Genomic DNA, 267,673 nt, shown 5'->3' on the forward strand with positions numbered 1-267,673 from the left:
CAAAAGACAAAGGAGAAACTCTTCTGCAGTGTTAGGAAGTTAATAGCCCTGTTGAGGTTTCCTCAGCAGGAGGCACCAAGATCAGGACACCAAATCCTAGGAGTGACAAGCAGGGAAGGCAGAAGGAAGCAGGCCATGCCAAAGGGATGGGGGCTACATGAAAACCCAGCATCAGACACCAGCTCCCCTGTCCATGGCTATTCATAAACCCAGAACTATTTATCTTCCTGGAGAGGGTTTGTGTGTTCCTCCAAGGACTGGATGAAGTGTGAAATCCTCTGTTCCTGTGGCTGGATCCTCTTCCTCCTGCCCAACTGCAGCCATGCAGCTGTGGAAAGCCAAGGAAGGTATTACAGGAGCAATCCAGAGCTGGACTTAGCAGAGCCTGATACAGGACAAAGAACTCAAATCCTTGTATTTATTAGGCCTGACTCTATTATTCTACAACTATAAGACAGATCACATTTGTGAAAAACTGGAGACAAAAATGCCAGCTTTTTAGTGTCCTTCTGGACAGCACAGGCTGGGAGGAAAACATACAAAGAGAACTCTGCTGTGTGCTTGCTGCACTTGCTGCTGCCTGAGGAGCTGCACAGGGAGAGAAGGAATGTAGCAGGGGGAATACTCCAGGAATTCAGCAAATTCAACCAGCCTGGTGTTGAATATTTCCAGAGATGGGGCACCTAACACATCTCAGGGCAACCTGTGCCAGTTTTAACACTCCTGTAATACAGAACTTCTTCCATACATCTAATCTAAATCAAATAGTACCTTTTAATCTGAGCAAGAAGCAGAAATGCAATTTAGAAGGTTTTTAAACATAAAAGCAAGCCTGCATGTCTCTGACTGAAATTGCTGGAGGATATTCTCTTCAGTTGTTTTAAAGCAAGGAGCACTTTGGCTTTTATATAAAGAACTTACTTCAGCCCAGAGCATCTCCATGGGTTGCTAATCTTCAGTGCTGATGTTTCTTTGTCTATTATTTACATCCCCTATCTCCTTTCCATCATCCTCTGAGAGCTGGCAGAATGCACTCAATTAAAAAAACAAACAAACAAACAAATCCAACCCCAAAAAAACCACTGTTTTTTTTTTTTTTTCTATACTAGAAAAGTAGTGCTCCAACACAAAATAAATTGGTTTCCACCTCCACCACTACACAGAATCTAAAGCCTTGCAGGGGGGTTAATGTCCTTCAGGACAGAGTGTTCTGGATGAGGTCCTTCTTGAGAGAAGGTCCCCAGGAACAGTAGATATGTGTAGCAGCAGATCCCCAGCAGTTCTGTGAGGTTTTATCAGTGAGGATGAGCTTCCTCTAGCAGCAGAGGAGACACAGCCCCCTTGTCCAGCAGAACGCTGAGGGACATGAGGCAGGATTACATGGGGACAGAAATGAATTTGTTTCTGTTACCTGCCCCCTTTCCTCTAGCTTGAAATTATTTTGAAACAGGCTGAAAGCAGGGGAATTCTTCAACATGTTTTGGCACATTCACTCCTAAAGCCACTCTAAAAATTCTGTCTATAACCTCTGCCTCCCAAACCAGCAAAAGCCACCCCAAACAACACACACCATCAGTATTACAGCTGCAGATTCCAGTGTTTTCTGTATGAGTAGCTTTTATTGATAGCAAGGATTTGGGGATCCAAATGTGCTGTTAGCAAGCAGTCAGAGTCTGCAGGACATCCTCCCTCACGGTCTCAGAACCGCAGAAACGGTACCTGAGGATAAAGGAAATGAAAGCACCTTGAGTGTCAGCAGTTGTTGAAATTATACAAGTGGATTTACTTTGATGGTAACACAACCTGATTTGTCATTTGAGGCAACTGAGCAGAACAAACTTTGAGCTTCTAAATTTGAAATATTACTGCTGGGGAAAGCATTGATAGACTGTATTCATTCTGCTTCATTGCCCGCCTTACTTTAGTGTCACAATTCTGGGGTTTTCCCCCAGATTTTGTGCTACATCTCTATAGAGATGGCCACAACTACTTGTGCAAAGGTCACAAGTCAGTAGAAGGGTGAGTTCCTATCTACAGAAATACACTTTGTCAGCAATATGCTTTGGTGACTGGAAACTACAACCAGCCTCAGGACCTCTGCTTAAGGTGAGTTCAAGTGCTGCTTGGCTGTAATAATTTCACTTTGCTTTAAACTGTTTCCACCTCCCATGTTGTCTTAAGTGATGGAATTTTAAGTGATGTGCATTTGAAAATAGAATAAATAAAATTTAAACTGTACCTCCTGTTCTAGATACCAACTCATGATGTGGATAAAATAAAATAAGAAAATGAAGGCATTCATGTTTAAAAGTCCAGGAAAATTAGTAAAACTGAATCAGTAAACCATGCTTCTATAATCTGAACCATCCAAGCCATACTTCACAAAGTCTTGAGAAATCAATTTTTAGCCTCTTTCCCTTAGCTTTATGTATAGCAGGCTCCAAGTGTTAGAGTTCCTCATTGGAAGAGTGGGTTTATTATCACCATCCTTTTTAGTCAATCATGACCTTAGGGGTCACCAATACCAATGGAACACTTGGCTGGTTCCAGCTGACAGTGAATCAGACCCACAAATAATCTGGTTTTGTGGACAGGAGGAGTTTGGCAAGAATGATGCTGACATTCCAAGCCAGCATTAATTTTTCTCATCCAAAGGGTTATACAGAAAGTTTGTTCTTCTAAAGCCTGGAGAGATTTTCAGTTATTTAAGGCAAAGGGTTGAAGTAGTAGTGAATAGAAGTATGGATGAACAGTGTCTTGAAAAGACGGAATGAAAAGATTTCCTTGAGAATCTTTTGCTTTTAATGACTTAAATAGCTTTTCTTGTGAAAAGGCTTCCACCCCACTTATAATTTCGTCACCTATCTTCTCCAGTAACTTTCAAGATTTTCACAATGGGTATACTTACTCTGTTCTATTTTGTCCAGCTTCTACTGTGATAGTAGCAGCTCCCAGTTTAGGAAGAGTTGGGTTTATCCAGTTGTTGTTCCAAAGAAATTTAACCTTAGTAACTTCTCCTACATTGATTTCTGCATCAATATAGGCTGTGTAAGTGTTGTCTGGTTTGAGGGTACCCCTGTGAAAAACAGCATTTTATGGATGTGAGGCATGGCAGCATTTACAGTTCATTACCAGTCTTGTCAAAGGCTCTGCTGTGGTGGCAAGAGGGTAGGAATTTAGCAGAGAGACAACATTTATCCTATTATATGGCAGCAACATTATTGCCAGATTTCTGATGTAATTCATCCCAAATCACTGTTTTTCAGAGGCAGCAAAGGCAGGTGGGCCTGATATGCTGCCTTGTTGTTTCTCTCTTCATAAGAGTAATTTAAAGAGAATTATTAATTACAAATATAAATTAAGGGCTCTAGAAGAAAAGTTTCTTTTCTATTGATTTGTTAACTTACTTGGTGATCCGGTACTGCTTTGTGTTCCCACCAGTGCCATACAGGGCAACGTTTACATATCCTTTTACTTTGCTCTTTCCAGAGAGGGTCACGGTTACTTTGTACCTCCAAACTACACAGAAGAAATACAGTGACTTAGACTGTACCCAGGGAGAAACAGTCCCCAAAGTATTAAATTCTAGGGGTTTTTTTTTGTTGTTGTTTTTGTGTCTGTACAGTATAGTTGAGAGCAGAAAATACAAAACACAAGTGAGTTAAATCTGTTGTTATGTCCTAATGAGATCAACATGAGAAATGGAAGACATTTGTGTTACTTTCTGGGAGAGAAAAAAGAGAAAACTAGTCCATACTGTAGTAAATACGATACAGTTCTCAGCATTTTGACCATAAAGATTTTCATACAGGGTGAAGGTGGAAAGAAAGGGGTGTTAGGAATAAATACAGATACAGAATCTAAGCAGCACAAAAGAATTCTGAAGCTCCAGGAAAATAATTTTTGTGGGTGGGAACTTCCTTTTAGAGTACAACTAGCAAAAGGAGCTCAAGAAGATTCTGATTTGTGCTTACAAGGGCAAACCAAGCAGTGTGTTGTGAGAGCTGGCATTTAGGATAACTGAGGTTGTAAAGGAGCTCATCTTGTCTGTCCAGTTCTGAAACCAGCTGTGATCAGCTTGTTCTTGGCCTTTGTCAAATGGAGGTTTTGGCATTTCCAATGATGGAGATTTCCCAGCTTCCCTGGGCCCCTCTTCCTGCATTTAACCACTGCCATTGTGATGTAATTTTCATACTATTTAATAAGAAGTTCACTTTCTGCAACTTCCGTGCATTGTCTCTCCTCCCTTCTCCTTGAACCTTGCAATCCTCTAAACATCTCAGTACCCTCCACTAGACTCCAGAGTTTGTGAGAAGCTTTCTTGTCATGTAGGGCCCCAAACTGGCATTAGTGGTGGGGCAAAAGAGGAAAAAGCATGAGGAACAGAAGAGATTTTGCACTGTGATGAGATCTGTTCATCTGCTAAAGTTAACTGTTAAACAGGAGATTAATTTTTTTATGAGGAGTATGTAGCAATGGAAGCATTCAAAACTCACGAGGAAAATCCCTGGCCTCTCCAGTATTCAGGTAAAATTTCATGAAAGCATTTTTAACCTTGTCCTTGAATTTGTCTGCATAGTGGCCCATATTTGGGCATCCCTCTTCTGGGCATGGGAAACAGTTTCCCTAGTGAAAACAAAGATATCTATTAATAACATTATCCAGCCAGACAAGGGGAAAAAAAATTAGTCGAAGGATTTATTTTTAATAATGTTTTCAATAGGGTCCCTCCTGAAGCTCTGAGAAATACTTACTTCTTGAAAAAGATCATATGAAGGACAAAGATAGCCTAAAAATCCGTCAGGGTAGATGATACTGTCCGAGTAATACTTGTAACTCCGCAAGTGATTGCAAGCCACAAAGTCCCGAGTTCCTAGGAAAGATACCCCCAGGTTAGTTCTCCTTTTCTCATCCCACTCAAGGAAAGAAACCCACGTCACTGACATGCATCATCCCTCCTCAAAAGCCTCCTCACGGTTCCTGGAGAATCAAACGTGAGGTTGGAACCTTACTTGCTTCTGATGCACTCACGCCCTAAGGAATGTCACTGGCTCAACAGGTATAAAATGCAAACTTGAAATGCTTTGTGGAGACCGACTGTGCAGCTCAGCCCAGCCCCTGCCCCTCAAAAAACACTTATTCAAGCAATCTGACCGAGTTTAACAATAGAAACCAGAGCTGCCTGAAGCAGGTCTTTTGTAGGCAAGAGTTTCATTACCATAACAAAGGAAAACCAAATGAAAAGTATTTAACAGTGAACTTCCTAGGGCAGTGCTGATTTGCTCCAGCTGAGGGCTTCAAAACAAAATTATTATTATTTGGGCGATACTTAAGAAAGGGAGACTCTTAAAATTAAAATAATGAATATATTATTTTCCTTTGTGTTGCCTGTATTTTCCTGACTTCAGGTTGAAAAGAAGACCATGTACTATGCAGTTATTTCTTTGTGCTTTAATTCCCCATTATTGATAACAAGTTTACTCTATCAAAAAAAAAAAAAAAAAAGGGGCGAGAATGAAAAAGTAATGCCTCCAGCTGCATTGAATAAAACCTGGAGTAAAAGGCTAGCTATCACAAATCAGATAATGGATTTCCAGAGTTTAAGTTGTTTGCAGTAGTGTAAGAAAGACCTCAGATAATGTGCTGAAAAATCTCCACAGCAGAAATCTTCGGGGTTTTTAATTTATTTTTTAAATCCTATGTGCAATTTAATTTTAGAAAGATACATAGGAATCCTCTGATACTTAGAGATTTTATTAGAACCACGTAAAACAACAAAGTTGTATTTGAGCAGCTATGTGCCAATCTTTTTTTAGCTGCCTAAAAATAGACACAATGACATCGCTTCAATGCAACTCTGATTGTAATCTGTAACTCAACAAGGAATCGAATTAATTGCTCTATCTCCGAAGTGTTTCAGCTAAAGACACTCTCCCAAGAGTAGCTGTGAACATCTTTGCCCAATTCCACCAGAGCTGCCGCTGGGCAATTAGACACAAAATGCAATGTGTTGTTAAAAGACCCTTCAAAATGTTTGGCACAGCTCCAGCAACTTTTGCTTCTGATATTAGATCCTTTAGAGGAAACACATTTTCCAGAGGCAAACCCTTTGTCTTGTTTATTTTTTAATAAGCTCTGGAAAAGTGGTGTGTTTTGAGCATTTTAACAGCTTCACTGCAGTCTGCAGCTGCCATTGCTGCATACACCAAAAGCTGATGTAAAACACCTGAATTAAAGAAAGATCAGTGGCTACATTTTAAGATCTTCCCCTGAACTGGTAATGCAAACAACACTCTTACCTTCCCAGATGCCATCGAGGTCTACAATCTGTGAAATAGGGTTCTTCCCACACCCAGGCATCTCCTTTCCTCCGTTTGGATAAAAGTCAATATGCCCTATAGCTGGGCTCATGCCAAAACCTGGAGCATTTGAAACAGGGGGTAAACACGTTTTAAATTAATGCTGTCTCATACCTGTAGCTGCTGGCTTCACGTTTGCCTGTGCGTGGTGTTTTAGGACAGGAGGTTTTAGTGACTGAAGTGGTGAATTTGTTCTGTTCTGCCCCAGCACAACAGCCTTGGTGAACAGTCAGGACACTGAAGTGCCACAGGGCATAAATAATTGAGTACAGTAAATAATAAATAATCAGTAGAATAGAACTGTGTACTCACCTAAGTTGGGGATTGTGGGAGCTGAATCTGTGTGGATAATGTCAACAAAGTCTGCATCAGATTTATCCAGTCTGACTTCAGTTGGAGTGCCTTGAAAATAAGGTTGTGCCGGGTCCAGTCCTGAGAGGAAAAGAGTAGTGTTATGTATAAATAAAGAAATGTAGGTGTAGAATCATTTTAGATATCACTGATTGATTGTATACAGTGAATATCACAAATGCAGTTGCCTATGGTTCTTATATCTAGGTATTATAGGCATTAAAAAAATGAGAATGTGTGCTCTCTATTACCAAGTGGTTTTTCTCCCAGGAAGTCACCTGTGGGAAGCCTATTAAATTTTACTGCTTTATCTGCTTACAGCAATACTGAATGCCAACACTTGGAATTAACTTCTTTTTTTTTTTAATTGAACTTCTCTTTAATAACATTACTCAAACTGAGGTTACTGTGTCTGCATCCCAAGTAACTGATCCATCTGTGTGGTTTCTAGAGTCCCTTGCTTGAGAGTACTCAGAGGAATTTGTGCTGAGAGCACCCCCACTGCTTGGAGGTGTCGGGCTCCAGTCAGATTTTGGGAAAAAACATCTAGTTTTGAAGCAGTGAGCTTTGCTTTTGAACCTAGCAGAAAATGGAATCAATTTGCTTCCCAAATTGCTGCAGCAATTTCAGGCGCTTGTAAAGTCTTGCAAATTGCACAGGTTTTGCTGCCTTATACTTGCATCTCTTCTTGCCCTTGGGCAGCTTATTTTGGGTTTGCTTTTAAACTGAATTTTGTGGACTATTAGTCCAAGTTTCACCAAGCCTGAAATCCCCGAGGAAAAATAACAACTGAAAAGGGTTTTGTTAATAATGTCCAAAATTGTCTTTTATCCATGAAAGGCCACTCTGCTTAATGCACAATGCCCTTGGCATTGCCTACGTGATGAATAAGGAGATCAAACCCACAGCTTTACCCTCTGGAAGTGCTGAACCTGTTTAAAAGAAATCCCTTTGCTGTATAACACACGTGCAAGAAAAGTAACTATCACACTTTCCCCCATACTTAGCACAGCCCTGCTCCTTGGGGTAGAGTGTGAAAGGAGCATAACATTCCAATTTCCCCTGCCTACGCTGCAGCCCCCAGATGCAATCAGAGGGGGAGTGAGCGGCGGGGTTTTGTGCGGTGGCTCTGGCGGAGGTGGCGGGGTCACTGACCGGTGATTCTGCCGATGCCCGGGCGCCTCCGGCCGGCCTCGCCTGCAGCGTGCGCTCCCAGGCTGTGGCCGATGATGTGGACGTCGGCTGGGGAGTAGCCGTACTCATCCTGACAAAACAGCAAGAAACAAACATCGCTGTGCCCCTTTGCATCAGCAACGGGGAAGGATTAAAAGGCGCTGCGAAACTACTTTTAATTTGCCTGCTGGCTCAGGAACTCCTCTAGGATTTTGGTGTCTCTTTGCCAGTTAGTTCTGTCCAGCACATAGATTTTCCAAACCTCCTTATGCAGCTGCTGCCCTGGTTTGGAGGTTGGTGTTATCCAGACAGCTCTGTCAAGAGTCCTGAGAGGCTCTGTATCCTTCCAGAGGGCCATTAAGGGTCACAGAATGCTTGTCTGCCTTGCAAGAATAGGCCAGGCAGGAGCTCTTAGTTACACCTGGTGGGATAAGCACCACGCAAAGCTGGAGGAGGCCATGAGATGAGAAATGCCTTCAGCCTTTTTGGGCAGGAATTCAGTAGCTACAAAGCAGACGTGGAGAATGAGAGGTGGATCAGAGCACTGCTAGACCCAGCATACTCTCTGGTTTTAGTTATTTATAGTTCTTTTATGGGAAATTGTGTTGAAAGCAATTAGTTAAAGAGAAGGCTTCAGACCAAGCTTCACTTCCCATGTGAAGCTGGCTGCAAAAGGAGGCACCTCCTGGGGGTTTGGGCACCACCACAGCTTTCCCTGGGGCAGCTGGTGGGTCTTGCCTGTCCCCAGCCAGTGCTGCCAGCTGGTTTTCTGTTGTGAGCTCATTGGTTCTGTCTCCATGAGAAAGAAGTTTGTCATCTCCATTATTTCTGCATATTTAATTTTACACTGCATTTATCTACAGAATAACTCTTTGGCTGTACTATGAGAATTTCTTGTAGAATTTCCTCTCCTTAAGTTGGCAGGCCCCACTGCTATCACACAATATTCTCCTTCAAAAAAAAAAATTGTGTGGTTTGTTTTCAGCACAACTGATCGTGGAGTAGAGGACAATATCACCTGCTGGTTACATCCACATCTGTGAAAGTTCCAGAGCTGTATTTCTGTCAAATCAATATTATACTATAGCTTTAGAAACAGCAGGCTCTTACCATGAGGACGTTTACGAAATAAGCGATTTCAGCGCCCACCACACGGACATTGTTCGATGCCTGGGTGTACTGACACCTTGCACCTCTCATCCAGTTCACACAGATGCAGTTCACATCTTCCACAGTAAGCATCCTCTGTTTTGTAAAACAAATGTTAAATCCATGGTAAATACAGTGTAGGATCAGTTCATGTTGGTCATTGTGGCTCAGCTACTCGATCTTGTGTGAATTTGTATGAGAATGGTTTGAAAACCAAAGCTGTAGCATGGCTGTGTGCTCAGAGGGGTTGGTGTGATCACACAATGCTGAAAGAGGGTGATAGGTAATTCAGTAATCATTTCAAATACCCAGAGCAGTATTTTTTACAGAAAGGAGAATGATATCAATAATGAAATTTTCAATTTTTATTTTCAATCAGACTTGGTATGTTACACTAAATAAGAGCTCTTCTTATGCACCTATTCACTTCAGTGATTTAAAAGTACTACTTTAACTCAAATTCAATTAGAATATTTTTGATAGTAAAAGTCAGTAGTGGTTTTCTGATGCAGATTTGTAAGAAAGATAATGTTTTTATAAGATGGTGTACAAACTGTTGGTGTTCATTTTGTATTTATGGCTGTATTTGGAAATATGTATATGCAGGCAGAGACTTTGCCACAGAATCAGAAGCTTTACTGTTCTCCATTGAGCTGGACTGTTTGGCTAAAAATATTTTGTTTTAGCAGCTTAAGTATATGGCAACAACTGGCAAAGGACAAAAAAAGCAATAAAAGTGTCTGTGACCATACTAGAAGTGGTAAAATCAATATGCAGATAGGATTATTGCTTTATTGGAAGGAACGCAAGTAACAAATACACATAGGAGGATTGATGTATTCACAATCCCCTTTGCTCCACTTTTTTATTGAAAAGATTCACTGAGACCAATTTGTTTCTAAATACAAACTAGAGTATTGTGGTAAAACACATGTTACTGTAATAGATGAAGAATTTAAGGATTTATCTCATGCCTCTACATCCTGGAAAATTGATCAAATGGACAAGCTGAAAAAAAATTGTGAGCTATCTCATTGATTGTGAAGTTCCAGGAAACAAACCTCTATTTTAAAATGCAAAATGTAAGACAGAAAATTGTAAAAACATCAATTTGCTCCTGATACTTGAAACAAATTATTAAATGACAAATCCAAAAATCATCCATTGGTGTTCTTTTCTTTTGATCTAGCATCAGAAGAAGCAGACAATGGGGATGCAATAAATGTGAAATACCTTGATTTTAGTTTCACATTGTTCCTCATAGTGTTCTCATAAGTAAAACAGGAATACGGTATTTTAAAAAATTATAGTGGTGTTAATGGTTGAAAAACTTTATCCTCAAAGTGCCATCAACTGGTATTTTGCTCTGTGCTGCATGACCAGGGGCTTTCATTAGCTCCAGCTGCAATTAAAAGCACGTTTGGAGGACTTGAGAAAAACACAAGCTGGAATTGCACTTTGCATAGGGACAGAATTAGGAAATAATTTGTGGAATTAGCACAAAAATCAATAAAGCAGAGTGCTTTACTACATTCAGTGCTCATAGCAAGTCCTAGGTTGAAAGCTTTGTTCAAGATGCTCCCCTTGAGGTCCCCTTTGGATGTGCATTTTTATGGCTTTATTGCTTTTGGCAATGGCCAGCCCACGTGCTCAGCTCAAACCTTCCTGATAGCCCTTCCACTTCTAGAAACCTTCTCTTGGCTGGAGAAATAGGATGCAGGAGTTGAGTCTGCAGTTATTTCTGGAATCACCCCAATCCTAGCCAGTGTCTTGCTCCAGGGTTTGTGTTCTTTTTACCAAGAAAAAGGGCATTTACTGAGTCAAATCTTCTTGTCACTCACTGCACTAAAGAGAAAAGCTCAATGCATTTTACCTCATGATTTCCTCAAGGTGCAAAGCTACATCTTCAATGTGGTAATAATCTGAAAATGTGAACTATTTTTTGCTTTCTTATCACTATGAATACCATGAGAAAAATTGGTAAGAAATAGAGAAAACAGACAATTTATATGAATGTGTTTACAAATGCAAACTAAGGGTGCCCCTGTGGTACCTACCTTGCACATGTCTGACAGCCAGTTTTCTTCTCCATTGTCTACAAATCCATGTACAATAAATCTGGTCTTCCTGCTTGCATTAAAATTTGAGACCTTGATTGTTGAGTTGTCAACAGCAGACACCTCCTAAAAATAATTAAATTAGCATAGATAAGAACTTAATAAACCTTTAAATCTGCTTTCTGTAAATAAGCTTGCAAAATTGCAAAGACCTGAACTGTGCTTATCTGTACAGATGTTTAAAAATTTTGCAATGTTGAACTCATCTGCAAGAATTCACATGAAGGTTCAGTGTATCTCCATTTGAAGCAAGCTTTGACACCCATCTTAGAGCAGACAACACTTCAGTGTGCTTTGATTTTATCTGTGGAAAATGATTACCCCAAAATGCTCAGTTTCCCAGTAGTTCTCAGTGGGGACCCTGCCAAGGAGCTGGAAGAGGTGGTCTTTTGAATAAAGCGAAAGTTTGGCCATTTTTAACACTTTTCTGGAAAACAGCTGGAGTCTGTGTTTATTTACAAGTTTTGCATGGGATTCACTAATGTTTAAACCATGACAGTTCTTACTTGAAAGTTATCAGTGTTCTCTCTAGTGTACAGGAGGAACTGAGTGTTTACACTCTCTGGTTTCCAGGGTAATTTGTAGACTGGCCTTTCCATAGTCCCAGACCATGGCATATCATCTGTGAAGCACCCAAGCCTTTCAAAGCAAACTTCTCTGCCTGTAGCATGAGGACCAAAAAAAAAAAAAAAAAATGTGAATGAGCAGAGAAATGGAGCAGTCAGAACTCATAGCATGGCTTCTCTGGGGTTTTTTTTTTCTTATCCTGGAAGATCCCACAGTTTACAGAAAGCCAAGACCAGCAGTTGCCTTTTCCTAGATCTTGAGAGGCTGCAGTTTGCCCCAAGGAGAGAAACCACCCTATTGCTCATCAACAAAATCTTCAGAGGAGTTCCTCTGTGGTATCCTTGGCTACCCTCCCCCAGCTGTTGCTTTGCCCAAGGCAGAGACAGCTGATGAGTTTCTCTTAATGCCAAGCCAAAATATTGCAGTTAATCAGCAATAAATTGAGACTGTGCTGAACAGCTGATTGCACATGGGAAGTCTTATACTACACAAGCCAGTGTCTTCTGCTGAATACAAAGCTATGCCCTCATTAGACTACCTCCCCACCCTGCCCTGGTTTTTCTTCCATTTCCATCATTACTAAGAGTGCAAGAAACAATTCCCTATGTTTAGTAGAGCAGTAGCTTTGTTCTGAGATAGGAAACATCAGCTTTTCTTGCTCATTCCTAGGGCAGAATTCCCAGAGTGGAGAAGAAAGACAACACGCACACTCTCATCTCACCATTCCTGTATGGAAAAGTGAACCACATTAACCTCAATCAGTAAGTTTTAAGGCACCGGGATGTAGAATAACACCTAGAAAATAGGTGGAAAATACAGCAGCATAGAAAGGCAATACAGACACTAACCCCATATGCTTACCTTCTGCTGCACTGAGCAGAAACAGGGCAAGAATCCAAATTCCAAGCATCTGGAACAGCAGAAAAAGAAGCAGCTAGGATTTGCTAACCCTCTCATTTAGCAAGCAGACTCAGCCCCCTAGTGCTGAATTTTCTCAAGGTGAGCAGAGGGCCTGTTGTTCCTGCAGGATGTGTCCCTGACTGCTGTGTGTGCCAGACAGGTGTGAGTCAGCTTTGTGTTTGCTTGCTCCACGAGAGAGCAAGGGGGGGCCATAAATATACAAAAGCATAGCTTAAATCCAGGCTGATTTTTTTGCCTTCTAATCAGATGTACAGGAGCTACTTTAAAATTAGCATGAGGACCAGAGAACATGAGCTGCCATTCCCCTTCACACTCCTGTGCTGTGAGAAGCCACAAATCTGACAAGGTACAAGGAAAAAACCCCAGACATGAACTACTTACGATGCAGCCTTGAAGCTCCTGGCATTAATGTGTGACCTTTGCATGTACTTTTATAGCCTGCTTTATCCTTGGAAAGTTTCCTAGAAAGATAGGAATATTTGTTTCAAGTCATAGTTTATAGATAAGCTGGAAAACAACTTAAATGGTTGGTTTCTCTGATAGCTCCAAAATCCATGGATATAGATTTCTTGAACAGTGAGCTGAATCCCACATTATGATAGGAGCTTCAGAGGCTGGTAATTCCCAGGCAGCAACTCATCAGGAGTGACCCATGGAAGAGAATTATATGGATCTGTGTGTCTTGGCTGTGAAGGCTTTTATTTTTGGTGTTGTATAGTTGGGGTGTAGGAGATCTACTGGGGGAGTTAGTAGAGAACCACATAATTTTTAAGTCCCATTCCTTGCCCTGTATCAAGTGACTTCAGATGTGAAATGCTCCTGTGTTTTCTGTGTCTTTTGATGAAGGCTTATCCCTTTTGGAAAACTCTTAGTGGGCTTGGTATATTCTTTTCATAGTGAAAGAGTCTGACCTTCGCCTGGCATCCCTTTAATTTCCTTGCTGAATTAAGTAGGTGTAGAAGGACAGCTGTGTAACCCTTGGGATCCTTTCTATACTACCCATGGAACACAAACTTTGAGAGAAGTCCTGAGTGATGAACTGAGAGCAAACACACTGGAAATATATACAAATAGCATACAAAATTCCCCCAGATATTGGGGTATGGCTGGAATGCTACAAAGCTCTGTAGATTGTTCTGGTAGAAACATCAACTAAAAGGTGAAAAGCAAATGAACAAGACTAGGTCTGGCAACCCCTTGAACCTGTTTGTCTCTAGGAGAAGGCTCTAAGTGAACTCAAGAAGAAATGAGACCTGAGCTGACTCCACTTAGAGAGTTTTGTCAGCTTGGCTATGCTTTATGGCCTTATATCTTTGCAGAGTTTATATTCCCTGATCTCCACCTCTGGGAATGACCAAATGGATACCAGGTGTTCCACTGCTGTCATCAGTGATAATGGAGTTTATTTCTTTAAACAGCTACATTTTATTTTTATTAAGATACCACCTTTGATACTGATTTAGAGCTCAGTGCTCCTGTCTTTAGTTGAAGTGGGATTTTGGTTTGTAAATAGGTTTGGATCAGTGGAATCAGAACATGCCCCAGTGCACTGACAAGATTTAACACTTGTTCAGAATGAGGGGGGAACAGTGTTTGGTGTCTTGTCTTAAGTTAAGAGCTGGAAATTATTTGAGTTAGGATTTTATCCATTAGTCTGCTTCTCTTATTCAATACTGTAATAATACAGGTCAGACAGAATAAATGTGCAATTCCTTATGCCATGGTCAGGTGGATTTCAGCTGCTTGCTTCTCCTTTGGGAAGGCTGGGCAGGGCTGGGATGCAGTCCCTCAGAACCATGCAGGCTGCTCTGTGCCTGGAGGAGATGCTCTGGTCCTTGTGGCCCCACACTTGGGGATTTGGAAGAAGGATGGGTTTTGATTAAAAAAGAAAAAAAAGTGATAAATTAAGGCAAAACTATGTTTCTCCAGTCCTGAAGAAGGTGTAGTGTAGAATAGGAAGCAGGCAGAGGAGAGGACTGGATTTCTGGTGTTCAGGATGCTGTGGCTCTCTCTTGGGACACTGTGGAGCTTCCCAGCATTGTTCATGTTTTCCTTGACATTCCCTTGTCAGTTCCCCAGGAGACTTGCAGGACTCAGAACTGCAGGTCTCTCTGGCTGAACCTCAGACTTGTATTTAATTATGCTTTTAGTTTTTTTACACTTGTGTTTAATCAAGGATGCAACAGGGCTGGGATTTTTCTTAAAAAAAAAAAATCATTCAGATGTCTATACTCATAAATGTGTTCTCATAGTATTTCTACCCCTATTTCTTAGAACTTTATCTGCCCAAGTGCTTGTACGTCATTTAACAAATATGGAGAAATGGGAGTAAATAAATTATTAACTCTTTCTTCCTCTTCATTAGCTCAAAGTTTGGGTTTTATACTTGGAAAATCCACTGCCTTGGTCTCTTACAGCTGCAGGAGGCTCGCTCATGCCGTGCTTTGCAGAGCAGTAATGGTCATGTTAAATGTGAAATGGTCAGTCCCAGGTTTTGCAAACCTGGTTACTCAGAGTTTCTCTTCGGGACTCTCAGTGGCCACTGCAAATGTTTGTGTTTGAAATAAAACAGCATCCAGGAGCTGGGATTCAGTGTTTAGCTCCTTCCAAAGTGGGGAGCACTTGAGGTTTGCCTTGTCTGCCTTTTCCAGGCAGGTGCAGGTACAAAGGGCTGGCTCAGCTGCTGCAGGAATCACCTGCCTTGTGCTGCTCCTGCCTCTCCCAGAGTGTCTCCTGAGGGCAATGCTCCTGTGAGGGGCTGGAAAACTCTGAACAGGCTGCAGAAAGGAGGCGTTTCAGACCTGCAGCGGTGTTCTGAGGACACGTGTTGCCTTGAGAGTGTTTGATAATATCCCAGATTTATCTGTCAGTGTGGTGGGACTCAGTTCTTGCCTTGAGGGACAGGTAGAGTGAGACTGTGCAGAGTTTTAAATGGATTTTAGCATCTGTGATTTCTGGTGGCTCCATAGTTACAAGCACAAATGTGGCTCAAACATGAGAAACATTGACGTGTGTTTGCAAAGAACTAAAAAAAAAAAAAAACAAATGCAACTTTTTTTTTTTTTAATTTGCTTTAATTGTGTTTTGTGCCAAGATTTCCATGCACATGACTGAGGGTTTACTCAGCTGCCGTTTACAGACCTTGGGGACATCTAGCAAGGTGTAAGTAACTGAGGCTCTCCATATGCCACAGTTCCATGGCCACAAAAAGTTGACCTGGGAAGAAAAAAAAATGCTTGAATCAAGATTTATCTCATTTTGCCCCCCAAAAAAATGAAAGGGTGTCAGATGTCACATTGAGGGTTGTTAGTCCAACCCATAATCCCACCGAAGGCTTCCTAAAAGCCTGCTGCAAAGATTATTAACATCTACTATTAACAGTAACAAGGTGAATTTCCTTCTTTTGGGGACCAGCTGTAAAATTTGAGGTTTAATATCCTTTATCTTGGTTTGTAATTGTTTTGCTGTGGAAAAGCTAAACATTTCAAATTATTCATTGCTATATTCTTTTCCAGACAGTTATTCCCTGGTGCACAGTCAAACATCTGATTTTTCTGATTTTTTTCTGTCCCAAGTGCAATGCCTTGTGTTTTTCCTTATTGAAATTCACATTGTTGATTACAAACCACGTGTCAAATTTAAGACCATTTCTCCATCTTTTCTCTCAGGATTTTTTCTCTTGCCTTCTGACCTCTAAATGGGAAACACTTACCTATGTCCATCTGCTCCTTGTATTATATTGACTGTTTCTGCTCCCAGTCTTGCCCAGAGCAGAGAGAATACGGCTTTATTCCAGAGAAATTCAATTTTTGTAGTGTTTTTGGGGTTGATTTCAACATCAAGATACTGTGTGTAAACATCATCTTGAGAGAGGTCTCCACTGCAAATAGAAGGAAAAATGGCATCACTAATCACCGAAATAAATCACATACTCCACATATTTTCACGTTTTCCCTTTTTTTACAGCAGAAATTTGCATTTTTGGTGCTCTTTGTAAGAGTACAGGGCACTGGACTAGGGCTCTGAACGAGGAGAGGATGAAAACCAGTACTGAACACTTTAAATGTGGCCATGGGGAGTTGACAAGAGTGAGGCTGGGGCTGCCCCAGAGCCCTTGTGTGCTGAGTTTGCAGGGATCACTCACCTGGAATTCAGAGACACAGAACTCATGGAAATGGAGATGCCTTCCATTTCCTTTTTACAACCATTCATCTGCCCTCATGGCTCTTACTTAAGTAATAACTTCTTTCCTATCTGAATGTGAAGCAGAATATTTGCAATGCAGGATGAGTGTTAACACTGCTTAAATGTGTGAAAAGCATGTAGATTAATGCTAGCAGCATTAAATATTGTAGAAAAATATTAATTTAACTTACCTGGCAACTTCATATTCTTTTGAGTTCCCCTGTCTGTCGTGGTAAACCAGGTTTATGTCTCCCCTTGTTTTCTTTACACCAGACAATTTGATAAACACTTTTTGTCTCCAAGCTGCGTAAATAAAACCAAAAATAAATCCAGACTATCATTGGTGAGCTTGAATGCTACATTGCACAAGTAATGTAGCATTTTCTGTCAGACTATTAGCAGTTATTTATAGAAGCAGCACAGGTGCAGGGCTGTAAATCACATCATGGCACTTTTCAAACTTGTAACAAACCTTCTCCACTTACTAGCGAAAGGCTCATCTGCTGCAGTATTTAAAAAATACTTTTGGTCTACCCTCTTCAATTTTTCTGGGAATCTGTCAGCATAGTGCCCCATCATTGGACATCCCTCCTGTGGACATGGGAAACAGAGTCCCTAGGGAAAATAAGATCATTAGTTAATGAGGAATATTGTTTTTCATGCTAGCCCTTATGAAATGAAGGCTCCAGATGCTGTTCTGATCTTGCAAAGCTGTGGCAGTACTGTGTGTCTTCATAACTCAACATCACAACCTGACAAAGTTGTTTTAGATAATGGCTCCTGCACCCAAGAGAGTGCAGAATGAGCAGGTCTGATGCCTGTGTATGGTAATAGCCTGAAACTTGTTAGCTCAAATATTTTTCAGTTAGATTCTAGTGCAAAGTATAGGCCAGTTTTACCCTCCTGGTCAAGGGGAACTTACCTGCATTCACAAATGGGGGAAAATGAAAGGAGCATCGTTCAGAAGTGTATTTAGGTGCTCCAATCAGTGTCCAATGTAAATTAGAGAGCAGCCAAGGATTCTGGAGGCTCTAAATGTAGGAATTAGTAGGATGCATCTACCTAACTTACATTCCCTTTGCGTAAAGGTTTGGGGCGAGAATTCCACGAGCTTTCATTTTTGTCCCCAGTATTTTGGTGACACCATTTATGCTTCAGGATTCCTTTTCCAGAGTGGAATAGTGGAACTGCTGTGTGCTGTGCTTCCTCCTACCCAGCCACACCATGGGACCCCAGCCACCAGCATCTAAGTGCTGTTTGCTCCAGAGACCTGGAATATTTGCTTTACACCTCCCCCCTTCCTGGGCTGAAATACTTACTTGCTTAAAGTCTTCATATGAGTCACAGGGATATGCAAGGTAGCCACTGGGGTAGAGGATACTTGCAAAATAAAACTCGTGGCTGCGTGAGTGGTGGCACCCCCCAAAGAGTGTAGCATCTGTTGGAAAAAGGTTTAAAGTTTATGAGCCTTGATAAAACAACCTCCCATTACCCTCTGCAAGAGTTGCACTTGTCTCACCATGGAAACAGTTCAGGCACACAACAGAACAGCAGCATGGGCCTGTGATAATTTCTTTTTTGGTCTGAATTTCTAGTTGCACAAGAAATTGCTGGCTTTTTGTGTTTTGTCTGGAGAATGGTGCATCATTACCCTAAGATTTCAAGTGAGATGCATTGGTTTGCTATGATGTAATAGTCCCTTTAAGAAGACAGGCATATATACATATATACACACATATATACATATACATACATACATACATATATACACACACACACATATATATATATATATATATATATATATATATATATATATATATATATATATATATATATATATGAGATATCATAGCAAGATAACATTTGTTCCAGTTTTAAGGCCTTAACAGAGCATGGAGAACCCACCAAACTGTCCAAATTCTCTGAAAACAGAGAAGTCTCAAGTTCAGAGGTGAGGCATGTACAGTCCCTGGAAACCTCAGTGCTTTTACCTAATTCATGCCTTAGAAGTGTTGGATGTCCTTTACAGCATCTGCAAGAAACCAGAGGTGGTGCTGTCATGCTGCTGATTTGGCCTTTCTCACCCTGGAAAGTCTCCTGCTGGGGTTGTTGGACCTGCAGACCCCTGCTTCCAGCCTTTTTGGGGTTTGCAGCTGATTTCAAATTACAGAAGCAAAGCTTAGGCATGTGTGACACCTCCTTTCCCTGCAGAGTTCTCTGTGGAGCACTGTTCTGTTCCAGCCTTTGTTGTTTCTTACTTCCCTTTTAACTTAGGAGTAAACAGGCAAATAACAATTTTGTTTTCCTGTTTTCTCCCAAACAGTGGGCAATTTTTGCCATTCGTGTTTCAGAACTGAACAAAAATAAAATAGTAACTGTGTTGCAATTGTATGTTTACCTGCAATAATGGCTTCAAAATCACTTTGTTTCATCTCTGGAATTAAATCAGTGCATCCAGGCATCACAGTTCCTCCATTTGGGTAGAAGTCCAGGTGCCCAGTGGTGTTATACATTCCAAACCCTGAGACATGCACAGGAAGGTGTCAGTTTCTTGGTGCCATGCCCATCCCTGCAGGTGCCTGCTGGCACAGGAGCACTTACCTGCTGCAGGAAAGTGAGCAGCATTGCTGTGGATAATATCAACAAAGTTTGCATCTGTAGGATCCAGTCTCACCATGGGAGGAGTACCTTCAAAATAGGGACCAGCAGGGTCTAAACCTAAAAAAACCCCACAATTAGTGGTTGAGGGAGAGAGAGAAGTGTTGCACACGTTAATATATCTTTTGCCAACTCATGAAATCAGATGTTTAGTTTTGCAAAAGGCAAGCCCAATAATGATGTGAATTCCAAGCTAAACTATTAAAAAAATATGCAAATAGTATGGTTTTGTGAACCTTTCTGAAAACTTATTCCAAGAGAAGTAAAATATTTTTTCCATTGATTGGAAGGAGACATTTACTGCCCATGGACTTATTACTGGACTCTAAAGCTGTAAATAGGGAACACTAAAGGTTCTTGTTGCTTTGTCTTTGGCTTGTTGTAACCCAGGGAATGATAGTAATGCTACAAACATGTTAGCTATACTTGTCCTTCCACTGAAGAGTACTTTACCTAAACAGAAAAGATGTAATAATGACCCTGTTTCTGAGAAGCATAAAATTTTGCCTGCTCTCATGAAAGGTATCTCCAGCACTGCCAGTAATTTAATTCCAGTCTACAGACCACTGTGTTGCAAGTTTTTTTCCTTTAAACACATGCTGCTAGCTCTGCATCTTGGTGAGCTGAGTTATCCATTACCTGTTATCCGTCGGATGCCTCGGATCCTTCTTCCCACTTCTCCTGCAGCGTGTGCTCCCAGGCTGTGGCCAATTAAATGGATTTCGTAAGGGGAGTACCCGAACATTTTCTGATCATTAAAGTGGTGGTGGTGGTGGTAGGAGATAAGAACACAGGCTTTGAATAACAAGCAAAGAGAAGGTCTGACATTATGGGCCTCTGGGAACATCTAGGCTGACTTTCTGCATAGCAAACAGAGGGGGAGTTCCTTGAGTTAATTGCTGCCTAAATTACACTAAGAATTGACAGAAAAATGATCCCATCTGGAATTTTACATGCATAGTGATGAAGGGTTCACTGTTGTAGTGTTGGCATATGCTTGCTGTATTCCATTATCCTGTGTGACAAAATACAGACCATCTTTCCCATTTGGATCAATGCCTAATGTCATCTTCCATAAAATTGATCTTACTTTTTTCTTTATTTTTTCTACTTTGCAGCCCTTTTTTTGTCACATATCTATTCTCCATATCTATTTAGAATATGTGATCATATAATGAATAAGGTTTTCACTGCCAGGCTCAGGTGGGGTGACATCCATTCTCCTCTTAGCCAGGTCTCACCTGTACAAGCCCTGCACTGCTGAAATATTACACTTGCATTGAAGGTGGAAAGAGAGACAAAGGGGACATATTCATTGAGTTTTGTAGCAACCAAAACCAACAAAGTTGTTAATTGCTTGAGTTTTTAAAGTTAAGTTTTGTAATGTGTGTACCAAAATTAAAGCAGATCTGGAGAATGGGCCTGTCTGCCTTTATTATTAGATAGCAGATTCCTCTGAAAACATTTTACTGCAGTGCTTCCATTTACAATGCAGCTGAACCTTTCTGACAATGGAAGTCCAGAAATTTTTGAACTAGGAAAAAGACAAGGAAGTCTAAGCATCATTTATGCATTTTTGTAAGGGAGGAAAGGGTGCCCTAGACTGCACATGATGCAGTAACAGAGACAGTAAATAAGAAACTGAACACATCTTCAAATGACGTGATATTTATACATAGAGGATAAGGATCCAGGAGCCAAATGTGTGAGGCTACACATGATTTTCCTGGGAAGGAGCAGTAGATTTTGGTGATGTCTTCTTTGAGCCTCAGGTTCTTGCAAGGCTGGCACTTTTCACTTGGGCTCTGAACTTCCTCTTGCTGAACTTTAAGATGAACAGCTCCTGGCCAGGATCAAGTCCAGTGCCAGGCAAAACTCTGATTTTCAGCTGCTCCAAGTACCCCTGAGTCTTTCTGAATCAGTGGGAAATGCTGCTGCACAAACCTTGCAAGTGAGCAGTTCTGCACTCTGTGTGTAAAAGTGAACCCCTGCCTTTGGGAACAGGAGGCTCACAGCCAGGAGGAAACTGCACAGTTTATGGTGCCTGTAGGCAGCAAACATGCAGTTACCAAGTAAGGCAGCTACTGCTCGTTTTAGTGGTGCTAGGCTGAGATATTAATGCATTTCTGGCATGGGTATATAATTCTGGGAAACTCTGGTGAGCACTGAACTCGCCTGATTTCCAAGGAATTCTGGCTTGCCTGTAACATCATATGGAGATGTTGCCACCTACTGTCTCTAATTAATAGGCACATCTCCTCAGTCTCAGCTTCATTTGTGTCCTTTGAGGCTGTGAGAAATCCTCACAGGGCAGATAATTAGTATAATTAGCTGGATCTCAACTGTACAGCCCTGCCTGACAGTATTGGACAAGGTTCAAACCCAAAGCAGCAGTTTCATCACCCCACCACGTGCAGAGAGGAATTGCAGGTGGTAAAGCAGGGTCTTTTACCTGCAGAGCTGTTATGAAATAAGCAATCTCAGCCCCCAGCACGCGGATGTTGTTCACTGCACTGACGTAGGTGCCTTTTGCTCCCTCTTTCCAATCCATAGCAATGCAGTTGATGTTTTCCACTTCCAGTAACAGCTGATGTGGGAACACACAAAGCAAAATTTAAAGAAACAAAATAACAATCAGAGGTTCAACTTAAACTGGAATAAGGAATTAAAATGCAACATAATAATGAAGTTTCTCATTCTTTATTAAATGAGACTCTTCACTGTAGCCTGTACCACTGAAACACGTCTTCTTACAAGACAGAATGTAACAAGCCATTCCTCAAAAAAATATCAATTATGAAAACTGTAATTAAAATATTTTACTTTGTACACAATTACTATATTTGAAATGCTTCTGAAATGCCAGACAACTGCACAGTAAATTCTATGTACAGTATTGTGACTTTCTTTGAGGGATGTTGGTAGTTTAACTGAATAGTGTAAGAAGTATACTGTCTTATTTACCAACTGGGTTTAAAACTGTGAAAGTCGTGTCAGACTTAAAAAAATTTGGAAGAGAGAAGAAAGGTTCTATTTCAGCAAAGAAAGCATTGGTCACTTTGGTACTGAAGAGATAGTGATTTTTTTCCCGTGGAAGATTCATGTGTTAGTCTGCAGTTACAGTTTTCTGTGAATAAGGCTCACTTAAGGTTTGAGATAGAACAAGGAGTGGTAACAAAAATTAATCCATGAAAAACAGCTAAAGGTGAGTGGCAAGGAAAACAGAAGTGAAACAATGCATCCTGGACTCCTCTCCTGTGGGGACCATAAGTTTGTAGTGTAGAATGCCAGAAAGAATTGCTGTTTCTTTTCAATTGAAAAAAAAGAGAAAAAGGAAATTTAGTATTTCGGATTAAAAGTGTTCATAGATTTGTGAACAGAAATAGTGCTGCCAATTTGTGACTTAGTAACCAATGGTGTCTTCTCCCAGCTTGGCCTTTTCCCTGCCAGCACAGAAGCAGCAGCAAGCAGAGCAGATCTTGCTTGTCTGCCAGAGCCAAGGTACACTCCGCTGATTTTGTGGGAGCTTCCACATTTCATATTTGAAATGTTGTTTCCACTGGACTCTGTAATCAAACAAAAAGCAAAAATTTTGTGGTGTTCTTATGTTTGTTTGTTTGGGTTTTGTTGTTTGGGTTGGTTTTTGTTTTTCTCTAAGAATGAAATAGTGGTGAAGCAGGGGAGTATTTATAGACTGAAACTTGAGCTTTACAAGTCAGGAGGGCCCTTGGACTGAAGGAAGGCTCAGTTTCTGCTACTGGGAACAGCTGTGAACTGGTGTCTAATCCCATGTCTGCACATGGCTGTAGAGGCTGGGGACAGCTCTGTTCAGTTATTGCCTTGATCTGATCTGCAGGGTTTGTGAATGGAACTCTAGAGGAAAACGGTGTCAGAGAGGACCAAGGGACCTTGATATGCTGGATCTTCCCGAGTGGGAACACTGGTGTGTGTGAAATTTAATTCTTGGTTTGTATCTTCTACTGCCTAATGAACTGTAAAATTCATTGGACATTATGTCATTGGACATTAATGCCTAGAGGACACCAAGAGAGCTGTTGGGACCAAAGGATATTGTCTCATACCAAGCACATTTCTACCACCCAGCCTGTTTTTCCAGTGCTGCCAAATCCATGAATGATGAAAGAGGTTTTCCTGTGTGAGGAAAAATGTGACTTCTGGATGGTCGAGGAGTTTATCGCCGAGATCACCTATAGGTTAGAAAAAAATAAAAGGTTTTATCTGTTCCTACTTTTGAACATTTAAAGAAGTCAGCTAGGCCATACCCTCAGGACTGAAAGGGCTCTACTTTGACAGGACAAAGTCTGTGGTTTTTGGAACTCAGGGACCAAAAATCTCATCTTTCTAAGTTCTACTACGTTTCCACAGAAATTGTGTCCTTGTGGTTTTTGCTGCTCCCATCTTTTCTGCATGAAGGACCCCCTTTAGCAGAATATGAAGCAACTACAAGTGCCACATGGTCACAGAGTGTCTCTTGGCCTGAGGTGATGAGTTTCTCCAGGGAGCATCCCACCAGCTCCACAATTCCTGCTCCAGCTTGTCCTTTTTCTGACCTGACCTTTGGCTTCAGTGTGCTGCTCTGCTTCCAAGCTGCAGCCTGTTTTTCTCATTAGCCACTCCAGAAAGGCTGGAAGAACTTCATGCAAGGGCTGCATGCAGCAAGGTGAAGCTGATCTTCACACATTGCTGCAAGCTACTTAATTATCTATTTTTCCTTGAGAATGTTATCTGCCTGTATTGTTTTCAGACAAATGCAAGGGCTGTGATGTGAGCTCAGGGAGTTTGGGTGTGGAAGGGCTGTGTCCTAGATCATAGATATGCTGAAGTTTAATGAGAAGTAATGGAAGCTGTATTTTGATTTATTTTATCAGCAACAGAAGTGCTGAGCAACCTGCTGCTGAGTGTATCCTATCTGCTTCAACCATCCTCAGAGACTTAAATACATGCAAAAGGTAATCTGCCATAACCTATATCCTAAACTTTCAGGAAAATACCAGGAAACTTCTTGTGCCCTACAGTTCATTCAAAACATTTTTTTTGTGTTTTACCCCAAAGTGTATTCATTAGTGTATCTTCAAACTAACTTCTGATTCTGACTTGTTTGCCTATGGTGACTGACACAGACTTTGTAACAAGTTAAAAAACATTTTTAGGTGCAGTCAGCTTTTGATGTTAAAAATAAATATCACCTGTGAGTTATTTCCTGTTTCTCTGGTGTAGAGAGAGAAGGTGATGTTCATCTCTTCTGGAGAATCAGGCAAACCTGTCAGAAGCCTCCCTGGTACCCCAGACCAGGGTGGGTCATCTGTAAAACAGCCAAGCCTGGGGTAGCAAACTTCTTTACCTAGAGCAGAAGAAACAACTTGTTTATATGAATGATTCTCTTGCTTGATGATGTATTTGAGACTACAGTTTGAAGAGCAAAAAACTAAGGATTTAATTTTATTGCTGATTTTGAATTTTTGGATTAATTTCATGATTGATTGAAATGAATTTTTAAAGGTCATTTATGTGTCCTTTGTGTCTATTGTCTCAAGTGGAAACACAAACAGAGCTAAATAAACCAAGTAAAGACCCACAGAGTGTTTTGACACCACTCTCTAGGCTTGTAAAGGATTAGTTCAGTTCCTTTTTAAAAAACAGCCTAGTAAGAAATGCTTGTTAGAATTGCTCCTGCACACCTTCTACTCCAAAGCATTGTGTCTCTGTCATGGGAATGAAGGTAACCTTGTACAAAGAATGATGTGAATATTTCCTTCAATTTAGTAGTTTTTTCTAGATCAAGTGGGTCTTGTGCTCACTTACACTCAACTTTTATGTTTTAGCATTGGTGTGCTGAACATCCTGTTGCTGGTCAGTTCTTTGTACAGAACAGCAATGTAAAGACAGATCTTGCATTGCCTTGATAAAAGTAGGACATGCAACTCTGAATTTCTCTGTGGTTTTTCAGCAGAAAGTTATGCCTCTTGCACTCTTAAAATAAATTTTAAACACAGCAGAGCTTTTTAGCATTAGTTCCATGTGCTGTAACAGACATTGCCCTACAATGACCCACAAATCATACTACAATTTCAATGTAAAGGAAAATAACAGTCATCATCTGCTATGTGCCACTTCATCTGAATTCACTTTCTAGTGGCAGTATTTAAAGATACAATTTCTCACCTGCTACTCTGCCAAGGAGATAAAACGCAACAATCCACATTCCAACCACCTAAAGCAAATTGAATACACAGGTTAAGCAGTTTATTTTGAGTGTTTTGTCCTTTTTAAAAGAGTGTAATACAAAGAGAAATGCAGAGACCTTCACCTGAAGAGGAATAACCTCACACATTGGTCTGCCCACAGAGGGGACCCATCAGCCAGAAAGAGGCCTGAGGGTCCTGGCAGACACCAACTGACCATAAAAAATGTGCCCCACAGCCAGCAGCATCCTGGGCTGCTTGAGGGGGAGTGCTCCCAGCAGGATGTGGGAAGGGATCCTTCCCCACCACTCAGATTTGCTGTTCACTGCATTTCTTGCACAGACAATACTGCATGCAGGCTGCTGCTGGAGTCAATCAGATCACAGGATCCTGATGTTTTTTCCAGCTTTGGTGGGAGAGGTGAGAGCCCCTCACTGCAAGAAAAGCTTTGATCATATTCTTTTCCTCTACACTTTCTTTGCTGGTCTTTTCCGTGGCAGGACTTCCATTAGTTTCACCTCCTCCCCTCTTGTTTGCCTCATTCACTGTTCTCAATTTCCTCTTTTAGGTGTTTCCTATGGCACCCACATCCCATTTCCAACATACTGCTTTACTTTTAAACCAAAAATTTGAGTTACCCCCCTGGCCACTGAGATAGCTCATTAGAAATATTAAGAAAAAGTGATAATTTCAGTGATTATAATCTCGCTATGTGCACAGCACTCTCCAAGGGATGTTTTTACAGGTGTGAGAAAGCCAGAAACACAACCCTCCAAAGGTCCCTGACACTACAAAATGCTTTCAGAATCAATTGGGAATTTTACAGAATTTGTCCTGGAAGCTTGTGTGACACGTGTCAGACAGGAGGAATGTGTGATCCACCTCTGTGCTTGTTTTTGATGGAAGTGGGATTACTTGGCTGTAATGACATGGTTTCCTAACAAAGCCAAACGGGACAGGTCAGAGCACTCTCTAATAAACTCTGAAGTCCCTGTTTGGTAAGAGCTTGCTTTGTTTGTGTGTTGGGGCAGAGGAGTGAGGATGAATATCTCAGCAGTGAGCAGGAGTTGCAAAGTGCAGAGCTGAGAGGAATCCTGAAATTTCCTTAGAAATACAGTTCTGACCCTAAACGTAATTTGTCCATTGATGTAGTTACCAGAGAGGAAAAGTATCTGCTCGAGGAGAGTGGAAAGCAGAGAGGAAGTCTGGCAGTAAAATAGGAGAGAAAAGGATCAGGAGCTATTCTAAGCAGCTGGTGAAGGGCAGGAACAGAGAGGTCACAGCTGTCAGCCAGAAGGAGCAGCTCCATCCAGCTGGAATGTCTGTCATGGTGCCCATCATCGTGATGAGAACCTGATGACAGTGCAGGAAAATCACAGCTGATGTGACTCATCAAATGAATTGGAGAGCTCCACAGGATATATAATATTAATGGACAACCCCCCCACCCAGGAGATGTACAGTCCCTGTCAGGAACACTACAGCAGGAAGGAGAGTAGAATTTCTTTTCAGACCCAAAACTTGAAAGGCAAGTAATGATTTAAGGAGATGTGGGAGATCATTGCCAAATAAAAGTGATCCGTAATTTCCTTCAAAGGATCTTCCTTTGAGGGCAGAAAATAGAAATGTACATGTGGCCAGGGAAATAAAAGGAGTAGCAGAAATTTTATCAATTGGAGAAAGTTGATACAATTAATTAAGAGGGTTGTAGTTTGGGTAGAAGATAATTTTTTAGTGGGGAGCCTTTCTGTATCAGTCTATGTTAATGAAAAAAAGATTGCAAAGAGGTTAAAAAACTATGTAAAAAGAGTTCAGGCAGCATGCAATTTGAAAATTCTTTCACTGGGCATTTAGGAGGCGTAGTGCTGAACAAGAGGAACTGGAACAACTTGTTTGTGAATGTGAGCTCAGCCTACCCAGTGCTGCTGGCAGGAGGCTGCTCCATGCTGAGCTCAGGTAACATCTCAACGCACAGAAGACATGCAAAACCTGCACTAAATATTCTTAAATTGATGTTCAACCTAGAAAAAAAGAATTGCAAATATTCCCAGCCTGCTCCTATTGTATAAAAGCTCCACTGGAGCAGTGGTTGTTCCTCACAACAGGACATCAAGTCACCTTCAGGACACCATTGCTCAATCAGTGACTCATGGGCCACAGTGGAGGGTTGGGGAGATATGAGAAAGTCTGCATAATCACTGTCTGCAGTGTATTTTTAAGTCCCACACATGTGCCCACACACCTTCCTTAGGACATGCACACAAGCAGGCACACAGAGCCTTCATGAGAAGCAAAGCCAAATCTCAGGAGTTCTCATTTTCAGTATTTTAACCCAATGATTTCACTGCCATAAATAGATATTTTTAACATTTTAAGCAACATTTGTTATGTATTGAATTGCAACGAATTTTACTCACCATTCTCTTATAACCCTTGTTATCTCTTTTTCTGGTGGGCAGTACCAGCATACAAAGATGGCTGCTGTTTTCCTTAATGAGAATTAGAGAGCTTTATGCTGAAAAAAAGTAATGGAAAATAAATTAAAAACATATGAGTAACTTGGTAAAGTGAAAGAAATGAGAAGAAAGCAGGGGTGCAAAAAAGAGCAATATTGATAACTTGGAATTAGTGGCTAAAAGTTACACAGATTTCATAGGGAAATTAACAATGTCGACATGTATAATTTATGGGCATTGGAATTAAGGAAAAATATTTGATGCATGAAATAATTAAAAAGATACAATATCTTTTTTGTCTATCTTTACCAAAACCAGGTGAAATTCACAGCAGGGAAATAATGAATTCACAGTAATTCTCTGTTCAGACAATAATTTTAGATCTGATGTAAAATAGCTGTTGTTGGAACTGGAAATTCAAAAATCACTGGACTTCAGTAACTCATAGCTGAGATTCTTAAAAAAAAGAAACTATCAAAAAAACTATTGGTATTTTTTGTTTCAAATTATTGATTTGTAAGAAAAGTCCAGATACATAATTTGAAGGAAACTAATATGATATTACATAAAAAAACTAGGATGAATGACCTGAGGAATTGCAGACCTGTTGAATTTCAGTCCAGCATCAGCCGGGGGCAGAATAATGAAATTCTCCACAGGAGAGTTTCTCCACTCACTCATGAAAGAAAAATCGTGAAGAACTGTTAAAAGATTAAGCTCTGTAATTAAGTTCACTTACATGACATGACAAACTAACTGACAGTCTTATAAGATCAACATTTTAAGCCACATGATACTCGGATTTTAGGAAGATCTCTGCCACTTGTTATTTTGATTAAGAAAGTAAAATTATACACATGCGATACTACAACAGTTAAGTAGATTAAAATTAAACGCATGGATTAAGTAGATTAAAAATTGAGTAATTATTGCATTTCAGGCTTTAGTTGGAAGAGCTAGAAGGCAGCTCCTGGATTTACAAATACAGTCCTTGCTACTGTGAACCATCATGTCATATTACATATAATATCATATCATTATCATATCATATAGCTTACCACGATCAAGGTGTGATTTTGGTTTTTTAGCTTCAGGGATCTTTTTACCTCAGTGCTCATGCTTGGATCATCACTGACAAAGGTTTTAGAGGAATCAGTTTCTGGCATTACACTGAATGCCAGCTTTCAACAATTGATAGTACTGGACGTGAGCTCAGACTGAAAAAATGCTGACATCTAGGCTAAAGTATAGTAAAAAAAAAAAGTAGAGTTTTTGGATGTAGGACTGTTTTTTGGTGTCTGGGAAATTAAATGCTGTCACACTGCATGTCATCTTTGCAGATCTCAGGTGAACATTTGAGGAAGCTGTAACTGAAAAGACCTTTAAAGTCTTGCTTATGTGTTAGTAGTGACTTTTGAAGTGCCAAGGAACTTGTTATTCTTTGTTTCCACACATAAAATTGGGAGAATACTACTTTCCAATTTTCAGGTCTGCTTTATCCCTTCAATACTGAAGTTTAAGTTCTCTACCTTCTTTCAGGTCCTTTTGATGTGTGATTTTTTTTTTCCCCATTTTTTTCTTGCTTTACCACTGCAGCCATACTTCCTCTATTCCCTGCACTGGCACTGTCCTTAAGCAGAGAATGAGAATATCTTTGCAGTTCTCTCTTTCCACTGTTTTATTTCTTTCTTGTTTTTCAGCAGTTTGGCTCAGCATTCAGTTAAAATTGTAAATCAATACAAAGGAGGAGAACCCATCCAGAGTTTAACATATAAGCTTTGGATATAGGAGTTGTAGGTTAAATTTCTTGTTCTCCCAGCAAATTCTTGCTTGGATTTGAGTGTGAGGCATTTAGAGAACTAATTGCACACCCAAGTGTTGAACATTACTTTAAATGGTAACAGAAAGAAAATGAAAAAAAATTACAATAGTATCTTTAGGCCTCATAATGGGATCATGTACATATTTATCCTTTATTATATATGCAAATCCCTGAAAGTACAATATTATTTTTAGTTGTTTATTTGAATGTGATTTTGTTCTTCAACCCACTCTATACAAGCACACAAAGAATGCCATTTTTCCTAGGCACAGCCCACAATCAGTGGCTCAGGCACAGTACCCGAGCAGACTATTAAATAACTATCAAATACTCAAAACTGGAGTGCAGAGTACTGAGGAAAATGCTGGTGATATGGTGTGATAACTCAGGTAGCAGAGTAATTGGCTGTGAAAGAATTAATTTCATCTCCAGCTCCTCCCCATGAACAGCCCAATGCAGGGTCCTGATTCTGGATGAAGGTTCTTTGACACTGCTTCAGTACAGATGAGCACTAACAAGTAAAAATCATCTTGACATTGGTCAGCCTCCTTTCCTGCTTGCTCACCAGCTTTTAGTGAAGTTCTGCAGGAGGAAACGGCTCTTAATTGAACAGCTCTGGAACCCACAAATTTAATATGAGAGAAATCAATTTTGTAGCAGAACAAAGATGTGCAGAACCTTTTGGAAATTTTCTTCCTCCAAAGCCATAACCATGGCAAGGCAGGGCTCACACACATTGTCTGGTCTGGGTAGGAGATTTTTCTGAGTGCCAATTGACCTCTTAAACTGAATCTGAAACAGTGGACTAGGACATTGACCTGAATGACTCAGAATAGTGATGCAAATTATTTTCTTGAGACATTTAATGTGGGAAGAGCTCCAATAAAAGGTTAGGTAGGTATGTTGGAGGGTGCAGTAAGATGTAAGTTGTTTAGGTCAGTTGCTTAGAACTGGTGAACAACTTAGGAAATGGTAGGATATCTGTGAAGAAAACATATTTAATAACAAGTCTGGCTTCCTACTATGCAGTATTTGCTCAGATTTCCTAAATAATAGGGTTCTCACCTTGACCTTACATGGTATTCATACATACAAGTTTACAGAGACAATTATGATAATTTAATCTGATTACAAGCATCATAAAAAACCCCAAACAAACCAACAACAAAAGTGATTCAGTTTTAGGAAGTGGCTGTGCCAATTCTGAGTAACCAGGGAGCCTTCAGCTGACCTGCAGCCATCACCTGGCCACTTTTCTGTCCTCCCCAGGTGATCTCCACTGTTCATCTCCAGGACTAGGTTGCTTTTAAACTTAGTCAACTCCAAGACCAACACTGTTGTCCTTTTGCCATTTCTGAAGTGCAGAATAGCCCTTCCCAATGACTAGTTCAAGTTCCCCTGTGCACAGTAGTCTACCAAAAAAAGTCTTTTTTTCACCTTCTTCCACAAAACAGCTCTAGAATTCTTCCCCATTTCCATTCTCCCTTTAAATTTTCTGTGGCCCTAATAATGCTTAAATATGTAGCCTGTTTTATCCTCCTTTTTAATTTCTGCTGTTACTTGTGTTTTTAATGCATTTTCCTTAAAAATGAAAGAAGTCCAGCTACCATCTGCAAATACTGTCATTTGGTTCTTCCTTTAAAAACAGGGATATATTCAGCCTCAAATTACCTTAGCCCCACTGAATCCACCCTGTTTTCCTGGCTGTGTTGCATTGTCGCAGCCCAGAAATTCTCATCCCCTACTGGGATTTCCTGGAATTGAAAAGTTTTAAGCCTCCTAGCTGCTGCCCAGGGTCCCTCTCTGAGTGCTGCTGTTTGCTTTTTGCATGCTCACTCAGACCACACCATTCAGCCTGGCTATTTTTAAGCTAAGGAGTCCTTGAAGTCCCGACCTACAGCTCGTACAGACACCCATCCCCAAACCCCAGCAATTTTTCAGCACTTACCACTGTGAATGCAGAAGGGGTCAGTGCTTTGCAGGCTCTGTTCAGCCAGCTCCCTGTCAAAGCCTGGTGGCTACTGGCCTTTTTCACTTGGAATCAGTCCCACGACAGTAGGTGCAGACCTGCCCACACGGTGTCTAATTACAGGCTTGGTGTGGGTGAGCGAGAGCCTTTGTACGAGTGATCCCCTCGATGCCGGGTATAACAGATGTTGCCTTTCCTCGCCTCTCCTCGTGTGTAATTCAGCAACATTTTCCCCTCCTGAAGTTTTGTTAGTTTGAAGAAAAGCAAAATGAGGCCGTTTGAGCCCCCTCAGAGGGGTTGTTGTGTGTGACATTCATCCCAGCCAACATGGAATGCTCTCCTGGGTTAACTGGTTATTGTGAGCTCGTGTTACAGGTAATGACTGACCCTCCACTGCCGGCCGGTTCAGAGCAGCTTTATTTCCTTGCTCTGTGTTCCCCCCCAGCAGTCACCAGCTGTCTTTCTGCTAGCTGCCTGGTGAGCATGCCTTGTCACAGGAAACCTTTGTACATTTTCATATAATCAAACCTCTTTATATTTTAAAATGTTTTTTTTAATCAAGGGAAGACTAGCTTCTTTTAAAAGAAATGAATTGGGAAAATAGTCTTAGAACTTAGGGGCAATATAAGTATCTCAGTTTTTACTAGTGAAGTTCCTCAAGCTCTGTTTACCCACTCCCATTTTGTCTAATCTATGTCCTCTTAGGCCATGTGGGATTTATACATTTGATGTCTCTGTACCAAGCTCCCTTATCAGCTGGCATGCTCTGAATATAACTGGTGTAAACTGACATTATTGTGATCCATCTAGATCAGAGAAACCACAGGCACTTTCATTCAGAACTGTTCCAGGAGAAGGATAGGGTGATGATAATCATGTCATTCATCTTTTCACGACTTGTCCATCATGTAAATCCCAGATTCTCTTCTGTGCTCTGGAGACTGTGAGTCACAGCCGTGTCAGAACCCAGTTCTTTCAGTTCCTGAGCGAGGCCTCAAGTCCCTGCAGTGCTATCTGCAGGATGGGTGCTGCCATCATCACCTGGGTAGGAGTGACTGTCACCCTTAATCAGGGAGTGGTGCAAGTGCCCGAGGGCAGGAAGTAACTTGGGCTGGATCTGTGGTTCACATAAGGAGCCAATTTGTGGTCCTGAGATATGTGCATTGCCTGAAAGAAGATATTTCAGAAATTACACCAAAAAAATGTTTCTCCATATACTGAATTGTATGTAAGGCAATCAGCCTGCAAGGCATTGGAGAGACTGAGTCAAGAGTGTCTGTCACTCCCTGTGGCACATGGCACCTACTGGAATGTTTGAGTCTGGGTCTGGTTCTTGGTGGAGTGGTGCAAGGCAGTGAGATATATGAAAATAATCATTAGAAAGAAGTCAGAGAGGAATGTGGGGGAAGCACTGGCCAGTAAGGGACGGCATCTCATATTTAATTTCTGCTTACACTGACAATGTGTGTGTGATTTCAGATAAGACAGAAGAGATCCAGCTAATAAGAAATTCTTGACACTCGAGTCTACCTTCATTGACTGGAAGATGGAGATTTGGCAGCAGCTGTGGGACACATATCTGCTCAGAGCAATGCAGCTCATGAGATAGGTCGGGGGAGGAATGAGTTTGGGGAGCCAAGGAAAAGAGATAAGGAATCATGTGCCCTCATGTGCCTTGTGTCAAAATTCTGGCATGTAACTCAAATGTAAAGCAGCCACTGAAACTGGTGCCTCTGTTTATGATGAGACTCCTTCAGAATCTGATGGCCATCTTTGTGTGGTGATCAGACCCCTTTGAAATATTTTTAGGGGACCAGGATTTCTAGATATGCTCAAATATTTTACTGTTATTTCCACAGAGTTAGTCTTTGTGTGCGAGTGCTGAAACAGTGCCACTGAGTTTCACTCCCTGTGTATTTCAGAGAGTATTTTTAATCACAATGGTGTGATTAAATTAATGTAGGCTAGTACAACAAATCAGAATTAATAGCAAAAGTAATTTCTAACCCATGTTGTAGGCTTTTGAGGTGTAGCTCCTTTTAGGAATGGTAATTTTTTCAGGGCCTGTTTCTATGTCTTAAGAGGAGAACAGATTTTAGTGGGCAGGAAGAAAAGTCTGGCTTTTGCAGCTGCCTCTGACAATGTGCAAGTGAACACATCCAGTGGTTTTATAAATGTCAGCCTGAGAATTATCAAGGCCATAAATCCTTTTTTGTAGCAGTGGCATTCACATAGGTAGGAAAAAGAGAATCAAAACACTCACTGAGAATCATGTTCTCCAAAGGAATCTCAGAAACTGTATTTCAAGTGCAGCAATATATAAATTACTGTGGCTTTCATAGAAGGATAAGTGTATCAACCTGTAAAAGCAATATTTTTCTTGCTCTCATTTCAATTTTAGATTGAAGATGGTTAATGAATTTCTTAGCTTGGATGGAGGTCATCTGGAAGTAGCTATGTGTATTCCTTCCTCTAAAGAATTGCTAATATGTATAGACAAAGACCACTCAGCTCATTGGAGAATCTTACCTGCAGTATTTGAGTGGCAGAGCCATGAATAAGAGATGTGCTTCATATTTCTATTGTTTAACTCCAGTGTTTTCTTTCTGGTCAAGTGAACAAATTTTAAATTTAATTGAGACAAACCCAATTTACCTTAGTATATCCTGTCCAGTATCACACAGCAGCAAATAAAATAATGTTTTGGAAGTTATAAATATTTATGATTTTCCATAATATACGCTGGCTGTTAATTAAATCACTCAAAGCAAGCAAAGTCAATATTAACTATTGGTTTTGTGAGCTGGAGATTTATGGAGTATAGTATTTGAAGCAAATAGCACTAGAAAAGGGAGTTTTAGATCAAATGATGAGAGTAATCCAAGGCAGAGGGGAGTCCTTAGGGACAGCCAGATTTTCTTTACAAGTAATTACAAAGGCAGAATTAAAGGGAAGAGGGTAAAGTTCATTATTCTGAATTCTATATGCTATATAATGCTATGTTAATAGTATTAATATCTGCTATTAATGCTAGAGTATTGAACTTATTTGAATGAATCAGGTGATATAAAGGGAATAACTATAGATTTGCCTTGGAAATGGAAAGGCAGATGCAAACCTTGAATATGTATTCTGATAAAAGCATGGCTCTGAGCAGCTCACCTACAGCCCAGTGGCTCAGAACAAAGCTAATCCTCTAGAGCTCTGAACATCAACACTTGGCCCCAAGCTTTCCTAGAGCCATAAAAAAAAGGAAAAAAACTCTGGGATGACACCACTGCCAGCCTGTATTTTCACATATTGCTTATGCTTCCAGTGTTGCAAGACCCTTGTGGCAGCTGGGAGAGGTTTGTGTTCCTGAGCACAGCAACGTGGGCGTGCTCTGTTTGTGCAAGGGCTGGTGATGAGGCATGTTCTTTCTGGAAGTTTTTATATCCTTGATATTTGAAGATAAAGATCATTGGCTCTGTTTTGTCCTGGAAAATTTGCCACAGAAATAAATTTGGGCATGCTATCAACTTCTGCTCCCTAATTACTGGAAACAGAGCATCTTAAAGCAGCTTGGAGACTACTTGAAATTACAGAAGTCCCTGATATTGTGTAATAACAAAAGGAGAATAAGAAAGCCCCAAGTTTTGTAGAGACTCCACCCAGATAGATTTACTGATAGGTCAGTTATAGGTCAGTTCTTTAGTGGCAACTCCAACTCCAGTCAGCTTTGGTTATGGAAGAATAACTCAAATAAATGTTGGGCATGCACAAAGATTTTTGGTTTTGCTTCTGTCCCAGCAGCCTCTCAAACAACTGTTAGACCCAGGGGCTTTACAAAATACCCTGACTGCATTAAAGTCTCAGAAAAATTACCTTCCAAGGATTTGTTTTTAATCTTCTGTATAACAGACACAAGGATTTTATCAATGTATTGTCGTGGATTACAGTAGCATGAAAAAAATCTAAAAAGTCACTGATTAAGATAAAATCAAAAGTAGGAAAAGAGAAACTGCCCAATCTGAACACTGAGGTCTCTGTCTATTATTCCTGTTTAGTTAATTTCTATTATTGTTGTTATTTTAGTTCTGGGCTCACAAATATTTAGGAGGGACATTTTGATAGGCTGTGATTTTGGAAAGAAGAGAAACTACTGTGCTATGCAGTAGAGTATTTTATTTTTGTTATCAGAGAATTCTGACAAAAATGGCCCTTGCTGTCTCTTCAGCACACCTGCACATATGACTTTAGGACAAATGTGTTTTCTTCCAAAATTATTTTCATATAAAGTACATAAAGATAATGTAAGTGGACCAGATAGTTCATATTTTGGATTGCTAATTATTGCTGTCCATTTTTCCATAAAAGGCTTAAGAGGTTGTTGTTTTACGTTACCCCATTGTCAAAAGAGTGCCATGAGAGAGCAAAGTGCCTGGGGCTGAAAGCTTCATAATGGCTTTCTTATTAATTTACATTTGGCATAATTTTTGTAGTGAACACGTGTTTAAGGAGTATAAAATTAAATTTGTATTGTAATTCTGAAGCACTTAAAATTTGGCAAAATATTTAAATAATGTAAAAGACCGAATGAAAATCATAATATGTCCTTTAAATCCCTGGAGAAATGAGGCACGTTTGATTTTAAAAAGCACTACCTTTCCACATGACAGCCAAACATATGGAGTGCTGTGTCTCACTTGACATTTTAAAGATTCAATTTAAATTGTTCTGAAAAGATGGCTTACCTTGTTTTAAAGATATGAAAGAATTGCCTGTCCAGAGCTTTGTCAAAGGCAGATGTTCTCATGAAATATCAAACCCTTGCATTATTTGGAATAGTATCATTAATATGAAATGATAGTATCCAAAGATTTCATACTAGGAAGAATGTTAAATTTTACATACAGAAAGAAACAAAGAGGACGATTATTTGCCACCAGCAACACACAGCTGCTGTCAGTGTGGGTTTTTTCACCTTTATCTCATAAAAAGAAATCTCTCTTGTTCTGTCTAAAAATATATTAGCAAAGAAGGGCAGTGTTGATGTCTACTATAGCAAAGAATAAAAATTAACTCAAGAAATAGCATATGACAAGAATGAAAACAGAACAACACAAGGGGAAGAAATAAATGCAATGTTCTAGTTTTAGCTGAAAAAGTTGGGTGAGAAAATGCATATTTTTAAGTGGTCTAATCAGCTGTACAACACTTGTAGCACAAGTCAGCAGCCTAAATGAGCTGTCACATTTTGTCAGAACACTGTTGAAATCTATAGCTTAAAATGAAACAAAATGAAACTTGTATTTTTGAAAGAATATGATTTATTATATTTGATGTTCATAACATTTGATGTTCGTTACATTTGATGTTCATAAAAGCATCAAATTAGTTTTTAGAATTGCAAAAGGGGCACAGTCAAGTATGGAGGCAGGAGAGGATGGGCTTTAAAGAAATCTTGAGTCCAGCAGGAGTTTGTTTCCTTCCTGTGAGAAGTGATGCCTTACATGGCACTGATCACAGTGTTTGCACCATAATACCCAGTTCCTCCCCCTGCTGCGCAGGTTTTTGTGATCAAAATATTTACATTTATTTTGCTTCAGTTCCTGACTGTAAGAAAGGCAAAATAATAGTTTCCTTAACTGGTGTAACTCTGGGGCAGAGAGCCATGCATGGTTTATAGAAGATGTTCAAGATGTTGTAATTACCAGTTACAGATATTTCCAAACTGTGTAGAAGTACCTGGGGCTTTTTTATATCTCCAGGGGAGCACAGGAGAGGGAAGCCCCTTCTTGCTCAAGAAGGGAATCTTGCCAAGACGTTTCCTTAAGGGGTAAAGAAGGCTGAATTTCCTGCTCATGATGGTTTCTGGTCCCACCCTGCTCATGGGGAGATGATAAATAAAGGGTACTGAAGAGTGACTCTGAGAAGGCAGACACCTGATTTATCAAACATCCTGAGCAAGATCCTTCCACAAACTTCACAGGACGTGACAGGGTTCTGACATCTCAAAAGTATTGCTGCATAATTTGAAACACACCTGTTCATCAGCCACATTCAGCCTTGTGTAACACACCAACACCTTTTGGTGAACCTCACTGGAAGCATTCTGGAATAGCTGGTTGTCAGGATGGGACACAACAGAATTGCCCAATGTGATTGATACACTTAATTTCTGCACCCAAATGATAAACCTCACATCGGATGCAAACATCTGTTGCATGCCTCAGACAGGTAATTAAAAAATGAAAGAATTGTTTGTGGGTAGCCTGCATTGAAACAATGGAACCTTAGCTTATTTTGGCTGATGCTGATACCTCTTAGTGGTCTGGTTTTGCTAACCAGTACAATCAAAATGCTTGACAAATTTGGAGTGGCAACGCTAGTCCAAATGATGTAGCTCAAGTCTGACTTCAGCATTGTCACAAAGGCAAAGTAGAGGTGGAAAATTCAGTTTCACTGGCAAAGAGAAAATAGATTTTTTTTCTTGAAAGCTGCCAGAAAATTCAAGTTCCTCAGTAGTACAATAGAGTTTTGATAAAGGAGGTGCCTGTTTCAGGTATAGAAAAGAGTCCAGCTGCTTGTTAGTAACTATGTGTTTTCTGTCATTGTAACCATAGTTCACAGGAGTGTAGCATGGAGAAAAGGTGACAGCACTGACTTGGAAATTCAGCTTTTATGGAGGGCTGGACAAATTTCTCAAAGTCTGTTGAGAGAGCCTTGTTAATGCTTTGCTGCTGACTGCAGTGTCCTCTTCCAGCTGGTGAGGGTTGCTGCAGGGCTCCAGGCATTCCTGGCCCTCAGCACAGAGCCAGGGCTTGCCACATGCTGGGCTGCACAGTTCCACACCCACAGAACACAGACCTGGGAAGCGGGGAGAGTTTAAGGAAATATTTGTCAGTAAAATGGGACATTTTTTGTAGCAGCTAGCCAACATAATCAATATAAACCCTTGTTTTATTTCATGTTAGGCCGAAGCATAAGTTCCAGTGGACTGAGAACATAGAGTGTGTGTTATCAATTTCTTTTTTAAGACTTACTAGTTCATGACTAATTATTAACTTTTAGGATGTGTTTGCCTTTTTGATCAGGCTCCCTTAGCATTTCCATCTGGGACAGGAGCGTGCTTTTGAAGGGAATTGCTCCCTCCATTTTTCCCACTTACATGACAGAATGGAGTGGATGCATAAACTGGATTAATTTTGGTTAAAACTAAACGAGAGGTATGTTCCAAAGGTGTATATAATGTCCTGCAAATGTCTGTGGCTGCCAGACCCATTGGCTCAGCTGGAGTCAGCGTGAAGCACCCTGCCCAGGCAGGTACAGTGTTGAACTTTGCAGAGCTGTTTCTGTGTGCTGTGCTATGTGCCACTGGAGAGCTGGGCACATGAAAATGCAATTTAGGAGGAAAACTTCTACCTTTACATCATTAGATTATGTACTTACATATTCCCATTTTCCCCAGATATTATTCTGACTTCTTCAGCTCCCATGCAGCCTCTGTCTGCATGACCTAGTTGCTTTTTCCAGAGAAACTCAACTTTTGAAATGTTCCCAGGAATTTCTGTATCAATGTAGTTCAAGTATGTGTTGCCTGGTTTGAAAGTTCCCCTGCCAAAAGAAAAGCACAGAAGTGATGCTCTATGTTCTACAGAAATGAGGGGGAAAAGAAAACTTGGCTATGGGCAGTAAGGGAGATGAGCTGAGGGGTGCCGTGAGAGTTGGGGCTTTGAATACTACTGCTGGAATTTTATGAGCTTTTTTATGGATTTGCTGAAATTCCTGTACCTTTCAGGATGAAAAAACACATATCAGTTAGCACAGCCTTTGTCAGTATCACCATGATTTATTCTATGCATTTCTTTTGAAAAATAAGATCTATCTTCAAACAAATCCTAGTCAAAAAGTTCTCTCAGTGTTTTGGGTTGCTCTCAACCATGAAGGAAATTGAAAATTATAGTTTACATTTGTGCCTTCTGTGCTACCACTGTTCACTCTAACAGAACACACACTGCAATGTGGCATTAACATTGAAATTATCTGTAGGTTTATTGCTGCAGTGGTATTTTTAACCAAAGGTACTCCTGGTACAGACCAGTAATGGGGCTGTGTTCACAGAGGAGGTTGGTTTTGTAATATTGAAGCTGGGTTGCTGACCAGCATCTGTTTATTGAGATTTAAATTCACATTTACAGGAAAAGGCCAGGCTGAGGGGACAGGAATCCCATATTCCAGCACAGTTCATGGGCAATCTGCAACTTTCTTATTCACATATTCCCCAGAGGAGAGGATAATCAGATGACTGTACATCACTGAGCTCTTTGTCTTAGACATCACCAAATCATGTTTGAGTCCAGCAGCAGCCACAGAGCTCTTGCCCATTTTGCTATGCTAACATCAGCCTCACAAAACAAAAGAAAATACAGAGCAGAGGGACCAGCAGATTTTCACCACAGTCTGCAGTACAGGGAACTTCCAACAATTATCAGCTGCTTTTATTACCAGTGTAAATCACAGATCACACAGAACAAGGTGACACACGTAAAAAAAAGCTGTGTATAAATTCCATGTGCTAACAGTGACAGAGCCATGTTTCCAACAGCCACATTAAACTTACTTGTTGATGGTATATTTTTTTCTGAACCCATTAGTTCCAGTCAAGGCTACATCTATATTTCCCTTCATGGTTTCTGTTGCACATACTTTGACATGTATCTCTTTGCGCCAGCCTTGGGAAGCAAAATCAAATGGATTACAGTTGTAAGGAGATTTCTTTCCTAAAGGTTAAATTTCTTATATGTTTCAGTGTCTCTAAGAGAGAGAAAAGGATTGCACAAACACACTTATAAGCAAAAAACACCTGTGATAAATTGCAGTTCATTTATTAATTTTCCTATTTCCCCAGTCCTGTGGCTATTTCTACATTAATCACAACTAAAATTGTATTTCTTATTGCTCCCTGCCATTTTGACTTCATGAGTTTGGCTAAAATATCCTGAAATGCTTCAGTGTTATAAATTTTGCCAATAAAAAAAATGTAACATTTTAAAATTTGAAATTATGCACTTCCAGCATAAAATTCCTCCCCAGTTTCAGCTTATATAATTTTTGAAGCCATCATGTAATAACCAAGTTTAACTCAAAGGTGAGCATCATTTGATCTGTTTTTACAATTATCTCAGCCTTCCAAAATAATGCTGGTACTGCATGTTCCTAACACCTAAAATTCTAGATGTTTTAATGAGTGTAACTCATTAACTGCAGCAGCTCTGCAGAAGTGCAAGGTCCTTTTTCACACATAATTCATTGCCACTTTAGAATACACCACAAAATGAGCACTTACGAGCATATGGAGGGGAGGGCCCTGTGTTTAAATAAACTTTTTGGTGTTCTTTTTCAGTTTTATGTAAAAACCTATCAGCATAATGACCCATCAGTGGGCATCCTTCTTCAGGACATGGAAAGCAGTCTCCCTGGGGGGAATATAAAAATGTGTGTTATAAGACATCATCTATTTTAATCTCACTTTTTAAATTTTAGGAAATTAGGATATTTTGGCTTTTTCCCAGGTTTTTGTTTGTTTGTTTGTTTGTTTGTTTGTTTGTTTGGATTTTTTAAGGTTTTTGCTGCTCAGTTCAGATGATATCTTCAGTATTTATCAATGTGGTTGAAAAAGGAGTTGAGGTGGTCAGTCATCTTATTTCATCTTGTTGAAAATCAGAGAGAAACAGGTTGGAAATCTGGCCTAATTCCTTGTGGTCTTGCAGGGACCATAAATAAATGCCATAAAGAGTGTTGTGCCTTGCTACCTTTTCTGTAAAATCCAGGTAATATATTCATTTTTCATACGGTCCACTGGAAGGTTTTCTGCTGGTTATAGGATGGATAACCACATTTCTAAGGGGGTCTGGCTGAATATCTCGCTCATATGGTAAAAATATTTATGTTTAGGAATACTGGAATTTAGGAATTTAGGAAGATTGGGCTTTCCATCTGGGATTTGTTCTGTCAGCTCTTTATCTTTTATTCCCATGTAGAGCCTTAATGAATTTGATCTACCTACACAGATCAGACAATCAGATCAAGACCTTGACATCCATTAAAAAAAAAGGTAAAAAAAGATAAGCATGAAAGCAGATTAATTGCAGTGGGAAAAAATAGCTCTGCTGTGTTTAGGTAGTTCAGTTTTGATATGTGGGAGGTTCTGCTCAAACTGGTATTTGTGGCCCTTTGGCTGTTTGTGTATTTGATGAAAAAAAGGCTACATGATCATCATCGCTTCTCTATTGTGAAATTGCTTGGGTTTGGGTACGGTCTGAATGAAGGTGGTCAGTGGTTCTGAATGTGCCCATATCCCATGAGCCCAAGTGTAGAACTTGTCCCAGAAATTATTAAAAGAAGAAGGGCAGGGCTATAGGGCCTCAGATAAACCCAGACCTGGTACTTACCAAAACAAACTCTCGGTATGTGTCACACTGATACCCAACAAATCCATTTGGAGTGATGATGCTCTCAGCATAATACCTGAGACTTCTTTTATGTCCACATCCAAAAGATCTGTATGCTGGGAAAAAAACAAAACAAAACAAATTAAAAAAAAAAAAACAAAACCAAAACAAAACAAAAACAAAAATAAAAACAAAAAAAAACCCAAAAAAACCAACAAAAATCAAAACAAACAAACAAGGAAAAAACCCCAACAGGTAAAAGTGATTAAAGCAATACATTAACATAAGGTCCATGCCAAAGAAACATTCTGGGGTCTCTTTTCCTGAAAAACACTTGCATATATAGTGATGTCTCAGGTAAAAGAAATAGCAATGATTAAAAGACATTTAAATTGTGAATTATTTGGTTTCGTAGTAAGACATATGTTATTTTCTGTTGGAAAGAGGTATTTTTTACAAGAGGTGGAGATGCACAAGGTGAAACAAGAAGCATTTGGGAGTGTTCCCCTTTGATATTTTAAAGACTGGAATATTTCATAGCTACAGTTTTTGTAAAGCATACAGTAGTTATAATGAAGTAGTTTTCCTTTTCTTACAGTTATCACAACATGGTATTCTGTAAAATCACAGTTTCCACTAATTTCTAGAATTAAAGGCAATTTTAGCAATTATTATAAATTCTGTGGCTTTTAGTGTTTTTAAGCACTAGAAAATGTGCAGTCATTTGATAGCAATTCTGTGAAATCCTCTGAAAAGCAGGATATTTGGCAGTATGTCCTTGATTTTGTCAGAACTCTTTGAAACAAGTACTTTTTCCCATCAGGCTGAAATTTATAAGCAGCCAGTAAGGAAAGAAGAAAGTGCTATTTGGGTTATGTTTACTCGTCCCTTATAGCAAATGTTATCTTCCTTGGTTTCTCTCCTGTATCAAAAATCCATATGCTAAAGCTAGGTTGTTTGTATAAAAATGGGCTTTATTCCACTTCAGCATGTGGTGGGGGCTCACCAAACCACAGGTGAGAATCTGGGAGGCGCTGAAGTAGTTGCAAGCTAGCACAGGTTGTAGTGAAATGAAAATTTCCCCTAATGGCAATATTTATGCATCTTAAAGATAGACCAGCTGGTGTTGACCAGTTGACACATTGTTCTTTCCATAAGGAAAGAAAAGAAACTCCACGTTAAAATCTCTCTGAAAAGCACTTGTTGTCTGTTTTTCTTGGAAATAATCTGCATCATCAAGGCTTCCTGAGTATGTTTTCTTAGTAGCTCCTTCTTTAATTCAGAAGGGTTTGTGCTTTTAAACCCTCAGCTCTTACAGCTGGCTCAATTTATGTTAGTGGCAAATTCACTTAACACCTATAGTCTTTCTATTGCATCAAAAACTATAGGGAAAAAGTCACTAAATATTATTTCTAAAGCACTTCATGCATAAAAACACTACATACATGTAAACATTAGCAAACAATAGAGAGGTTACCAAACAAAGTAAGGTTTAACCCAGAGGAGGCAGTTAAGGCTGTCTCTATTTTTAAGAGCTGCTTGAACAACCAACTCCATCTGCTCGTGTTCAATAGAGCTGAGTTTCTCCTTCAAGACAAAACATTGCAAAGAGACTTGTGAAATGCCTCTGGAAAAATATTTAATTTTTTTATTTAAATACAGACATTTTTATGCATTCCAATTGGAAACTGTTTTTGTTCCAAGTGACTTTGAGCACAGCCAGCTTTCAGTTCTCTTTGTTACTTAGTTCTCAACCAGTTCTAAGGGAGAGCATTTTTGAAAGCAAATTATTTAACTAGTGGTAGGGATTTCAAACCATTTAGTTGTGAATAACAGATGTTCTCATTTCTGTAGGTTAGGATCAGAAGACAGGATTTTGTGGATCTATTGTAGTGGATCCCAGGGTAATTCTGATTAACTGCCCAACTTCCTTTGAAGAACTACTAATGGAGCAGTCATTTTATCATCTTTTATATTTCTGACCTTGGGCTGTTCCCTTTGAAGAGACTAAAGCCTGATGGCATGCATGAATCCCACTAATATTGGGAGTTCTATCTTCCTAGGGAAAAGGAGAGCTCAGATTTTAAAATACTCATTTTTGGTTTATCCATGAATGAAATTTTACTGGTCCTTCATGTGAAGAATTCCCACTGAGGTCAGCCTGTCAGCACAGTGGCAGGCTCTTAGAAAGCTTGTGATGCACAATTTTGCATGCTTTAACTGAAGTTTTCATCTAGAATTTGCCTTGTTTACAAAAGAAAATTGGAGGGTATTTCAGAGGCAGCTTTAAATGTTCCATTTTTGAGCATTGTCTCCTTATTCCAAATCTGAGCTATATAAAGGTATTACCTTATCCTAGCCTTTGTTTCTAACTTATAATGAAGTGTTGTTGTAACTTATAATGAGGTATTACTTTTTTGAAATATATTTACCTCTCATCAGGTCATTGATATCCCGAGTTGCAGGAGGTACACGAAGCTGGTTGCATCCTGGCATCTTCTTCCCACCATTTGGGTAAAAATCCAGGTGGCCACAAGTCTGAAGAATCCCTGGAGCTGAAACACACAATGGATCCTGGCAGATCACTCCTAGGTGTTCTGTAGCCAACCTGTGTGCCAATGGCAGCCTTTAAAAGAAAACTTACCAAAGTCAAAGAAAAGATGACCAGCATGAGTATGAATTATATCAACAAATTTTGCATCTGAAGGATCCAGCCTAACCGTTGTGGGAGTGTACTGGAAAAGGGGCCCAGCTGGATCCAAACCTAAATGAATGGAGAGACATCTGATTGAGTAAATAATACTATATGTATATCACCACATACAGGTTATGTATGCTATATATGTGATTACATTTCTGCCTTTACATTAAAAAAATCCATTTTGTGGTCCACAGCCAGAAAAACAGGTAAGGTATTAATAGAAAGCTGACTGAAGGCATTGCAGCACAGGAAAATTCTGGTGGCTGCTTGGCTTACTTTTGGGAACAATGATATAAGAACAGATTTGGTTTATTGGGGTTTTTATAATAATTTTATTGAAAAATATGAAATCTTCATATGTTACTCTGAGCACATAGATTTATTTATAAATTTTTATTTGGCAAGAAGGCTATTTTTATTTCCAGAATATCTTGGTTGAAAATGGTATCCCTTCACTTCAGTGTCATTGAGGTCTCTTTGGAGATAAAGAAACACAGCTCTGACCCCACTTTCCCTGAGTTGCTCCTGTGACTGCTCACAGTGTGCATGCCTTAGACAAAGCAATGTCTATGCAGAGAAAAGAACTGACTGGGGGAGGAGGAAAGCATAAAATAGTGAGTTTTTAAAAGAAAGCAATGTGTGACTGTGTCATGACTTGTGTGCCACCATGCTGGCTGGACATTGTTATTTATGACAAACCAGCACATTGCATTCTGTATTGTATGTGTATAAAGCAACAATGATTCTTCAGTTCTCTTAAGCTGTGTGAAAATATCAAGTTTTATGAGCTGAAATAGCTTCAGTACCTGTTATTCTTCCAATGCCAGGCTTCCTCCTCCCTGCCTCCCCTGCAACGTGTGCTCCAAGGCTGTGGCCGATGAAATGGATGTTGGCAGGAGAGTAGCCGTAGTCTTTCTGTGAAGGTTTATGGAAAGGAGAAAAAACCAGTGTGGGTATATGAGCCAGTGACATTGCAGCATATCCCCATGCAGTGCTAGGAGGTGGCCAGGTCACTGGGCAATGGAGATCAGTGTCCTGGTGGAAAGTCACAGTTCTGGGTGATGGGATCTCTACGTAAAGAGAAGTGATTCCCCAGTCATCCCTCCCCTCTTCATTTTCAGGGTGTTCATGGCTACTTACCATCTTATCCCGCTACACTGAATCTAGGGGATTTAATTTTTCATTTGAGATTTTCAAACCTTTTGAACTGCTGAAAAGTCTTGCTAGTTTTTGAAATCAGTTATGACACTAAAGCAGGTATTTTCATTTGTGCGGGATTAAAGCCCTTTGAAAACATTTGCACCTGCTTTACTGGGTATTTCTTGTTCTTCCTGGCTCTATTGAATTAGATCTAAAGGTGCCACTCTGAGCACCACCTTTATGTGGACTGTGCACATTCCAGGGGTATTTTTTTACCTCGAGGAAGTTCACCAGGTACTCCAGCTCGGCCCCCACAATGCGGACGTTGTTGACGGCATCTGTGTACAGACCACTGGAGCCGCCCCTCCAGTCTGTCAAAATGCAGTTCACGTCTTCAGAGTGAAACATGAACTGGTGGAGAACAGGAAAAGAGCAGAGAAGGGAACAGGCATTAATTACAACTGTAGCAGGGCATGTGTAAACTGTATTTTGTTCTGTTTGTGTGACTGGTGATGATACATCTCTAGGAATTCCTACTGATGCTCAAGATCAACACAAGGAGGCAGAGTGGAACCAGTGATTAGAGAGCACTCATAAGCTTCCTTCAGCTTTTTTTCCATTCCAAATACCTCGGTTGGCTCTAAGGTACCAACTTCTCTTAATTACAGTACCCTGTTACCAAAATAGGTCCAAGCTTAATTCTTCAAAATTTTTATGCTTGCATCATCTAAAAGGATTCTCAAATTTGTGCTTAAATTGTTCAGCCCTGAAGTTTATGCATTATAACCAAAATATTCTATTTACACACTTCTGCCAATAGAACTTTCTGATTTTGTATTTTATTCTGAGACAATTTCATTTTTGAACTGTGCCAGAGTGGAATGAAACCAATCTGCTGAACAAAGCCTTTTGGTTTTATTAGATCAAATGTGTCACTCAAACTGACACGTTTATTGTGACCTTTTGCTGAGGTGAGAAAACTCACTCTTTTTTCCCCCTTTATTATTGGCAAGGAATTGAAAAATCAATTTATTATAGCTTTCCCTGTGGAGGTGAATGCAGCAAAAAGACATTAAACAGAAGCTGATGTGCACTATACTCATAGCCAGGAACAAGACAGTGGTTGCGTGGAACCGGGCTTCATTCTGACTTTTGTGCTCCTTATATATCCCCTGAATTAACAAGACAACAGAGGTGTAAATTTTACATGGGAATTTTAAGCCAGATGCAGATATTTAGACTTTCAAACACAAGCAAAATGACTGTCAAACAATAGTTGTACCCACCCTGCATATGCTTGTTATCCAGGGGAGATCTGCTCCAGCAAGGTGGCCGTGTATAATGAAACGAGTTTTCCTGTGCGCCCGGAAATTCGAAGCTTTTATAGTTGAAGGATTTGTAGCTGAAATTCTCTGTGCCAAAAGAACCGAACAACCAACAAACACAACAAGGATGTGACTGTTCCATCCCACTGTACATTTTGATAAAGGGCAGAGTGCCCCAATGGTTAAGGCATAGTTCTAGACCTAGAAGAGATGGGTCTTATTTCTCATTCCTAAACTGCTTTTTGCGTTTCAATTAATCAATTAATCACTTCAACAAATGCTTCACTTCCTCTGGTTAATTGAACTAATGATACTGGCATCTTCTGCACAATGCTTTGTGATATACTGGTACAACATGCCATGTAAGTACGAGATGTTATCAAAGTTGGCAATAGAAATGCAAAGATAGCATCTTCTGAAAGGTATTATGTGGTTGACTTTGAAACTATACCTATTTTTCTTTCTTTTTTTCCTTTGAAGATAAGACCTTAATTGCTTCATTTATATTTTATGGGAAAGCCCACCAGGCTTACAAATTCAGGGGCTGTAGGTATTTTAGTGTGTATTGAGAAAGAAGACATTATTTTCTTTTAAAGAAATTCTGAGTACTAACTCTTACATATTTTTGTTATGGTTTTATTGACTTAAAAGGGGGATGTCATGCACTAATTAGCAGACATCTCACCTTCAGTGAAAGACTGATTTGTTAAAACCTCATAGGCCCTCTCAGCTGGAGGAGTTGGACTTGTTCTGAAGTGGCTTAATAAACACCTCCACTGATTGTGACTGCCATTTATATAAAACCCCTTAATTCTGGAGCCTTTTACCTGTAATAACTTATGTTAGAAGGCTGTGATTAATATGTTGTAAATATACCTGGCTCCTCAGGGAGCTGAAATGAGGAAAAAGGAAAAAAGATGGAAGAAAATTATCATGTGTCTAATATAGAATTGGAGGTTCTCCCAGCAGTCATATGAGCAAAATATGTGAGAAAAGAAACTGTCCCTACAATTTATTGAATGTATTGTACACTGTCAGTATTTTAAACCAAAGCATTTTCTTACTTGGTATTTCACCATGTTATCTCTGGTGTAAAGAAGGAAATTTGTGTTCACAGCATCTGGAGAGCTGGGCAAGCCTGCCAGTTGTCTCCCTGGGATCCCAGCCCATGGGGGGCTGTCTGAAAAGCATCCAAGCCTTTTGTAGCAAACTTCCCTTCCTGGGGTGCACAAAGAAAAAGATATTCTTGTTTTGGGAACGTCACAGGTTCTGTACCCGAAGCTGTCAGGAGAGGGTTTACACCAGGAAAGCCAAACAAGCCTGATTTGGATTAGGATGGCACTTCTGAGCATTTTTCATTAAGGGGCTCAGTTGCGCTCAGGTGTTTGCAGCAAGGACTTGAACTTCAGGACTTGAACTTTCCTGCTGCAAACAGAGCCTGGAGCTCAGCCTGGTAAGCTCAGGGTGTGTTTGGTTGAACATATTGTTAATACAGCCCTTGGAAGAAGACAATAAAATCTTGATCCAGGGAAGAAATCAGCTTTTGCTGTCAGCACAGAGTAGTCCTTTAAATCAGTCCTAAACTCCAGGGATTATCTAAATTGTTACTTCTTGTGCAACAGCTCATGAGGGAGCAAAAAGAAACCAAAACATTAAAATAAATACTTCTGGTTGCTCCACAATGGGCATTAAACATCTTCCTTATATTTTTTCATCACCATGAGATTTTAGTGGAAGCAATAAAGTGGAATTTGAGTGGAAGCTTAGAGCAAAGCACAGCCTCAGGATGTGTGGTCTGTGCCTGAAGGACCAGTTTCACAATTTCTATTGTGCCTTTAATACAGTAAAGGTGCAAATATGACATGCAGGTGTTGCCATTAATTGTCATCCTTCCACACTGTTATAGCACATCAGTTGTGAAATCCCAAGAAATTTTTACTGCTATTAAAAAGACCATTCTTTCCTGTCATTAAAGAGGTATTTTGGACCAAGACTATTTTCTTGTTCTCTGGATAGCACTGTGAAGAGTAGGTGCCTAGGCTCTCATTACCAGGGTTGTAGCTACCATGAGTGAGTTGAGGGTAGGAAATGTTCTGGAAGAATTTCAGTATCAATTTGCATATAAAAATATCTTTCTGATTCCCATTCTGTTTACTAGCTGCAAGAACCTTTACAGAATTAAATAGTAATGAGTTAAATGTGGGAAAGACATGACATGACTCAGTGGTCCTAATGAAGAATTATGTTAAATCCATCCCAATGAACAGGTTTTTTTCTAGAATATAGATATCCTCGTATAAGCTGCACATAATTTTTACTCTTTATAGACTTCATTCATTATATGTCTCACCTCTGGCTGCATTGAGAAGAAAAAGAGTAGTGATCCATACTGCAAGCATCTGAAGTGAATAAGAACACAATTCAAACATAATTGAAATTAGAATCTGGAATTCACCTAAGGGTTCCCTCAACCCATTAAAACCCTTGAAAATCAGTACTTCAGTAATTTACTGAGTTAGATCCAAAAAAAAGCAACTCTTCTTCAAAAATAGTTTCAAAAAAATATCTCTGGGATTATTTCTGTTTGCCATGGAGATTTTGCATGATCAGGATATCCTTTAGGAATCCTTAAAGATCATCTTCCTGTCCTTGACAAACAGAAACTTTTTTTCTCTGTAGAGCTGCAGTTTATGGGCATGCAAATTAAATTCTTACAGGATTTGCATCAACACATTACTGCCTGAAATTTATCCTAGGATTTCATAGAAAAGTTACTCACAGGACTGCCATCAATTATTGCATTAAAAAAAAAAACAACAAACAAGAACAAACTTAATTTGTGCTTATAAATCACACAGATGGTCTTGAAAACTCATTTTGATCACTGCTATCAGCCATGCATGCTTATCAGCCCTCATCTGCCTGATCACTTAATCACCAGCTGATCGGTAAGCACAGGGGTAAATGGAACCCATCATTTACTCCAAGGTGAAGCAGGGAAAGTACAGTCTCACTACTACCACGAGCAAATTATCTTCAAAGGAAAATAGATAATTCTTAAAAAATCTAATGTCATGCCCAGATCATCCAACCAGTGCTGCACAGGCAGAGCCCTGCATTCCCTGAAATCCATAACACTGTTAGGAGCAGAGTTCATCCCTGTGAAACCAAGTTCAGGTTCAAGCACATCCTGCTTCCATCTCCACTCCTCCAGCCACTCACCACACACCCTACCCCTCATCACCGTGATCCTTATTTCAGTTCCTTAGATGTTCTTGGCTCCAGTGCATCCCATTTTACCTTGGCAAGGCTCAGAGCAAGTTCTCAGGGTCAACCTCTCCGTTGCTCGTGGCAAACCTTGCAGAAGTTCTTTGAGGAGCCCGGAGAGAAGCAGGACAGCTCTGTGCCTGCCCTCCAAGGGCACGTGGCAGAGGGATGCTCACCCTCTGCTGCTCCACAATGCTTGGATTCCCAGTTGCATCTGTGGCTGTGTTGGGTAATGCCAAAAGAGATCTCCCTCTGTCAGCCTTCATCAGAGATAACACCGACCAGGTCCGACCAGTTGCTGTGTGACTCCACCCACTTAATGCAAAGTTTCAAACAGGCTGTTATTGTCCTCCATTGGTTATTATTTTTCAAGCTAAAAATTGCTGGGAAGTGTGATGCAAACACTGAATAAACACAGGGCCTTTCAGGATCAGAGGGGCCGCTCATCTTGGTGCGATGCTGAGTTGAGATTGTGACTTGGGCAGAGCCCCCATCCTTTGCATTCCACCCCACAGTTTTGATAGCAAAACTAATCTTCCTGGAACTGATCCCTGTCCTTAATAACTTACAATCTTAGGCAAAGTTTTCAAATTTGTGTTTGATATCTAAGTCTACTGTTGCAACATGAAGACACACACAAAGTGTTTTAGGATGAGCTAGCGTGTGTTTGTAAGGTTCAAGCTGTCACTTGAGAAAATACAGAAAGAAGTATGAAAAATTATAAAAAAATTAATGGCTTAGTCTGTCAATTGTTGTTTGTTCATCTTGTAGATCTCTTATCTCTAATTTTGCTACCAGATGAATTACCTGACTTTTCTTTGAAAAGGTGACAGAAATGCTTTTAAAAAGAGGATAATAGTTCCTGGGGCAGATTGTCACCACATTCAATCACCATGAATCTTCATAATTAAATTGTATTAATTGCAGTAATTTTATTTTTTAGTGTTTTGATAATGATGTCATTTCACATAGTGCTATATTGTTGTTGTACTATTATATTCATGTTTCTGATCAGACTTTCCTAGAAATCTTTTTTCCTGTAGGTGTATGTGGGGCTTCTCCAGCCTAAATGGTTCTATGATTCTGTGTAGCACAAATGAGAAACCTGCATCTCCACATTTTAATGTTAAACCCTTTAAGTAAAAGGGTGACTACTGACACCTCCTAAGATAGGGGTGTACAGGAAGGGGAGACTCCCTTTTGGTATAATCCCTTCCACTGACTGATGAGTTATTCCATATCTAGCACACACAAATATGAACTGGGTTAAAGTGATTCTTACAAATGCTAGGTACAAAAGCATTTTCAAGGTTTTCCTTTTTTTTTTTTTTATAAAGCTAGCCTTGAAAGGTTGATTTCTTCAGCTGTATATATCATAGAAGAAAATATACGTTCCAACTCTGTGTCCCTAATAAAAAATTAAGAATCAAGGCTAATATGGAGTTCAGGGAGTTCCTATTAATCCCTTCAAGACTAAGTTGGTTCAGTAAAGTTTTAACTTAGTCACATCAAAATTGAGTTCTCCTCTGCTCACATAATTAAAGTCTGTTGCTGGGTTGCAATTTGATCAATTAACCTGTTGCCCATAAAAGTTAAGTAAACAAAAATGAAGTGTTTAAAAGATGCACAAACAAAAAAATCTGCATCCAAGTTAGGTCATCCTGGACAAAACTGACTTCAGTGATAGTTAATAGAACTCAGAACTGTGATGTGTGGTATACTCAGATCTCTGATAAAGCATCACATTTGAAAGTACTTCATGCTTGTTTCTTATATCATTAAGAATTCATAGACAAAGAAAGGTTGATTCATTAGAATTTAAGGGCCCCACAGAAAATTAGTATCCAGTCTTACCTTCTGATTTAATTCTATTATATATAATATTGGACCAAACCATCATTTAATTCCATCCTCACCATTTCTTCACACTTCAGAAGGAATGTTTACTGCAGGTCTCTTAAACTTTTAAATGAATCTAGTTGATTCAATAAATTATTCTTGAATAATTTGAATTCATAGATTTTACTTTAGCAGCATATTTTGGTGCCTATGTTCTTAGGGGAGCTCAAGGAATGTGAATAACTCATTACATTAAGAAGCCCTTCTCAAACCTGGTATTATAGTCCCAAATCATACCTGAACCCTCTGCAACCCTCTGCAACATGGACTCAACTGCAATCTGGTGGTGCAGATTTCAGATCACTCACAAGATTCAGTTACTTTGCCAAGTTAAAATTAAAATAACAAAATATTAAAGTGTTTTTGATTTTACCTAAGATGAGGACATTGCTGTCTCACATCCTACGTGTAAACATGTGCTATGCAATCTTTACAGATCAATTTCAGCCAACACTGAGCATCAAATGAAGTTTAACTTACCCAGGCTTTTCTCAGAACACATGAAGTGATTCTTTAGGGATGTTCTTGCTGCCTTTCAGCAGCCAGTCAGACACCACAGCTCTCCTCCAGCGTTTAAGACAAGGTTACTGGGAGAGCAAGGTATCCTCATGTATATAACAAATTAGTCAGAGGATTTACTCCAGCTGACAGGCATGAAATGGGTTTTCTATGCTAGTTTACTAATACCAGGAAAGCTCATAGTTCAGCAGCATTGTCAGATGTCAGCACTTCTGTGTTGGCTTCTAGAAATCTTTGCACTTTAATGGGGTTAACTGCTTCAGTATTATCTGGGACCTGGGTAGGAAGCAGCAAGCAACAAAATGCTGACTCTCCATCCCTTACAAGTGCCTGAGGGTTTCTCACCCATGAGCTTGTCCAAGCTGTCCCTGAGCTCATGCACAGCTCTAGCACACCCAGCATCTCATATCAAGCAACTGTGAGGAGAATCATCTCCTTTCCTTTCTCTTCAGCTGTGCACTGCCAGCTTCAATTCATGCCCCCTGTTACTAGGGTGGAAGGAAATGAACAAGGCATTTTGTGTTTGCCTTCTCCATGATCCTCTTCTTTTTACAGATGACATTCATACCTTCATCTCTGTTCTTGGCTGACTTCTTATATTTAATACTTTCTCTTATGCCAACATGGGAAAATGGTTGCTCATTCCATCAGGCTGGACAAGGTGGATGTTAGAATTTTGCTCTCCATTACCAAAACCAGCAAGGAAAATTCATTCTGTCCTGAAGTTTTATCACTGTTTTAATGAGGGATGAAGTGGCTAAATGTGGAAGAAGGTTCTTTCTGTAGCTAAAACACAGATTTTTGCATTCTCTCCTCAAATCTCTCTTCTTTAGCAACACCTGTAATCACCTTACATGATGAGGTACTGTGCATATAATATCCTACAATTAAAAAATGGCCTAATAGAGATAATTCAGGCAAGTTATTGTTCAGGGCTGGTTATTTTATTTATTTTTTCTTTTATCTCAATTTTAATTGTACCACTGTCAAGTCTTGATCTAGAGAATAAATTTTCTGGGCAGGAACCTGCCTATCTATGCACATTGCAGGGTGTATAATTCAGTTTTGGGTGTATAAATAATGTGTGAATATTATAGATAGTAACAGTAATGTAAAGGTCACCTTTTCCAACATTTCAGTTGTAACAAATTTGAATAAAAAAAATCTTAAATACCAGCAAATATTTTTCTATTCATTCCAGTCTGCTTGGCTGCTGAAAAAGATATGAAGGGATTGTTATTCTTTATATCTGCTGTGCCTTTCTTATGATCCAGCTTCTAATACTTTCTTGATGCCAATCCCAATGTGATGACTCATAGAATAAAATACTTCTTAGCTAAAGAAAGAGTACCAAATGTTAAGTTCCATTTACTTTGTATTTTAATACCATCTAAACTAACAGTTGTTGCATAACTTATTTGTAACTTTCATGTAAGCCCAAGTCTTTTTCTGATTTACATGGGGTAAGATCTGAAGTTTCTATCTTAATAAAGAAAATATATTTATTCCTGGAGTTATGCCTTAGTTTTCATCAAAGAGAATTCCAGGTGAATTGGCTGGTCATCATTTTCTGTGATAAAACACTCTGGTGCTCAGTGCATATTCTGAGGGCAATATTGAATTAAAAAGTACAAAATAGGGACCTAAGGAATATGATATAAGCAGAAAAATTTAAATGTCCTGCAGCAAGGTATTTTAAGACCTGTGGGCACTATGTGCATTGATCTAATTTTTTGGGATGTAAATTACTATATTACAGTGCAAAAAATGAAAATAAGAAATTACATTTATTTATACAAGCTGTTAGTCACTATTAAATGGAAACACATAAGTAAAACCCCAGATGGTTCCCTATCAGACCTTGGCTGTGATATGGGTTTTTGAGTTTAATTGTAATTTTGCTGGCACTGGTTCTGTTCCACCACAATCCCATTTCCAACTTCAGTCTAGCACAGAAAGTTTCCATCAGGGCACTGTTATGTTTGTGCCAGTGTAAATATATTCTTAAGTACTTGTGGTGTGGCAACACCTGTAGTGCTTTCATAAAACTTTGTGTTGTTTTGTGGTACCCTCTCCGCTTGTGACCACGGGTTTGTGTTTGTGCCCCACTCCTGTCGTGTCTGGCAAGGAGGTTTCAGTTTGGAGCTGTGATTTAGAGATTTCTTTCCTCCTGGAAATGCTGACATGAGGAGAATCAGCACATGGATGGTTCCCAAAGTCTGCTTGGTGCCTCTCACTGGCTTTGCCACTCCCTGAACAAAAGGATGGCTTGCACAGGGAATACTCTTTTATCATATTTGCTGGTAAGAGCAACAAGGCTGACTGTAAGCAGGAAGGTTTCTTTATTTTGCTTTTGAGTACTGTTTCTTCAGGCAGCTTGAGTTTTTAGTATACTTTGAGAATACGATCAGAATTTTATGAATTTGTTGGCCACTACTGGAATTAAATCCAGCAGGCTGGTTTCAATGAAGCACTACCTTCGCCCTCTGCTATTTTTGGAAGGTCTTGCAAAACTCCTTTGAGAGAGGCCAGCTAATACAGGGTAGACTGATGAAAAGTATCTAGTTTATAGCATCTTTCTGTAAATAAAGTAATGAAAAGCTACAGGATGACATCCACTTATTTTGCAGGCTAGTTAAATCAGTATTACATTCAAAATTACTTCAGAAAATTGAGCATCATCATTTTGATTTTAAGCCTTTTGGCTTTGAAATTAAGAAACATTCCTTTTTTAAAAAGAATTGAAGAAAAGAATAATGAGGAACAGCGAAAGCTTTTTAAAGGGCTTTCCTAAATAAGAGTTATGAGGCAGGGCTGCAAAGCATGAAGTCATTTAAGCCTAAGGAATGTGGGAGTGGGATGTTGCAACCAGCAACATGAACATTACCACACCAATTAGACTTAATAAGTTAAACTGGAGTATTTCACAATGTGAGTCCAACCCAGCCTCTTTTTAAGTGAGCTGAAGTGATTGTCATTGTTTTCAACAAGCAAGGGTACAAGGCTGCACTGCAGGACTGATGTCAGGGTTATGTAGCTGTTTCAAGTGTAAATACCTGAACCTCAGTGCATGCAAATGTCTGAAAAAGCTGTCAGATTTCAGGGATATTTCAGTGATCTGTAACTGGACAGCACTAAATGCCAAGGGTGAACAACTGGAGAGTGAAAAGCTTTAGGGCTGGTTTTTGTGTGGACTTCCTGCTTCTGAAAACCAGTTGGGCTGTTTGTGAACACATCACTTGTAGGCGATTGCAGCATGCAGGCCTTGATTTTTCAAGGAGCTGTGCCTGTTTTGGGATTATTCAACACTTATATATTATGAAAAGAAATTACATCATCCTCCTAAAGTGCATTATAACAACAATGTGACATGCTATGGAGTTGCTAACCATGAAGTGATTTGAGCAGTGCTGGTATGTGCAAAGGAGGAAGTACTGATTATTCTGGGAATTTGCAATACTAGTTATGCACAATGCATGCAAGTGTTTTAAGCAACTATCAACTGCTTTCTGTAACTACCAGCTAGACTACAGTTTAATTTTGTTGAGATTAACGAAAAACACCTAATGATCAAAGCTAGGATTGTTGACAGTTGCCAGAGGTAACTGGTCAAATGACACCTGGGCTGTCAAATGACAAGGGGAGCCTTGAGCACTGGTTTGGGATGAGAACATGCTGTTAGCCAGGCCTTGGGGTTGCTAAAATCCTGGGGGCTACTTGTTATATGAAAAGCAGTCAGAGCCTGCATCAGAGGTAATAAAAGGGGTCTGCAGACAGTTTGCTCCACTGCCTCCAGATCTCAGCCTGGACATCAGAGCCTGGCCCAAAAAAATGCAGCATTTGGACAAGAAATCAAAGGCCATCCTCATTGCTGGCAGTTTCATGGGTTCTGAGAAAACCAGCTCTTTTTTTTTTTTCTCTGAAAAACTTCCTGCCAGCCTTGAAAACACACATCAAAGGGATTGTTCTTTATGTACCTGATGTCTCTTCTTTAAGTAATAATTCTCTATTTGCTTAAAAATAGAAAATTTACCAGATGGCATAGGCTAATAATTTTTCATTATTTAATTTGCATTTTATAACACAGAATAAAGGCAATATGGAAGATAAAGGCCTTTATAGTCTTTTTAGTATAACAAAATAACTTGCTTTTAAAATAACTGGAAGTGCATTCACTAGCATGAAATCTTAAATACAGTAAAAATGTCACTTCACAATTCTTTGGTTTGGCCTTTAGAAGTTTTTTCTGCTTTTCTCCCTTTAGACCAGAAAGATTTCATATTGAAGCTTTTCTCCTATCCTGCAGCAATACTCTACAGACAGTAGATATTTAATAATCTAAATTATTACTTCTTATGCACTGTGTACATGGGTGCCTTTTCATTTGCTTGCTGCACTCTGTGAGTCTGTATGATACATGAGTCAGATATTTACTGGGCATACTTTTTAATGCCATTGAAATTAAATTGTTCAAGTGATAGAAGAGAAAACTGTCTTCAGACAAGCACAGAATCCACAGACAGAGAGATAGGTATGTTTTCAAAATTTGCACAATCCTCCTCTCCATTGTGTAAGTGCTGATTCCAGGGAGTTCTGGGTCTCAAATAGAAGCAATTACAGCCCTCCCCATCTGCAAGGAGCACTTGCAAGATTGTCACTCACAAAGGCCAAAAAGTTGTGGCATGTTTGGTATCCCATTATAAGATAAACTTATTTCTTTCATTAATGATAAATTCCCCCTACCCTATTCATAAAGAAAAAGTACAGCAATGAACAACATCAGGACAGTGAGCAGCAGGGGAGTGGCCATCTCAGTTACTGAACTGGGAGAGGGAACAAGCCCTGAGTTCTGCCTTTCTGTCCCATAAATGTTCATATGTCTCAAACTGATGCAATACATACATCTAGAGAAATGATAAGGAATGATAACATATCTCAAAAAATTATTGCTTTGTAAGAAGAATCAGGGTCTCATTCTATTAGAGGGCTCTCTGAAAAGCTGAAGCATTCTTCCACAATCAGCCAGGTGGATGTGTAAATACCAGAATCTCTGTCTACCTCTATTTTCAGTTGATTTGCAGAGACACTCTGGTCCCTAATTATGTCTGGTGATTCATCTACTCCCTCAGCCCCAGCAAGGGACATTTTCTGGTTCTCAGGCTGGGGTCTGTGCCCTGACAATGCTCTCATTGTACAAGGGGTGAGACCCAACCTGCACCACCCCCCTTCACACTGCAGTCAGCTGGGACAGGGAGCTGTGTGGGGCACCACCCCTGCCCAGTCCTTCAACCTAAACTAAAAAAACCCAGCCTGCATTGTATTGCTGAGCAGTTCATTACTGCCTTGAAATAGCATAGCCTCTAAACAATACATTAATTATCAGCTTGTCTCATTAGTTAATCCCATTAGACTGATATATGCAGGCATTTTATCAGTAGAATTGAAAGTAAATTCCTAGGAACATCACTTTTCTGGTTGCATTTCCTGTTCTACACTAGATCAAGCGATAACTTGAAAACACTCTTGCTTTGGTGTAGGGCAAACTTGGTTTCATTTCTTGTGTTCAGATCAAAGGGCATCTCATGATGTTCAGGGTAGGATAAATGAAGTGTGTGAGATGGTAGCACAGAGAGTATGCTCTACTTTTACAACCAATTTGCAGTACTGGTGTTCCTAGGAAGCCTTGCATGAACCAGGAATGCAAAATGTCAGGCACTGCACAAGAATCATGTCAAGATTCATGTCAAGCTAATCTTAAATTAGAGCAAGAACAACTAAGTGAGCAGTTCTTCCCTCTGGAGTTTGCATTAGCTCAGATATCCCCACCTGAGACACAATAGGGCTCAGCCTGTGAGATGCTGTGACTGCCACAGAAGTATCATTTTACTAACCCTGGCATTGTCAGATCAATTCACCACCTGCCTAAAGGGAAAAGACTTTAAAATATCTATTTAAAATAAATTCCAAGTAGTTTTTTTTATCAGGTATTAATCTCAAAACTTATCTAAGGGCTTGAAGTACTGCAACACTTCATGACAGTTTAGAAATGATAAAAGATTATAACAGGCATCTATTAATCAGAGAAAGAAACTCTTGAATTGAACTTTATGATCTGGGTCTTGAAATGTGCTTGGAGTTTCCTATGACGCTAATAAGTATGATACAGTTGTAGAAACACCTGAACAGTGCAAGCATTTTATTACAGGAGAGGATCAACAACTATCTGTAGATATTTTATGCAGAAGAAAAAAGCTCAGAAGTTAATAGAGAGGGTCGTGAAATTGAGGGCAATTTTGCATGCACCTTTTAACTCCACTTCAGAGTCATTTCCAACATTCTCACTGCCAGTAGCATCACAGCAATACCCAGAGGGACACAGAGACAAAAGGGGACGATCCTGATCCTGATGAGGCAACAGCTGAAAGGAGCAGGAGGGCTGGAGGCAGCAGAGCCCGACAGAGATGAGCCAAGCAAAGACTGAGACAACTGGCAGCAGTCATTGCTGCCTCCCCACAGCTGCCAGCAGTTAATGGGATTCTCTGGGTAAAGCCATGCTGCAGCATCCCTTAGAAGGATTTAAAGGAAGCAGAGATGACAACTATCCTGATATTTTTGTCCTTTCATATTTACTGTGTTCTTTCTGTGAAGTTTATTCTAGTTTATAACTGTGTTTTATATATTAAATGTTACAGGTTGAATTTTCTTATATTAGATGAGCTGCATCTTCCTGCTCTCCATGAATGAAGAAAAACATGACTTATCTCTTTGCAGTAATCACAGTGAGAAACCACTCTTCCAGTAGTGAATCAGATACTGCTTGAAAACATCTTGGTGCTATTCAGTGGAGTTCACATTCTACTGAAGCACCATGAACAAAATAAAATAAAATCTGGGAGTTTTGGCGAGTGGACGGCAGTATTTGCATGTTGTTATTAGAGTTTAGGAGATAAGGGTGCATCAGTGCACTTGAGATCCTAAAGTGTATCCACACAGTTGGCACCTTCCAGTATCTTCTGTCAGGTAGAGACTTACAATTTATGTTATTTGAATCCTCTAAGGGTGTAAAAGTTCTATTTATGTACATTCAATTTCACAGGAGTAAACCAGACATGGAGTAATAGGATATTTGAATATGTCTGATGTCCTATATCACATTTGCTTGAATAATATCAAATAATTGCATTGAAGATACAGTTGGAGACAGCTGTGTTAAAAGGATTTAACAGTAATTTAAATTTGTTACTTTTTAAAAGTAGTCTAGTAGTTGAGGTAGTTTCTCTGGAGACTTGGAATGATTATACACAGTACACTTTGTTATTATTATTTTTATTAGTGCTACTTTGTGTTATAAAATAGAAGGAATACACACTGATTAAATGTGTGCTTTCACTGGTCATGGCAGAGTCAGAGCCAGGGGCCAGAGTTACAATTTCTGAGTGTTACAGAGAGATGGATAACAGCTGATACTCCTAAATAGCCTTCAGTGAAAGCCAAGAAGTTTGGATTTATGGATGCTTTTTTATTTTTTAATGGTAGGTTACCTCAGGGAAGTGAATTAACAGAACCTTTTATTTAGTTTCACAACTTTGTTGTGCTCTTTGCACCACCCCAATCCCTGCTGAGCCAATAATGCCAGCCTTGGTTTGTTTGTTCACCTCTCCTGTGGTACATCCTCTTCCTAAGCCACTCCTACTCCTAGAACTTGAGCCCAGTGTGTTCACATCTCCTCTCTCCTTCCTACAGATCACCTGCAAAACATTCCTGAGCTCAGATTCCTGTGCTGAGCATCACAGCAGTGCCCTCAGCTCTTCCCAGGGCAGCTGGAGCCTCACTGCAGATGATCCTTGGTCCTGCCTTCATCAGGCTCTTGCTCTTCCTGCTGGGGCTGAAATGGGATTTTTAGTTCTTCTGTGATGCTCTATAATTTGTCTGTGCCATGAGACATCTGTTCACTTCCAGGTGCTGTAAATAAATACCAATGCTTGCAGTGAGCTCTAACAGTATTTTAGCTGTAAAGTCTCTGAGCCTCTAAGAGAAATGCTGCAAAGGGTGCTGGAACTGAGCCACCGTCATAGAGGTAAATTTGAATAATTTTGTTGATCATGTAGGTTTTCAAAATCTAGCGTGTTCTTCTGAATTTGGTGATGCTTTCTAGCAGACAAGTTATTAAAACCTGCTAACGTGAGCGCCTGAGAGATGGTGCTGAGGATACAGGTGTGTAAGGCAAACAAACAGGAAAAAAAAAATCTCCAGAATAAGTGATCAAAAAGCAAAAGCTCAGATTGAAAAAGTCTTTCTGAAGGAGTGAAAAAAATGATTAAGGGGTTGAAAAAAGGAATAGAACCCATTGTTTTGGTTTCCTTTTTGTATACTTGTAAGCAATAAGATACTATGTGTTTGGTTATAGAGGTACAGGCATGACTTAGAGACAAGGTGAAGTTGTGGGGCTATTTTGAAAGTTCATTCTGAAAAATCTCTCAATTTCTTGATATTTGCTACCCCATTCACCTCAGTAACATCTCCTAGGTAAAGTATGTCTGGTTATAGACAGCAGCAGATTTTTTCAATGAGCATCACAACCATCACTGTTAATCCTCGACCACTTTCTCATGAGGAGCAAGTTCACACTACCACCTAGTGCAATTCCTGTTCCAGTGCAGCAGCACTGCTGTCTTTCTTATTTAAACTTTTCTGAATAATTAATCTATCTGAGGTATTTATTGACTGTAACATTAACTCTATATTAATGAAACAGACACAGAACACAGTGGGTTTTCTTCCTGTAAGACCTCTGTAAATAGTACCCTGACTTCCATGCTTTATCTGCCCATTTTCTCTCATGTGTATAGCAATTTTAAGACAGCAATCATTCTGTAGCACAACAGTACACGCCTACACCCTGCTGAATTATGCAGCTGTGGGCTTATATGAATGAATAGTGGCTGCTTTGTACAAACACCCTGTTAATATTTGAAGTGTGATTTGGAAAAGGAGGGTAGATTGTCTTGATCTCATGTGCTGTAGTATGTAAGCTCACAGTAAATCTCTAAGTTCACAAGAATTAGCATTCTGGTTTTAACAAAGAACAGTATGGATTACCCAGCTAATGTTGCTAATTCCTAGTGTGTATAGCTATTACTTTGGTGCTACCTCTTTCATGAAACAATATATTTTTTTAAAAAGTGTGTCTGAAAAAAAATTCTCAAATTATATAGGAATTATTTAAATAAAATTCTTAAGGACAAAACATAATGTTGCTCCTTGCTATGGTTATATAATAATACATAAAATAATAATACAAAAAGAACACACAAGCCCATTGTCCATTTACAAGGGACTTTGGTATTTGAGTTTTCTATATATTTGAACCTTTGTTTGTCTCAATGAATTATTTTATAGTCACAATTGGATATTACCACTTTTTAAAAAGAAGCTACACAAATTGATATTTTATTTTTATGTTTAATTCCCCAGCCTTACTTAATGCTCTATCAATAGGAAAAATATATAGAGAATTTACTTAGTGTTCAGCAGAACTTTCTGAAAAATGTTTTCTCTAATACTAGCTGCATTTATCCTTGCTCAAAAATATAGAATATATACTTATTTCATGTAAAGAAATAAAACAAATCTGTTCATAGTGGTTCTGGTTATGGATTAACTAAACTCTGAGGGAACTACATATACTTTAATTCAATAGGCAAGTATTTTTTCCAGACCTCCTTTTTTCTATCCCTTTCATTTGAAAGTCAGCTCTATAGAGACCAGAAGGATCAATCTCCCATAAGCACATGAATAGCTGAGGAAATTCACTAATTTGGAATTCCAGTGTGATTTGGGCAAAGGGATCTTGCTCCCATGGAAATCTAAGTGTTCAAAGCTTAGGGTACAGGCTTAAAGGGAAAAATTGGTACTTGATGGATAATTCCTTGGGTTTTAGCAAGACTGGAAGGGGCTCAAATAAGAGCAGAATTTAAGTCAGTTTATTTAATAATTACAAGCAGGAGTATTGCAAGTATATCTCTAGAAGCTGTATCGACCTTTTCTGACAGAGTGAATGCTTCTAAGAGAAACAGCAGCTGTGGTGTCACAGTTTGCCACCACACCAGCAGTGGCTCTTTCTATAATGTGATATCTCTGATTCTGCTTTCTCTATCTTGCTTCCATGGCAGGCAGATGTGCCCAGGGATTAACCATGGGAGCTTCAAAGGAGTGAAAGTTTGTGGTTGATGGCCACAGAGCTCAGGTGAATTTTGAGATGTTGGGCCATGCTCCCAAATACATGTTTCAAGTGGACTCAAAATCACAAGGTTGGAAGAGATCCTCAAGATCATAGAGTCCAACCTGTTCCCTGATACCTCAACTAAACCATGGCACTGAGTGCCACATCCAGTCTTTTTTTTAAACACATCCAGTGATGGTGACTCCACCACGTCCCTGGGCAGACCATTCCAGAACTTCATCGCCCTTTGTGTGAAAAACTTTTTCCTAATATCCAACCTGTATTTCCCTTGGTGCAGCTTGAGACTTTGTCCTCTGGTTCTGTCAGTTGCTGCCTGGAGAAAGAGACCAAACCCCACCTGACTACAACAACTCTTCAGGAAGTTGTAGAGAGTGATATCAGAGAGATTTGTGTTACAGCCATTTAGAAGAATGCAAAAAGGGCAAAGAGCTTCAATTCATTAATATGTAAGGAGGAAGCTTAGCAACTGCATGGGATGATTTTTTTAAATGATCAAATCTGGATGATTCACACCTGAAAGTCCATAAAGAAAACACATTTGGCTGAGGCACTTCATGTACACCAAGAGCCTTTGAGATGAATTTTGGAGTGCTGAGGAAATTGCAGAGGCATGAATAACTTATGAGTATTTAAAAAGGACTTGTAGATAACCTGATATGATCCAGCTAAAATAGTGGGGAAGGGCAGGGGATTTTGGTGACAAAGATTTAAACTATAGGAATACAATTTATAGGCTTGATTTAGGTCTTTGAGAGATTGCAGATGTAATCATACATGCTGATACCATAAGCTTTTACTGCTAGAGGACATTGAGCAAGCAGAATCTGCTACTGTTCATTTAAAATAGTTGCCACTGTAGCACCTACAGTCTGAAACTGATGGGTTAGAAAAAAAATGCCAGTGAGAAATAATCCTCTGTCGCACTATGGCACAAAATAACACACACGCATGCTAAGTGCAAAAGAGGGCAAAAAGAGGAAATTTATTTCTGACTCTCCAATATACAGAATTCCAAAAGTGACAGTGGATTGGGGGGTGAAATTGCCACCTCTCCAACCACATTGGTCAAACGAACAGTCCATCAGTTCTCTCCTCTCACAAAGAAGAATGCAAAACAATCATTGTTTATATGAACAGTGTGTGAGAAACTCCAGTAGAAATAAGTAAACATCAGAAGGCATAGAAAACTTTTAGAAAAACTTTGAAACTTTTAAAAGAACAGGGTGACAATCCTCCAGAGAAGCTGCTTAAAACTGTGTCTTCCAAAGATGAGTGCTCAAAGGAAAGTGATGCTAATTTTATGCATAACCTGACTTAGATCTAAAATCACCACAGATAAAATATGCAGATGACACAGAGGTTTACAGCATGACAGATATTGATGCTGAAATTGCACAGAGTAACATGGATAGTCTGGTAAACAGAATGAACCCATGTAATTAGCTCTGTTTTAATATACTCACATACTGAATTGTATGTCTGAAAAAAAATCAAATTTACAACTATGGAGGGGAGGATGGTATCCTTGAAAACAGCAATTTTGAAAGGTGCTTATAAATCATCTTGAACAACTTGAGTCAACACACACTTCTAATGTGATGTGTGAGGCAAACAGGATTAATTGTGAATTTGTAAATCTATTCAGGAAGGCAGTGTGTAGGAGTAGAGAGGTAATTTTTTGTTTATATAAGCCCTGATGAAGCTAGTGCTAGAATATTGCTTTCAAGTCAGGTATCAAGTGTTTCTGACAGTGGAAGAAATGGAGAAGGCGTAAAAAGAAAGCCACAAAGATTATCTGAATGCTGGGGAAAAAAAGCCTTACTGTGAAGGACAGAATGAATGCAATTTATTAAGCATATCAAAAAGGACTCTGAAAAGGTAAATGCTGATTGTAGCACAGAAGTAGTAACACGTGGAAAATATATTAAAAGGCTTTTTTACCTCAAAGAAGAAACTATAAGGAAAAGCAAGGGTGAGAAGCTCCAGCAAACACATTCAAACTCTGTTAGGTGATGCTCAAGATGCCAATTAGTCAGCAGAACAGCTCTAATACGTCCCCACTCTTGGAATCTTCAAGCTGAAGCTGTTTCTTTCCAAAGGACGGAGGGTTGCCTCACCAGGGTGTTTATTGGTCTTGGACTCAATGTATGATCCCTTCCCCTTGCACACAATATAGCTCAGTACACTCTCACCCTGCATGGTATTTATTTTTGCATAGAAACAGAATGGCCTTAGAAGAAATAAACACAAATATGTTAATGGTAATGTGTCCAATGTCTTTATGTACAAAACTGAAGAAAAAGGAAGCACAGAGCAGTAGCAAAAATTGTTTTCTGGTTGTGATTATAAAATAAAAATTGTTATACAAGAGGGAACTTTTTTATTAACATGATAATCCCACTAGATGGCACTGAAACATCCCTTTACAATTCTTCTCACTTTGACCAATATCCTCGTTATCCAAGTATTTTAATCAAGGCTAAAAAGAATTTATGAACCACAGTATGAAGAATCTAAGAGACATAAAATTCTGATATTACATGAGGAGTTTTCTTTCTTTCTCTTTACTGTGCATAATATACTTTTCACTGTTTATTTTATGATCATCTGCATTATCTTTATGCACTGAAATGTTTGGAGGCTTTGTTTAAGGGAACTTAATCTACACCAAACTGTATTAAATCCTCCTTAAAACATGGATTTCTGGCTAGGCATTGTTATCTTCCTGCTAGAGTAAATTTAGTTCAGTTAATAACAGCAATTCTCTATTTGAAAGTGAATAGAGGCTATGAGTTCCTCTCACTAGGACATGGCATCAAAACTGCTTCAAATTCTATTAATACACAATAACAGGAATTACTGTTCCAGTAAGACACAAGAAATATGCTGTGCATTTATAAAAGACTCCTTTCTGGGATTTCATCTGTATAATAAATTATTTACAGGTAAAATTGATCACTTTGAAGCTGTTTCTTCCAAACAAATAGATGTTACCTTTAAGTACTCAAGGCAATAAGTGGGAAGAAAGAAATCAGCTCTCATTTCACATTTTCCCAGAAATTTTTAAGCTCCTCAGCTTTTCAAGGTGACTGGCTTGTGGGAATGATCACAGGAATGGTGAAACTGATAAAATAAGGGAATTAATGTATTGGTCTGGTTGAAGAAATTAAGAGGGTATATAACATATAGTGTTTTAAAATTCAAAGCGATAGAGTTTTTTCTGATAAAATTTTAGTCAAAAATTAAAATAAATATAAACCTCAGTCTCATGCTGAAAATACATTCAAACCCTACAAATATCAGCAGGGTGACTTGAGGTGACTGTAACTGTCTGGATGTGCCTTGAGTTTGTCCCTTCAGAGAATGGTAGCTGGCATGTCCCCTCCTTGGAACTCAGAGTCTCTAAGTGTTTTTGACAGTTTGGGCTTTAGGAGCTTTACTTGTGAGCCAGATGGAAACTGTCCTTCTGCAGAAGAAGGTATTAGTAAATATAATTGTTTTTCAGCCCAGAATACAGATGCTTTGCTATACAAAGGGCTACTAACAGCAGCCTGGTGTAGAATATTAAAAAATGCATCTAGAAACTTGATAAACTTAGCCCCAAAAATTCACCAAATGATCAAGCAAATAATTGCAAAAGCCATTTGGATAGGGGGCTGACAAATCCTAAGCAGAAACATAAAAATGATGGGAGTTTGGAAGGTGGGGCTATCACTACAATGTGTAAGCACTACACATCAGATGCAATCAATAAAAGAAGCAGAGCTACTACTTGCTTAAATACTCTATTTATATATAAATACTCTATTGACAGGCAAGAGGTAGGTCATTAGACATTGAATTGTTGATCTGTCTGATTGAGTCATTGATCTGCTACCCAGTTACTCCACTGCAGTGCCACATTCAGCCTCAGAGAACTGGAACTATTTTGGTGGTCCTCTTTAGCCAGTATTTGTTTATTGCATTGTCATCCTTGAAAATGAGTGTGTAGCACAGCTGCTAAACCTTTTTCATGGAAATCACCTAAAGATTTTTTATAAGGCCCCTATCTCTTTCTCCAGCTTCAGTCAGTGGTGAAATCCTTTCTTGGTTACAAAGCACTATCAAACAGAGATGACTTGTGCTAAGCCAGTGGATTTGCTCTGCATCTGAGCTTAGCTGAGTTGGGATGAGGTAAAACATGGACTAGCATGACAATATAGAGAGATACCCACAGTTTCATCCAAAATCACTTGGTCCGCACAGATCTTGATGTCTAATTTTTTTTAGATTAGTCAACTGCCAAACTGTCGAGCCTCAAAGCAGGCAACCAGCCCTGTGGCTGGAGACTGTCAGTTCCCTCTGTGACTGAGGACCCCATAGCTGGCTCAGCTGAAGAAGGATACGGGATCTCAGTTGATGTGTTTTCCCCGTGTCATACAAAGGAAATTTTTTCTCATTTTTCTCATTCTGTCATTCAGTTACAGATACTCTTTTTTATGAGCTTTTTTTCCTTGCTTTTCTTCATTTTATGACATTAATTTGGCTCTATCAGCAGCTCAATCATATTCATGTCAACCAATTAGAGAAAATTTGTGTGGGCACTGTTGCATTAGCTAACTGTAATTTCATTCTGTGGTCAGGTATTGTAGTGGTTTTCTTGTTAGTCTTTGAAATGTTCATAATTATGAATAAAGTAACATGAAAATATGATAGCTTAAATAATTCTTCAATAAGATACAAAATAATTGCATTTGAATTCCTTTTATTTGCATGGGTTTTTTTTTCCCCTTCATTGTAGGTGTTCCTTGCTTTAAGAATAGCTTCACCTCTGGAGAAATAACATTAGGTCATGAGGGCAGTTTTTACACAGTTAAACCATATGGTTTGTGTTCTGTGTCCTGGCCTAAAAAGGGACAACTGCATCCATATAATATGCAAGCTGCACTTAAAAATATATTTTTATTATGTCATGTCTGAAAGAATTCACTTATTCATAATAAATCTGTGTGTTTTCATGGCAACCTGGCATTTTTTTTTATTATTTATTAAGCATAACAAGAGATTTGGTCTTTTGCATTCATTATTTAAAAGATTACTTATACTCAGTTTGACAATAAAAAAAAAATTCCACACAATTTTTTACTGATTATTTTAGTTTGAGTCTTAAAAACAGAAATACTGTATTTGTCCAAAATTACATTACTCCTAAGACAGTGGTGACAAATGTATTTTTATACTTGGAAAAATTAGTATGTCTTACATTCACCTTGCAATGACTGGCTTAGTCTGGCATACTTTTTTCCAGAGCTGTTGAGGGATTTGTTTAGCCCAATAGGATTTGTATTGATTTCTGTTTCACTTTTCTTTTTTTGGTGATCTTTATTCTTGGGGTTTTTCCTTATATTGATTCTGAAAGCTTTAGCCATTTGGGTTATTACAAATGTTGCTATATTTATGCTGTAATCCTACTACAATAATCAAGAAGTCAGACTTTCACAGACCTTCATGCACACGTGCCTAACATAAAAAGATGCACACACACAGAAAACTGAACTTTCAATTGGTTTGCTGGAATTTGAAGCCTCTGAAAAGAACTTATCTTTGATGAAAAGAACTGTATCTTCGATGCAATTTTTTTCCACAGATGATTTTTCAGGTGATACAGGGACATTAATCTATGTATTAATTGGTAGTTATTGGATACTATTTCTCATTCCACTTAGACCAAAATTTCAACTATACTTTTGAGGTAAGCCAGTAAGCTCTGGTTTATGTCCTATCTGAATATTTAATCTATATGGACCAAAGAGCTGTATAAATATGAGACCATTTCAAAAGAAATTCAAGGATTTTCATAAATAAAAGCAATTATAAGTAGCCAAGCACAAAATTTAAAAATAAGGTTTTCCTGGTTGACTGCCAAATACACTCAACATAAGCAAGTTTTCTTAAATGAAGAAAAAATAACCAAGATAAACTCAGCCATTCTAGCAAATCCCAGATTTATGTTTCATCAGTTAAACTCAGAAATAACACTGCTTGTAGAAATAGCTGCCTGTAGATGTTTTGATATGTAACTGTATTATTTTGGATTTGATCAAAATCCACAAGCAGCAGTTGCCTAACTTTAGAAGTCAGATGGTCCCATAGAAGCCTGTGGGACTAAGTTATTTAAAATCAAGCAATCCTAAGAGGATCTCTCTTAGGGAAGAGACAAAAAAAAAAAAAAAAAAGTCTTATAAGGATGTCAGCTCCAACAGCACTTGTTATTAAAAATGATAATTCCAACCACTTGGAACTATGCTAGTTAACTCAGTGGATCAGAAGACTCTTTGATACCAGTGCTGCAGATCAAACCTTGCCAAACTTCAAACTGCAGCTGTATCCCAAGAGCAAAAACTTTCTCCATCTAAGGCAGATTTTGGTCAGCTTCCAAAAGTGATTTATTCCTCCCTTCTTAATAAAACATCTTTTGCAGTTTTATGGGTGACAGACACTCACTGTAGCTTGGAGGGCTCAGAGTGTAGAAAAACTAGCAAAGAGCAATTATCCATCCAAGCCTCAGGTAGGAAGCATTGAAGAGTACTTGCACATGCAGTGGGATGTGATGGGACCGTGGCCACAGAGAGGACTGAGGCTGAGCAGAGTGAATGCTGTTACATGGTTTTACTGTAAGCACCTGAATGATAAAGTCAGTTCCCACTGCGGGGCTGGGAACTGCTCTTTCAGTTATACATCCTACATGCTGGAGTGAATAGGGATTCTGATTTAACCAAAACGCTGCACCAGCCCTTTAGGAATGTGGGCTTTTCATTTAGCATAAGGTTTTTTCTGCTCTCAAGTGCTGAAGCACCCAGTATTTTGTGAGTTGTGGGAGAGGGAGAAAAGATTTTTTTTGGTGTTATCAGAAGGCAAGTTCTAAGTAATAGACTGGCTTGATGCCACTAGAGGCACCTAGAGCTCAGTAGATTTGCAAACTTTTCTGGACTGTCAAGCTGTGTTGCTGGAGCTGAGCTATTTCAGGGAGTTCATTACATTGTTGAGGAATAAATGAAATAGTCACAGCTCCTGTTAAGAGTTATTGATGGTAATAGCAGTCTTCCTCTCAAATAAGACCATGCCACTACCTTTAAAAATAGGAGACCATTCATGTGAAAAATAGTACATAAAGAATAGAGCTATTAATGTAGGAACTGAGCCTTATGTGTAGTTTACCAGGTACTGTGATCCATGGGCCACAACGAGGAACCTATAGAGGGACAACTGTTGAAGAAAAACACAAACCTCCCCTCACTTTTAAATGAATCAGATTTTATTTTAATGAAAAGTAAAGGCAGATACAAAGTGCAAATTCATCAAACAGAAAATAGAAGCAAATCTGATAGAACTGGAGTAAAACAATTTTAAAATTCTCAGACTTGATTCTATGACACTCCATATTATATGCCGCATATTATTCATTTCCCTGAAGACTTCTTTTGTGATAAATTCTGGAAAAGAGAAATAATGGAATTGTAGAAAATGAAATATTATAAGCATAGCATTTTTTAACAGAGAAATTTTTAAACATTGAGCCATTTTATTTTTCTTTCTGAAAAAAATAATGAAAAAAATTAACAAAGTACAAGTAAGTTACATTACTTCAACAGAAACTTGAAACTGATTATAAGACTGATTAAAGAAAATTCCTCAGGACTGTCATTCTGCTTGATGGTAGTGGCAGTTGTGTCTTTGTACATCTCAATTAGGGGCTCTAAAATGAACCTTTAAAACCTCTTTGTTTCCCAAAACGGACTTCAAAATATTTTTTCTCTTTGTATTGTGACACAGACTGGCAATCAAGAAATTTGAAGTTAGGATTGACATTCAGAGAAAAACATGTTTTAGTAAGTTTTTGTGAGGAATTTGTGAGTGGACAAAATAAAATACTAGATGAAAGGATGTTATTATCATCTTATTTCTCCATACTCCCATCTTCCATTTAACTGGCAGCTGGAGGTAAAGGTTAATTTAGCTCCTAAATGCATAATCTTCTGCAGCTTTCAATAAACTAACAATTTATATAAGTCCCCCCGCCCCCCCCCCCATACATCTTTCTTCTGCTAAAAGCGTATCTTTAAATTCTTTGTGCTTTCCTGTTCTGTAGAAATTATATTGCCGGAAATTTGGAAATAAGCTGAAACAAATGAATATTGGAGTGCATCTGCATTAAGAGGCCATCTACGCATGTGCATAGTATAAAAAAATGCTTATCTAAAACCACTGCCAGTCATCCTAAAGGACACCTCTAAAACGAAAATTATCAAACACTTAAAATACATAAGGAAAATGGCATACCATTTGCAGAATTTCAATTTCTGTTTGAAGAGTCTCACAGACACTTTCCCAACTATCATCTTTGCATTTTTCCAACTCTTTCTTAAGTCTGTGTCCAAAAGCAAATAAATTTTGAGGTCAGAGAACTGTTGCTGGGTAACTTTTTTTTTCAGCTTTGGTCCCAGTTCTCAATTTGACTTGTGTGAGAAAAGCCTCATTGATCTATTTTCCTGGTCAGGATTTAAGTTTGCTAGTTAGACAAATTTCTGGACTGTGTTGTTTCCATAAACTGTGAAAGATATATGGCCTCACTAGTCATCATTTTCCTTATTTAACCACATGAATTGGAATGGTGATACTCAGAAACTACCATATGTTACTGTTCTTATGTCTCCTGGGTATCTTGTAGCCTCTGCTGGAGACAGAATGTTGGATAGATGGGTGCTCTGCTGCCCCTGTGCCAGCATTGCTCCATACCCCTCCACAAACTCCACAGCTTTTGTTCCTCTTCTCTCCTCCCTGCTCCCTCTATTCCTCAGCACTTACTGTTGCCCAGTACTCCCAGCCAGGAGTTCTCCAACTTTTCTACAATAAGAATTACTTTTAATATAGATATTTCTTCATTCAGAAAACCGTTTAGTCCTGCTCAAAGGAGATACCTCAGCTCTGCACATCAATGACTGTAGTGGTTTAAATTAATGCTAGGCCCAGAGAAATCTCTGGCAGAGCTTTCAGTAGTCTGATAAATACAAGGTGATGAGATTATACCGGGTCTTTTCATGGCTGTCAGAAGAAAAGCAAAATGACAAAGATAAAGTTGTTTACCTTTAATACAGTTTCAGGAAACAATCTGAATGTTCTGGAACATACAGACTGAAAATATTCTGCTTGTCATTAAATAGCCAAACCAATGCATTAAAGCAGGACCCTGTTTCTTCTGAAGTTGAAACAGAAGGTAGCGACTATTTTTGCTTTTATATATTATAATAGACAATAAATTATTTGACCTTATTATAGAGATGATGTACCTCTTTAGCTGTCCTAGTGCAAAGAGAGTTGGTTTTGTACACAGAAATGGCTTAATTAAAAGGTGTATCTTTAGGTAGAGGAATAGCTCAGTCACTGTGCAGCTTTAGAACAACAGACTAAGACTGGATGTTAATTTTGTTGTTCCTATGGAAAATGCAGATATCTTACCATCAATATGGAAAAAGTATGAGCTCTATGTGCTTGCATTATAAAGCAGTAAATGTCCTTTCCTTCAGAAATATTTCTCATAACACAAGAATCGAAAGGGGAATTTTGACTATGCTTTAAGAAATTAAATTTTCACTGCACTGTAGTACATTGTTAGTTTTCAGTCCATTTCATTGAGAGAAGTTCACTTCAAGGTCTAGGATCAGCTTGTGATCTTGATTAAATCTGCTTAACTTCATTGCCTTGTCTCGGCATTTTTTCTCTCTGTATTCTCTGCTAGTGTGATATTAGAACCCTAATTTGCTTGAGACAAGCAAAAGCCCTACTCAGTTTAATTTACTTTAGGGAAAGACAGAGTCTGCTGGTCTTAGAGAAAATGCTCTCCAGTGTCTTTCGCACTGTAAAACTGATGCACAGCCTGTTTGCCACTTGTTAGCTAGGAATGATACCAGTCCATGCTAGGCCCACATTAGGGATAGAACAAGCAGAAGATAAGCAGTAGGAGTTGCTTATCTGTGTCTTGGGATTGTTAATTAATTTCTGTTGATGATGTGCTTTGAAACTAGCATTTTGTGTATGGATTTAAAAATTTTATTTCAAATATTTTATAAGGCTTTTAATGGTAGTGACAGCACAATTCTTTACATAGCATCAGGTAGTGGTGTACAAGACATTCATTCAGATGTGGTCTTTAATTCCTACATTAATCAATTGATTCTGCTTTCAGGTCTTCTTTCTTATTTAGAAGCTAGATAATTACAGTATGTGTCAGGAATAATATACTCACAAAATAAGAGCTGTCTGTTAGGTTACAGTCTACAAAATTAATGCATTGGGGACGCCTGAGTTACTGAATAAATGATGAAGTTTTACCAGAAGGAATGTGAGACAATGGAACTATTAAAAAAAAAATGTTTAACCTGAAAGCAGATTCAGTTTTTTCATTTTACATTTAAGATAAGCAGGATATTCATATTCATCTTTCCAGTATCAGATTGAATGTGCAAACCAATTATTCATGAAACTACATTGTCTCAATGGAAGGCAGGTTTTCTGTCACTTTTGAAAATGGAAAAAGATGTAACTTTTGCTAGAACAAGGATTAATTTGACAATTATACCCTTTTTATGACTATGAAAAAAGGCAGATCTCTTAGGAAAAATAATCTGAAAAATCACATTACGATTTGGCTTCCCACGTCCTTTGGTTTTGTTTTATTTTTAGCATTTTGTTCTCCTTGCTGACAATAATATATAGCTTTAAAATAAGTCACTGCAGTGGACTAACAGTGTCTTGGCAAGTTACAGTATCACAGGCTCTAATGAACAGCTGGAGCTGAAATGCCACATTTGCAATAGCTAAACCTAGCTTTAAATCATGTAGGTGGGAAAACAACATCAGCATTTTTTGGATGCTATCTTGTCCTAGACTGAGCTCTGCTATCAATGGCCCATTTTCCATTAGTCTTGAATGCTAGAAGTGACAGAGATGAAGAAGGAGGAGATCACTGAAGATGATCGATTCTGCAGCTCTGAAATGAGCCCAGCTATTAAATGTCATTGGCATTTGTGGTGATACACATTCTTCTTGAATTTCAGCTCTATACGCATGTGGCAAAGAGGAAAAATAATTTGAAATCAATACATGCTGGTATTATAAATTGAACTATGAAGAAAATAATGTTATGGTCAAACAGGTCTCTCTGCAAATCATCCATAGATTGAAATTACTGTATCAAGACTTTAGTATCCAAAACTTGCATTCCAGGAATAATTTTACGTTAGGTCTTAAAGGAGAAATAATTTCTTTAGAAGATAGGCTTAATATGTGATTTTAGAGTCCTTTTTTTTTCTAATGGGGCTGAAAGACCCTAACTAATTGTTGTTGGAATTGCAGAAGGAGCAGACTGTCTCTTAGTCATGTTTAGCTGGCACAAGTGCAAAGTTTTTTCCTTCTCCTTTTTGTCTTTGCCTTGCTTACGACCAACATTTTATTTTTTAATCATAAATTGGAGGGAAAACATTGTGGTATATTATAAAACGGAATTGCTGACACTGATATACAGGGTATAGAATCCATGGTACAAAATGAAATTCCTTAAGAAGCTATATATAACTTGAGAGTACATATCTTGATTTTTCTGGGATTTCATCCAGAAAAATCCTGATATCATGAATATCAGGAGATACATTTATCAATGTTTTAAAACTTTATTGGGACTGAAGAAAAGTATAGAAGACTTTAGTTTATTGTCTCAAGCTCAAGTAGAGGTCAGACATTGAGGTAATTCTCAGGGATTAACACTGGGATTAAATTAATGTGTATGTTTCGACAATGAGAGCAAGATTTTGCAGGTATTTACAATATGCTGACACTACTAAACAGAATATGCTATTGATACAGTTGGAGAAGTCAATAAATTTCAGACTATTATCAATTGATTGAAGAAGAGGAAAAACAAGTCCTAAATGGAATACAGTATCCCAAAATATAAAGTCAAGTACTTGAGTTACACAATTAAATATAAAAGTCTGTGCTTGATGGAGCAGAAGGATAATAAAATTAAGCAAGTGATCTAACAGTAATAATAAAGCCTAGCAAGAAGATGAAACATGAACACAAAGAAGGTACTAGACAACATAACAGTGGAAATCAAATGCAAATGAAATTTAGCTATTTTAAGTAAAATAAGAAATTTTCTGCATTTGCTGTCCTGGATAAAATGTTAAATGTAAAATACATAGTTACCATTGATTAAAGCTTGCATTTTGTGAATGCTATCAGGCACCTAATCATAAGAGTAGTTAGAGGTCTTGAAAAGTGTGGTGGTATTTTCCAAATACATAAAACATCACAAGACATATTTAAAGAATATATAATAATAGGTGAATAAACATGGAATGGTTAAGGCACACTAAATTGCACATTTAGGATGAGATTTGCTTTTGTGCAGACAGCAAACCAAAGTTGTGTGCATTATTTTTCATTGGAACTATAAGAATGAGCTACATAGGAAAGAAAAAATACACAAGCATGTATGTGAGATGTGAAATGAAATGTGTTTCTAGAGGTCAATAAGATTCCTATTGAAAGGCACGGAAAGTAAATAGGGGTCAATGGTTCTTCCAGTTCAATTATCTTGATTTTTCTATTGAACAGAGAAAATGAGATCTTAATCTGGATATATTAATATGGCTACTCTATTGCTGAAGTTAGTATCTCTGTTATGTACTGCTTTCTTCATGTCTATAATACACTCAGAGCTAAAAAGGATTTAGAATTGTCCTTGTTTCATTCTGCTTTATGGGCTCTCCATGCTCTGCTCATCTTCCAGGTTGAATGAATCTTTTTTGACAAGTAGGTGAGAGATTTGTACAAAGTATTCTTACACCCTCCTGGTATTTTTTTTGGAAATAACTCTTTCTTTTATCTCACCCACAGCTATATTTTCTTTTGATGTTTATAGCTGTATTTTGTAATCACAGTATGCTCAGACCTCTCTGCTTCCAGGTACCTGTTCTTGAAGTCCCTAATTGTGTACAAGTAAATAAACTTACACTGTTATACATCATATTCCTCTCTTTTTAGTGACTCTTCTGCTTGGTGTAGAGTTTAATTGCTTAAGATAATGTTGTCTTGAAACACTTTCTATTCTAAAGTCATTAATTAAAACATTAAGCAAGACCTTAACAACTGTGACTGTTGTTACCTTAGAGTCCCAGGATTTTAAATTGCAGACCTATGACTGTTCTTACTATTACACATTTCTTTACTTAATTTTTTAAGTATGTCTTCCCTAGGCTAACTAGTATTTTTCCATGTGGGATAGCATCAAATACTTTATTAATGTCTAGATGGATGGCATTGGAATTTTCTTTGTCTAGCCTATCTGTTGCCTTATCAAAGAAAGGCATCATTAGTCAGATTTGATCTGCTTTTTGTAAATCCATTCTGCAATTCATAATGGAAAGCAATTTTAACATAATTCAAGCTATAATAGTTCCACTAGGCACTGCTATTAAAAAGAAAAGCTCAAAAAATCAATGAGGAGATTGCCATTGAAAAACTAATTTTGAGCCACATATATTACTCCAGAGACTGATCTTTTCAGATTATAAAATTTAACATCAAATTAAATTGAAAAAAAAAAAAAAAAAACCAAAACAAAAAACAAAAACCTACCAGAAGAATGCATGGGGTGTAGGCAGTCTGTTGTTTGCATGAACAATTTGTTGAGCATTAAAGAATATATTTCCTGTATGATTTGTATGAAAGAAAAGAATTACTTTTTCCTTCCTAATTTTGGTAATAGGGTTTCTTTTACTGAATAATGAAGAATAAGAAGGAATACAATATTTTTAGGATTTAGACATGTCTACAAAGCTGTGAACTATTTACAAAGTAAGCAGATTTCATGCATTTACTTTCTGCTGCTTATTTTCTGAAGTAGAAGAGAAATTCAGGTTTCAAAGAAGCATTTTATCCTTATTCTACTTTTTAAATAGGTTGAAAGATATCTATTTTAGGTAGAAATGCTCTGGTTTTAGTCTAAATGAACTTCAACTAAAATTATTGCTAGGCTGTTTTACTTAAGGCAACACAAAAATTTAAAATTAAAATGTGAAAGAATAAATAATTAATGCAGTAATTACAATGAATATAACAGTGAAATGCCATAGTTAGGAATTTACTGGTATCAGTTAGTGTCTGTTTGACTCCTGCATTGTTCCACTTAAGTGATGTTACTTGCTCTCTGCCAGGGAAATGGGACTCCAGAGAGCTGATGCCAAAGTTCTTTCCTGCTGTTTTGTGTTTGAGGATGGCATTGGCAGAACAGATGATTAAAACAAGGCTTTTGATCTTAATTGCAGCTCTCTTTAGGGAAAAAAAAAAGAAAAAAAGACAAAAACAAAAACCCAAAACACAAAAAAAACCCAAACAAAAAAAAAAAGGCCCTATTTTCTTAAAAAATTCTCTGAATTATGCACCTTTATCATGAGACTTGTATTTTCCAAGGTGCCTGCTGATTACATCTCTGCTTAACATTCCAATTCTGGTTGGATTTTTTTCTGCATCCAGTGTGGATCAGGACAAGCCTCTACAGCAGCTCCAACAGCTGCTGGAATTACTGGTGTGTGCTTCTCATGACCCTTTGCAATTCTTTGATGGATTTCAGAGAAATTTTATGAAACTGCAGATGTGGTATGGGGCATTTTTCTCAGATCAAAGATGAATTGCTGTAATTTGAATTAGCTGGCTACGCTGTTCAGCTGAAATGCAATTTACTTTTAGATATATACTTAATTGCAATGAAGATTCTTGCCTTGCCAGCTACTTTTGATATTGATTTTTAAACTGGGACTAGGGATGTGATACAGTAACAGACTTGCAGGGTGATTTGGGAGCTACATATATCAGGTTATTGATGCTGACTGTCTCTCATGTTTGTTCTAAGGAAGCATCAGAAAAAAGGTATTTTTACCACTTAGAGTGGTGTGGTTGCCAGCTCTGTAAAAATCAGATTTTGTGCTATTTTTTCCTATGCTATATCATAGGAAAAAAAAAGTATTTCTGACCCACATTATGTGTGTCAAAATATTATCATCTTTATGTGTAACAAAAATGATTGTCAGTGAAAACTAGCATTCTATTCTTGCAATAAACTCTGTATGGGGATAAAAAACCTGATCTTGTTAGGCTAAAAAGAGTTGTTTCTCAGGCACAGAAGGTTCAAAACCATTGATTTTAACATGACCAAAATTGACTCCTGTTAAGATATACACAAGTATATGTGTATCTCGAGAAGGAGAACCTTCAAGGATGAAAACTACCCAACCTCTCTGAGCAAGCTGTGCTCCTCATGATAAAAATGCTTTTTCCTTAAATTCACTCTAAATCCTCTTGTTTCAACTTCCACTTTATGCCTTCTGTTCTTTTGTTGTGCAGATTCTGGCTCCATCCTCTTGATGATACAGAGGTAGCAGAGAGTGATCAGATACCCTCCAGGGGACTATTTATATGCTGCACAATTTACAGTGTCTAATACTTTCAATACCCTTTCATTCTCTTAATTCAAACCGAGTAGTTCAAACCAAGAAGTGATGAGTAGGCTTTGTTAAATTGGAAAAAAAAAAAACCAAAACCCAAACAACTGCCAGAGTTGTATGAGTCTGGTAAAGTTTGGGATGGTTGTAAAGAGCCCAGCAGTGACATAGATAGGCAGACAAATGAGGATTGTCTGCTTGGCTCCACTGAAAAGCCGAATCTCTTAATGCTGACATGGAAATACAGCAGCACAGCTCTATTGCTTCTGGCATCTGAGTGAACTTTTTCGGGGCTATCTCACTCTATGAAGCATTGAGCTTTTCTGATCAAAAGCAAGTGCAAGATAAAAATATGATTTAGGCAAATCTGTCTTAAACTTTTTCCAGTATCTGAAATGAAAAAAAAAAAGTTTCAATTTTAAGGAAATATGTTGGGTATATTGCTAGACTTCAAGATGGGCTTGCATTTTGTGATAGTGGTAATAGCATAGGAGCACTTTATATTTTGCACTACGTGCACTTATCAAATAATGTTAGCTTATCTTGACCATAAAAGGAGGCATTTCATGAAATAAGGAAATCTCATCATCCTTCTTGCCTTGGTTGTCAATGACACTTGCTGATTTTGCAGTTAATAGAATTTAATATGTTTTATCCAGTTTTTCACCCAGAGAAAACCAAAATGTCATTCTGAAGAGCTGGGAGATAATTTCACTGCCTAGAAAGGCACACATGAATTTGATTGATCCTGAGGATCTCAGTGGCAGAGCTGAGCATTAAAAGTATGATAATGTTGGCTACTTCTGTACCTTCCACACAGGAAACCTACTATAGAAAATGAATTACACAAATTTGGCTATTCAGTGGCATCATGGCAGTAAACTATTCCAAGGGAAGTATGTTAGTTGGAAGGAAGCTGACAGCCTCGTGTATCACCAACCCCAATATATCATGATTGAATGAATAATGGAAAGGAGTGAAATATAATGTGCTGTCCTGGAGAATCGTTACTGTTATTATTATTTACACTGTGTCTTCTATGTATATGTTGAATGCAAATTTTTTGCTACTGTATGCAGGATTGTGAGCTAATTAATTTTTATGCTGAGGGGATTTTGGCCATGTCTCAACACTGTGTAAGAGGTTGAAGAGAGTTAGTAATAGGGCTGATATATCATTTTCTTTCAAAAACTGATATTCAGCAAAAAATGGGTCATTACCAAATCGTCTTTCAGAAAATTGCTCAGGGTTCTCTGCAAAGTTATAACTTTCCATTGAAAGTTTTCAGATTAAAAAAATCCCCACTATATTTATTTATTTTTGTCAAAAGGTTATGGATATATAGGAAAAAACCCTGTGGTAATATAAATTGTGTTTTCCTCAATTTCTGTTAAAGAATCTTTTGGTCTAGCTTTATAAGGAGTTCCTTTGCATTGTCTATTAATTATTTTTAAATATTCCCAGGCATTTTCATCTGGCCCATCATAAAATAGCAAAAAGGTAGTCAATTCTGTGATATGGGGCTTTCTGTATTTGGGGTTTAAAAAAAAAAAACAAAAACAAAAACAAAAAACCATTATTTTCTGTGAAGTGAAAACCTAATGTTTCACTTAAACTGACAAGAAACAAACTGTCACTTCTCAGTTTCTGAGAAGAAAACTTCACTGTTAAGGGAGACTGTGCAATGTCTTCTGTCTTGGTTAAGTCTTCAATTTTTTTTTTTAAACCAGCTTAATTAGAAGGCAAACTAGAACTGATAGCAGAGATCATAGAGAAAACAAATGTGCATTTGGTTGCTCCAATGGAGACCCCAGCCAACCAAGGAGGTTACTGTGGCCAGCCCAGTCCATTGCAATGGGCTCTGCACAGCCAGGCAGCAGAAATAAGTTTAGCACTGGGCAGATCGTCAGTGCTCTGTGCACCACCACCATTTTTACAAGACCTCAGGAACTGATCTTCCATCCAAACAGCAGCGGTTTGGTCTTCCTCAGGGTTTGACTGACACCCCTGCAAACACTTGCAGTTTTGAGTTTGTTGGGGTGTGTATGTGAGGGTGAAATACTGTAAATAACAACAAGACTTGGGGCTGTCTAATAAAAAATGAATGGTTCTGCCGATTTCAGAAGGAATGTTGTGCATGAAAGGTAAAATAGTCATTGTTACCAGGACTAGACTGCAGTTGCACTCCTAAAATTAAATTAAGTACTAATTAACATGAGGCTTTTACCTTAAACATTCAGGATCAGTTTGAGGTTTTTCAGTGACTTGGATTTTTTCTGCTTCTAAATCTTTCGTCACTCTTTCTGCTTCTCTGATTACTTTCTCCAGGTCTAAACATGAAATCAGAATTACCCTATAAATATATATTAATCATCCATACTCAAAGACTTTCTACATATTCTAAATTTATATTTTCTAATATTTCTTCATGAAACTCTTTGAAGGGTAAAGACATCTAAATAAAGAAAATGAATTATTTTATTATTATTGTAATCACATATTGCAATCTAGAAAATTTCATTCATTTTCCCAAACAATTTAGGACCATATTTACTGCTTTTCTTAGCTCTTACTGCAACACATTACTTAGATAGAGGTAAAAGAAGATACTAAAACAGTCATTTACATTATTTTAATTCAGATTTCAAAGTATTCTCTACTGCTGTGATCACCTTTGACACAGAGGATTTTTAGCAATATTTATTTTGATTTTAAGTTCTTTGAAACATTAAATTCTACACTTAAGTATATGACTTACCAGCAAAAGCAAAACTTTCTTTGATATTTACAGCTCATGATTCAGCAGATCTCTGGACCTCAGTATCAATGACATTTAAATTAAATCTCATTGAAATCCATAGTATTTGTTATAATCATGTTTATAAATGATGTATTACATATTGTAAAAATAAATTAAATATTGTTACTACGATTCCTTTTGCTTGAGAAAAGAAAATTGACAACAAACATTTTTCAAAAGCATTTGTCAAGCCAGAAATAATTATCACAAGAAATAGTTATCAGGCACACCTTTAAGCTCACTTTGGAGAGTAAATAAATCCTGCTTTAATTCATTCTTCTGCAGCTGAAGTGCATTTAACTGAACATTTTTATGTTCCATTGACTCCATTTCTAAGAAAAAATACATTTTAAATTAAAATGCATTGCAGTTTTAGCATTTATGATACAATCTTAAATATTCTTAACTACTTCTACCAATCTTCAGCTAGTCAAAAGAACCTTAAATATAAAACCAAAATAAACTAAAATAATACATATATAACACAGTTCATAGGAAATTGTGTAATATAATGTATTCATAGCTATAAAAGAAATATTTTTTAAATGTTATTGAGCTATTCAACATATTTTGTTGTCTGGGCATAAAAAGGATGTTTTGCTTTACAGTTAATTCAGGTATAAAAAAAGGATGACTGATTGAATAGGTGGAGAACAGGCATCTCTCAGCAAGACTGAAAAAAACCCACTTCTTAGTATTTTTGGTGTTATATATTTTTGAACCTTACTATTAGACAGCATCTGGAATTAATTGTGGTTTTTTTTGTATCAGTTGGAGGTCCTCACATAATTTCCTTGTTATGAGTTGCTTAAACTTTTCACTTCAGAGTTGTCAGTGTGCCCAGGAGCATAGCAAACAAAAAGACAGACAAGTTGTGTCTCAAGAAAGATGCAATTAAAAGGTGGAACTGAGATGGCAACTGAAGAAGAATTTTGGTCACCTTTCAGGTACTTTTGATCATTTAACTGCCCAGCTCTGCCTGAATATGTAAAAATTAAATGCTAAAAGTAGCATTTGACACAAAATAGAGACTTTTCAGTTGTAGATTAGTATCTTAGCCACAGGAAATAAGAAAGAAGGTGTTACCAAGTGCAAACTCCAGAGGACAGTCCTTTTTCAGTATTCTTACAGCAGATATGGGGAATTGAAATTGCTGTTGCTTGACAGATCATGAGGCTGGAATGGACTTTGAGGGGTCATTTACTGCATTCTTCCCCTGAAGACAGGGTCAGCTGTACCTCTTTTTTTCTGAAAAATGCTGTTTTGACCTTTTTTTGATAACCTTGGTAACGGACACTCCTAATTCCTTTGGTAATGGAATCTTCTAAGGCAGAGAGCTTCAGTTGTCCACTGTTCTTAGAAAGATTCCTAAGCTGTCAGACAGACTCTCCTCTCTTGTGCTTTACACTTGTTACTTTTTATTCAGTTCACTACAGGTATAGACAATATATTTATTTCCTTTCTACAGGATATTTATACAATTTGAAGACCGATATCCGTATTTCATCAGTGTTCTCCTTAATAGCTTAAACAGTCACAATTCTTTCATTTTTTTCCTTCTCATATGCTCCAGAACTCTGATCACTCTCACTGGTCTTATGTGGATTGTCTCCAGCTGGTCCACACTTTTTTTTTTTTTTTTTTTTTTTTTTTTTTTTTTTTTTTTTTAAGTTTAAGATCAAAATGAGATGCACAGCACACCAGTTCAAAGCTTAACTGCCCCAAATACAGTGAGGAATTATTTTCATGTGTTAGAGGTCAGAATTCTGTTTGTGTCTCAGTGTGGTGTTGGCATTCTGATGTCATTGACTCATGTTCAGCCTGTGATCCATGACGACCCCAAATTCCTTGCGGAAGGACTGCCCTGCAGTGTGACCCTGTGCTCTGAGAGATCCCATGCTCTGTACCTTCGCTGAAAATCAAGCTACACTGTGGCAGTAAAGAACCAATCCTACAGGACATCTGTGTATACAATTCTTTTGAAGCTAAGGAAATACTCAACCACAGGTGATTCTAAACCTAATCCAGTCTCTGTGTACGACTGTTAGCTCTGTGCTGGCTGAATTAGACATTGGGAGCTGCCTCTTCAGGTTGGCTCCTTCTCCTCACAGTGCTCACATCAGAAAGGCTGAAGAGGATAGGGAACAGAAGAGCCTTTAATTATGCTTGGTATGGCAGACCACACTCTTTCAGTTCTAAAAGGAAGCTCCAGACAGTTGGGGAATGAAACTGAAATTACTGGTTTGCACAGCTGTATGTTATCAATTTGTGTTAATCCAAGATAAACTGGTTTAATATAAGACTTACCATTTTTCAACAGAGCTGCCTCATTCTCCAAGTCATTTATTTCAGTCTTGACTTTCTTTTTAATATGAAGCTCTCTATTACTTGTTAGTCCATATTCATTGTTGAACTCTGTTATTTCTCTGGTAAAATTATCTTCCTCTTCAGAAATTTTTCTCTTTGCGTCTGCCTGGAAAAATGAAAGGGAAGACAATGTTCAGGTGAAAAAAATCAAAGTCTTTGTTAAGCTAGGCAGACTGAAACACACTGTTGTTTTTTATCCTTAAATTTGTAGTAGGAAAGTAAATAAATAAATTTTAAAAATCTAGAAGTAAAGAAAATATTTACTTTTTGTTATAGGAGCATGAAAATAGGCTACAGCTCTATCATTATGCCTGTTATTTTAAACATTTCCTTTTCCTGCAAAAATGAAGGGTCTGTTTTTGATAACCAAGCATTTAAAAAATCACTACATTATGTTATAGACTTGAACCAGCAGATTTTCAGTTCAACTCTCATATTGAAATTAGAAAATTCTGTTTACAGTTACTAGCATAGTATAGCAACTCCTTTTCTCTAGCTTGTTATTAAACTAAATAAAAGTGTTGTTTAACCCTCTGCAGAATGCAGATGTACTTTAACTCCCTTTACAACTACCAAGAATGCTATTGTTGATAGAAAATCACAATTCAATTTTCTGGTAAAAAAAATATTCAAAAGAGTAAGGTTATATTAAATTTCTTCTAAGAAGTCTTAATTGATTGCTGAATTAAATAAAGGAAAAAAAGAAAAGATAACTTATATATCAAACTTCACACATATACTGGGAATACTTTGGGTGGTGCAGAACTATGACTAAAGTTAGAAAGATATCTGCCTAAAGATTTAGGTTTAATACTGGTGATTTGTACTGAATGCTTGAAATTTAGCTCTGCTGGTTTAAAGGGCAAATATATATACAGAAACACTGCTCCACTGCTCCTCTGTGGCATTTATTCATATGTACAGATCCAAGAAGCCTCAACAAAGTAAGAGGAAGGCAATATTCAGGTTAGTATAGTGGGAGAACTGGAAAACTTGTAAGTAGCTACCTTTGAAGAGGTGGTGAGGTGTGTCTGGCACCAAAGAGATTGTGTGCTATGTCAGGATTGCTAAACTGTCCACATTTGCTAAAATGTGGTGTGGGCCTCCCTGGGGTTTTCCTTTGATCCTTTTCAATATTTTTTACTGTGGATGAGGCAATCCAATTTAAGGTGAGGCTTCCGTAGCTTACTTTTCCAAAGGAAATAATCTGTCAGAATTGGAGTTCACTCATACAACAGCAAATATTAGAAAATGAAGTCAAGAATATAAAATCAACTTTGGAGATAAAATGCAGCCTACACTACCAGATCATAGTTTAAATGAAATGTGAGACTTTATCTAAGTTTACATTGTTACATATACTAATATAAAAAAAAATTAAAATTTTCTGATTAAAACTAGCTTTTCCAGATTTTCAAATTTTAAAGCTGATTGCTCTTGTACAATAGAAAAGAGCTGTGTGAATATCACAGCTGGAAACATACCATGATTTTAAGAAGACTGGTTCTTTGATTAATAAGTTCAGCTTTTTGTTTTTCTAAGCTGTCTTCATGTTTCTTCAGAATTTCTACATTTAACTGCTTTACAGACAGATGCTGAACCTTCCAAAAGAAAAAAAAAAATTGTAAAGTTATTGTTTAATTGTTTAATATACTCTGAAATTGTACACAAGGATCTTGGTCCAGTTTAAAAAGAGTTGGCACAGCTGCTGGACTAACAAAAGCGTAACAGCTCTTTTTTTTTTCCTCTATAAACTTTCAGTACACTGCTAAGATTTTGAAAAGTCTCCTTTCTTTGCAAGACTCATTAAGTGTTGCTCCATCATTATAAATTGGCATTTTAAAATCTGCTAGGTTTAGAAGAAATTTTTTCCAGGAAAAATATTGACCACATGGGATCCTTTAGCCAACATAATTCACTGTCCTCCATGTCACTGTGTAAAGCTCATCATGAATCAAATAAGACAATAATATCAAAATAATATCAGGGGGGCAGGGGTCCAGCATCCTGGTTTTGGCTGAATGGCTGTACATGTCATCCACTCTGCAATGCTGCTATGGAATATGAAAAGGTAAGCAGGATATTTGCCTGAGCACAATTTCTGGAATTTTTAGCTGAGGGAGGGTAATGGGAATTAGCTCACTGGTTATTGACAGTTTGATCATAAACCCCCCAAGCCCTAAACCTCAATTTTGCACCTAGGTTTATTTAGCATTTTATTAATTTTAGCCATTAGTTTATCTGATAGGAGGGTATGCTGTTCAACCACTGCATTTTCAAAATTTGCTGAAGGCTTCTCATTTTTCTAGCACATCTATTGTATCATCATCTAACCAAAGTGCAAATATGTGGTGGGATAAACTATAACAATAACAAATAGGAAACAGATAAGTGTTGTAGAGTCTTAAAGGAGGAGAATCATTTATTTGATGGAGTGTCAAGTTCTCTTGATTCAGAGCAATGAATAGGGAAAGCAAAGTTAAGATTTGCCCACAGAGAGTAAAGGCTCAGGGTAAGTATCAGGAATTAAATTGAACAGTCAGGCTGATTCAAGAGTGTTTGTGTGTGTAGAAACAGAAAAGACCAAATAAGAATGGTATTACAGTGGTAAAAATGAAAATATTTTGAAGTTAAATAATGCACATGATTGTGGAGAGGGCACAGATGAAGTGCCTCTGATCAAAATAGGAGGATAGTGGAATGAAATACCCAAAGACTGCAATATGTGAGTTGGAAAGGAAAGGGCTAGATTTTTCCTCATCCCTGATATGTCCAGCATGCTAAGTTTGCAGGTCAGAATTTATTTTACATATTAATTCAAAGAAAGTAGTGGTCTTACATCACTGTTTGTAATCCTGTATGTAACTAGCTTCAGAGTAGTTTCTTCAAGTTGCCAAAATTCATCTATGCATTTGCAACCAATTTTTTTAAAAAGTCATTGAGCTACAAACAGAAAAATGCTATAATTTGGGTTCAATTACATGCTACCTGGTTTTACAGAAGAGAGGGAAAAATTGCACTTCCTAGGACTCTTTGATTGACCACAGGCAGTGGCTGTGAAATAGATGTCAAAAAACTTCTGAACTCAGTCTCATCATCTTGGTCAGGCATCAGGTGCTGAGCATGCACGTGGTTGGATATGTGTGCTGGTAAAGAACTGCAGTTATTTGGTGTGGGATAAATTGAACAGAATTAGCTGAACAGCATTATTTAATACTATTTGAATTACATGAACTATTAGCAGTAAAGCTAATTCCTGTAGTGAAAAATAAATTACTTTAAATAATGTCAACATCTATATAATCTTTAACCCTAAATACAGTCTGATTGAAATGTATTTTTCTATTCCACTACTTTTCTGTATAATTTCCTATCTATAAATGAATCAACATCAGACTAGGCAAGCAAGTAGAATGTATTTTCATGGACATCAGTGAGAATATCATTAATACTGGTCAGTAAAGCACATAAAATTTAATTAGATGTAGTTCGTCAGCTCTTCCCATTAGTCATTTACAATAATGGCTCTGCTCTCAGAACCTTCTGTACCTACCACATAAACCTTGATTATAAATCACAATGCATCAATAACCAATTAGCAGAATAAACATAAAATTGTGATGTTCATAAATAAACTTATGAGTAGGACTACTGGGGACTTCACCTAACAAGCAACATCCAGATATAATCTGTGTTGGATAAATAAGTTACTATTTTAAAGCACCTTTGGGCTCTGAGATTGTGGCATGTATAAATGTGAGTGTCTGAGTAACTGCCTGCATGATTATAGTCTCAATTTGCAAGCAGTAAATATTTGTAAATGAGCTCTATTCTGATCCCTTCTCAGCAATGTCGAGATATATATATATATAGTCCATTATATATATATATATATATATATATATAAAAATATATATATATAATATATATATAATATATATATATTATATAGTCCATTACAAAAGGCAGAAGAGACTGTTTTAGGAAGGACAGAAGTCATCCTCCAAACATTTATTTTCACAACTAGATGAGGCAATCTCCCAAAGGTTCTTGGAAGCTGTTTATTTAAATGGCAGGATCCAACAGCTCTGACTTCAAAGGAGGCTCCACATGCTTTCCTGTTGTAAACATACATTCTGTCAGCAGAGATACTTAAGAGCACAGGGGAGGGTATTTAGACTTAATTTTCAGGCACAAGCAAATAGATTTTTAAATAATTCGCAACCACAGGTGTTGTTGATGAAAAGCTCTGCAAAACCGGTGGCTTAATCTGAAAATACATCTGCAGTTTGATTAAATGGAAAGAGTAATAAAACCACTAAAAAGACTCAGAAACTTTCCTCTATCTTTGGCCTCCCTAGGAAAACACTTAGGGCTTGTAAGCCTTAACTGTAAGCTCACAGAAAGAGCTTCAGTATATGACTTAAGAGCCTGTGAAATAAATGTAAGGAATGTTTCCATATATTTTCTGTGAAAGGCCGTTAATAAATGGCATTGGGCAACCAAGGGATGGTTTCTGCACACTGGAGGAAAGTGCTGTTACAAGTTGCAGGACTGTTGAAATGGGGTCTGGCCTCAAAAGTCAGCATGCCCTGAACACAGCCAGGGCCAGCCCCAAGGGTGAGATCTGTGGGAGGAAGGATGTTGACGGACACATTTTTAATTCAGAAAGGCACAGTGCAGGTTTCCTCCACGCTGTGCTACTCAGCAGGTGAAGCACTTCCTCGAAAGTGCTTATTCCTGAAAGAATAGGTTGTATATTTGTAAACACAAAGTATTTCATTATTATGTACACTATAAATATGCCTGCTCACCTTGGTTTCTAAGTTAATTTTTGCAGCACTCAGCTCTTCTTTTATTTGGTTAATTTTTTCATAACTTCTATTTATGTCGCATTTAGCTGCAAGACAACAAAAAACTGTAAAAGTATGTGCTCAGTTTGTAGATGTTACATCCTTACAGAAACGTGCTGGTGGCAAGAACCAGCCATGCTGGCTCTGCCAAGCTTTCCCTGGCACGAATCCCCTCAGGACACCTCTGAGGGACTCGTCCTCTGGGAATGGGGAGGCCCCTCAGGATGGCGCCCATGGGGCTGACCTTGTTGGATGAAGCTCCTCTTCTCCCTCGCCTGCTTCTCCGTGAACTGAATTTGCTGGAACAAAGCGTTCAGGTTCATTCCTGGCTTCTCGTGGGGCTCTGTGGGCCGAGCTCTCTGTGAGGGCTCTGGGAAGGTCCCCACAGCTCTGCCCTCAGGCCTGGCCTCGGCCTCCCTGGGCTTGGGACAGAGGTCTGGGGACACGGCTGAGGGAACACAGGGACAGAGAGGAGGTGAGGGTTTGCCACCCTTTTTGCAGAAAGGGTGGCAAGAGCAAACCTCAAGCAGAGGGAAATGTGGGTGACTGGGTGGGGGAGCCCACATGGAAAACAGGGAATGGGAACACACAGGCAGGGAAGCAGCACGGTACGAGCAGAAGATGTTTGGTAAGGAAAAAGACAGATGGCACTGAATCATGTCAAACATGGGCACATCTGTCAAGCTGGTTCTGACTCAGGATCTGGGGGGTTTTAGTCAAACAACTCTGACTTTTTTAATTCTCTAGGACCATGTGCTCCATACTGATTTTCTGTCATTCAGAAGCTGTTTTTTCTCTACCGCTTCCTTTTTCGATGGAGTGACCACTGTTCTTTCTAAATGTTACATCTGCTCAGATTTACTTATCTTTTGAAGACTGATGTCTAACCTGAGAAATCAAGGAAATAGGCTAAAAACTGCTGTCACACAGGAGAACATGGTCAGGTTGACTCTATGGAACTTACAGTGATTAGACTCATGACCATGAGTGTAAAATGGGCAGTGTTTCTGTTCCAGTTAGTCCCAGCAAGCAAAGATCACAACACAGCCCATTTTATGCTCTTCTGGAGCATAATTGTGTAAAAATTTACAATGCTCTGAGTTCCTGCAAAGTTCTGGATTTTACATTACTGGATGGTACACCTGGAAATGTAAGCAGCTGGCTGAAAATATAATTCACATTACAGGGTTTGCTTTTACATCTTGGGAAGGATTGACTACATTCCCTGCGGAGAATAACTATGTGAAGTTTGCCTATTTGCTTTGAGGCAGAAAAAGCCTGGAGGAATGAAACTATAGATTTCCAGCCTTTTTAACACTGAAAAATATTAGGAATATTGACAGTCTTGTGTTATAGTTTTCCTCAGAGGAGATACTGTCTTAGCATAGACTGCAGCAGCAAAGTTCAGAAATTAGAAAATCTTTGACCATCAAAATCCAAAACAATATACATGAGAGTACAAATGTATCATTAATGAAAAACCTGTTCTAAGTTAGCAGAATGCAACAGAATTCTGGAAAAATCTTACAGCATTTACTGCTTAAAAGGCACCATGTTACAGCTGGTAGTGTGTTAGAAAATGATGTTTTTTAAAGGAAAGACATTTCTCTAAGAAAGAAAACGTGGGTTCTGATGAAATTTAAAACCCTGAAACTAGCACATTATGTTGCAGGAAATGCAATTATTTTTTTAAAATGGCACAAAGTGCAACTGAGGGGGAAGAGTTCACCAAAGTGAATTTAGAAAATGTTTCAGAAGTGAAGCTTCCTACCCAAAGGCCAAAGGAATAGCAGATGAGTCAAACGGGAACATTTGGTGATTGAGACAGTGATTTGTTACACAGGTCTGATGAGTGAAAAGTCATTTTACAAAATTCAAGAAAATGAACTGCTCTATCAGTGGATCAAGGAGAAAATAAAATGAAAAGCTTTCTTTGAAGTTTTTGAGACTTGACTGCTTTTGTGTTTGAAGCTGAGAAGGCTGCTGTAGGCTGGGATAGAGTTCAGTGTCACTTATTAAAGGAACTACTGTGTTTTGTGGAGGGTGCTTCAGCGCCTCTAATTATGGCAGAGGAGCTGCTCTCCCCAGAAAGAGGAGTCTGACTCCAACTGCACTTCTCACTGTCTGAGAATGACCATTCAGCACGATTAACAGCTCTCTAAGAGTTTCCTTCAGAAAAAAATATCAGTGGGACAAGTATTTGACATTAAGCTTCACAGCTTTTGACTCCTGCAGCTATTTGCCATGTGCTTGATTTTTATATGGTAAATTACTCACAGTAATAACTCCAGACTATGTAAATTTAACCACACGTGAAACATACACCAGTAGTTTCAGAATCAGGATCAAGTCGCGGATCAAAGGTGTGCTGGCTCCCATGGAAAAGGCACGAACCTGAATGTTTCAGGATAAAAGTAAAATGTGCATTACCTTCACTCAACTCCCAACTTCTGCAAAGCTTAAGATCTTTGGTAGAACACTAGCTGCTAGAAAGGTGACTTTAATTTCATTCTGTGGGTCATATCAGTACGTCCTAATCTTAATCTATATCTGTATCTTAATCACTGTGCTGTAATCAGGTCATGTCTTTTTAGTGTTCTTCAAAATTACTAATTGCCCTTTGTAATCAGGCTGCTGTGCTAACAGTAAAGTTTCTTCTATGAGTTTTTTCTCTAGTTTGTGTAGGAAGAAGAAAAGAAAGATTTTGCTCATAATTTCAAGACCCTATAAAAAAATTGTTCCTCTAACTTATTTCTAAATTATATACATTCAGGTTGTCTCATAAATTGTTTTTCTAAAAGCCAAAAAAAATAGAGGCAAAAAGTAAAGAAGGGGCAGGGTGAAAGTTAGATGATGCAATATGGTCTTCACCATAAGAAATGCATGATAAGAACTAGAAATTGTAGGATTATAGTTACAAATAAATTTTGTCTTTTGGTCTTAGGCACTGTTAGTGTTATTTTTTCTATATACAAATTACACTGCTTACTTTTGAATGGTTTTATTTATAGCAAACCTTCTTACTCTGGGTCTTCCTTTGCTCTTGGTGGTCTTTGTATTTGACAACTACTTTTGTCTACCTCACATGAAGGAATAAAGTCAAATTGTTCAGTGGCAGAAATTCACAGCTGTCATTTTGCATTCAGTGCTGAAGTGCTATTCCTTTACAGGAAATAGCCTATATATATGTGTGTGTATGTTAAAAACAAAAATGTATATGAGAGTGCTCCAACCACTTGGAATGTAATGCTGAGCAGCAATTCCATTGGAGAGAAACCACAAACAGTGAGAAACCTAGTAATTATCATAAACCAACATTAAAAAATCACAGACTTATTAAAAATTAATTTTATAATGCCACTTTCTAAACAGTAAGGCTTTAACTCTATTATTTAAAACTTCATTGAAGTTGTTAAAATACAGCAAGCAGTGTAACTTGGTGACATCAAATAAAGTGTTTTCAATGCAAATCAAGAACATTTTTTGTGCTGGTTCTCCTGCTCTTGCTGGCCACTTAACTACCTCAACTACTTCTAAAAACCTACAGCAGGACAACAGAAAAGGGAACACTAAAATGCAGAAATAACCTATAATTTATGGCCTATCTCAAATTTCCTGAGGAACTTGGGCTAAGAACAGCCTAGTTTTTCTCCCTGGAAGAGTGAGAGCAAACTGCTGACCCACAGGCTGGAAGCTCTCCATTTCTAGTAGAGTGCTCAGCAAGGCACTACTGAATGGACACCCTGTTTTCTCCTTGTAACAGGAGGGAAATGGACTACAAAATTAATGGAATAAAATATAAAATGATGGGAAACTGAGAAATAAATCCCTGGAAAATTATATGGAAACAAGTATCATGAGAAATGAAAATATTTCTCTTTTCCCCAAATCCTTATTTGCTTTTTCAGGTAAAAAAAAACTGTGAGTTACTGAAAAGCTCTGTGTATTTATTAAAAAATATTAAGCAGTAACTTTGTACTCCCCCATTACAGGCCTGGCTGCAATGGAGAATTCGTGATACCCTTTTCCACTGTGGTAGGAATGTAAACAACTTCACAACAGATGTTCTTTATAAGGACAAAGCCTGCTATTTGCATTGTGATATCTCTGTTTGAGTCTAACATCCAAGATTTTGTTTAATTCCATCTGGAAAGGCTTCACTGGATCCCTTCAGCTTACTAAAGCAAAGATTATTCTTTTATGGGTTTAAATGTAAGTTTTCTATTTTCTTTGGTCAGAGAACACACCACCTGCTTTCTTTGCTGATTGGTAACTGTGCTGTTATACAGGCATCCTACATTGTTCCTCTGCTGTGGTTTAGAGTCTTAAATACATTTCAGTTGTTTCTTTTACTGGGTCAGGGAGTCTATCCTAAAACTTTTATACTCTGCTATTCTGTTATACTCTGCTATTTGGATAAGTAACAAATGAGGCTCTCATTTTGAAACATATATCAGAGCTCTTATTTATCTTGGCATAAGGGTAGTAACTTGCCTAATGAAGAAAAAATTTTCAGATCTGGAGTCCATATCACAGTACAAAACACAGCCTTGAATTTGCATTTTCATAGTAAATTTTCTTAATTCTTTATATGAGAGACTGTAGTTTGCTTTGCATCAGTGCTGATTACCCCTAAGTTGGCACCCAGTGGAAGCTACAACAGAAAGAGTGAATAAATACATTGTAATTGTTTGTATCTTCCATTTATAAAAGAGGGTTTTTTTCATTTGATATTAGCAGAAATGTAAATAAATTCTCCATTATATTGTAACATCCTATAAGAAGATGGGTGGTAACATCAAATCCTCTGAAAAAAGGGCTGTTAAAGAAACACTTTGGGAACTTCATGTAAGAAAGTAATCTTGGATTGAAATGCATTAAACAGTCTGTTAAAAAGACTTCTTTTTAATTGCTTAATTGTGGTATGTTTCCTATAAGCATATAATGCCAGTATGCCAGCTTAGCTCTTTTTGTCTTATAAATTTTACCTTAATCAGAGAAAAATATTAATAAACACCAAAGGAGGAAGTAATAATTTTACAGTTAGTTAATCAAAGAAAATTTTCTTTTTCCATTTCAGTCAGTTCTCAGAAGTTCACATATAATCCTACTAAATTATCAGGTGAGCAGCTGTCATTTTTTCTTCTAATATATTTCAGATTAAAAAAAAAATTGTTCTTAAAGCTCTCTTTCTACTTGATGCTGCACTTGTAGGAAAAAGAGTATGTGCAGATGACTGAAATGAAATGGCTTTATTGTCTTTATTCATAACAGGAGTGTTACTTAGTGCTAGGTTAGATAACTTTTATCCTTCCACCGTATGCATTAAAGCCAAATCAATTTCTTGCACAATGAGAATAACTCTCATGTGAAACTAAAGAGTTGTCCATTACACTTTTAGGCTTCTCTGCTAATAGTTTTCATAAGATGAATGTTGTGGTTCCATCTGTGTTCCTTCTTAAACACACGACAACTTCCTTAGACATTCAGAAGCATTGGATATGTGCCCATGGGCTGAACTAGGCAGCAGCAGCAATTGTTCCATATTCCATGCAAATGCCCAGACCAAGAAAGTTCGAGGAAGGGCTGTCTCAGTTTGACTAAAACATAGACCCTGAATCTGAAAACTTGCTACTGCATGGTCTCATAAAACCTCTTACCAAAATAGGGCCAGATGGTATTTTTAGTGACAACCTGTTTTCTAAGAAAGTTTCAATTCTAATCATTTATTCTGAAAACAAAAGCTATTGTCCCTACTCCCTCAAAATATCCTGAACAGTTTTCAGAATACTTCTTTCCCTTAGGGTATTGTGGAAAAGGTATGTTCTACCTGCAGGTTTTACAAGCTGCTTTGTAAAATCCAATCTTATAACTGTATCTCTATAAAACTGGGCCCTCTTCGTTCTGCACAGCCCTTTGCAGGCAGAGGTACATATTTAATAAAGACTTAACAATGATAAATAACACTACATAAACTTTACTGCCTATTGATCCTGGTGTTATGCTGTAATTTCATCTTTTTTAAAGGTGGCATAAAAAAAGAGAACCCAGAGTTAGGTTTCTATCCCTTCCATATTCCTTCCCATTGATGCTTCCGGAAGACTGCTACCTTTAATCCTGAAAGTTTCAAAGGCTTCATGGCACACATCTGCATACATCTGCCAGGACTCAGAGCACAGGCAGGATAATAAAAGCATTCCATTCAAGTAGAGTAGAAAGTCACAGCTGCAGTAAGCATGTATTATCAATTGTGCCACATTCATAAATTAATAATTTGCATTGTATTACAGTCACTTCTTTCCAGAAGCATTAAACATGTCTATTCACAGATTGTGTGAAAAGTATATAAATAATTCTGCTGGGTTTGTATTTTTACAGCTTGTCTTTTGAGAAAGAAGATAACAGAAGGAAAGTGAATTGGAATAAGTGGCAAAAATGTTTCTCCTTTAACAATAATTACTCTTTTCTCATTTTGAAAAGATTTAGAAGATTCAGAAGATTTAAAATATCTGCACTAAGTCAGTTCTTTGAATACAAAATTAATATCCATAGTTGAGACAGCAGAGTTTATAAAAGTGAATAACACACAGTGCTTTCATGTGTGTTTTCATGCATGTTTTGGCCTATTCCTCTTTCTTTCAAAATATCTATCATACTGAGGCTACTGTTGATGGTGTCTTTAACCCTGCACTTCCACTGCTAAAATAAATGAATGTATTTAGATGCCAGTTTCAAAGCAATTGTTGTTGGTTGTGAAAGCTGTTAGATCTTCCAGTGCTGAAAAAAAAATTAAAAAAGAATAAAAATAAGATTCTTAAGGTACACAGAACAATGGAATTTTCCCCAAATGAGCTCTCAGCTAAACAAAGCCTATTTACTCCCAAAAAATGGAGAGGGTTAAACAATGCCCATTTCAGGGCATTGAAAGAATCCTGCAATGCTGATTTGTACTGAATGCATTTGAAGGGATTTTATATGTATCTGTTCAATTCAGGGCTATCTCAGTACAACTCATAACCAAAGGCTAATAATGTTATTCCCTGTATTCATGAAAAGGAAAAGAGGTGATCAAATAAAATGCAGGTGTGATGGTTTGACCTCAACACCAAGCAAGGTCTTAGAGTAGATTTTGAATGAAAAAAAAAAAAATTATCAAGAACCTGAAGTAAATGGAAATTGGGAAAAACTACAACATGATTTTATCAAGGAAGGATTGTATCAGACTAACTTAATATCTTTATTTGATAAGGTAATTGTCCCAGAGAAGAGTAATGCAGTAGACCTAATCTACTTTGATCGAAATAAGGCATTATATTTGTTGTAGGAAGTTACTGAGGGTGGAAAAGATGAGCTTTAATGCAGGCACTGAAGGTGGAAGAGGAACTGAGTGAAGGGTTCTCTTAAAATGTGGTTCTCTTAAAAATGAAAATACCAAAATCAAAGGAGTTTGCTAGTAGAATTCCTCTGGGACTGATCTTGGCACTGATTTAAGTAGTATTTTTGAACTTGGTGAAGGAAGGAGAATGGGTATGGCATGAAGAGATGGCACAAAATTGGAATGACTAGTGTATCAGAAAAAAAAATAAATGACCTCATGGACCGACAAAATGGAAATCTAATAGTACAGAAACTACAGGGAGGTGCTTGGGAATTGATGTCATGTTCTTTTAGTATAACCTGGTGTCTTGATAATTGGTGTCAATGGTGAGGGGAAGAGGTTTAGTGCATTAGTCAGCTGCGTGACCATGCAGCTGTTTCAGGGTACATTGGATGAAGAATATTCAGTGAAGACTGTTAACAAAGTGTTAATTTTGCTTTACAAGGCACTGGTAAGGCAACTCTCAGAATATTGTTTACAGTTCTCTTGACCCACATTGATGCACAGCAGGTGCAGAGTGGGCTGCTTAGGGAAAGGAGTACCTGCTTTCACAGCTGAGATGAAAATAGCTTATCTGGCAAAACAAAGCTTGAAAGGGCATATGGTTTTCTTTATAAGTATGTGTGGGGGTAGATGTGAGGGAAGGCAACTTTTGTGTTAAAGGATAACACTATTTCAAGATCAGATACTTACAAACAATTATGAATAAATGAGAAATTTAAAAGAATTGGCAATCTGTGCAGAGCTCTGGAACTGCTTACAGACAAGGTCACGGAGGCAGGGACCTAAACTACTTCCAGATGGAAATTTATAAATTAATAAAGGGTACGTGAGACATGGTGAAGTGTTCATGTGTCAGAATATAAAGTTTGGGATATACAGCTTTGGACACCTACTGACATTGCCAGGGAAGCTTAATTGAAAATTTGTCAGTGTACTTTCTTTATACAGTCCCTAAAAAGAAATGTTTCCAACTGGTCCACATGACAGCCCTTCTAGTCTGCATTCCCCAGGACTTTTATGTTCTTTCTTGGTGCAAAGTATAGGAGAAGGGGACCGCCCTTTCTTAAATGGTAAGATTAGAAGCAGGCAAAAATGGAGCAATTTTTTAAGACGTCAGGTGTTAACTGGATACAACCTACCTATATGATCAGGATTAAACTGATTACCTGATTGAGATTAGGAAGTATTTCTTCTCCAAATCATAGTGGTTGGGGTTATGGAGGGTACTGTATTCCTCTCTAACATAAACTGTCTAAAAAGGCATAAAAACTGCTGCCTGGAAAGAAATGCTTGAAAAATGGTACTGCTTTATCTCATTAAATGTGCACAGGCCCTACAGCAATTAGGCTTCTAACTCACCTGTCATAGTTAAGTAGATACAATCAGATGGGGTGTAAATGTACTGTATTTATAATATGTAATTCTAAAGATTGCTGTTTATACAAATATGGTCCTCAAACTGTAGGCCACATAGGCCATAATTCTATAAAAAATCTACTGAGTAATTTAGTGTGAATTATTGACATCCATATCTATGCTTGTAGTGGTTGGGTTGACATCTTTCTTGCTAACTAATAAAAACAAGACACTTGGTTTATCTCCATACTGCTTCTTGGATTCTGAATAAGTGTACTTTGAAATAATGCAGTTTATTTTTCATAACCTCTACAGTGGTGTCAGTTGTGAGATGAGGTTTATCTATTGCAATCTAGGAAGTTGAAGTTTAAGAGGGTTTTTTGTGGTGTGGTTTTTTTTTTTTTCTTTTTTTTTTTTTTTTTTTTTCTTTTTTTAAAAAAAGCACTGGTTACTAAATGACAGTGTAATCTACTGCTACTCAGTCTGTCCCTCTCCTTATATTTCTTGTCAAAAAAAATAGCAGATTCATATCAAATATGAATCAAGGTCAAATCAAATCTCTATCTGTTCTTTGTGTCTTGTTTTGGTAAATGATCTTTTAAGACAAATTATAAAAATCTTATAAAGGCATTATAAATATTACTATTATATATAAATATTCACTGGAAGGTAAGTTATCCTTAACATAGCTTACTCTTAGGCCTGAGACATCTATAGAAAATTCATGTCTCTAAACCTGCCAGTCCTCCAAAATCCAGTTGTGCAATTTTCTGTGAATTAAACAAATGCATAGTTGTCTGCTAGTGATGCAAACTGCAAAATCACCAAATTAGTTTTCCTTTGTTCTTCATACTGTTGTCTCTGAGGAGTCCAGAGTTACAAGCCATGGAACCTTGTAAGAAATAGCTGGCAATTGCCTGGAATAGAGAACTTTCCAAATTCAAACCCTCATAGATAGAGAATGGTTTCTCCCATGCTTCTCAGTCCCTTTTGAGTACCATCTGGAGCAGCAGTAAAATAAAACTAAACTCCTTTCATTATCATCTTTGATACATAAATCCAGTTGAAATTAGCTTCCCCCCCACCCCCAATAAATTGTGTGATTAAATTTAAGCTGAAAACTTTTGTTGAGTCATTTTTGTGGTTTAACCCCGGACAGCAACTAAGCACCACACAGCTGCTTCCTCAGTCCTCCTGCCCCAGTGGGATGAGAGAATTGGAAAGGCAAAGGTCAGAAAAGTGTGGGTTGAGAAAAAAACAGTTTAAAAACTAAAATCAGAATAATAAATTGGAATGAAAAGTAAAATAACAAAATAGATAAATAACCCCCTCAAAAAAAACAAGTGATGCAAATGAAAAACAATTGGTTGCCACAGACAGAATTCTGCCCAGCCTGTTCCTGAGCAGCAGTCCCCAGCCAACTATGCCCCAAATTTATATGATGAGCCATGATATAGAATATCCCTGTGGTCACTTGGGGTCAGCTGTCCTGGCTCTGACCCCTCCCAGCTTCTTGTGCACCCCCAGACTCCTCGCTGATGGTGTAGAGAAAAAAAGGCCTTGTATGGTGTAGGCACTGCTCAGCAACAACTAAACATCAGTGTGTTATAAATGTTATTCTCATCCTAAATCCAAACTCAGCACTGTAACAGCTACTAACTCTACATGGCCAAAAGCAGGATGGTCATTTTAAGTTGGCTTGTTTTAAGTTTTGGTCAGAAACACAGGATTTTTGAAGGCAATTTCATTTTAAGCATTTTAGATACCATAATACTCCTCCTCCTATGTGCCCTAGCCTCTTCATTGTTGTTGTCTAAGTTATTGTCATCAAACATTTATTCTCCTTTTATTCCTCAGGAAAGCTGTGATACAAACATCAGTGCTTTCAAGCCTTAGTTTCCTGTTATCAAAAAAGTCCTGCTGCTAAGCAGACCCCAACCTCTGCTGGCAGGAAGTCCCTCACCTTCCTGTGATTCTACTTGTGCGCTGTACCAGTGTCCCAGATCACCTCAGAGGGAGCAGCAAAGTGTTTGGTCACCTCCCTTTCAAGGTCCATTGGAAACCTGAGTAGGGCTGAATTTCTAAGTCCACCCACAAGATGGAAAACAAACTCTACTATGTCTAACTGCAAGGAGTCAGCACAGTATTTCACTGCTCATTGTAATTACAAGATACTGGGTTCCTCTGCAAAAGTGTTGGACTGAGACCTTGAAATATGGTAAGAATATGGTGATTTGGGTTGAGGAGGAGGGTATCCCATGGGATAAAAGGAGCTTTAAATTTTTTTTTTCACTTTTAGCAAAGATCTAAACCTCAATTTTAAATTAATATTGACTGAGCAGTCAGTACATTTTCAGCTTTTCTTCAATACAGTGTCTCTTTGCTGAAGTGAGCTATTTTAAATGTCTGAAAAAAATATTGCTTAATGCCTGCAAGCACTGTCAGAAATCAATAATTTTGAAATTTGTGCTATTTGTACTTTAGGGTTGGCATATCACTTTAATTCAGTCTGTTTACAGTAGATTAAAAGTGGGTATGGACAAGTGTCAAAAAGCACACAAACGTGTTGAATAATAATCTTTTAAATTATAGAAAGAATATAATTTTGATATTTGAAATATTAGCTGGATCTTTATTGAAGCTCTGCAAAAAAAGGGCAAATTCAAAAATCAAAGGAAATAGCATTGCTTTGATGATGACATGGAACTTGTAGATAGTGACAACTATTACCTTTTTTTCCATATTGAAAATATTTTAAGAAATAGAAGAATTTAAGAAAAAAAAGCAAAAAAAACCCTCTGACTAGCTCCAGTCATAAAGATTATAATATAATTAAATTCAGAAACCATGATATTAATCTCAATTGCTTGGATTTTTGCAATTCTGTGACCATCATGCTTACATTTCATACTGGCAAGGTGCCATCATTGTACATGTTTAAACAAGTTTGCATTATTTTGTTATAAATAGTGTTCTACTGGATAATTAAACAAGTCAGAAACTTGGAGAGGTCACACTGTGAGTGTATAGGTAATTTGTTACAGCTTTAAATTTACTATAAAGTATTTACATTTTATCTTAACATTTTGTCTGCAAACAGTTTTTTCTTCTTTCATAAATTAATAACTCAGAAATTCCTATGAAAATGAGTTCATCAGAAACTTACTTTTCCTTACTTGGGGCTGAATATTCCTAGTCTTTTTGCCATTTATAAAATAAGTTATACATCTCAACTGCTCATGTCTACAGCCATTGCTGAATTCACAAGTATGGCCTTTAGAAATGTTTCTCAGGGATGGATTTGGTGTGGAGAAAAGGGGAATTCCATATCCATACCCCTCACAGAGGGACAGACAGAGCGTGGAGTCCTTCACATGTGGTTACTTCTACTGCTGAGTTAGGATACACTTTATTCTGGGATATTCAGAATACAGCTACATGTAAATGACTTTCAGCACCAAGTTTCAAACTCTGCATTGTTGCTTTTCACATGAATTATGCCTGCCATTGAAACTGCAGGACAGATGCAGACATGCAAGAAAGCTTCCTTTAGTGCTGTTAGCAGCAGGAAACTCCATCCATCTAAAACAAGTGCTGTAGGTTTAACTGTGCATCACATGATTAAACCAGGCAAACTCCCTGAACAGACAGAGTTGTAGCTGATGCAATGAATGCTCACAGAAAAGGGAAGAAACTGCAAATATCATCAGTTGGGACTCTGGCTTTCAGAGTGGCCTGTCATGTTCACTGCTTTGCTGTGTGCACTGCTCCCTCAGAATTCTGCAGCAGTAGCAGAGAAGCCAAGTAATGGGATTATGGGGTATTTTAGTAGAACAAACAGGTCTTGATTTTCAACACTTTTCATCTGATAATCAATTGGATTGAAGGAGAATTATCTCGTAATAAGGTTCTTCCTAAACTATATTAAAAAAGCCCCCACATGTTAATTAAGGAGATGTTGCTGATTCAAGAAATATTGCCTTTTCATGCCATACTTATTGAATACCTTTTATGACTAAGCCTCTGAGTTCAAATTCTGATTTTTTTTATTTTTTCTGAAGTTTTTGTAGCTATTCTTAAAATTGTGTAAAAAACCAACAAATACTTCTTCCCAACCACCCGAAATAAAATAAATCCACCACAAGACAAAGAAAAAAGCAACTTATAAAAACACACAACCCCTCCTTAGTTCCCAACAAGGCACAAAACTCCCACCTTGCCCACAAAAAAAAAAACACAAAGCAAACAATAACCCCCCCAGTATTGCTGCACCTTTACTGTGCAGTGACATGCAGCTGATTACAGGTATCTGAGAATAGTCAGTTTTGGTTTCCCAGTAAAATTCTCACAGCATTCACAACACTACTTTCTTCCACTTCCAATTTTCCTTGATATCCTTTCACCTCCAATATAAATATCTTGTGACTTTTTGTCCCCAAAATTTCTTACCTCAGAGGAAGACTGATGAAACACAGATTACAGAAATTAACACTGACAGAGTCACTAACCTTTAGAGAAACTTCCAATAAAATTACAATTTTGGTGATACCATCAGGAGAAAAATTTATTTCACTCGTCAGGGCTATTCTAGCAAATGTACAGAAAATACAGCTTTGACAATCCAAGATGATAATTTTGCCTTTGGTCACTAAATTCTAAAATGACTTTAACCTCCATACATCTTTTTTTGACTTCCCTACACAGGGCAGGTGTCAGGGCAGATTTGGTCCCACAGTTTAGAAGAAGATATGTACAGTAAGTGAAAGCAAAATGTTCCTCTCTGATTTAACATGCTTTGCTCTGTGAGTGTGTGTGTATCTGGTGTGGCATGAACAGTGAAAGCTGAATACCCATCACTGGAGCTGTGCATGTTTGAACAGAAAATCTCACCACCTTTACACATCATTCTATACACAGAATTTACATCACTTCCAATTAAAAACCGGAGGGAAATGAATCTACATGTAAGTGAAGCAGTATGCAAATACAAGATACCAACATTCTCATTTTAACATGGATTTTCTCAGATCAAGAATCTGATTTCAGTGGTCTGAAATGCTCATGCAGTTATGTTTTTAAAGCAGTGTGGATGCTATATTCTTACAGCAATAGACAATTAGAAGAAGTAATTTCCTAGCTCTAGGAATTTTTTTTCTGCAAAAACCATGAGGTAGGTTCATTAATGTAAATATATTTAATGTAGTGCAAGGTAGGATTTCCTGTCCTGTGGTTCAGGATCAAATGGATTACACAAACCCAAGCTGCTGGTAATCACTGAAATTTTAAAGACAAAAGGAAGGTTCCAAATTACCAAGCCAAACTGTGGCCTTGGTTGAATCACATTGGTTGTTAATGCCCAGGGGATGCTAAAGGTTGATGCTGCTGTCACAGAAACACACGGAATATTCTGAGTTGGAAGGGACTGAGAAGGATCACTGAGTCAGCTGTTAAATGAATGGTCCATATGAGATCAAGCCCACAAGCCTGGCCTTACAAGCACCGTGCTCTGACCAACTGATCTGGAAGCTGAAGTTCCAAATGATGCTGTTGTAGCACCTGAACTGTATTGCTCTAGATTCCCTGGGCATCTGAATTACTACTGCTTAACAGACGATATTTCATTTTTTGGTCATCTTTTATACTTTTACTTAACTGCACTACACCGAGTCTCTGTGCAGCTGGATCCTCCTGTGCCACGGAACTCTGAGCCTTGTTTTGTGCGGAGGCAGGAATCCCTGCCCACGTCAGCCTGCACTGTCCCTACCAGCGGCTAGGGGGCGGTGTTACCCCATTTTTAAAGCAAAAAGCCCTAAATTCAGGGACCCAGGGATGGGCTTTTCCTAACAACACTTTTTTTACCAGTTTGGGCAAATATCAGAGCCTATGCCTTTAGATAACTACTTAAAGTTAAACGGAATCATTTCTCTAAGATACCTCCACAAATAGCTGCAGTTCCATCAGCATTTTCATGGTTTTAGGGGTAACAGCATGTTGTGTTTCTTAACTACAAACTCTGACTTGCATTGTACTCTTTTGGTGTTTCTGTATCTATTCTACTGAATTTTGTAGCTTTATTTTTCTTCCTTTCTTTTCTTTTTTTTTTTTTTTTTTTCCTCCTTCCAAGTGGCTTGATAGTATATCAGCACTACCTCTGGTGAGAACAGGGACACAAGAGTTTAGGAAAAACCTCCTGGCCAAGAAGAGCTGTGGGAATTCACTACCAGGTCTGATTAAAGCACAGGGAGAGGGGGTGGGGGATAGCAGATGTGAAACGGTGACTTTCTTTTCTTATACTTTTGCATCAATTAAATCACCTGGTAATCTGGATTGCACCTCCATGTGTTTTAATTTGATTGCTGTGTGAATGCTCATTGCTTACTTTGCTTTTGTTTTATGCTTTTTCCCTGATACTTACTGAAAGCTCTAAACTCAAATAAATGACAGGTTCAGTAAAAACTCAATCTTGCTTTTGTGCTGCAAAAGCCCATTCAAGGCTTCATAAGCCCCTCAAAATTGATTTTTGGAGCACTGTTATTTAATCTGCCCTTTACAAAACTTTAATGCCTTGAGCAAATCCTTCTTGCCTTATTCCCACCAAAAGGCACTTTGACTTCATGGTAAGCAGATAAATGTAAGACAAAAAATGCAGTTCAAACTGTTCCCCCAGTCCCTAGTAATTCTCTAACTTCTCTATTCTCCCTTTCTCATTATTGAAGAAAGCCTCCTGTGTAAACACTACTTTTTGTGCTCCCATGGCACACAGACTTTTTCCCATCACTAGCTTGCTCTCCCCCACCTGCTAGATCTGATTCATTAGTTCAACTTTAGCTTTGCTTCACCTCTTCACTCCCCTAAGAATTGTATTTAAAGTTCATGGCACTGTTCTTATCCTCAGTATACTTTCTCTTCACATACCTAGCGGCACTGCAGATAATACTGTGTAATGTTCCTTGGGCTCAGTGCCTCTAACTTCAATATTTTCTTGCAGGTTTCAGTCTTTAAAAGAAGGTCTGTGGCAGAGATGGCAAAGGGAATCTGCAGGCTAACCCTGGGCCAGGCAATGGATTGATTCAGCCTCCTTGTCTGCTCGGGGGTGCATTGTTATGCCAGCCGGACCAACCCAACACAGTGCTCCAACACTGCCACCTTTGCAAGTGGAACTGGCTGCAAAACCACATCCACTGCCTCTGAGGGAGGCATCTCTGCATGTGACACCTCTTCAGAGTTTGCTGACATTAGTTTACATGCAGGGGAGGAGGCAGAAGGACATTGGCAGGAGTGAATGCAGCAGAGTTCTGATTTTTCTGTGCATGCCTGGCCTCCAGGAGCAGGTGGATGGTGTATCCTGGATGGATACAGGATCCTCTCGCTTGATGCTGTGGTTGCATTCAGAGCATTTGGGCCCAGGCTGCAAGGTGACAGGAAGCTTAAAACTGCCCAGTGTTAGGGGTTACACTTACTTCAATCTACTTGGAAAGAAAAAGTTTGAAGCACTAATTTTACTGAAGCTTTAGTGTCAAATATCCCCACTATCCACATTACTTTGCATTTTCTTTGTGAAAAGTTTCCAATGAAGCATAACAACTTCCAACTAGAAAGAAAACAGTAACTACAACTACATAAAGACCGAAGTACTGGCAGTTCATGCTGGCAGCAAGTAGCTTGGAGCATTTGGTTCTGCTTTCCACTTTATCTATACTGTTATGGCCTTTAAACAATAATACAGTGGTGATTGTGTTGTCGTCCTTCCTATAATGAAGTGTTTGTCCTTATCAACTGCACCTTATGTATGTTCTGTTATATTAATTGTTCTGAAACTTTTTTATAAAATTTGACCAGCAGAATATTTAAAAAAGCTTAAATATCTTTAACATATTTGCATTAAGTACTTCTGTGTGGCTTATTCTTTTACTTTTCTTTTATCTGAAGAGACTCATGAATTCAGTGACTGACAGATACAAATTGTGAGGCAGACCTCGTACTGAAATCAACAGCAAGACATTCAATGACTTAATTTTACCCCAGGGCAAGTAAAAGGCAGTTGGAAAACACTGTGCAAAGACCCAAAGGATTATGAATCAAGCCACAGAGTGGCTTATGGGGTTTTGTCTGCAACAGAAATTTATAAATAATTCCATATATGAAAAAGAAAAAAAAAAAGGTAATTTCTGCTATGGAAAAATGTCCTTGTGGTTTGTAAGGAGCTGTCTCCCACCTACTGTCCTGATGAAGAGTGTGTAGCAGTTGGATATTCTGAGCAACTGTAGGCAGCATGGCCTTTCTTCTTGGACCTTGACTTTCAAACACGGTTGCATTTTAAACTTTTTTTTTTTTATTATTAAAACCTTTTAACGTTTTTTCACTTTGGGTGGTAGTTTTCCAGAGATGAGTCAAAATGCTGGCAAGAGGAGTGTTTAGACAGCATTCAGAATTTTGGGATGCATGTTTTCCAGCTGTTTTGTTATTTCTGAACTGTTAGTGACATTTTATTCAACTTTAAACACTTAAAATGCAAGTTCAGTTTTACTGTAACAAGAAACACCCCACAAAAGCTGTGTTTTATAACAGTAGAAGTAGTTTTTAATGCAGAGATTTACAATGTGTTACTTCTTTAAATCCCAAATAACTTGTGTGTATGTATGTGTGTTTTCAGGACATTAATGCATGAATGGTTTTGTAAAAAGTGGCCTGGATTTCAGTCTGATTTTCAGTTGCTATCCTCTGCTGTGAATGTTGTAGCTATTCTTGACTTAGGCTTCTAAATGACAGGAGAATTATGCTACCTTTGTGTTAGATACACAGATAACTTCTATACAGAGCTCATCGTGTGCCATAATGATGTCAAAATTACCAGTGAAGAAGTAATCATCTCTCTGTATCACTCAGCTCAATTTCTATTGAAGTGTTTGGAAGACCAGCTTGTTTCATTAAATACCAGCTATTTGAAAAGCTGAAGCTGTCTCGAATAGTCAATGCTATCACCAACTTAGCACCTTCTAATTACCCTGAAATACTCCAGAAATCTGGTCATTGTCTTTGTTCCTCCAATTACATCCCTGTATGTGCAGCAGATAATAGACTTCGTGACCATATAATAGTGTATGACTCTTCACATTAAACAACCCAACCACAAAACTTGTGACTTAATCAGTAGCAACTTCATATGACTATTACAATTTCACTGAGAGAATCAGTACTTTACACAGGTTTTTTTGGATTCTGTTGGATTTTTTTTTTATTATTTTTATTGCGGGCCATGGGTTTTGGGGTTCTATTTTTGGTCGAAATGAAAATCCATCTGTTAAGAAAAAGAGGCAAGAGAGGTGGAAAAAAATCTCGAACAGCAAAGTAAACAAAAATAAGCCCTTTACATTTGGGTTCTATGAATGTTGTACTCTCTGTACATCCTGGCATATGCTAGGCTTTTAAGTAAGTGTTTTGAAGTGCCTTTCAACAGTTTAGCTCCATCTGCCATCCAGTTTTTGCTATAAAAGTGGCCAGCCTGATCATCTCCCATCTCATGAGGCGACTCAAGCTCCTTTAGGCAAAATTTATTGCAAGGAGAAGCAAATTCCTTGAGCCGAATGGGCCAAATAGCTTGTTGACAAAACTGCCAAGGAACATATATGCTGACTTCTTTTAAAAATAGAAAAAAATAAACCCAAAACAACTTAACACATTTGGTTGCAGCCAGAACATAAAAACACCTGAATCAAATTTTCCACATATGAAAATAAGGAAATCTGGAAGCTGAAGCTATTTTAGGGTAATTGCATTTTGTTGGGTTTCGGGGGAGTGGTACATAGTAGCAACTGTGGGAAAACCACTAAATAGTTCTCTGTTTGAACCATCTGTCACGAATATGGGACATATGTTCGCTTTGTTTATTCAGGAGCCAAGTGGAAGCCGATACACAGCGCTCGGCCCCGGCCGAGGGCCGGACCGCACCGCGCACTGCAGGGATGCGGGGCCCGCCCGCCCCGCGGAGGCTGCGGGGAAGGACGGGCGGTGCTCCTGCCGCCCCGGGGCCGCTGCGGGACGCCCCGGACCTCCCCCGCGGGCGGCGGGGCCGGCAGGGGGAGGCCGCGACCGCCGAGCCCCGCGGAGGGCGGGCGGGGAGCGGGGCATCCCGGGGGGCCGCCGCCTCTCCCCGGCTCGCCCGGTGCCGGCGGCGCCCGCCAGGATCCGCTCTCGGGGCCGAGGGGGCCCCGCTCTGCTCGGCGGAACAGGAGCGGCCGCGCCTCCCGCCCGTCCCAATTTTCCCTGGCAAACTTTGGCTGCCGGCAGCGCGGCCACCCCCGCTCCGCCCCGGCGGCGAGCGCTCCGCGCAGGCTGCGCGGCCCCGCGCACCGCCCCGGCCCCGGCCCCGGCGCGTCAATAAAGTTGCGGTCGGAGGGGTGGAAGAGGCGAATTACCCCGGGGTGGGCTCGGGAAGCCGCGGCTCGGGGCTGTCACGGGGCTATCAGCGGGGCTGCCAGCGGCTGGCCCCGGCTGCGGGGCCGGGGGCGGGCGGGCGCTGCGGGTCTCGTGTGTGCGCCCCCCTCCCGCCCCCCGTGCGCTCTCGGTCCCTCCCTGGGAACAGGCGCTGCCCACCCAGGGAGGCGACCGGCGCTCCTGCCCCGCTGCCGCTCGCTCGCTCACTCACACACATCACACAGACACACACACATACACCCGTGCGTGCGCCTCTCGCTCCCGCACTGGAGTCAGTGCTTGTGCCTGCAGGTTGCTCAGACCTGAAATCTAAGGAAAAAGCTCAGCGTTTGCGTCGCTGCTCCTGCCGCCTGTGGTGGTAGCGGTGAAGAGGAGAGGGGGTTGTGGGGTTTTTTTGCTTGGTGGCTTTTTTTTTTCCCCCTTGAATTCAATGGATCTGAACTTGGAGCCTTTAGACCTCGGCGGTATTGGAATATCTACATGCTGATCATCTTTGTTGTGACACATCAGGTCGTTTGGGGAAACCATCCGAAGACAGCAAGATGTTTCTCGTTCTCTTGTACTTCGCTTTGCCCTTAGTGGGTAAGTTGCTGATGCCTGATTTTGGTCTGCACATCGCTTCATAAAGCAAAGCATAGGGTTTATGGGACCTGGAGCCTGATGCTTGTCAGTCTATTGTTTAGGCAGAACAGTGAAGTTTCCAGTAGTTTTTATGGCTCTGCCTCACATCAGTTAGCCCAGTCTACGTTTAAAGCTCTGTAGGTTACAGACTTCGCTACTTGCCTGTCTAGCCTCTTGTTAAATTGGGTTCTCGCAAGTTACAGGGAAACTTTTTATTTAAATAAAATAAGGCTGCCTGGGAAGGGTGGGCGATGACAAAACCAGTTGAAGGATTACATCTTCACCTGAACCTGGCAGCATGCCCGACTGGTAGTGGTTTGCAGCCCAAACTGGTTTCCTTTCCTTTGCGTTACCATCCGCATGTGTCTGAGGGAGCATGACGGGGGCACGATGGAGAGGAGGGAGTTAATGCAATTTGCTTTGTTCTCCTGCAAAAGCATCATACGTGGATAGAAGTGGGGAGGAGGGGGGAAGTAACAAATTCTACCTTTATGCATATAGAATAAGCAAAAATGTGTACAGCCTTTAAAAAGTGACTGACGCAAAGGCAGGCTAATATCGATCAGTGAGGACACTTATCTCTCTGAGCGGGTTGTTCCTGGATGTAAGTGAAATTACAGCAAAGCTCTTGTGGAAAGTGAGGCTGAATATTTAACCCCTTAGTTAAATCCTGGAATGGAAAGCTGATTTGTTTCACCAAAGTGGATGATGGAGTAACAAATACTTGTTTTATCAGCCACATTAATCCCTCCGGGTTTTCTTTCCTTTATGTTTCCTCATAAATCAGCCATTAGGGTTAAAAAATACTGTTTCCTTGGACTCCCCCGAAAGTGGATCTAAGCCCATGGAAACCCTGTGTGCTTTTTCTAAGGCGTAGCGTGAAGCCAGGAGGTTTGCAAGGTGCTGCCCCTGGGGTTGGCTGCATGTGCAGCGTGAGGAGGTGCCCCGTGCCTCCCAGATGCTGCTCTGGAGCTCGGGTCGGACGCACCCTGCTCCCTCGAAGAGCGCGTGTTGGTTTGTGTCTCCTCTCCATAGATGTACTTTTGTCTGCAGAAGTGAGCGGGCTGCCTGGAGGGGACCGCCTGGACTGCGTGAAAGCCAGCGATCAGTGTCTGAAGGAGCAGAGCTGTAGTACTAAATTCAGGACACTGAGGCAGTGTGTAGCCGGCAAAGAGAGCAACTTCAGCCGGGCCACGGGCCTGGAGGCGAAGGACGAATGCAGAAGCGCCATGGAAGCTCTCAAGCAGAAATCCCTGTACAACTGCCGCTGCAAGAGGGGCATGAAGAAGGAGAAGAACTGCCTGCGCATTTACTGGAGCATGTACCAGAGCTTGCAGGGTACGTGGCGAAGCGCAGAACCCCCGGCGCAGGGTGCCCCCGAGCCTCAGCCGGGCTCTGAGCCCGCGGCTCTGGCTGTGCCCGCAGCTGCCGCCCGAGGAGCCCCGTCCGCCCCAGCACAGCTGCGGCTCCGCTCCTGGGCTGCGAAATCGACAGCCAAGAGTTTCCTCCAGGGGACCCAGCTGACCTTTCTAAACCACAGTCAAAAGATAGGGGCACGAGCATGTCCAAGAGCCACAAAAACAGTCATTTGGAGACGTTTTCCTAATAATATTAAAACTCCTTAATTAGGACTCACCTAACAGAACATTGGAACTAGCTTCTTAGCCTTTTTGCTGAAAGTTAAATATAATATGAAGAGAAGATTGTTTTAAGTTAAAGTTTGTTTTTTCCTTTCCTGTATTTACCAGGAGTATTCCCTGGGCAGGCTGAGCAGAAAAAAACCCAAAGTTTATGGTTCACACAGCATATAGATGTGCCAGTTAGAAGAAGAGATATGACAGTGATTGACTCAGGACTGCTCTGTTATTCATAAGGCAAATTTCTTTTAGTCTACTGAGAACAGTCAGGTCGTTATATGAGAGACATCATTTTTAGTCCTGTTTTGCTGTGGCCCTGGAGTTGAAGGTGCTATCTCTCCAGTGTGCTCCCCATTTAACTTTTTTTTTTTTTTAAGTTGCTTGTGCAAAAAGGGAAACAATCCCTTTCTGTTCGTTTATCCGTATGTTTTAATGAGTCGGTATGTATTTTTTTTCTAAAGGTAATAACAGACGTTTTCTACATCATAAAAAGTTTCTCTTCCAGCAGCATCTTGTTAGGAATGTTTCATACCAAAGATGCTAGTTTTTGGCTGTTAGCTGAGCTTCTCTAAAAAAAGAGCTCTGCTATGGTGAATAAAGAGGAACATCCTTGCTACAGCTTTTCTCCTGCTGGCATGACATGGGACAGTCCCTGTGATGTCACAGGCTGTCTCTGCAAGTTACGACCTTACCCAAGGAGGAGTGAGAGAGGACATCTAGTGACAGGGATAAACAATTAGCTTCCTTCAGGTGTTTTTATAGGTAATTCTTTGAGAAGGAGTAGCCATATAAACTTTTTAAAGGGATTAAAGGGGAGTACATTTCACTGTTATGGAGTAAAAGTAAACAAAAGATGTTACCCTGATTTTGTGTGTAAGAAAAAATCCAAATATTTTTTGTCCTTAGGAAATGACTTGCTTGAAGATTCCCCTTATGAGCCAGTCAACAGCAGACTATCAGACATATTCAGGCTAGCACCAATGGTTTCAGGTAAGCAGACTTAAAATTCTTTAACTGACACATGATTTTGTAATTGAGTTACGGAACTTTCAAGCAGTACTCATAAATAAAAAGAAATGATAATGGCTTCCTGGATTTAGGAAGCTCATGATATAGTTGCACAAAAGAAAAGGCTAATTGGTTTTGAAGTGAAAGAATGCTTGGCAGGATGGCAATTTGTATTATTTTTGAGTCATTCTTGACAATAAATGCTAAATTTTCCTGTAGGTGGCAATCTGATTCCCTGCGTTCCCAATTTACAAATCAGTTCCTTTTTGGAAATTTGGTCAGTGCAAGTTACCTCATATTGACATTACAGAAGATCAGAAGATACATCTTTCAAATGTTTGCATAAGGAAATGCTTTATAGTTTCCTACAGTTTTGTAAAAACAGAAAATTCAGAATTAAAGCTTGTCCTCTTTTCTGGAACTGCTGTCTTTTTAAAGAGCTTATTCACAAGTTCCTCCTTTTTATATTTTTTCTTGTTGCTGTGTGGCTGCCTTTCAGAACTTTTTTGTGGTATTTTGAATATGTTGCATGGCTATTAAACAATGATGTTGGTTCTTTATCAGCCTAAGTTGTACTCATGTGGGTGACATTTATTGAAAATGTGTTTTTTTGGGGGCATTCACTGGGATTACAGAATGGAATTTCATTTCTTTTTAGGAGCTTCAGAAGGTCTTTTTTGAGGATGCAGTCTGTACTCTGGATTTTTATTTCTTTAGCTCCATAAAACAAATCAAATGTGCACAGCTCAGTGTGTAAGTTGGACAGTGCTGAAGCTCTACTTAACTGACATGCTATGGATAAGCATTAGGAGATGCTTCTTTAAAAGAAAGGGGGGAAAAAAAGACCAGACAAATTGGCTTGACCAATTTTCAGATGTACTTACACTTCTTAGGACTCAAAGTCCCTTTAAAAGCCAGGGGTACTTAGGTTGTTAAGTATTTAATGGTACAGATTTTCAAAGGCATATAGACACATAAAATGTAGATAACTGCCCATTGGGATTTTCAAAAAGGACTAAGTGATTTAAATAGGCGTTAGATGCCCAGGCAGTTTTGAAAATTTTAAGTGCTTAATGCATCTTTAGGTATATTAATGCCTTTGAAAATCGTCCCTTTAGTCACTTTTCAATATGTGACTTCAGATCCTTATCCCATACATCTTTTGAAAGCATTGATAAATCAGCAAAGATAAATCTCTGAAGAATCTTTATTTCTTTTATTTTTTATTGCTCAAAACTCCAACTTAATAGAAAACCAAGGCAAAATCAGTGCAGAGGAGTTCCAGGCTGTTTCCTTAAAAGTTTATGATCAGCCTGCCTGGGGCCAAATTCTAACATACCTCAGCAGTTTTTTGATGTTCAGAGGAATACCCTATCTGCATTCTGCCTTTCTGTTGTTTTTTTTAGGTTCCCCAATTACTTGCAGAATAATTACCTTAAAAATGTGATTTTCATGCACCTATTCAGAGCAGCAGTGAAGTAAAATCTAGTTGCCAACAGATGATGTCCATTCTACCACGGTTAGGACTCATCCCATGTTTTCAGTGCCCCCCCAGATTGCTGCTCCCTTGGTCAGAAATTTCAAGTTTACAAGGGTGGGAGGCCTAGAATTCGTAGTGAACAACAAACAAAAGTTGTCATCTAGAGGAAAAACATCAGTATTTGAAAGTATTGTCAGCTGAAAGAAAAAGATTAGCAAAAGCATTTTTCTTATTGTCATGGTTACTATTGCATGTTATATTCTTTAAAGCTCCTCAGCCTTAACGGTTTTTTTGCAGAGCTCTGCAAATATAGCAGGACTTGGTAAAATTTGATTAAAACAAACAAAACACAATCCCTGTACAAGTAGTGTTGGCAGGGGTTTCATAACTGGTGTTCTGCTAATGTGGACATTGTGTTTATAGATGTTGCTGCAGTGTTCACTCCCATTAAAGTTAGTTATGTGAAATTAAAATTAGCAATTAACCCTTTCATATCACAAAGCCCATTCTGTGGTCCTATATTACTTGGACTTGCATCAAGTATAATGTCTTTGCCACCTTTTGTATTTATTTGTGTGGTAGTGTAGAAAATCACAATAGTTCTCTTTTGTGGTATGTAAATCACTGGCTCATCATTGGCTGAGATGACTGTTTTGTGTCAGATAAATCTTCTGTAGTAAACATAAGCCTGACCAAATGAAGGACAGTTTTTAAAACCAGTTAAGGTCGATGTAAGTCTATCCTGATAGATGTTCAAAATTGCTTCCCCTATGGAGAGAGGATGCCACATTCTCTTTAATTCAAGCCTCAATATGTGGATTTAGAAGAAAAATCAGGAGTGTATGGCTAAACCTGTTCCTAAGTTTGAGTCTTTGCAGTTGAAAGACTGGGCTGTCTTGTTTTTGGTTTTGGGCATATCTAGGTTTGAAATTTTTTTATAACTGCTATCTCAGATGTGGTGCTTCTGCCTCAAGGGTGTGAATTTCTTCCTGTTAAGCAGCTCTTTAAATTGCTGAAGACTTGCGTGTTAGTTTTGGAGGGTAACAGATTTGGGTTAGTTATTATGATGTAAAGATTTTGCTTAAACAGACATTTTTGCTTGAACCTTTACAACTTTTGAGAGGTGAAAACATTTTAAGGCCATTGACTTCTGTCACAACTACAGTAAATGCAAAATCTGTTGATTGGATTTCAGAATTGAGTTTCACACTACATTAAGGAGAAATGCTTGAATTAGTAACTTCTTAAAGCTGTCTGTGGCTTTTTACTACCTGGAGAACAGTTTGCCTCTTAAATTTGCATTGTAGTTGACATTGAGGTCTGCAACTGTAAGATATGTTATTATTTTGGTATTAGCTAATACAGTATAGTGGTCATCTCGGGTACCTTGTAAGAAAATATCTTGCATAAAAAATGTAGCTGCACATACCTGTAGAAATATTTAACAAAGTAATGTTTCTGAAATGTCTCATTCATCTCGACAGAAAAGGGAGAGCCACTCCATATGAATGAAATGCCTCAAGCCATGTCTGTGAAGTGGTGTAAAATGAATACTCAGTGTTAAAAAGAGTTGGCTATTTAGATCAATGCATTTAAGGTGACAAAATCCTCTCCTCCCATGGATTCACTTCTAAGTTGCCTAGCTGTTCAAACGCAGTGTTTGCTGTTAATCTGGGAAGAACTAGTTGGTTACATGCTGCTAGTTAGGCCTTGTTTCTAGTTGCTAAAGCACAGGACTAGTAGAAATTAATTCTTTTGCCATTATTCTCAGTGTAGTAAACTGTTTTTGCAAAGTTAATTTTGCATCATTAGCAAATCAGAGAAAGAAAATGGGTCGTTTGATTTTATGTCGAAGGGACTGTTCTGGTTCTTCTGTTCTCATGAGAGGCTGCCTGATCTAAAATCTCTGGGAATCTTTTGTTGTAGAAGGTATATAGAAGCTTCTATTTAGAAAAGGGTGTATTTTATATTTATTATAGTAAACTTGTAAATTAAAACCAAGAACTCAGTAGACAGCACAGCATGTCGGGCTTCTTGCTGGAGTGTATCATTCCATGTTAGAACTCAGCACCTGAATTAACCAGGTTTGATTTGCCCACTGAATAAGCTGTAAGTGCAAACAGAAACAGCTATGGTCAGTAAGGTGGCTTTTTATTGTGTGTGAAAAGTTGAGAGTAAAAAGCCAGCAGTGCTGGAATCTCAGGAGTGAATGTGTGTGTGCTGGTGGCTGTTAGTTACACTCTTTCCGTGGGATGCATGAGGATGGCCCTGGGTCTCCCTCTAGAATCTCTCCCTTGCTCAGAAGGAGAATCGGTTGATCAATAGTTTGCCTAACTTCCTTTGAGTTTTTCAAAGTCTTTTAGGCATTTTGCATAATTTATTCACAAATTGCTAAGTTGATTGTGGGGAAAGAATGAATCCAGTGTGCAAAATACCTTCTTGAGGATGGGACAGACTTTTATAAGGGAATAATTCCCTCTCCCCAGCATAAAACCTGCTCTGAGTATTGATGGCACCTATTTGCCCCCTCCCCATTATATTTTTCTTCTCAAGGATGGGGTAGAGACATCACTGACAATGAACTGCTGGTGTTTCCTTGGAAGAGTTGCCATCAGCAAAGGTGGGGGAGGAAGGTTGGAGTTTTCCAATCTGAATTCCCACAATGCAGAGAAACAGAGCTTCCTTGTCTTTGTGCTTCTCCTGTACCTTCTCCTCCTGCTATTCTGTTGAATTAGAACAAGCTGTGTCACAGTGAATTAATATCCCCAAAACTTTCATTACTCCCAAAATTCTTTTATTCAAGAATGGAGGGTTTCCCTATTCATTTTTGTAATTCTTGACCTGATGTAAGAGCTGTGTTCTGGGTAACAAGTCCCTGACACTTTAATTATTATTTACTTCTTTTTTTTCCTACCTGATAAATGAGTTTTCATTTGTAGAATCCATATATGGCCTTTTTTAGATTGTTTATCAAAAAGATAAGTTAGAATCTCTGTCCTGGCCAAGAGATGCACTGCTTTTTCCTTTTGGGGTTTGTGCCATGTGAATTAGTGGCTTCTCCCATGAATTAATACTGTATGACATCTCCAATTCCTGTTGCCTGAGGCCTTTAATCCTCTTTCTGTTCCTAAGTCTGCATGTATTTCAAATGCCACATATTTTTCTAATTTAACACTATGTTTTTTTATGAAACTTCTGTAAGATTATATGAGATGCCACTTTCCTACAAAGGCAGTTTTAAAATATTTTTAATTAAAAAAATATGAAAAATGTTGATTTCTGTTGATGCTCTGCAATGCTTTTATTAGCTCTTACCCCCTATATCATTGCTGCTTAGTTAAAAAGTTGAGGTACCTCATGTTAGTTACCTTGTGCATGCACCCGAGTTCATAAACAATAAACCAGATCTTATTAGGCTAATAGGAATCTTGCAATCTGATTCTGTTCCCACTGAAGAAGGCATAACATATCAAAATATTATTTCATTATGATGTGTTCTGTTTCCCGTTGTATTTTTTTTGGCTTAGTTCTGGTTTTCTGATGTGAGGTCGAGCCCTTTGATAACAGAAAAATAAAAACTTCTTATATTTAGTCTAAATTAGATTGTCACGCACACAACTGTGTTTTTCTTTATGAGATAATATGTTAAAATAATAGCCCTTGAACCAATATTTAATACTGGTTTTACAGAAATCCAGTCTAAGTCTGTTTTGCCCCAGTGAGAATTTGTGTCCTGTTACAAGACAAACAGACAGACCAGGCACCTATTTCAGCTGCATTTAACAAAATAAAAATAGTTTGACAAAAATAAATCTAAGCATGTACAATGCTTGTGTTCTTTGACATTTCTGAGTGCAGATTTTCTTTGCAGAGGCAACTAGGCTGGGTTCCAGGCAGATAACAAGTTATCGAGGGTGCATAGATACCAGTTCCTGATTTCCACTTCTGCATTTTTATAATCAGATTGGACTTCACACAAAAGAAAATCACTTTGGTGACTGTTGGCTTGCAGGAGCTCTTTGAATATCCTGTTTTCTGCATTTCTTGAAGCTAGATCTGATTATGAGAGGGGAATTAAGTACCTTGCTGAAGTAACTGATTGACTGGCCTAAAAAGGCAGTGCCTCCGCTCTTTTACCTTCAGCAGGCCTTGAAAATAGGAATATGTAAATACTCTGTTTAGTCCATGTTGCTTTCCTTGGTAAGATTATTGGAACCTTTTTGCTAATTTCTTTGAAGAGCTGTAAAACAGAAGATAAGGTCTTTGTTCCGCAAGTATTCAAAATGCACAGCTTTGAGCAAGGGTATTGTTTCTGCTTGTCCTGTTAGTCTAGACAGGCTTTGTCAGCCTGTTTCAACATGGGACACAAGATGAAATCCATTCTGTGGAAGGAGGAAGTACCTGACTGAACACAAAGCATTTATGTATGAATATTCAGCCTCTCCTTTAATGCCAAGAGTAGTAAGAGAGAAGAATACTTAGAAGTCTTGAAGGAAACTCAGTGTTGGGCAGTATTTTCCTGAGGCCTCAAAGGGAAGTGTTGGGATATATATGCAGGTTGCACAAGCATGGCCATTTGGTAATAAAGTACCTACCTTAATATGGAATATAATGTATGCAGGGAACCACATCTTTTCTAGAGTAACATCCTTGGAGAATGGAACTGCCATCCCTTAACCTGTGTCTTTGCAGGAAAGCCTCAGTCATGGTGTGGTGGGTCAGATGTTAAATGCACATATATGTATGTCGCTGCAGGCCCCCAGCTGGGTAATAATTAGCATTGACTCCATGATTGCAGAAGGCTGATTAATTGCTTTATTCTCTCATCCTATACTATATCATATTATACTTACTAAGAAACTCAGTAACCCTTTACAGCCCCTCTGATACAGCTTTGACCTAATTGGTCAATTCATCCAAACACCATCCACTGTTCAATTAAGAAATCACCCTTTGGTAAACAAATGTCCATGACACATTCCACACGTGCACAACAACCAGTGCAGCAAGTGGAGATAAGAATTGTTTCTCATTCTTTCCTCTGATCTTCTCACAGCCTTCCCCTGGGAAAGTCTGTGCCTGCTCTCTGTGGCCAGAGAGCTGCTGCCACATACGTGTATACATTTTTGGGCAGCAAACTGTGTATTCTTGCTTCCCATTACAGGACAGCTTTATGGTTCACTTTAGTGGCACCTGAGTTTCTCTGAAAGAGGAGCAAAGGACAGAGGAACTGCCAGTGGTGTTGGTGGGATTACGAGATCAGGCGACTGAGGAGGGAAGCAGAATCAGGTTATCTGTTGAGAGAGGCAGCACCACTCCAGGAGTGCAGTGAGCAGGAGCAGGCGTGGGCTGTTGGGCACCTCAGACACACAGAGCTGGCTGGGTTCCCTGTTCTGTCTGGTGTCTGCAGACTGCTGTGTCTCAGGAGTGAGGGGAGGGACGCACTGAGCCTGCTGATGGAGCAGCTGGAGGTGGGACATGGTGAGAGTGAGCAGAAGCTGCTTGGTTCATGTGGTGACCACACTGTTGTCACTGGTTCAGTGATAAAGCAAGGACTGCATTGAGCAGGCGGATTTCTATGGCAGCCTTCCTTGCAGGGCTTCCAAAATGCCTTGTGTGGAAGCAGTTTTCCCTAGTGAAACCAAAAGAACAGCATCCTGCAGCTTTCTGTCTCTTGATGGCACAGCAAGGTGCAGTTTATGGCAGGTGTTCTACACACTGGCTCTTTACATTTGAAGATATTTTTAAACTTTTTTTTTAATAACCCTATTTGTATTGGATTCTCAGGGATATCTTTGACAGTCTTGGAGAAGCCAGTGCTTTCTGTCAGGAGTTGACAGTATGTTAAAAATGCTAAGAGTAAAATGCTTGTAAGAATAAAATGTGTGTGATGAAATAACGACTTCTGGATTGCAAGGCAGATACTTATTTATGATAAAGATCTAACATTTCTTATTTTAAGATGCACATTATATTGTTTTAACCTTGGAATGTGTTTACAGCTTTGATCTTTAGAAATGTGATTGGTTTTGTTCATGAAATGTAATTCTATAATTTATGTTATTTTTTGGTAGTATTTTTATATTCTTGCATTTTCCGTGGATGAAAGTAATGCAGCAATAATGCTGTCAGTATAGTTACAGCATTACCACAATTAAGTTATTTTTGGAACAGTTCTTTAGTTACTATGATGCTTTGACAATTTTTCCAAGTGTCAGGCTATTGTCCTGTACAATCTGCACTCAGCTTGAAACTTAACATAAGAGAGGCACGACACAAAGTGTAATGGCATAGAGATAGCTCTTGCTGCATAGAAATTTGCAGAAATGATGGGTTGTAAAGAGACTTGAAGGTATCAAACAATTTGAGTAGAAACCCATAAATAAAGATGAATTTCTGCATTCAGTGGTTATATGATTTTATCACTTTCTGATGTCCATAAAATGCATCTTCCCATTAGCTCATGTCATGCAGCTGATGAGGTTCAGAAGCATTAAAAACTTCCGTGCTCTTCCTTTTAAATTCTGCACCCTAAATTCAGTACTAAAGCTCAGTTCAGCAAAGCCAGAAGTGGCTGTTTCCTTGTTCCTCCTCCACTGGAGACAGCACAAGGATTCTTCCTGCTCCTCAGTCCCACAGCGTCCATCCCACTGCAGGTGTGTTTTGGGTTTAGGCCTGGCAGTCAGGCTCATGTTAAGCACTGCTGCTCCCCTGAGCTGAGAACCCCAGCTCATTCCTGCCTTGGAATGTACCTTGGAATGCCATGGATGTACCTTTTCCATGTCCTGCCTTCCCTTCTTGGATTGTCGACTTTGGTCTCTCTTTGTGCAGCTCCCCTGGAGCCCCTGCAGCTGGAGGGGATTTGGTGTGGGTTTCTGTCTCTGTTACTGCAGCATGGAGTGGCTCTGCTTTCCACTTCGCTGCTCCTCTGAAATCTGGCTGCACTTTTTCCCATTCCTTTTGTGACATGCTTGTCACAAAACAAGGATGTTCCTCTGTCCCTTCCCTGGTCCTCAGTTCTGTCTCCCATCTGTGCTCTGCAGGGCAGCAGGTGCTGCTGCTGGCTGGGTGTTGCACCTGAGCTGAAGGACTCTGGGTCCCCACTCCCTCTTCAATGGCTCAGAGCCAGAGGCACGTGTGCCTTGTCAGGTCTACTCAGATCTAAAACTGTGGTTTTTCATAAAATTTGTAGGAACTTCATATTCATTCCTCTGTCAGATTTGTTCAAGTAAGAAATCACTGGGAGCTGCAAAGTGTAGAGAAGATAGAGACTGATGCTTAATTTACTTAGATTTCCTTGAAAAATTATGATTAAAAAAAGTAAGTACAGCTCCTGTCATATCCCTAAGCATTAGACTGTGACATACCTCATCTTATTCTGGTCTCATAAAACATCTAGTGTGTCATGCAAGTGATATAAATAAACACGCAGTGGTCTTGAAACATACAGGCAATTAAGAACAGTTGATGGCTGGCAGTTGTGTGAGATAATTGAGCATCTCAGGATTCCCATTCAGAGAATGGGAAATAACTCATTGTTTAGGTTAGTTGGCATGCAGATTATTTATTCAGATTTAGAAATGAAACAGGAAAGAAAGGAGCTGTCCAAAAGCTGTTCTATATGAACACATGTATTGCATTTGACTATTTGGATGATACCACATTGTGTTTACAAATGACACTGCACTTTGTAGAGTCATCTTCTTTTCCAGATGGAATATTTTTAGGATTAATGATTAAGTTTTGCTGATGTTTGTTGTCATAAGGCCATAAACAAAGTTAAGTAAGACAACACTAGCATTTGGTAGGAGTTCCAAAGAATTCTTGCCTCTTGTGAATAGAGTGGAATGTATTCTCCACAGCAGTGGCTTTGCATTAATGAATATTTAAGCAGCAGATTAAAATTTCTGTATTAAAAAATAGGTTAGGATTATATAATAACACAAGTCTGGGATATTAATAACAGTAAAGATGATTTTATTGAGCAGATTAGGTACAATTAAATCTCAACTACAGAATATTTAAATACAATACCAGATCAAAACTCAGTCCCTGCAGCTTTACTTGCTTTCCTTCACACCTACAGGATCAGTACCTGACAGCAAAGTAAATTATAATTTTTATTGTTGTTCATTTTCTATTGCCACGGGAATGTACATCATGTTATCCATTAGGCCCCAGACAGACATGTCTTTTCTCCACATACACAGTTATGAAACAAGACATGATTGAAGACAGCGAGGTGTCGGCTGTATTTGAAATTCTATTAGAAATTGATGAATTTGCTTGTCAGATTTCTTTAAAGGATTGCATGGGTAAGAACTGCCTATAGTGTTCTCATAAAAAAAAGTCATGAAAATTACAGCTTTAAAATCAACCCATATAGACTGAGAAATGGTGTCAGTTCTTTCTCTTGTAATCTATTACTTAATTTTAGTCTCCTAAACAGTGAAATAGAGACACAAAACTTGCAGTGGTTGATAACACTCATGAACTGATGAAGTAAACTGATTTGATCCTCTGAGAGGTCAAACTGTGTGTGTTTCTAAGCAAACATTCCCCAAGGCTGCTGATGTGTGAGATGTCTCTTCCCCTTGCCAAACATCCCACCTTTGCAACAGAAAATTAAAGAAGACTTGCAAAGAAATGTGGTGTGTTAGTGTATAAATCTTGTCTATAAATTGCTGTGAGAATTGTTGAACACAGGGTTTGGTGATGTGTTTGGGTGCTTTTTTTTTTAATTTTTGCACATTTTCAAAAGACCTAGACAGCTCTTTTTGAGTTGGGTAGAAAGTAAATGTTTTAACTCTAGCTGTGTTAATATTTGGGGAGAAAGGCATACAGTGTTTTCAAATTTGGTAAATAAAGAACTATTCAAATCTGACTTGGGGCTGCATTTAGTTTTTTAATACATTTCTGCTGTATAGCTGAAAATACCTTATCTGCATGCCCTTGACCTTTCTCTGAGAGCTGTGGGAAGATTCAAAAGCATAAATGAGAATAAATTTAGTATTTTCCTATTTGAAGAAGAATGGTACCACATGCCTTAGCTCTCTGCAGACTGGGGCTATCAGTCCTACATGGCCAGTCTGGCAGAGCAGAGCAGGGAGCCCTGGAAAAGGACAGTAGTTCATTTTTCATTTCCTGCTCAGTCCTTCTCTTCCTTGCAGGAGGTGCCAGTTACAAAAATGATTTCTGTAGCTCAGTTGTCTGTCCCTGAACGCTGCCCTTTCTCCCCAGCTTGTTGTGTGTAGTTCCCCATGCAGCTGTGGAAGTCCTCTCAGTCATTTCCCTCCTGGGCTGTGCTTGAAGTGGTGACTCAGAGGTGAGCTTGTCAATATATTAAAGACATCACTGCGAGTAACTGTGATGCTTGAGCTTTATGTTTTTATTTACTTATTAAAAATGTGTTGGCATTTGGGTATCCCAGATGTCACAGGGATATTTCTGAAAGCAGGTGGCTTGTTGTGACACCACTGCAGGCAGGCACTCTGCACTGCTCTTACCTGCTTTAAATCCCTCACTTAGCAGGGCAGAGAATGGGTGGACTTGTGGAGCTGTCATTTTTAGGGCTTGGGTACTGCATTGCTGGGCAGTAATTACACAGTCTGATAGTAGCTTTCATTTATGCTAATTGCAAGTAAGTTTATAAACCCCTCAGGTTATTAAAAAGAGATTTATCTCCTTCCTGCTGCATTAAGTCAGGGATTTAAATGTTGCAAACTTTTGGTCCTGCCTTAAAGAGGAAAATGTCACCATAAGAATCTTCCCAATATCAACACTTTGTCAGGCTAAGAAGACAAGAAACCTTATTCTGTTTTGCCTTTCAAAGTTGTGTTTGTAGCATTGCAACTGTATATACTGATGTTAATAATTATTTTTAGTTAACTTAGTGTTTTAAATACGTATTTAATCCTACATAGACATAATAAAATCAAAATCATGCTTAAAAGGTAATCAATAAATGACTGTAGCCTGGACACTAACAGGAGGCAGGAGTAATTGATCTCGAATGGCAGTGTTATCTCCAGAGCTGTTTCTAGTAAGATCTTCAGAAAAAAAAGTCATTGGTTTCTGTAATGCAGGCAGTGTGCAATATCTAGTGTAGACTGTGAGGAGAAATGTAATTTACAAGTTGCAGAATGAATTACTCTGTTGTGAAAAGAATAATACAGAGCCAACAGTTAGCTCCCCTTGAGCAGTGATGCCTGCTAATTGAAGGACTGCATTGTAAGAGTCAATATTCAGGCTTGTAGTATACTCAAAGTGTCTAGTTCCTGTCTTCAGCCAGCCTGAGAAATACAATAAGTAATTCTGGACCTGGATTGTGGTAAGAAGAGCTGCTGCCCACTGCAGCTGTCAGAATGGGAGATGTGCAAAGTGCTTGTAACAGATAGATGGCTCCTCTGTCTCCTGAGCAGGTTGTTCTTCTTCTGTGGAAAAGTGTTGCCAATAGATGAGGGTGACAATTCATAATGTTCCTAAGCACAAATGCTCCATGTTGAACAAGATGAGACTGTCAAGGAGCATGTCAGAGAGAATGAAGGTTTAGCACTTATCCTTCCTCATGCCTTTCAGAATTTTAAAGGTATTTCTAATATTTGAAAAGTGTTCAAACTCGGAAAATGTTGTTACTTCAGAGTATTACTTTACAAATCAGCTTTTCCCCAGATTGTAGCTGAGTGCAGTGGTCTAATTCAGGGTAATGACTTTCTGTTGTGTGAAATGATCCAACAGCAGCAAAGTATTTTAATAAAATTCTAGAAATTACTGTGCATATTTGGAATGATTTATTATACTACAACAGGAAAGCTAGAAAGGGTTTTTTTAATGGTGTTAATTTCTTAGATGTGTATTATTAAGGTGCAATAAATGTATTATTTTGTTGATTTTTAAAGAGTGGTAAAAGTATTAAAATACATTTCTAAATCACTCTACAACTACTTCTAGAGACAAGGTTTTGGCTAGCTGCCCAAAGTGCTGTACAGTGGGTATTTGGGAGGAAGAAAAGGTTTCTTTGAGGTATTTTTACCGCTGGGGGACTCCTGCTGTTCACATTTCTTCTGTATGGTTTGAAGCATCCCCAAAGCTTCAACCATTTCATTTGTTTGAAATGATTTGAGTTCACCTGACAGGTGGGGGGGGGGGGGGGAGTGTGCTGCTATTTGCTGTGGAAGATCATGTTCATTTTAATTGTCAAAGGAAGTGTTTATCCATTTCACATTATAACACCCAGGTTGTTTCTCTTTGCATCCAGCACCAGCATGAGAAGCTGTGAGGTTTGCAGAGAATGTGGCTGAGTTCATTCTCTTGATGGTTTTATCCTTAGTTGTTTTAAGACTTGAGTGAATACGTGCTGACAAGACTCCAGCTTTTTCTCATATTAAATGTAAAAGCAGAGCTAATGTATATTTGGCAGACACAAGAACTTAGAGGTCAGGAGAGTTAAAGCTTTAGCTTTTTCTCTCCTGTACAGTTCCTTTCTAACACTGGCTTGAAATTGAATTCAAACACTACTTTTCCAGGATGTGGTATCACAGAATCTGCTGAGTTGGAAGGGACCCACAGGGATCATTGAGTCCAACTCCTGACCCTGCACAGGACAAGCCCAAGAATCCCACCATGTGCCCAGGAGTGTTGTCCAAATAATTCTTGCTCTGTCAGGGTTGGTGCTGTGACCACTGTCCTGGGGAGCTTGTTCCGGTGCCCAACCACCCTCTGGGCAAGAACCTTTCTCCAATTCCCGACCTAAATCTCCCCTGACACAACTTCAGGCCATTCCCATGAACCAATGATCCTGATTTTAGCTCAGTTGGTCAGAGCATGGTGTTAACAACTCCAAAGGTTCTGGGTTTGATCTCTGTGTGGGCCATTCACTTAAGGATCAGACTTGATGCTCTGGGTCCCTTTCAACTCAGAATACTTATTCTGTGAAATGCTGTACCAGTGACTAAGATCACCTTTACTGATGTGGTTAAAACCTGACTAATGTGTGCATGACAGGAAAGTTAAGGTAGAAACACATCTTGAATTCTGGGCCTTGCTGACTGGAAAGTTTCTTTTCATAAATCATTCAACAGCAGGTTTACTGAAAGAAAGGTTAGGAGGCTCATTTGTGTAAACTTCCACACATTTCCCCAGAAATAGCTCTTTTCCACTGGAAAAAATGCAGTTATCCTAATTTCCTGGCTGTACTCTGGGTTGGTTGTTCTGGGAGACTGTGTTTAATTCCTGTTAGGAGTTTTCAAAACCTTCATTGGTGGCAGTTTGTACTGTACAGGAGATGTGTGAGCATTTCTGTTCACAGAGCTGGCCAGCAGTGTGCAATCTGTGGAGAGCCAAACCCTTCTGTTTGTAATTCAACGTGGTGCCCTTAAACCATAGGATTTTAGGTCAGCACATGTTTAAAGGCACTACCATCATAAGGCCAAATATTCTCAAAGCAGAGTGTTGCTCTTTTAACCCCTATCACAGTTTATTTCCTGCTCCCAATTCTTCTGTCTTTATCTGTTGCCTCACAGTGGAATCAGCTCAAGGACATGAGTTGGTAAGAAACAAGGATGCACAAATCCCATCTCACATCTGGCATTCAGAGGCCATTTATTTTATTAGAGTTAATAAAGTGAATTGTACTTCAGATAGACAACCATGCCACAGTTTTATTTAATAAAACAAACATGGAAGAACCAAGTTGGATTTGCTTCATAAGGAAAATCTGTCTTTTGCTGTTTAGAGGATGTATCCTGTGATGACTGTCATACAGCATTAATTTTTATGCTGTACTTAGAATTTAAATACCTGCATTTTTGGCAGTTTCTTTTCTGCATTGGTGACAAGTAGATGTTGAATAATGAATTGAAATACAATTTTAGAGAAGTAACATCTGGAATGAGGCAGACAAGTAGAAGGGAAGACGACAGCATCTTGTGTGTGAATAAAACTAAAATGTGTCAAACTCTGAACTGGAGAGCTTCAGGTAGTATAAAATGCATCTTTAAACAGAAAATCCTCTGTTTGTTTTCACTCTCCTTTCATGTGTATCAAAAAGCTACTCCACTGAGTACCAGAACTTGAAAGCTGGCAACATATTCCTGGAGGAGGATGTGTAGTGCCTCTGTTTGGTGTTGGCTAGAAGGAAATGACCACTTTGCTCTCTCACCTGGCAGAATTCCACAAACTCTGGTATTATGTTACATTCTTATACAATCACTCCTGATGTGTAATGGAATATAAATGTTTTTCTGTTTGTTGTTTTCACTTGTTAACAGTTGCCTGCTAATGGGAATCTTGGAGATACATTAAGGAGAATTCAAGTTATACCAACATCAGTCAAATTGTAGCAGCTATTTTGCAAGCTAAATCATGGTTCTTAAGGATACTTGGCAGAGGGAGAAAAGTGATGTTTGCATGTTAAAACCTGCTTATTTCATCAGGTCACATTGTTATTTGAAGAATGTATTTTGTAGTAATTAAGTAGTGTGCTAATTACTTCTTTTAATTACAGATTATATTTTATTTGTGAGGATAGCATCAGCCACTGTGAAATTGGCTCCTCATTGTTTTTCTATTCATGTATGGTGGAACACTGGAGCAAAATACATTTTGTATTATTTTGCTGCTTCATCTGGAAAGAATTTGTTTTAAGCTGGAGAACCCATATTCATAACATTAAATTATGACAAATATGTGTTATAGTTAACTGGAGCAGTGTTTTCTCTTGCTTTTAGGCACAGGATACCATTTACATTCTATTGTCAGGGTCTCATTATGAGCACTGTAGGCCCTCTGCTACCATTGAGTCTCCAGTTGTTTCCCATCAGAGCTGAATCAAAATCAGCTTCACTGGATCAGATTTTTAGTCCCTCCTTGGGCAAAATTTTTGCTAGGATCACATGGAGCTTTCCCAAGCAAACTGCAGGATATAACCACTCTGAACAATGATGTAGCTTTGTGTATTCTAGGTTGAAAACAGCTTGTCTGTGTGACCTTGAGATGTTTTGATTAATTGCATATTTCGGAATTCTGTATGTGTGTTGTGCCTGCTTTTTTCACACATAAAAAGGGACACAGCTATTACCTTCTCTCTTAAGTTATGTGAGGAAAGAGGATTTTTTTTGCCTTCTGTGATATATATCTAAGCTTTGTAACATTTTAAAAAATACTTTTTCAGCCTTTGGTTTAAATCCAAATGTTATTTTTCATTACTCATGAAAAATGTGGATTAAAAGCTCTCAAGAGTTTTTATATAGGCGTTTATGCAGTAGTCTGATGTCTCTGACAGATAATCTCAGGAGATACCTTCCACAAAACAGGACTTGTTCTTGATAATTATTCTCACATTATGACTGCTGCTTCTTTGCTTTGAGCAACCTGATAAGGAGACTACATCATGCAGAGGCAAGAAAATTCCTTCCAAGTAGAGGAGATTCTCCATGTGGGCAGCTCTTGAACTTAAAAGCTCTGTAGTTATTTACAATGTGTAGGATGCTCCATGCTCTCCCTTACCCTGATAAAAGCTCATCTGATAGTAACACGTGTGCTCAACACTTCATGGTCTGTCTCGTATTGGTCAAATCTCAAAGACCCTTTTAGACACAAGACAGGTTTTAATGGAGCACTTTAGTGTGTTTGTGATGCTTATCATGCATCTTGTGTGCATTTTAAACACAGCTGTATTCATCGTCTGACTCTTAAAATTGGTATTCATTTCAGGAGAGCAAGCAAGCTTTAGACAGTTATGGTATAAAAGCTATATGCCTTGCTCTGTGAGGAGCAAATAGAACTGAGACCTTGTATGAAATTCATTTATAAAGGTGATGCCTGAATTTTACAGAGCAGAATTGGTAGCTTTATGTTTTTCACCTACACTTCATGCTACAGATGGAGAGGATTATTTATGTGAAAACTCAGTTTATAGCTCAGCAATCAGACAGCAGATGTATTTTCATTCATTACCAGTACCTCAGAAACATCTTGTCCTGTTTGTAAAACCATCTACTTTATGAAAGTTAGAAGGCTCTGAAACAGAACAAGCTGCTCATATTTGTAAAGTAAGCAGCTGCTAGATCCAGAGCTGATGCTCTGGGAGAGCAGTATTCCCATCTTTGTTTAATTGATAGTGTTGGCACTTTTCATGCCACCACTCTGAAAACACTGCAGCTTAGAAGTCACTCTTGCCTGGCTTTATGCTGGCACACACCCAAAGGAAAATTAAGACAGCTCTCCTATGGCTGTTTCAGTTCAAGATGCTTTAGTCAGCTGAAGTACAATATTGTTTTTGACATGCTAAAGCAAATTTGAGTGTATTTATCCCAAATATGCTTTTTAGGTACCTCAAATTTCTGGTTTATAAATGCTGTTTGTAATATATTTCTCTCTGATACAGGTCCTTCTTGTAATTATAAAACCTGCCTTCATAATTGAAAAATATATTGTATAAAACTTTGATTATTTTTCAATGTCTGATTTAAATTGCAAAGTTTAAATCAAACACTGAAAAAATTATCAAAGTCAATAAGCTTTCTTTGCCCAGCTTTGGAAAATATATGCTTTATAAATACTCTGTGCACCAATATTTAAAAGGCTGTGTATTATCTGAGAAAACTCATGCAGAGAATCAACAGCTCTACCACAGGAGTTGACCAGCATAGTACTGCAAACAAGGGACCTTTTGTACCTCTACAAGTGCAGAACAGCATGAATTTTACAACTGCTGAGTGTACTCCTAAGTTAATTACCATTTAGAGTCTAAATAAAACAATTCTCCGTTAAAAAAATGTGTTGGAAAAAAGTTTACTGGCCTATAGCATCCTATTATTGTTTATTAAATTCTAACTGAAAATGTAGTCAGAAGTCAGACTTAAATCACAAGCTGTGGGGAAAAATGCATCTTTTCAGTAGGGCTAATTAATTTGATTAGAACAAAGTGCTAATGAGTTCCTCAATGTATATTTGAACTGTATAGACACACCCCATGATGCCAAGGTCTTATATTTAATAAAGGGGCTGAGAGGAATTAAATGTAGCCACTTACAGGATCTAATTGAAAAGAAGCACCATGGTTGTTCAGGAGTTGTTTCAAACAGGGCCATGACCAGTGTGCTCAGCACTGTTTCAGTGTGTACATTTGCTGGGTATGCCACAGTTTATGGTGTATGCAGACTGTAGGAGTTACCCTCTTGCAGTGGGCACTGCTTCCAGGGGTCAGCCTGACTAAGGAAAGGTGCCACAGGTGGAATGGGGATTCTTCATGAAACGCTGATCTGAGCAGAGCACTTGTGAGGAGGAGGTGCTGCCAGTGTTTCCCCTGTGGTTCACGGACTGCAGTAAACCTGCACCAGCTCTGGCTGTCACTGCACAGACCCCAGCACCTCTGGTTATGTCCAGGCTTGACAAAGATCAAACTTCCCAAGCATAACTCAAAAAACACCACAGTGTTTTTTCTCTGAGGTACCTGGCAATTGCATTTCCTTCCTCTGCTGACTTTTAATTATTATTATATTTTTGCCAATAGTATTGAGCTTTCAGGTGTTTTGCATTGTTTCAAAGAAGGTTTGTTTCCATATTAGGCTAAATAAAACTCATCAATAGTGTGCTCAATGCTTATCACTTCGTGTAATCACTGCTAGATTACAGCCTGTAATAGACTGTATCAGATTTGTGATACTCAAAAACCCTTCTCCTTTCAAAGTACCAGATCTTCTCAGTCATTGTCTGGTGACTTCCAGAGCTGTCTTTATTTATAACCAAAAAACTCCAGAAGTCATTTTGTAGGGTTTTACTTTCTCATCTCTGCTTTTGGAGAAGTTCCATTTCTGTCAAGCATTTATTTTGCTTGCTGTGTAGTTGAGCACATTGTCTCATGCCTTGCCACATAAAGCCATGCAATGTAACTGATGTGGACAAATTGAGCATGTTATAGTTTCTAGGATTTAGAAAACATACTGCTTTCAGGAATAAAGAACAGCTTTTAAGAGTTTGTAAAATGGCTATGTTTAGTATTTACTTCTGACTGGATTAGGCAAAAATAAAAATGTTTTCAAGTTTAAAAAAAAAATAATGTCTGTGTTATTTTTGAAACATTTTAACACAAAAGATCTTTCTTTTGCATAGACTGGAAAACAGATGGAACAAGGAAGGGCGCACACATTATCTGCATTCCTTTTCTTTCCTTCTGTTTTGTTTCCAGGACCAGCACATTTTGGTGTTTGTGTTTGGAGGCTTATGAGAATTGCATTAAAATGCCCGAGGGATTTGACTGGCCATATTATGAGTTTAATGCCATTATTACTGTTACTAACAAATCCTTCAGTTTCCAGTTTTAGAAAGAGAATCTGTTCCAGGATGTAAACATCTAAGAATGGGAAAGAAAGGGGCAAGGAAAACTAGCCAAATCCTAACTATTGGCTGAGATGCCATTGGTTGGGACAGATGGGGGACGAAGGGGTTTCTTAGTATTTAGATTTAGCTGCTGCTGTCTTTGGTATTTCCTTGCTCAGGAAGAGCTGTGAGAGTGTATGTGTCGAAAACAAAGCTGGTGTCGTTAAACGTTGTGGGGATTGTCTTCCCACAGACTTGCTGAAACCATCTGCATCTTGTGGTAGCACTGGACAGAGAATTTATTCAACAGAAAAAAAAAATTAAACTATTCTCAACTCCAAAATACTACACTGATTCTGCTAAACTTCCTAAAGTGACCATCAATTACTATTTCCCTACTCTGTGAAATCTTTGATGCGGTGTCTCATCAAACTCTCAAATGAAGTTGTGTGGATTTTATTCTGTCGTTTGGAATCTTCCACCTCCATTTAATGCAGCTGTCTGAATTTTAGACCTGTTGCTGTGTAGCAGGACTATATTACCTGCATCCACTTGAAAAATGCTTGGATATCTGATGTATAAACTGATTCTTCCATTAAATGTGTGTGTGTTTGGTAAAATACTGAGAATTTTTCTGAAGGAAATGTGATAGATAAGTATAAAATCATTATCAACACTGTTACCATTTACACCAGTAAAACTTCCTGGATATTGATTTGGGCCACAGCATGACAATGAGGACTCAATGCTAGGAACTGAATCACTATCTAAGCTTTTAATGCATTTCACATCCAGAGATCCTGATTATGCAATATTTTGGTGCCAATTTTATATAGTGATGATTGCTGTCTTCTAGATTTTTAAAATAGTGTGTTGAAATAAATGCTGTGCAGTTTTGTTGCCATCCTATTTGATTTCAGAACTAACTTGCTGCAGTCACTAACTAGGACCTCTGAAATAACTCATGTATTCTCCATAGGGAATATATAGATGTGATTTAATTACCAGCTGTCTTTTAAATACAACTGAAGGAAAATTAGAAAAAAAAACCCATCTGTGAAGTTTAGCAACTTGAATCCACTGTTGGTTTGGGACATATCAGTTGTGCTGCAAAAGTATTTCCCTCTGGCCTGTGGGTTTGGAGAAAGAAATGGAATATCTGTTTTAAAGAACAGAGTGCTTACAGAAGATGGTCTTATTATAATATAAATGCATATTTGTATTGGTTTGGCTTTTTTGCATGTGTTTTTATCTTCATAGGGGATATCACATTGTTTATCATTTCATGAAACAGTTTATTTTTCAGTGAGATGACTTTGGGAAGGATCTCACAATACATGCCTTTTTGGAGACGAATTTCATGACAGGCCATGGTGGTGTGCTGCATCTGGTATACATGTGAAATTTGTACTGGTTCTCAAGAGTGTTTGGCTCTTCTGGAGAGCTGCATTTACAGAAACTCTTTTCATGATTGAAACTGTAAACTCTTGCCTTTCTGTCTGATCTGCAGCTGCTTCACGTCTTCTTTGTTGGGTATTCCTTTGATGCAGGTTCAGCCATGATCAAATTTGTTGGTGACACAAAACCAGATGGGTCAAGAATAGACGTGTGGCCAGGCCAGAAATGCAGTGACCTTGGGAGATGAGAAGAATAGGGGCCATGGGGAGCAAAGGAAGATTAACTGTTCCTAAATACCGAGTTCTGTAGGGCAAGGGTGCAGAACGGTGAAGAAGGATTAATATTAGTAGTATTAAGGGAAAATTCACTTTCCAGATTGTTGTCTCAGTGCTGCCCTAACATGTCTTTTTATGAAAACAATCAGTTCAGACTTCATAGTCCTAAAATAGCCCAGATGGAATGAGGGAGAGCTAATGCGCAAAATGAAAAACTTTTGAGGATACTGCTGTAATACAAGTAATTTACATTTCAACTCTCAGACAAGTGACCTTGCCAAGGTATTTGGGAAGAAAAGTAATATATATTGCTTTGCTAGACTCAGATAAGTCATCAGTAGCTGCTAGAGGGATGGAGTTTAATATATTTTTATAGCCCAGAGAGTTTAATAATACTTGAATTCCTTATGCCTGAATTGCATGTATTGTAATTAAAAAGTAATTCCATTTCAGAAATTCTAAATAGATATAAATTGTGGTATACTCATAGTTCTAATAATAATATGCCTGCTTCTGAATTTGGCTTATAGTTTATGAACAGAAAAGAGTATTGCACTTCAATGTATTCATTTAAAAACACTACCACTAAATAGGGCTGTCTTGTAAACTTTGTATGATCCATAACAATGAAAGCCTTCCATAAAAGTTGTAAATGTATTACTAGTTCACTGCTATTTTTATTACTCTGATTACATATATATATATATATAATCTGTTAAAAGATCAAAGCTATAAAGCATTGCCACAAAAAGCAATCCATTCAACATAAGCAAGTGTATGTGGAATTTGTTTTTGGTCATATGTTTCTCCACGATTCTTTCAAAGCACAGCTAGCATTTATAGCTCTTGCAATAGAGATTCACGCTATAAAGATTTGAAGAAGGAAAAGATGAAACTATGTATGTGTTGTATATTGCATCATATTGAAAATGGGAAGTGATCTGGGTCTGATATTCTGAAACTTGTGAATTGCAAGGGATGGTAGCAAAATGTCTAGAAAATGAGTCCTGACAGCACTGGGCTGAGATAATGGAAAACATCTTCAATTGTACAAGATACTCAGAGACAGAATAGATGCCAAAGCAAAGCAAACGTCAGGTAGAGGCTTGTTCCTAATCATAAAAAATGAAAGGAGTTCAAAAGTAAAAAAATTGCAAATCTGTTAACAACATGTATCAAAACACATGATAATTCAGCAGGGAAGAAATGAGCAGTACTGTCATAATTGGTTTCCATGAGGCAGAACAAAGGGAGACCTGAATACCCAGAGGAAGAATCACAGAATGGTTGGACCTTAAAGCTCATCTTGTTTTAACCCCCTGCCATGGGCAGGGACACTTCGCACCATCCCAGTTTGCTCAGAGCCCCATCCAGCCTTGCCTTGAACAATTCCAGGGATGGGACAGCCACAGCTTCTCTGAACAACCTGTGCCAGGGCCTGCCCATCCTCACAGTAAAGAATTTCTTCCTAATACCCCATCTGAACCTGCCCTCTGTCAGTTTGAAGCCATTCCCTCTTGTGCTATCACTACATGGCCTTGTAAAAAGTCCTGACTTTGCTTCACTGTGTCCTTGTGAAGAAATCACACTGCTCCTGTGGTTGAATACCCTCAGGAAGGGCTTCAAATGCTGGGCAGAGTGCTTTGCCAGTAGTTAGGCTGTAAGGTGATGCTGAGCACTGATACTCTTTTGCATTGATCCGCACTGAGATATCTAACTTTATCCTTTCTTCATTCAGACAGATTTTGTGTCAAAAGAAAAATGCATAAAAATTTCTGTGATTTGTCCCAAATAAGATATGAAAAGGAATAAGGTTACTTAATTATTTATTTTTGTACAGGTGACACATGCTGAGCAATGTTTTAAAGTGTACTTAGGCCTTTTTTGGAGACTGGCAGAGCTTTGTATCCCCACTGTAGTGGGGACCAGAGATTTTTCTCCTGGGCTGCCAGTTGCAGTGAAGCTGGGATGTGTTTTGTAACAGGCTCTGTGTGTATGGGAAGAGCTCGTTCTGACTTTGTGCAGTGCTGTATTCAGTAATTCAGCACACAGAGCTTCAGTCTCTCTCTCTCTCCCCCCTCCATTGTGTGTGTGTATAATATATTTATACATACCCCTCATCTATATCCATCTACAGATCTATAAACAGCTGCCACAGGCACGTTGTGAGCAGAGCAGGGTGCAGGCAGTGGGGTGTGACAGGCAGGGCCCTTTGCCTGCAGCACATCTGTCTGGGCTGACCACCTCTGCAGCCACACTGCCTGGCTTGCTGCTGCTCGGGCAGTAGGAGGGGAGAGGGCAGGCAGGAATTGGGTGTCTGCATCAGAGATAAAACGTGCTAATCACTTTTTGAGAGATAGTGTTAAGTATTGTAATCACCCGCGTCCCTGTGTGAAATTACTTCTCCCCCTTGATCACAGCCCCTTATCTCTCATCCCTAAATTACATCACTGATGAATTCCATTTAATACAACTGATTTGTGTCACAAACCCCATAAAATCATAGTGTAATGATCTGCAAAAGGGTGATCTTTCCTCCGTTGTGTCATCTTGGATTATTTCCCTCTGAATCTTGTTTTCTAAAATGAACTGAAAACATGGTTGTCTTTTGGGGTTCATATTTTTATTTTATTTTGTTTCTAAATGTGTCCTGTTCCATAATCTTTCTTCAGAATGATTGTGTGGGTGGAAAAAAGTTGAACAGACCTATTAAGAAAAGATGAAGAAGCTTGATCAGTTGCCTAAAATGTTTATAATGTCTTGATTTTATATCCTATCTTCTTAATTAGTTTTGCGAACTACACCAATTTGCACACTGAGGTTTTCTGGATATTAGAAAGCATCCAAGTGTAAAATAAGCATTAGGCTGATGCTCTTATGCTATTATTTTAGAAATACCTTTTGGTTTAGTCTAAGAAAAGTGGTTTGCTTGGGCTTTTTTATCTGAAGTTACAGCTTTTATAGCTCTGCAGTCTATGATACAACATCCTAAGTGGACTAACCAAATTAATATTCTAATGAGTGTAGTTTATTTTGGAAGATGGTTTCTCATCCCGTTTTGTACCTTTTAGTTGATTTCCCATGTTGCAATCAAATAATTAGCCAGTATTGGGGAACTTCTGAAATAGATTTAACATGTATTGTGTTTATACATTTGAGCAATGTGATCCTCTTTCTCCTGATCCTGTACAGAAGCAGTACAAGCATTGATTCTGATATAGCCTTTAAACAGAAGAAATGGTTCCATTCATGCTAAATCAGGTTTTGGCTTTTGTGTGGAGACAGTCAATAAACTGATGGGATTCTCCTTTTGTTGCATGCTGTTAGCATTAGAAACTCACCCAGGGATACAGCTTAATGCTTGCTTACTTTGCAAATGTGATTAAACTCTGACTTAGATAAAAGGAGAATGAGAATAATTTTGTGGTAGAGGCAACAAAGCATGGTGTGAAGTACACAGATCCTGTAAAAGAGCATGTGGAACTGTGTGATATGTGCAAACTCAAAATAGGGCAGTTCTTGGAAATGATTAAGTGCAGGGGGAAAGCTTAGTTTGGGATTCACATCAATTTGGAGAAAGAGGAAAGTTTTCTTCTTTGGTCTGTTTTATATACCCCTCTTTGCAGGGTAGAAGTTTGAGCTTTGCTTGGTTGCAGTATGGAAGGAGGAGATACTCCTTCAGCAAGGAAGTCTCCTAGTTCCTGTTCCTGTCCTCTCCTTCTCTGCGTTTGTGTCCAGCAGAATTCTTTCACTTTCTACTCCGGCTTCTTGGATCATGTGGCTTATAAGACAGAGAGTTTGGTATCCAAATGTACAACTCAATTTACTGAAATCTTTTCAAAATTGGAGAGGAGCCTCTTTTCTTTGACCAAATTGGTTGAAGTCATGTCCTCTCTTGAAGTCTTCTACTCATGAAGTGTTCTCTTCTGAGCTTTACTGTGAGGATTCATGTACAGGACAGAGAAAACCAGATCTAGGCTGGGTTTTTTAAACATTGCAGTTGACAGAGGAGGTGTAGTTCATTGAGAACTGCATCTCTGTTCCCAAACATGAATGACCTCTGAGATTTTGTCATGGTAAATCTCAATTTTCTTAGATAAAGCAGTTTTCAGTGTTTGGGTATTCTCTTGATTGTTACAGAAATCAGTAGATCTTGGGTGGGAGTGAAAATTAATTACCAGAGGCAGAATGTGAAGGTGCAAGGGTGGAAGTTCTTGCAGAAAATGGAAATATGAAAAACTTGTGAACTTACGCTGACAAAAATATATTTGAAACAGACAAAATAAATTTAAAACAGATATTAAAAAAAAACGAGCCCAGAAAAAAATCCTGTAACTGTGTTGTAGACAGCTGTCTGTGGTTTATTCACTGGACATGTATAAAGATAGAATTCCTGAAACAACTTCTCTACAGCAACTTGGGAAAGAATCCAGGAATGGATATTTTGTCTTCAAAAGACCCATATCCCTAGGCCTAGAGTTCATGTTCCATATAGAGTTGCCTATGATTGCTTGCTGCCAAGGTCATCAAATTTCACATTGCTAGCATTTGTTTTAGAGAAAACCATTTTCAGAAGCTTTATTCAACATGCAAAAAGCTTATGCTCATGCTTTCGTACTGTCTTTTGTGTTTGAGACCAGTAGCTTTATTGATACAATAATGGATCTTTGGACAAATGAATCCTGATTTATTAGTTCCATTGATACTATTATTGCATGAAAACATAGGAGAAAATTTTATGGATTGGGATTATTTCAGTGCCCACTTAAAGGGAGATCCTGAGAGAAAAGCTTTGCTCTAGATTATTCTTGTCTAAGACTCTCATTTGGTCACAATTAACTTTTTGGGATATTCTTCTGAATAGGGTGATATTTTTGTAAAAGCAAAAATTTTGTAGAATGAATTGTTCCTCTGATGTTTTTAAAGACATTTTTGGGTTTTGAGGAGTGGGCCTTGTAAAGGCCTTGCTTTACACAGAAGATTGAGACTGCCTTTAGTGCTCACAGAGCAGGGGAGGCAGCATCTCCCAGAGATGGAAGGTGCACTTGGCCATTAAGAAGGAAATGGGCCCTATGGACAAGGGACTAAATTTGTCTCCTTGGCTGTTTTGCCCAGCATATCTCCTGGCTGCCCTTTGGCAGAGTGTTTGCTAAGCCAGATGCATAGGTATAAATACATAAACAGCCAGATGCAGGGATATAAATTAATGTGCATTAATTTATATTCCTGCAGACTGATTATAGAATGTACACACTGAAGTCCACACTCTCTCCTTGGAAGTGTCAAAACATTTGGATAAGCCCTGAGCCACTTGGTTTGATACTGCAGCTGATCCTGCTTTTAGCAGCGCTTTGTATCCAAGAGTCCTTCCAAGCTGAGTTTCTCTATCATTTTTATGAACAAACAATCAACAACATTTGAGAATATGTGTATACTACATTTGTTAAATAAGGCAAAACTGCTTTTCCTAAATGGTATCTGGGTGTATTATACAGATCTCATTATGCTGTAATATGGCTCCACTCCGTGTATGAATAACAGATTGTAATAGAAGGCCAGTTCTTCATGACTGAAAGTCACTGCAAGTCCTGCCATCCGCAGAGGAGAGGCTCAGAACTCTCATTCACAATTGATGAGTCATAGTCTCTGCTGCCTTCTGCTTTATGGAGTCCCTGTCCCTGTGCACGATGGGCAGAAAACATTTTATCAAATCACATCGGGCCTGAGTGTTTTCCATTGTGCCCTCCAAGGACGTTGTGGGCAAGAGGCACAGAGAAGGATGGGATGGCTCATGGTTGTCTTCTTCCCACTGATCTGCTGTGTTTGAGAGACCCCTCAAGGAAGGGGGTGTGCTGTGGTGGCAAGGACTGATCCACCAAGCAAGTGGTGAAGATTGCAGGTCCGTGACATCACTTTCTGACATCCTTTTAAGATTAATAAATGAAATACCAGATTTTGGGAATGGATAGCTGTAGGCATGTTGATGTTTTCCCAAAGATTTGGGAAGCTGGTATGTTAATTGGATTAATTAAATAGTGAAAGTACTCTTCATTTATACGGCTATCAAAATGCAGTTCATAAGAGTCTATTTATTTACACAGTTGTCTGTCTGTCTCTTGAAAGTCAGGATGTATCAATGATTACGGGGGGCATATGGCATGGGAAAGAAGGTGCTTACTGTTTGTAGGCTGTACATTTTTTATTTCCAGAGGCTATGTAGTAACTTTTTACTGACAGAGACTTTCTGTGTAATGTATATAACCCAACATCCTGTGAGGTTATAGTTAGTTGAGGTTGAACAAACAAAACTGAAAAGGGGATGAGGCTTGTTTTTTAATGAAATACCTGTTGTGGAAATGCATATCTATTGGGACTATTTTCAATTGGATTGAGTCATCTAGACAGCTTTGGCTATTACATGTTTCATAAATTAGAAATAACCACAACCAGGAGGGTAGATTGTACTTTTTATGTTACCACAGTATCTATTTGTGCTGTGAAAGTATTTCTGTGTGCAAAACACAAGACAGATTTATCACGTAGGATGATAAAATCTAAGTGCGTAATTTGTGAGCACCACTGAAGTGCAAAGAATAAATTCAGGTTTATTACTAAATAGCTTGCCATACTTTGTACAATTAGCCATTCTCTTGGTAGGATTTGCCAGTCAGTAACATGATATGCTGTTAAGCATAATCTTCTCAAAATTTCTCATAATTGGAAAGTCAGTATCATTTTTTTAAACACTGGAACAGTTGTTGTTATACTGTTACATCCTCCCATGATTATTTGACAGCAGTTTTCCTATTGGAAGGAACATTACAAACACTAAGAAAAACATTCTAAAAATTTTTATTCTGTGCAAAGCAGTGCTATATAAAAGCATAGAAATTCTGTCATGGTTTTCTTCTCTTTTGGGATGCAAGACAGTTAAGAGTTGTTGGGCTTGATATACGGTTTATTACTCTCACTATTTTAATTCAGTCTTTGCTTAGAACATTGAAAAAGCAACCCAAATAAAGCTGGTGTTAGGTTCAGCGAGTGTAGTTGAAAAGTTATAAATACAATTGCTTTCTGAATGACACATTCCACAGTTGTGTGCTGTATGTTTGGCAGTATCACATAAAATCTAAATTTTTTATGTAGTGGCAGCTTAATTCTGAGAAGAAATATCAGAAAAGCAAGAAAGAGTGGTGGGGTTGTGTTTTAATGAAAGAGAAATTTTGAAAATTGCCTGTATTTGTCAACATGTGCATAATTGCTGAAGTTATGTATTGCTTTACTTGGGCCTGTAGGGTGTTTGTTTTGGAGCTTTCCCGGGCTAGAAAGCCCAGAGCATGAAGGTCACTTTGAAGAGTTCTCTTTGGCTCCAAATGGAAGTACCAAAAATGTAACAACTCAAAAGGTGACGTTAGCCTGCAGAACAGCGATATCAACGTTCATGTTCCATAAAAGTGCCGAGAATATGCCACTTTCAGCTGCAGTAGCTGCTTCATTCTTACTTCAGAGGCAAGGCAGCGGCTGAGCCTTCATAACTGCCGCCGCTGAATTCAGAGCTCTGGGCTGGTGACTTGGTTTGGTTTCTGCTTTAACGTGAGTGAAACAGGAATCCAGCTAAGGAGAGGGTGTTCCTAATGCCAGTAGGGAATATTCGATAGGCACTGTTGTCAGAAGGCTGTGGGAGACCCCATAAACGTATGTGTAAACTGAACTTTTTGTTAATATCCTTTTATACAACAGCCATCATGTGGATGAAGGAGTCCAAGTGGACTTGTGCTTTCCCTGAATCTGGAAGCTACGTGAAACTTCTCTTGTCCTTGACTCCCTGGAGGTCACTTCTCATCCCCCTAGACTTATACAGAAGAATCAACCCACTTGGGTGCCTGTTTTTACCTTAAAATACCTCTTCAGAATACCAGGAGGAAACCATTTGCTTTCTGTGTTTCAAGAGACTGTGAGGAAAGTTACACTCTCAAATACCAACAGGAAATGTTACTTTTGCTGCATTTTCTGCAGCTCTGTAGACAAAGCAGTGCCTGTTAGGAAAAGATGGTAAAATGTGTTTTGATATGAATGAACATTTTTGTTATTAGCCTGTTCCAAACATGTAACAGATATGGAACCTGATACTCCAGGGTCTCCTATGTATCACTGCTTCAGTAACCTGCATTTATGGGTGAAGGAAGGATTAAGAAAGTTGTGAGTGACTCTTGCAGTTAACATATGTGCATCTGAAGCAAAGCAATATCTTGAGTTGTTTGCCTGCCTATGGTGAGTGAGAGTCAGTTTGTAGTCTTATATTTAAGGAATGGACAGATGCTGAGGCACTTCGTGGTTTAGCAGTATCAGAGTTTAGAATATAAAGGATTGGGAGCAGGTAACCTTTGATAAAACATTGTAAAAAGCTTCCCCTGAGTAATCAATACGTATTTATGGCCTTAATTTTGTCTTGAGTTTTTTTTTGGCATATCTCCAAGAGTTCAGCTCCCCTCATTTCTCAGATCTCCTTTATTTCCCAAATGCCTGTCTGATATATTGAACAGTTATGGGGCTGGGGGGGTGGGGGGGAGGGGAGAAAACCACCCCCAGTTGACATGCCACAAATGACAAAATTTATGACAAAAGATTTCAGTGAAGGAGAGTGGAAGGAAAGCAGAGTTTTAATTATGTGACAAGGGGAAAAAATGGAATTTATAAAGCATTTCAGGCTTAGCAGTGTAGGAATACATGTATTAATTTACTGTCAAGTTGTTGCTGGAAGTGTTGCCTAGCACTGGGAGCAGGGAGGGGAAGGCAGGCTGGTGCCATCCCCCTGGTGCTGCAGGGAGCAGGCTCGGGGTGCTGGGGCAGAGCCCGTGGCAGGGAAGGAGCCTGCCCTGGATGGGAGCTCATGCGTCTCGCTCCCCCACTGCAGGAAGGACTGGAGCTCAACTCTCCTGAGGCAGCATGTCCTACATCGCTGCCAAATCTACTGCTTTTGGCACCAGTCTAACACTTTTATGAGTCATCTATCATCCTACCATTTTTTTTCCCCCTGGTTGTTCTATCACCATTGTGGAACAACAGATTTTTCCCCTCCTTTTTCTAATCCTGCCCTTGCTGTCTGCTTCCAGGCTGCTGTAGGAGCAACATGTTCCTGCTCATCCACTGCTGCCCAATGATGGGAACTTGGCCCTTTGTCACTCTCCCTAGGTGCTGGATGGGCTCCATGTAGTTCAGCTTCTTCCCCATCCTTTTTCTGAGGAAAATAGCTGGCAGGTTCAGGTGCCAGAGCATGTGTTAGCATCTAGGTTAACTTGTGCTGCTGTGAAATGTATCCCATTCTGTATGTGTGTATCATCCATTTAGTGGGGAAGGAGGCTCTGCCAAGGGCAGACTAGGACCCAATCATCTCATCTGCTACTGCATGAATTTCAAATATTACAAGGTAGAGGCATGGCTGCTCAATGTCCTTTACTCACATCTCAGTCTGAAGCTGTGATCCAGCCCTTAAACATTAAGAGAAGCTGCCAGTGCTCCTGAAATTGTCTGTGAAACTCCTGTTTTGACTCACATACCGTATTCTCGTAAAACATTAAGATACAAGTTCAGTATTCATTTCAGCAAACAGGAGAATTGAATTCTCTCTTCGTTAGCAGTGCATGAAACTGTCTGCGGGTTGGTTCAGGGCTTTGATTTTTATTCTAAACCCAGATGGAAGTATTTGCATAAGTCCTACAGTAGTCCTTTGTGAGGGCTTTTTCGTTCTTCTCGCCCCAGTTAATATTGCAAACTTAAGAAATCCTCTGAAATTAATCTTTTCCATTATGCCCATTTCTGAGTATTACGAATATGACAGAAAGATCCAGAAATCACAGCCCGGTGCCTCTTTCCAGCGGGCTGTGAAGCTGCAGCGATTATTTGTGTGTCGTGTGTGTGTTTATCTCTTTTGGCTAGCGAGGCCTTCCACGTTTCCCCATTTTTATTTCCCCTTTCCGCATACTCCTTCACAGCTGCCGTAACCAGCACTCGCCCTCTGGCCAGTGTTCTGGCTGAGCAGGCTGTGAGGCTGCTGGTAATGCCTCTCCGTCGGCCGCTAGACAGGACGCACGCGGCGGCGCTTGGCATCTGCGCTCCCCTCGCTGCCGGGCAGCCTGGTGCCACCTGGTACCCCCTGCTCCAGACTTCGCTGCTGTGCTTGGTGCTGAGCACTCTGCAAAGAAACCCTGCCTGGGCCAAAAGCATCCCCAGAGCAGCTTCTGCTGCGTCGCTGTGAAAAAGGACGGATTTGGCGGGTTTGCGCTGCGAGAAGCAAGATGTTGAATAATATTTGTTGTTGTTTCATTGAAATTCTACTTACAGCTGTAGCTGTTATCTCTTAGCCCGCATGGAAAATATCAGTGATTATTTTGGTTTTTCTTTTTCCAATACAGCAGATCCCTGATTTTCTCCCTGAGAGTCCCTGTGCTTGAGGTTGTCTTGTCTCATACTACTACTGTCATTATGAGAGGGGAGTCAGTGTATGCTTAGTTCCCTGTACAAGGGGTGGAAACACTTGCTGAGACAAGGCCTGAAGGATCTGGAAAAGGGAGTGTTTTTGTTTTTTTTTTTTTTTTTTTACTCCACTCACTTTATTTCATTGGTATTTATGTTAGTAGTAAAATGTAAGTGGATTCCCTCTGTTTTCCTGCTATCTATTTTTATCCTACCAGTGATTTACCTTCATTTCTATATTAAGTATGGTGCCTGTAGAGTATTTACTTGTAATTGTGTGTTTGCGTGTGTTTCACTCTTGAATATAAATAACATCCCAGTGTCTCTTCAGTTTAGAAATTCTGCCAAGCTGTCACAGAGATCCTTTCATGATCCATATCCTTCTTAAACTCCCTGCCATTGGTTTTTAAATGCTGGGGCCAGTGGACCGTAAGTTTGAGAGTTGCATTTGTTAGAGATGCCATTTTGCATTCACTGAGAAAGGGCTGTTGGGTTTTGACACCATTCCCTGTTGCCCTTCTCTGGTTTTAGACCACTGTGAAATGTATTCAGAGATGTGTTTTCTGAAGTGTAAAAATAGGTATGTAGTAGCCTAAATTGGGAGGCTGCTTGGCTCTGTACATGTGTGTACATGTGAGCAAAGCCTGTATCCATCTGGAAGTGCTTTCTGCACTACGGCAGCACTACAGCCATAGAAAATCAAGAAAGGATTAAATGTGTGTGCAGCAGTTGGTGGATTTGGGGTTTTCCATTTTCAGTTTTTTCATTTCCAGTTGCCCTGCGTGTAGCTGGTTTTAATATCTTCTGGTGACAGCTTTTATGACATTAGGGGTCAGAGTGAAATTGATATCTACTTCTTCCTTCTAAAAGCATCCTTTGGACAATCTGGTCCCTCTTCTCTTTGGAGTGCAAGTGTTGAAAGTATGGAAGACATCACAGCTGCAGCATTTGGGTGTATGGGATAGGTGCAGGCAGTAGAGAGCTGGTAACTTCCATGGAAGCTCTTTTCCCAGTGGTGTACTGAGGATGCTGAGAAGGTTGGCAGTAGCAGTGGGGGAGCCTCCTAGCATTACAAATCCCTGGCCAGTGCCCCAGCACAGCCTGTACATAGCAGGCATAGCTATGTCATGGCTCCACAGCTGTTCCACCCCCTCTGTGACATTACATATGCTGAGTGAAGCCTACCTAATCCCCACACTGGGCTTTGCTTCCTCAGGGGAAGAGCTCTGGGCTCTCTGACCTTACAGCCTCTCTGTATAACATTTCTTGGTTAATATCAATAATATCCTGATGTCACATCTGATAATTCTGCAACTTTGTTTCACAATCTGAGTGACAGCAATTGTTTTCCTGTATTTTTGCACCTCCCTGACACCACAGTCCTGCTTTTGCCCATTACTTACTCTTCTCCTTCCATCACATTTTTATTTCTCAGTACTCCTTCTAAAATAAAAGCTTACATACCCAAACTAACTGAAAAGCTGGACATATGACAACTTTCTTTGGGTTTTTGTATTAGTGGTATTATCCAAATCAGGTTAGCCAACAGGAAAATAGATTATGGAAAAAGACATTTCTGAGTGGAAGGAGGTGATGATATCAATGCAGAGGAGTTAACAGCCATAAAGAGCAGTAGGCCCAAAAGGTTGTTCTCACTTGTATTTGTATGATGCTCAACTGGAAAAAAAAAAAAAAAAAAAAAAGGAAATGCCTCTATATAGCTAGGTTTGCCTGACTTCTTGTCAAGTCAGGGTTTATTTGTACAAAACTAATTTTAGAGTTTTCTCTTCTACATAAAATGTTAGGGCTGGTTTTTTCCCTTTGATTTAATTTGTCAGTATCATGTAGCATTTCTGCCTCTATCTCTGTATCCATTTCTAGTCAGCTTCTGGATGGTGGCACTGATTTGACATTCAAGGTTTTTTCATGGCTTTTAGAGAAGTAAAAAAGGCTGACAGTCACTGGGTGATTGGTATGATAGGAGAGGTCAAATTTAGAATCAACATCACTTTGTGTAAATGTAAATAAAACACCACCATATATTTATCTTGGTGTAGTATGCTGAAATTAGACTTCAGTATACAAACTAATTAGGGATAGAAACGCTTGAAAAAGAATATTAATTGAACTCAAATATAACCCATACCAATATTTTTTGAATTGCAGAAGCAGGGTTTTGGGGTTTTTTTTCATAATTATGAGTGCAGAACGTATGGATTCATAACAATGTGAGATTCCAGTAGAACCTGAAAATCTTGTGAAAAACAATTTTCAAATGCAATAATTCTACCAAGTTGCTTTACTGTTGCGCTTTACCATTTGTTTTCCGTAAGTATGTAATAAGAAAACTCATTGCTCTAACTTCCAAGTGTAGTTTGTACCAGTGGTGTAAAAAAAACCCCAACATTATTAGAGATTCCTGTTTCTTACAAGGAAATTTATAGTGTGTGCTACCACAGAACCAGACTCTCTCGTACACCATGTGATCAGATATTAACTTGAGACCAGCATCAGACAACCATTTTTGTCTTTCCCTTTATTTGAAATACGACATGCACAAGTATAATTTGGCTTAAGAGACCAATTTATGCTTGAAGTGCTAAATAGTTTTTCTGTTGGCTTTAGATGAGTTATACTGAACACTTACCCAGTTGTCACAAGGATGAATCCATCTAATATAAAGTAATCCTTTATTCATACCAAATAACACTTTTTACTGCTTTACTTTACTGTAGTCAAGTCTCGGAGAGAATCTTTCTAAGTAATCCTTTGAGAGAGGGGAGCTGGTGACAGAGCTATGAATTCTCTGTGGACTTAGGAATTCATCATTAGACTGTCTACACTCATTTTTCTAGGAAAAACAGTAATTTCTTGAGAAAGAGGTAGGAAGTAAATTAAAAGGAAAAAAAGAAACATAGAAGAATCGACGCACACTTTGGGTCCCCAGCGGTAACACTCAACTGCAGAGGCTTTCCACGTGTTATGGATAGAAGTAAACAATTGGATTATTGAAATCATTGCAAAACCACACGTTTTTTGCCTTAGAATTGGTCCAGAAGAATATGAAAAGCTGCAATATGAACCATATTTTGATGCAGTATATGCATAAACATTTTTGCCCATTGATAACAGGTTAGAATCACTTTAAATCCAGTTTCACCTACAGATCTGGCTAATTCTTAAAAAAGGAAACTACAAATGATATTTTCTTGAATCACTTAGCAATACCCAGACACAGATCAGAATTCTAATTTCTCTTTGTCAGTAACAGATAACATAAAGATAAAAGCTGTTGTAGAATAGGAATATTAATTTTTAAACCATATTGGAAAAAACCTTCTGATTACTTAAGCCTGTGTTTTTGAAGCAATATTCTGGGAAGCAGCTGACTGAATCCTATTAATTTAGATGAGAGCCAAATGACAGTCTGTATGGACCTCTTTGAAAATTTGAGACTTAGTTTTCTTTATTCTTATTTCTTTCAAACTGTTGTAGAAGACTTTCATGTATTCAGTGGACTTTCAAAGGCAGACATGTATAGTGCAGTTAAAATACTACAATTTAGTAGTATTGCACTGCCTAAGTTGTCATTTCCTGCAGAGTAAAAGAGTATGGTTAAAACATGTTGTTCTGCGTGATGCTGCAAGATTTAAGACTTCTGCTTGTTCTCAGTGGAACCGGTGAAAACTTTATTGCCTGTTGTCAAAAAAAAAAAAATCAATTTAATTTTTGAAACGAATCTAAATCTTAGGTCATGCTTCCTTTATAATTACACACACTTACTGGAATGGCATATGGTGAAAATATATAGAGCTTTGTGGTACAAAAGAAACGAGGAGAAATGCTAGGCTTTTATGTTGATTGCACCTGTATGGGGGCTTTATAAGCTTACAATTTGTATCATTTATAGATAAAGACTCAACATACCCTAATGTAACTAGTACTGCAAAGCTTTTCCCCCCCCCCTTCTTTCTGCTGACTGAATGATAGGTAAAGCAATTTTCAACAAATCTCTCCCTGTAGGCTGTCATCATGGAAGCGTTGTAATCCTGCATTTTAACCTCAGCACTGGCGACTATCCAGAAATTATTTCATTTATGCCAAACTGTTCTGCACAAAGCACTTTCTCTCTTACTGTATGGGAAGAGAACAAACTTTAAATCTTAACATTCCCATTGTTCTATCAGATCTTTATAATTTTTGTTCACAAGGATGTAGCAAAAGTGAAATAGCCACATCTTTGTTTTCGTGGGGTGATCTTGGTTTAATTAGGAGAGTGAAAATTTGAAAACTCACAGATGACTTAGGTGCTTACTTGACATTTGTACTTTTGGGAATGTTTAGTGTTGGAATCGAATCATTACAAAAATAAATTATACTTCATCATATCCAAGCTGTTTCCTCTTTAGTAGTTTGGTTTGTTTTAAAATTCACATGCAGCCTTGTGCAGAGACTCAGGTGGCAATGTTGCTGCCTTCTATAAAACCGTTTTTGTAGTTGTTTTATGCATATCTGCTAATCCTTTAGTGTGGGCTAAGAGCTTTTCTTTAAAAAGAAACATAGAGCATAAATGATCCCTTAAATTAAGACTGAATTTAGATTTTATTCAGGATCAAGTCATGAATAAGCTACTCTTCAGCTCTGGTAAGCTATAGAGCCTTGCAGATTGTCTATGCCCTCTTTCCTAGACTTTGCACACCTAAAATTACAGCAAACAAAGTAATGTAGAACTGCAAGTGCACATTTTATTTAATCTCTAGAAGTATACTTGCCATATATAACTAGTTGGAAGATATATTCTGCATTAAATTCAAAACATCAATTTTATCTTCCCATGTGATCTGCATCTCTCTATCAGTAAACACAGTAATAACTTAGAGGTGGAGATGAGCAGGTATTTGCATAACATTATGTTATCCCATACATATGAAATCCATGGTGATGTACTTTGTTGGAAGTCCTTTGCATTAAATTTCACATACTGAAAATGCAGTTTTGAGTTTTTCCCCAGCTCTGAAAACCATCATTTTCAAACTCTGGACAAATATCCTTCTCCTGTGCAAGGTATTCTGCACCACAGCATGGTACAAAGAGCAACTTCAGAGAGGGCTGTGCTGCTCCATCCTTTCGTTGCACACTGGGACAGGGAGTTTTTCTTGCAGACCTTCTTGGAGACAGCATTCAGAGGAAAAATCTTGCCTGCAAATAATGCTTTATGTTAGAAAATGATCCACTCCTTGAAATTGTTGTCGTATCACAATGGCTCAGGCAGATGATATTTTCAGCTCCTTTTCTTACTGGGTTTTTTTCTCCCTCTTTTTTTCTTTTTAAACCTCTCTGTGAGAGGAACTGTCACTCATGCATTAAATGATTCCTGGTTAGGCAGTGCTTTTCCACAGATAGGATGTTAGCCTCAGAGTCACCAATCTAGATTCTGTTCTGAATTAATTTGTTAACTGAGCAGCCAGAAACTTGTAATTACCTGCATTTTAAGTATAGGTCAAAGTTGTTGCAGAAGAACCAACTATTTGCTTAAGTGTTTAAATATTCATTTCTCTACAAGTCTTGACCTCTGTGGTTTCTTTGGCTTCATTTCCTGTTTAGTTTCCAGCTTTCAACTACATCTATGTTACCCACTGTAAAATCAAATATTTTCAGTCGGTTCACTTAGTAAGGGTGACAAAACAGATGCTGTTTTGTCCAGCATTTTTTGTGGTTGGAGTAATGGAAATACAAAATTGTCTCAAGAAAAAGTGCATTGATAAGGGTCAAAGCATTGGCCTCTGCTGCTAGAGCCTTTCAAGCAATCAGGTAAAAAACCCACCAAAATCACAACACATGAACAACTGGGGTATTCCAGTGACCAAGACCTTATGTTATCTATTAGCTTCCAGAAAGATACTGCCATGTGTCTGAAGTGTGGGAGCAAAGAAATTTAAAACAGTGCTCACCGGCACACAAATACTCAAGAGATGACTTTCTGAGATTTGGTAAGCAGAGAAGTAAAAGCACGTTTAGTGAAAACAGAAAGGAAAAGAGAAATGTGGATATTGATGTCCTTTATTTAAGAGACTTCCAATATTGTGTAGTTGGGAATTTTCCATCAGTCTGTTTCTTTCATGCCAGTGCTTGGTTCCTGTACATGATGAGTCTGATGAGGAGTGGCTGAGGGAGCTGGGGGTGTTTATCCTGGAGAAGAGGAGGCTCAGGGGGACCTTGCCCTTCTGTACGACCACCTGACAGGAGGTTGTGGCCAGGTGGGGTTCAGCCTCTCCTCCCAAAAGGCAGTGACAGGACAAGAGCAAACAGCATCAAGTTGCACGAGGGGAGGTTTAGACCAGATATTAGGGAAAATTTCTTCACCTGCTGGGTTGTAAGCACTGGAAGGATTTAAAAGCCACATGGATGTGGCATTTGGGGATGTGGTTTTAGTGGTGGACTTGGCAATGCTGGTTTAGTGGTTGGACTCTCTGATCTTAGAGATTTTCTCCTGCCTAAATGATTCTATGATTTCTACTGCCTGGAGAGTATAATTCACTGGATATGGCTGGGAAAAAAAGGCAAAATTTCACTAATAAGAATCTCACATAGACTATTAAGTTAAAACTTCCAAGAGATCTTATTAGTTGCAGGGGTAAGGGTCAGGTCTCTTTGTGGATATATCTTCTCTTGGCAATCAGCCTAACAGCTTTAGGGGACATTAGCTTGGAACTGAGCAATATAAGCAGAAACAATTCTGGTGCTCCTGCCTGGTGGGAGCTCACAGATGCTTGTAATAAAAATTGTTAAAAATTGTTTCATTAGTTTGCAAAAAGCAGATTTCTTGGAATACTCTGCCTTCTTTTGCCAAGAATTTTAAATTTCTTTTAAGTTCTGTATATGACAAGCACTAGCAGAAGCTACCTCTCAATTAATTATGATGATATATAGAACTTAAAATGACCACTCAGCATTTTTCCATTTGCATGTTGAGAACAAAACATAATTGTGTTGAAAACAATATGGTATTTAATGCCTTTAAGTATTGCATTTTTCCAAAAGATAAAGGCATACCAACCTTCTAGAATTACATAATATCACAGACATAAGTAAAATTAATCAGATATGCCACGTGCCCTCATTTTGTAAGTGCAATAGCTCATTTAGCTGTTAGCAAAACCTTGCTTAGTGATGCATCGATAATTAGAAACTGTCACTGTCTGTATATGAATAACACTTTTTCTCCCTCTTGCTATTTTGATATTTGGGGGGGAAAAAAAGTCATCACATACCACATTTCATCTGTCCTGGAGTACAAACATAGCTGGACACTTCAAGAAGTCTGTGTAAAATTTTTAAAATATTACGAAATGAAGTGTTTTTATACTTAAAATTACAAACATGTATTTTTATCCAGTAGGCAGATGGGAGGGGTTGCTCTTGAGATAATCCATTTGCAAAGCAGCCTCCTCCATGCAGTGTTCAATGTAATTAGTTTTCATACAGTTTGGTAGCATGCATTTTAGAAACAAAAAATTTTCTTGTTTGAAAGGAATGTCTGTACTTAAACCTGCTTAGAAGGTGAGTAGAAAGCCATTTGCTGGTGACTTTTTGACAGACAAGCTTCTCTAAGCTCATAGCTGTTCATGCATTAGGCAGAATGAGCAAAGGGAAGTTTTGTCTGTCAGTCCCCAGGAATCATTAAACCGCTGCGAGCCTGGGCTGCAAGCAAGGTGGACAGTACTGAGAGGTGACAGTGTTTTAGTGTCCTTTTCTTCACAGATCAAAAGGGTGTCTGTGCACACCTGTGCTGTTGCAGGCCACCTTTTCTGAGGACACAGCTCCTGTGTTCTCCAGGGTGTGTTTTATGTGCAGCAGCACTTTGTGCGTGGCCCTCTTCGCTGGCTCTGTAGTTGCATTTCCACTGAGCGTCAAAGGAAGGACAGAACATCCATATGGATGGATTTAGGGTCAGGCACATTGCATGAGACTATTTTTATTTCGTGTTTAGAGGCTTACCCTCTTCCTTACAGTAATTTTTATATAAAGAACAGAATCTTGACTAAACTATTATTGAAATAGTCTCATTTAAATCAAACCTACTTTAAACATTCCAGCAGCTCTGTGTCAGTGATATCCACATTTTAGTGACCACCTGTGGTCTTCACTTGGAGTAGGTGGGAGAATTTCCCTTTTCCTTCAGAGAGATGTTTAAGTGGACAGTGCTGAACGTTTTCTGGGTGTCTCAGCCTTGTTTTTCCACTAAAAATGGTGGTGGTGAAAAGCTCAATGTCTGTAGTCTAGATAAGACAAAAATCCAATTGACAATTAGATAACTCTGGTAAATGAAGATAAAACCATTTATCTGGTAAAGCCACATAAAGCCATCCATGCTGAGGAGAGGATAATGCAGAGCTGATTTGGGATATTTACATATATTCAGATTTATAAACAATAGCTTTAAAAAAAAATTGTTGACTCTGTTTTTCAGTCTGCTCACTATAGCCATTTCTCTGTGAAACAGCTTATTTATACCCATATGGACCCCACATTTGGATATTGCAGTGCACCAGTGACTCCAGAGGCTGTTTGGAAGCTCACACATAGTCCTTAGTGCAAATGTGCACATTGCTCAGTGGTAACTTCACATTACTTACTGGTAACACCTTCAGGGAGTAGGTTGCACCACTTTCCAAAGGCAGCTTTGGCTCCCTTTTCACTGGTTTGCCCCACAGTGGATGATACACATTTAGAAAGCTCTTGTTGAGAGAGAGACAGCGTCAGTGCTACAGAAGTGCAGATCACCTGAGGTGTATTCCAGCCACTAGTTTAGCTGTGAATATCTGGGCACTCTACAAATTTTAGTTGGCACTAAGACAACACTAAATTTGGGGTTTATTATGTAAACTAACTCTTTCCAATTCTTTTAAAAGGGAAATTTAAAATATTGAAATAACAGTGTAGGACTTCAGAAATTCCCAGGACAGCATGCTCATCTGCTCTAGATTCCTACTGTTTCTAGGCTGGTGGGATTTCTTAACCTGATGCAAAGACCAGCTGCCTGAATTAATAGGAAATGTATTAAAGGTGTGTGATGTCATGGACTTACATGCATCCATATATAAATGAATAATGGGATGGCTGTAAGAATATGGACGTAACCCTTGGTCCCAGGTGGTTCCTTGACACACAGTGCCAAGATATTCACTCCCACACTTGGGCTCTGGAGGGGAAATTTCCTTTTCCGCCTGTTGTATGTAAAATATGACAGAGGATTTTTTTAAAGCCTGTGCACTTTGTTATTCACAAGACATAAATATTTATGGACTGTGAGGAAATGCACCTGCTACAATTGTTCCATGTGAAACAAAAACCCAGGAAAGAAAATGCTATAAACCAAAGGAAATGCTGAAACATATTTTATCAATTACTGATAATAACTAGAAACTAAAATGAATTTTTTCTCAGAGACATAATGAAATAAAAGATAGCAGCAAAATTAAGCCATCCAGCTGAAGAACCTGGCTCCAAAGGCTTCACTTAGTACAATTCATGAACAATAACTACAGTACTACCTGAAATAGATGATGGTTGAGTAGATTAGAAAAGTAAACTCTTCTCAGTATGTTTTCAGAGATGATTATGGGTAATCTGTGTAGAAAGACCTCCTGGAGGAGCCCCATTTATTACAAGGCTAAGGGATTTTATGATCTGTCTCACATGAATTGGCATATGACTGTGCACTGCTTCATACATTTATCTGAGAGACCTTTTGGTTTAGATTGCCTGTGTCTACATTGCATTCAGTGTGCAAACATTTGAATTAAATTTGGAATTTGGATCCATGGAGCCTCACTGGCATGTAAAATACTCCAGACTGCAAAAGTACATCTGGGAACTTGGAGCAAAACCTTTTTTGAATGCTAAACTTGTGCTGTCTTCAGTACATGAGTCTCAATACAAAAAGTAGCTTTTTGAAGCATTCAGTAGAAAATGTGCTTGTTTTTATTAACGAAATACCTACACTAAGAATTCATAATGCTTACTAGGATGAAAATCGTTGGGTTTTAAATTAAGCTACAATGTTATAGTGGGATAACTTCTCAGGAGTTTCATAAAAGAAACCTCTTTTTCTCCTAGATTTTAATATGGCCCATAGGTCAGAGGGAGTTGTTTGCTGTCTCTAAGGTAGACACAGTCATTTCCTAAACAGGATTTCTCTAGATGGAGCTGCTGCAGTACTGCTTTTTTTTTTTCCCCTTTTGTTTTTATTTCTTTTTTGCAACTCTTGCCATTTTTAGTAGATGTGAATAGTCCTGCTTATATGGTGAAAACAGGAGGTAATACTGTGTCTTACAAGAACATGAATGATTGCAGTGTTTCGAAATCTATTGTGCAGTCAAGGAGCAACAGCATGCTGTGATTACACCTTGCATTGCCAGGAGCACCTATACACTGCTTAGAAAACTTGAGTTGTTCTTGTTTTGGCTTCTAAATGTTTGTAGTGGCATCTAACAGCCTTACAGTAGCACAGGGCTTCTGAAATGGCAAAATCCAGTATGTGAATTGTCTTTTACAAGCAGGTGATGTCTGTATGGCCATGGGGAATCTTGGAATTCCTGCCTGTGGCATGGAGTGACAGAGCTCTGAGCTTTGACGTCACCCTGAGGTTTTTAATAGCAGGTGTGGTACAGCTGGAGTTGGCTCATTGCTCCTGCTGAGCACACTGTGGTGAGGTCTGATCAGACCTTGGTAAAAATTAGTGATGCTGGCAAAATTAGCTTCTGGGCCTTGAAAAATACTAATTGAGTAGTCTTCTAATAGTACAGTGTAATTCAGCTTAAAGAGCTTAATCAGAATCTATTACATGCTGCTAAAGTGGCTCAATAATGGAAGGCTGATTCATAACCATCATAATCACTTCATTGCACTTTTAGTTTAGATCTGTTTTTCTTCTTGCTTTAGTGCCCAATAGAGTCCTCATAGTCAGAAAAACCTTTGAATTAAATGTTCGTAGTATTAAAATTTGGGGTTGTACCTATGAAATAATGAAATAGTAAAAGTGTTAATTGCAGGGCAGTGCACTTCAGGTTTTATTGCCTTACTAGCATTTGGGGTGTAAAAAGAGATTTTGACCAGTGTACCGAAATTTATTTTTACATATTTTCTATCATCTTGCAAAATCCTAGAATTCTTTTTTTTTTTTTTTTTTTTTTTTTTTTTTTTGAGGGAGAAGCATCTCATTTTTGAGACTGTTTTTCATGGAACTCTGTTTCTGGAACTATAGTACATCCATGCTCAAATAACTGATCTGACATATATGGCTATATGATAGTGAAGTTGGCCTGTTCCTGTAGTCTTTGTTCAGGTTCTACAACTTTAATTTTTGGCTCAGTAGCAATGTTCAGAAGTGTAGACCAAAGACACAATCTTTGAGGGGGCTCAACTGGTGACCATCAGCCTTGTTCTTCAGGGAAGGCAGAGCTGGCTGGTCAGCAGACCTGAGTTCAAAGCTTTAGATGTGCCACTGATTCATTGACTGCCCTCTCTGTCTCTGTTTATCAATCTGTTTGATGGGAATAAAATAAATTCAGCTTTCCTCTAGGACAAACTGTGTGTGCAAGTTCATAAAAAGGGCTTTTGAATGTGTACAGTGCTGTGTAGGTGAAGTAACCTGCTATGGTAATATATTGGGACAAAGTGGATTAATTTAATTAATCATTCTTGATTTAAATCATTTTACTTTAAAGTAACCTCTATTTGAATAATTGATTTAAATTTTGCTTTGCATGTTACCATCTCATGATTTATCTAAAGAAATATTGATTTCTAGTTGTTAGTAAGCATTGATTTTTCAATGAGATACACAGTGAATTAAACTGATTATTTCTGTTTAGGCGGGGAAGGTTTTGAGTGTTTTTTGTGTTTGGTTGCGGGCTTTTAAAAAAAATTTGAAGGTGTTGCTCTCATGGAATGATTTGCTTATATTTTGTAAAGGAAAAAACTCCAGGCAAAACTGTTCTGGATGCAATAAGAATTGGCTCAATTAGGATGCTTACTTCCTTTTTCAAAATAAAGGCAAGGATTATGTTCCAGTGGCTAAAGTCAGGATGAAGGAGGCTTTTTTTTGAAGAGATACTTGAGAAAGCATAACAGAGAGTTGTGTTTTGGAAGGAAAGAAACAAAAACATTTTGTATAATCAGTGTTGTGGTGGCATGCATGAGGCCTTGGGAGAAACAAGAAGGAAGAGGAAGTGTGTTTGTAGGAAGCAGGAGAAGAAAAAGAAAGTGTAGAAAAATTAAGTAAGAGGGGAGATGAGCTAAACCTTGGAAGAGTCAGAACCTTGAGCTTAATGCAGAAAGTAATGGTTAACTTTACGTAACTTTTCTTTTATTGGGTGACCATTAGAAGTCATGGTCAGTGGCCAGTTACAATGGTCAATGTAGGCAAGGAGGGTCATTATTTTAGCAGCTGTATTTTAGATATATTGGGGCGTTGGGAATATGACCTTAAACTGGAATTTGCTGTAACTGATGCAAGTGATACAAAACCTTGGACAAGTATTTTAGAGGAAGGATTGGAGAGGACAGAGTGCATATTGGAGATATCATAGAGAAGACAGTGACAGTTTGAGCTGTGATCAAGGAATGGAGAAAAGTGTTGAATGGGCCATGAAATTTGAAATCTTGAGAATCGAGAAGGGTAGTGATGTTGTCAGCAACAGTGGCAAGGAGGGGAGAATTGGAAGGAAAGATAAGAAGTTCAATTTTCAAGAGGCTGACTTTGACATCAAAACTGTGTGTTTGAGAAGCAGGCAGAGAAGGGAGATAGCCTGCAACGTAGGGGAAATGAAAGATGCGAGTGAAGATTGGTGATTCATCAGTGTCAAAATGGTGCTGGAAGCTGAGGGCAGGTGAACCTGCTGAGACAGGAGTAGGGAGGAGGAGGACTGGCTGAGTTTTCACACTGGAGATCAATGGAAGCAAAAGGAAGAAAAAGAAAACTTGGACATGTCAACTCCTGCAGTGGACATCTAAGGTAGGAAAGAGGAGGTGTTACATTGCTCAGTCTCAAATCAAATACAGACATGGAAACCTTACTGATTTCAATTTTAGAATGTCTTGTAAATACATTTTAACAGGACCAGGTATTTGCATGCATGGATATAATTTGATTAGAGGCCTTTGAGAGAAATGTACATGTATTACCTTTAATTTGTGGAGCAAGTACATCTTAAAGAGTATTTACATGATCAGTTCCCCCTAAGTCTTAGATACCTTATGGGAGGATTGCTGAACACATCCAGTAAATTCATAATTCTTTCTGAGATACTAAATATTATTTTTAGTTTAAACATAGGGAAATAAATCATTTTTAAAGCTTATTAAAATGTTATGTGAATATTTTTCAAATATAATTCATATTATCACTGGTGCATAACTTTTCAAATGAATAATTCACAGCAGCAAGCAGTCGCTTTTGATAATCTATAGTGGTGTGTTATGTTGGTTCTGCTGAGAGATTAACACTTATGGCCTAAGGAATAAAAACAGAGAATCTAATCCATTTGTTTGCCTATTCACAGTGTCAGATATTTTCTTAAATTAAAACCTATTAGTTTGAATTCTGAATCTTAAAATTGAATCTGTTTTAGCTCATTTTAGACTTCTATAAAACAGGATTTTGATATATAATGTATTGCAGGCAAGTAAGTATGGAGACAATTGATTTTCAGCACAGTTTTTCTATCATAGACACTGAAGAATGTTTCTAAGAAAAATTTATAGGATATTAAGCAGAGAAATGGTTTCAAAAGGCTATTGGAAGACCCAGGAAATGGGACAGACCCTGTCTTTAATTGGTTGTTATAAATTTTCTGAAAAGCACCTGAATTTGAAATGGTTTTTCACCACCCATTATGATGGCATATCTAATATAAAAATAAGGAAAAATATAAATGCTGTTTTAGTAATATTAGTTTGCACATCCTGTTGGTAAAAGTATGTGTTTAATTATAAATAGTGATGTAGGAGAAGTTCAGGTTTCCCAGAGAAAACACTGAGATCTATGTAAATTACATTCTTTATGTCTGTTTGACTTCTCCCATTTATGATCAGTTAAGTTTTAACTTCAGTAACAGAAATGTTAGTGATGTGTATTACTGCTTTTCTTGTGGGTTTCTGTCTGGAAGCAATGGGGTAGCCACTGGTAATGTCTCCTGGCAATCTTTCAAAGTTGGTTTGTATAGTAATGTGTAATGCAGCTATTGCAGGACTTTGGGTAAAATGCCAGGATTGTACTTAGGGATTAGAGTCTACTCATATTAATAAATCATTCAAAATGTAGGATGTCATTGTTGGGGTTTTTGATTTTCAAGTAAATGCTGTGGTTTAATTACAGTGAAGTATTTCTTAAAGGAGCAAATTTTATTCTAAAAGTTATTACTTTAATAAGCAATGAATAGGCAATTAAATAACTTGAATCTGTTTTCTTTACCAGAGTTGGCATTCAATGTATACTTGAAAACCACCAGCAGAAACAATGAATCAGATATTGTTTGCAAGTTTTGCTTTAAGAACAAAAGCTAAAGTTTCTACAAACTGAATCAGAGGGATCATTAGAATTACCCGTGGGACTTGATGTTGTCCTGCCTCTGCGACACTACCTCCCAACCTGCTATAATTTTGGGATATAGTCCCTGACTGCAGGCTGAAAGAGAAAACTTTCATTAAAAAAAAAAAAAAAAAAAAAAAAAAAAAAGAACAAAAACCAAAAGCCCCCAGTATTATTTGTGAGTCTGGTGTAATGTGGCTAAATCAGAAGTAAATGTATAATTAACCTTTTTTTCATGATAAATTAACATTAATTTTCTCAGGATTAGTGTGAAATAGCATAATATAGGACAGGTTTAGCATTCAGGGAAGTGTCACATGGGACCTTTAACACTCTTACAGGATTAGTGCAGCCAGTGATTCATGCTGTTACCATGCACACAGAAATAGTGTGCAGCTTCTGGCCATCAAAGAGGCTTTCCTAATTATCAGCTTTTACAAGTGAGCATAGAAAGATTAGAATATAAATATGAGGAAGATGGCTTCAGAGTTCTTGAGGGAACAAGATAAAATACACTCTTTCCCCAGCGAGTAGCTCAATTTTCGAAGGAAATTTTGCAGTATTGTTCGAGAATGCATCATTAGGAAGATAATTAATGAAAAGGTCTGTTGTTAGAGTCTGAGTGAGTGTGGTGTCTTTATGTTCATCCCTCTTTTTTCTTTTACAAGGGCATTTCTTCCTTGTCTTCCTTGTCAGAAAGAATCTGAGCATTCTTTATGCAAAGAAAATGATGAAAAATTTTTGAAGACTGGGAAAGAAGAGTTGAACTTAAAAAGCACTGGTTGAAAGTGTACAGCTTTGATGATACTGAGAAACAGGCCAGCTCTGTTTAGGTACTCAAATACAGACTCAGTGTATTGATGTGCTTAATGTTTGGAATCCAAGAACCCAGAAGCGGAATTCTTTTTCGTAAACACTTGAACCAAAATAGGAAATGAAAACACAGATGCTTTAGAAGCATCATTCTGGCAAGTCCTGTTTGTGGCCAGAAGCTCCTCCCCAAGCTGTGATCTGTGTTTCTCTGCAGCCTGGCCCAGAAAGCTGTGGTTCAAAAGTTAAGGACAGATGTAATTTACCCTGCCCTGATGCTGCTCCCCAGAGCATGCCCCCAGACTGGGGCTCACCAGTAACACGCTGAAACACTCTGTAGTGTGAACACACCCTAGATGAGAGGTAAATTTTCCAAGCAACTCGCTCCACCTTCTTTCCTTGTTTTCATCTTTTATTGTAGATGCAACAACTTCTTACCTCTAATACACCAGCTCTGCTCAAATGGGGCTCCTTTGCACCTCCTTTGCTAAATATCAGCCCATGCAGGGGGTAACACTTGAGTAATACCTGAGGAAGAAAACATGCTTACAGCCAATACCCTGTTAATATATCAAATACAACATTTTACAGCCTAGTGAGCTCTGCTTCATAACTCAGAAAGAAAAAATAGTGGGGTTCATGACTTCTCAGTGAATATAAGATTGCAGATAGTTTGGGCCATTAATCCATGTCAGGCACCAGTCATCTGCATGCTCCTGGACATACTCTGTTTTGCACACAGAGTATTGTTTATATAGAGCAATATAGAACATATCTATTGTTCATATAGATTTCAGAGGTTTAAAAGATTAGTCTGGGTTTTGTGGAAGTCCTAAAAGTTTAGATGCTACCGTGTGGACTGCCATATGTCCATAAATCTCAGACATCTGGCAGCCCAGCTGGAACTGGTGTGCACATGAGGTCTGGTGTAGCCATGCACAGCAGCCACTGGGAAGTGCTGGATTCCCTCCTTCCACATGTGCTGCACAGCTCACTTGTGTATGGAAATTCCCTGAGCTGCTGGGCTGGTTCATTGCACATGGACACAAATACCTGCAATTTGTCTTTGTGGGTTTTTTTCTTTCTCTAGACCCTGATACTTTGTGCTGGACAGCCTGGGTGAATTCGAATGAATAATGTAAAAGTGTTTGTTCCTATGTAGTACGTCTGGGGGCTCAGGCCTTTGGAGGCAATGACCCTTTTTCTGCTATTACAGATTGTAAATTCAGAGCACCTTTTGGATCTCAGTGCAGTTTTTCTAGGTTTGCAACTTAGAAGCAGGGGTCAGCATGGGATCTGCTCAGTGGGACTTCTTTTTCCTTTATCTTTGCTAGCCTGAATATTCATATTTACCAAGAAAACCAAGAAGGCTGAACTTGAATGATGTGTGTGTTAAAAATGAGCCTTTTAGTGCTTAATGTATATTGGAGAAATTGTTCAAGAACGATTTATTCCATAGATTGTCTGTGCAGTGCTTTCAGTGACAGCTTCCTCCTGGGTTATCAGCTGTTGTACGTGCCAGTTATACAAAGGCATTTTTAACTTGTGCACTTGGTTTGCTTTGTAGTCAGATTTTGCATTCATGAGCAGATACAATTTGCTTATTGTTTGGAACAGTTCCTTTCCTTTTATGTAAATTCCTTGTCTTTCTTAGACTCCCATACCTCTATTACATGTCAAGCAAGAGTCTGATCACTGGACAAGATGTCTATATGTGAAATAGAAATTGAGTGTAGGAAGGGGCAGCTGGGCTTTGTTGTGTTTTAAATTACAAAGTTAGATGGAAACCAAAAGCGTTTAGCATGGATGTTCTGCTCGAGAAGGGCTGTATAGAACTGCATCTTTGTAGGCAGTTCCTTTCTGAACCCTGCCCAAGACAAAACCTACTTATAAATAAGAATCCTGGTAATATGAGGATGTTTCAGATGAAACTGAACTAGTTGAATGAGGTTCTGTGTGTAATTATCTGAAAACCCACAGGCACACCTACACATAAAGTTCAGCATTGTTTATATGGATCTATAGGGTAAAGGTCTTCACTTTTTTCATCTTGGAGTGCCAGGAAGATGGTTTTGTGTTGTAATTAAGTCTTCATAATATCAGGAAGAAATTGCTGTGCTCCAATCTGAAAATTCATTGTGCAGCTAAATGCTCCTCTTTGCATAGAAACTGTTCTTAATTAATAATCTGTTTGATGGATTATTAGTGCCAGACTGGATTGGCATCTGCGCTTTGGACATGATGTACCTGATTGTACTAACAAGTTACAACAACATGTATCAACTACTGTAATTATCATGTTGCCACTGTTTTCTGCAGATGTAAAGATACATAATTCAAGCTGACAAGCCCAAAGATTTTATTGGAATGACCTATGATACCCTAAGTTCTCATTAATATACAGCCAAATGCACAGTATCAATTAAGTATAAGATACAATCTCAGGCCTTCTTAGCATTAGCAGCAGTTAAAATTAGTAATGCAGCAGAAGTTCTTATAATTTTATTTTCCTGCCATGTTGAAATGAAGAATTTTGCAGTATAAAAGATTTCTTAAAAATGTGTGGTTTTGAATAGTCTGTTCTTTTTTGTGTTTTCGATTCTGACATTAGTATGTAGTAGGAGTAAATAGCATTTAAAATGAAGCCATTGTTTATTCACAAATCAAATAAGCTACCGACAGCTGCCCTAGTGGCTTCCTCATTCACTTAAATTAATGCCTAAGGCCTTGGGGTGAATAGTCTTCTGGGGAGAATGTGGGCATTTATTTTCGATTTCCATTCAATGTTGGGTCTTTTAATGCCAAATCCTATTTAATGTGCACATGTTATGTTGAACTGTGTGCAAATTTATTCTATGGACAACTTGACAGAATTCATACTATTAAAGTCACATATAATTTGTACTCAAAAAATAAGGTCTTTTCTTTTGAACAAGCAGTGTACAATTCTGTCTTTATTTTAGTCTAAGATCTGCATAGCACTGAAAATAAGTCCTACATAATAGTGGGTACTTTTAAACTAAGCTTGGGGTTTGATGTTTTGGATTTCGTCCGAGCCCTGTGCATTTAATCTGGATTTTCTTGTGCCCTCAAGTGTTGGGAGTGCTGTGACAGACACAGTTAAAGGACTTGAGGGGGAGGGTAGTTTTGCTATAGTTTCAAGTATCCTCCTTTTAAAATTTTTTTAAAAATTTTTTTCCCCCTTTCTTGGAAACTGCATAAATGTATTTGGACACTGATATTACGTCAGGGCAGCAAAATTAATTAGGCCCTACGTCCACATAAGGACTTAGACCCTGTGACAAAAAGAAGATGAGAGGATGTAAGAGTGATAATGATTCTCTAATGCAGTGGTCAGACTTCTCCTGGGGAAGTGGAATACAATTCCAGTTCTGCTCCAAGAATTGCTTTTGCATTTAACAGAAATAATTGAATTGGATGACTGTCACTATCTCATTTCCCGTCCCAGTGCCGTGTTAAAATGACCACATTTTAACAGTGCACAGTTTATTAAGCAAGTTCAAATAAATTCCAGTAGACTTTAAGCTTCTTAGGTCTGAGAGAGAGAACATTTCCTTTGTGGATCTTGAGGGACATTGTTATCAACTAAATGGAAAGCTGCTTTGCCCATTAGCAGTGAGGTTATGGACAAATGCAGAGATTGAACTTGGAATGCAGTTTAGCAACATGAGAGAGGCAGTCTGGCCATGACCAAAAGCCCAAGGTCTAACCTCAAACACTGGAAAACTTCGGAGCTGTTAATAAAGTGCTTATGGACTTTGTGGCTCTCTTTAGTAGCAGGGGTCTGGAACTTGGTAATGCTGGATTAAGTACTTAGTTTCCAGCTAAAAGGCAGCACAGACAAGCTTCAAAGATTGCTGGAAAACTGGTTCTAGGTGTTTGCTGGGAGAGAAAAGTTGAAAGTTGAAAAAGAAACCAAGGGCCGAAGGTTTGACCTGACAGCACCTCAGAGAGGATGTAATTTTCCTTTCTTGCATCTGTAATTTACACAGCTTTTGTTTTATGAGCTGTCTCTAAGCCTAGATTTGGCATAAACTTCTAAGCGTTAATCTCTAAAAGATTAGACCTCTTTTTTCAGCTCTTTTGCTTCTTTGCACTTTCTTCTGTCTGTATTCTCAGATTTGCATACTCACCCCTGAAATGGAAGGTGAAGTGTCCTTCTCTGGTTGTTTCTCTGCCTTCACACTTCTACCTTTTCCTCAGCCTTTCTGGACTGGGTAAAGATCACAGCCCTTCCACTGTTTAATGTTCAATCTTGCTTTATTTTGTGGAGCTGGAAAGGAGAGGATCCCAGCTACTGCAGACTCCTCTGGCTCCAATTCTGCAGTGATTTTTTCGTTTAGGAACTGTAGCTGGTGCTAACCTGTGCTTCGGTTCTGAGATTCCCCAGTTTACAACAGCATGAAAATGGCATGACTTCTGAAAGCTTAGCAGCAGCCCTGCATAGTTCTTAATAGCATCAGTGAGTGTTGAAAATGAGTGTTGTCAATTTTAGGGTTTTTTTCCAAGTTAAAAGCTGTGAGCAGCAGCTGAGAGGTGGTTGTATGCTTTCCTCTATTATTTTTTTGGTTCAGGTTTTGATTTGGGTCAAACACCTCCACCCCAACTGCTTCAGAAAGGCAATTCTGCATTTGCTTTACCTGCACTTTGCTTTTGGGAGGTTATTGTTGTAACTAAAGGGCTGGGAAAGAGTGGACAAATTAGTCAAGCCTGTGTTTGTGAAGATAGACATTTCATTTCCTCTTGAGGTACTCAGAACAAAGTGATTTTCAGAGTTGTCATATTTCCCCAGCCCCTACTAACTCAAGATGAGCTTGGTTTGTTGAATATCTCTAGAACAACTTTGCTTTTTTTTTGAGAAGTATCACATAAGGTAACCTGGCACACCATTTTGCTGTAAATTTTCATTAAAGTTTATATTCTGAAAGAATTAATGGTTGCAATTCCCCTCTTGCCAAAGAGAGCTTCCAGCTCAGCCTGTAGTAGCAGAATTGTCTATGCTTGCTGAGATATGAATTGTTCTTGCTTGGTTTTTTAAATATTGTTATGGTGTCCAGAGAAGTCTTAAAAAGTGGGCACTTTATAGTAAAATTTTGTACTTGTAAAAAAAGGAAAGGAAAAAATGGTATGATTTGAAGACTTCTTACATCTTTTGGAAACCATACCTTCATACTCAGCATGCTATGTGAACAAAATGGTCATGTAATATCTTTCAGTATCTTCTAGGCAGTGCTTCTGCATATTATTTGAATAATTTTCTAAATTACTCATATTCTGTCATCCATCATCTGTTCCTTTCCATTTGTTTCTGTGCTAGGTCAGCATATGTTTACACATCTACTGCTTTCATCACCTCTCCTCTGTTACTCCATCCCAAAAAACTTTGTTCTTCAATGTTTATCTTCTTTGTAAATGCATTTGAGGCCATCTTTTTCCATTCTTAAAAGCTACTTTGTCAGGAATACAGATTCCAAAGCATGGATGCAGAAAGTGTTATTTAACAGGGTCAGTTAGATACTGACATTGTGCCCCTTGCTTAGGTTGGTTCCCACTGGAGACACTTCTTCCATGTTGATTTGTGAGCTATGTCCTGCTGTCTGCATTTGCCTCCGCAGAGGCCCTTGTGGGAATTGAGGTGGAAATTTCCCCCTCATGGATGGAAATATCCTGTGTCATCTCTCAGCCCAAAATCGTTTTGACCACCAGCCTTCTGGTGGTTAAAGCTGATCTTTCTCTCCTTCTCTGGAGGACAGAGCTGTTTGTTTCAAGTTTGCCAGCTAGAAGTGTTTCCTATTTTAGATTAAACAATTCGAGTATTAGACAGCCTTTTATGGCAGTGGGAAAATAGAAAATACAAGTCAATGGCACATCAGTGTTTACTGATAAAATCTGTAATATTCTTGGCTTAGGTGAGAATCAGCTTAAACTCCAGGACCTCAGTCAAACAAAGTACCTGCAAGTCAAGTTCCAGCCCCACTGTTTCACCCTCTTGAGAGCCTACATGCTTTGGATCTGGACATAGGAAAAGGAAATTACTTACAGCCATACATCTCAAATAAGAAGAGCACTTCCTTGCATTTAAAAGGTGTTCTCAGGGTCTGAAAAGACCAGGTTCCCCTGGAGCTGGTCTCAGTGTCAGACCTTTAGTACCTCTGGAAGGTACAGTCCCTTTGTGACACTCACTCCAGTCCCCTGTATGCTTAAGTAAGTCAGACCAGATGATCCTTCAAGGTCACTGCCAGATTGGGCTGTTCTGTTATCCCAGATGAATTCCAAAAGGAATTTGCCCGAACTTACCTGTTCCTTGGCAGTTCCATTTGTTCTCTGGGCTCAGTAGGGATTGAATGTAGCTCTGTTTGGCCCTTGGCCTGCTGCCCCCTGGTGAGGTGGCCTCTGTGCACCCTGGGAGGGATGCACAACCTCTGTCATGCTACTCATGTGTTCCTGGAGCCAAACCCAGCACATCATGATAGAGATCTTTATCAGCTTATTAGAGCTGCTGAAATTGGCAATCTCAGAATGGACAGGACTACAAAAGGAATAAGAAATTTGCATTAGCTCTTATCCCAACTACCCTCTCATTTGCATGCACAAGTGATAAATTCCATTTATTCTCTTGCCTGGGATATTGATTTTCTTTTAAAAATCCTGTTTCAGGATACATATCATATTCATTGCTCTTATATGCACCTGTTTAAACACAACACTAAGAACCCTTAGGCTTGATACAGAGAAAACAAATCCTTTGTGAATTTTTAATTAACCTGTCTATATGATTTGAACTGAATAAACAAAATTTACTGCATATATTTCGATTAACTGGCCTTTTGTATTCTCACAGATCTAAGCAAAATCTTTCTGGGAGAAGACTCAATTAGCATTTCGATCTCTGTTTCATTTGAACAATTCAGGCTTGTTTTTAAGAATGTAGTCTTTTGTCTGCAGATAAACACAGAATTAAAAATCTAACCTGATATGTCAACTAAATTAAAATTGGACAGATTACCCTCACCCATCAGACATCACCTGCAGAGAATGTTTTCTTCTTGCAGCCTGAGAAATTCCACTCCAATGTGGCTGTGTATGGTACCTCATTCTTGAGGTACCACAGGGAAAGGGATTTGTGGGTCCTTTGGTGCAGACTAGGATACCACACCAAAGGAAGATGGGAGTGTATGTTAAACTACCCTTATACTGGAGTAATCACTCTCAATCCTTACACTTTTTTTTGTTTGTCCCCTTTCTGAAGACATTGATGCAAAAGAAGTCTCTAAACAGATGAAAGGTCATAGGTGTTAATGGGAACACCATTTAATCAGGTAAAAATTGGCTGGTACAGATCCACGCGCTACTAGATGGAAATGAAAGTATTCATTTCTGTAAACACAAAGAATGTGTGCTGCTGTTTCAAACAGTGCTCTCCAAGTTACAGTTAGAGTGCAGCACCTCAGTTACTCAGGCGTAAATGTTGTTTTATAATGGCAATGTCATTGGTTCCAGTGTTCCTGTGAACACATGTAAACAGATCAATTCATTTTGGGCTTTAATTCATCTTGTTTTCTCTGACATGTTACAATTTACAAGCAGTAATTAAGCAAATATGTTGTATTGTATTGTGTTAATAGTCTTAATATCCAAGTTCCGTTTTAAGACAAAATAGATATAAATATGGTGGCAATACAGTGAACACCAGTTGTTTCTCCTACAAAAAGAAATGAATCCAGCAACATGCATTGACTTAGGTTAGCCTTTGCGTCTACGAATAAACATCCCACATCTACTTCAAATGTAGGCAAAATTCAGTTGTCTAATTCTGCAGGCAGTTTATGAAGATACTTTGATGGGTGTGTCCTTCTAAATCCTGTATCAAATCAAATGCGTGTCACACAGCATGACCTAACATAGCTCAGAGCAAACTAGCACATGCAGAACTCACATATGCATTTGCAAAAGAAATTCCGTGTCTTTGTTTGTACCTTGTCTGCTGCTCTCTATCTTTTCATCTTTGCTATAATGCTAAAGATGTTTACACTCGCAGTCCAAAGCACTTCACCAATGCTGTCTGTAATCAAAGAGCTTTTGACCTTTCCAAAAAAGAAAAACTACTGAGGTTTGCTTGTTTGTTTGTTTTGGGGGCTTTTGAATTCAGTGTGAAGTGCACATAGGCACAGATGAATAAAGGTTGAGTCCTGAGGCCTTCTCCCAATTCAGAGTTCCCAGTAACCTTGAATGCCTTTAGAAGATGTTTTTTGGAGTAAAAATCTTCCTAAATAAATGGAGACCTACATTTTGGTAGACCTCTGAAAACAGACTGTTTTGTATGTGAAGTGTGTTTCAAATGTCACATCACTAAAACTCCTCCTGTTGTCCTTTGTGCCTCTTTCAGCCACTCCGTTGCCTGAAGTGCAGTTACCATTATGAGAATCTGTAAAGCAGTACTTTGAGGTGGGGTTTTTTGGCCCAGGAGAGGCTGTTGTACTAATAGCTCTAGAGCTGTGTCTGAGACTTTCAAACTCCTTGGCTGGTGTTAAGCTGCTTTGCTTTTGTGAGCATCCCTTTTTCGAGGCAGGGAGAACATCAGTGTGAGCATCCCTGTGGGGTTTCTGGTTCCTGTGGTTGTCGGGCTCCAGCTCAGAGCTGTAAAACCTGCAGCCACTCTGCTGTGTAAACAGTGCTGCAGAGTGATTTCAGAACACTCAAGTTTATAACCTTCTTTGAAAACCAGCTCCCTTAATGACACTTAAACATGGGTTCCAGATGTGACAGTTAAATATACCCAACCCTTGGGAAATTAGGAGCGTTGTTTTATTTTTTTTTTCTTTTTTCATTACTAAGTGTCCTCTGCCATTTTTCACACTCTCCCTCCAATTGTCTCTCAGTCTCCCTCTGTACTCCACATTACAGGAGAGACTGCTGTGCTTTGGTGCTTACATTCTCAGGAGTGGAGGAACAGCATTATTGCCTGACTTTCTGTAGCAGCTGAACAGTGTAAAGTCTCACTGCACTTAATCCTGGTTACAAAGTGCTACTGGACAGCAGTGTGTTGAGTTTCACATTTCACTGGATACCCAGTGTGTGTCTGTGTGGATGTCTCCATATGTTGATGCATTTACTCACAACAAGGACGTGATCTGTTAAATGTAATTTTGGTTAAAACATGCAATTTTGGTCAGTTTTGGGGGCTGGTTGTTTGTTTTTTTTCATTTCAAGTACAAGGATAGCTTAACTGAAGAATCTCAAAAAAAAAAAAAAAAAAAAAAAGGGGGCAGCTCTGTAGACATGAGTTCTGCTCTTGGATGGAAATACCTTATGTCATATCTCAGCCACAAAGTGATTTGCCTTAGTTCTGAGAGTAAGTCTGTTTGAAAGACTATTCTTGAAACTAACATGTCATTCCAAGCTGGAATATTGAAGAGCATACAAAGAGAGTTTTTAAATAGTATTGCCATAGAAGAATATTAATGGCAAATAAGAATCTGATTAGCTCCTTATGAATTGTTACAGGGTCCAAAGACAGTGAAATAATATTCCCAGGTGCTAATAAATGCTACATATTTTTGTTCTATTGAGGCCATGTTTCACTTAGCATGCACTCCTTGTCTCTGGTTGATTGGGGCACTGACTGTTCCTTTGGTGCTGCAGGTAATAATTAAAGACCCACAGTGCAGACCTGATGCCACCAGACCTCTTGGCAGGGCTCTGCCTGTCTCTGTGATTAACCTGTTGCTGCAGTTTGGCTTCACCCCCTTCCCTGCAGATGTCCTGCACCCAGCTCCTTCCTCCCTGGAGTTCTCTCACTACAGTGCCCACCTGGAAGGAGGAGTTCACCTTACTGGGGCCTATTCTACTCAAATATTTCATCTGTTTTTTCTGAAGCAGTCCTGGATTACATGCCATTGAAAATACTTCTATACAGTGCAGCATGAAGCTGAATCTCATCAATCTCTTGTTGCTTTATTCTTTCATCTTTTTAAATCTATACTTCAGGGAACCACATTTTAATAATGAAAAACATCACCATGTTTATCAAATTAAAGCAGAGAATGACCTGGCCATCTATTAACATTCATAATATTCTTAGGACTCAACTTACACAAATTCATGTTACCTGCTTAGTAAATTAAGGTCCTGTAACAGAATTAATCATTCATGGTTGTTATTGACGTATGCCTTTGTGCTTTCAGAGAGAACATGTTAAAAAAGTAACTAATTAAAAACAGTAGGCGTAAGAGTAGCATAAATCTGTGTATAGCTAAATGCCTAGTAGTCCATACCACTCTGAAATTTCTAAATGTACAGTGGGTTAAAGACAGTATATGTATTTTTTGAAAAACTGTACAATGGTCATTGATTTATAACACATTTAGAATTCTAGCTCTTACAGCAAAGTAGACTTAGAAGTGCTCTAAGAAGTTGTGTATTCATGCTCTATGAAGTTGTATATTAATTTATGGTTTCACCACTGGCAAGTGAAGTGTTCAGCCTTTTCAAGTTTGTTTCCTCAAAAAACAGTCATGGCCATTTTAAGAAGAAAAGACTTCAGTGGGGTAAGAGTTAATTTGAACTGTCCACATTTGAAAAAAAATTAACCTTGGCTTCCTCTGTACATGTTACTGGGGACTCTGTCAGACTGGAGATATGGCTTTGACAGATGAATTACTAACTGGATGAAAATGTAAGTTTCAAACTTACTTCAGATGTCATTCAAGACTGGTTGGAATGTCTCCTTTAACATGCATGAAAGTGTTTGTTTAACAATGCCTAGAGATACCTTAAAAGCTTTATTAGAATTTTGATTTGGGGATCCACAAAAAATAATTCTTCTGATATTTGGGACATTCTTTTAAGGCTTGGGACAATGCCTAAGTCTGTTTGCAATGTTAACTAAGACCTTAGGATAAATCACATTTTTGGATGGTGTTCTGATTTTGTTCTTTTATATTGTACTATCCCTACGCTCCCTTCTCTGCCTACAAAATCTTCATTTTTGTCCTCTAAACTCTTGTGCCTTGCCTTGCTTGTCATTTTTTGTTTATATCTCCAAGGCACAAAATTTACCCAGCTGTATGTTTACTAAAAATCCATGGTAAAAAAAGGGATTTGTGTGTATAGTTATTTTGTTACATTAACAAAAAGAAGTGTTTTTTTCATAGTAGATTCATGAGGGTTTTTCATTCATTTTCTTATTGATACAAATGTTACATAATCAGACAAAGCCTTACAACTCATGCTTGTCACTTTCCAAGCTAAAACTGGTTGGAAAGTGACAAACTAGAAGAATGGTATGATATTTTAAAGGAAAACTTAAGATATTAAAAGAAAATTTTCAGAAATTCCTAGAAAAATGAAGAAAATTATTCAAATCCACTGCATAATTTTAATTTACCCTAATGACCCATAATTTCCTTTTTTCTGACATGTGGCCCCACTGCATGAATCACATCAACATTGTCATGGTGAATTACATTCATTAAAAGGGTGCTTTCATTATTCTAGTTAGTTTACAATTCACTGTTCAAGCTCTATATCTAGTGATGGTGCTTTACAAAAAAAAAATACAATTTTTGGGCATTTTTTTGTTTTCCCCTTTGCCTGAGGTAACCAGCTTTTGTTAAGATCTGACCTTAATTTACAATATTGTTTCAACAGGTAAATCGAGCAATTCTTGAATTACACTTATAACAGTGCATACTACAAAATACTTAAAATATATCTAATACTGCTAGGTCAAACCTCATTTTTTTAAATTGTCTGTTGCTTTTTTTCAGCTATTGTACTGGAAATGGATTTGTTTATTAATCAATTAATAAATTAATTAATAAATGTTTATTTCTTACTTTCTGTAGGCCAGGTTGATAAACCCAAGTTGATTTTTATAGCCATTTGTTTTTAACAAGTCTGTAAAGCTTGGCAGGTCTGTCCCAGTGAGTGTTACAAGTTTGTATCCAGATGATTGCTGTGCCATGTGACACCAGGCATGAGATACCCGTGACATCTCACAGTCAGGCAGCCAAGCTTTAAAATTTTCACGCAGCACCAGCTGACCTATTGTTGAATTGAGAAATTTAACTTATTTATCTCTTTCAAAGTGGAAAATTTGTCCATTTGTTACTGTGTTTTTATGACTGAAAACATGACCTAATAGATATATTATTGGAAATAGCAATCATTAGGGCAGCTTTTTACAAGTTTTTCTGGTGATGGTTTTGTCCAAGTTTATTTTCCACTAAAAAGAAATGAATTGGTCAAATACAGAGTAATTGCTCCGTTCAGCCTCTTATGATTTATGCATGTATTAGGAATTTATGAATAGAAAGATTTTTGCAGTGAATCAGAGCAGCTGTCCATCTATCCCTGTCTGACAGCAACCAATAAAAGCTGCTTTTCAGGACATTTTTTATTTTCTTCCTCTCCAGTGAACTCACTGGAGCAAGATGGCTGTGTATGTGACATGGGATCAAATCAATTTGCTGTTAATACAGGTGTAGACAATGCTAATTAAGTATCAAATCTGAAATTCTGCTTAGAAATTCATTATTTGTGTTTGAGTAGAGGCGTCTCCATGGGCACTAGAACAGACTTCTTTCTCTATTTCATATACAGATTTCTGTTATGCATTGCTTATACTGACAAAGAATAAATACGATCCTCATTTTCTCAGTGTGATGCTTAAGGAGCTGTAAATTAAATTCCTTGTTCTGTGTTGGTCTTTTCTGAAGATAGGAAAAGTCTGTGAAATGCGACAGAACTTGACAACTCTTAGAAAAACAGTTACTCTGAATTTTTGAGTCTAATTGCAAGCAGAGAATATAGTTCGTTGTATACACCAAGTACATCAAGCATTTTTCCCTCAAAATTCTTGGGAAGCTCCTAGGCTGGAAGTTTAAAATAAGCAGAGACCATTGCTGCATGCTGACACTGAAGTGTGGAAAGCGATTCCTTCAGAAGGTATTATCTTCTGTCACTCTTTGTGAGAGTGATGGAGATGATCCACATATGAATCATGTTTATTACATAATGCTCAAGAGCTATTTGGGAACAAGGCTCCATTCTGCCAGGCTGTGCACAAGCGCTGCTGCAAGATAAACCCTGTCCTGATGAACTTCCAAAGTAAATCAGGATAGGCAAAGGGACAGAGCGTGCAACAGTGAGGAGTGTGGTAACTGCAGTGAAGGGTGTGATAGCTGCAGACGCTGGTTTAGTTCTGTGATTCATTGATTTAATTTTACTGAATCTGCATGTTGGTGAACACTTGCTTCTTCTCTTTAATGTCCACTGTAGATATGTTTAATCAAGGAAAGGGAAGTAGAATGAAAAGAGAAGTGTACCTGACATTGATAGAAATCCTGTTTGGACAAATTGCTCAGGAAGAGTTCATCCATGTGAAAATATGATCCTTGTAAGACTGCCAAGGTCATTGAGGCCTGTGGAGATCTGATGAGTAAATGCTGGTCACGCCTGGAGGCAGCTTCAGCTTATGAACTCAATTCTTCAAAAAATGTAAAACAGTTTTACAGAAAAGAATGTTTGTCATTAGCCTGTCAAGGCTGTTTCCCCCTTGTTTTCTTGGTGCCCTTTTCAACAACCCTATGTCCGTTTACGTACCTGTCAACTGCTCTGGGTGAGTAGGAAGAGCTGAAATGTTGGTGCTGGTTTGCATTCTGCTGGCCGGGAGATATCTCAGCCTCCTCGTGGGGTGTGAAGAAGTGCAGACTTTTTAATGGCAGGGCCTCAGCAAAGTTTTGTACCAGCCCATGGTGCTCAGGCTGCCTAAGACTGATGGTTACACCCAGTAAACTACAGCTGTATGGCCACCTCAGTGAGAGGAGCTATCCTGCTGTCTGCATGACAGTACTTGTCTGTTAAAATACTCAAATCCTCATGTAGAAACAGCTCAGAGTCTTTAATGAGAGCAGCACTGGTTATTAGAAAGAGGAATCCTTTCATTGCTGGTCCTCCATCATCCCAGCTAATTTGCCATCAACCATTACCATATTCAGAATCAAATACACAAAATATTTGGTACAACTTCAGTGTATCTACTCCTCTCCTAGACTCACTGGGTGCCTGCAGACAGTTCAAAGAGAGATCATTTTGTTCACCACAACTTTTGGGAAGCCTTACCACATTTGCTTTGGTGCAAATGTGTCTTCATTCTGTAGTATACCTTGATGTTTGAATTTGCACATGATTTAACATCCCTTCAGCATTCATATTTTCTTTGATCCCCTTGCTTATTAAAAAATGCAAATCTAAATTGTATCTTATTAATGTGCTTCTTTGTGCTAAAGCTGTGGGGGGTTAAAATCCCAGCTTTGGTAACGTATTTGGATTCTTAATGTGCGAAGTGCAAAGAGAGCTAGACTTCTGCAGGCCATATTTTCTAATCAAATGTTATGAAAGAGATTTTTTATTGTGTTTCTGTTTCTTCCTCTCATGGAATTTACAGGAATAAAAAGAGTAATGACTTCATTGTTATACAAAAAATATTTTCAATCATGGATAGAAATCTTTAGTAATTTGCTGTAATTTCTCAAAAATGACAGTGAGGAATCTTGGATGAAATTTCAGAAAAATATGTATTTGAAATATAGGAAAGCCTTTCAGCTGGTTGACTGGAAGTAAATACTAACTTTGTTGTTGTTGTTGTTGTTGTGGACTGAGTACATGGATTTTGTAGTAGTAAACAATGGTCACTCATTTTGCCAGTTAAATATAGTAGCTTTTAGGAACCGAGTGCATCCTGTAACTATTTAAAAAAAAAAAAAGAAAAAGAAAAAGAAAAAGAAAGCAAATGCTGTAAAATTACTGATGCATTTAAGGCCATTAAAGTGCTCCTTATATTTCCTTTTTGCACAAATTGACCTATTCCTATGCCCTGGTAAAAGCTTTCTCTTCATGTTTAATAGCTTTTTTTCTTAGCGTTGCTGCTTGTTTCTGAATTGCTTTTTATGCATCTGCTTAACTTGTTGGGAATTTGGGTGGGTCATTGTTACTTGAGATTCAGCACTGCATGAACACATCATAACAAAATGTAAAGCATCATGTGAGACTGATTAAAAGAAGATAGGAAAATGTAAAATTTGTTACAGTGCCGTGTTACTTCCTCACGACTTACTTTGCAGCAAGCTTTACATACAAATAAAAATTTCTTCAGAAGCAGTCCAATCATTTATGAATTTTGGAGAACTGTTTGGATAAAGACAGACTAGAAAAGTTGATCATTTGATTTTTTTAAGAAAGGAAAAAAACTACGTTAGAATTATTGTTAGGAAAAAAATAATAATGGGAATATTTATGCAACTTGTATGTTTGTTGAAGCAGCTAATCTTTGTGCTGTTTTTGCAGTCACTGCAACTTTAGGGCACTCAAATTCACAGTAAATTGTTGCCTGTGATAAATTGTGCTTCCTTTACTGTCCCATTCCTACTCCTGCTGCTTCAGAAGCCTGAGGGATCCTGCTGTGAAATGGGAATGGCAGGTGTGGAGTTGATAGCCTGGTCTTGAGCTTATTCTAAACTTCTCCAAACTCAGAGGAGGAAACTCTTCTAATAGCCATTCTATCATACTAGCAGTTCTATTCTACATTAATTTGCCTTGAAAAGAATTGCTGATTAGGGATGGACAAAGTGCTTCATCCAGGAACTAGATCTCCTGTGTTTGTAGCCAGGCTTCGCAGAGTTTCACACTCAGGGGATCATTTAATGGCTGTGGCCCTCATCCGAAGGCCATAAATTACATTTCGTGCAGTATTCCCTGGTTCCATCTCTTTTTAGCTCCCTACAACTCAGGGAGTGAAGGCTGAGCAGACTGACATTTCTTCCAGGAGCCCTTCAGAAATGGAAACTGATGCTCCTGGCACTGTCCCTTCACTGGCTTCCTGCAATTTTATAGATGAATGGGAAGTGGTAGGAGAGTGGGCTTGGAGCTCCCCAGGCTCTGGCTGCCTGACAGCTCTGCAGGGGTAGGGCTGTGGGGAGCTGACCAGCACTTCTAGTCCAGTTTCCACTGCTTTCCTGAACAGATAAAACAGCCCCTGTTTGTAAGGCTCAACAAACTGTCATTGCTGGGGACAGACTGTGTGAAAAAGCCCCTTGCTGATCTGACTGTCAAATTGTAGAAGTCCTTCCCTTGCTGGATGTAGCACTGGGGATCCTGACTCAGGCACCCCCTTTGCTGTGGACAGTGAGGGATCTGCTTTGTGCTGTTTTTCTTCCTGTTCTGTCTCCACCTGGATTTGCTGTTTCATGTTCTCAGCCACTGCTGCTCCAGTTCAGCTGTGGTGACCAGGAGAGAGACAAAGAGAAATTCCAGCTTCTGCTCAGGAAAATGGGAAAGAAAGCAAGCAGTTTCTATACATTTGAGATTCAAGAGGGCCTTATTTTATTGCTCCTGATGGTCATGCACATGTTTAAGAGGGCGATCAGGACACTGGGAGGGGATGGATTGTCCTAAAACGGTGGCTTTGTGATGTCTTTTCAGTAATGACACATTGCTCAGAGCTTGGGGCTTTCAAGCTCTGGAGGTGTGAGTGCGTGTTTGAAGATCCTGGTTTTGCAATAGAAGGGTTCTGGTAACATGAAAGAAAAGCTCATGAAAGACAAAGGTCTCACAAACATTTGTGTTTGTTCATAGAGAAAACAACAGCAATGAAGTTTTGGCCAACTTTATGATAATAAAGGCCTGATTTACCAGAATGCTTCTATGGTGAGACAAAGGTACCAGAAATCTGGTTTGACTTCTCAGGTGGAGTGAAAGTGTTTTTCCTTCTCCAGAGTAGCAAAACCACCCCAGACAGAGTCTGCCAATCCCTCTAGGCCTCACTCCGGTCTCTGTGTTGCCCTTGGTGACCTGTGTGTATTGGAGGTGAAAAGAAAGATTTTGGACTATGAGAACTGCTTTCTGTATTGATAAAAGACCATCTAAAACTATTCAACATAGCTCAGCAAGCAATTTAGGAAGGTAGTTTTAAACTATTTGACCTGTAACATGTGGTATGTCACCACATGATGTAGCATTTAAAAAAAAAATTCCTTTTTAATTTCAAGTTAAAATATGTCTTCAATAGAAAAGAAGAAAAATATTCTAGAAATGTGAGGTCTTTTTTCCTTCTTATGGCCTGATTAAATTATTTTTAATGTACTTAATAAACTGAAGCTGTCAATAAGCTATTAGCAATTTGAGAATTCATGGAAAGAAAATGAAGCCCAAGGGGGCTACTGAAAAACTAGCGTAGAACCTACTTAAAAAAAAAAACAAAACACACGCACATATATATATATATATGTGTGCATATATATATATATATATATATATATATATATATATATACCATCAATAAAATAGACCTAGAAAAAAAGCCCAGGGAATTATGATCCAGTTCCCAAACACAGTGCTTGGAAGCATGATTGAATAGGGTATTAAAAAAAATGATTTAAAAGTATCTAGGGGATATAAGGTGATCAGGAGGGTCAGTGTGGATTCATTAAGAACAAATGTCAAAGCAGTGTAATATCCTTTGTGACAGGGTAATTGTCATTTGTTCTGAACTGTAGTGTGTAGTGTTTAGGTTAGGTATTAGAGAAAAGAAATCTAACTTTAAAGATAACTGGACAGTGTATGGAATACTGTGGAGGCTGTAGCAGCACAACCACTGGGAGACTAGACCAGATGATCTGCAAAGGATGGACTTATTTTGGCTTGCCACAGTAGGATGAACTGAATGGCCAATACAGGTATCAGACCTGAATTTGCCTGATCTGCCTAAAATTTCCATGCACAAGTTTTGAACTGCTTGATAAGATACTTGACAGTGAGTCATTCCCTAATTTATTTATTCTTGTTTATGGTAGGAAGGCACAGCACTCTCTTTTTCTGCCATTTCCCATGCAAATCAACTGATGCAAGTTTTTATAATTCTGTGATGGCTCTTGATCACAGGCCAGGGCATTCTTTTCAACTATCTCTATAAATCAGCAAACCTCTGAGTCCTTATGCCTTATGGAACCTGCTGGGTGACAATGAGATGAGTGGGGCTGTAAGAGACCTGGTTATAGGGGTCAATTATGAGATCATTTACTGGTTTAATCCATTTTTAACTGGATTAAAAAAAAAAAATCCACCTCTGTCAGTACTGCACATTTCATTTTGTCCAGCATTTGACCTGGAGGCCCAAAAGTACAAAACTTCAGTGTCACCAATTCCTGCAGTTGGAAGTTCTGCTTTTATGTCCCTTTTTCATTTATTCTGAAGAGCAGAAAGAATTAAACTTTATATATTGTATGCAGCTGAAATATAAACCCAAATTTTGCTTTAATCTTCACTCTTACAGTTATCTCATCACTCTTATAAAATAATGAGTGAATGCACCCCATTTTGCTTAAAGCAACAGATCTATAGCCAGTTAATTTGTGGATAAATATGGGTTTCTGCTATTGATATTTCTTGATCCACACAAAGTGGTTATATTAATACTGAAACATTATTAATCAATAGGTAGCTCTTTAAAAATACATCACTAAGACTAGCCAATTACCTTTAAGTATATATCAAAGGCGACAGACCAATCATGGTCCATTAAAGAGTTCCAAACATTTTAATTATTTTTATCTTCAGTGAAACTTAGAAAGGAAATTTAAATTTCTCATTCTGGCCTCAAAAAATTAGGGAAACCCACCAAACCGTTTCTTTAGTTTTTCAGGTTTTGTTTAGGAAAGTACAAAAATGTGCTTAATTTCATCTTAATCTCCTGAATTAAAACTACATAAACTGTGTATTAATTCACATTATTTGTAAAATAGTCTACTCTGTAAGATCACAGAAGTAAGCTATAAAGGCATGTCATTAAAGGGCATGGTTCTGTTTGGTTTATAATGCTAATTAACAGTATTGACTTTCAGTGAAATGGAAATTCTGACCAAAGCATACAATATATCTGTAGCCTCTCAGAAATGTGTTCTTTATTCAGAGAATTTAGGCTGTAATTTTGGGAAGCAAAAATAGTATTTTTTGTATCTTGTTGAAAGTTTAAATACCCATTTTAAATATAAAACCTACTCTGCCCTATTTATCAGTCAGCACTGATGCTTCTGCTTTAGGAAGGGAATGCTATGGCTGGAGTATTGCATTGTGTTTTAAAATAAGATGGCAAACTAGATTTTCCTTTGAGATTATCATACCATTCTTCACATAAATTTCCTTAGTTAAGAAGACTATTTCCTCTCTGGCTCCTCTCCCTCAACAATTACCCAGCACAAGCAATCTATGGAGAATAGCACGAGGTGTAGCTGATTGTCATTCAACGCAAGTGAAATCTTTAGGTGAACATTAGTCACTCTTTTAGACATGTTTGCTTGAAGTGGAAGCAGTCAATTACAGAGTAGAGGCTTTATGGCTACATTATTACCATCATACTATTAGATTTTCGTCAGCAGCATTCTGTTTGATCGATCCGTGCCAAGACATTGATGGATAGTTTTGTTCTTCAAATGTCAAATATGTGGGACTTTTATGCTTTATTTATTTACTGGTGCACTGCTATATCGTGGATATTTTGCTTTTCCACATCATTCTAGTTTCAGCAGCTAATCATGATTCATTTTATTTGAAGTTTTGGTGTTGATTTCAATAGCATTCTTAATCATTCTTTCTTATGCTCTTGAATTACAGAGGGAACTGTGCTATTGTGTTGGACGTGCACTTAGTTGGACGTGTGAAAGTTTTCCCAGTGGTAGGAGGGCCTTGGAGAGCAGGAGCTGCTGCTGGTTGAGAAATGTTTGTGTACCCAGTGTGTAATGAATTTTAAGGTTCTGTTCTCTCCTCGGTGCTTCCATATATAGTGCTTTTTCTGGGATTGGGGCTCTATTATTTTATGTCTCTCTAACACATGGCAACAGTATTAGAACATCACTAGCTTCAAGATGCAGGTTTAGTTTAGCTCTCAGGCTGTAACATGAGTACTGTTTTTAACTGAATATATGCATTTGTAAGTGTATTCAGAAGTAAAATAAGGCTAATACCCTAATCAGGTATATAAACAAACTCTTCTGTGTTTTAGATGAGGATGAAGAAACAAGTAAATAAAAACAAAGAGCAAATATATGTAGAATGGTATTGATCTCCTGTCTCCAGCTGGGCTAAGAAACTCCTCATCAGCCTGTTTGTGAGGGGCACTGACTCTGACTTCAACCATTGCTCAGCATTTTCCTAGCAGTGTTACTGAATCAGTTCTTCAAGAGAAAGAGTAGGACAACACTGGGAAGCTGAAGGTTACCAGAGTTTTCTACTCAGTTTGCGAAGCATCAAGGTTTGCAGGCAGAAATTAGCAGTGCAAAGGTTCTGCACCCACGGCCTCAGTGACTCAGTCAGAGCTGCAGTCATGAACTAGAGCTGTGTTTGTGCAAGGAGGGGCAGGAGCTGCAGTCTCCATGTCCCCATGTCACAGAGTGACCAGTGGGCAGTGTCATGTGCCTGAGGAATGACACTGTTCAGCTCCTGGGAGCTGCACTGCTGCTGCCTCTGCAGCACTGCACTGGCTGCACCCTCAGGAAGGGAATGTGTTAAAACATTAACAGTGTTAATATTAATGTTGTCTTGAAATGGGTTCTTCACTTACCGAGACATGTTAAACATAATTTGCCTATTTGGAAGCCATACATCACTAGTCAATTACTATTTCAAACGCATCCATTTTAGTCAATACTGTGCAAGCATCCTAGCAGGATGTGAGTTGGGATCTCAGTCTTGAGATATGAATTCCTGGCAGCAATAACACTTACTACCTGATCAAGCAGGAGTATGAATGTTGAAAACAGAATTAAAAAAAAAATGTTATAATTTTGATTACAGGAGCACTATGCACTCTTGATTCATCTCTTATGCGTGTCCCTCCAGTGCCTCTTGGACAGTGCTGCTGGTGCTGTATAGTTATTATTCTCTACTGCAGAATTGGCTGCAGTTCAGTAGTGTGCATGTGTGTGAAGTGACTCTGAATAAAATAGACTATTTAAATGTAAATAGTGTTGTCATTTTGCTTAGTGAGGCTCACTCCTCGCTAATTAGGAAGACATTCATTTGACTTAAGTATTTGAACACCAAAATAATCAATTTTGTTATAACACTGCTTTTCTCTTCCAACTGTGTTTACTTTTGTCCTGTGTACCTGTGCATTCACATATTTGCAAACGTGTATGCCAAATAAAAACCAATATATTCTTTATGTATTTTAGAGTTAAAAATTGAGCTAAGGAGAGTGTAAGCTGATGCCCAGGTCACTATAGCACTCAATCAAATGAAATGGGTTTCAAAGACAAGATAAATTTGGGCATAAAACTTGGATTCAGAGTTTTTTGAAGTAAATGGAAGTCAAAATACTGTGTTCAGAGGCAGCATCTCGAAAAAGGGACACAAATGCTGTTAAATGTAATTAACAAGTCAAAATAATTTTATTTCGTCTTTGCCTTTTTTCAGAAAGAAACACATTTTTACATGTGGAAAAAAAGAGATATTGGCCATTTATAAGAGCTATGGAAAGGTAACCAGACTAGCTCAGGAGGGAGATCTGTGGGGACCAGCGGAAAGCCAAGAGCACTGCAGACAAAACAATAAGAAGCTTTTTGTCTATTGCCACGTGTTGCGCGTGCTATAAATGAAAGTGACAGGTAATTGAGATTAGACAGTAGGCAGTAGGTCTAATTGTTAGTGTGGTGTAATCTCTTAAATATCTTAATGATCTCAAGTAAACAAACCCCCAATTGCACTGTAGGTAAGTGACATACATCATACACAGCTGCCTCACCTTCATTTTGTACATTTTATCTTCTGGGCACGCAGTAGGATGGGGACCATCATAAGCATTATTAACTCTCCAGGGCAGTATCATTGAAGTGACTTATTTCCAAAGTATCTTGTTTCCCATGATCCATTAGGTACACCTGCCTCAGTGCACACATCTCCTTGTCCCTGGCTCTGGGGCTCAGCAGAGGGACCTCAGATGGAGTCAGCAGCAGCACAGTGACTGAAGCTCACATAAGCAAATCCATGAACAAAAAGTTACCGCTGCTATCCTCTTCAAATTGTGGTGAATTTATTTGTATTCAACAGGAATTCACTGGGACCAACTGATAGGAAAGAGAGGAGCAGCTGGTGGTGGATTAATGGAATGAGGCTCGTATTGTTTGGTCGATGGGCCAGATAATTGCCCCGAATGGTTTTCAGTGGCAGCAGGGAAAGGGGGGCTGAGCTGGTGCCTCCCCAGCTGCTGTGGATTTTGCTGTTCTCTGTCTCTGTTGCTCTCTCCATGCCATGATGGTACCCTCTGCCCCACCCCTGCTGCTGTCACTAACTGAGCATCTGCCCTGTGGCTGTCACTGCTGCTTTCACTGTGGTTTTAGCCTCTTCTCTCACTTGTGCTGGTGGACTTTTGTCATGAGACATCTGTGATTCTGCCATCTAGGAACGGTGGTGCTTTCCTCTTATTCTGGAGAGAGGATCTTTCCCTTTATCTGCCTTTAACTATTCCCTGAGTTATCCCATCAGCTGCTCTTGTCAGACTGGAATCACAGTCACCTCTCCAGCCCACTTTCCTTTCTCGGTTTCCTTCTGGAAGAGTAACGCTGCAGAATAAGCAGGATACTTTTCCTACTAAGGTTTTATATACTTTGACTATTCTTTTTTTCAGGTTATAGCCATCAAGAGCAAGCTGCTGTCAAAGATAAGCTAATATATACTCCTGCAGCAGGCAGTCAATGTGTGTAAACCATCCCTACCTACACTGGTATTGCTTGAGGCTGGAGTAAGCTATGCTTCAGCAACTCTTGAATTAACAGGTTTTGTCTGTCTGTAGCAATCTCCTGAGTACAACTTGTACAGAAATTTTTGGTCAATGATTTTGGGTTTTTTTTTTGTAACCTCTTGTTTTGTTTTTTTTTTTCTTTCCCAAATGTGTGAATTAATAACACGAGTTTGGATATCCAGAAAATGCATTTATGTTGTGAAGAAAGAATATGAGGGGGACTAACTTAAAAGACAAGTATTGGGAGAAGGAGAGTCTTCAAGAAATTAAAAAGCCATTGTTAAGAGGAAAGGAGTAAATGTAGGAAGAAAACGGGGGAATTATGTTGCAGAAAGTGCTAGATAACATACCATGAAAAAATTTTAATGGGATGCATTGGGAATACTGGATAGCTGTTCAGAGAGGCTGTGGAGTTACTGAAAAACCTTGTGATTCTGATATCAGGTACGAATACTTGCTCTAGACCTTGTACATCCAGAATTTCCTTCCTGCACTGACAAGGTTTCCTTCCTTGTCATCTCCTTTCTCTGCTTCAGCCTAAATGCTGCAAAATCTGGGGGGTTTTGGGCAGACTTAGTTGAGAAACACAGAAAAATATACCTCTGTTGATAAAGGAATTCTTGGCATGTAGTTGAAACATTAAAATACGTGTTGGAAATGAAAAAATCTTGACCCTCAAAACAGACACTGTCTTTACATTGGATAGCAAATATTATGGCTGAGACTGAACTAGGACAAGATGCAGAAAACTAATAACAACTAGCTAAATATTCTGGATGATCAAAAACATATAGTCAGTTTATTAAATAGTTCTAAAAATCCTTGTTACTATTTCAAAATACAGTTAAAGTTCTGAAGTTTTTCTGAAAAAGATTTGGATGTTTCGCTTGAACCTTCATGAAAGTTTTGTTTCCTTTTAAGATTTTTTTCCTCCTTCCATCAGACTTAGGGTTCATATCACACTGAGCTTAAGTATCTTAGGATCAGCCTTAAATTAGACACAAACATTTGGATTTTTTTCTCAAGCTCTTGTGAAATGATACATGAAGCCAAATAGTGCTGAAACATTCTAGTACACACATCTGTGTGTATACAAATATGTCTCTATCCATCCATGTGAGGAAGACCTAGGCCATTTTAAAGTAAGAATATTTTGTGCTGTCACTGTATGTAACTGCAGAGCTCCTCTGATTGTGGTCCACCAACGTTAAGAAAGCAAAATCTCATGTTGAATTTAGTTTCACCAACTGTAAGACAGTGTGGTTAGAAAAAACCAAGCCAGAAACCATTGCTTGTCTGAAATCTGTGGTTATTTCAGGTTTGGCTGTCATAGATAAGAGCATATCTGGCCCCTTCTTTTCTGTAGCTGGCATGGCTTCAGGAGTAAAGCAGTTGTGAGTGAGCAGAGAAGGGACTTTGGAATTTCCTGCACTCCTGCTGTGTAGATTCAGACTCTTAAGTTTAAATAATGGATGAAGCTAAGATTATTATAATTGATCATTGTATGATTTATATGGAGTAATTATAACTAGGTTGAGAAAGAATTTTCAAAAGCTAGTTTCCTGGTAGCCAGAGTCATTAAATAACAGTGTGCTGCCAAAACAAAAATTAGGTGGGAACGTAGCCACAGAGTTCAGAATGTCTGTCCTCCACCTGATTTATAACTGCTCTGATGATGACAGTATCAGTGGTATTTTCCTGTTATGAACAGTAAGAGCTGTTTCAATTGTTCTTCTTATCTTTCTCACAGAGCTCCACATTGTTTTAAGTGTAGTCAAGCATAATAACTGGAAAACTGTAAAAATCTAATGCATAACAAAACGAAAAGGTGTAAGAGGTTGAAAAGGTTAATTAAAAGTGTAATGATCGCATTTACTGAGACAGTCCAATTAATCACTTTATTCCAGTGGTCATGTGATACAGAAACCATTGCTCCAGAAAACTGATTCCTAGTGCTGGGATACATGGTCTGTGTTCATTTAAATGTGTATTTTTTCTATAAATGGAAATTTAACTTTTTTTTTTTTAAGCTGTTTTTATGTATTTGAAATTATTTAAACATAAGCTACTAGTAGCTTATGTTTAACCCTGTGTCCTCACATAATACACTCTTCTACCTATGCTCCCTCTGAACAGGATAGGAGCATTGCCCCCTTGATACTTGCAGTCTTAAAGCCCCATGGGAGGTTTGCTTACAGCTTAATGGGCTTGTAGGTATAGAATAAATGAAGCACTAGAAATACATAATTATGTAATGTGATCTCTCTGAAACAGTGTATACAACCAACAAAGTGAATTCTCAAGTGTCAACAAGCACAGCTAAATGTGGATTTTACCATGTCAACTGGCAAAAAAAGGAAAAAAGAACCTTGAAGGATCAATTACAAGGGTCATAACCTTGTATTATCTGATTTGCTGTAATATTCACACAAGCTTTATTGGAATGGAACATAAATTTGAAAAATAGTGAGATTAGAAAGGATTGCAGTGCTAGAGCAAAGAGCTAGAAGCTTTCTCCTGGCTTATTTTGCTGGGGCAGCACTTTAGAGGGAGCCCATTATAAGCAGGAGAATAGTAGTTATGTTAACATGGTAATTAATCAAGTCTGAGGAAAAGAGGAAACAAGTTGTGAATTCAATTCTGTAGTAATAAAAAGAAATGCTGAAAGTTGCCCTGTAAATTGGCATGACTTTGGCAAAACAGTCCCTCACTGTGTCTTGAGAACTTGCGTGCAGTAAATCACTTCTCGTGGCAACCGTGTAGGTTTGAATGTTTTCACAGGTTTATTCTGTTTCCGTATCTGCTGGTTCTTTCCTAATTCTGTTGACTTAGTATTTAGCTAATAATAAAATACTGAACTGTATAAGATGAGAACATATGCAGTAACACGTTTGCACTCTATTTTTAAGGGGAAATTAATTAGAAGAACTCAGCTGAAACTGTGGCCTTCCACATCACAAACCCAGCCTCTCTCTCAGTACAGAGCATGAATTGTGTGTGGAATGACTGAATCCCTCACAGAAAAAATTGTATGCTGTACATTGCCCCAGTCATGCGTAATCCATCCCTGGTGTTAGTGTAGTGTCGATAGGTTAAAATGATCTTTACACCCTAAAACTCTTCAGGGTAGAACTGAAATCATTGGTGTGGTAATGTGAGAAACAGTGACTGGATCAGTTTGCAACAACTGTAGCTTCTTTGTTTAGCAAGTCTCTGACTTTATTAATGTGTTTCTGCCTCCTAAGTGAGATACTTTGGGCAGAAGTAACAGTAGCTTTAAAGAGCCAATTCATAACTTAAATTATTGAAAATTCAGAATAGCTGCAGTGAACAAAATAACTCTGCTGGCATAAATATAATGTAGAACTGCTGTCCTCAGTGCCATGTGGAAAATTAGGGATGCTGGCATAAGCTGTCATTAGATTTGTAACAGAAATGAAAGGTGATAGATCAAGATATTTGTGAGTGAAGACAGAATTTCAGCAGTGTATGCCCCAGTATTATTAACACTGGGGAGCAGGGTTTCCTCTCCCTCTCTGCCCTTGTGGAACTAAAATTTAAACCAGATCACTGTAGGTTTATAAGACTTTTCTCTTACATAACTTGTAAGTTGAGCAGATGTCCCTCAGCCAACCCACAGGGCTCAGCCACCTTGGAGTTTTCTGCTCAACTTTTCCCCATTTCTCCCCAGTAAAGAATTAAAGTGTTAAAGGAAATAGTAAGATATAATTTCCCCCTTCTTAATCAATACATATGCAGCTTAGGAGTTGCAATTTCACTGCAACCTTTATTTGCAGTATCTATGAAATGCACCAGGTAATGGTTAACTAAAGCAGGCTCTAAGTCTAAGTATAGACAAGAGCTCTGTCGAGTATTAGAGCCCAGATCTAGTGGTGAACTTGGGCAATAAAAAATGCAGCGTTTAGAGAATGTGGCCCCATTAAGGGAGTTAAACTTCCAGGAACAGACCAAGAGATAAATGTATCCACTTGAAAGTCGGGAGCCTCTGCTTTGAGGTGATACCTAAAATCCATAGAAGATGCTTAGAATCTTTATAAAGTACACAAGAAAAGAGTTTTAACAACAAGCAAAGAAATTAAAAAAGGAACAAGAAACTCTTTACTGTGAGGGTGGTGAGGCAGATGGCCCATCCCAGGAGATATTCAAGGCCGGGTTGGATGAAGTTTGAGCAACCTGGTCTAGTGAAAGGTGTCTGGAAATACAGAAACTGAGCTTTGTTGGAAGGGTTTGGACTGGAGGAGCCAGACTCGCAGCCTCAGGCAGGAGCATCTGCCCACACAGCAGTCAGTGTGTGCTCCTGGGAGCAGATAGCAGAAATTTAATGGGCACCCAGCACAGGGGCCCATGGTGCTTCAGCCACTAAGGTATTGATCAGAACAGTCCTTGAGGAAGTGGGATGTCTTTGCTCTCTGCTCATTTCTCTGGGATTTCAGAAAGCCTGGGAGTGTACCCTGTGGGTTTGGCAGTACCTTGGTCTGGAAGGAAGGCAAGGAGATGTGCTATAGAAAGGGTTATGTGTTTTTTGAAGGGATTGGAAGTAGGGAGTACAAGTGGGATCATGCCTCTGCAGGCTTATAGAGTCTTCTTCAGGGAAGGTTTCCAGTCACTGCTCTTGTAAGAGAAGTAACTCTCCTTCCTGGGTGCAGGCCAGCAGCCAGCAGTCTGCCTCCCAGGGAGAGCTCTCATTCGTGGGCTGAAGCATCTTGCTCCCTCTTTGTTTTGCAATATGCACCATTTCCTTGTTGAGAACACTCCGCAGTGAGATGGTTTGAGAGCCCTTCTGGGAAATGAGAACAGTGTTTGTGAGTCTCATGTCACGGAAGGCATTGAACCAAAGTCTGCAAGATCCCGGCTGATGATTCACCAGCGGAGTCTCACAAAAAAGGCCAGGGTGTGTTGGGAAAGACTTCAGACACAGCAGTTCTGCATAACACAGTAGCTGAACACTTCCAAACACAACATGGTAGATGAACACTTCCAGATCATGCTTGTTGGTTCACGCTAAGCAACGTGATTGTTCCCAATCTCTAAATGGCTTGGACAGGAGATGCTATTTACGTCCTCCAGTAAATTTATGGGGGTATTCAAAAAGGAATTCTAGAGACCTAGGCAATTTGCGTGATCAAAGACTTAATGACTAACCAGGAATGTAAAATGTTCCAGCTTTGGTTTTAGGAAGCTGAAGTCTCATTTCAGGCAGTTCTGTTTGTTTAGATCTTTTTGTTGCTGTAGCTTTGGTTGTATCTTTCACAGGCATCAGTCTCATCTTTGTCACTTGCTGCCATCAACTGTAATTTCAACATGCATCTTGTTTGCATGTGGTAGTATTCTGAATATATAGTAGCTTTAATTTAAAAACTAAGTCACCTGCTTTTTAACATTGTGGAAAAGGTTTGAAAAAGGCCAGCTGTTTAGTAAATGCTGAGCAGAAGAGAAGTAGAACTTCAGAATAACACTGTCAGTCTCAGGATTTTTTTGGGGATGACTCTTTTTTTTTTCTCTGCCATTTGGGATTAGAAATAATTTGTCCAGGAAAATGGTAGTTTATTTTAATCCAGATTACAATATTTGCTATGCTTTCATTACTTTTTAATCTGCTCTTCTTACAAAGCAAACGTACTTTGGTGAACCCCACAGCAGTACTTTTGTTTAAATGGGATCATGGCTCTCTTCTTAATTTTGGTCAGTTTTTGGTTTCTATATGCCATATTCTGCACCTGTGTTGGAGTAGGCCCATACCCATGTGGTCACCTCTATCACTTTGTAATTTTGCCTTCCATCACATTAACATTTATTGCTCTCTTTACAGCATTCCCTTCACTATATCCACTAGAAAACCTACTAATGCTAATTACTTGCAAATAGTAATGGTAATTTTAATGGCAACCTCAGTAAATTGCTTTTTATATGCTGTAAGAAAATTGAAAACTAAATGTCCATTTTGCTGCTTAATAAGAATCTTACAGAACAACTAATATTCCTTGTGCTCCTTCTGTGTAGTGGGAGCACAAGTAAGAATCTCTCAGTACCCACTGAGAATCCTTTTTTGAGTACCATGGGGTGGGTTAACAGGAGACATAGTAAATAGAAATGAAATAGAAATGGAGGTGCAAGGAAAATGAAAGAGGAAAGTAGAGAGACTGTGAAAGAGGGTGAAGCATGAGGGTAGAGGAAGCCCTGTTAAGATTCTAGGAGCACCTCTGGATAAAAGACAGGGTCTTTTGGCTGGCTTTTTTCTGTGGTCTGTGGGAGGTTGAGTGCAGGACTGCTGCAGCTGTAGCAGTGTTGGGCCAGGGTGGAGGGATGTAGGAGGTAACAAACATCAAAGTTTGCACAGGACTGCTTTTTCACCAGCAGAATTGGTCAGAAGACATGCCACACGTGTTACACGTGCAGTAGAAGAGCTGGAGGTGCAAGTGAAGGCGAGTCAGTGCCAGTGGCCACTGGTCCTGCCCCAGTTTGTGTGCGTGCTGTGCAGCAGCTGCCTGCTGGGAGGGGGGGTTTAGGCATCCCAACGCTGCTGCTGTCCCACCAAGGCACAGCTCCTGGCTCTGCCTGGGCTCTGCCATCCCTCTGCCTGCACCCCATCAGGGCAGCATCCCCAGCTGCTGGGTGGAGGCTCCTGCTGGGAGGCAGCAGCATCCTGGTGCTTCCAGCTCAGCTCTGCTGGGCCCCATGCTGCAGACAGGACCCGGCGCCTCGCTCACAGCCACGAGGCACCACTTACACCTGTGTGAAGTGACTTCCCACGGCTTCTGTGGTGATTTGGCAAGAGTGGAGGGCTGTGTGGTTTGGCAGAGATTTCCAGAATGGGCCCAGGCAAAGTGGATTTGAGAGAGAGAGAGCTCTGGGTTGGGAGATGGTGATGCAAAGAAATCTTTACTTGTCCCAGGCTCCTGCCCTGACTGCCCCCAGTCCATATCCTAATGCCCCAAGAGGGGGGAGAATTGAAAAAAGATCACCTTACACAAACATTTCCCAGAGGATTCTGGCATGAAAAGTAGCTCTGGATAAGATCCATTTGCTTTTATAGTCAGTACCTGGTAAGAGCCAAACTCCTGCCTGTCTTAATAATTTAAGCTTTGCAGAACAGAAGCTGGGTGAAATTTTGACCTTATAAATTACTGCTGCATAAGTAATCCTCAGGAACACTCCCAGTATTGTTAACTGTTTGTAGTTACCCCAGGACTTGGGAATAATTCTATGCTTTTGCAATAGAAATAAAGCATTAAATGTGTTGCAGATTGTCACTTTTGCATTCAAATGTGATTTAAAAGCTTAAGAGAAGTTGGTCTTAATGAGAAGAGTTGGTTTAGACAGTCTGTTTAATTCAGATGCAGTTGATGCACCTCTTCTACATTTAGTCTTGGTTTTAAAAGATAAAAATAATTTGTATAATGTTACAAGTATGCCAGAAACAATAGTTAGAGACATATGTATCAAAACAGAAAAGGCAAGGGGCAAGGGGCACGTTACAGCCAGGGCTGGTTTAAAGCACAGAACCCTCCAAACCAGTCTGTATTCAGAGTTGATGTGTAGAGGAATGTGAGTTTGGGGCAGATATAAATTGAATGACAGGTATGAATATGCATAACTATGGTTTGTGAAGACTTTGCACCTAATTCAACTTTCACCCAAGATATCTCTCACTGCTGTTTGCACTGTCAGTGACTTGGCTTGTGTTCTGCCTTTTAAAGAAGATTGATTAACCTGTCCCTTCTGATTTTTGAGATGCTTGTATTCACAGTGCTTTTTAATTCTGTAGCAGCGTATATGAATACTGTAAGCTGAAGTCTGTTCATATTGCAATACCCCATTCAGAGCTGTTCCACAGAATTTTGTTTTAAATAGTGGAATTCAGCAGTTGACTCCCAGGCACAAATAACCATGTAATTACTCTGCAATCACATAGTAATTAGCATATACTATTCATATATTGCATAATTATATGCCCTGCAGATTACATAGTAATTATATTTGTACTAAACATATAATTCTATATACTGTATTAAAAACTTAGAGAGTTCATAGTTAATATTATAGTTGTATGCTAATGTAGTACAACATTTTATATAAAAATGTTACAATTTTATGAGAGGGTTGCATCTGGTGTTGCGTAATCTGTTGTCGGCTGCTATTATAAGAAATGCTGGGCTCTTAATTTATAGTCAAATGTTGCATATTTACAGTTCTGTAATTTATGAAGGCAAGATGCAAAAGTTGCCATTTTGTTGCGCAAACAGCTGAGACTGGGAAGATTGGGTGTGATTGTTAAATTACAAAGGTTAAATGTACAAACACACTGAACACAGTTACAGCACGCTGCTAGAGTGAAACACAAATCTAATGCTCCTTAGCTTTGTGCTACTTTTGGGTAGGTAAGATGCATGGGACAGTTGCAGGTGATCTATTTGAATAATGGGAAGTGTGTGCAAGCAGCCAAGGCCCATCTTGGGCACAGTGTGTTCCAACAAATGCAGCACCTCAGTGCATCTCAGCCAAGCTGCTCCGTGTTTTCCTGCTGTGGAAAAAGAGAAAAGGTTGGTGTCTTGATCTGGGAATGGCAAGCAGCGTGGTAGGAGAATGGAGACGAGTAGCAGTGAGTTGTAGAAGGACCTTGGACTGATTTTCTGGGTAAAAGTGAAAGATCTAGGAAAAAAGAGCTTTTTGTAAGAGTAATTTAGAGCTTTGGATCGTTTAAAATGTTTTATCTTCGGCCAGCCACCCCCAGGAGGTTGCAGCAGATTTTAGATATTTGCAAAATGTTTTGTTCAGCTTGCAAATTCTGTAGCAGTGGGAAATTAATGCATTTTCTTGGATCTCTGACGTTGGCATTCCTAATGTCCAAAGCAGCATTACAATTATTCTTAATTGAATTTTGCAATCTGATGCCAGTTGCCTTAGTTTTCAAGCAAAGCATCTATTGGGTTTTAATATCTGGATAATGTATTGAGTAATTAAATGTGTAATTATAGCCTTAACTTACATCTGAGTTTAACTTTTACTGTAATTTCTTGTAGCGTGTGTGTGTGTGTGAGAAAGGGACATCCTTGTTTTAAAATGTTTCTTTTACAATCACTTTTTAATTTTATGTCAGCTTCTTCAAAGCTTGTAAAGTTCCTAAATTTTCCAGGGTTCAGGTGTCATCTGTAGATCTTATAACAGAGTTTTACCTAATTATGGAACTTGTGGGTGGCCTTAGAGAGCTCCCAGACATGAGGCTGCACCTAATTTCCTTCCTATCTGAGTGGGCTGTCCTCAGACCTCAAAAAATGTATAATGGGCATGTCTACTTTACTTTGTGTACAGTACACAGATTACTTTTAAATGTTGTCACCTGCGGTAGGCACAGCATGTCATTTAACTTGTTCAAGGGAAAGAACTGGGAAATGTCAGAGCTTTACAAAACCAGAGTTAGAAGCCCATGTTCTCACTGTGTTCCTATGCCAGACGTATGCTTTCCAATTTACCAGGGATTTTAAGAGCTGTTTAGTGAGACCAAGTCTTACCCAACATTCACCTTGCATGTGTGCTACGAATAGATGAAGCACAGCCTGCCCACAGTGTCATTTATTCACCAGCATTCTGCCCTCACGGCATGCCCATGCTCTTGTTCACTTGTTCAACCATTACCCTGAGAAACAGAAGGACTGGTTCCAGTTTCTGGCACTGAAAGCTTTGTATGTAACAAATATATGTATTCAGGATCTCGTTAACAGTGAAATAACCACAAAGCACAAAGTGTAAATGTGACGCCTTTCTCACTGCTGTTGTGTTGTTTTTTCTAGTGGAGCCAGTACTTTCAAAGGGGAACAATTGCTTGGATGCAGCCAAAGCTTGTAACCTAAATGATACCTGCAAGAGGTTCAGATCTGCTTACATAACCCCCTGCACCAGCAGCACGTCTAATGAGATCTGTAACAAGCGGAAGTGTCATAAGGCCCTCCGGCTATTTTTTGACAAGGTCCCCCCAAAGCACAGCTACGGGATGCTCTTCTGCTCCTGTCGAGACGTAGCCTGTACAGAGAGGAGGCGGCAGACTATTGTTCCTGTGTGCTCATATGAGGACAGGGAGAAACCAAACTGCCTGAATTTACAAGAGTCCTGCAAGAAGAATTACATCTGCAGGTAAGATAGCACACGGCAGGGGAGTGATTAATGAGGTACCGGAGAGAACTTTTTGGTGCTGATGGATTTGCCAGGTCTAGGGGTCAGAGTACCCACTAAGGAAAAGGATGAGTCAGGGAAAAAAAGCAAATGCCTCTGACATCCTTAACAGGGTAACAAAAGCCCTCATTTGCTTACAATGTGTGCATTCTCCAAAACTATTCGCAGCTACTCCCTCGCATTATGGAGGAGTCTTTAAACCCCCAGTTTAATTTTTAGAGATTTTTGTTGGAAACATTGTGTGTCATTACGAAATAATGTCTCAGTCTAATTTTTATGTCCCATTAGTGACCAGGTAAAAATAGAATTTTTCATTATAATGGGATTTATTTTCGTTTTATATGTGAGTGCTGATAACTGGGAATACAAGCTTCATGTTGGACTTTATAAATAGTCACAATGCACAGACTACTCGTGTGTTTTTAATTCTTTGGAAAAAAAGGAGTCCACATGGTCGACAGAATCCCACTGTCTTCAGAGAGCTGCTTTAGCCTTGAAATTGTTTCATCTCCCCTCCCCTGAGCAGAGTGCTGGGCTGATGCAGCTGGGAGGTCATGGAGTCACTGACCTAATTCCCAGCCTCTTTCCCGGAGTGCTCTGGCAGTGCAGAGCCCTGCTCCACGGGACAAGCTGGGTCCTTTCCCCTCGTGGGGTCCCTGCAGCTTCTCACACAGAGCTCATTCCGTGGCAAGCAGGGCCTCCTCTGCCCCCAGGAAATGCTTTGCTCCTACTTAACATTGTGTATGTTTATATTAGAGCATTGTTGTGCTAATGTCATATTTATGAAGTCGTGCCCGAGAATCCTGCTCATTTCTAATGTGTAAATTTCTTGTAGATTATCCAATTCTGTGAATTAGGAAACAAGGGAGATAAACACTATTGTAAAATGTCAAGGACACTGAAGATACGATCTAAATCTTAATAAGTACTTACTTATGCCTGGTAAAATATTTACTTTGAAGTTTGTTTACGAGATTTCCACTGCTGGTTTTAGGCTTTTTGCGGCAGCACTTCAGTTGTGCCTGAGTGTTGTTCGGAGGTGAGGAGGTGAGCAGTGCCCTGTCCTCCCTGGCTTTGGGGGAATCTGGAGACACATTTCCTGCTGCACATTTAAGTCAGAGCAGTCTGACTTGCATTCAGCACCTTGATTGCTGATGCTGGTGGAGTTTATGAAAGTTGAGTACATGTAGCCTTAGAACAATCCATTTTCTATTTCCATGTTGCTCCATTAGCATTTTTGCTTCTATGTATTGCCTTCCCTATACACTGTTAATTAGGTCCTGTTAATTAGTAGAGTTACAGGATCTTTACTGTGTTTTCTGCCACACTCTCAGTCTGTTACAGTGCCAGTGAAATTGGAGAGAGGATTTTATAGAGAGACTTCTCCCTGTTATTTGGGTTGTAGTGTTCTGAAATTAACTTGTTAAATTAATCCCATTACTTCTCTCATGACTGTGTTTTTCTTTTGGTCAGCTTTGATATAATGTTGTCTCAGCAGTTAAGTTTTTAATGGCATTTTGTTTAATTTAACTTCATGAGTCTGGTGTTGCTCTTTCTTCATTGCAATGTTGCTTGGGAAAGCTTGGTAAAATCCCTACCTGAAGTTGCAGCCAGCACTGATATAAAAATGGATTTATTTGTAAATGAACAGTGGCTTCTTTTGCTTTAGAACATCAAAATTAAAAAATTTTGGCTCTTCCAAGGCTCAGTGAGACCTGGATATGAGGGTGAGGGGCACAATGGTACAAGGGAGTGGGTGGGCAAATGCCTGCAGGGTCTGGGGCAGACTCAGTGTGGGCAGCACTTAGGTCCTGTGGAGGTAAAGCAAGCCTGGTGTGTTGCTGAGAGTCGCCTCATGTTGGTGTTACAACCTCCTGGGCTCTCTAAACTGCTGGTGGTTTAATACCTTCCCTCCCTGCTGTCATGGAGAGGAGGAATTGGCACCAAAGCTATCCCAGCCTATCAGGCAGTGAAAGACATTTGGTCTCTGTGAGTTGTGCACTTAAAGGAAATTGGTGAGATTTGTCCCTCTAGTCCTGCAGGAAAACAGGGACTTGGACAGGGCAGGAAAGAAATGGGAGATCTCCTTGCTGTTGGAACTACTGGCACTGATAAATACCAGTCTTTATAGTAACTCCAGATATGTTTAGAATAACTAAAAGCAGCAGTCAGTTAAGTGTGTAATTCTAACTCTGATAACTTCTATTTCATTTTGAAATCAGAGAGAGTATCCAAATGGCAGAATAATTTGAAAATATAGTGAAACCAGGTAATTTAGAAACTGTTATTTGCATGCCTATTGTGCCTATTGAAGCCTTTTCATAATGCTAGTTTAGACAAGGGTACAAGTTCTAAAGGTTTTCTGAAAATATGTTCATAAAATGGTTTATGAAAGCTGCTTACTCAGAAGTGCAAGATTTGAGTCTGCCTGTACTCTCTATAAAATATCAGCTGGGCCTGTATAAAGTATTTAAACATTCAGTTTTGAACACTCTTGAAAACGTTTACCCTGGTGTATATATCACTAAATCTGTTCTTGAAGCAGAGTTAAGAGCAGGGAAGCAATCTGGCCAAACTACAGGTAGCACTAACATGGCAGGATGCTTTCCTTTTTTATTACTTTTTTTTATTCAATTCATTAATCTGTTATATAAGAAAAGCTCAATCAAGGGATAAAGAGACCTGAAATGTCAGGAAATGCAAATAAGTTCTGACTTATGTAAACAGTCCTAATTTTCAACTTCATCAGGATGCTGAATGGTTCACTTTCATTATCATTTGTCTGCTGCCTCTGCTTGTATCCCAGTCCATATCCAGCTTTGAAACAATTGTAGTCTCTCAGGCATGTCTGTCAATGCTCAGTGAAAAGAAAAAAGAAAAGAAGAAAAGAAAAGAAAAGAAAAGAAAAGAAAAGAAAAGAAAAGAAAAGAAAAGAAAAGAAAAGAAAAGAAAAGAAAAGAAAAGAAAAGAAAAGAAAAGAAAAGAAAAGAAAAGAAAAGAAAAGAAAAGAAAAGGAAAGGAAAGGAAAGGAAAGGAAAGGAAAGGAAAGGAAAGGAAAGGAAAGAAAAGAAAAGAAAAGAAAAGAAAAGAAAAGAAAAGAAAAGAAAAGAAAAGAAAAGGAAAGGAAAGGAAAGGAAAGGAAAGGAAAGGAAAGGAAAGAAAAGAAAAGAAAAGAAAAGAAAAGAAAAGAAAAGAAAAGAAAAAAGAAAAACCAAGAAGAAGCCATTAGAGTTATTTTCTGTTGTGAGCATAAACAAATATTCTAAGAAAAGTCAGTGTACCATCAGAATCTTTCACCAGTGATGTCCTGGACTAGCACAAACCTCTAAAGAACTTTGTGATCTGATCACTTCAGCTAACAACTAGAAAGTTGAGTGGCATGTTTTAAGAATATCATCCTGCTGTAAATGCAGGGCAGGGTGCTTCATATTTGCCACTATCACATTTGACAGTACTGCAAATACTATTTTGCTTGAGTAATGAAAATGTGAGTCATTAGTTTGGTCTTTTTAATAATCTGTGTCTTGAATTTGCATACTTGGGCTTTTTTCCTTGATATGTTCAGAAGACACTGACCAGAATGATAATAATACAGATACATTATTTATTGAAATAATGCTATCAATCCATTCATGTGCTGCAGAGATCAGAAAAGAAGGGCAGCATTTTTTTGCTAATAAAAGAAACTGGTAGGAGCATGTTTCTTGTCCTTCACAATAATTATACTCCAAATGACTGGTCAGATCATTGAAGTTCATTTTTGAAGCTTAAATAGCCATAAAATAGTTCTTAACCAATTTCAGAAGACAGTTGTCTTCTTAATTTTTTTGCCTTAATTCTGCAAAAGGTACATATTGCTGTCTGCAGCTGTTTGACACTGAAAAAAATACAAAAATATGCTTAACATATTTAAATAACTTCTTCATGTGGGATAGGGGAGGGATAATAATGAAATACACAATTAGGTTCCAGTACGTGGGTCATCTCCTTGAAAATACAGTAAAAAATGTTTTCTGCACTGTGTGTTCAGAGGGTCAGATCTTTATAAATGTGCTTTCACTGGTGTGTTTTTACCTCTTGACCAGTTTTTGGTCACCTATTCTATCCAATCTTAATTTTGTTGCAACCACCCATTCAGCTCTGCATGAAGGATGTCTGCCTCTGCAGGTATCAGAGCTCTCTGTGAGGATATGCAAACGTTGTTGTCAGTGCAGAGAAGAATTCATCCACTGGAAATGTTAGAACAGAAGCTCAGCTGCTTGCTGCATTTCCTGAAAACATCAGAAACTTGCCAAGGAAATAATTTTCCTTTGTAATATTCTGTTGAACACTTCTAATGACAATTTACCTTGGAAAGGGAGTTACTATGTCTGTGCTCCTTTTCTGTGAGGCATGTGAAAATCTGCAGGTGCTTTACACCCCAGAACCTGTTGGTAAAAGTTTGGCTTCTCTGTGTGGGTCCTGTGGACTGCTCCTGCAGCAAAAGCCACTGCTGACTGCAAACCCTGCACCCTCGTGCTTCAGCACTAGAGACAGGTCTGTGGTGAGATGTTATAAATGTGCAGGTAACCCTTTCTGTCCTGCTTCAGAATGGGGGAGCCCACTATCTTGTTCTAGGAGGGAGCAATCCTCAGTTCCAGAACAGGGAGCAGTGCGCTGGAGGGATGTGCAGGAGGAGATGGAAGAGGGGAAAAAGAAATTTCCCCTTTTCTTTGCATTTTCTATTCCTTATACTTCTCTTTCATTTTTCTCACTTTTTTTCCATTGCTTTTTTTCCTCCTCCCACCTCTTCCCCTTGCTTAGTCTCCTTTCATCTCCTCTTCCCAGATCTTCCTGCAATTACCTGACTTTCACCGCCTCTCTGACACGTTTGAATTCCATTACAGCCACTTATGGTGCCTCCTCACACACTTCTCTGCATGTTGTGCTTTTCCTCCCTCAATATCCTGCCACGGTCCAGTGATCATCTGTAATTCAGCAAATGAGAGGGAAAACAGAGGTTCTGCCTCCCTTTCTGAACCTTGTAGCTGATATTGGTGACAATTCAGTTGGTCAGATAAAAGCCTGAGCGCTCCCTCTCAGCCTGACTCTTGTTTTGCATTTTAAAATGGCACTTGGTGGGTATTTTTATGAAGGACACAGTAGCATTACACAGTTTGGGATAACAGAGCTGGGTTTGGGTCCCTCTGGGGCATTTATATCGTTTAGCCTCTTGGAGCACTCTAGCAGCTCCTTGAGATGATCAGTTTGCTGTGGTTATGCAAAACCAGGACAACAGGGCAGTTTCTGTAATGCTGTTAAGGACATTAAGAAAAGGACACTCTTGATTTCTAGAGAAGTGCAGGGTGTGCCTGCACTGAGTGTTTGGAGACTGAGTCAGGGAGTGGGTGCAAAACCTCTCGTGCCTGACTCACCCTGCAGTGGGTGTAGATGCTTGCAGTGTAGTAGGGTGAGCCTGAGCTCTCTGCACCTGTGCTCAGGAGAGTTCCTGTGTCTCTAGAATACCAAGTGGGGCAGAAAAACTGTAAGCCTGCTTTTTGGCCCATGCCCACAAGCTCACCTCACATAGCCTGAATTTGAAGAGTGGTTTTTATACATATATGTATATACAAGCATGTAAATGTATGCATAATATGTCTATATTGCTAGAAGTTAATTCATTTAAGTGGAATAAAAAGACAAAACAGGTGTTCATTCATTTTAATGAACTAATAGTGAGGCATGGTGACAGTTCAGAAAATTCAAAAAATGGGGTCTGAAGGGAGGTGGGAAAGAAGCTGGTGTATTCTGCAGGGGAAACTTGATGGTGTAGTGGAATATGTGTGTGTGGAACTGCTAGCCTGGAAAAAATATTAATGCAGTCTCTGCAAAATAAGCAAAAAACTTTCAAGAAAGGCAAAGTAAAGATAGAAAATACTGCAATATTGTATTATTTTCTTCCCTTTCAGTCCTTTACATGATTCATTACTTTGATGCCTTCTGTTAGCAGAGCAAATAGACATAATATTTATTGCTCTCCCCTCCTCCTCAGAAACAAAGATAACTTTAAATTTCTTCCATCTGAATAAAACTCAAAATGAATCAAGCAGTTCCTCCTTATAAGGTATTCATAAATCCCTTTGGAATCAGAAAAATCCAAACATCCTGCAAAACAAGACTGCTTTGTCCCTTTTGAAGTGTGCGTGGATCTCATTCTGCAGTGCCCAGATCTGCTTGGCTGGCCCTCATTTATACTCTCTCTGGTCAGCTTAGGAGGGGCTTGCAGATTAAAAGCTTGCTGGGTGATTGACATTTCTCCAAAAGCAGGAGACACACAAGGATACAGTAATTAGAAAAATGGCTCAGCTTTAGTCGTGCACCCAACTTTCCCTTGGCTTTGTGCTGTACCAGTGAAGAGAGCTCATGCTCCAAGAAGCCGTAACTAGACAGTATTTCACACTGGGGTCCCTTGTCAGGCAAGCTCAAACTCTCCAGGCAGCCTCCCTGCAGTCAGGTAGATCCTCTGCTGATCAGGTTAAAAATAACCTGTGGTGCTGAATATTCTGTGTTATCTGTCTGCAGGGCTGAAGAAGTGGAAGTGGGAACAAAGAGTGCATGTCTGAGCATACAACAATCTCAAAATAAACTTGGATGCCAGTGATCCAGGTGTTGCTGGCTGTATGTAGATACCCTGCTTCCATGTCAGTCTCTTTCTAGGAAAATGACTCAGTGAGCTGAGTGAGATACTTGTGACCATTTCAGCTCCAAAAACTTGGGGCGCTTGTATCTAAATGTGATCCTTCAGGGCGTCATTTAGGTTGGAGAAAACCATTAAGAACATCAAGTCCAGCCATAAACCCAACACTGCCAAGCCCACCACTGAACCGTGTCCCCAAGTGCCACAGCTACAGGTCTGTTAACTACTTCCAGGGGTGGTGACTCCACCACTTCCCTGAGCAGCTGTTCCAATGCTTGAAAACTCATTCCATGAAGAAAATTTTCCTAATATCCAATCTAAACTTTCTCTGGCAAAACTTTAGGCCATTCTTACCCTGTCACTTGTTACTTGAAAGAAGATCTTGCTACAGCCTCCTCAGGTAGTTGTAGACAGTGATAAGGAACACTCCCCTGAGTGTTCATTTTGTCTGAAAACCCTTACTTTGTTAATTTAAATGGAAAAGAAAAGCTGCTTGTATAATTTAAGAACTAAGAACACTACAGATTAGGAACATGAGCCAGGATGGGGGTTACAGCAGGACTAATGTGACCCATTTTGTTTTGTTGATTTATCAGGGCAGGGGGGAGAGATTAAACTACATATTCTAATTAAGCAGTTTCACCCATGTTTAGTCAAAAATACTGAAATCCAGGACAGTTAAATTTGGCATTAAACTTTTAATAGAGATCAAAATTTGAAGCTACTCATGTCCTTACAGTTATGCAAACACTTAATTGCTTTGCTGGATGGGGTTCCACTAGGAGTACTGCTACTGCTGATTTTTTGGATTGTTAGTTGAGAGATTGCTGTAGAAAGGAGTTTAGCATGCACTGGTTTGATGAGTAATTTCCACCCCTGATCTATTAGATGCAGTGTAGAGAAGATCTGTCATGTACACCCAGTCACATTTGGCTAACTTGCTGTTTCTGGGGCAAAGAAGGGGTGTATATATCACACAATAGCATTTTCTTTAGTAAATCAAAACACTTTTTTCATTTACCTCAAGCCATGTATATGCTAGAGTCAAGAAGCTGCTCTGTGTTTAATGTAAATAACAGATCTATTCTATCAAGTCCATTCCCAGTGTACTTCCTCTGACATCAGTGACTTCAGTGGATTTATTCCAGGGGTGAATTTGGCTCTTCCTCTTCTGTGTAGGTAAATCTTCAGGCAGTGCTAATTAGGAGAATGTCAACTGATTTTGCCATTCCATTATACTGGACTTTGTAAAGGTTATTTATATCATTCTGCATCAGGGCCCAGTGAGAGAATATTTCTGGTGGCAGTTCATCTATTAAAATAGCTGCAAGAAAATGTAAGCACTGGAGCTAAAAATAAAACTTTGTTTCTCAACAGAGCAAGTGACAGCCACATGCATATCTTCAAATTTTAGCATTCTCATGTTTACTGAATAGAAATTACATTGCTTTAATTATGTTAATAATCACTACAGTGTTACTGGAGTAACTCCTCTAAGTGGAAGGGAGATGTAAATGTGGCAGTGTCTGCAAAGACTTCTCAGCAGAGGTGGTGGTTGTTTCCTGTGGTTGTTTCCTATGCTTTAATGATCTGTTGGCTTAAAACAAGTGACACAGAAGGGGTTTTCTGGTGTGTGTTTACTGTTGATGATAGATTTTCTGTGTGAGCTGACTGTGACCCTTGTCTGAGGTTATTAATCGATGACCTTACATCAAAAGATAACATTTGTGCTTACATTGTATTTTTTCAAGCACATTGTATAAAGAAAGCTTTTCTATTGTAAAGCACATACGACTAAGAACCCTGTTAAATTCAAGCTATATTATTTGAGTATTTAGTTCACTTTCTTTTGTTCCAGTTCAAGCATAAGTCACAGTGGTTGTCCTCTCAGTTACGATGCACCCTTTGCCAATTAGTCATTATGAAATGCTGGAGGTACATCTCAGTAGCTGGCCATCATGCAGCATTTCAAAATATTTTTCAGAATGGACAGTTCATTTCAGAAAAACCTCTGTAAATGTCTGGGTGTATCACAGGCTGTCAACTCCTGGCCTCACATTTTTTTCTCTGCCTTGTGTGTTCACGTTTTTTTGAGTGGAATCAAAAAAAAAAACCTCTTAATGCAGCACATCATCCTTAACTGGTAAAAATTGTTTGTTTTGCAATCTTACACTACAAATCAGTGCTTTCTGTGCTATCATTATCTACCCATATTATTTCTAAAAGGAAGTAAAACATGCTGAATAAGATCAATGGTTTCTTGGCTTGCTGCTGCCAGAACTTCTTGACTTGCTGTTTGGTGGGGCTGTTTTGTGCATGAAAAAATGGATCCACATAAAAAAGACTCTACTCTGATTTTATCTTCTGTACTTCTGATTTTATATTTGTTGTCTTACTCCAAGGTCAGAGCAGTATTTAGAGTAGCTCCAGGATGGGTTTCAGCCATGCTGGCTGCCCACAGACCCTGCTCAGCTGAGTGCAAGGACACTCTGGACACCTTTTCTTTCCTTGAGCCACCCCTCTGACAAGGGAACATGGAGTTTTTTCCTTCAGGAATGTCACCACACACACCACCGAGAGATTTTCTTAGGCAAAGAGCATCCCTGCATAACCCCAGGAAACCTGATGTTCCAGTACATCTACCAAGAGAAACTTTTCTGGTGAAGGGAGAACTTGTATTGGACTTTTTAGATTATTTTCCATCTCCAAACTCCCATCAGTTTCATGCTTGAGCTAGTAATAGTCTATTATAGTTTATTCAAGTGGTTACAGGGAATATTATTGCCATGGATGTCTTTCTCAGGTACTTGGAAGCACATCCTTTCAGTGTGCACTCACAATGTAGTTATTCATAAACACTGAAGCGTCCAGTGGCACGCTCAAGGACTTGCAGTGGCACTTCTTTTCCTTGGCTTGTTTTTTGAGAGTGACAGTGATTTTCTTAGGCTACCAGCCTGTAATTCAGACTGTTCTGCTTGCCCAGCTAATGAAGTGAGAATAGTTCTTTCCTGAGTAACATCCTGCCAGGAGACAATGAGGCTTGGGCATCTTTAAAAATGCCAGTCATTTTTATTTAGAAAATTAAATGGCATAAAGGAAATTAAACAAACAGTGTAAAAATTCATGATAGTTGGAAAGCAGCTGGTGGATTTGTTCATGTTATTGGAGAGCTTTGGTACAGAGACAGGTGGACTAAATAGAAATCTTACCAGCATCCCCTGATAAAATCACTGGCTGACAATTCAGCCTGTCATTTTGTAGAGGGCTCTGACAGAAGTGTTTTCTTTGCAGCTGGGAAGACAGAAACACATTATGAATGCTTAAGGTTGATGCAAGGAAACAGAGCCCTGCAAAACATATTTAATATAGGTTTGATTTCCTGTGGAATGTTTTCCAGATGTTCTCTCAAACAGGCCTCTAAAAATGATGTGAGGTAATTTTTTTGTTGTTGTTGTTGTTGTTTTTTTTTTTTTTTGGGGTTTTTTTTTTTTTTTTGGAAAGAGAAAATTCTGTTTTGTGTCACAGCATCGGAGAATCACTGTTCTAATTCTTTATTGCATTACCTTGTGCTCAGGATTTTCACCATATTTTTCAAAATTGGTTTCATTACACAAAAGGTCAGAAGTATATAAATATTTATATAACCCAATTTCAAATAAATCATACTTGTTTAGAATCACATTTGAGCTTAGTAGTTTCCCTTAAACCCAAAGGAGACCTAATATATTAAATTAAAATTACTCTCATGCATGATCTTGAGTCACTTAGAGGATTTAATTAACATTGATAAACTATGGCATTAGTGTTTTGTTAAGTTCTTTTGATTTTCTGTAGCAGATACTGTGTAAAAAGATCTAACTGGTCTCCAGCAGATGACATGAACAAAGGGAAAGGATAATATTATCAGAAAATTATACAGAACTTATTTTGCTTTTCACAAAGTGGACTAAAAGAACATGGGTGTAGGGTATTAATTTCTTAATAGAAGAATAGAAAGAATGTATTGTTTGTACTTTTCATTTTAAAATACAGATATCCATAGGTGGAAATGCTTTTCATTTTGCATGACTGAATTTCAAAGAGTTAGATCTCCATTTTCTGGGGTGTTAAATGTCCAGGAGGCCTCTGTAAACAAAAAGCCTGAGTAGTGACATAAATGCTGGCAAATGTGGGGACATGGTACAGGCAGAGAGCTGGGTTGAGTGTGGGTGCCCCTCTGGAGGGACCAGCCTTGGTGGCTTTGTGCCTGTGCCTGATGCTCTGAGCAAGCACTCCTGCTGCTGGAAGGCATCTCAGTGAATTTTGTGTGGTCCCTGGTGTTTGTTCCTGTGTCTAGTTATCCCACAATCCAAACAGGCTGCCTCTGTGTAATTGGGCATTGTCCATATTTTGCTTCCAGATGAACAACACAGTTTTGAGAGGCATGTTGAACCCAGAATCAAATATTTGCTTGGGTTTAGGCTGCCAGACATTTAAAATAACAAAACAGCAGCAAAACCAGATAAAAACCAACTTCTTTCCATTAGTAGCTGGTATTTGGGGCCTAAAATCCTGTAATGGTTTCTGCCAGTGTTAGAAAAGATTTGGATCAGCTCATGTGAGAGAAACTGCCTTTAATATTCAGGTCTTGGGAGGCAAATGGTTTGCCAGCAGAAATTTACATTTTTACCCTTCCCACTCCCCAAAAGGTACAAATGCTGAGATGGATGTCAGGATGCAGCATGGGATGGGCTCTTCCTGGGGCTCCTGAGGGCTCCAGGGACAGGCAGGACAGACCCTTTTAGGCTGGGCTCATCCCTCCAGCCCAGCCTGGGAGTGGGGCAGTCCCTGGGGACAGGATGGGACATCAGCCCATGGCTGAACAGAGCAGGAACATCAGTGTCTCAGGGCCTGGACGCTGTCATTGCTTGAGAAGGAGGGTAGCAACCAAACACAAACCAGCCTTTTTGTGGGAAAAATCTAGTTGCTGTTTAATAAATACATGGGAAAGTGACCTCTTAAATAAAAATGTCAAAATTTGTAGTTGCTCACAGGTGCTCAACAGTGTGTTTAGATAGCTAAGGAGGTGTAAGATTTATTAATATTACACAGCTCTAGTGTCCTTTAATGAAAAAAAGATGGGTCAAAGCTACTTCACTACGTGCAGGGAGAGTCATCTCTTGTTATGGAGTTCTTCTGAGACTTTTTTCATCCCACTGGTTGATAGAGTTGCTTATGTGGCCTTTGCCTCATTTTCTCACTGTTTATGAAAAAAAGAGAAAATGAAATGCTCCTCCAACAATGAAGCCATTAATTTGGCCACATACCAACCCTTGCAACCAACTCTTGCCTCCCAGCAGAAGCAGCACCACTCCAGCATTAGGGGAGCCGTTTGTAGCCAGAGTAGGACACTGCAGTTGACCCCCACGAAAGAAGAACAAGTATTTTGACTTGTTGTTTTTTTTCTGTAATGGTGCCATTTATCACTATGACACACATTCATTGACTTAGTCTGGCTTTTTTCAGTGTGGGATTTATACCTCTTTTCTGTTTTGAATATTGATGCAGCACTTCCCTTACGTGACTGCACTGCCAAATGGTGTCTAGACGCCCGAGCAGCTCTGACTAATTAGTGTAGTCACCTCAGTCTCTCAGCTCTGGCATTTACCTACTCTTTATGGTTCTGCTATAAATAGGTGCCTAAACACAAGCAGCAATGCAAGGAGAGGTGGCAGTGAGCATGTCCAGACCTCACCTGACATCCCTGAGGTGTGGCACAGGAGCACTGGCGCTCTCTGCATTCCTGACAGGGCAGGGTGGTTGTGAGCACTCACTTGGACATCACAACCTGTGTGTGGGCAACCAGCAGGAGACCTGAGTTCAGTGCCTTGCTTGGTTTGAGCATCACCAGTGCCAAGGCAAGGCTGAGAGAGGTTTCTCTCCTCAGGGCTCAGCCCTTGTGTACCTGTAACAACACAGTCAGAGAGAAGAAAAGAAGAGAAATCAACACCTGCCATCCCAGTGAGGTGGGTGCTTGTTGAGGAGGAATCTGGTTCAGGGTGTTGCTTTCTGTTAGGTCATTATTTGCACCAGATCCAAACTAAAAACTGTAAATATTTTCTGCAACTTCACAATTGCTTATCATACTTTTAAACATTGCACCAATGCTAAAGCTGAATTGACCAACCTTAAAGAGGGAGAACTGAGAAATATCAAAGACATCAAAGAACTTTTACAGAACCTTGAGAACAAAAAACCTAATCAATGTTGCCTGTGCAACAAGTTGTGCTAATATAAAATTAAATTGCTTCAAAAATTATATGCAGATTCAATACAATACTGCTATTAAAAAAGCTTATTTGTAAGCAAATGTGCAAGTTTTGAATTATCCAACTGAGTATTTGAAGAGCCACTATCATAAGGAGAGCAAATTAACTTTGCTTCCTTTGTATTTTTAACAGTTACATATTATTTTACTGGTACTAATACAAAGCATTAGAGAATAGCAGGTTTGAGATTTTTTCTCTTCTTTTCAGAAAGGCTGTTTGTTGTTTGAGCAGATTTTCTTTGAATTTGCTGATGGGATTATTCTTACTTTTCCAGCTAGTAGTGTACAAAATATTTAAAATAAGCTTTCCAAAACATCTGCAGGTTTTCCAGGGCTAAGATAGGACTAATTTAATTTGTGGGGTTTTTGCCCTACAAAGAGGTGATTTTTTTTTTTTTTTTCCTGGGAGGAAGATTTCTGAGTAGTACCCCTTGTTTATGCAAGGAAAAGGGAACACATCATAAATGTGGCTGTGCACAATGAGGATTTTGTGACAGAAAAATGAATTAATAGTTCCTTTTAGATGTGGTCCTGCTACATGGTATGAACAATATAAAACTGCCTGTCAGTCTCTCTCCAGCGGTGAGATACATCTTTGTACACTTCACATGTAAAACTGTGCACATTGAAGGTACATGTGGCAAGCTCTGTTTATTCTCTGGGTAACAAAACTGCTCAGTCATGGGTTAGAAACCCTCAAGTTGCCACCTACAAGTTGCCTCCTGCTGAAGGAGCACTAATTCAACACAGTGTGCATTTTTTGATAGGACTGCTATTATCAGATTGCTCTCACTCTGCATCCCTAAAAGGATTGTCTCTTTTACCCAAACAGTTCTTTATATTCATGTGCAATACTTCAGGATTAATGGTTCTCATTAGGCTAATTTGTCTCTCTCTCTAGATAAATAGCAGTACCAGTGTTTTGGTGTTCACTGATGAGCACACTTTCATCACTGCCAGTCTACTGGAAATGTTTTGGGGGTAGATCTTCAGTGAGTGTTAATCAGCAGATATTCACTGAAAGTATTGGAATGTTTTATGGCAGATGGAGGTCTCTGCTTTTATTTCTGGCCTTAACTTCATCTCCAGTGCAAATGAATCCACAAAAGTATCAGGTGTAGTTAACAGCTCAGGAGAGGGTGAGAGCTTGGGTTGTGTGAAGTTTGGATGACTGGCTAGGGAAGGGTTGTGTGATAATGTCCAGTAATGCTCAGACCAGAGCTATCTGAACTATATTTGACTTATGAAAACTTAAATGTGCAATGTTGTCACATCATTACTTTTTATGACCACAAAAATTCTTCAGAAATTCACATGGAAATGAAGGTGTATGCAAAAGAGATCAGCAGAGCTATCTTTAGCCTCCTTTTGGGTTTACAACAAATAAGTTCTTTAAGCAGGCTGGGTAGTAAATGGCTGGGTTTATTCCATGGTTATAAGTCCTTAAAAACATTTAGAGAAGAGGAATAGATTAAATGATCTCTGGACCAATGCACCTAATAACCTAAGGGAGAACTGGACATTCAAGAATGATGAAATGATTACAAGAAGTGTTTTCAGGATTATCAAGATGCTGATTGTATAATCCATTGCCAAAAAGATTTATTTGTGGTCACATAAATAATGAAATTCAGATCTGAGGAGCTACTTTGTTTTAGAAATACAAGAATACTGTATATGCAGAAGGCTTGCCCTTTCTACCATGGCAGAGGTTTTTCATACTAGATAGATGTAATAGGCTCTATTCTGTTCTAAACCTGACTTCATCCAGGTATTAGTAGAATTAGAAAAATCCTTAGAAACTGTCAACTCTCTTTGTTCCCAATTGATCCAAAAGCTGGATTTGAGCCACTATCTTAATTACTGACTGGGAGAGGAATCACTGTAGTGACAGAGGGTTTCCTTTCCCAGATTTTCTTCATGGTGCTGCCATTTATCTCTTTCATACCTTGAGACCCATTTCCTCTCAGCCTGTCTCCTGGCAGGTACAGTACATATTCACCAGCTAAGTAGGGATTTTATGTAAATTTAGAACTAGAAGTATATTACATATATACACACACATATATGTGTGTATATATGTATGTATGTATGAAGGTTTGCTAGAGAGGTTGACTTTTTAAAGCTAATAAAGGCAACCGGGTACAGATTTCCATCTCAAGGTTAAGTGGTTAAATAAGGCAAGAGAGGGAATGAAAAGCTTAGGGTTGACTGTGGCTTGAAGGCAACCATGGATTTGCTGGTGTCAGTACAGTTAGCAAGAGATGGAACTAAAATAAGGCCATGAGAACAGCTCTCATAAATTCAGGTATAGGTTGCATGGAGTTTATTTATAGGATGCTTTCTCAAAGCCTCTGAACCTTTTGATGTTTGCCCATCGTTACTTTCAGGCCAGTTAATGATGTGTATCCAGTCCCATTCTGGGGTAGGTGAAACAATAAAGCAAACAAAGATAATTAGTCTCCGGAGCATGTAAACAAATAAAGTAATCACTTGCAAATCACTTGTTTCTGTTAACTTTTGTGGGGTTGTTGCAAAACTGAAAAAGAGCATTTATATTGCAAATCTGCATAATCCTGGAGCAGTAATGAAAACTCATAGATTATACTATTCTGATTTGGAGAGGGCTTTGCAAACATTCAGCATCTTATCCTGAGACATTACTGTGGGTTGTCAGATGCAAAAGAGCATTTTTATACCTGTTTCACAGAAGAGAAGATTGAAGTAGGGAGGCGATTTTTTTTTCATAGATGAAGGAGTAAATAACACTTTGTAAATAAACAAAAGTACTACTCCAAAATTGTAAGGCTAAGATGGGCAGGGGAGTGACAGTAGCATGTGTGACCTTGACCCAGCTCATCAATGCCTTGCAAATTTTACAGACCTGAATGGGAGCATTATATGGGCTTTAAACCACAAATAACCAGAAGAGATCCTGTCTGTTAGCCCTTTTAATTTCCAGCATGGTAGTGATCAGTTGATCACAATACAACTTCACCCCTCGTCTTAAAGCACCTCCAGCATGGAATCAGTGCTCTCCCCTCCTTGCCCATGGGCTGGCTGAGGTGAGTGAAGATAAAGTGGCCACTCAGCAGCAGAACTCGATGCAGAGCACAATTTCCTTTCATCTCAGCCCTGGAGTCAGTACTCTGGAGTTTGGATAAATGCAGGTTTTACAAGAACAAACAGATCTCAGTGCTGTGGCTCTGGGGGTGAGGAGGCTGTGCCAGCTGGTCCTGCCTGCTGCCCCAGCTGCTGCTGCAGGCCAGGCCAGAGCAGGGTGAGCCCACTCTGGAAATGTGGGACACCACCAAAGCAGGTCCTGCTTCCAGTCCTGCAGTAAGAGTCTTGCTTGCTCTGTGAGCACAAACATACAGCTTTGTGTAATCAGTAAAACAGCAGAAACTGTGTTCTGAATAAAAGACTCCAGTTAGAGTTCAGATCCAGGCGAAACGACTCCTCATATGATAAAATCAGTCTTTGTCTTTTTTTTCTTGGCATGAAAATGCAGAACATTTCTTTTAGTAAAGGGCAGGCATTTCCCTGTTGCTCTGTTCCTTTTTGCTGTTTTGTTACACTTTCTTGTTCTGACTTCAAAAATAGATTCTGGAAAGAGATGTGTCTTAAAAAGAGACTGTCAATAGCTGAAATGTGTCCAATATGCATTTAAGTTAAAGAATATTAAGCCTTGTCCAAAACCAGAGAGTGTTAAAAGGTAAGAATGCCTTCAGGCTTGATTTTTAAAGATATGCATTTTTCTTGCTGTTGCAGATCTCGCCTTGCAGATTTCTTCACAAACTGCCAGCCCGAGTCACGCTCTGTTAGTGGCTGTCTGAAGGAGAACTATGCTGACTGCCTGCTCTCTTACTCGGGGCTCATTGGTAAGAGGGCAAGGAAGGGTGGGGGCTTGCTCATGAGAAAAAAACCCAACCTGCATCTGGAAGGCCTGTGTGAAATAAAAGCTGGAATATAATACTGTATGATATGATACTATGCCAGTTTCCCCACCTACATGGAGTGGCCCTGCTTTGCCTTACAGAGATTTTTGGGGTAAGCTTGTACATTACAAGAAAATTAAGGATGGAAGATAAGGAGAGAAAAGTGCGTGGATTTGAAATAAATGCAAGCTTAAAAAGTAAAGCTTATTTAGAGGGTTGAATGTAGACAGGAGCAAGGAGTAGGAAGTTAACAAGTGGAAGTGCAGCTTGGTTGATATTGCAGCTGTCATTGCAAGTTTAGGTAAACACCTTCAGAGAAAGGTACCTGAATCTGAGGTATGAAGCAATAGATCAATGCAGCCTTTTATCAATTCCAGCTGCTATTCTTTCCATGATATCCTTCTGTCCACTCTAAGTGTTTTCAGAGATGCCTGTCAGTGAGATGAGCTGAGACCAAATCTGCTCTTCCCTCCCCAATGTAGTTATTTTTATTTGTTGTCACCTTCCTGAGTGTGGATGCCTTTGTGGAAGCCAGATTCCACATGCCACCCTCAGTATTTGATTCCTGAAAGAGAGAGCTCATGTCAGGAAGCTGAATGTGTTGTAGAAATATCATAGTTGGGCAATAAATAATAAGTGAATGTCAAAACTCTGAAACAAATAAATTTGAAAGGCCACCAGATAAAGTGTTTTTAAGCTTACAGCCTGCACCTGCTGCATTGCAGTATATCCCCTTCTGTTGGGTATGAAGGTGCCAGCTGAGGCCCTGAAGCTGATCCTGCTGTTAAATAAATGTCTCTGGAGATAAGATCGAAATGAAAATATTTCTGGAATAGGTTGGGTTTGCTGAAAAATGACTGAAAGCTATCCTCAGTGGCTTATTGTTACCATTCTTATTACTCTAGCAGCTACCAAGTGAGGTAAGTCCATGTGGCAATGGGTAAAATGAGATGTGATGGCTTCAAAGGATATTCTTCTACCACTGAAGAGATTAAGACAGTATGCAAAGGCTATAACATCTGAACAGTTATGACAGACTGTCATTTGACTCTGAAACAGAGAGTTGAATAGCCTTGAAATCTGATCTTGTCAATGAGATTAAGAAGTCTGGCTGCTGGCAAGGAGTAACTGTTACTCACTGATACTTCTGGGTAAGAGCTGCCAACTTCTTGCTGGACCTAGAAAATTTTGCTGGCAGTTTAGTTGTTTTCATTTTTCAGTTTAACCCCAAAGATGACCCAGTTCCTCTTGTGAGGTGTTCTTGTGTTACTGGGGATGACCATGCTGCAAAGCACTGCCACACATCTGAAATATGGAAAGGATGCCTAAGGAGTGAAAATCAAAAGGAGATCTACTTTTCAAAGGGAAAAAACATTTTTCTTCCTTCCTGCTACCCCCTGGAGACTTGCAAAAAAGAGGAGCTGACTGGTGTTACAAGAGTTTTTGCTTCTTAGTAGTAATTCTTTTAAATAAAAAAATTACTAACATGTTTCTCGTGCTGAAGCAATAAATTTCTGCTTCTGATATCAATCAGTTATGAAAGTGGAGTAAGGCAGAAATCAGGGGTATAATCTTTCAAATGTCTGCCTAATAGATATAAAACACAAGAATAAGAGTTAGACTGTGGGTGGTAAGAAGATGCTACAGATCCATTTGTTCATCAGAGCTTCAGGATCTCCATTTAATTAAGATAAACTATTGTTCATTAAAATAAATATTATTTTGTTTAGCCATTTCATTAAAGGTAGCAAAAATTGCACCTCCACAGAGTTTGTTCAGGAAACTGAGGCTTCTCTATGGAAGGCACAGTGAATAAGAGTCTTTCCTCATAGGGATGTAAATGAGTTAACTTCACTGAAAGTAGTGGAATCCCACCTAAAATTAATGACTTTAAATGGAAATAGAGCCAGTCACAGTTTTTGCATGAGGTGCTTTATCAATAAAATGGAGAATAGTCTGTAGAAGCTGCTTTAATGTTTGCATCAGGCTGTTATGTATATAATTTTAAAGATATGTACGCTTTACAGGAAATTGAAAAACCTCAATTCATTGCTTTAGGCTCCTTGTAGTATAGGGATAAGTTAATTTTTTTTTTTTTTTTTATTTAACAAGAAAATACAAAAAATAATTAATGTAAGAGGAGACTGTGGATAGCCATGTTTGAGTCAGTGCTTTGGTTAAAACCTGGTTAAGCCATCTGGACCTTCTGCACTCCCACATGAATAAAGTTTTGCTGGATAAGCTGGAGTTGCTTTGGACCAAAGAAACTTCAGCCCCTTGTCCCTTCTCCTAGACTCACCATCCATCTCCTTATTAATTCACCCGAATTTGAGCAACCTCTGGGCTGTGTTCAGGACAACATTGCTTTTGTCTAAAATTTGGAGGTCTCATTACTGACTTCTGAGACCATCCCAGAGCTGTTTGATACCTAGAGCTCATAAAACCAGGCATGTCCTATTTTACCATGGTTTCTCTGATCCCTTAGTGTCCATCAGCAGAATTTCCAAGATGCCAGCTAGTGGAGAGGAGGGGAAGGGAAAGGCACACACATTGCAGGGGAAAAAGAAAATCCACCCCAGGAAACCAAGCATGTAATCTGCTTGGGTTCACATCTGCCCCCAGGTTTAAATGACAGACTGATTTTCTACTAGCTGCTCTTTCAGCCACTCTGTTTTTGCTGGATGCACAATTTGTGTGCTGTGTACACACTTTCCTTGTCCTGTCTTTCCTGTATTCATCAACCCTAATTGTACATTGGTATCTGTTACACTTTTAACCCCTGTCTTAACCCATTTGAATTACCTTATTACCTCTTTGTGATAAGAAAGTCTTACCTCAGTGACCTTTTTAATTTCCTCAGTACCTTTCTGTTTTTTCAACCCTTCACTAAGCATTTGCTAATTTGAATTTTTTTTTGAGCCTACTATTTTCTTTCCATTTGCAAAATCCTCTTGATTTTCACTTTCTCACACTTTTTTTCAGATCCTGTTGCAAGGCTGAAATAGTGTTCTGAACCACCACATGGATGAGGGAGAGACATATTAATGTGTTTTAATTTAACATCATTCCTCTTCTTATTTATCTACTGTCCAGTTTTCATTAACAATGCAAATTAAATTTGCCTATTTAACTAAATTCTCTATCTCCATTTAATGAATTTTGAACCATGCTGTTTACTCATGTACCAATCTCATGTAGAATGCAAGCAATTATTAGTGCAACTATCTGTTAAAAGCTGCAGGAAGCCAAAGGTATGGGATTATAGACAAATTTAAGAACATTTCCTGCTTTTTGTGAATTTCACAATGGGACCACATTAATTTCTACATCCATTACTGTCTTCCTCAAGCCAGCCCCAATGTCTGTTGTCCTTTGTCTTCCACGTCACATATGAGGCAGTTTGCATGTTGATTTGTTCATTTCCCAGCACTGCCTGGTGACTGAAAGGCTATTAGACATCACTCTGTGATTTGTGTTATTTCTAATGTTCCTTTTTTTAGCTTAATGTTTGATAGCCCTTTCCCGTCTGTTATTGCAGACTGTTGGACCCCGGACCTGTGGACCAAATTTTCTCTCCTCGTGTACACTTTGGGTCTCTAACATTTGTCCTTCATCTATTCCATCTTCTTAATGACTACTTTGATGTCAGTTTTGAGGAGATGTGATCACATTTCCTCACAATATATGACCTGTCCTAGGATTGCAAATTACCAAGCGAGGAACATGTTCCCTGAAGCAGCTGGCAGCTGTTCAGGTCTGGAATACCGTCCCCTTTTTATTTAATTTTCCAGTTTTGATCAGACAAATAAAATAAAGATTGGAACTTCTCAATTCTTAGGAAAGTTTGAAATATCTGACCTGCTGGGGTAATGCATTCAGTGACACTACTGGCTTGGGGAAGCGCTTATCATACAACAGTTTCCTGATCCAGTTGAGTGATAACACTTGTTATACATCTTCTAGGAAACAAAATGCCTGCTTTGGTTTCATTTAATTCTTGATTGCCTTGAGCTGGCATATAAATGGCAGAACATTTACCCAAGAGTTTTTAACAGACTTAGAATGACCCTGTGGTTGGAAAGTTGTTGACAATTTTTAGGAAATAATCACTTTACTGAAGAAGTAGTGAAACAGCAGGATTAATAATAATTTATTACCTGCAAAGAATCTGCTGTACCTTTTCATGCATGCTGGTTTTTGCTCTGTTCATCACCCTAACCCACTCTGCTGGCAGGTCCCTCATGAGCACCCTGAGGTTAACACTGCTCCAAGATGTGGTAGGGCTCCCCTCAGCATGAGCAGCATTCTCCTTGCTCATGCATTTCAGAAATGTTTTTCCAGTCTGGCTGCAGACTCAAGGAGGAAGCACAGGTCTGGGTACCATTTCAGCCATTTATTTGCAGCTAGAATTAAAATGAGAAAAAACACAAGCGGGGAAGGATAATCCTAAAGGATTTTTAAGTGCAGCTCTAAGGACACAGTCCACGTGTGTTTGATTTGGCAGCAAAGCCCTTCAAAGAGGAGCTCATCTTGTCCCAACCCATCCCTCCCTCTGCCATGGTTTTCTTCCTGTCAGTTCTGCTGATGCAGCTCACAGTGGGACTCCTTTTTGGAGGGAAGAAATGTGTCTTCAATGTGTGAGTGGCATTACAGTCCCTAAATGATTGCATTCAAACCGCAGAGGGTGTGAAATACAGCACAGGGCTGGGTGTCAGAGGCTGAGAGGAGCCAGGAGCTGCCAAATCTGCAGCTCGGAGCCCTGCTGTGGGTCTGTGTTGTAAACCCAGCCCCGAATGCATGACTTCCCAAGGGCTGTTTGCCCTCTTAGGGTGGAAGGAATGTTCCAGTGCAAAGGTTGTTGACAGTGCTGTGCTTCTCTCTGGTGACAGGCACCGTGATGACACCAAACTACATCGACTCCAGCAGCCTCAGCGTGGCACCGTGGTGCGACTGCAGCAACAGTGGCAACGACGAAGAGGAATGCAAGAAATTTCTGAATTTCTTCCAGGACAACATATGCCTTAGTGAGTACAAAATTAGGTGTCTTTAATGTCTTGTAGATGTCTTTTAGGTGTCTTTTAATGTGTTGTAGAGTGTTTTCTGGAATTGCTTTACTGCTTAAGTGTGTTACGACACATTGAGGCCATCACTCTGTACGTTGTTGAGCAGGGCTCTGTTGTAGGTGTAAAAATTGAAAGAATGAGCAAATATGCCTGATACTGTGGTTTATGGCCAAGATTACAAACATGAGAAGCTCTTGGAAAAATAAAACAAAACCCAGAGTTGTATGATATTGAAATATGTTTACACCACAGGTCATATTTGGAGCTAACAGTCAGGCAGCATCTTTACCATAGAATTGCAGCACCTGAGGGGTTTCTGTATAATTTAAGAACTTCATATAAAAAAGACATGTAGTTTAGGATATGAAGGATTTGCCGTAAGTAAGTATAAATTGGATTGTGCTTGCAATTTACAGCCAACCTCATTTTTTTCGGATATTGGATCTCAGATGCCTGGTTTTAACACAAGCCTGGATAGTAACTATTGTAAAGATTTTGTTAAATTATTGATTTTTTTTTTCTGTCGGACTCACTTCCAAATTAGGGACTATTATAAATTTCAGAATGGCTCAGTGGAGTCAATTTTGGCAGGTTCTCTTTTCAAATTTCCTGTCTGCCTGGAGCAGCATAATTGGATGATGTGGAGTGTGCATCAGAGTTTTAATTTCAGATAAATGAGGAGACCAAAAGAGTTTGGCTTCCCTAGTCTAGCAGAACAGGAGTTGAAAGAATATGTGATTCTCCTCTGAAATTGCATTAGCTGGGCAAGCCCAGGGAGGGGAAGGGATTACTTCACCTCAGGACAATATTGGCATAAGATCAAAAAGGAAGATATTTGCCATACATATTTAAGCTTAAAATGGGAAAATTTTTAACCATCAGTCTAAAATAGGCTTCCAACAGGAGTTTTGAGGGTAAAAGTGGTTTTAAACGTCATATTTCATCAGCTTATGCAAAGAAGCAGACATCATTGCTTCTCTCCAAAACAATAAATGAGCTCAGTGATCCACTGGCCCATCCAACCCTACAGACTTGAGCTGATGCTAGGGCAGGGCTCAGAATTTTACTAGAGGGTCTGAAAATCCCTATTGGTAGCTTCTCAAGAGGCAGCATTGCAGTGAAGGCACAAGGAGGTCTGTACACAAAAACCTGAGTTGCTCTGTGATACACTATTTATTAAGCTTTGGAAGAAGGAATCAATTACTCAAAATCATTTAACAAAAGAAAAAGAGAAAAGAGTTCAAACTTTACGAGGGGTAAAATTTAACAATATGCCATCAGACCTTCTTCAAGCCTAATGGCAGTTGCCATTTATATCTATTGCAGTACCTCAGATTTTATTCATTTGTGAATGTATTAATTTCTAAAGTGTTGCAGGTTCCTTTTAGAACATAAAGACAGAGTGATTCCTTGTCCTTTCTTTTGCCATCAGTACAAAAGCATTAATGAAGACAGATCAAAGACATTGGAGGTTACTGGGAGACAAATTATATCATCCTAGCTGCATGATAATGTCTTCTTCAGGAAGAAATTAAAGGTGTTTCAGGATTTTCTACAAAGTTTTGTCTTTCACATAGAATAGGAATTAAAAAAAAAAAAATTTCATTAGTGAACCTTCCACTGCCAGGAGAAAATGTCATTAAAATCCTTCCCACTTCTTTTATACAACACAAAAATTTCATTTTCCATGGTAGGAAGAAACTAGGAATTTCTTGCTAGTCTGTTTTTCAGTATATTCCCCCTTCAAAACAGAAAATAAACCTGTTATTTAGGGCATTTACAACAATGATCTAGTTGAAGTTGCTCATTGCAAGGGGGTTGGACTGGAAGACCTTGAAAGGTTCCTTCAACCCAAACAATTCTGTGATTCTGTCATAGACTCATAGAGTATCTCAAGTTGGAAGGGACTCACAAGGATCATCAAGTATGATTGTATGAAATAATTGAAGACTTAATTGTAAAGGCCTCTTGTTACTTTGAAAACTGGAAGGATTGCAGGTATTTCTGTGACCATTCTTGCAACAGTGGAAACAAAGAGTTACTGTGGTTTTAGGAAATACTGCTTTTTATATTGCCTTATTCAGGGAAACACAAGAAAACTTACCATATCCCTCTTCCCACTTTGTCTCCATTAATGCAGCTCATTCTGGTGCTTTTTGCAAGTTCTTCTCTTTGCATCTTGAAGTTCTGAGAACTAATACCAGAATAAAATACATCTTTTCTGAAGAAAATTACATGTAAATTATTTTGTAAGGCAAGGAATGGCACTGAGAAGAAGTGTTAATAACTTCCACATATTAGTCTCCAGTGAAATTGTTTGATTTCTTGTACAAAGAATTTGAAATAAGAAATCCCCAAATCCTTGTTGAATCCCCAAAGACCTGATTAAGAACTGTTTTTCTATTTGTTTATAAAAAACCTCCAACCAATTTACTCTTGCTATAAACACACTCTTTAATCCTGTGAAACTGTGATAAGCTTTTTAACTTTTATATTCTAAAGTTTTAGTTTAACCATGTTTCCCTTACCCAATTATGCAGATTTTGATTGAAAATGGTAAGGAAAAGATTGCCGTAGTTAAACTATTTTGTAGTTATAGGTATATTAGTTTTACTACAACAAGATGTGGAAATAAATATTTATCCTGTTCTCTGTTTTTAGTTTGCTCTGTAACTTCACCTGCCTGAATTAGGACATGACATTCAAACTTTTTTTAAAATCTTGAAAGCAAATTTTTTGAGTCTTTTGGATGGTAGCAAATATGATTATGGTAAGTCCTAAAGCTTCTGTCAAGAATTACTATAAACATTACAAAGAAGAGGCTGCACCAAATGATTACGTGACCCCAGATTTTCCGTTCATTTCTGATAGGTTCAAAAATAAGACACATTTTTCAGCATAAAATTGAGTTTCTACAAATACACATTTAAAATGTAATAATAATAATAATGACGGCAATAAAAAACAACTCAGTTCTGCTTTTTGCCTTTTTTTTTTTTTTTTTTAGAAATAGAAAATTGCCTGTAATTTATTTTCACAGAAAATGCAATTCAGGCCTTTGGCAATGGCACTGATGTGAATGTCTGGCAGCCAATCCTTCCAGTACAGACCACTACAGCCACAACTACGACAGCTTCCAGACTTAAAAACACAGGGTCAGAGACCACCAACAACGAAATACCCTCCCACAATGATTCACCAGCATGTGCAAACCTGCAGGTAAGAGAGTTTTGTACTTCTTGTTGTGCATAAATGAAAGCTTTTCATAGATACCTGTCAAGGAGTCTCGCACTGCCTAACTAGATGCCTGCCTAAACTGGAATATCTGTTTATTCCCATGGTGTAGTTACAAGCTGCATATGTTGTGAGCTGTCAGACACTCTTATTTTAAATCAGGAACTTGCATATCTCAAAGTGGACTTTATTGCCTCGCTGACTCAGGAACAAGGGATGGTATTTAATTTCTTATCACAGGTTTGAATATGAATGTGGCACTCTCCAAATCCTGCCAGGATATGTCAGATTAAATTAATCCCTTGAGTACTCCTAATTCAGAGGGAACCCTTAATGTGAGCTAGCATATCCTGCTGCCTTCTTTCTTATATTATTGGCATTAAACTCAAGAAGGTTTTTTGGCTAAGTAGTCCTGGATATTATAGAATATATGGTGCTGCAAGCTACACATTGAAGAAGGTGGACAAAGATGAAACTATGTTGAACCAGGCGCTCTCCTAAACTGAGGTCGAGGTCATGTTGTGATTTTGGCCAATGGCTGTAGTGATTTTCTTAGACACTTAAATTAGACCACTGATAGTAGATCATTGATTCTGGATTTAGAGGCTCACCACTTGCTGAAGATGGTTTTTGCAGCCCTTTGAAAGATTGAAGGACTTGAGCAGGAGAAGACAGCAAAATCAAGGCAGGAAGAGAGTAGTAGGAGATGTAAAATTAAAACATCCTTAGGCCAGATTGGAATTGGGCTGTAAAAATTTCTGGTGGTTTAAATACAAAATTAGGTCAAGCAGGGATAGATCAGCTTGTCCTGTTTATTTTTGTCTTTACAGAAGGAAAATTGCTATGTGACACAAATATAAGTGTCCAAGCTTTAAGGTCTCAGCTGGTATTAAGAGAATTTTTTCTGTCTTTTTGGATTTCACTGTTAAAGCATTGATTTTTCACTTCCTGTAAAAAAAAAAAATCACTTTGTTTTCTTAATATTGAATGGTTCCATGTCCACTGAACCAGAAATATTTTATTTCTGAGAAGTATGTTTTGCTTCCTAATTTTTCCTGCGCCGCTCTCTCTCCTTCATCCTTTTCCAGTTCCTGCATGTATTTTTCACTGGAAAATTTTATCTGCATCAGCGTGAGGGACATTACAGAGTTACAAACTACAGGGGGTTAATGATAGATGGTGCTGAGTTTAGGTCCTTCTGTTTTAATTCTGTTTTTTCTCATCTGTGCATTCATTACTATTTAAGCTTTGTAAGTTATTGATAAGAGAGACAGTTGGAGGCTATTTGCAATAGTCATTTAACCATATAGAATATGCTGAAAGAAACGCAGCCTTTTAAACCTGAAACTTGGAATATCTCACATTTAGAACAAGACCTTGATGGGATAATACTGAGTCACTTCATGTTATATTAAAAAGTTGTGTTATGGGAGAGATCACTTTTTTCTTCAGTGTTTGTACAGCCCCCTGTAGAGTAAGGCCTCCAGATGCTACCAAAGTACACATAATAAATAAAGAACTGAAGAAATGGCAAGTGATCACAAATCCCATTGGATTCACTTGAAATTGCAAATGTTCCTTAAGCCTGAATAGATGTTCCTGTGTTTTGAAAATGACTTAAATTCTTCCCTGTCCTTCCTCCTGTTACTGTGGCATTTTGAAGTCACATCCCACATGAGTTTGTCAGCTCTGGTTTAAAGCTGTGCTATGACTTCAAGTGTACCCCCTGATGTACTTGGCACAAGAAATAAAGATTAGTAGGGAAAATAGGTTCCTTTAAATAAATGATCTCTGGTGTTTGGCAGAAACTGTAGATAAAGTCTGCACTAAAATGTCACTGAAGTTATGTGAACCAAGCAGTTTTTGAATATTGAAGAATATTGAAGCACAGTATTCTGTGCCTACCACGTCCTTCTGTCAGAACTGAAACAGAAAGAACAAAGCTCTAATATTTTAATGCGTTTTTCAAAAAGTAACTTGCAAACAGAGCCAAAACAAGCCCACAATTTCTTAAAAAGAAACCGATGTTTTTTGGACAGTATGGTGCCACTTTGCATGTGAGACTTAAACCCTAATGCAAATTTTATAAAAGAATTGGTATTCATATTGCACTTGGAGAAGGGTATTCATTCCAAGCCTCTCCCCCATGAAAACATACCTTTGTAGTGTTTTCAAAATATGAACCAGTGCAGCCAAAAGCTTTTTTATATGCTTAGCAGCTGAGCTGAAAGGTTTCTAAAAGGCAATATCGCCTGAACGCTGTGAAAAGTCAAATTGCAAGCATCAGTCTCAGCACAAAAAGACAGTGGCAGAGGAGGGCTAAGGAAGTGGTCATTGAGATGCAACAGGGCTGCATATTCTAGTTAGTGGGCTTAAAAATACGTAAGGAAGAAAGAGCAGGAAGTGATTGATTATTATAAATTGCCATTGAAAGAAATACAGCAAGGGAAGAAGGAGCAGGAAGTGATTGATTAGTATAATATGCCACAGAAATGAGCAAATACCAACCTCCTGGGGCTGTAAAATACAGGGCACTAACCCAATCTGCCAAGAGCACCACCAACTGAGCAATTTTTGATACATTTCTTTCTGACTTGTTCAGAATGGTCATATGAAGAGCAGGAGTGCACCCATGGTTTTGTTGCTGTGTCATGTTCACCTGCACAAGCAAACCTGGGAATCAGAAAGGTGGTGAATGCTTGAAGAAAATATGAGATATTTTTTGTTTACCTGTACTCAGTGTTTACCTAAAAAACATGTTGAAGATTTGGACTTTAAAATAATATTTATTTTAGTGATGCTGTTTAGAAGTTGTTCTTCATTTGAACTTATCATTGCTATGAGAATTTGCAATTTATCCTATTATGGGGTATTGTCTTATTTCAGGTTGATACAGCAAAATATTTATTTCTGATATCTGCTTATTTTATGTTTACTTATGCACAGATTTTGTAAGATACTCTCTTTTTCTGTCCCTCAATTAGATCAGCATTCTATCTTTGCCAGGAAGATGCTTCATTTATTCAAGAATCCTCTAAACTCTTTTTACGAACCTGACTTCTAACAGAATTTGCTAAACAAAGTAAATAGTAGTTAGGTTTATATGAAATGCTAAATTTAAGTATATTTGAAGTGCTTGACATCTTGCAAAGAATCCTCAGCACCATATAAAAATAACATAAAGTATTGTGAACAAAAAAGAAGATGAATCCCAACAGCATGTTCCTTACACAGGCAGATTTTATTAAGTAATTGCCAACCCTATCTTTTTTCTGGTGGTTTCACTCTGATGTTTTCTATTTAACTGACATATATGTTAATCCTTCATTTTCAGTCATAACTTGCATTCAGTATGCCAGTCAAAAAATGGTTCTAGTCTTCCAGTCTCATGTTCTACCCCCACTGCCTGAACCATCATGTTAGATTATTTGAAAGGGACAAAAGAATGAGTTTGGATGTGTACTCACACCATGTATTCTTCAAAAAAAAGCTGTCTTTGCATTTAGGAGAGATGGATAGACCTGAAGGATGATAATGAAATGAACCTCAAATGATAGATTAGACCAGTTGTTCCTGGGTCATTGCAGAGATAGATAAAAAACTCAGACTTCCACACTGGGTTTTCTATAATATTTTAAAGGATGTTTTGCAAAAGACAAAAATTGTAGAAGTCAAGATGGTTAAGGACATTTAAGTAAATGTATGCATCAAAGTCTTGCTAGCTAGCTCCATACTTTGTTTTCCCATATTTATTATGTCTTGCTCTTGCCTTGGGTGTTCAGCATTCAAAGAGAAATTAAGGTTTTTATGCTTTTGAAGAATGTAGCAATGGACAGATATAATTGAGATACATGACCCTTTGGACTGAAGACGAGTCCAGTATGTAAAATTGTTGTGCTCTCAGCAGCAAAATTTAAAAAGTATGAGATTGAAATTGAAAATATCAAATATTTTGTGGGGAACAGAGAAATCTGGATACTTAAATATATCAATTCTTTCTATTTGCACGTAAGATTAGTGAGTGTTTATAGCAGATGTGGGTGATAATACAAGCTGCTCTTCCACGTAATTCACGTAATACTTGTGATTTAAAAAAAAAATATTTATAATGGTGAATCCTAGGACAAAAACAGGAGAGAAGGATTGCATTACTCTGAGCAGAGCAGGATTTAAACGTGACTGAGACTGAAAATGACTCTGCTTTTGCCATGTAGATCTGTCTGTGCAGGCCTTCAGCACTGTGCAGGGAGCTGCTAATCTGCTGGGTTAAGTACCCTCTATAACTGCTTAATGTTGCTTCCCAGGTGCTAAATACCATTATTCCAAAGCATTATGGAGATGTTTGGAGAGGGTTAAAAGCTCCAGTGTAGCAGTCTGAGGATCAGGACACAGCAGGTGTGGATCTCCAGGGGCTGATAATTGGGTGGTGGGGTGAACATAAGCAGGAAGCACAGGCTGTGTGTAGGTGAGGGAATGGCACAACTGCTGAGATGGAGCACTGGGGTAGAGACAAAGCTTGTTTTATCCCCTGAGCACCATTGTTAACTCACCCATACACCTGGCACCCTCTTTCCCCCATCCCTCACACAGCCCTTGAACTTTTTGTGACATACAAGCACTGATTTGTCCAATGCCCTGCCTGCTCCATCCCTTGGCAAAGTCTTGCTTGGACCTCTTCCTTTGGGCATTCCAACTACACAGAAAGATACAGTCTGGGGCAAAAGATGGACAACAATATGAAACTCTCAATGCTGTGCCAGAACCAAAAGAAAAGAGAAAAAAAGAAAGACTTAATGTTTTCTATGAAAAGATTGAAATCTACCTCCTGTATTTCCAGGATTAGCTGGCATAATGGGGAGAGCCTGCTGTTACAAGTGATTTAGAGAACACTTATTGGCAGCTTTTCTGCTCAAAAAGCAGTGTCTTTAATTTGCTTTAGTGGCAAGTCCCTTTTACCTGAAGACGTCTTGAGTGCTTTGTGTATACAGATTAAGATCTGACAGCCAGGACTAACTTAAAGTTTCATCTCTAGTCTTACACTTCTGATTTGGGGAGCACTAAATGAAATTCTGTTTGGCCACAGCAGATACTGCTTTGTCCATTGATTTCATTGACACTGGTTTCAACAAGGTTGATCCTTGTTTTCTTCAGCACCATGCTGGAGTGGGTCCTGAGAAAGTGTGGATGTACAATTCCGTGAGACTGTAGTCATTTACTGCATGACTCCTGCAAGATCCAGAGGAGGTGAGGGGACCATCATGGAGACATGTTGGGGTTTTCAATCTGTGTGGAAATCCTGGTGTTCTCTGGCAGGAAAGCAGCCCCAGCCCAGCTGCCTTGCTGTGCAGACAGTGGATCCCAGTGCCACAGGCTGGTTTGCAGGGAATGTGCCCGTACACCTGCGTGTGTTCCTGGTATGGTCGTGTGGGTGCTCCCACTCCGAGCAAGACTGAGCTTTTCACCTTCTTTGCCAGAGTTTCAGGACCACACAAGATAGGTTGTTTTCAAGTTTGTTAAAATCCTGCTGAAGTTAAAGATGTGATTCATACAGCTGATCAATGTCTAAGTGCAGGGAGTCCTTTGCCTCCCTTTTGAACAGAGAGGAACAGTGTGAGGATGTAGCCATGGATCAAACCCAATAGCTCAGACACATCATATCACTGTCAGTGCTGCTATGAGACATCAGCAGTCAGGAAAAAAATGTTCTCATTTACCAGGCTTGGTTGAACTTCTGAGTTGAACATCAGGCCCCCTTACAAGATCAGTTATGATTTGTGGAGTGAAATAAAGGCTAAAACTTTACAACAGGAAGAATCACATCTCTGTTGTTATCACCAGTGCTTAACACTCAGTCTCTTTGGCATGGAGATCTCTCTGTAAGACTGGACCTTATATTTAATGATCAACACTCTGATTTTTAGTGCTTGAAGTTGGGTGTAATAAACTCCTGTTCCTGAAAGACAGTGACATGGTTTATGTTGCATATTAGAATTACAGTTTAAATTGTGTTTTTTTGATTAGCATGCTTTTCATGAGACCAAAATATTGTGCATGTATACTGCTGAAGAGCATAATACTTCAGAATTATTTCATCAATGATAAAATATTTTATGGTTCATTTAAAAAAAAAGTTTTAATAGTCTGAGCGTCTTTAGTGTATTATAATAATACAGCACTTTATAGCAGACTGTAAAACTCCAGACTACAGTTTTAGGAATTGTGCAATTTTGTTTTATAGTTTAATAATTGTTCAATTGAAAATGAGTATGAGGTTACTAAAAACCAATTTAACGACTTAAAAAAATGCAGCTTTATGAAACTGTACTACACACTTTTACAGAAAATTGAAATTTTTTTTGACAGATTATAGTTTTTATCCTCAGAAAGAATTTTACAAATTATTGCTACTAAAAGCAGATTTGCATTTGCAGTGTTCCCCTAAGCTACAGTTGTTTCTGTGTTTCACATGAGTATCCTCTTAGAAGAATACAACAGAAATACAAAGTGCTAGAATAAACCAGAAGCATAAAATTGGATCACATCAGATAAGCCAAATCAAGCTATTCATAGTCCTTGTTATTACTTTATGTGGTTCTTCATCATATTGAAGGTATTCCTAATGTCAGCCAACTCTAGTTCTCAATCAAACACCTAGTCCATCATGTATTTCCCTTTTAAAACCGATAGCTCACTATAGTCTGCAAAAAAACAGCCATAAAAAGGAGTACAGTATTATAAATTAATTTTAAGGCATAACTACTACCAATAAAAATTCTAGGTCATTGCATTGTGATGGTACATGTTTAATCATATTGTCTTTGGAAGTAGAGTTCAGAATATATTGTGTCTTTATGGGACCTGACAAAGTGCTTTGTTTAAGACATATTGTTTGCTATTAGCAAATATTAGGGTTTAGTCATGGCTCTGCTCCCATCTGTACTTGCTGGAGTGAACGAAGCTCTGGTTATGCCAGCAGGCTGACCCTGTTCCCAAGCAAGAGTAGGCAAAAGTGATATTTCCACCAGGTTTGTAATGGAACAGAAATCAACAGTAGAAGCCTTACAATCAAGAGCAGAAGCCTTGAAATCTTGAATACTTTTTTTTTTTTTTAACAGGATTAGCTTTTAAGGAGTCTGTATTATACACCAAAATCCCATTATACTAGTTATTCCAGAAATTCATAATGAAAAGGTAGTCTTGGCCTTAAAAACCCAGTTAATTGCTGTTAACTTCATTGCAGTATCACCTTACAGCCTCTATTTGTTCTGAAAACCACATAGTGTGTTTGAGTGCTTCAGAAACAGTAACTACTTTACTAATTTAAACTATGTTAATGCATTAGGTTATCCTCAAAAAAAATATATCCACAAAGATTCATGAGGAAAAACAAAGTAAAAGGCTTTATCAGATATAAATATATGAGATAATTAATACAGTTGTCAGTAGAGAAATGTTTCTTGCTAAGGTATGAAAATAGCTCAGCAGTTGCCAAAATAGATCAAAATTTAACAAATAAAATCTTAATCAGTTCTGCCATTTTTGCAAAGAACTGTTCTCTCCTAGGTAAGGATTTCACAAGACTTCTATAATTGAAATGTACTTTTAAACACTTTTATTGAAGTGGTATTGACAATTTTGTTTTGTAGTATGATGGCTTAGTACAAATGACTGTGGAGGCTGAAAATTTCTGGATAGTGGAGCATTTTAGTCACAGATGCATAGAGTTTATGAATTACCTGCCCTCTCTCTCCTGGAGGGGGATGGTGCAATGGGGTGAGAGTTTAGGGGAGCAGGGCAGCAATTCGTTGTACAATCTCCTCGTTCCCTGGAGGAAAATGCTCACTAACAGAGATGGACCTGATGAGTTGTGCACAGTCCTGGTGCAGGGCTTTGCCTTGTCTCTGGTTATGTTCCTGAAATCCCCAGAGGTCAGAGAAATGTTCCTAGATCCTAGAGTAGGGGTGTGGGGCTGCCTGCCCGAATCTTTTCCCAAAAGTGTTGTTCCCTGAGATTTCTGTGACTCCTTGGGTATATGAGTGGGTAGAGAAGAGCTCACTGATGGGAACTACATTCACATTGTGCTATAATTTTCTCATTTACTGTCACCCTTGGTGGCTCTTAAAGTCTTGCAGACACTACTGGACACTATCTTAATTATCAGCACGTTGTTTCCATAGATGAGCTATCTATTTCCTAGAGCACAGCAAACCTTTTTTGGGACAAGTGGTTGACCATATTTAGTCTAATCCTAGAGAAAAGTATCAATTAGGGTTCATGGTCTTATGCTCACTGGCATATCCACATCTAAAACATCACTTCCAGTTAGCCATTAGTCTTCATTAGATCCTTTTCCTGTCTGTTTTTGTTTGGTTTGTTTGTTTGTTTTGCTGTTTTTCCTTTTGTGCGGTTTTTGTTTGTTTGTTTTCTTTCCTTGTGGTTTGGGTTGTTTTGTCCTTTCTTCTTGCAGATCCATTCTGTAATGTTTGGACGCTCAACTGCCTCATAGACTTAATCTGCTATGAAATTTATTTATGTTATTTTTCTGTATTCCCTGTCATGATTTAATGGCTAAATGCAGATTCGGGGAAAAAAACCCACCAAAATCTACACCAGGCTGAGCTGGAAGGGTGTTGGGCCTGTATGGTACTGGAGTAGTCACCGTGCCATCACTGGCTGGGCTGCCCTAGAAAGCACAGTGGAGAAGGGCAGAGGGGGGTTGTGGCTGTACTGGGCTGCAACTGAAATTGGAGTAAGTCTGCATTTTGATTTGGGTAAAATGTCTGAATCAACCCTGTTTCCTTATCCTTGATTAGAGAGGATGCGTTGCCTTCCTCTGCCAACAGCAAACCCAAGTACCTGAAGTATGTTTATGCATATAAAGTAATTTGATTTTAAAGAGGCAATCACACGACCTAATCAAATTCTGCTTTTGTTTATACACTTGTAAAAAGGGAATAACTCCACAGTTGTGTGTATTGCAATTATCCTTAAGTGTACATTGTAATTATCCATTACCCCTTACATGTATGCACACCATTCTTTGATATTTCTGTGTAACCCAGAGACTTAACATTCTTAAAAAATAAACTACCCAGACTCTCAGTTGCCATGTGGCAGATATGATCAAAATCATTTCAGGAATAATAAAGAATACTTTTTAGGAATAGTTTCTTCTGTGTTGCCAGCAGTAAATGAAATATAGAAAAGCCCAGTGGAAATCAGAATGCAATAATAAGTAATCATTCCAACCCATAAGTTGCTGACGAGGCAGCATAGCTGCAAAAATACTACAATATTGAAGAGCTAAAATTTGGAACCTTTTCCATAGCATTCAATAATTGTTCAAGAAATCAACCCAAGTTTACAGGACAGAAAATTAAACACAATCTTTTAACCAAATTGGCTAATCTGTACTCTTAATAAAAAAAATTAATGACAACAAAACAGCTGAAGAGAAATTTTTGTTCGGTGTTTACCCTGTCTGCTCATTTTACTTACAGTCTTCACTATACATTAGTAATCAAATATTGGGAATAAATCACACCCTTTATCTCCTACTTTTTATGCCCATGACTCCAAATCAGCTATCTTACCTGAATAAGAGATCTTTATGTTGCATCAAACCATCTCCTCTACAGTATCTTTCAATTTGCTGTTGAGTTCCAGAACTTGAGACGCTGTCACCCATTTCAGCTCCTTGTCATCAAAATCAGTAGGAGTTCAAAATGTTTATTTTAGTCAGTACTCTGGAGGAGAGCCTGACTGTTTCACACCAAATCCTGTTCCCAATCAGTGAACTTGGCCTAATAATCCCACCTCAGGTTAAGCCCTTCTGCATGTTTAGTTCTTTTTATGAGTCACGGGTAAACAGACTGATGTGCATAACCTAGAGTATTTTTCATAGGTTCACTCAGCATGTTTCCTAAAGAGTTATTATCCTCCCTCATGTCTTTCTTAAAACAGAATTAGGTATTCAGGCAGTAATTTATTAAATACTGCATTACATGGTGCTATAGTTTTCCAGATTGACATTTTCAGAAGCCTCAAGAAACCTCTGATTCAAGGCAAGTTACTACACGTTACCACATGACCCTAAATATTTGGATGTTCTAAATTCATCCTCAGGTTTGAAATGTGTGCATTTGAATTTTTTACGTGCGTGGCAGGTAAGACATGTACCGGGCAGGCTCTAAAAAGCTACCTGCAGCCCTAAGTACCTAATTTGTGCAGAGAGTTGGATAAATGGGCATATAAATCAGGTGTGCACAGACAAAAGCAAAGCAGTTACAAGAATCTGTGAAAACCTGTTCCTAAATTTGTACCTGCACAAATGTAAAAAATGATGGTTTGATCAGAACTGTTCTGATGAACAGTGTCCAGTATGGTTTTTACAAAGGCAGAAAAAGTGGTGCATTAACAGTTGCTTATATCTTGACTGGTCTGTAATGATTTCTGTGTTGGAGTGCTGTTCTGCACGCCTCAGTCACATACACACTGCAATTGTCTGGTTCTCAGGGCAAATTTAGAGGTCTGTTCCTGCAGGGACCTAGCTGCTTGTATACAGTCTCAGAATCCAAATGCAAATGCAGTGGAGAATAATTATCCCTTTTTTCATAGTGGTTTTGAACTTCGAGAAATTCTTGCAGCTGTTTGCAGAATCCTGCTCTCATCAAACCCATGTTAATTTTGATTAAGATTTTGTGATTATTCCTAAGGACTCAGTCATGGGTATATGCAGAGAAGAAATTCAGATTGTTCTAGACACAACTAAACAGGTTTAGATAAAAAACACAGTCTGTCTATACCCAGAGAACAGCTTAATGAGAATACTTAGGAATAATTAATTAGGCAGAGGCTTTCCACCTTCAGGCTGGTGGCTCATTTTATAATTAGTATCAGACACTTTGGTAAGTGTCCTCAGTGAGAGAGAGAGCTCTGCTCTCTGTGAGCTGAACTGGTCCATGTCACAGGGACAGCCCCTAAAATGCCAGTCAGACTGGCTTATGTCCCTGTAACAGGGGACTGGACTCTGGTGTTTCATGGACATTTAGAGAGAGCAACTGGCAAAGCTTCAGCTCCACATCATCTCCACAGCAGCGAGACACATCTGCTCATACGTGCTCTGCAGGCCCTCGTCCATCACCTGCTGCCCTTTGTTCTGTGCAGAGCCTGCTGGAGTGCAGCTCCATTCAGCTGTGCACAGCACCTCAGCAGTGGGATGTCTCGTGCAGCCACTGAATGGCCGCAGCACAGTGATATCCCAAATCCCTCCTAAGGATGCTGCTCTCAAGCACTGGAGAGGCTTAGCCTGTCTTGGCCACTGAACAAGGCATCTCTTCAGCCCATTTAATTCACTTCTGACAGACAATAGTGCAGTATCAGCACTGGTGTCCATACGCAATAGCATGTGTTGATATACAGTAGGTACTGTCTGCATCACACCCATCCCTTGTTTCTAGCAGTGCTGTCATCCTTGTGACTTTCCACCCTCTGATCTGTAGGTAGGAGCAACACAAGAAGCCAGACTGCTGCTATGGTCGGCACACACACAGTTGTATTTTTTTTTTTATGCCTCCTCTGTAGATATTTGACAGCAGTGTATTGACACTGAAACTTGCTAGGAAGACAAAGCTGATGCTAGTGAGGGATTAGATGCATCTGAGTAGGTAGATCACAAAAAAAACACCCCTCACTTGGTCTGTTTTCTACTTGCTTCAGCTCAGTCCAGAACTATTAATAAAACCATTATGCACTCAGGGAAATATTTGCTGCCAACCATCATCAATCAAGATTCTCTTCAGATAGCACTCCTAAGATGTTTTTCTAGGTGAAATTTTATAATCTTTCTCTCTTGAGTTCCACCAAAGGATATTAAAATTCGGTAGCACAAGGTACCTTCAAGATTTTTGTACTGTTTGTAGTAGATTTAGAAAAATCTGAGCCTAGAGTGGGACTGTCCCTTTTTAACACAACAGCTCATCTCACAGAAAAGGAAGTGAAGGGCATAGGAAAACATCGTGCGTGCTTTGCGACATTATAATCCTATACCCCATTAATTTCTCAGTCTCTGATGAAGTGCACTGCCTGAGGTGCAAATTAGTGTCACTTTTGTGCATTGAACCTGTCTTGTTTAGAGAAGAAGTGCTTCAGAACCACCTCCTCATTTCAAAACTACTACAGAATAGTTGGCAGTATTGACCTGAGTCACATTAAACAAGCTACCTTGGAATTTAAGTCTGTATGTCCCGTTAATAATCCCCTGAACTATCCAATCTACCACAATATAATTCTTCAAAAAGTAGGCAGACTAGTCAAAACTAAGCTTCTAAAGCTACTTCCAGTTTAGCATGGAAACATTTCAAAATATATGCAAAGTGATGTTGATCTGCATTACTGACATTATTAGCATTCATCTGTTTTTATTTTCCAGTTTATTAAATGTAAACATAAATTTGAGCCTTCTGTCCTTCTGTGAAGAGCTTGTGGGATGAAACAAAGAAGGATTATGTCCTGTGAATACAATTTTGCATTATCTGGTAATCATTTGCATAATCTGGTCATTATAGGCACGGTTTTGTTTTAGTAGGGTTATAATTGGTAAACATCTGATATTCGTAGTTCTTAAGAAATTTTTTTCAGTGATGGAAAAAAGTCCTTCATACTTCTTCTTACTTCTCAAATTTCAGGCCATATATGCAGATGATATTAGGAAGTTGCTTTTGATTTCCAGTTGGTACTGCCTGGCAAGTGGAGAAATTCCTGCTGATGTTGTGGGATCAGGGCAGTAAAAATAAGGCACCTTTCAAATAATGCCATGATTCTTCAGAGATCTCTTAGAAGAGTTTCTGTGCTTTTTTGAATAGCTTCATTAATTACAGTGTGGCTGTTGGTAAGAGCATCATTCATGTGTAAATCAGGGATATGAGGAAGGCCACTCTAATGCCATCCATTAAAGTATGGTCCACTGTAGGATAACCCATTAAAGAGAATTACTGTCAGGGTTTCACTGATAGTATTTCTGAGAAGGGGTGATTTTTCTTTCCCTCACTCACTTCAGCAAGGGGAGAATGAATGTTGGATGCTACATCAAAGTCTCTCACAAGTATTGAGTTTTGAGATCCATTTTGCAGGGGTCTTTTAATAACATTTAGGAAGCTGACAGGACAAACCAAGGACTAGCTTAGCTAATGGATATCTGTGGATGAGACCAATTGGATTTTTTTTTTCAGTCATGACTTAAATCTGTTGAAAAATATGCTTCTCTTAGAAAATAAAATGCCAATAATCCAAATTGTATGATATTTATTCACTTTTTCTTTTTTTTTAAGAAATTAAAATGCCTCGAGAATTATTAAACAGGAATGCTAGTAGTGAATTTGAACACCTTTCTGCAGATTTCTAAAGGCTTTTATTTTAATGAAAATAAAAATAGGTTGTCATAGACATTGCTAGCAGCTATGCTTAAAGTTGAAGTTGTCTTACATTTCATATTAAAAAAGATCTAAAACATTAATTATTTGGGTGAAAATTTTCACGTTATATGTGTGGTTCTAGCTAAATTCTTGAGGAATAGCTGCCTATCAAAGCCACAATGCACTATAACCTGGGGTTTTTTTTTAAATACTCACCTTGCTAGATTTGATTCCACTATTTTTAAAAAAGTTTTCTATATTTTTATTGTAAATGGTATTTTCAGTGCTAAAAAGGAACTGAGACAAGTACTGCAGCAAGTTCACTGCAACTGCAGCCCTGCCAGTTCTGAGGATGCATCTGTGCACCTGCAAAATTCAGCTACAGGATTAGAGAAGGGAGTGAATGCTTTAAAATTTTATTTCAGTGGCACTTCTGGAGAGCAGATTGTGCCAAAATGCGAAATTCACTAATTAATCCAAATCACAGCTGTTCAAGAGTGGATTATTTTAAAAGAAAAGAACTACCCTCTGAATCATGCCATGATTTAGTGGGACTTGGGTACACCATCACACAACTGTGGAAATTAATACGCTGGGCTTGAAATGTGCAAACTAAACAGAGGCAGGGAGGGCATGGGTGGGTGCTCAGATAACTGGTTTCTTTTACCTTCTTATGCAAGGCTACTTCACAGTTAGTTTATATTAGCCTTTGCCTCTCTGTAATTGCAGGAAGAGTCACTTTTTACCTGAAGTGTTTTCACCCTTTTAAGGCTTTCTGCGTTTTTTGTCTCTGTGTAAGCGTGCCAGTACTCACAGTGCACACATGCATACACGTGCTGTTAATAGAAAGTCCTGAACATTTCGAGGCGCTTAACAAAAGGCAGATGCTCATGGTCGTTCCCTTGCCTTCCTTTTTCAAATTAATGAGTGAGGGCAGCGCTCAGAAAAACAGCAATAATGCCGGCTGCTCAAGGTTGGCATGGCACAAAGGGAAGCTTCCTGTTGTGCTGAGGCTCAGATTGCTGTTCAGGCAAGCTTGCCTGATCTTCCCTTCCAGCTGCAGAACCACAGAGCAGCACCCCTGGTCCTGCTGCCAGGGCACAGAGGCAGAGCCTGACCTTGTTTGTTCCATCCCTTCACCTCCCATAGCTCTGAACTGGGAGTCTCATGAGGCTGAGCATCCCTGCAGCTCTGCTTTTGCTGTGGAGGCTCCCTCAGCAGAGTCCTGGCTGCACTCTGTCCTGCTGTGTGACTGTGAGCAGCAGGCACAGGGAATTCTGCCTGCCCTGGAGCACCTGGAGGTGTTGCTGCCCTGCAGGAGCCCGGCATGGGTGCGGTGCCTCTTCCAAGGCTCACTAGGGAAGAGGTCCCACAGCAGCCCTGGCTGACAGCTGCTCAGGGCTCTTCCCACCACACTCGAGGGCACCATGGCTAATCCAGGAGGCAGCAACTTCCCCTGCTGCCAAGCTGAACAACTTTGTTCCTGTCTTTGGACATGTGAGGCCACACACCCCAGGCTGGAGAAGTGTTGTGGGATCTCTTGTGCTTCAATTACTTACCTGTCCTCTAAATTAAGAGCTGAATACGTCTTTTAACTTGGATTGCAATGGCTTTGTGTTCCTGCTATTTTTCTTCAGGTGCTGTTCAGTGTGCAGCAGCCAGATGCTACCTGTACCTGCTGTCCATGGCACTGGGTTGATCTCTGCGGTGAATCACTTGAGAAATGTGTTTTAATGATAAAATCCAAAACAACTCAGCTTTGGATTACGTGGATGTTCAGTTTTATATCTAGAGAAAAAACTCAACAACCTAGGCAGCCCGAGATGCTGAGATATTAACCTAGTAAAACTTTTTCAGTCTCTGCTTTTTAGCATTCTCTTTCCTCCTCTGCCTTTCTTAATGCAAAAATATTTGCTTGCAGCAAATCCATAAAAAGACCATATTAGGAGAATTGTATAATATCCCCTAAAAATAGGAAGGAAGAATCTGGGACTATAGAAATTCATTTTACTCAGCTAAATGAATGACTGAACATGAAAACAAAATTGTTAGCAAGTTACTGTACTGCCATGAAAGGTAAGTCAGCTCAGTTGTCTTGGCTGGGTGTCATATTTTGTGCTGTGCTCACTGGGAAACTAATTGCTTGAAATAAATATTTGAAGATCTCTGTGTCTGGTCCTTGTAAGCTGTTTGATCAGTTTGGTGTTTCTGATAGGATCTGTTTTTTATAAAACCTTTAAGATTGCTGTTAGGCAATTTTTGTGCCATGTTATCCCAGCCAAATAAGTGCAGTGAGAGATGGAGCTTAATGAGGTCTCATGTTTATTAACATAAGGATCTGGGAATGGTCTAGCAATAATTAATATCATATAGGTCATCTTTCCTTCCTTCCACGCTGTTTTCAGGTCATTTTGGGAGGATTACTTCCAATTCTTACCCCTTCAATCAAATTTTCTAACAATTTGCAAATTGAAGAAGCTGAAGGGAGTTTTCCCTCTATCCATATCAGACTTTATCAACTCTTCTGCCCATTTCTTAGAATTCTGAAGTGGTGTCTGCTGCCATGTGTGTTTCCATCTGCATCTATCAGTAGCCCCAAGTGTCTGCAGTGTCTGTGAGACCAGAGTTGTTTTGAGTTGTTGTTCCTCTGCAGTCTGGGAAGGAGATGCTGCTCCCAGCCCACCTGGCCCTGGCCAGAGGGACTGGGTGGTTCTCCCTCCTTGGTGAGTGCAGAGCTGCCAAGCTGGCTTTAGCACAAGGACCTACTTTAAGGTTGCCCTGCCCTGCTTTAAGGTTGCTCTCTGTTTCTCATTTCTCATGTTTAAGTCCTCAGATCCAGCAAGAATTTATTAATGTTGAGGGATAAGGGGAATGCTGTAAAATCCCCTCAGTGTGTGTTTTCCCAATGCATATTTGGGGATGCTTAGTTTATTTAATGTCTCAGCTGAAAATCTTGTGATTTGCTTCTTTCTGTGATGGGTGTTATCTATGTAGCTCTGGAGCATAGTGCCAGTAATGTCTTCATGATGCTTGTTTCTAGAAGATACTTTCTTCTCTCCACAAAGTGTCATGACAGAACTGTAGTGCTTTTATGCAGAATGACAACTGATAATTTCATGCCCCGAGCTTGTGTCTTGGGGGTTGATTCAGCAGAGAGGAAAAAAAAAAAAAAAAAACCAAAGCAGAAAAAAGAGCTGGCTGCTTTGTTATAGGACAGTGCAGAGCTGCTTGTTTTTATAGCTTAAATAACTCTGCACTCTGGCTGCATGGTGTGGGTTTCAGAATTACCCCGTGCTGAATTGGATCCTTATTTCAGTAGCCTGTGTCTCTGACCCACACTTTTCTTATCTTCCCTGTTGAAAGTAATTATACTCCAGTGTGGCAGAGTACTCCTGTGCTAATAAGAAAATACTATTGTCAGTTGTGATAGATGCACCATCCACGTAGTGAGCACACAAGAGTTAAACTGATTGCATTTTTACAGTCTGTATATTTCTCTGCTTATTGTTTGTGTCCTGCTGTTGGGGAAAGCAGGTTAGTTGCATAGTAAATCTCTCTAATCAACACAGGAGAAGAACAAAAAGAACAAACACTCATTTGTAATAGCTACTTTAGAAGTGTGGTCATTTGAAGGATGCATTCTGGGAGATTTGTCCCTCTTCTTCAGAAAGGCTTGTTAATATGGGCATAACTAAGCAGGATCTCAGGAGAGGACAAGGGCTCACTCATTAAAATCAGCTGTATAACAGCCTACCTAGCAGATATCTGTCCTAATGATGCTTCTATTGCCTCTTCCTGTCCAAGCAATACGTTCCATAAAGGCCAAAGTGGGTAGCTAAAGAATGGGGCTGGGTTCTGAATTTGGGTGCTCACTCTGTGCCTGTTTGCATTCAGAGCAATGCATTCAGCTCTCTTTACATCCTTTTCCTTCCCTTCCCTCCCTCACATTAAAGCTCACCTCCATTGGGAGACATCCCCAGTCAGAGATTTTCCTTGCTTTGAGTAGCAGAAATTGATGCTGTAGTGAACTTATAAAAATACTGCTGGGTGACAAGCCATAAGTGTGTGAACTGACTCCTGGTGAGACACTGCTGCAATGTTTAATGCTTTTATTAACCATGCAGTGCTGGGATTTGCAAAAGCTGGATGCATAATTGCAAGATTGCATTTCTGGGTATAAATTCAGGGCTGTAGTGTCTGCAAAGGATGGATCCAGAGGGATTTGGGGGAATGGAAAGCAGGGAGTTGTTTTAGGAGGATCTTACAATAATTATTAGGTACAGGGCAAGAGAAGACTAATTAGGGACATACAATTAAACTCATCTAGGATGCATTGGGATCAGAAGGAAACATGGAGGTCCGCAGAGTCTTCTGAAGGAGAAATGTCTCTATAAGCCCTATTCCTTTTTCTTTTCAGAAAATCACGAGGTCATCTGCTGATCCTGATTTAACTCTCTTTCTAGGCAAGAAAGAAGTAAAATTTTGCTTCTCATAATGAGATTTTTTTTTTTTTTTCTGGACATGCTGTTGGTTACTCTACCAGCCCCTGACCAAGTCCAACATTTTAGTTCTGATACTGAAAACTAAAGGGTTTTGAGACCAAAAGAAGGCTTGCATGTGTCTAGCAGACATGATACTGTAGCTCATCAGGAGGTGCTTAAATATAGTTATCTCTAAATATCTATTGTTTGTGCTGCTACAGTGAGGAGATTCTCTGGGAAAGGAGATATTCATTTTTACAAAACATAAAAGCTTCAGTGAGGTCAAGCCTGTTGGCTGTATGGAAGCAGCTTTGCCAGAGTAGCTCACATTAATGAATTGCAATTCCTTGCAAAGCTGGAGTAAGTGTGAGCCCATTTATGTAACTTTGTTTTACAGACTGAGATATGTCACAGCTCAGTGTGTCGTTAAGTAAGTCATTAGCAAATGCTATTTTTCCTCAGTAGAAAAAAACTCATACTCTTTCTTAGCTGCTTATTTTAAGCAGATTTTCCTTCACTGTTTTTTAAAATCATTATTTTTATCAGCCCAGCCCTGCTTGTTTTTTTTTATTTAATGATAGAATCCCCATAGATCTTTCTGTCACCAGATAAACAGCTTTATATTAAAATTTTAAAAGAATACAAATTTGAATACAGACAACTTAGCCATTTGTGTATGCTCTCTTACTCCTGTGCAGTTAGGTACTTCCAGAACATTTGAAAACACCTTCTTGCCTGTTTGGTAGGCAAGCTGGATACCTGAGATGGGATTGGCAGTGAATCTTTGGCATCTTGCATAATGAACAACTCTCAATTCCCAAATTAACTGATGGTGCAGTTATTCCAGAATTGTCTGCAGCTGTACGTGATGGACACTCATTTCTCTTGTTTAAATTTTTAGGATAATGGAAGATGTTAGAAAGTAAATATCTGACAGCAGAGGGTATCCTCTTTAATTCAAATGCACGTCTCCCAGTCTGGGTCTATTTCCACCAGGGCTATCAGCATAACCTCTAAACTCTGATTTTTTTTTTTTGTTTTTTTTTTAATCTCTGATAAGGTGTTACTCACTGTAGCACAAACAAAGAGCTCTGCTAGTTGTAGAGCTATTTCTGCCCCAGACAGGGCAGGAAGACTTTTCCTCTTTGGTTGTAAGTAAAGGACATTCACTAAAGCACTCTCTTCAACATGTAGGTTTGGGTTTTTTATCCCATTATTTGTGATTTAGTGGTGCACTGTTGTATTTCAGTAGTGCAGCCTATGCCAGTATTTCCATTATAACCCATTCTCACAGGTTTATAACTCAACACTAAAAAGGTACTCTTCCAATTTGAAACTTGGCATACAATGTCTCATCTCCTCCTCAGAATGACAGTTTTTTCTTTCTGTTTGTCTTCCTCCCAATAAAAGGTTGCATTTTGTTGTATTTTTAAATAGAAGATACTGTCCTTTCTGGTTTGATAAGGGAAAAGCCTGCCTGATTATTAAAATTGCTTTTCAGTGCTAAGAGAGGAGGACGTTTTAATAGAGGATGGGTGTGAATAAGTGTTGTTGATGTTACAATGTCTACAATAAGTATATGGATGCAGAGAAGAGTCACCTTCCAAATGAAAACTAGACAATGTTTATCAAAATGATTGAAAAGGGGTTTTTTTTTATGGTGATTTTTTTTCCTAGCTGTCAATTTTCCCCTTAAAATAGTGTTCTCAAAGGTAAATATGTTTTAGCTGCTGCACTCTATTGTTTTCAGGCTGAATGAAGTAAAGGAAGACTTTACTGCATACCGGCAAAATAATGATGTTTTTCTCTTTGCTCATTTGATAAACACAGTACAAAAGGCATATAAATTCTGACTCTGGTGTTGAGACCAGCTACCAGGTGTAGACCTGTAGTTAGCACTGGGCTGTCAATCCACAGCAGGTGTAAGCAGCAAAGCAGTGTTTCAAATAAACAAACACATGTGGGAATAGAAAAGTTAGCAATAAGTAACAAACTAAGAAATAAGAGGCTTGTATGATCCTTATAGCCAACACCTTCAGGATCTGAACCTCTGATCCAGAGGCTTTATCTGAAGCCTCACATTCCAATTCAAGGTAGTATGGGTGTTACAGACCTAAGAAAATCAGGATTTAAATTTACCTGCCTCCTTGGAGCCAGCCATTTGGGAGTTGACAGATACCAAATTGTCTTTAAAAGTAGTTTCCTATCCACTACAAACAGAGCACAAATGATTCACTGTGATGTTTCTTTGTGTTGTACATTTACTTCTAGGCATTTATTTTTCTATTTAGACACTTAAATTTATGCTTACCATAACCACTTTAATAGTACAAATTAGAAGAGAGGGTATATAAGAAGGAAATTTTACGGAGGGTGTTTATTAGTAAATTGAGCTATTATTTTGTCATATATACAAAAAATTATCAACATATATTCAAGTATTTATTATTACTGTATCTAAGCTGTCCTTCTCTTAAATCTCAACTGTTTACAGACAACTTTTTCAGTTGTCTGTAACATGTTCATGTATCATCAAAAGCAGAGAATGTGTTTCCTAATAAGAAGTTCAGTTCTTTAATTTGAATTCTAAAATCAGTAATTAGGTCAAAGACCATTTTGTATCTGTTGGCAGAACCAGCGGCTCTCAGATATGAAATAAAATAGCAGTGTGGAACTGAATTTTTGAGGGCATAAAAATCAGACTGCTCAGCATTTCTCACATCAGCTTTTGTCCAGGCCATCACTGCCTAAACCAGTGAGATTCTGCAGTGCAAAATGAATGCAGCACTCTGAGATTCCGATCTTCATTTTTTGCAGGAAATAAGTTGCAGGTCCAACAAAACTTCCAGGTGGAAGCACCACAGCTGCCCAGTGGAGTCAGTAGTTTTGTGATCCCAAGGCTTCTCTTACAAGAACTGGCTTACTTTAGCACAGTTACTTCCTATAAAAGGGTGCTTGGTTTTTTTCTGGGATGTACAAAGAACGAATTGATACTGAGAATCACTGGAGTGCTCAAGTCAGCAATAGCACTGTTTATTGAGTGCACCTTCCACACCTTGGAGATTAGTGCTGCCCTTCTAGAAAAGCAGAAAACACCCAGCCCAGACTTATTCACTTGAGGAATAGAAATATTAAACACCTCCTGCTGCTGGACAGAGTGCAGGCTGCTCCTTCCATTTTGGATGATGTCACCTGAAATGCTTCTTGCTTGAGTCAGTGTTCATTTTGCAGCTTTGTAGAAGAGATTCTCTGGCAACTGTGACATATATTAAAATAATATTTATATTTTTATCATAATAGTTGGGAAAATTGCAAGAATCATTAAGGATAAAATACTCCTGTGTTGTATATTTTCCTAAAACTGAGGTATATCATAGATTATTTGTTAATATGCAGTGGTACTATGGTAATTATTAACTGTCATATTTCATTTCTTCTCATGAATGTCCAGCAGCATTTTTAAGGGGCCATAAAAGAGATGACATGTTCTCTGCATCTGATGGCACTCATCATTGTAATTACTAAGTACCCTTAGTTGACTGTTGGAAATTTTGCTGTAAATTCAAATGAGAATGTGAATGTTATTGGAAAACATGCAGTTACATTTGGAGTTTATTTGCTGATAATGTGCAAATTGCTGTCAAAATTATAGGATTATGACAACTGATGCAAATTTATCTAAGTGCTTTGTGCTGCTGGAAGTATAAATTGTACAGGGAATAAAATCTGTATTTTTTCATAGGCACAGAAGAAGCGAAAATCCAATGAATCTGTAGATACAGAGCTCTGTCTTAATGAGGTAAGTGTGGATCTTGGATGCTTCACAGCACCGGTGCCGCCCCATAAGAAAAGACATTGCAAGTCAAGATTATCATGGGCTATCTCACACTTGTCTTGTCAGTTTTGTTGTGTTTGGATATCGTAATGCATTAAAGAATGATCTCACTTAGAAGTTCAGAGCTGGGCTCAAAGTGTCCTCTGCTGATTTTATATTTCAGTACATGTATGGTACGTGTTTAGGCAGATGCCATAGTAAACACCATTGCACCTAGCAAAGGTACTTACTTAATAATCTGCACCCATGGATTAAATTTTATATATTGTTATCCTGAAATAACTTGTCAAATTCATTCTGTTGACTGTACAGAAAGTGCAGTTTCTGTAGGGGTCCTGCTTTTGCTATTATAAAATTAACTGGAATGATAAACACAGATCCTTAAAAAAATACCGTACTTTTACACATGGAATCATTGCTAAAGTAAGAATTTTTTAATATTCTTCTCTTTTTTGAGGTGTGCAGTTCTGGTGTTAACTAATTTCAAAATACTGTCATTGCAACATCTATTTTAATGCCCTTTTTATCATTCAATTAATGAGATTGATATGTAGGTATCAGTGGAGGGTGGGACATGGACAAACAAAAGACGAATTTCATGAAGTAGAACTTAAATGCTTTGCAATGAAAATAATTGTGATGGTGACCGAGGAAGGTGTTGTGTCTTGCAGAACGCTCTGGGGAAGGACAGCACAGCGGGAGTCTCCACCAGTCACATATCCGCGGAGAATTCCCTGGCTCTTCCTACCAGCTCCTATCTAAGCACACAGCTCACCCTGATGGCACTTGCACTCTCACTCTCTTTGTCCCTAACCTCATCAGTCATCTTGTAGCTGCATCACAAAAGGACGTGTTAAAAAAAAAAATCAAAAAAAAAAAAAAAAAAATCTGTTTGCTGTCCTCTGTTGTTTATCTGGAATTCCAGGTCTGGGAGCAAAGCTGAGGCACTCCTGCTAGAACAGTCTCAGTCAGCTGGAATTTTATTTTTTTTTCTCTTTAAAAAAAGCTTCTTGTGATATTTAGAGGCTTTGTGAAATACTTGGTGCAGTGCTACATTCCAAACCCAAAAGGCTTTTGGGCATGCTGTGTTTTAAAGAGACAGTGTGTAAATTTGCCTGTAAAGCGACCTGGTTGGATTATTTTAATAATTATTATTTTAATTCTGGCTTTTACCTGAGAAAGAAGATGATGGTTTTCTTAAAATCTTGTTTATCTCATTGAATGGTTTTGGTTTTCAAATTGATTGAACTTCAGACCATCAAGGATGCCAGGCTTTTGTCTAATGGTGAATGTTCTCCCAGAGAGTGGACTTTATGAAACTTCTTCATTTGATAAATCGCTACTGATGTTAAACTCTTTCAGTGTGTTAGCATTTTCCTCTTTAAATGTTTACGTACTGTAAGTGATTCTGCGTTCCCTGCTGAGAAGCCATTATAATTCACATACAGGTATAATGTATGTCTTTCTGTTAAATTCTCATAGAGTGTGGCGTAGAACCTTCTAACAGTACATTTATCTTTTAATTATAATCATCTAGCCTTAACAAGAGTGACGATTCTTTACATTAGCAAGATGCAGCCATTGTGAAAGCTTGATAAAGATACATTTCTTTAAATATGAGGAACAAATATTGCTACAGGGTTTCAGCTGTACAGTCTATGGTCTTCTATGCTTCCATTGTGATAATATAGTCCAGTTATTATACTCTTTGTTTAATAAAAAATGACATACAATTTATTTGCTCTGCTAAAACATCATCATCTGTTTATACATACCTGATATTGTTAGATCAAACAGCTACAGGAACTTCATGCCTTACTTCTCTTATCAAAACATTGTAGAGGGACAAGAGGTAGTAGGATATCATTTAAACCGTGTTTTATTTCTTAGAACTGCTAAAATCAACACAAAAGGATGGTTGATCCAATTGCAAGGCAGCATCATGCACGTGTACCCATGTGATTGGCTTTTCTCACCCTGGTAGATCCTACCACAGACCTTGGCATTGCTAACATGATGAACTGTTTGCAAGACCAGCTCCATAAATTAATTTAATGGTTTGGATGGCAATGTTACCAATACACATGATTTAATGGCTTGGTTCCACTCAGTGGCATTGGCAGCCTGTGCTGGCTCATGATGATTTCCTGCAGTATCTAGAAGGAATTTTTTAAAGCTTTAAATGTCATCAGATAGGCAGCATTTCTCCTAAGGGCTGTCTTTATACCTTACTGTGATGGCTTGTTGACTGTTACAAGCAGTTATGTCTAAGTGATCAACAGTAATCAGTTTTTGTTCCTATTGAAATAGAAGATAACTTCTGCAAGCAAGGAGTTCATCATGTTGAATGTACAGATTTACTCGGAGACTTATACAATTACGCCCTGTCCTGTTCTGAAATGTCCACACCAGTCATTTGCAATACAACTATAAAGTACAAATTATTATTTTATAAACTGCACTGAGGTTTGAGTGTGCAAAATACACATCTTGCTAAGAGACTATTAAATCTATGGACAAGTTCATCTTTTGAGATTTTTCTTGGCTAATAATAAACACTTTCATAAATTTTGAAATTCATTTATGTACTCTTGATTATGGTCACATAATCCAGGTCCCAAAGCGATTTACACATGATAGAATTCTACAATACTCTGTGCCACTGAACATAACAAATTAGACAATATTACTTTTTAATTCTGTGTTGATAAGAAACTGCAAATTACTTTCAAAGGCAGCAGAGCTTCTTTCAGAGAAGAGATATATAGACCATCATTACCAGCAAAGCCCATGTGGTTCCTGTTGCTCTTCTTGTAGAAGATAATCAAATTACTGAAAACCAGTGGCAGCAGAAAAAAGATCATGAGATTCATGATTTTTAAAATGAATCAAATTCTTTTACGTCAAAAGGAGTTGATAGTATAACCTATTGAAATGCTAATGAACACAGCATTGTAATTCAGAAGTCTGACATTATCCAATTAAAAATACTTTCAAAACAAATTCCTAAACATTATGATTATTAAATCCATCTTTGATCCACAAATCTTTCTTTAAAATATCATTTGTATTCAGCACATTAAACATTTTAGCCAGTATCAGGAATTTTAATAATCCCAGTATAGTGTATACTTGTGGAAGATTTTCTAATGTTTGCTTTGGTTGCAGTATCTCTCTTACATTTAATACCAATTATTAGGGCTTTGACACTGTCTGATCCAGAGTAAAAACTATTGATCACTTACACTGTAAATAACAACCTAATAAGCTTCTAATTACAAAAGAAACTGCTGGTTATCTGAGTCAATGAGAGTACTTTAGGAAATAAAATTTATATGTAATAGAGGGAAAAGTGGTGTTTTTTACAGGTATCCAAAAAAGCTCAACAGGACACTTAAGCTTTTTGTCCTGAAAATTAAAAGTCTACTGAAGTCCTAACTTAAAAACAAAATTGCTTATTAAACAGGCAGAAAGGAAAAATATGCTTGGTAGTCTGACACTTTACATGCATCACCATGGAAATATTGGAGGATTTTTTGAAGTTGCATGTGGTGTGGATGATGTCAGTTTAGCATGGTGACCTTGTCAATGCAGTCACATGCTACAGTACTGACACAAATTGTTTTAATTATTTTTTTCCCCTTTCAGTCACTAAAATATCATGTGTTGAGTGCTTAATGAACAAGCTTAGCCTGGGCTTTATGTAGCCCTTTAAAAGATTAATTTTATCCATATAACAATAATATAGGGACTTTCCAAATAAAGATGTACATAGAGATGATCTACTGTGCCAGTTGTAAATCTCACCAGTTCAGTTGTGTGTAAATTAAATCATAGGCTACCATAAACACATCCAAATAATCTTGTGCTGGAACAGACACTGTCATTAGTATTATTAATAGCATATTTATGCTTCTTTTTAAAAGTAGTGCACACAAAGGTAAAATTGAGACTGAACTGAAATATATGGCTGAGGTTTTGCAGTAGTCAGCCTAACTCTTAATTCCACAAGCTGTTCCAGTGAAAGAGGCACTGAAGGTGAACCTTTCAGATATTTGCAAGAAGAAGAGCAGCTGAGGGTTTCCCTTGTCCCAGTGTGGGTGGTGGCACCACCAGCAGGCAGCAGCCCCAAGGAGTGACCATGCAGGGACTTGGTCAGTGGTGGGGGGTGCAGCCCTTGCTTCACTGACCAGCCTCCCTGAGCTCCAGCTCCTTCAGGAGGATGGGGATGAGGTGCTGAGCCCTGAGCAGGAGCTGTCCATCTGTCCATCTGTCTCAACCAGGGCTCTAGCCACTTCCCATTGAGCAGCTTCATTCCCACTGTGTCAGTAGGAAGAATTAGGAGGAACTGGAATTCTTAATCATTTCAAAGCATGCCTAGACAGACTTGTCTGGAGACCTGTTCCCAGGCTTTTTTTTTTTTTTTTTTTTTTTTTTTTTTCCGAGTGAAATTACATCCCTCTAGAAACCCAGCCTTTTGAACATGAGTGGTCACAATTTGTTGCAGTTCAAATCAGTAGACTGAAAACATGAAAGTATCTACTTTTGCAAACATGAAAGTATCTACTTGTGCAATCAGGCTGGAGATCAAGAAAACAAAGCAGGAACCACCTTGAAATCCCAATTTAATTAAAGTTTGTGATTGTTGGCTAATCACAATGATATTTCCATGGAGTAAAGATGGTGAGAAACCAGTGAAGTAGAAGAGCAAAACTCAAAACTGCTCCCTGAAGGGACATAAATCTTATGTATGTCAAGTGACAGGAGTATCTCATATTTAGCTTCTAATAAAAGAGCTGGATTCTGCTGCAACAGCAGCTCCTTCAGAGCAAGCAGTAAAAGATGGAAGCACAAGCAGTTATTCATACAATTATAACTTTCTTTCATAAAATGCAATTCTTTGTCTTCAATACCAAGGTACATCTACCTCACTGAAAAATATGTTCAATATATGACATTATTTCTTTCTGCATTAAACTGTTCTGCATTCTGCATGTTCTGCATTAAAACTGTTCTGGGCTAAAGAGGCCTCCAGGGTTGTTTTATGCCCATAAGGTTAGTCAGATTGTACCTGATGTCCCTGACATCAAATAGAAATATATTTGGCTCTGATGAACTTGGCAGAGAAATTAATCCAGTGACTTGTTAAATATTTCTCAACTTTAAATATTTGCTTTTTCTCAGCAGCCAGTTCCTCCTGTGACATTTCAATTATTGGCTATTTCAGCTTCTCTTTAACTTTGGAAGGTCATTTTGTCCAAATCCATAATATTCAACTTTATAAATTTGCTTCAATGCTGGTTTTCTGGTTTTCTTTTTTAATTACAGCCTTCATTTTGAGAAGAAAAAGATGTGATCAGGAATATGTCTCCACTGAACTAAGAACACCTTTAACGGGGAGGAAATTGAAAGTTCCCATTTTATCTCTTTAGCACTGGTTTAACTTGAATAATCTAAAACATTATGTTGTTATTCCCCAGATGGAATTTAAAATTTAGTTTGGTACTGAATACGATTGAAAACTTTCAAACTCTTTGCAAGCTATTAGAAATATTTAAATACTTCTAATGTATTTTCCAGTTGGAATTTCAGTCAAATAGATAAAGTCTCACTAAGCAGTAAATTCATACAAGAGTAAGAATTCTCTGTGAGAAACTTAGATGGCTCTGTTCTTAAGGTAAAATCAGGTGGGATGATGAATTCCCATTTTTAACTCAATAATATCCTGACTTTTATACACCCTTGCTTCATGTTCTCTTCTTATGTTTGCCTCCAGGCAATGTTTATACGTAATAGATGCATATTAGATGTGGGCACCTCAATAGGCAGAAGGCAATTCCTGCAACTCCTACAACATGTTCCATCTGGTTTTTATCATTCATAAAAGCATGAGCAACAAATTCAATATGTGGCCTAAAAATTACCTGAATTTTAAAGGAGCACAGAGTCAACAAATTTCTCAGTAGCATTTCTTACCAAGATAGACTCTGATATTCTAAATTGGTACTAAACCACTACTGTCTAGACTATTTACAGGAGTTCTCTGAGCACATTTAACCAGAGTTTAAACCAGTTTCTGTTGTTTTATCTTATTTAGTGCCAATAGCTGTTGCCATGCATAGAATTAGAGCTAATTGTTGCCTAGATTAAAACACCCAAATCTTAGCCCCTTTTCACCTGTTTGTAGAATATTATAATTCTTTTGCAGCTTTTAATCTGTCAAAAGGAGAACTTCCTAGAATCCAGAAGAAAATAGGTCATAGATTTAAGGTCAATTTTACTCAAATTCCTCCTTCCAAAATACCAAAATATTTGACTTCTTACAAACCTCTGTCCTCCAAAGCCTTTGTGTCTGCTCCATCACTCAGGCCTGTCCAGTTGGGGTGAAGCTTATCCCACACTAACAAACCTGTCAGAGCTACATGCTGACAAATGAGTCATGGCAGGCTTGCTAGCTGCAGCTCTTCAGCTGAGTAAGGAGTTGATTTTTGGCCTCTGCACTTGTCCTTAGGTCAAAGCTTAAATGCTACAGAAGCTAAACCCCACAGATGTAGTGAACCACAGGGAGATGTAAACTCCTTCAAGCTCAGAAGCCAGCAAATCTACTGAAGCTCTGGAGTAATTTTCAAATTAACATGAAAACTATATGGTACTCTCATGGTAATGTTTATGGAATATGATCTATATGACAGAAGGAAGCTGGAGAAACAGGAGAAAGCCTGAAGATGCAAAAATCACTGCTTAGGGAACCCACCATTTATTTTAGCAGGAGATACTGCAGAAAGCACACTACTGAGAGAGAAATGTGTGTCCCACTGAGGATAAAATGGAGAAATCATGGATTTTTTCTTTTGACTGTGTGGATTAGCCCATGGAAACTGTTCCTCCTTCTGAGAAGTGAACAATTCTTTTGGGACCATGCTAACCTAAATGCTGGGAGCAGAGGATCTCCTTCTCACATCCCCAGACCTGGTTATTAGCAACCACATCCTCTGCCTGCTTTGGGGTGAGACAAAGGCTTTAACCTTTAAGTGAAAGTTAAGACAGAAGGAATGTTTGTAAGGGTTATCAAGAGGTGAAAAAAGCCTCACAGGGGATTGTGCCTGGCAGTCAGGAGTGCACAACCCAGACTGAGCTGAGTCACAAATTTGTTAAAAAGAAAACTAAGTAGAGGTAAAAATTGAAAGAAAAATACCATGTTGACTTTTATATTGCTGCTTTTCTGGGAAGTGCTGCATAAAATCAACCTCTTACCTCTTCCCAGTAGCCTACATTGTTTCTGGATAAGAACAAAAAATAAATCCCGAGTGCAGTCAGTGGGAGAAATTGCTTCAAAGCACTCCAACATGTGGGAAACTTAACTGGTGGCAGTTATTGATCTCTGTGTTCTCCCTCCCCCAGAATTACTGCTGCTGAGTTTGCTCTGACAGTATTTGTGTGATGTTCTGTGCAGCATTACTTAGTATTGAAATGATGAGCTGTGATTAGTACTGCTCTGGCTGGGAGGATGCATGTGTCTTTCACCTGAGGGTGTGTTGAATTTTGCACTTTTTGTGTAAACTGCAAGTTGAAAAGAGCTGCAGCAAAAAGGCAATAGCAGGAGAAGGCTCACATTAATTTTCCTTACATCATGATGATAAAGCAATTGATTGAGGGTAAGCAGAAGTGGTGAAGATAAAGGTATCAGACAGCATTTCGACCCAGCAGGACTGGCATTCACTGTGATCTGAGGATATCCAATGTTAGTATTTTCCTGAACTTTTTTTCACCTTTTTTTTTCTCTTTGTCTTTTTCCAAAACTGTCTAGAACCTGCTTCCATTTTCTGGAGGAAAGTCTTACACAAACAGTTACCTTCTTGTGCAAAATCTGTGTGGTCTTACGGATTTCTGTACATCTCACTGCAGGTTATTACGTGTCAGGTCTTCAGTCATAATGGCTGGTAATTTCTTGTAAAAAAAAAAACCCAAACCACTGTTCACTTGTTCCTGTTGACTTATTTGCTCTGAGGACGTTGCTCTTTGGACTATCCACACTTTGGAAGTCAATCCATGATGTTTGGCGTTTTCTGTTAGCATAATCCTCCTGCATTAGTAATGTACATATCCAGAAAAGAATCCCTCTCAATAAACATTATTCTCTTTTTTTATTAAAAAGCATGTTTTTGTGAGAACAATTTCCTGGTTGTTTTTCTTCTGTTTGATTTATTATTAAAAAAAAGAAGACGCTTGACTGGCAAAAAAAAAAAAAAAAAAAGGACAACAAAGTAGATCTCATTTTTCCCTGTTGTTTTGCAGTCTACCATGATCTAAGAAAATAAGAAATAAAGCTTTTTCCCTTTAAATATCTGTTCATTTGCTTGCTCCCTAGTCTCTTTGTGTTAGTGAATGTGGCCTGCAAAATTACAATGAGCAGGCAGTATCAGATGGAAATGATGGGAGGACGGGCACGAGAGGGGCCAGCTGGCCCTATTCATGCTTGTTCACTCTCTGGCACGCACAGACGCCTCCACACCCATCCCACCCCTTCATCCTGCCAGGCCACAAAGAAAGGGCTCACTCCTATTTTCACACAATGGCAGCAGAAGAGCTGCAAAGGCTGTGAAGACAAAAGCTCTAGCGGGAGGATATTTTAGGAAATGCAGAGTGTGCTGGGAGAGGAAAGGGAAGGTGGATAAACAAGCTTTCAGGATGCCTGTCCTCATGTTGGTGACTAAAATCCAAGAAAATTATTTCAGCATTTACTCATATTCAAACTGAAATTTAACAAATGAATATATTATGAGCAAAGAGCAATCACACTCACCCATGAAAAAGCTGCTGCTCAGTAAAGGGCCAGAGCCTCCCACCATTTTAAGGCCAGACAGTTAAAATTGCTGTTACTCAGAGAGAAGCAATGTTTGGGGGCAGGGTGCAAGAGGGGGAGATGGGAGTGGTAGAGATGCACAAAATCCAAGGTTAAAGGTCTGGTCTATGAGGGCTGAAAACACTTTTCCAACTAAATCATCATCATGCTTTGGCAGCTCCAGGAGGGTCTAGAGTAGCAGGGGTGATGCAAGTAGGAGATGTTTAGCTGTCCTGGCATCGTTTGCTACCCAGATGATCTGTGTTTCAGGAGGTGGGAGGGGAAGGCAGCACATTCTGTTTGGCAGTATCCAACACTCAGCTTGGCTTCCTGGGCCAACTATTGAGGTTGCTTGGATTTAGGAGTCATTCTGCTGCTATTAAGTCCTGTGCATAAAGTGCTCCAGGTTCTTCAGCTCCTGCAGTGCCATCTTCCGAACATTTAACCATTTCAAAGACGTGTTTGGAGAGTGTGATACACAAAAGCAATCAAAATGTTTGCCAGTGTGAGTTAACGCTGGACTTTCCTTCTACCTTTCCCTCATTCTCTGCGCTGCCACAGCTCCAGTGCTGTGAAAGAGGAGGATGAGGATGGAGGAACAGTAGCAAAACCTCCACTCAAGAGGTACAGCTTCATGACAGACTTGCAGAGCAGCCTCTCCTAGGACAGACGAAACCAAGCTGTGTTTGACATCACTAAACAGCCAACTGTGCATGACCAGATGGATTCTTCAGTGTGCCTCATCTGTGGCTATGATTTTTAGGTTGTGTTTTGTTGATCTAGGGTTGGCGGGGTTTTTGCTTTTAATTGTTCACACGTAGGCTGCCTTTGGCAATTTCCCTGTGGGCTGAGAGATCATGGCAGTTAGGGCTACTTTTCCTGGACAAAGGCTGGGCAAGTTAGTGCCAAGGGACTGCCTAGAAGGTGCACAAACAGGAGCCATTGTATTACACTGCCCTTGTTCCACATGTTATGCTGTTAATAAAGAATGAGCCCTCACAGCACCTGACTCTTGTCATGACAGAGGGCACCAGCATCCTCATGAAGAAACTGAGTTCTCTCTCCACTGTCCTGGCTGCCATGTGTAAAACAGTGCTCATCACACTTTGGCTGACCTCCTTTAGGAATGTTGGTAAGGTCTAGTGATGCCTGGATAAGTGGGGTTATCTATTTTACTTGGCTTTTATAGAATAATTTCAGTTAAATGGGTTGGATTGTGCAGAGACATTTTAAATGACACCCTGATAAGCAGGTGAATGGTTTGGCATCTTCAAAGCAGGCATGTGTCCATGACAATGACAAAGATGGACAGGTTAGTGGGGGCAAATTTGACACCTTCCCACTTGGAGTTTTCTTGGAGATGCATTTCCAGTGTGCCATTAAATTAGCAGTTCCAAGCTGCACAAGAAAGGGATTTTGAAAGGTGATCCTAACCATTTCCCAGGCATGCTCCTAGAGCTCTCGAAAATACTCTGCCCAGGCAATCAGCCTGCCCTGACACTTGCACTGCTCCTGCATGTTGCCAAAAAACCCTGTCTCTGTTATTGTCTGCATCATGCTGAGTTCTGGTTTGTGTTCAGAGACAGAAGTATGATTTCCTGAAACATTTTTTGGGAACAATAAACTCAGTTGTTTTGGTGACATGCAATACAAATTACACCCCCTAATTCTGCATCTCCAAATTTTTTTATCTGTATTAATTACAGAAAACTGCAGAGCAACAGCAAGGAAAAAGCCAAAATGGGGACTGGGAAATGTTGCTCCATAGCAATTGTGCAGAAGGCTTTTTGGATTGGTTGATGTTGGCTTTTTTTCCCCCAAAGAAGATGATAGAAAATCTTTTGCTCTGAGGTAGAAAGTGTAGTTTACAGAATCTTTAATAAAAAAATCATTTATGTTTTGTAGCATTATGAAATAAAGTCTTGTAGTCAATTGCTTTGGAAGGACCTGCAATTCAAATCTCTGAATTGCTCTTGTATATATGTTTTAAAAAAAGAACAACATTCCACCGGTATTCTCAGTGAAGTTAACTAAACAGATGGTATTTATCTCCAGGTTTGCAAGTGTGCCACATCCCCCTTGCTTTCAAAAGAGATGTTAACACAAAAATCTTCAAGAGAAGCAGTTGGAAAGTCTCCCACAAAGTCCACACACAGATATAAATTATAAAAACAAAAATGTAAAAACAAATCTACATTTGCCAATCCACTGCTGGCTTCATTCTGGTTTGGAGAGGCTCAAAGGTAGCATTAACCTGGCTGTGCAGTTCCATTTGCTTGTTTGTCAGAGGTCAGAATCTGGTGGATATAAATACAGTTTAGCTTTTATTTGTCTCCAAAACAGCATTTGTCAATATTTCAGTGCTGTTTTGAGCAGATCAATGGCTGCACATAACTCACTGCCTGAGGGCTTTATTATTAATACAAATGTAGGTAGGCTAAATATTGAGTGACATTATTAGAAAGGGATTGTCCTTCCCTCTGTGACTTTGACTGATGTCAAATGAACATTAAGCTCACTAACACGTAGCCAGGTTTCTGCTCATACTTGGAAGAAACTGTCCCTCCCTCTCTTCCCATCATGGGAGCTATTGAATAATCTAGAGAAGGTTATTCAAACTGAGTTTTAGAGTGCTCACAACCTGAGTTAGCATCTGGAATGAAAGTTGCCTTCTCAGGTGAAAGGCTGAGGCATCTCCATTCAGCTTTTTCAGTGGGACAGATGAGGCCAATGTGTGAGAGGCTCCATACCTTTCATCTTCAAATGTTACATGCAGGGCTGTGGCATAATTAAGAACAAGTATGTTCTGGGGAATCCTGCTTTCAAGTACTGTCCCATTTCAAAAAAATGAAAAAAGAGCACACATAAAAAAATATTTACAGCTGAAGTAGAAGTGATTTCCATTTACAACCCAGTACCTGAGTTACCTCAGGGACTGGGACCCTTGCACAGTCTGCCACATTAATCTGGCCTGAGGCTGACCACAAGACCTGCCTGCTGCATCCCAAATGCCACCAGTTGCAACAGCCCCAGTGGGCATCAGAAGCAGCCAGATGCAAAGCTGAGGCTGATGCTTTCCAGGCACACAGCTGGCTGCAAGGACAGTCGTCCTGTCAGCTCCAGTGGTACCCAAGCATCTGATGTGTGATGAGGCAACTGACTGGTCAGCTGGGCTGTTAGTCTCTTCAAAAATATTTAACCTGAGCTCATAAAAGGAATTCTGTTGACCAAAAGAAAGAGATAAATAGCTACATAAATGCTGCTTAGTTAAGTATGGGCAGTGTGTTAAGTATTTCTGTAAGATCCCCTCCTGAAGTGGCTAAATATATATGTATATATATATGTGTGTGTGTGTGTGTAACTTCCTTTTTTTAACTGACTTTTGTAATAAATGGGTCAATCTTGTTGTAACAAGATTGTTACAATCTTGTTACTTAAAATGTGGCCATGAGATTTTTAAAAATGCCACAGACATAGAAAAGCAATAGTTTTCTCATGAAGAAGACAAAATTTGTGAAGTAGTGGGATTTCTCTTTTGATTAGAGGCTATCTGCACTTGACAATAACTTAACTTTCAACACCCAGTGACATTAATTTCACTTGACTTCCTGTCTTAAGGTCAAAAACATTAATCAGCACTTCTATCATTAGCTGAGTTTCCTTTTCTATTAAGCGATTATGATCACTTACTATTAATGAGTCGTGAAGTTTTAATAAATTTTTGCTAGTGTGAAATTGCTAAACAGTAATTATGGCATATACTGTATGGATGGTTTGCTCCACAATGTACATTTTACTTAATGTTGGTTAGAAACATCTACAAAAAACAACAGAAAGTAATTAACTAGTTACGGCTGAGGATGCAGAATGGCCTTTTTCACCACAGTTATAGTCAATAAAAAGACAAAGCAGGTCATTTTTTTTGTCATTCCTGGAATTATTGTATTTCTGGACCTTGTGACTTTGCAGTTCTTTATATGAAATGACACTGCCAAGGCTGCTTACTAAACAGGGGATGAAAGAAAATATCACATCTTTTAAGAGCTATTGTTTTAACTTGGGTTATATTTCTACAGTTCTGGCATTGAAACAACAAGGTTAAAAAACAAAATCCAGGCCCTCTCCATTAATACAGAAGATAAATAACACAACAAATCCCATTTCCAAAAACTGATGTCTGAATACTGGCTTGGCTTTCCTGTAGCTTGGCATTACTCACAGACACATCCAAACAAGCACAGCCAGATGCTCGTTGGGAGCTTGGCTCAGGTTTTTATTGCTTAACTGACTTTTTAAAACACCCAACAACCAGGAGCTGGACTCATGGTGGCTGACGAACTGGAAGGTAGCTCTGAGCACAGAACAGATCAAGAGGGTATATTAAAGAAAACAAAGGAGGTTACAGTGATAACAGTTTCTCTACTAATCCCCCTGATCCCAATTTTTTGTTTTACTGATATCTGAGAAAGCTGTATCTGGCACAGTCACTGCAAATGTACTCCCTTTTGTACTGAGCCATGTTTTCTGGACCGACCAAATGGAGGAATAGGGTCAACTCAGGCACACTGGCTTTTCTGAGCACTTCTTCTGTGATATTGCACCCATCTCACAGAAGACAGGTACTTAAAAAGATTAAATCATTTTAAGTGTTTGTTGCTGTATTTATAGTAACACATATGGAAATGATGCCACTTTGAATGCACTGGGTGGGAAGCCATCTGGGCCTGTACTGTCCTTTTTCAGTAAATCTTATCAAACTGGTGCTGAAAAATAGGAGATGGTTCCAAGAAGAGCCAAAAGGGTGACACTAAGTGTCTTTGAAAAGCGTGGCTAATAGTGCATCCCTAACTGTTCAATCTCATCACAAACCCACTGTGTACTGTCATCAACACTGACTGTGGGAACCTAACAAGGAACAGAAAATTAGAAAATAACTAGAAAGTTTTCCATCCATAGACAAAGCTTTAACAAGGCTGGCTGGCTGTTAAATCTAGACCAGTTCAGCATAGAGAAGTGTCATATTTTTAACAGAGAATGTAAGTAAACATAGGAACAAGTAAACAAGATTTGTACTGTGTTCTCCACCATTGAACAAAATCTTTAAAACCAGACAAGGTTTTTTTCCCAGAGAAAAGCTGTGTTCAAGGAATGATTCAGGCAAGTGCAACACCTTGCACAGTGCCAGAAGACAGCCTCTTAATCTATTAAACCTATTTCTCTAGGATATAGCCCTGTAGTGTTTGGGGTTTCAGCTTTAAGATGTTAAAACTGAGTTTTTGCACTGTCACTGGAAATTCTTTGTATTCTAAAATGCAAGAGCAAGACTCTGTTCTGGTTATTTCAACCATGGACGAATCCCAGCAGATCTGGACTGGCAGCACACATGGATGTGTGGGAAGGCTGGCATTGTGCAGGTCTGCAAAATGCCTCATACTGGTTGGCTCCTGTACTGGAGAAGGAACACCAGCACGGTGCAGTGAGAGATGCTGCTTCCACAAGTTTCCTGTCCTAGCCCTGTAGAACCAAGTGGCATGATTCATAGCTGTGCTTCAATTCGAACCTTCTGCTAGTCTGAAATGGAGCAGGTCTTTGCTTTCCACTGTAAAAATGGTGGAGACCCTGCATCAGTACAAAAGAATGTCTTGCACAGCCTAGGATTAAATAGAAGTAAAAATAAATTAATGAGCTTCCTATGCCTCCAGCAAAAGCTGTGTCACTATAAACAGCAGTTCTGTCCAAAGTGCACAGTTGCACCATCGTGCTGGGACAAGGTCAAAGCTCTGTTGGTGGCTGAGTGACCATCTGTCTCTGCAGACACTGAGCACCATCTCCTGGGAGAGTTACACAGCAATATCAGACCATACTGGAGCAGCTGCATTGCTCACCAGCAGTTACTGGGATCCTTGCCTGTATGACTTGAACTGATCTGAGGAAGATTATTAAAACATTAATTCATACCTCTTGTCTTCATCTTCCTGGCCTGACTCTCACAATGTTCATTACTAGGTAATGTGCAGTTACAACATCTTAGTTTTACAACTCTCTGAGGATACTCTGGGTCAAAAATGAGCTTGAGATTCCAGGGCACAAGAGAAATATAATTTTTATCTGAAGAAGCAACATAGTGTAGAGAGAATTATGACCAGCAAAAGTCATCATAGCCAAGTACCTACTGAAAGCAATTTTACTTTAATTGCACCTGAAACCGACAATTCCTGAATATGTAGAAAGGACAGTAATTGCTTTGCAGGGATTTGCAAGAAGCTGCTGAATGGTGCCTTGGATACTGTGTAGGATTACTGGGAAAGCCCAGTCATGCACAAAAGTTAGCTTAAAACACATAGTAACTCCAATAATCAAATTTGTTGGATAATCATTATGCAATCTCAAGGATGAGCAGCTGATTGGATCATTAACATCTGTGCCTCATTTGTGAAGGGTGCCAGGACTCCTTGGGAAGTGTAACTAGTGCTGTCACAATGCTTGCTCCGTAGCTAAGATGCAGGACACAACATTCACGTTTGTGTGGCCATGCTCCAAAAATGCCCCTTGCAGAAGTGGGCAGCCAAAGCAGCTGTGAGGCTTGAATCAACTGCACAGTGACATTTTCAGCACTGTCAAGAGTTGAGCCCTAAGTTTCTCCAAAACCCACCCTCGGTACCCAGGGACTGCTGGAGATGCAGGCTCAATTCAGAGCTGGCAGTGGCTGAACAAAGGTTCAAAACACTAAAACTGGACTTGGAAACTTACAGCACCAAGATGGGGAGGAGTCTTGGCACAAACATCTTTTAAAGAAAGAGCACAATCCTCTTGGGTGCAATGGGTAGGCCACAGGACTGCTTTTTATCCATATGTAAAAAGAGATGATAAACACCATAGGCCTTTAATTGAAAGTTGTCACCGGCCATATGGTGACATCTGGCTGGGGGGGTGAGATTATTTGACCAAGCAAGTGGTGCTGAGACAAAGTCAGAGCTTGTTTCAAAGCTCATTCCTCACATCTGACAAGGGTTTGTGTTGCCAGCTTCATTGTTTCCTCTCAGTACCTTCATTTCTTTCTACTATTTTCATGGCTTTGTACTCAATTACTGGATGGCAGAGTATCTCTAGCTTTAAAATAACAGTATATAAATGCTGTAAAATCACATTTTAGAACAGATTTCAAGTTATAATATTCCCTACACTTACCCAGAGAAAAAGCTCTATATTTTAGTCCCCTTCAGTTTTGAAACACTTTCAGTCCATTAGAGCCACATAAATACAAGGCACAAAACAATAACAGGCTACAAATCAATACATTTGCACAGCCAGCTCTAAATAAATATGATCCAATTGCTGACTTGGAAAAGTGAGAAGAGTCTGAAGTTTCCAGAGTGAAATGCTGGTGGTGAAATAACATTCAACTGCATGCAGGAGATCCTGAGCCTCTTTTCAGGTGGTACACTCAGCCCAAGGTATCAGAAGGTATTTACTAAAAAGGAGGGCCATTTTCCTGAGAAAGTAATGGAGTAGTTAAAATTTACCCTCTTGGGAAGAGTGTTCAGCATTACCGTGGACAGTGTGCTGATAAAGTGGATTGTTAAGTGGTATGAGACAGGTTCAGCTCAAATATTCAAGAGTGATCCCTCCTGAAGCAAGCATTAGGCCTAGCAGGAACTTTATAAATTATACACAATAAAATCATAGTCTTCAGCTTGGAAATTGGTGCTAAGCATCCAGACATAATCATACTCACTGTATTCACACATGGTTGGTGTCGCTGCAAGGGCACCTCAGAAATCCTGCAGGAAGAGACAAACCAGAAAGGATGACAATCTTTATTAATTTTGCCTTGTACATGTCATGTTTCAGCTCTGCAGCTGGTTTTGTGATAAATAGCAGAGGATGCTCCAAAAGATCTTGTTTCAAACACCTGAGGAAAAAACAAACAAAACCTAAAACAACAACAACAAAACAAAAAGAAACCAAACGAAAAACCAACCCAAGAAAAGAAAGTACAATGTTAGTTTTCTAATTTCAAGCAATGAAGTCCTTTGGATTTAAGCCCAAGTAACAATTTAAAGTTCAAGTCATTTTACACCATATTCCTCTCTTTCTTGGAGTTAGGGCTTTCTAATCCTACCACAAATGAAACATTTATTCCTTTAACCAGGCACAAGTGCCAGTACAAGCACAGTAAGTCCACACACAAGTAAAAGGCAAAAGACAAAGCAGATGTGAGAGGAATGGCTCCTCTGTACTTCTGTACTTCTTACATGTGCAGCACAAACTCACACTTGTCCCTTCTTCTGTACAACAAATATATTCTGCCCAAAAAGTAGATATTGCCATGTTTCACACTAGTCAAAGCCTACAAACACATATCATAGTGTAATAATTGGTTGATTTGGATGAAATTGTGTACAAACCATGATAGTTTTTTCTTCTCTCATTCAACCTTCTGTTTCTGTGGAACTATTCCATCACTTTTAGAGTCCAAAGTCCAAAGACAGCAACCTGAGGCATCAGATCTCTCCCTAGCGCAGCTGACTCTCCTAGACACTTCTTGCTGTGAAAAAAATTAAAATATAAAATATAATAAAATATTTTATACAGAGGTTCCTTAGGGTGAAAATGTTGGACTGCTCTATGCATATTATGCATGCACCGTTATGTTTGATACATTTTGGCCCCACTCTTTCCTACACAAAATTTACAGGTTTCCACTGGAAAAAAAACCCTCATAAGTGACCTTAGAGATTCAGTTATTTTCAGCAAAACAAAGAAAAGCCCCTGTATCATTTTAATCTAGATGATTCTCATTTACAGTACTCATAAGAGCTCATTAGTGCTAAGCCACATATCTTTGTGTGCTTACCCAGCTGCCTTGAAAGGCAGGAAAATGCTGTTAAATCCATTTTATGGATGAGAACATAAAGATTCAAGCAGTCTAAATAGGGATTAAATTGAAGTTAGGAGCCAGCCTCTCAGATGGTGATGTACAGTATTTACTCTCTACACTGCATAGTCCCAAAGATGATTTAATTCAGTGAGCACCTTCATCCTGGGCTCCAGAGCTCATTAAGCACTTTTGCATGCTGGAAGATCTCCCTGGGTGGAGCAGAAGGGCGCCTGTCTCCAACCTAAAGTGTATCACACTCCAGGGTTAGATGGGAAAACACCTCAATCTGCCCAGGTTCTTGGTGGAAAACAGTGCTGGGCTGGGGTGCTGAGCTCGTGCTGCCTCCATTGCCTAATTTCCATTTCTTGGAGACATCTGCAAAATGTGGGAAATGCAGAGATCAGGCCCTGCTGGGCCTCAAAGGGTTCAGGTTCCTACTGTGCCCTTCAGAGGAGTACAAACCACAGGGCTGTAGCCAAAGCCAGGCTGGGCCATGTTGTGCTCCTGTGCTGAAGCAATGCTGCCTGAGCTAGTTGTCTTTTCCTTGTAGGGGTAACCCTCCATGAATTCCTCATCTGGTGGTTTCAGAATTCCCAGAGGCCCCCTGGAATTTCCACTGAAATCGGGCAGAACGTGAACAAGTGTTAATCAGTGTTGTAAGTGTTGTACAAGCCACAGCAAGGTTAGAAGAGCTGCCTTTTTGCCTTCTCCTGGGAGAAAGGATTCGGATACATTTAAAGTCGACTGACGCCTTCATTCTTACCTTGTTTTATTTCACTTTGCATGACTACACATAAGAGATGGTTTGTCTGCTGTGAATTGTGTCTCTAAAAGATCCCCAGAGTGGCTATATCCTACAGAAGATGTAGTTAAAGCGTGCTCTAAAATGATAGTCCAGACAAAGAGCACAACTATGTTTGGTGCGCACTGCAACCACTTTAGGAAAATTGTCTGGTAGCACATAACTCATGTTACATGACAGCATTTGGAAAAGGACGAGATAGAAGGTTAACTCATGAAAATCCATTGTTAACAGCCCTCGGAGAGTCTGACCCAATGACAGATAGGTTCTCTCCTTTCCTCTAAGCTTTATACACCCCAGGCTCTCCCAGTTTAGTCTTACCTTCTTGATACAGTAGAATCAATCTGACCCTATCTAAATAATAATTTGAAAATCTTCACAAGACTACATGTCTTTCATCAAGGCAATGGCTGATGGCATCACAGGCTGAGGAAGTCCCACTGTGTTTATTGATTGGTGTACAGCTACAATTCCCCAGTTATCTTGGAAGAAACTGTACTGGATGCTCAACAAAGAAAATGCATTAAAATATTAAATTTGCTTGTGCAAATAATCTCTTAATGAATCTCCTAGGCTTGAGATGCACTAAAATTCTGGCTCTATGTCTATGATCTTTGTGGAAAAATTGCTCCATTTAGAGTGAACCATTGTTATTACTGGAAAATCCCCTCTGTGAACGGGGAAGGACACTATTTAGTAGTAGAGCTACTTAATTTCAGCAAAGATAAAGTGTAGCAGCATGTCCATCCACTTAACTATACAGAAAACAATGTATTACAGTTCTGGGAAGTTCTCAGTGTTGTGTGAGGCTGTAATTTTTTTCACTATCCCTCCCCTTTTCAACAGAGAAAATTCTTAGAAAAATTTCCCTTCTGTTCTTTTAATGAAACCACTCATCAGGAATAATTTGCTACAAATCCATACTTTGAACTCTCAAATTAGGAAAAAGAAAGGAATTCCAAGCAGTTAAGCCCTCTCAGGAAATGAGAGGAGATGAAAGGACCACAGGCATGATAGGGAAATGCATTGTGAAAGGACCTGTGGGACAAATGAAGTCACCAGCCCAAAGAGAAGAGAACAGTCAATGAGCAAACTTCAGACTGAAGATAATTTTGGCTCAGGTTTGAGACATCTTAAATGCTTCTAAATCTTCAGAGGTTACACACACAAAGCTAGCTGAAAGCCAGATCTTCTTCTAGGCCCCTCTTACCATTATTCAGTTCTGAGAATCCAGCCTTGTTCTGCTCTTTTTTCCTGGGCTTTGATTCTGTCAGTTTAAGTTCCTATGTTCCAGTTGTGAGATTGAAGCTGGATGTTGGGCACACCATTTTTCAGAAAGCTGAGCAATTTTTCTGCTCAAAAAAAGCATGGATATGTACACTTTCAAATAAATTCTGGAAGTTACTCTATTCACAATAGTCAAATCAAGCCTAGAAGCCCAGGATTAATGATGTAACTGACAAAAAGTTCTTTCTACCCTTGCTAATGAAAGGAATTGTACAAATAGGCATACAATTCTACATAATTTTTAAGAGATTAAATGTTCTCCTAAATTTTCAACTAAGAGAAAATTAATACAAAGAGAAGTGGAAACAGAAGGTTGTTAATGGGCTTATCTCCAAAATTTTTGTTGGAAAGAATAAATTTATCGGTATTCTCCTTCTGAAGTTCCTTCCTCCCTCTGATGGTAATTTTCATAGCATGTATCCCCAGGTATGCCTGTTTTTTCCTGATTAAAAAAGTGCTTGCTGGCATTGGCCAATCTGTTGATCAATAGGTGTAGTAACCTTTGTAGCTCACAGACTACTTTTCCTGCATGGAAACTGAGGTTCCATCATTCATTATCCATTCATTCTGATTCCAAGCAGCCCCAAATCTCAACCAGTTTGTCTATGGATACAAAACAAATGGTTCTAAAAAGATGTGACCTTCATATATCAAAACAGCTGCCATCTGGAGACCATAAATGCTGCTTGTACCTAGCATAAGCTTCTGCACAAGCATGCAAATTGAAGTCAGTTTTTGGTAACTCGGGCAAAATGAGGTTCAACAATGTTTTAGTAAGATCACTGTTAAAATTGTATCTTAGGAGCCAGAAATTGAGCCACGATTCCCATTCATTCACCCTCTAAAGAAGAACAAAAGGAAAATAAAAACTCGTGAAAAGTCACCTCATGTAGTTTTTCTTGTTTGATTCCCCTATGATTTCTCAATGGTCTGTGTTAAATGCCCCCATTATCACAGTGTGTCACAAGTTTTATATTTCCCAGCATTGACTCCAACTCCTACATACTGTGAGACAAACATTCGAATTAGCACATTCTCCTAAGGAATGCTGTGCCGTGAATAACCTCAGGAATTCACTATGCACCCAGCTCCTTAGGAAAGCACACACACTCCTTCCCATGCAGTGAACAGGACACCAGGCTGCACACAGCGAGACCTGGGTCACTGCACAGCACCTTGGCACAGCAGCAAGCCCAGCCCGACGAGTCCCTGCTCCCAGCTGCGCATCCCATCCCAACCCCGCGTCCGACACGCCTCGCTTGTGCCACCAGGAGCGTGGGGCTGAGCCCTACCCTGGATTCCTGAAGTGAACTGTCTGAAAATAATGTTAATAATAAACTGTTGTATCAACACAGCTGAGGGGTGATGAACTGCAAGAAAGAGGTGGGATTTGGCCGAGGGAAAACACGTCTTTGGCCAGCTTTGCTGTGGAAATCAGCGTCTCTCTGATTGCTCCTTTCGGTTACAGCAGGGTGTGAGAGAAGTGGCATTGACAGGATATTAAGAAGCTGGTTCGTGGGGACATTTAAACATTTTACTGCTGCTACTGCTGTGAATTTAAATAGCATATCCTGTTCTGCTATATTTTCTTACAGTACCTTTGAGGATGACAGGGAATGCAATGCCAGATCAGCCTGTGATCCCTGCAGTCCAGTGCCTTGTTGTAAACACTGGCCAGCAAGACTTTCCTAAAGAAACTCCTTACCCAAAGCTGCAGCTGCAAGTGAACCTGCTGTTGGGAAGTTTCTTCCCATCTTCAGTGGTCTGAACATAGTTTATCACAAATTCCTGCTCTATACTAACGGGCTCATAGCGACTTTGTGTTTTAAAATCAGTTTTTAATGGATAAAGGATACAAATAAGAAAAACAATCACTAACAGAGATATACTGTGCTGATTTTGAAGCTCAGGTACGGTCTTGCATATTTGCATTCCTGTCTTTATGCTTTGAGAGCCATAGGTGTGGGTGTGTTTGCATCCACACCTAATGCCAAGGCTTAAAGAGCTGACAAATAGACTAGGAAAAGGAAAAGAAATACCCTTATTTTACAGATAGAGATCTAAGACAGAGAGAAATGAGGGACCTACCTTAGGTCATACAGGGAGTCAATAGCAGAAATTGAAAAAAGTTGTCTGGATCCTGCCCAGCGCGCTAATACCCTGACCTTTACACCAAGGCATTTCCACTTCCAAAGGAAAGATGGCTGAGGGAAAGCAGTGCACAGGCAATTAATTACGTTTTACCTGCCATTTTTTCCTTCCCCCCAGTTACCTCCTGGCCCTACAGCCTGAATCGTGAATTCTTGAAGAATTTTGTTCATTCAGGAAATCTATACATAGATGATAAATAGAAGCTGGAGGAAAAATACTGAGATGATAAAGTAGGTGGAGGAGGTTTTCTGTGTTACTAATGTATTTCAATATAGCTCTCCCTGAGCTCTCTGCAGCTACTCTGAAGAGAGAGAGAAAAAGCCTGGCTTTTTACTCTAGGTGACAACTGCAGACAGTAGGTGTGAGAGAGTATCTCAGCTCTTTAAAGAATGACTGATAAAGAGTTTTGTTGAAAAAAACAGGAGAAGAAAGACCCTCTGCTTTATTTCTTGCCCTGAGAACTTCTAGGCATTTCCTGTAGGTGCAAAAGATTCCAGGTGACATTGGCACTGGTAACTGCAATGGTTGAGGGGGTCAATGAGGATTGTTTTTAAAGCACTGATGGGATTTAAGAGTGTAAGTCCCACTAACAGGTATTACATTCCTTAGCTTTGCCTGAAATGCCTCACCACAATTAACACCTGGAACAGCAGATTTTCTGCATTATCCTTCTTGACTGCAGGTGATGTTGGATTAGATTTAATTTTTTTATTACACTAAGAATCTTTTTACTTCTGCTGGGAATGAAGTTCTGCTCGGTCACCTCCTCAGAGTCCCAGCCTGGTGTTTCTGACAGCACTTGGGCTCTGAAACAAGTTGCTGTGACTTGAACTGTTTTGTCACAAGAAACTCACACTTCCAGCCTTCTTCCATGTTTTCTCTCCCTGATGATACCATCCCTCTAATGTCTCCTCCAAAGACATTGAACTGCATAACAACATATGTCACCCTCAGTACTCAGTGTGCTGAATTTTGTTGGGTGCTGCTTTTTGATTTACAACTTTGTGTAAATAAATTCAGCACAGGTTTCAGCCTGCACAACCTCTTTGTGTGCTCTCACTTGGGTGGATGGAAAGCAGGAGATACACAAAGGCAATCACTACTGCCACTGGTTTGAATAGCTTGTTAGAAAGTTTACATCTGGCACAAAGGCACACGGGCAAACTGTACTCTGTGCTCCTGGTATAAAGCACATTTGGGAACAGAGAATGACTGAAACAGAAGAATGAGTGCTTAGTCAGTGTCTTGCCCTTCCCATAGGAAGCCGCATCTCCTTCCTGCCAGCAGTCATCTGTACACTGGAGAAAGCTTTGAACAGCTACAACTCAGACATTGATTCTGCTAATCCCACTAATCCCATGCCCAGGTGTGCTCTATTAGCCTGTGAAAGACTCAAACTTCCCCAAGCAGTGGCACTCTGCACTTCAGAAAGGTGGCTCACACATCTCCTCAGGCCCAGCCAAAAGGAGAGCAGTAAACACAGCAGCCAAAGGGCCTGCACAGCCATTGTGCCAAGCATAAAACAAGCTCCTTGGAGACCCATGGAAGATGGTCTGGTTTGTATCCACACACCAAAAGTCACTGTTGGTCTCTGTACATCAGGTCTGGCCTTCACTTAATCCCACTGGCCTCAGCAACAGCTGTTACACACAGCCAAAAGAGCCAGGTACAGCAGCTACAATGATGGAGTGAGAAAAACATTTTCATTTCTCTTTTGTCCCTCAATCAGCACTGCCAAGCACAAGTATGTATTACCTTAGCCCACAAATACTGTGAGCTTTCAATTAAAGATGGCAACATCCATGTGGGAATAGTAACTGAAAGAATCCTCTAATCCTATGGAAACTTGTAGGTAGCTAAAAAAATGGGAAGATGCTGTGTGTGGATGCACATGTGTATGTCTGAGGAAAGGCACCCTTTGTACCAATAAACTTTAAAATATGATTTACGCTGTGCAGGCAGCAGCCTCAGACATCAAAGCTTCAGACTTAGTGCAGTGTCAAAAAACCATGAAGGTTTAAGGCTCGACCAAGCATCAACCCCAAGCTGAGGCAGAAGCTTTCACTCTTGAGACTGCTGACTGAATGGATTAGATTAAAAAAAAAAAAAAAAAATCACAAACCCCACAGCTCTCTAAAACTGCTGGTAGAAAAATAAATTACTAAATGTATGTTTGCTCAAGTATGTCTTTATTTATCCTGCTGTATTCTACATGTAATGCTTAAACTGCCTGCATTTTAAATGGAGGCTAAAACCAGCTGTATATGCTCTAGCCAATGAACTAGTGATAACAAATGCATCCAGCAGAGACAAAGGTTTGCTTTTAATCAGAGAAATGAAAGAAAAGACTGAGGTAATACTGTATTAGGCATTTTGTGTCGTGCTGCAGAGTGGGTTGGCCTAGAGCCACGCAGCAAGGTACAGCTCTTTCCTTCGTGCATGCATTTCTACAGAGCCACAGGCAAGGCACCCAGGGGTATTGTACCAGATGTGTGATCAGGAATGGATCCAACAGCAGGGCAAAGAGAGAAGGTGTTCTGCTGCCTGTGCTGTGCTAGATCCTGGTGACTCAAGGACTACAGACTGCTTTGGCCTTTCTGTCCAGAAAGCAGAGCTGTGCCTAAAACTACTGTGGTGCCAAAAGATGGGATCTCCTCATGCTGGAAAAAGCTCATTCAGCAAGGAACATATGGATCTAAACAGGGAAAAAAACCTGGAAGTTTTATAATTTTCCTTTTATATATCAAATATACATCACGACAAAGCTCCTAAACAGTTATTTGAGGCCTCTCCCCTAATTTCAGTGGGAGTTCCATATCTGAGTGGCTCACAGAAACAGTACCAGATACCCACCCAAGCCTTTCACATGGTCTGTGAGAGAGGGGAAATTACTACAAAGCCCTCTAGTGGGATTAAGGTCATATATTCTCCATAAAGCCTTGTGGTTTCATCCTTAGATTTTGCCATGCTTTGGTTGCCAACACAACTGAACAGTTCAGCTTTTTGAAGTTGTGGCAGCCTCTGCTCCTACTGTTTCTGTCGAAAAAGGCATGAAGTCAGTCATTTGACTGATTCCATACTCTTGTATGAGAAGGTGGCTGAGCTGCTAATGGGGGCACACTGCCCCGCTTTCCACAGTGCACTCAGATTTACAAACAGCCTGCACCAGCTGCTGGGCTGCAGCTGAAATGATAGTTGACATTAGCACTGCTTGCACAGCTTATCTACAGGCCTACTTTCTGAGGATTTCATTATTTGGACTAGCATCACTGTTCTGCACAAAAAAGGATTTCCTTCTCTCCATCAAGATTTCACAGGCCCATTTCATGTTAAGGGATGCTGGTTACTGTCTCCCTCAGTTTCATTCCCCTCTTCATGTGCTCACAGACACCAACCTCTTTTCTGTGTGTCCTTGTGGCAAATTTGCACACTTCAGAGCTCCTCACCTCCAGCCTGCCCGGGGCAAATTGGCAAAAAGAATAAAAGGCAAACAACAACAACAACAGTTGTTTTGCTACAATACAAAAGAAAACTGAATCTCTTCCTGTTGGTAGCTAAGCCCTGCTGCTGACAAACAAGATGGAAGGGAAAACTAAGAGAAAGATGCAGGATAGAATGAAGATCCCAGGTAGGAGGCTGAGGGTCTGCAAAACACCCTCTCCTCTGCCACTTATAAACACTAAGACCATTTAAGAAGCACTGCATTGTAATTTCTGTAACAGGGCAGGAAACCAAGTTTAGTGACATGGAACAAGTTGTCAACAGGCCTACAGATCTGCAGGAGGACTTTAATTGGGTAAGAACATATCTCAGGAGCTGGGGGGGAAGCTGAATTATTTTTATTAGCAAAATATGTTACTAAGCATGGTAGCTTTTGAGAAGGAAAAAAACCTTTTATTCCTTTTGTCTCTTTTATCATAAAAATCTACTAAACCACAAACTGTTCAGCTTTGCAATGAGAGTGCCTTTTGTGTAATTTATATTACCCCACTGTGCTCTTATTATTAAGTCTTATGCTTAAGAACAGCACTTGGAAAACATGTTCTTAAGAGCTTGAAAACTGTAATGCTTTCTTCCTTTACTCCCACCCCAGAATCCCAACCAACAAGTGAATTTTATATTCAGACTCCCCCCTCCACCCACCCAGTCACTTTTGTGTGAAATATTAATTCCCTCTCAGGTTCCAAAAAAAGGAAACCCAACAAACCAAAACAAAAAAAAAAAACAACCTATTGAAAAACAGCTTGAGACACTTTACTCCCTCCAGGAAATGCCATCCAAGACCCTTTAGATGTCTGAAGAGCAGGAAAGTTATAAAGTGAGAGGTAGAAAAAGCTATTGCCCTTTATGAAGAAATGATGAATCTGAAAGACAGTGAAGAAAAACCTGTCAGGACATGCAAATCTGCCTCAGTACACTGAAGTCTCTGAGAGGTGTGGGGACCATGGCAATCCTGACTCTTTAAGAGGAGCTGCCTGAGCCTGTGTGCTGTTTGAGCTCCCAGATTCCATGCAGCTGAGCAGTGTAAGTTGTCACAAGCTCTAGACTAGAGCAGACATCAGAGCACTGTCCTGCTACATGCAATAAAAAGCATCTCATCTCTGCTCTTTATTTTTTTTTCCACTCTAAATTATTGTCATCAGTGAAAAGTACTGGACTATCTGAGCATCATGAGATAGACCAAATGGGAGATCTACCCTAGCCCAAGAAACAGAAGGGGAAGAAGGGCCAGAACTGGCAAGTGATGGTCTCTACTCATTTAAGATTCAAGTAATAACAGTAGAAAGTTTTCCAATAGCATACTACAAAGTACTCCTTAACAGAAGAGCTGCTTCATTTAGTAGAGCAGGGCAGTTCTGAGCTGCTTCAGCCTGTGGAGAAGTTTTGGTGCATGAAAGCTCCAGAGCTTTTGGAGGCAGCTAAACCTGAGGCTCTCATCCAGTCACCACCAGACATGGCCACCACTGAGGATGTGATGGTCTGCACCAACAAGGCCTATGGAGAGATTTTTACAACATTCTTGGGGGTAATTCCAACCTAGGAGACACAGAAAACATCCAAAGCAAAGCCTTCAAGCTTCCTTTGCCCTCAACTGTGTAGAGCTTGTGGCTCACCTGACTCCGAGTCTGCCTGATAAATCCTCTGGCTGATCTGCCCTAAAGATGCCAAATTATTGTTGTACCCAGGGCCCCAGCAACTCCCCTGGGGCAGAAAGGAAGCCTGAAAAAGAGGCTATATAGAGGACTATGTTGTCTCCATGGGTTTTTCAGACTACAGATAGGGAAGTCAGATGCCAGTCCTGTGCCTCTTGGGATACTGAAGAACAGTGGGTCCTGCCATGGTCTTCTCAGAGGACTGACAGAATTTCTAATCTGCCAGAAATGAATGCAAGAATATGAAAGTAGAATGAACTAACACAGCTGCAATGAAAAGAGAGCGGGCAAAGGATTGATGTCTTGGGATCTCTCTTCTGATATTGTCCATGTCTTACTGAGAGTTTCATAGCAAATGATTTTTAATTTCCCAGATGTACATTCATTTCCCCTGAGAGTATCTTTTCAGAGACTCGGATAATACAAGCTCCTGTGTATCTCTGGGTAATATTTTGCCCTTTTTAGAAAGGACTTTAGACATGCAGGTCTTAAGTCAAAATTGCATGCAACTGATCAATGTTCATGGTCAAATATAATCAAATAAGACATTTCTCCTCTGATTAATTTCAAGTTCATTGTCAAAGGTGGTACAGATAATATCAAATTCACATTGCAAGTCGAAGGAGGCAGCACAATGTCTCCATACTTTTCAGCTGTCTGGTTTGATGAGAGGGTAAAGATTGCTCCACTCTTGGCAGGGAGTAAGGCATCTCACAAACCCAGAAAAAAAGGAGGTGGTTTTCTTCATGGTTCACCAATAGGGGACAGCCTTTTGCATATTCGTCAGATTAACATATTCTCGGATGGCATTTCCCAGGGGGAATAAAGTGTCTCAAGTTGTTTTTCAAGCTCCTGTGCACTGTCTAAACATATAGTTATGAAATTGCATTGCTAATGCTTGCAGTGGAGAGGCTTCCTAGTCTCTGCTACAATGAAAATATTCAGGACATTGCCACACATATTGGCTGTCTCTAAAGGTAGAGAACAGCATGCTGTGTCCTAAGTAGAATGCCATGCAGTTAAATGATGGGGCAGCAACCAGAGAATATTTCATGTGATGGAAGAGCCAAATTTCGTTGTGAAAGCATGTGCTAGCTCACCTCAGCCAAACTGGTTGTGGTGCACTTTACTTACAGCACATCAGCAATATATCTGCTCTGTCTCTTCTAGAAATTTTCAAATCACCATCTCTGTCCCCCTCTCAGCTCATCTTCACTGTTTCCTTCCTCCCTCAAATGCTGCTTCCAGCCTTTTGCCAAGTATTGTAGTTCTGTACCAGGAAAACCAGAAACATTTAATCTCTCCAAAGCCATCCACTGTCCCCCTGCTGCTTTTCCCTTTCCCTCCATCTCCTATTGGTATTTATGAAGGGGGATGGGGTGGGAAGACTCTAGGGTGGTGATATTAAAATGTATACTTGGGCAGATAGGTTTCACACCTTTAATCTGTCCCAAACTCAGAAGCTAATAGGGTGACAAAGATACACTTACCAGACCAAGCTTCTCACAGGACAATTTCTCCTTCCCAGTTCCTCCAGCAGTGTAGATCTGTCCGAATTTCCTGTTAGTCATTCCTTGGTAACATGGCTCTTTCATTACAGCCATCAGTTTCAATTTTGAAGTAATTTTGTTCTGAGATCTGTTTACAGGCTCGACATGAATATAAAGGGACAAGGCTTAGTGCTTTAGTTTAGTATATATTTTTATGAAACTTATATGTCAGTAACAGTTGCTGCTTTGACTGATTAGACAACACCTAAGTAAAATGATTAAATATGAATAACACAGGATATTCATTCAGACTTAATCTCCCTCTCTCAATCCTCAAGACATTATCTGTTGAGAGTTGCTAATGCAGAAAATGTTGCTCCTATCATCCAGATAGCCATATGAGCTATCCCGTGTAAAATTTGATGGATATACTTCCTCACAGTGAGGTGGGAGGTGGGCAGAAGGCAGGGTTTCCAAAGAGCAGGTTTGAAACCCCATGCATCAGAGTTGTCAGCTAACTGCATATCAGACTTACTAACAAGACTTACCAGGGCAGGATTTCTAATTTATCACTGTCTCACACTGGAAGGAATGCTCAAAATACATGACTATTTTAGGTAAGACCTGCAAATTAGTCTCCATCTTCTTGCATCCCCCAGATCGGTACAGTGAAAACACCTGCAGTATCTGAGGGTGACAAAATGCTGCCTGCTTCAGATCTGCAAATAGCAAAATCCCAGTCCATTAGCTCAAACCTGCCTTAATTTCATAATAAAAAATGGCCCATGTTTTGGACAATAAGTATCCATATTCGTGATAGATGCCCATCACACTTTTCAGTGTAGTTCAGTTCAGCACCCACCATTCGGTTTCTCAGACAAAAATGTTTACAGATCTCTTTGCCTAAAGGCTTCCTACAGCAGGGTGGAAACTGTTACCCAGAAAGCTCCTGGCCAGAGGTTTTGTCCTGTCTGTAAAAAGCTGATTTCACAGGTCCTCACTGACTCCCCTTCCTCAGAAACCTGGGGCTGGCCAATGTGCTTTTAGGGTTTTGCAGATGCTTCCTTCCAGCCCCCAAACACATCCATCAGAATATGCAGTGATAGAAACACAGCAAAGATGGCCCCTAAACACCCAAAATGCCTTTAAGTTTTGTTCAAATTCTTCCCCCGAGGGTATTAACTGAGACTCAAGCTCTAAGTGCAACACAAGTGCCAGGTCTCCTGTTCCTTCTTAGTGTGTTTCAGCAGCAGATCCTAGTGTTTGATCTCTTGTTGAGTGATTGAAGGCAGAAACAGTGTGGTCACCCTCATGTT

The 267,673-nt window shown here is 39.0% G+C and overlaps 5 protein-coding genes and 1 long non-coding RNA gene across 8 annotated transcripts; 2 read left to right on the forward strand and 4 right to left on the reverse strand.

Annotated features, from left to right (window-relative positions):
• Positions 1-1,631: 1,631 nt before the first annotated feature.
• LOC128810701 (pancreatic triacylglycerol lipase-like) lies at positions 1,632-12,626 on the reverse strand. 2 transcript variants are annotated; one of them, XM_053983776.1, is made up of 12 exons: positions 12,578-12,626; positions 11,656-11,810; positions 11,090-11,215; positions 8,994-9,128; positions 7,866-7,974; positions 6,672-6,791; positions 6,300-6,419; positions 4,755-4,873; positions 4,497-4,626; positions 3,408-3,519; positions 2,909-3,076; positions 1,632-1,719 (listed from the first exon to the last, which is right to left on the reverse strand). In XM_053983776.1, exons 1-12 carry the CDS (start codon positions 12,624-12,626, stop codon positions 1,656-1,658), a joined length of 1,407 nt encoding a protein of 468 aa, XP_053839751.1. In that variant the 3' UTR covers positions 1,632-1,655. The 2 variants fall into 2 exon arrangements, with proteins under 2 accessions (XP_053839751.1, XP_053839750.1); XM_053983775.1 differs by having other exon boundaries at positions 11,090-11,212; positions 11,647-11,810.
• A 3,087-nt stretch (positions 12,627-15,713) lies between these two features.
• On the reverse strand, positions 15,714-25,706 carry LOC128810850 (pancreatic lipase-related protein 2-like). Its single transcript, XM_053983989.1, has 12 exons — positions 25,667-25,706; positions 24,691-24,845; positions 23,566-23,691; positions 21,936-22,070; positions 20,123-20,231; positions 19,427-19,543; positions 19,224-19,346; positions 18,142-18,260; positions 17,308-17,437; positions 17,014-17,125; positions 16,350-16,517; positions 15,714-15,853 (listed from the first exon to the last, which is right to left on the reverse strand). Exons 1-12 carry the CDS (start codon positions 25,704-25,706, stop codon positions 15,790-15,792), a joined length of 1,398 nt encoding a protein of 465 aa, XP_053839964.1. The 3' UTR covers positions 15,714-15,789.
• A 12,925-nt stretch (positions 25,707-38,631) lies between these two features.
• On the reverse strand, positions 38,632-50,910 carry LOC128810662 (pancreatic lipase-related protein 2-like). Its single transcript, XM_053983721.1, has 13 exons — positions 50,833-50,910; positions 49,883-49,931; positions 48,597-48,751; positions 47,494-47,619; positions 46,484-46,618; positions 45,874-45,982; positions 45,011-45,130; positions 44,799-44,921; positions 42,367-42,482; positions 41,262-41,391; positions 40,536-40,647; positions 39,365-39,529; positions 38,632-38,782 (listed from the first exon to the last, which is right to left on the reverse strand). The coding sequence occupies exons 2-13, from the start codon at positions 49,929-49,931 to the stop codon at positions 38,719-38,721; spliced, it is 1,404 nt and encodes a 467-aa protein (XP_053839696.1). The 5' UTR covers positions 50,833-50,910; the 3' UTR covers positions 38,632-38,718.
• Positions 50,911-70,757: 19,847 nt separating this feature from the next.
• CCDC172 (coiled-coil domain containing 172) lies at positions 70,758-89,514 on the reverse strand. 2 transcript variants are annotated; one of them, XM_053984023.1, is made up of 8 exons: positions 89,264-89,511; positions 88,981-89,066; positions 85,651-85,767; positions 84,107-84,272; positions 82,030-82,131; positions 81,227-81,329; positions 71,780-71,867; positions 70,758-70,932 (listed from the first exon to the last, which is right to left on the reverse strand). In XM_053984023.1, the coding sequence occupies exons 1-8, from the start codon at positions 89,340-89,342 to the stop codon at positions 70,900-70,902; spliced, it is 774 nt and encodes a 257-aa protein (XP_053839998.1). In that variant the 5' UTR covers positions 89,343-89,511; the 3' UTR covers positions 70,758-70,899. The 2 variants fall into 2 exon arrangements, with proteins under 2 accessions (XP_053839998.1, XP_053839999.1); XM_053984024.1 differs by lacking the exon at positions 85,651-85,767 and having other exon boundaries at positions 89,264-89,514.
• Positions 89,515-99,625: 10,111 nt separating this feature from the next.
• LOC128810965 (uncharacterized) lies at positions 99,626-103,974 on the forward strand. The gene is made up of 3 exons (XR_008438185.1): positions 99,626-99,974; positions 102,461-102,511; positions 103,881-103,974. It is a non-coding gene; the product is annotated as an uncharacterized LOC128810965 (long non-coding RNA).
• Positions 103,975-108,192: 4,218 nt separating this feature from the next.
• Positions 108,193-239,488, forward strand: GFRA1 (GDNF family receptor alpha 1). Its single transcript, XM_053984162.1, has 9 exons — positions 108,193-108,772; positions 109,865-110,149; positions 111,355-111,438; positions 190,427-190,766; positions 207,560-207,669; positions 212,616-212,750; positions 215,830-216,008; positions 237,659-237,715; positions 238,423-239,488. Exons 1-9 carry the CDS (start codon positions 108,733-108,735, stop codon positions 238,582-238,584), a joined length of 1,392 nt encoding a protein of 463 aa, XP_053840137.1. The 5' UTR covers positions 108,193-108,732; the 3' UTR covers positions 238,585-239,488.
• The last annotated feature ends 28,185 nt before the right edge of the window (positions 239,489-267,673 follow it).

Source organism: Vidua macroura, chromosome 8 (assembly GCF_024509145.1).
Source record: "Vidua macroura isolate BioBank_ID:100142 chromosome 8, ASM2450914v1, whole genome shotgun sequence".
NCBI lineage: Eukaryota > Metazoa > Chordata > Aves > Passeriformes > Viduidae > Vidua > Vidua macroura.

Coding starts and splice junctions, on each gene's coding strand:
- LOC128810701 (XM_053983775.1), bottom strand. CDS start 12,626: ATGCTTGGAATTTGGATTCTTGCCCTGTTTCTGCTCAGTGCAGCAGAA. Junction 11,213..11,646: donor ATAACTTTCAAGTAAGAACT/GTCATGGTTTAA, acceptor TATTTTTAGGAG/GTGTCTGCTGTTGACAACTC. Junction 7,975..8,993: donor ATTTCGTAAACGTCCTCATG/GTAAGAGCCTGC, acceptor CTGTTTTGTCAG/GATGAGTACGGCTACTCCCC.
- LOC128810850 (XM_053983989.1), bottom strand. CDS start 25,706: ATGTGGATTGTTGCGTTTTATCTCCTTGGCAGAGTAGCAG. Junction 16,518..17,013: donor AAAGAATATGAAGTTGCCAG/GTAAGTTAAATT, acceptor TTCTATTTGCAG/TGGAGACCTCTCTCAAGATG. Junction 15,854..16,349: donor CAAGGAGCAGATGGACATAG/GTAAGTGTTTCC, acceptor TTTTCTTCCCAG/GTCAACTTTTTGTGGCCATG.
- LOC128810662 (XM_053983721.1), bottom strand. CDS start 49,931: ATGCTTGCAGTATGGATCACTACTCTTTTTCTTCTCAATGCAGCCAGA. Junction 47,620..48,596: donor ATAACATGGTGAAATACCAA/GTAAGAAAATGC, acceptor CTTTTGGCACAG/AGAATTTCAGCTACAAATCC. Junction 45,131..45,873: donor TGGCATTGGAAGAATAACAG/GTACTGAAGCTA, acceptor CCATTCATTTAG/GTTTGGATCCAGCTGGGCCC.
- CCDC172 (XM_053984023.1), bottom strand. CDS start 89,342: ATGAACCTGAACGCTTTGTTCCAGCAAATTCAGTTCACGGAGAAGCAG. Junction 81,330..82,029: donor TCTCCAAAGTGAGCTTAAAG/GTGTGCCTGATA, acceptor TTTCATGTTTAG/ACCTGGAGAAAGTAATCAGA. Junction 71,868..81,226: donor ACTGATCCTGAATGTTTAAG/GTAAAAGCCTCA, acceptor TTTTGGACACAG/ACTTAAGAAAGAGTTGGAAA.
- GFRA1 (XM_053984162.1), top strand. CDS start 108,733: ATGTTTCTCGTTCTCTTGTACTTCGCTTTGCCCTTAGTGG. Junction 110,150..111,354: donor CATGTACCAGAGCTTGCAGG/GTACGTGGCGAA, acceptor TTTTGTCCTTAG/GAAATGACTTGCTTGAAGAT. Junction 111,439..190,426: donor GCTAGCACCAATGGTTTCAG/GTAAGCAGACTT, acceptor TGTTTTTTCTAG/TGGAGCCAGTACTTTCAAAG.